This window comes from Erythrolamprus reginae, chromosome 2 (assembly GCF_031021105.1).
Source record: "Erythrolamprus reginae isolate rEryReg1 chromosome 2, rEryReg1.hap1, whole genome shotgun sequence".
Taxonomy (NCBI): domain Eukaryota; kingdom Metazoa; phylum Chordata; class Lepidosauria; order Squamata; family Dipsadidae; genus Erythrolamprus; species Erythrolamprus reginae.
Window position 1 is genome coordinate 137,776,165 of NC_091951.1, and position 243,590 is coordinate 138,019,754.

The 243,590-nt window shown below is 41.5% G+C and overlaps 1 protein-coding gene across 2 annotated transcripts; it reads left to right on the plus strand.

The window, feature by feature from the left end:
- The first annotated feature begins 21,895 nt into the window (after nucleotides 1-21,895).
- ADGRL1 (adhesion G protein-coupled receptor L1) lies at nucleotides 21,896-202,940 on the plus strand. 2 transcript variants are annotated; one of them, XM_070739581.1, is made up of 22 exons: nucleotides 21,896-22,499; nucleotides 124,359-124,504; nucleotides 136,722-136,938; nucleotides 145,695-145,804; nucleotides 168,192-168,992; nucleotides 171,289-171,600; nucleotides 172,621-172,724; nucleotides 172,868-173,053; nucleotides 173,917-173,955; nucleotides 176,477-176,660; nucleotides 178,866-178,988; nucleotides 179,973-180,178; nucleotides 180,463-180,633; nucleotides 181,426-181,635; nucleotides 183,904-184,124; nucleotides 184,490-184,556; nucleotides 184,865-184,956; nucleotides 193,400-193,568; nucleotides 195,427-195,555; nucleotides 195,732-195,828; nucleotides 196,804-196,932; nucleotides 199,341-202,940. In XM_070739581.1, exons 2-22 carry the CDS (start codon nucleotides 124,435-124,437, stop codon nucleotides 200,117-200,119), a joined length of 4,416 nt encoding a protein of 1,471 aa, XP_070595682.1. In that variant the 5' UTR covers nucleotides 21,896-22,499; nucleotides 124,359-124,434; the 3' UTR covers nucleotides 200,120-202,940. The 2 variants fall into 2 exon arrangements, with proteins under 2 accessions (XP_070595682.1, XP_070595683.1); XM_070739582.1 differs by lacking the exon at nucleotides 21,896-22,499 and adding an exon at nucleotides 91,245-91,298.
- The last annotated feature ends 40,650 nt before the right edge of the window (nucleotides 202,941-243,590 follow it).

Here is a 243,590-nt window from a genome sequence, read left to right on the forward strand (position 1 = left end):
ATGCATAACTTGTAATGGCCTAGGGGGAAGGAATATCTCAACTCCCCCATGCTTGGCGGTATAAGTGAGTCTTGAGTAGTTTACGAAAGACAGGGAGGGTGGGGGCAATTCTAATCTCCAGGGGGAGTTGGTTCCAGAGGGCCGGGGCCGCCACAGAGATGGCTCTTCCTCTGGGGCCCGCCAAATGACATTGTTTAGTCGACGGGACCCGGAGAAGGCCAACTCTGTGGGACATTATCGGTCACTGGGATTCGTGCGGTAGCATGCGGTTCCGGAGGTAATCTGGTCCAATGCCATGTAGGGCTTTAAAGGTCATGACCAACACTTTGAATTGTGACCGGAAACTGATCGGCAGCCAATGCAAGCCACGGAGTGTTGAAGAAACGTGGGCGAATCTTGGAAGCCCCACGATGGCATAGTTTTCTCTTTATATTAAACAATAATATATTTCTTTCTTATACAGTGGTACCTCGAGATACGAGTTTAATTCGTTCCGGACCTGGGCTCTTAAGTCGAGCAGCTCTTATCTCGAACGACTTTTCCCCATAGGAATTAATGTAAATAATTTTAATTGGTTCCAGCCCTCAAAAAACTCACAAAGTTAGTCTAAATTATGCAGAAAGACATGTTTTTAATGAAGAAATGTACATGTACATATAAATGAATAATGAAGTTTCTTTCACTTAACTTGTAAACTTTCTTAAACTTTTAAATTTACATATGTTCAACTTCTCTGCCACCCAATCCTGTAGGACAGAGGTCCCCAACCCTTTTTGCACCAGGGACCGGCTTTAAGCGATCAAGAGAGGAATGGGTGAATGAATGGACGGAGGGTGGGAAGGAAGGAAGGAAAGAGGGAAGGGACAGGAACAGAGGAAGGAAGCAAGGAAACTTATGAAAGGGGAGAGTAAGAGAGGAATGAGTGAAGGGAGGGAGGGAGGGAAGAAGGTGGGAAGGAGAAAGAAAAGAAGAAATAGAGGAAGGGAAGGTAAAAGAGATAAAGAAAAAGAGCAAGAAAGAAAGCAAGAAAGCAAGAAAGCAAGAAAGCAAGAAAGCAAGAAAGCAAGAAAGAAAGAAAGAAAGAAAGAAAGAAAGAAAGAAAGAAAGAAAGAAAGAAAGGGGGAAGGGACAGGAACAGAGGAAGGAAGCAAGGAAACTTATGAAAGGGGAGAGTAAGAGAGGAATGAGTGAAGGGAGGGAGGGAGGGAAGAAGGTGGGAAGGAGAAAGAAAAGAAGAAATAGATGAAGGGAAGGTAAAAGAGAGAAAGAAAAAGAGCAAGAAAGAAAACTGCAAGCACCTCCCCGAGCCCCCCAGGCCGGCTGCAACCTTTTAAAACACGCGCGCCGCTTCGCAGCTGTCTCCTGAAGCCGAACGCGGAAGTTAGCGTTTGGCTTCAGGAGACAGCTCCTTGGCGCTTGTATCTCGAATTTGGGCTTGTAAGTAGAACAAAAATATCTCTCCCCTCCCAGCTCTTATCTCGAGTTGCTCTTAAGTAGAGCAGCTCTTATGTCGGGGTTCCACTGTATATCAATTTTACAATAATACTATTTAATACAAAGATATTTCATTTTTGTTTACCTACATTTTCAGTAACACAGATCTGAGAAGTTCTGAGAAGTCTCACAAGAGTTTCCCCTGCAAACCTTAATTAATGTGGTTTCACAGCTGGGCAACCTATGCACGTTTGCAATCATTGCACAATAGCATTAAAATGGGCTTTTAAATAGAAATAGCATCTGACATACAGTTTAGTTTAGACAGGCTACGCTTGCTGGCCTAGGGCAGGGATGGCTAACATTAGTGACTTTATGACTTAGGGACTTAAGCTCCCGGAATTCTTGAGCTAGCATGGCTAGTTTAGGAATTATGAGAGTTGAATTCCAAAGATCATAAAGTTGCCATAGTTGCCCACCCTTGACCTAGGGACAACTAACCTCAAAAGTTCATTTGTGTGACCTCGTTTCTGGAAATTGTCCAGATAGTTGACATAACAAAAACTGATGATTCTGTTTTATCCTGAATCAAAGAGCAAAAGTTGTGTCTATGATCCTAAATGTAGTATGGATTTTCTGCTATATGAACTAGTACAGACTTTCTGCTTCTCCTATTCAAATGATGGTGGTATAGAGGGAATGCATAAACTAAAACCCTCCATTTTGGTTAAGAAAGTACCAACTTGACATTTTTACACTGACTTTTAAAGTAATTGTTATTGATGAAGGAGGTAGATGAAATTCAGTGAGTGCTTATACAGTCCATCAGAGGTTTTAAACAAAATACAATCACAGATGGGGAAGGAAACCTAGGGCAAAATACCAGAGCTCTTTTTTTGTGATTTACTTACAATTCACAGGACTTCTCTGGAGTATCTTTTAAAACTGAAGAACAAGGGACAGTTAACCAGCAGTCCTATTCAATTCAAACTACATAATAAATACAGTACAAGTGTGTAGAAATCTAATATTAAAATACTGAAAACCAAAAAATCCTAAGTGTTCGGAAACTCCAGATCGTGCAGAACACGGCCGCGAGAGCCATCGTGGGGCTTCCAAGATCTGCCCACTTTTCGCCAACACTCCGCAGCCTGCATTGATTGCCGATCAGTTTCCAGTCACAATTCAAAGTGTTAGTTATGACCTATAAAGCCCTACATGGCATCGGACCAGAATACCTTCGGGACCGTCTTCTGCCGCATGAATCCCAGCGACCGATAAGATCCCACAGAGTTGGCCTTCTCCGGGTCCCATCGACCAAACAATGTCGGCTGGCAGGACCCAGGGGAAGAGCCTTCTCTGTGGTGGCCCTGGCCCTCTGGAATCAACTCCCTCCAGAGATTCAAACAGCCCCCACCCTCCTCGCCTTCCGTAAAACGCTGAACACCCACCTTTGTCGCCTGGCGTGGCCACCTTCTCCCCCCTTTTTTATTATGTTTTCAGCCTTACTGTATGATGGATTAGGTTGAATATGTATGATTGTATAGTTAGGGATTTTACTATGTTATTAATGTTTTTAAAATTGATTTAACTTTTCTACTATTGGATTTGTAATGTATTGTATCACTGTTACGTTGTGAGCCGCCCTGAGTCTTCAGAGAGGGGCGGCATACAAATCTAATAAACTATAACTATAAAACCCCATTTATCCTAACACAATCATACACATTCATCCCAAGTGGGTCTAGCCACTCACAACATCGGCTGGAGTTGTCTCAGCACACACGGCCCCCCATGCCCGCTGGCACAGATGAGTCTTCAAGGCTTTGTGAAAGGCCAGGAGGGAGGGGCAGTATCTCCCCCAGGGGGAGTTTATTCCAAATGGCCAGGGCTGCCACAGAGTAGACTTTTCTCCTAGCTCCCGCCAGACGGCATTGCCTGGCTGACGGGACATGGAAAAGGCCGACACTGTGGGACCTAACTGGCCGCTGGGATACATGAGGCAGAAGATGGTCCCATAGGTAGTAATGGGCAGCCAAAACTTTTACTGCCACACTGTGTGTGTGGCTTATTTTGTGGGTGTGGCTTAATGGTCATGTGACTGGGTAGGAGTGGCTAGCTGGCCATGTGATCCGGTGGGAGTGGCTTGAATGATCATCATTGTTCAAGTGAACTGTTAATTCCTCGACTTACAACCTTACCAGTATCGCTTGCTGGGGTGACAATTTGCTTTGCGTTTCTTGCACTCTCCTTCCTGGGTCACCCCCCTCACCTCAGGCTGGGTAGCTAGGCGAACGGGTGCTGCCAGAAACATAAATGCTGCCAGCGCCGCTTCCACCCATGCCTTCTGCTTGCACCTCAGGCGGGAGGTGGCCGTGGGAGGCTGGAGGGGAGCTGGGCAGGAGAGAGGGAAGCTCATCCAAGGCCAGGAAGGAGGAAAGAGGAAAAAAGCAAGGAGCGCAGATGCAGCAACAGCAGCAGGGGAAAAAAGGAGAGCCGAGACGAGACCAGTAATCCAGGAAGTGACAGCCGCCGATCAGCTAGCGCTGCACACGCATTTTCATTTCTGCCAGTGGAACTGCGTTCCACCCCATCCTGGCTGCTGCCCACCCCTGCCCATAGGTAATCTGGTCCTAAGCTATGTAGACCAGTTGGAAGAAAGTTCGTAGAACTTTAGAAGCAGTAAGGAATAAATTTGATGAGGATTTACGCATACTTTAACTCATGAACTATTTAGTACTGTTGATCTCTCTTCCATATTTGGAACTAATCAGATATCCCAGTTGGCTTTTCTGGATATGAAAGCTTCTAGAAAATGTAAGGGCAAGACTAAGCAACAGTTAAACAAACATAAATCTTCTTTTTTCTTTGCTGGGATTCAGGGCCAAGCATCCATTTTTGATAAATTTGTGAATTAGTCCAGGCAAACAAATATTGACTGCCTTGAAATTATACAGTGACCAGCAAGGATAACCATACATTTTGAATCCTGATCTCTCCAGTCCTTGATTCACTCTAAATACTACATCACATAAAAAACAGAATATATGTGCAGATCCATGCATTTGCATGTAATTTAAAGTTAGAATTATATATCAAAGTTATTATTAGGAGAAAAAAACCCTGTCCCAATCGATGTTAAATACCTAATCTATCAATTATACATGTTACGTGCCTAATGGAAATATATATTGCCTTGTTAAAGGAAGAACATGTGTTGATACTCAGTGACGTGATGTTCCTATGTGGATCAGAATCAATCAATTTCGCAGCCAATACAGTCAGCCCACACATAACCTTTTGAGAATCAGCCTCTGAACTATTTTCACTTTCTGCTTCTACATATCTTACCCTTTTAAGCAAATCCTTCCTCTAATTATTAGCTAAGTTGCTACAAACAGAGAGCAGCTTATGGCAAATAAAGTAGCCCAACAATAACACGATCAACAGCAGTAGAGGGAATAGTGAGCATTAGTGCAGAGATCTCATAAACGTAATACTCCAGCCACATCTGGAGCATTGGTACAAAACTGCCACTCTTTAAAATCCTTCCTGCAGTGTTTGAATTCAAAAGAGGCAAATCATTGTACTCAGTGCTGTCAATTGGTTAAAGCTGCTGCTCCTGCTGCTGATTAACTGGTCGATTGAGTCTTCAATTAAAAACTCAGTAATATATAATCATGGATCAGCCCCTGGGATCCTGTCCCGAGAGAACATGTATAGTCAATCCTGGTTCAGTTCCAGATGCACTCTGAGCGACCCATCACTGGCATCCTCCATTGACATCCAGGAGAAGTCCATTTCTCTGAAAATACATCGGTCCTCCTCACCAATAAAATCACTTTGCCCCTTCACAGCCTTGTGAAGGATGGGAACTGACCAAGGAGAGATTTAACCTGGAAATAAGGAGAAACTTTCTGACAGTGAGAGCGATCAACCAGTAGAACAGCTTGCCTTCGGAAGTTGTGAGAACTCCAACACTTGAGACTTTCAAGAGGAGATTGGACTGCCATTTGTCTGAAATGATGTAGGGATTCCTGCTTGAGCAGGGGTTGCACTAGATGACCTACAAGGTCCCTTCCAACTCTACTAATCTAATCTGATCTGATCTAATCTGTGTTTTCTTTGTCAACACAGATCTTCAGAAGAAAAATAAATAAAAAGGGGTTAGTTACAAAGTCATCTACAACCCTCTTCAATGCAGGTTATGTTTTTTAAGATGTACTTTTATGATCATCTTACATTTAACAAATATGTTAAATTGTGTTTTTATTGTCTTATCTTAAATTGTGTTCTTATTGAAAGAATTTTTTTTAAAAAAAATCAAGGAATTGTTCATACTTACAAATTATGAATCGCTAGATTATTTATTTATTTATTTATTTGTTTGTTTGTTTGTTTGTTTGTTTATTGGATTTGTATGCCGCCCCTCTCCACAGACTCGGGGCGGCTAACAACAGCAATAAAACAGTATATAACAAAATCCAATACTAAAAACAGTTTAAAACCCATTATATAAAAACCAATCATACATACAGACATACCATGCATATAATTGTAAAGGCCTAGGGGGAAGTGTATCTCAGTTCCCCCATGCCTGGCGGCAGAGGTGGGTTTTAAGCAGCTTTCGAAAGGCAAGGAGGGTGGGGGCAATTCTAATCTCTGGGGGGAGTTGGTTCCAGAGGGCCGGGGCCGCCACAGAGAAGGCTCTTCCTCTGGGTCCCGCCAAGTGACATTGTTTGGTTGACGGGACCTGGAGAAGACCCACTCTGTGGGACCTAACTGGTCGCTGGGATTCGTGCAGCAGAAGGCGGTCCTCCTCTACAATCTTGACTATTCATTCCCCTACTACTCTATGTTCCTGGTATATATTTTTAAAAACACCCTCCTAAGGCCTTTCTGTTTCACCTCCAGCTTTCTTTATGAATTGACCTGGTTGTCTAACATATGCTCCACTCAACCCTGATTTTGCATTTCCATATTACGTAATCCTCCAGAGTTTCACATTTCACACATTCCAGAGTTCTAGTTGCACATTTGCTGTCCATATTTGTCCCTACTGTTAGAATGGATACTTTGCTGTAGCAGTTTCCATTTTATTTGGTTTTCTCAGCAGCTCATACATCTTTACTTAATGTTCATCTTTCTGAGATAGGTCACTGTGCCACCTCAGTAATTTCCAATGTTTTAGGTTTATAATTAATTAGGGCTGTCAAACAAGTGAAGAATTGTTAGTTCATTATAATAAACTTGACTTTTACCTGATCAGTAAATGAATTGATTAAATTTAAATAAATGTGCATACTAGCAAATCTTGAAACAGATGTTTCTGAGATATTGAAGGAAACAAGAGAAAATAAACAATAATAAACAAAATCTTGTGTTTCAGTTTGACAGAGTGGGGTTGTGCGTGTGGTGGGTTGTTGGTTTTTTTGTGGCTTTAGTTATTAAACTAAACACACCAGAAGCAAAATAACCTAATCAATGAAAAGTTGTGCCCTTAATTCACAGCTCCGAGCATTAAAACTTGGATCTACTAATTAAAAAGCTAAAAAAAAAATAAGAATAAAGAATAAGGGGGAGCCATTCAGCTGTGAGGCGGTATTGATTTTCCATGTCCCAAATCTGGTTCATGAAGGCCACTTAAAGGCATCTTCCTGAAGGCCTGCTCTGTCCCAGCACATTATTGGAAAAGACATCCACCAAATTGAAGTGGTAATTTCCTGAGGCTGTAAACAAAGCCAGGTTCTCAAACAGACCCTCCTTCAAGGCCCTCTTCAGCTTTGGAGGTGGTGCTTTCTGTTTTCTGGCAGAAGATGAAGCTGATCAATAAGAGCCCCCCTCCCCACCCTCCCTCCCTCTGTGTGAGCGTGAGAGAGAGGGGGAGGGGGAGGAAGAGAGAGAGAGAGATGATTGTATTGGAGTGTTTGGATACAGGGAACAGGTCCCCAATGGCAATGGTGTTTTGAGGAACTTGCACAGTGCTGATATGAAGCTGTGATCTGCTAACCAGAAACAATTTATCCCTCAGACTGGAAAAAGTTCTTCACAGTGTAATTAAAGCTTTGCATATTTGATTTGCTAAATGGGCTGATCCAGAAAGATTCAGAAATTGTCCAGACTTTATGCAATTCCACCCTTTTCTGCCAACAGATAAATGTGTATTAATTGTTCTTTAAAAAAAACAATTTCATCCAATTTAATTAAAGACCAAGAAAACAGTAAAGCTATTTATTTATAAATGTAAGTGGTAGACCCAATGCTTTAGACTTCCAAATTCATATGTAGGTTGCACCTTCAAGCTGAACAGGGTAGTTTTTCAACCACTTAAAAGCAAGTTGTGCTGATTTTATTTCTGAATGGCTGAATCTGAATTCGATCAGTCACTTTGTGAATACCTCTTAATACATACATTCATATCTACAGGCCTATGTTTTATATTGAATAACCTTTGCCAAATATTTGATATAAGATTTGAATGTGGTGTCGATTATATTGTGATATTTGCAATCAGCAAAACAACAATTCTGCTTAAGCATCAAATTAATTCCAGAGTGGCATATTTTTGATGGTTCTTAAGATGTTCAGTGAATGTAAAATAAATACGCATTGTGTCTGCTTAATCTATCAGCTGTAGATACTCAGAAGACTGGTGTTTACCCTTGCCTTGGACATGATGGGAATTGCAGAACTCTGCTGTATACAGAAGATCAAGTTGAGCAGCCAACGGTGGAAGGAAATAATCATTGCATCAGAACAATGCATTTATTTATTTTATTTTAAATTTATTTATTTTGTCCAATACACAATGAGGGTTTTAGTGGGTATATATCTATATACACATAGTAAAATACATGATGAAGGTTATAGAGGAGATACTCATAATAAAATATATCTAAGAAAGAATAGAAGAGAAGTTATAGTAATAGAACATATCAATGAAAGAATAGGAGAAGAGATACAGGAATAGAAGAAAGGTATAGGAGATATAGGAGAGCAATAGGACAGGGGACGGAAGGCACTCTAGTGCACTTGTGCTCGCCCCTTACTGACCTCTTAGGAACCTGGATAGGTCAACCATAGATAATCCAAGGGTAAAGTGTTGGGTGTTTGGGGATGACACTATGGAGTCCGGTAATGAGTTCCACACTTCGACAACTCGGTTACTGAAGTCATATTTTTTACAGTCAAGTTTGGAGCGGTTAATATTAAATCTGTTGTGTGCTCTTGTATTGTTTAAAAAGAATTAACAATAACCAGGAATAATGTTTATTACAGCAGATTTTAGAAGAATTTAGGAGACATAAACCTCGTGTTCTTACCAACAGCTGTATATTCCACCTCTAACGGAAAGGTAGGACCTATATTGGCCATTACCAGCAAGATACCAGGAGAGGTTACAGTCTCTTTATAGACCTTTTATTAACCTAGAGGGCAGGGGTGGGTTGCTGCCCGGATTTGGGGGGGGGGACGCAGTGGGGTAGCAAAAATGGAGCTCCACCCCAGAGCACCCAATTTGCACTGAAAAATGTTGAAATAAAATGGAGGGCGTCCTGCATAAGCCATGCCCACAGTGTGGTAGTAAAGATTTTGGTAGCTCTTCACTGCTAGAGGGCATCATGTTTGGGAAGTTATTGCTGGACTGTACTTCTCATCAACCTTCACCAGGGACCAGGCTAGCTCAGATGGGAATTTCCAACCTTTCTAGAGCTACATGATGCCGATATGTGAAGAGACTTTTATCTTATTAGCCAAGGAGAATTCTGCCATTAAGAATTTTGTATATGAAGAGTGGCAGGAAGAGGGAAGTTTTCAAGAGAAAATCTGTGAAATGATTGAGAGAGAGAATGAAGTATTTTGTGGCCAAGAACTGGTCAATGAAAAACCTGCATTGTTTTTGCATTGGAGCAGCGTCATCTCCAAGGAATATGATGCTACAGCGTGCTTTGGAATAGATGGCGAAGCCACAAGGTATAGCTGACAGGACTATTAAAAAACTTATTCTCTTTTTAGGCACATTGGCTTTGAACATCAGAACTTTTTCCAAAGTAAGAAAGCCTCCAAGCAATCTCTCCAACCTGAAACCTTCCAGATGGGTTGGATTGGAACTTCAATGAGTATAGTGAGTTCCCCACTAAGCTGCCGGTAATTGCTTGAGGCAGGAAGAGGCCACTAGTGAACCTTTTGATAGAGGATCATGATATATATATAGTCCCAGTGGGTATGGCGGCTGATGAGGCCAAAATAAGGCCGAAATAGATTATCCTAGTCTCCCTTAATTTTCAAATTCAGCAAAAAAACAACAACACATGTGACACATACAGATAGAATTGTCGGCTATCAATAAAAATTAACTGCCTTGGAAATGGCCCTGGGTTGGGCCAAGAGGAAAATAAGGAGCTGTGATGTTCCTTCAAAATACACCAGGGTGATTCGACAAAAAAATATGTAACCCTTCCCTGGTGCAGAGCTGAAGCGATTGGAAACTGTAGCCTAGAGGATAATTCTCTGCCTTACAAGGCAAAAGTTGCAGGTTCAAGTCCCAGTGGGTATGGCTAGCTGATGAGGCCAAAATAAGGCCAAAATAGATCTATCCTAGTCTCCCTTAATTTTCAAATTCAGCAAAAAAAACCCCACAACATGTGACATATATATTAGTAAAATCCAAGCTGTGATTTCTCCTTCCCATCACAGCCACATGGCTCACATTACTTGCTATTAGCTCAAATCACAAGATAAATTGAAATTGGTGGCACACATCAGAATAGTCTCTTCCTGAGTCCACAAATTTGGTTGCACTTGCAATTAATTTGACAGATAGCTTTTGTACAAACTCCTCCATTCCCTTTTCCAGATTACAATACAGAAGGCTAACGTTTTTTCTCTACTTAAACCTTATATTCATTCCTGGAAATGCTCACATAGAAAAACTGATTAACCCAGACAGATACCCATTATTTAGTCCAGATCTTTGGAGGACAAAGTGTATTATACGAGCATTTCCGATTCATTTAAAAAACAAAAACAAAATGAATTTCTAACCTTTGTGGCAGCAGGGGAAAAAAAAAGCTTGAAAAGGTGAATCCAAATAACAGAAAAAAGGAGACTGGGTTGAGGGACAAAAGTGGGATGGATTCCTGGGAGCTGAAGGAGCAGTGAAATAAATTCTGATCTCTGCTAGGTGGAAAACAAAAACTGGACTGGATATCCCTTGGCAGGAATGAACAACTGATAGTATCTGATTATTTCAGTCGAGTTGGAGAAAATAAGTCACATCGTTTAATTCTGCACGTGTTTCCTCAGAAGTAAGTCTCACTAAAGTCAATGGAATTTACTCCTAAGCAGGTATGCAAATCTTTCCAAACAGTTTTGTTTGGGGAAACTGCCTGATTTTTTTTCATACAATCTTATATTGGAAAGAACCTTTAAATACAAATTCTCAAATGTATTCATTTGGGTTACATGGTTACATGGAGTATTCCGTGCGCATAGCCTCAGAGTTCAGATTCCATAGACCAGTGTTTCCCAACCTTGGCAACTTGAAGATATCTGGACTTCAACTCCCAGAATTCCCCAGCCAGCATTCGCTGGCTGGGGAATTCTGGGAGTTGAAGTCCAAATATCTTCAAGTTGCCAAGGTTGGGAAACACTGCCATAGACAATCTCTTTGTAGAGATTTGCAGAAATTCCCAAAGCAGTTAAACCCTGATTAGGAAAACAAAGTGTTTGGCCAAAAAACCCCAAACATTAATGGCAAAGAGAGTTCATTCCTAAGGGATACTTAGAGCAGGTCAAAAAGTAATCATCGTCTTCAGAACTTTCATCAACTCTGGGGGGGAAAATCAAACATTTTGTTATCTCCTCAGACTTTAACTTACTCTGTTTTTGTAACTCTGATTCAAAGCTCTCTCCTGTGGAAATGACTTTGTTCTTTCCCTAAAAACACGATTAATGTACAGCATTAGAAATACCCTTGTACTGTACTACCAGTTAGGGGTTCGGAAATAGTCTGTCCACATATGGACATTCTTTTAATATTCTCCAAGGTTTAAGAGTAGATCAAATGAGAACTGAATTAGGGCTCTGGCTGGAGAATTATTATGACCTCCCCAAAAATGTGGCAGCACTTTTTCTGACTAACTCACTTTAGTGTAAGCAGCAGTGAAAGCTTATATGCCTTTTAATAAAATGTGTTAGTCAGAAAAAGTGCTATTGGATTCCTGATTGTCTGTCAGACAGCCCAACATGGGTCTCCTCTACAATGTCATGCTACTAATTAAAACTTGATTTCTTGGAATATTAATTTTTTTTTTCAATTCTGCCTCTTGGTCATGTGACAAAAATGCTCAATGGCCTTGGAAAAATATGTCCAGGTTTGAAAGCACAATTACGATAGCAATATTCCAGACTTGTTTCTCTCTCTCTCTCTTTTTAAAAAAATATATATTTTTATTGATTTTTTTAGAATTTTACAAAAAACAAAACATAAGACAGAAGTGTACCATCACCAAACAGAAAAATAAAAATTCCCTTCACCAGGGAAGATTCAATTTTGTGTCCTTCATTTGCTTCATCTCTGGGTTACATTGTTCATTCTTTATAAAGTGATTGAATTTTATTTCTTACATTTGCATCGCATGTTGATATTGTTAATATATAATTTTTGACCTTCTCCCACCGCCTCATTGTTGCTGCTAATTTCTCTTCATTATAATTATGTAATCTAATTTCCATAATTTCATAATGAATGTGGTCCACCATGTATCTGCACCAATTTTTTATCGTCCATTTATTGTCATCTTTCCACCCAAGCACTATAGTTGCCTGGGCGCTTTCTATCGCTGCAGTTTTGATTTCTTCATATTCTTTTACCTCACTATTTTTTTATCAATAATGCTGCTTCCTTGGTTATTTTCCAATTACCATTCGTAATTTTATTCACTTCCATTTGTATTTGTTTCCAAAAATTTTGAACTTTATTACATTCCCAAAACATATGCATAAATACTCCTTTTTCCTTACACCCGTGCCAGCAATTTCCTTTCTTCATTGTTTGAAAATGTGCTAATTGTACTGGTGTATAATACCATTTATGTAGTATTTTTCTTCTCATCTCTCTTATTCTTGGTGTTTTTAATTCTTTTAATATTTTCAATTATGCCTTCCATATCCCATTCATCAATTTCTAATTCATCCCGCCAATATCTCGTCAGGCTTGTTTCTCTAAAGAGTTTTTCTATAGGAGTGAACTCTCTGGATCTTCACAGTCTAAGGGTGAACAATTTCCCGTGTGAACATGCATGATCTCAACAACACTATATGGAGCAGATTCATATCAGTCAAGCAAATAATTCCAGGTTGGCAAAATTCTAAAGTCTACTTCAAAAATGTAGTTTCTCTAAGTCATAGTTCTTCAAATGTGATCGTGTATAAACAAAGATACAATTCAAACAGAGAATCAGAGACTTGTCCTTAGAGAATGATTTGTTCTCCTTAAAGAAGATAAAGATAAGCTTTTGATAAAAGATTTTAAAAAGAGATTGAAGTATAGCTTTCTTCATTAGACACATCTCACATATGAAACTTGTATACAATAGATTTGAGTTAATGACTTCTACTGTATTACAGAAGAGATATTCCCCAATTCTTTATCACTTATAACTTTAAAAGTTAACCACTATACTAAGAAGTAGGTAGAAGATCTCCCATATAACTCCATTTGATTGCCCGTTTATTCAAAAGACACTTTAAAATCGATTGGTCTACACTTCAGAAAATTGACTGGTTTTTATTTGATTGACTATCCAGGATGGTTAGGACAATGGCTACATTTCTCTTAACCATACTCAATGAGTAGTCCTTAATGGGTCTAAGTCCACATGGAGACAAGTAAACAGTGGAGTACCCCAAGGCTCTGTATTAGGCCCAGTACTCTTTAATGTCTTCATAAACAACGTAATGAGGGAATAGAAGGGGAACTCACCAAATTTGCAGATGACACTAAACTGGCAAGAATAGCCAACACCCTAGAACAGTGATGGCAATCCTTTTTCTGGTTGCATGCCAAAAGTGTGTGTGTGCAATAGCATCCGTGCAATGCAATGCACAATGCAATGCATGCCCTACCGTGCGCATGGGCGCATGGCTGCCACCCACATATGCGCTACCCACACATGCCCCCCTGGCCCATTTTGGGCCTGGAAAGCCTCCTGCACCAAACTTTGCCAGCACTAATGGTCTGCTGCTGCTGTTCCTCCTGCCAGCCTCGTGCTCCGGGCAGCGTCCGGCATGGTCATTTGCACCTGCAAATGTTGGTGCCTTAGACTTGTTCTTAGGGAGCATTCCCGGCCAGCACAAGTCTTACCACTTACTGCAGCCACTGGGGAAGCGGCAGTGTGAGAACTGCCTCCGCCAGGCGCAAAGAGGTGGGAGTGGCGGGAACAGCAGGCTGGGGTCCCCCCCGCACCTTTTTTCCTTTCCAGACCAGCTCCAAGCAAGCTGTGCACAAACTTCAGCAGCTCCTGCACTGCCGCCTGTACCGCTTGCTTGGACCTGGTCTGGACAAGAAAAAAACAAACAAAGACGAATTAGGCAGGGCCCGACCCACCCAGGTCCCTCTGAACAGGTCTCCCTACATAGCCTCCCTGCTGAACGATGCCAGTGATTGCCCACCCAAAAGGAACCCGCCCTCAAAGCTCTTCCAAGCACCCACTGTTTCTTCAGCAAACAAGCTGGGGGCACAAAAAGCTCTTCCCCTGTACCTACATGCTGTTACTGGCTCTTCACCTCCCTCTGCACCCAGGTAGCAGCCAGTGGCCCCAGGCAGAGGTGTCTTGTTAGTCTTGAAGGGGGGTGCAAAGCCGATAACAGCATGCAGGAAGTGGGGAAGCGCTTTTTGCACCCCAGCTCATTTGTGCAGGACAGAGCAGGCGCTCGGAAGAGATCGGAGGGCAGGGTGGGCAATCACAGGCGTACTTTAGCAGGGTGGCTACAAGCTGTGCACAAACTTCAGCAGCTCTTTCACTGCCGCCTGCACCGCTTGCTTGGAGATGCTCTGCAAAGGAAAAATAACAGCTGGATTAGGCAGGACCTGCCCATCCAAATGGGTCTCCCTAAGTAGCCTCCCCGCTGAACTAGGCCAGTGATCGCCACCCAAAAGGAGCCTGTCCTCTGGTCTATTCCAAAAGCACACTCTTTCCTGCATGAATGAGTGACTGCAGGAACAGTGGGCTGGGGCTCCTCTTCCTCCCTGCCAAAGGCTTGGGGCTGCGGCAGAGGCCCTCTGGAGCGTGGAGGCAGTGGAGACCCAGCTGGGCTGGTAGCTCTGCTCCTTTTCCTTTCTGCACCCAGGTGGCCCCAATGTAGCCACAGGTAGCGGCATTTTTATAGGTTTTGGAGGGTGGGTGCAGGGATGGTAACAGCATGCAGATGGAGGGGAAGGTGCTTTTCGTGCCCCCAGCTTGGAGGGCAGCGTGCAGGAAATAGTTAGGAAGAGATAGGAGGGTGGGCTCCTTTTGGGTGGGTGATCATTGGCATAGTTTAGCGGAGAGGCTATGTATTATTATTATTATTATTATTATTATTATTATTATTATTATTATTTATTGGATTTGTATGCCGCCCCTCTCCGGAGACTCGGGGCGGCTAACAGCAATAATAAGACAGCGTACAATAATAATCCAATAATCCAATACTATAATCCAATACTATAATCCAATACTATGTAGGGAGACCCGTTCAGAGGAACCAGGGTGGAGCACGTCCTGCCTGATTCAACAGCGTTTTTGTTTTTTCCTTTCTAGACCAGCTCCAAGCAAGCAGTGCTGGTGACGGCACAAGAGCTGCTGAAGCTTGTGCACCGCTTGCTTGGAGCTGAAAAAAGCTTCTGGCAGGGAAGGATGGAAATGATGGCCAAAGGAAGTGAGCGACAGCCCAGTGATGAGCTACCAAAATTTTTACTACCACACTGTGGGCATGGCTTATGCATTTTATTTCAACATCTTTCAGTGCAAATTGGGTGCTCTGGGGTGGAGCTCCAAATTTTGCTACCGGAACTGCGTTCCTGACCGTTCCGTAGGAGCCCATCACTGCGACAGCTACAGCCCTGGAGACCTGTGTGACCAGTGGAACAACAAGCCAGCTGGCGGCTCTCAGCAAGGAAGAGCCCAGCAGTGGTGTCATCTGTGCAGGAAGCCCACCAGCCCTACCCCGCCCTCACAGGTTGCTGGTCCACCAGTGCTCCGAACCACATGAGGCCACACACGGGAAAGGAGGGAAGGAAGCCTTGGCTTACCTTGCTTTGCTCCCCAAGGAAGCAACCACCGGGATCCCCAAACCAGACCAGCTGCCCTGTGCACATGATGCCCCCCCCCCATTCCCCTGCACATGGTGCATGACCCCCTCTGCCCCAATCGCACTCTCCCTGTGCTCCCCCCGTACCCATTTTGAGCCTAGTAGGCCTCCCTGCACTTATAACCCATAATGCAATGTGCGCATGACCCCTCCCTGCATGCATCCCGATCATCCACACATGCATGTGTGACCCCGTGCTTCCCCTGCACATATATGTGTATCTCCTGCATGTGCCACGAATATGCAGAGCAGAGACACAAAAACCATCTGGCCGGCAGGAGGTGAATGCACATATGCAGTGGATGCCTCACGTGCCTGCAGAGAGGGCTTTGCGTGCCATCTGTAGCATGCATGCCATAGATTCGCCAACATGGAACTACAGTCTAATAACTTCTGGAAAAAGTACATTCTTTATCGTATGGTATTAAATGTACTGTACCTGAAAACACCACTTGTTTAACATCTGCATGCAGATGATCACCAAATGATTTTGATAAGTCTCTTTACGCTATTTTTTCCAACAAAATAATTTCAGGTCCTTAACCTAGCATTGGCTGGATTTACAGGACGTGCAACCACAAACTAGTAGCATTGTAGTCTAAAGATATTATGTGAATTCAGCTCAGGTGGATGATTTATGGCTCAATGTACTCTGCGAATCTGGGATCAGTTTACCCATGAATTAGGACTGTGTGGAAACATATTCAATAGCAAGTCTATGTGAGAGACTAGAGATGGAGTAAATTTATTCTTTAATGAAATGTTCTCAAAATTTCTAGAGTGAAAGAAAAAAAAAATCTCAAGAAGCATAGCTGAGAAAAATCTCTTCCAGGCAAACATCTTTAGATGTAACAGATAATTTCCCCGATCTATCATTGATTGTGTCCATCCAACATGCTTATCCATAACTAACCCAATAATGGTTTATTTAAAAATTTTATTTTATTTCCACAGTATACTGATTAATTAGCAGCTTCCTCAAATACAAAAGATTATAACCACTGAATAACTAACCAACCAAAAGGCAAGAATTGCACAACACATAATTCTAAAATGTGGCCAGATAGTTTCTGTTTCAGAGTGTTCTGCAGCAAAAGCTAATGGAACTGGGTTGTTGTTGTTTTTAAAAGTAGCTTCAGTGGTAATCAGGTTTAGTATTTCTTAGTTTTACCATGAGAGTAGCAATGTATAACAGCAAATACTATCCTCACATTAGACATAAGAGGTTGTAACTATCTTGTTCACAGAGGTTTTAGAAGCAGAGGACCCCTCTTATCTTGTCAATTGGGATCAACAATGCACACCAGATGGCACTAAAGGTGCCATGATCTTAGTCTGTGTTGCGTGAATTCATATGCAGTGTCAATTTTAAATAATTCAGTATGCCAGGAATATTAGAGTTTTATTTTCTAGCTGCTGCAGTGAGAGGACAGCCTTAAATCCCATCTCATCGTATCAATAAATATAACAGAAATTTATAAACTACTTCTGCATATTAGCGTAATTCGATTCCCATTTTTTAGATCTTAGGATAGGGCTGTCATTTGGTGTTCTGTGCAAACTCAAACAATGAATTCAGTAAATAGCTTTGAAGTAAACCGTGGAGTTGGTAAGTTGTGCAAAAATAGCCTCTTTTTAAAATTTGGTGCATAATCATGGAAGATACATTTTAACACAATTCTATTACAAGACTTATACAAGAGATAACTTTCCAAATATAGTTAAACTACACCTCCCAGCAACCTTCTTAGACACATCTGAAGAGGAGATTTTGTTCATCTGCAGTTTTGATTTGAGCTGTCCATGAAATGAGGACTTAATCCCGCTCCCTCTATTTAATGAACGGAAATTATTGCTCCACCAACAAATATCTCTAGATTTATTTATTTCTTCCGATTGCTTGTGATAAACCTTCATTTGTATTGTTTGAGTTAATCTGGTATCTGTGTTTTGACATAAGAGATGGATAGTGAATCTCTAATATTATGACCATAGAGACATCTATTTTAATGCCACCCCAGTGAAGGGGTACCAAAATTTTTACTACCACACTGTGGGCGTGGTTTATGCAGGACGCCCTGCATTTTCTTTCAACATCTTTCAGTGCAAATTTGGTGCTCTGGGGTAGAGCTCCATTTTCGCTACCTCACTGCTTCCCCCCCCCCATCTGGGTGGTAGCCCACCCCTGTGTCATCCCCTCTGTCTTACAAAATCTTTCTGGCAGGTCTTTCCCACCATCTAGTGCTGTTGGATCCTTTTAGTCTGGAGATCCACACCTAAACCTCAAGCTTTCACTACTGTATCCTCCTCATCTATTCTGCCCCAAGGTCTGGAGGTTTTCTTATATTTGTTTAGGAATCGGATCTGCTTTGTTCCAGGAATGACCTGCAAAACATGCCTACACGCACTTGCGTTATCCTAAACTTCCAGATGTCACACTAGCCCACCGTGTACCAGTCAAGGGTTGGGGGATTGAGTCTTTCACAGGTCAGTATGGTCAGCATCACTGAAAACTGGATAGTTCTTACTTGCTAGCATGGACTGAATATTTGTGCTTACAGGACAAACCTACCATGTTTTTCTTAGATAACTCAGGTTTCTGGAATTGAAGTGTACGCAATGTAATAAACACACCAGTGGATTAAATTATAGTTGATTATAAAGTTGTGCAATGAAGGGTAAAAAATCCCAATGACCTAATTTACAGAACGGAGATCACACAATCTGCTTGATCCAATAGTATATGAACAACAGTGTGGACAAACTTCAATATCTCCACTCCCCTTAAAGAAAGTTCAAATATCTTTGTATAGTTGTATAACAAATGCTGGCCTGTAGCGATGTGATATGCCAATCATCTTTTTAAAAAATCTCATGGACGAGATTTTCTGGTTACATGCCTACTGATAATACACAATTAATAAAATGAAAGTTGTCATGAATCAACCTTTGTGATTACATTTAGCAAGTTTCCATCTGAAAATACAAATGCCAATTTAAGATCACTTGTAAGTCAGCATCTATAAATGGATTAGAATGCTGTAAGGAAGGCTTACTTGAATCCAGGAGTCTTGATAGTTTGGAAATCTTGGTTCACGCATTTGTTTTATTCTTTCAATTCTCGCCTTTGATTCTGGAATTAGGAACTGATTCTAAAGCTCCATAGTGCCCATAAAAGGATAGGGCACAATGAGCCCATAATTACCCGTTTCATGAGAGGTAAGTAGAAAAATATAGATAAAGGTGGCTGATGCTAGTGACAGTTTGGGGAGTTTACGTCTTGTTTTGAAAGAGTGTTTTTTTTTTACTCCTTCAGCAACCCTAATCAACCAGTTGTTACCATACAACACTGAAACATAAACACTCAGATTTGGGCCTGCAATCCACTCTGGAGTTCCTTACTGCAGTGTTTTTCAACCAGTGTGCCGTGGCACACTAGTGTGCCGCGAGACATGGTCAGGTGTGCCGCGAAGCTCAGAGAGAGAAAGAAAACAAGAGAGAAAGAAAGAAAGAAAGAAAGAGAAAGAGAGAGAAAGAGAAAGCAAGCAAGAGAGAGAGAGAAAGAAAACGAGAGAAAGAAAGACAGAGAAAGAAAGCAAGAGAGAGAGAAAGCAAGAGAGAGAGAAAGAGAATAAGAGAGAAAGAAAAAAAGCAAGAGAGAGAGAAAGAGAGGGAGGGAGGGAAGGTGGGAGAGAGAAAGACATAGAGGGAGGTAGGGAGGGAGAGAGAAATAGAGCAAAAAAGAGGATAGAAGGAAGAGAGAAAGAAAGAGGGATGGAGAGAGAGAGAAAAGAGGAAGGGAGAGAAAGAGGGAGAGAGAAATAGAGCGACAGGAAGAGAGAATTTTTTTGTCCAAACTTTTTTTAGCCCCCCCCCCTCAATGTGCCCCATGGTTTTGTAAATGTAAAAAATGTGCCGCGGCTCAAAAAAGGTTGAAAATCACTGCCTTACTGAGTATAGTACATTGAAAATGCCTAATCAGATTCTTAAGAGGTCTATAAGGGGCGTGCATAAGTGCACCATTGTACTTACCGTCTCTGTCCTATTATCCAAATTTAACTGTATTTACTTTGCTTTTGTTTATGCTCATACCAACACCTGCTATCTTGTACATGCTTATAAAAATAAATAAATAAATAAATTCTCCAGCCAGGATATAGTCAAAGCAGTCAAGATGGTGTGGTGATCTAATGAAAACTTAAGCCTGTGACACCCATAATAAAAATGAGTCAACTTTGCCCCATTGCAAACACTGTACAGTATTGATTTTTTTTAAACCATACCCTGGAATGTCAGGTGTTACCTATTCCTTGTGAAGATTTACCTGAATTGATTCCTACCTGAAAGTCCATTTCTCTCCCTGCTTCTTCCTATTTTTTCATAATTCTGGAAGGGACAGGAAAGTCCCCAACCCAAACACTTCATAATTTATGGAGATACTCCATAGATCAGTAATGGCGAACCTTTTTACCCTCGGGTGCCGAAAGCTTGTAAGCACACACTATTGCGCCTGTGTGAGTGCCCACACTCATAATTCAATGCCTGGGGAGGAAAATTGCCTCCCCTGTCCCCACTGGAGGCCCTCTGTAACCTGTTTCCCAACTTCTGGTGGGCCAAGTAGGCTTGTTTTTCACCCTCTCCAGGCTCCAGAGGCTTCCCTGGAGCCTGGTGAGGGGAAAAAATGCCCTCTCCCATTCTCCTGGAGACCCTCCGGGAGCTGAAAATGCCCTCCCAGAGCCTCTGTGCAAGCCGAAAATCAGCTGTCCAATGTGTACATGCGTGCTGGAGCTGAGCTAGAGATATGGCTCCGCGTGCCACCTGTGGCACCCGTGCCATAGGTTCTCCATCATTGCCATAGAGTATCTCCATAGACAGGTCATGGCTGTCCCAGAGGTGCCCTTTCCAAGAGGCAACTTGGACTTTCTGGTTGGGAATTAAGCAAACACTTGGGAATTAAGCAAATCTGAAAAGCAGCCATTTGGGAAGATGGAGAAAGATGTTTCCTTTAAGTCCCCTGGTATCCCTGCGCCTTTTTCTTCACTTATACCACAATACCTGATGTTTTGTAGTGCGCTCCTTCTTCCTGTTGTTAGCAATCCTCCAGGACCTGCCTATTACCCATTCTGCAGCTTCATCTGAAACATCCCCCCCTCCCCATTTTATTCAAAAACCCTTCCACTTCAGCCTTCCTTACTGCAAATCCATCCAAGGTATTCCTTCTTGCCCCCCAGACTAAATATCTCTCTTCCCCGCTCGCTCCCTTTTCAAAAGAACTCCATCCCGCGTTTTCTTTCCCCCGCGACGCCTATGGTGAAAAGCCTCCCAGGTGTATCCGTCACTTCTGGAATCCGCTCCGATTTTTCCCTCCCGCCTTCTTCCTAAGCCCCGAATAGCGCTGGCTGGCTCGCCGTTGCCTCCCGGTCCTCAGGGAGCAGAGCGAACCGTTCGCTTCTTCGTCAAAAGCACCCCCGGCTTAGTAGTTCCGGGCTCCGCGGGCCTGAGGGGGTTCGTGAGGGATTCGCCCGCTGCCGTCCATCGCCTCCGGCCTAGACGCCCCCCTCACCCCCCCCGCGCGCGCGCCTCTCTTTTTCTCCCCCCCCCTTCAGTCACCTTCCTTTTTTGCATCCACTTCCCAGCTCTCGCCTTGCCCGAGCGGGTCCGCCGGGAGGGGGCGTCCACCGCAAGAAGAGCGAGAAAAAAAGGGGGGTTGAGAGAGTGCGTTTTGCCTCGGGGAAAGCAGCGGGGGCAGCTGGAGCGCTCGCTCCACGGCGGGGAGACACGGGGGCGGCTGGTGGGAAGGAAGCGAGGCCAGAGCTTGTGCCCGGCCTGCCTTATAGAGTCCCCAAGCTCCCCCCCTCCTCCTCCTCCCCATCTCGCGGTGGGGTGCTGGTGGGGGGAGCGCGCGCGCGCTTGTCTGTGTGTGTGCACCGCGGCGGGGGGAAAGCGGAGGAGCGACGGGCAGAGCAGGCAGACGTCGCCCCTGCGCTCGCGCGGGTGAGTGTGTGTGTGTGTCAGGGGGAGGGGGTGGAAATCTGGGTCCGACCGGCTCCAAAAATGCCCCAGACTGCCTCGTTATTACGGACGGCTTCTATTGCAAGATCTCCTTTTGGCGAAGCTGGCCGAGGGGCATCGCCTTGCGGAGGCGTCCGCCAGTGACATCTCGTCGGCGGAAGGAGGGCTTTGATTTGGTCCTTCTCTTTACCCCCTCCTCTCCCTCCCTCCCTCCCCCCCGCACCTCTTCCTCCCATCTGCTCTTTTCCGAGGGGGCGGCTGCAAACAAACAACATCAACACACACACACACACATACACACAAAATAGGGACATAGTCGATTGATAAGAGACGCCCCCTTCCTTTCCCTCCTTCCTTCCTTCCTTCCTTCCTTCCTTCCTTCCTTCCTTTCTTGCCCGCCCCATTTAACTCGCCGGTCCACCGGGGGCAAAAACAATCCGAAATCCGGACGCGTCGTTCTCAGTGTGAGTGTGTGTGTGTGCGCGCACTCCCCCCTCCGTCCCCCCCAAGCTTCTCTGAAATTGACGCCCCAAGGGGGGAGCGATCGGAAGAAGAAGATCTAGATCACGCATCCGATTTTTTTGCCTCGTGTTTCCTAAGAATCTGCCGTGGGGGGGGCTCGAGCCCTGCCGTTCGTGGCGGCAGGGATGGATTAGAGATCTCTCTGAATGGAGGAACCGGAGAGGACTGGATCGCAGAAGGTAAGGAGAGAGGAGACTCGCTTTCGCGGGCGTGTGTGTCTTGCATGTTTTGGGGGGGGGGTGTCGTTGCACGCGGGGTTGGTGTGTTGCTGGAAATTGAAGGGTGCTGCTCTCTCTCCCCTCCCATTCATCAGCGGTTGTATTGGCCTCGGACACCTGGAAAAATCGGATAGATGGCGAGTCTTATTTGCAAGAGGGCGCTGGTAGTGTTTGGCAAGGATGGTGGTGGTGGTGATCGTTATGGGGGAGAAAATGGGATATTATCGCCGTCGTTACCTGAGCTTTCTTCTCGCGCTCTCTGCCCCCCCCCCCCTTTGGCTACTGCTGGACCTGGCTGTTGGATAAGCGTCTCCCATGAACTGCCTTGCTTTGCGCCGTGAGACTTGGAAAAGCGGGGGGGGGGGGGTTGCTGATTGAACTATGAGGCTGGGAGGAAGGGACCATTTCCCTTCCATTTCCTCCCACCTTCCTTCTACCTCACTCCCCTCTCCCCCCCCTTTCATTTTCTCTGGAGATTCTAGTCGGCGGGGGGGGGAGGGTTGCAAGCGAGGGTCCTTTTCGCCTAAGGGTGAGGCGGCCGCCTCAACCTCCCCGTTTGGTTTTCTATGGTGCCCAAGACAAAGCCCTCTGCCAAATAAATAAATAAAATAAAAATTTTAAAAAAATTATCCTGCTCCTCGTCGCCGGTACTGCGGTATTTCCTCCCCCTCGATTTTGTATATATATATACATATATATATATATGTTGGGTGGAGGGTGAGGAAAGGAAATTGCCGTCAAAATACCGTAATGCACAAAGAGGAGGGTAGGGCAATTTTCTGGCGGTCCCCCCCCCCCCCCGTCTTATTCTTCTCTTTCCCTCAGCTCGTTGTCTCCGGGCTCGTTTTGCTGCAGGAGGTGGGGCGGGGGGAGAAGGGGGAGAGAAAAGGGACCTGGGACCCGGTTTAACATCGGGGCAACGGTCCGTTTCTTGTAATTATCCCCCCTCCCCCGCCCCAAATTTCTCTCAGACGTGTCTATGTGCAACAGCCAGGTTTTGAAGGAAGGAAGGAGGGAGGGGTGGTGAGCATACAAGAGCGCGCGCGAATGTCTTCCCTCCCCACAAGTACAGTTTCAAGATGGGGAGAAGGATGCAGGCGGAATGGTTAATTGGGAATTGGGGGGGGGGCGACATGGGTTTGTTGTGGTGGATCTGGAGCTGTGCCACCCGCTCCCCTCCGTACCTACCCCACCCTCAGGACATTTCTCTAGGGATAAGTGGATGTGCCCCTTACTTCACCTTAGGCCCGGCCTTCCCTAAGCGGCTCCCTTATGGCCGCCGAAGGGTCCCTGGAGCATAAAATATGGCTGTGGATCTAATTCCCCAACAGTGGGGCCTGATCTTGGTCTGTCTACAGAAAGGTTTTCAGTGAATGGTGGATGTGAATGCCACACGCGTGCACATATACACACACACACACACACACACACACACATTTAGGTATGTTGTATAATATCTCCTGATCGTCTCTGGTCCATAAGAAAGAAATACAGTATTGGCAAAGAATTTTTTTGGGGGGGGCAGATGGTTGTCTGGAAGAAACTTGGATTGAAATTATTGCATCCGCTCAAGTCTATTCTTCCCCCTCTCCGTTCCCCCTCCTCAATTAGCTGACAACCAAGATTATTAGACTTGCACTGATTTTAGGATGGGATCAAATTATCTCTGCCCCCCTCCATCATTATTTCCAAAATTAGGTTGACAGAGATGGTAGATTGATTGCTGCAACACAGTTTGATTTAAAATTCTTCGCAGGGCTGAAAAGACAGAAGGAGGAGAGTAGGTTCAGTTTTACGGCGCCCTGAGTTCTTCCTTAATTTGGTGAATGTAGTGGCTGTGGAATTGTAATTATTAATGTTGGAAAATGAAATGACTGGAAAAAAGAGGCTGTGTATGTGTTTCTATGTTTAGGAAGGGTTGGCTAGAATGATTGGTAAAAGGGTGAATACAAATGTCATTAAACCGAAAGAAATGTAGATAAAAGGGGAAACAGAATCTCAGAAAAAAGAAATGGTTAAAAATCAGGCTTCCTTCGCCCCCATCTCCAAATTTATTATGCATAAACCTCTCCCCCACTCCCCCATTTTCTCTGGTATATTTCTTGAATAGACTCCCTCCCCACCCGCCAACTTGTGAGCCATAAATGTCTTTTCTCAGCTTTGGCTTGCTTGGCAAAGGCGAGGAAACTGGAAGATGTCAAACAATAGTTCTTTGGGGAATATCAGCAGCCCACAAGGGGTTATTAAAAGGGAAAGTTAGCACCAGGAAGCAGAAGCTGGCCTTGCTTTTCCTGAAATCCCCAAGTTGGGGAGATAAGAAGAACGGTACACTAATAACAAAAGATTTAAGTGCCAAAGCCCACTGCAACAACATAGCCAAGAAGGCTTCAAGAGTTGTAAACCTGATCCTACGTAGCTTCTGCTCTGGCAATCTCACACTACTTACCAGAGCTTACAAAACGTTTGCCAGACCCATCCTTGAATACAGCTCATCTGTTTGGAACCCATATCTCATCTCAGACATTAACACCCTTGAAAATGTCCAAAGATACTTCACCAGAAGAGCCCTTCACTCCTCCACTCGAAATAGAATACCCTACGAAACTAGACTTTCAATCCTAGGCCTAGAAAGCCTAGAACTAAGACGCCTTAAACAAGATCTAAGTATTGCCCACAAGATCATATGCTGCAACGTCCTGCCTGTCGGCAACTACTTCAGCTTCAACCACAACAACACAAGAGCACACAACAGATTTATACTTAATATTAACCGCTCCAAACTTGACTGTAAAAAATATGATTTCAGTAACCGAGTTGTCGAAGCATGGAACTCATTACCGGACTCTATAGTATCCCCAAACCCCCAACACTACCCTTAGATTATCTAAGATTGACCTATCCGGATTCCTAAGAGGTCAGTAAGGGGTGAGTACAAGTGCACTAGAGTGCCTTCCGTCCCCTGTCCTATTGCTCTCCTATATCTCCTATACCTTTCTTCTATTCCTATATCTCTTCTCCTATTCTTTCATTGATATGTTCTATTACTATAACTTCTCTTCTATTCTTTCTTAGATATATTTTACTATGAGTATCTCCTCTATAACCTTCATCATGTATTTTAGTATGTGTATATATATAGATATAGATATATACCCACTAAAACTCTCACTGTGTATTGGACAAAATAAATAAATAAATAAGTAAATAAACAAACAAACAAACAAACATATTCTGTTGGATATCTTCAATTCCCTCTTGAATCCACTCTAGCTCCCTTCTCCCCTCTGCCTGGCCAGTCTAACCCTATTGCTTGGAAGACTCGTGGCAGATAACATAGAGCATCTTTACCACCTTTTTGATACATCATATTGTATACAGTACCCACCCATCTGGGCTTGAGGAAGGAGTGTTGTGTTGGGAAAGTGGGGCATCAGTCCATTCCTCTTGGAGCATTTTTGCAAGTTAGGGGAAGCAGAAGGCAGAGCAAAGCCAGCATGGCTTTAAACAGCTTCAGAGAATCTCTGCAGCTGCAAAACTGAAGGCAGGACACTATAAACAATGAGAATTTAAACCTATTCCTTTTTTCTACAACAAGAATAACAATGGTTTATGGTCTCAGTGCTGAGATAGGAATAACATCTTTTTAATAGGAGAGTCTGCAGAGAGGGCCGGCATACAAATCTAACAAATAATAATAATAAATAATAATTACAAAGATTTTGGGGAACAAACCTTCCGGGATCCATTACTATTGAATCTACTGTTGAATATTGTTACCTTTGGGTCCACCATTTAGTTTAATAATTGGATGCCCAGGAAGTTCTTGCTGGAAGTTCTTTGAAAATTGGATGTGTTTCACACAATTGTGGTTGTTCAGAATTAACGTTACACTGCTCAGTGTTCATTAATTACAGCCATGTATTCTGTGCAATTTTATTGAAAAGAACATGCAATCTTCCATGTTAAGCTTGCTTATGGATCAGGTAAACCACCGCATAAATCCATAAACAAGCTTAACATGGAAGATTGGGATACTCTGGCTGTGTTTGTACCAGCTTAAAAAATGCAACAATTCTTTCCTCAATTAATTAACTCATGGTTCCATTCCAGTACCATGCGATGATGAGGGTTGAATATGTTAGTTTTTTCAACTCAGGGATTTGTTAACTGTGCATGTGTGTATTTATACACACACATATACACATACATATATATTAATATATATTCCATATGCATATGCATATACACCCCATATATCCACTATCTGCTGCCTTTCTTATTTTTGGGATGAAAATCTCCAGATTTGTTACAGCTATGAAACATTTATGACATAAGCAAGCTTAGGAGTTTTGGAAGCAATTCTTAGGAGTTTGGGGCAAATGGATCAAGACCCCTGCTTGGTTTCATTTTCCATGAATCAATAAAGATGGATTTCCTGGTGGATGGATGTAAATTGGCATTTTTCTCTTTGAACACAGGGGCGCTATGCTGCTTAACACCAGCTGGAAGTATGCAGCCTTTTGCCAAACACATTTGTGCTGTGGCTCTTGTGGTACATTCACGTTCCGTGGCAGATTCTTCACTTATATGAACCTATGACGCTTGCCTGGAGCTAGGATCCTTTTTTTTTTCTTTTTTAAGAACCCTGTTTCTGAAATTGACCAGCAGCAAAAATATAAAATAAAAATGGCTCTGAGCAAAGAGCTTTCCAATCAGATCTAAATCAACACCTCTCAGCATAGAGGCAACCTTGCCTTAGACATCTTAAGAGCTCCTAAGCAAAGGGGCGGTCTTGGATGTCTGTCTCCATGTCCATTTGTACCCAGAACCACTAATGACTGGAAAAAAATTATTTCTCATGCTTGATCATGTGGGGTCCAGATTTCAACCTAATTCAGCCATTTGCAAGCTATGTTGGTGTTAAAAAGTCTTCCATTTTCCAAAAGAAAGGAGAAGACAGTCGGGTACCTAAGGACTTGTGTTGCAAGCTAACCACTAGGTTTGACTGGGGGAACGTGTGTGTGTGTATGTGTGTGTGTGTATGTGAGTGAGTGAGTGAGAGAGAGAGAGATTAGTTTATATATGCAAGATTTCTTTAAAAATGCTGCATTTTAGAAGTCAAGAAATGGATAGATATCTCAAGCTGTGTTACCGGTTCCTTCTTTGAGGGAGGGGAATATGTACATCCCTAGAGGCTCCCTGTGTAGTGCTGAATATATTAGTGTTCTGTCATCTGGGCTCTGAACATCCATCTCTCCCTGTACGGTGACTGTGACTCTATTCTCTTATACAGTACATAATTATCCCTGTGTATTATCACATGTACACATACTTTCCCTTTTGTTGTATTATCTTCTTTGAATGGATGCCAAGCCTTGGGGATTTTAAACAATACGCTGAGGATGATTAGGGGAAGGCAGTCAGATGGACACTGTTTGAGGTGGAGCAGATTCTTAGATTCTTTTCCATTGCTTTTATCCCCTTCATCATCTCAAGCACTCTGTTAACAGACAAACCCTTGTCTCTCATGCCAGAATCCTTCAGTGGAGCCAGTGTCATTATTATAGAGAACTGCTGGAACCCCAGTTTGGTCTCGTGGTTAAGGCACCAGGCTAGAAAGTGGGAGACCGTGAGTTCTAGTCAGTGGTGGTATTTTGCCGGTTTGGGCCTGCCCCGACTCTATCTTCTCCTATTTCTGCATGTTTTTAATCCGTGCGAATGGGTGCAGGCCGTGCACATGTGCAATGGTCTCACGCAGAAGGTCGCATACAGGCGCAGATGGAGCACATTGCTCACATTTGCGAACTGGTTGGGAAGGTAAGTGAATACCACCTCTGTTAGTCTCATGAAAGCCAGCTGGGTGGCCTTGGGCCCGTCTCTCTCTCTTAACCCAACTCAACTCACAGAGTTGTTGTGGTGGTAAAAAGAGGAGGATGAGGATGTACTGGATGTGTTTGTCACCTTGAGTTATTTGTAAAAATGAATAAAGGTGATATACAAACAAACAAATAAATCTGAAAGAATCAATATTCAAATCTTAAAAATAGCCAGAATCCATTGTTTTGATTTCCAACAATACCTATAGAGATACTGTAGTGGAGGCAGTATGAGAAATGGTGGATAAACTTACAATTTAGACTATCACTATCTCTTCATAGCTGATGATGCCTATGAATTGCTTATTACTAAGCCAGGCAAACCAGGTTAGTTGTTGCTTGTAGCAGAGAGAGGGTCTGTTTGAAGGCTTATTTTGTCCAGGACCTTCTCAAACCTCATGCTTTTTTTCCCTTTTCCAGCATTTAGTCGTGTTTCTTTGTGTGCACATGCTGAAAAGCTATCACCTTTCACTATAAATGCTTAGGCAGTGTCAAATTTCCATGGAGGATTTTTACTTTTCATAGAAAGAGTATAATTCTTTCCTGATTGATATTCAAGCCCTCCTAAGGGACTACTAAATTACCTAGAAAGTTGATTAGAACCAAGGCTGTCTAAATTTCAGGCATACTCTGAGCTGGTGTGATAAATCATCCAACCATAGACTTTTGGCATCTTGACATGTCCCTTTGACCATTGTGTTATTTGTAGTAATAGTTTTAAGTACTATAAAGCATTACAGGCATAACTCAGAGATATTTCAGATCACTGCAGTAAACTGAATATCACAATAAAGCCACTCACACAAATATTTGGGTTTCCCATTGCATATAAAAGTTACGTTTACAGTATACTGTAGTCTATTAAAGTGTGCAATAGCATGATGCCTTAACAAACCAATGTGCATACCTTAATTTAAAAATATTTTATTGCCAAAAGTACTAATCATCATTTGAGCCTTTAGCAAATCATTATCTTTTTGCTGATGGAGGTCTTGTCTAAAAAAACACAATATCTGCTCAGTGTAATAAAGCAAAATGCAATAAAACAAGGTATGCCTGTACAATGAATTTCTGTTTTTTATTGAAAAATGCCTTCTGCTTGTTCTCATTTCACATTTTATAAACGTTGTACCTGTATATGAGTTACGTTGTCCATCTTTGTGGCTGATCCATGAAAACTTTATCCTGAAAGCCTACACCTCTTCTATGCTTGCTGCCTTTAATCTTCTCTAGCTCTATGCTCTGTTTCTTCAAACCTTGGTAGCATCTTCTTAAAATCTTGCAGATTGGGAAAGTGGAAACTTACCCATTGTATTGGCTTTGATAGTATCAGAACCTTCCTAAGCAAGCCCTTCTAGTATAATATTCTCCCATCCACAATGTCTACTACCACTAACCCATCAAGTGGTTGGTGCTGATAAGAGTTGCAATCCAAGGTCCTCAGCCATCCTTCTGTGGCTCATTTGTATCCTCACTGGATAATTTACCACCGATCAATGTTTTTTTAAAAAAAATTTAATGTTTGCATCTTGTCATTTTGGTACTTCTAATACAATATCTACCCTGAGTGCAAGATTATTCAGCTCAATAAAGCTTTGATATTACATTATTTTTTTTAAAAAAATAGTTTTATTGAATTTAAAACAAATCAACATGAAAATACAAATACAAAATATACATATGTACAAAGTCAATATATATAACAAAAGAGAAAAAAGTTTATATATGTATATTATAGCATTACATATCACTATTGTAATTCTATTATGTTCTTATCTTTAATTTTCTTCCTATTCTTATTATCTTTCATCACCAAGCGTGTCCTATATAATATTATTTATTGTATAGATTTGTGTGTGTGTGTCCCAACCACTTATACCAATTCTCCCAAATTTTATAAAATTCTGTGTCCTCCGTATCCTGTAGTTGCATTGTCATTTTACACATCTCCGCACATTCTAATATTTTAGTAATTTTCATAGTGTTTATAGGGATTATGTCTGTTTCCAAAAATTGCACATAGAGAATTCTGGTGGCTGTTATAATGTGTAACATGAGATATTGGAGGTGTTTGTTTACTTTTGTTCTAAATATTCCTAAGAGAAAAGTTTTTGGTTTAAGTTCTACTGTCTGTTTGGTTATTTCCTCAATCCATTTTTGTATTGTTTTCCAATATTTCTTTATTTTTGAACAAGTACACCACATGTGATAAGTACTGATTTCCTGTTTACATTTCCAGCATAGGCTTTCACCACCCGGTGTGTTCTATGTAATATTATTTATTGTATCAATTTTTTGTGTGTGTTCCAAAAATCATAGGCTGGAAATGTAAGGCTTTAATACTACTTTCAGTCCTAGGTAAGAACTTTAACTTTTGCAACATTAGTGCAAACATATCGTATCCCCTTTTTGGTCTATGTATATAAAAACACCCTTAATTAGCAAACCATATTGTTTTAAGTCATATACCTCATTTGCTAACACATTTACACTCTCTAGTTAACTCTACCTATTCCACACTCTCTGTGCATCTCTTCAGGCAAACTATAAAATTATTTCAAGTCAAAAGATTAATTTTTAACAAGAGGATGGATATAACTCCAAGAAGAAGAAGAAAAGAAACATATGAGTGTTTAATTGCATTATGTTGTGAGCCGCCCCGAGACTTCGGAGAGGGACAGCATACAAGTTCAATATATAAATAAATAATAAATAAATAAAATGTGTAGGCTATCATGCATGCCAAACTAAATGGCCAAACTAAATTGTCTAGTGTTTAGAAGAATACCTACTTCAGCACAGTTGAAATTGAAGTTGTGCAGACTCTAATTATAATTGATTGGTAAAATATTGGTGAAAACTGAATAGAAAGCAAGCATTGAAAAGCCAAGATTCAAGATCTGAACTCAAAATCTGAGCAAAATTTTATTTAAGGGAAAGAGAGTTGTAAAAGGTTCCCCAAGAACAAAATTAGAATATGTATTTATTTATGTTACTGGTACCCCAAAGAATCCTGAAGAACATGTATTTTAAAAAGTGTTCAAAAGGATAGACATGCACTGACAATTAAGAGCGGGATGCTTTTAAGTCCATGACAACAATCCAGACCTTCTAATGTATGTTAAAGAAAACCTCTTTGCTGTTAATGTATGACAATTGGAAATCAGAAACTCTTGCAAATTGCTTAGAGCTAGGAGTAAATTTACAATCAGTTTATGCCTGTCCCTGTCCCAGAAACTAAAAATAAAATAAAATTGAAGCATTCAGGTTGAAAGAAATGGGATTATGGAATAATGGAAGGTGGACTCTACTCAAAGGTACATCCAAAGGCAATTTCTTAGACTATTTGGCAAGTGTAAGTAGTAGAGGGTCCCAGAATTCATGTCCTGACTTGGGCTATTTCTAGCATACTGGATGCCATGGTTAAAATATCCTTGTCCTAAGAAATGCCAAATGCCTGGCTTCCCTTGAGAGTGGATTAGCTTTTTGTTTACCGATGGACAGAATAGAAGCATCCATTATGAGTGAAGCTAATTAACAATGATATCTCCACACTTGTGAATGTAGATCATGAGCCATATTCATTTAGGCACCTTGCTTGATATGCATAGACTCACACCACTTTCTCAATCATTATTATTCCCATTAACCCTAAGGGCTTTGTGTTTCCATTTGTCTTGGCCCCTGATTTTTAAAAGTGAAACCTCTGCTCCTGGTGCTCTGAAATTATTCCACATTTTGATTCTTTCACTTTTTCAATCTCAAGACCCCAATCTTATGATTCTCCACATTGGCACTGCACTATGAGATTGCTTTTTGTCCTACTCTTTTTATCCTATTAGCTAATGCTTCCATTTCAGGAGTAGAAAAAGTGCTCTACAGTATACAGTGTTCCCTCAATTTTCGCGGGGGATGCGTTCCGAGACCGCCCGTGAAAGTTGAATTTCCGTGAAGTAGAGATGCGGAAGTAAATACACTATTTTTGGCTATGAACAGTATCACAAGCCATCCCTTAACACTTTAAACCCCTAAATTGCAATTTCCCATTCCCTTAGCAACCTTTTAGATTATTACTCACCATGTTTCTTTATTAAAGTTTATTAAAAAAATATTTATTAAAGGTGAATGAAAGTTTGGTGATGATATATGATGTCATCAGGCAGGAAAAACCGTGGTATAGGGGGAAAACCGCAAAGTCTTTTTTAATTAATATTTTTGAAAAAACGTGGTACAGTATAGACTTTTCGCGAAGTTCGAACCCGCGAAAATCGAGGGAACACTGTATAGAGGCAACTCACTGAGGTAGGTAGGGGAGGTCCTTGTGCTGTACTGTACACTCTAGCACCTGGCAAAAGTATGTCTTGGCATTTACATTTTCCACTTCTCATCCTTTTTGTATCCTCAGCTGTGTAAAAAACTACAGTATTTCATCAGTTGATCAAGTTGACTACCAAAGCATAGTGTGGAGGGGAAGCTGAGATTTGTGCCTATGTTTTTTACAGTGGCAGTGGTAGCTAATGGAGAAGTCATAGTGGTAATTCTGTTTCTGGAAGATCTTGTTGGAACTTGAGTTTAGGGTAATAATAAGAATAAAAAGATACGTTTTCTCACTATTGAGTTAAAACACTATCTACTCATCTTTGAGTCAACATACACCATGAGAAATGCTGCCCATAAAATTTATTATACCCATTGCCAATCCCTGTGCTGCCTATTGCGTTGGTTTTCGAGTCAGTGCCAAATAATATAGCGTGGCATTCATTATGGGCAAGTGATTTGGTTTTCTGTTCTTGGTTTTGCTGCCAACACAACACCAGCTAGTGAAGAAAACCACCAACTAGCATTACAGTAGGAACCGAGTGGTGTTTCTCAACTTAAATGAATGTGAAGCAAATCTGTTATGCAAAGCTGCCAGGACATAATTAGCCTCAAATTTGGAAGCTACAGATTTTGTAACTATTGAGGTCAGTGGTCACTAACTGGTGATCCATGGGCCATTGGTGGTCTGTGAGAAATTTGGGTGGTCTAAGAAAAAATATTTGCATTTTTTATATTGCACTAAATCAAACTACAGCCCCTGTGCTGGATGTGTGCAATTACTATTTGTGTTGCTGCAGAGAGTCTCCCCCTTTGGGGTCTTTTTGTGTGGGTCAAAGGGGGACACAAATTCCAACTTCTGTCAGGCATGGGGGAATTGAAACATCTCCCCTTTGCCCATGTAGTTTTTGTGTATGATTTGATTGTGTGTTTGGTTTTTATATATTGAGGTCTCTCTCTTTTTTGGACTTTTTAACTGTAATTTAGATTGCCAAATATTACATTTGTTACTATGTACTGTTTTTACCATTGTTGTGAGCCGCCACGAGTCTGCGGAGAGGGGCGACATATAAATCCAATAAATCTAAATCTAATCTAAATCTAACTTGGGGTTTGCATCGGCTCCTGGTGCAGGACTTTGAACGAAGGCTGGAGGGAAGTGCCGCTGGTGGTGAAGAGCCAGAGGGCCTTATTCCAGTGGGACTCCATCATGTCCTGGGACTGGTGGATCATCTCATCCCACTGAGTTTCCAGGTGCTGGTATCTGGCCTTGCACTTCCACAAGTCTTCCCTCTGCTTGAAAAGCCTATGCTTGTAGACCTCAGTGAGAGCTTCTGCTGAACCTCCTTCTTGGTCAGATCCAATCTGAACTGAGCCAGCTATTTTGCCAACTCTTTATTGTGGTGGCTGCTTAGCTCCAACAGTTGTTTCCTGATGGGGTCCTAAAGAGTGGGCAGGAGAAAAGTGCAAGTAGATGCTGGTGAGGTTCCTCTTGATGTGAGTGACATTGAGTTGGCCACGCCCACCCAGTCACATGACCACCTGTCCTCTGCTACCCAGCTGGTCATTAGGCAGATCATATGCTGCTCAAAAAAATAAAGGGAACACTCAAAGAACACATCCTAGATCTGAATGAATGAAATATCCTCATTGAATACTTTGTTCTGTACAAAGTTGAATGTGCACAACAGCATGTGAAATTGATTGTCAACCAGTGTTGCTTCCTAAATGGACAGTTTGATGTCACAGAAGTTTGATTTACTTGGATTTATATTGTGTTGTTTAAGTGTTCCCTTTATTTATTTATTTATTTATTTATTTGAGCAGTGAATTAGTGGTCCACAGAATTTAAAATTATGCATTTAGTGGTCCCTGGGGTCCAAAAGGTTGTTGCTCTAGATGGTCCTGGAGTTCAGGAAATGCAAAGCCAACCAGCTGCTAGAGAACCACAATCTTACTTCATCAGAAGTGAGGCCAAGAGAGGGAAAGAAATGAGTGAAGGTGTCAAATACAGAAGTCCTGGCAAATCAGCCACAACGAATTTTCTGAACAGTGTAATGAAGAAAAATGGGGCTGCTGCATCTGAAGGTAAAAGGTATATCAGTTAAAGAAGATTAGAACAAACACTGCCTCTCTCCTTCCTCTAACTAAATGGCAGAGTTGTGGTCTTCTCTCCTTTATCTTGTCAGATACCTGGAGAGAAGTTAGTGTAAAAAAAAAAGAAGGAGTGAGATGAGGGACACCTTGATGTTGTTGCTGTAGGAGATGTTGGAACAAGGGGAAAAATACTAATTTTAGATCAATAGAGCTAGGGGCGATGAAAAGTTGTCTCAGTTAAAGGCTAGGAACGAGATAAGGGCAACACTGGGAGAAAATTGGTGTTATCAGGACATGATTGCATCTTGATTAAGTGCAAATGGGGAGAGAGCCTATTTTATGAGGACTGTTCCCCATCTGAAACTAAATTATAAAGCAGAGGAATTTGCTCAGTGACTCTTTTATAGGAACAGGCAGTTTTATTTTTCTGAAATTGCTAAATGTCCACTATAATGTAAGATTTTAATCCACTTTTAGAGGGCTGGGTATCTTTTTTTTTTAAAAAAAAGCCTCTTCTGCTGATCATATTAAGTGTAGCTGGTTGCATTTGTTTCTCTAAAATAAAACTGAGCAGTGTTCATGAGCAATTTCTTTTAATACTGAAAACAGGTACTTGCCAGACCACTTCATGCATAAGTATTGAAAGAAAGAAAAATGTAAGTTAAAAAAGTTAAAAAGAAGAAGATGGTAGGAAGAATAAACCCATGTCCTAATTTTTGCCTCCCACTCTGTCCTCTTTTACCATATCTGTATCTTATTTATTTTGTACTTATTTTATGTGGGTGGAGTGGTGGGTGGATATATAAACTGTTCCTTTGTAAAAAGTTTTGCGCTCTTGATCCAATATGAATTCTACTTAGAGTTATTCATTCCTTTAGGGGAGATTCTGGTTTATTGCAACAACCTTTCCCAGCGAAGTCATACAATTCAATATATTCTTTCCATTTTTGCTTCAAGAAGAATTTGATCTTGATGCATGTGCAAAGTTGGCACTGTGGACGTCAATTGTCTCCCTACACAATACATTTGCTCTTATGAAACTTGCTCAGTGTATTTTAATATATAAATAATTGAAAGTAGACATTTCTTGCATCCCATGTTAGGGGGCTGTGCGGGGAGAAAATGTTGCCAATTTGACTGTTCATGCTTACCTTGAAGAAGGTGGTCAAAACAGAGGGCCATGGAGAGTTCTGATCCATAGAATGCTGGGGGTCAGACACAACTCAATGGCTGTTGACCATGCATACATTGTTCTAAACATATAAATCAAGACCAAGTTAGATGTATTGGCAGTTATATGCTCAACATGACTCTTACTTCTGCAGAAACATGAACTGGCTATTTTCCATTCACATTAAACAACATACATCTCTCCCCCCCACCTTTAAAACCTTCCTTCCAATCCACATTCTCTTTTTCTTAGCACTTTCCCCACCCATAGTTCCCATTCAGTCTTCTGATAAGGTAGTAGTTAATTAATAAATGGACGGTGATGTGACTGTGTGATAAATGGTGGCAGCCAAGTTGGAGAGAAGCATTTTAGGTTAATCTGATCAAGGACCTGGAGTGTTTGGAAAAAGTTCAAACCAAGCTTTTTTCCAAAGCAACATATTCCTGCAAGAGAAAAGAGGAGCGGTCCTCCTTTGCTGAAATTCTTGCTTAGAAATTTCGATGAAGAAGAAAATGATGTAGGGCTCAAAAACCAACTCTAGACACCTTTGACAAATAGCAATTCAGTTCTTCAGAGCCTAATCCAGGAACTGGCAAGGTAGAGATCCCAAGCTGTTTCAGATTTCAACTCTCATTACCTCCAGCTAGCATGATAATTAGTAAATGGTTGTGGGAAGAGTAGTTTAAAATATCTTCCTCTTAGTTCTTTTCCAGGAAATGAAAGTGGTGGGCTTCGGGAGGGGCCCATTCCGTTCCAAGTTGCTTTTCTATGAAACATCCTTGCTTCTTCTGATACTTAGTACCATAGGGGATCTTGAATAGGACCCAGGATCCTTGACATTCAGCTCCATTACTCTACAGTCAGTGGAGTAGAGCCTCTTACATTTCTTTCATTCCCGCTTTTTACGTGTGATTCTATGAGGGTCATTCACTGAAAACTGTAAAGCCAAACTGTAAACATTGACTAAGTGTTCTCAGGAATGGTCCCTGCAGGAGCTATGGAGATTAATGAGCATTAATTATCTCCTGGCTGCCTGTCACCAGGGGATCTCAACACACCTTGCAGACGAGACTGAATAGGCTCAGAGAGACAGGGAAGGGGAACTTTATTAAAGCTTTGTTTTAATAACCTATCTCCTACTTCTAACCTCCTCTCAGAAGAGCCTTGGCTTTTGGGAAACCTCAGCCTTCTCAATGCAATATCTATCTTCTTGATGGCAGTAGCTCTACTTTACCACAACTGTTCTCACTTTTTAATTGGAATTACAGTGATACCTTGTCTTACGAACCCCTCGTCATATGAACTTTTTGAGATACGAACCCGGGGATTAAGATTTCTTTGCCTCTTCTTAAAAACCCTTTCCGTCTTACGAACACAAGCCCAGGTCCCTGGGCTCTCTTACTGCGTGTGCGCTCACTTACTGATGCAGGGATTCCCCTGCCTTGTGAATACACCCGATGCCCCCCCCCCCCGAGATTCCCTGCCTCCCGACTGCCAGCTGAAGCACCTGGGATTTTCCCCTGGCTTTCCAGCGGCTGGCAAAGATGCCCCTCTTCCTCCTCCTTCTGGCCGGCGGAAGGCGAAGCGCTGGGGGACAGGGTGTCAGGCGAGCCCTCCTGCCACCCCCCCCCCAGCCGAAAAACAGAGGCAGACCGCCGCCGCTGCCGGATTCAACCTCCCATTCCTCCACGCCGCTTCGCCCTGCCTGTCATCCTGGCTCAAGCGGGCGGCGGCAGACCGCCTTTGTGTTTTCGGCTGGGGGGCCGAGCAGGAGGACCTTCCTAACTCCCTCCTCCCAGCGCTTCGCCCAGGACGACAGGCAGGGCAAAGCTGCGTGGAGCAAAGGGAGGCTCAAACTGTCGGCAGCTTCAGCTTCCCATTGCTCCACGCCACTTCGCCCTGCCTGTCATCCTTGGGTAAAGCGCTGGGGGGAGGGAGTCAGGAAGGTCCTCCTGCTCCCCCCCAGCTGAAAACACAACGGGGGTCCGCGGCTGCCAGCGGCTTGAGCCTCCCTTTCCTCCACGCACAAATCCCAGCATCTGGTTAGGTTCCACAGAGTTGGCTGTCTCCAGGTCCTGTCAACTAGACAATATCATTTGGCGGGCCCTAGGAGAAGAGCCTTCTCTGTGAGGGCCCCGACCCTCTGGAATCAACTCCCCCCAGAGATTTGCACTGTCCCCACCCTCCTTGCCTCTTGTAAGAACTTGAAAACATATTTATGCTATCAGGCTTGGGGTCACTAGACCCCAGCCTCTGGCCAATGAATGTGTAGGATGCTCTTGTATGTTTCTGAATGTTTGATTTTTAAATGTTTAGCTTTTTAAAGTATTTTAAATTAATTATTTCTCTTAATTGGATTTAGAAGTGTTTTATATATTGTATTTTTATTGAAATGTTGTAAGCCGCCCCGATTCCGCATATAAATCAATCAAACGAACAAGCAAGCAAACAAACAAACAAACAAACAAATAAATAAATAATACCTTGTGATAAATATATTTAAGCACAGTATGCCATCCATATCTTCCAGAGGAATTGGTTTGTCCTACTGCAGCTGCATGGAAAGAAACTTGAATGATACATTTTACTGCAAGCTATCTGAAACAAAAGGTGCAAAATGCTGCACAGCAATCTGCTTTGGCAATCAATATCAATTATTAGTGTGCCAGGAAGAGAAAGGGAAATGGAATCCCATATTTTGATGCAGAAGGGCACAGCTTTGATCCAAGGCCTCTCTAGTTCAAAGATCAAGTAGCAAGTAGTGAGAAAAGGCTGGGTCTAAGAGCTTGGAAATCCATGGACTGAATTCACTCTCGCTTTACTGAGATGTATTTATTTTAAAATTCCTTAATTTCATAACAAAAAATTGTGAAGCTAACTTTAACTGAAGCATTGGTCTCAAATGTAAATGGATACAACAGTGGCTGTGGGCCCTAGATGTTTGCAGCCCAGTGCTTGAACTACATTCCGATAAATTAATGTAACTTGCCACACTTTCCAGGGCTACCATTTTCTGAGACTTCTGCTAAATAGTTTTGCTGTCAAAATTCCAAATATTCCTCCTTACCCTAAATTTTGGAGATAATTGTGGTTATAATTTAGATGTATGAATCCAACCACTGTGATTTGTAAATCATGATTTAGGTCTTAGTATCATGTTCAAATGTGGCAATCCTGCAAACTCCTAAAATGATCATGTATAGCAAGCCACAAACAATATTTCATGTAGGATCTGGCAAGAAAGACATAGACTATTTGCTTAAGATATTTTTTTGCATACTTACTTTTTTGAGATAGTCTTAGTTTTATCAGTCCTATTGGTAATTTGTTCTTTTTAAATTAACCTCTAGGCTACAGTATCCAATCCCTTCATATATATATATATATATATATATATATATATATATATATATATTTGTTTTCGTAAATTTTCACGGGTATATGTATGTAGATTGTTCTGAGTTCGGGTTTTGCCCTGTGTAATATTTTGCATGTCTATGCGACGTTTCGGTGAAATAACTTCAGCCTGATGATGGTGAATGTGATTTCACCGAAACGTCGCATAGACATGCAAAATATTACACAGGGCAAAACATCATATCTTGCTGAAAGACACATACTATTTTCTGAATGGAAACTCCCACATATAGGTTCCTACCCTTCCCTTGCTACCCTATGGATGAAGTGTGTGATTGCAAGAACAGCTGATAGAGTAGCAGCAGAATTGGAGATGGCTACTAGTCATGATCACTCAGACTTCAAAAGATTAAGAGCTTAATTGCATGGTAGGATGTGACATTATGTCTTGCTGCTGGGTGACAGAATAATAATCCTATTTTTTCCCCAAGATACTTTTTTTGCTTTAGCAAGCACTGATGGCTTCCTCTTCTTTCACAAAGGAAATGCAGGGGTTGAGCAAGCATACAAATGAAAAAGCCTTAGATGGTAGCGCAGGAGGTGGAGCTACTACGTCCCCCTGACTTCGCCTGGTGTCCAAACAGCAGGGAGAAGGTGGGGGATACAGCAATATATGCATGGCTGCAGGCATACACAGAACAAAACCTGCTTGTTACAAGCCTACCACCAGCAGCCTCCCCTTCCTCCTCAATGTAGTGCCCTGGTGTGCTGACTCCTTTCATTTGGGAGCAAGCCATCACTTGAGGAGTTTGCTATTCAGTTCTTTTCAAGTCCATAATGTGGGTACCATAAATAGGGCATGAGCATAATAGCAAGTTCGTACCTGTGTTTCCCAGCAGAGTGGTACTAAAGAATACTTATGTGCCTTCATCTCAGTCTTGACTCCTGTTAAAGTAAACTGGACAAGTCATTGCAGTTTTCGGGACAGGATTTTGGAAATGGTTTGCCCTCGCCTCCTCCTTAGGACTGAGAGAGGGTGACTGGCTCAAGGCCGCCCGGTGGCTTTGTGTCTAAGGTGAGACTAGCTCCCATGGACTCTGAATTTCTAGTCTGGCGCCAGAAATCACTACGCCGAACTATTCATCACTGACTGTCTCAGATACTGGAGATAATACTCTAGTATCGTGGTTGCAAACCTATGGCATGCGTGTCACAAGTGGCACACGGAGTCATATTAGGGGACACATGAGTTCAGGTCCAAGTAGGGAAATGGGCCATTTCTTGTCTCCGGAGGTCCTCGGTGGGAGAGCAGTCCATTTTCGCTCTCCCCAGGCTCCTAGGAAGGCCTTGAAGCCTGAAGAGAGTGAAAAATGGGCATGCCATTGGGTGCCAGGAGCGGTGGGCTTGTTCACATGCGTGGGGACATGGGAACACGACCCCTCCATGCTGCCCCCTTTTGGCATGCGAACCAAAAAAGGTTCTCCATCACTGCTCTAGTACAGCGTTTCCCAACCTTGGCAACTTGGAGATATTTGGACTTCAATCCCCAGAATCCCCCAGCCAGCGAATGCTGGCTGGGGAATTCTGGGAGTTGAAGTCCAAATATCTCCAAGTTGCCAAGGTTGGGAAACACTGCTCTAGTACATTGAACATGATTCAGAAAAGGTGTTTTTGCCCCTCCCTCTTATCCATTAAACCAGTGTTTCCCAACCTTGGCAACTTGAAGATATCTGGACTTCAACTCCCAGAATTCCCCAGCCAGCATTTGCTGGCTGGGGAATTCTGGGAGTTGAAGTCCAGATACCTTCAAGTTGCCAAGGTTGGGAAACACTGCATTAAACTAACTTGACACTTCCAGGCTTCCATCTAGTCCTGAAAAAAAGAGTTCAGTAGAATGTTTAAAGTGTTGATATATTTGTCAAGAGAAATTGGGCTATTTTGCTGAACCACACCAAGGTGCTGTGCTAATCCCAGGCCTGAAGCAATTCTTCCAAATCATTTTTGAAGTGTGCACAGCTTTAATGAGTAGGAGCCTCTTCCATGAGATTAAATAATCCCTTTTTATTGGTATCCCAAGTTGGTGATCATCACTATTATCTTGCAGTAGCAAATCCCAAAGTTGAATTATGCATAGTTTGAAAAGGTGTAACTTTCTTTTCTATTTCTCTTGGACTTTTTAGATTATCTGAGCAAGAATGAAAATATCTTCCTTTGTTCTTCTACATACAATGCCAGGCATCTTTTCACATATAGCTTTTATTTTATAAATTGATACTCTGTTTTATTGTTATATTCTTAAAACGTGGGGGGCTCGTGTTTTAGAACAGTTTTCTCTTGGCTATGATCTGATCTTGAGCTTCATTTGGTCTGTATGGCATTTTTCTCAAGGAGAAGGTGTAACATGCTGCCATGAAGTTGGATCTAGTTGATATTAGCTTGTTCTCTGGCTTCTTGAAATGGCTGAATTGAAGTTCCCTGTTGTGAATGCTTGGCTCTGCAATGTGCTCTAAATTTTTGGGCAACAGCTTCTCTGACGGCATACAGGGCAAAAGGCCTGACCTCTGGAAATGAAACTTATGTTTGGCTGTTCTCCACATTAGAATTTGACTGGATGTCAGTGAGAGCAATTCTGGGAAGAGTCTATTGCACCGTGTTTCTAACTATCTGCGATCCTGTCACTCTTAATAAGATCACTCTCTTCCTGTCAATAATATCATTCATTGCTGAGACATAAGCACAGGGAGGGAAGTGGGAGATGTCATTTCTTCCAACCCACTCACCAGTGAAATAATCTTTTAGTGAAGTAATATTCCACAGCAGGAGGAAATTCTGAGGACTAATTTGGATGAATAAAATATTTTAATAGGGTTGGAGATGACAATGACATGTAACTTCTTCTGAAAGAAAAGAAAGGGGAAAGTTTATTTTTTCCCCCTTTCAGTACCAGTTGTGATCAGTTCCTACATAGCCTAATCAGTTCTTTCCACTCCATAAATACACCTCTAATCTGGCTATCTCTCCCCTACCCATTGGTTGAGAACTCCCTTAATTTTCTGGTTACATAACTCTTCCAACTTTGTTGAAAGGGAGTGTCAAATTGATTACAAGACAAGAATTTATTTATTTTATTTATTTATTTATTCGATTTTTATGCCGCCCTTCTCCTTAGACTCAGGGCAGCTTACAACATGTTAGCAATAGCACTTTTTTAACAGAGCTAGGCTATTGCCCCCCATTTTACCCACCTCGGAAGGATGAAAGACTGAGTCAACCTTGAGCCGGTGATGAAATTTGAACCGCTGACCTTCAGATCTACAGTCAGCTTCAGTGGCCTGCAATACTGCACTCTACCTGCTGCGCCACCCTGGCTCACTATAAATTATAAATTCTATAAATTTATAGAATTCTATAAATTATAGAATGACTATAAAGCAAGGGTCTCCAAACTTGGCAACGTTAAGACTTGTGGCATAGCTGGCTGGAGAATTCTGGGAGTCCATAAGTCTTAAAGTTGCCAAGTTTGAAGACCTCAGCTATAAGGGGACAGCATATAAGGGATCAGTTTTCCTATCCCATGGATGGTCAGAGGATTATATGCCTTTGTGGTGATGTACTGATCTGACATTTTTGTCTTTGTCCCATAAATTTTGAGTGATTTTGCCTTTTGTCCATGTGTGAAGTTGCCAGTTAAAGGCAGACCTTTAGTCCTCTTGTGATGATCTACATATAATAGAAATTCATGTTGCTAGCCTGACTTAAATGGCCAATTCCTATCAACCTCTTAGAGCACCTGTAGGCTTCTGGAAGGATAATTACTATGCTTAAAAGAAGGCTGGTCCCATTCACAGGATTCAAAACAGTCTTTCTTTGAAGTTTAATTCCAATTTTGACCGCAGGAACAATTTGACTTAAATGGATAGCCTGAAGTCGGCTGGATAAATAAGTAGTATAAGATAAGATAAAGGAAGGGGAGAGGGATTACAAAGGTTAAGGAACGGAACTGAGAATGGAATCACACATGATTTTTAAAAAATATGCTCTATTGCTCTGTAAAGTTGACAAATAATGCTATATATTATGCACCAATTGACAATTGGGTCATTTATAGTTGCCAGTTCCCTATTCCTATCCAACCTCTGATGAATCACAGCATCCAGCAATCACATTCTTTTCATTTTAACACAAAGCAGCAAGCAAAAAGTGCATCTCTGGCAAAAGCCATGGTTGGAAGGCCATCCTCCATGAAAGAGATTCTCATACATACAATTGCTGTCATTCAGTTACTGATAAAAGGGCCCTCATTAGATTGAGAGCTTTTATGAGTAACAACCTATTGTTTTTACTTTTTCTCACAGAACTAACTATGAGCTGCATGTTACCTAAATATTAAATAGGGCTTTGCATGCTTTCAAAAAGGGCTCAGAAAAAAAAATATTTGAGCTCTATGGGAAGATAGAATCTTTGTTATTTATTCATCCCAACTGGCTGTTTTTCAGGCTTCCATGCAAAGCTGGGGGAAAAAAGATGCTGCTGCTTTAAAAGTCACATTAAAAGAGCAGTTTCTTTTTTCCCTTAAGGTTCATGCAAAAGCTTGAAAAAGTCAGCTTGCTTTAATGAATACCAAAGAGAAATGTAGCCATTTGAGCTGCAAAGCTCTTCTTAATCAGTTTTGAAACATGCACCGCCCTACTGAATATTTAACTCCGCTGAATATGAAATTGTCCAGAGAGTTAGGACAGCAAGGTCTACATAACTTTAATTACTAACTGTAGCCAAATGACATTTTTGGTTGAATCTATTAGATAGTGACTAAATTTGCTTGACATGCTTATCTATGCTCGTGGCTTAATCAAGTGAATTTCTTGAGTGACAGTGAACTGTAAATTAACCATAAATAATAGCATGTTTTGATAGCAAAATTAGCTAAATTATGGTATGCCGGTTTGCAGTTCAACGTTCGGTACAAGCCATTTGCAATTTGATCTCAGTCTTGACTTAAGCAAGGCAGAGGACCTTGGCTGTCAATCTAGGAAAGCCTTTGCTAAATTTGTGTCGGAGAGGGGGTGGGTGGGGAGAAAGTTTTAATTAATCATTCCAGCAGCCTGTGTGTGTGTGTGAACATATGTGCCTGTATATGTCTAAAAATCTCTCCCTGTGGTCAGAATTTCAGCTCCCGTGGCTGCCACAAAATGGGAAAGCGAGCTATACATTTCACCAACACTCCACAGTCTGCACTGGTTGCCGATCAATTTCCGGTCACAATTCAAAGTGTTGGTTATGACCTTTAAAGCCCTTCATGGTACTGGACCAGAATATCTCCGAGACCGCCTGCTGCCGCACGAATCCCAGCGACCGATTAGGTCCCACAGATGGGCCTTCTCCGGGTCCCGTCAACTAAACAATGTTGGTTGGCGGGCCCCAGAGGAAGAGCCTTCTCTGTGGCGGCCCCGGCCCTCTGGAACCAACTCCCCCCGGAGATTAGAACTGCCCCTACTCTCCTTGCCTTTCGTAAGCTCCTTAAGACCCACCTTTGTCGTCAGGCATGGGGGAACTGAGACATCTCCCCCGGGCATTTACAATTTATGAATGGTATGTCTGTATGTATGTTTGTTTAGAAAATGGGGGTTTTAAAATATTTTTAAATAGTAATTTAGATTTGTTGTAAATTGTTTTCACTTTGTTGTGAGCCGCCCCGAGTCTGCGGAGAGGGGTGGCATACAAATCTAAATAATCTAAATCTAAATCTATATTCTGCCCCTCCCAAATTCGGCTCCTATTGCTGACCTAGATAGGAGTAGTGATCAGGTATGCCAATACTACCGCACAATTCACAATTTAAATTCTTCTCAATAAAGGAACAAGAATCCAACACTTCTGGATGTTTTCCCCCTTGCAGCCCTCCCAATAATGAATACATTATTTAAAAGCAAGGAAGCAACCCTCATTATCATATCTAGAAAATTACCCCGCTCCCCTGAACCACCAATTTGCCTGCCATGCAGCTCCGCACCGACTTGCCCATTAATTACAGGGATGAAAAATCATTTGGAAGTCAGGAAAGGAAACTAATTGGATCTCTCCCCCCCCCCCCACCAGTAAGAATTAATGAGAGACAAAGAAGCTATAACAAGGTGGGATCCAGAATCATTGGGAAGGGTCCACCCTGGAATCCTCCTCTTTCCTTTTCCGTGCTCCCCATTTTCTTTGTTTGAATGATCATTTAGAACAGTGTTTCCCAACCTTGGGAACTTGAAGATATCTGGACTTCAACTCCCAGAATTCCCCAGCCAGCATTCGCTGGCTGGGGAATTCTGGGAGTTGAAGTCCAAATATCTTCAAGTTCCCAAGGTTGGAAAACACTGATTTAGAACTATAGCCACTGGTCTTCCATTTAGCCTGTAACCTATATTGCTTGTTGAATCGGAAGTCCTATAAACCCCAGCCAATATCATCAGTAGCCCCATTGATTGGAGAAGCTGGAACGTGACTCCTCCAAATCAGTTTTGGCTGGAAAAACTGCTCTGGAGTTGGCGCATCACCTGCTCTGGAGTTGGCTATGGATATGAATTATGATTCAAGTCTTGCCTTTAATGGAGAAAATGTCTAGTCCAGTGTTTGCAAACCTTTCCCCCCCTCAGGTGCCGAAAGAGCATGTGCAAGCGCTACTGTGCCTGCGCGAGTGCCCACACCCATAATTCAATGCCTGGGGAGGGCAAAGACAGCTTCCCCTGCATCCCAGAGGCCTTTTGGAGGCTGGAAACGGCCTGTTTCCCAACTTCTAGTGGGCCCAGTAGGCTCGTGTGTTGCCCTCCCCAGGCTCCAAAGGCTTCCCTAGAGCCAGGGGAGGGTAAAAACGCCTCCCCACATCCCCCAGAGGCTCCCTGGGAGCCAAAAACGCCTTCCTAGAGCCTCTGTGTGAGCCAGCTGGCTAGCACACACATGCATGTTGGAGCTGAGCTAGGGCAATGGCTCGTGTGCCAGAAGATTTGGTTCTGTGTGCCACCTGTGGTGCCCATGCCATAGATCAGTGATTTTCAACCTTTTTTGAGCCGCGGCACATTTTTTACATTTACAAAATCCTGGGGCACACCACCAACCAAAATGACACAAAATGACACTCTAAGACACTCTCCTCTCTTTTTCCATCCCTGTCTCCTCCCCCCCTTGTGTGTGTGTGTGTGTGTATACACACTCTTGAACCATTTCCAAAAGCAGGTGAGAGCTGGGTTTTTTCTCTCTCTTATTCTTTGGGTGCTTTTTATCATATGCTTTAAATCAAGAGTCACTTCTCTCTCTCTTTTGTTTCTCTCTCTTTCCTCTCATTCTCTGTCTCAATCATTTTCTCATTTCTCTTTTTTCCTCCCCTTTTTGCTCATTTCTCTCTCTCCCTCCCTTCCTCTCCTTTTCTCTCTCTTGCTTTCTCTCTTTCTTGCTTTCTCTCTCTCTCACTCTCTCTCTCTTTCTCTCTCTCAGCAAAAAGTTGCGAGAGAGCTTCCTTCTTCGCGGCACACCTGACCGTGTCTCACGGCCCACTAGTGTGCCACGGCACACTGGTTGAAAAACAGTGCCATAGATTATCCATCACTGGTCTAGTCAATTATTTAGGCAAACTGCATCTGCAGTAGGTAGGTTAACTGGGCTTATGAAGCTGGAGCAAGCTAAATATACAAATCCTTTGAACATCTGAAAGTGCTACATAAAACATGCTAAGTATTATTATAATCCTCTACACTGAATACACATTAGGGGAGCTCAGAGCACCCAGAAGGAATTCACGATTTAAGGGCTAAAATTAGCCCAGTTCAAGGGCCGGGCAGTTTTATGAAGAGATTGATTTAAGTTCACACTTGACCTGATACAAGAGATCCAGGAACATTTTTTTTCCTTTTAGAACTTAGATGGCCTGATTAGAATCAGGAGTATAGTTTATGGACAAAATGGAGTTCTTCCTCTTAACTTCTTTCTTCCCTGAATAAACCGGCTCTCCTTAGAATCAACATAAAATGAGTTCCCTCTCCCACAGCCCTGCCCTAAATCATCAGCGGGCTGTGGTATAGTTGCTTTTAATTTCATACTAATGGATGTTGGAAGGCCTCTTAATTAGAATCAGGCCATTGGACAGTAGATGTTTTCTATCCCAATGTTGCAGGTAGCCGAATTGCAGCCTGTGAGAAGAGGCCATTGCATCAGATGGATTGCTATCTTGCGCCCAGCTGAGGTTACTTTTTAGAAGAGGCAGTGTTCCAGCTGTGTCCTGACCTTGATTGCTGGAATTGCTGATGAGTGGGGAATCTGACACTGGAATCTTGGGGGATAAGACTCATTTCATAGCAGCAGAGCTATCGAATTTCCTTTGCCTTCTGCATAGAAACATAGAAGACTGACGGCACAAAAAGACCTCATGGCCCATCTAGTCTGCCCTTATACTATTTCATGTATTTTATCTTAGGATGGATAGATGTTTATCCCAGGCATGTTTAAATTCAGTTACTGTGGATTTACCAGCCACGTCTGCTGGAAGTTTGTCCCAAGCATCTACTATTCTTTCAGTAAAATAACATTTTCTCACATTGTTTCTGATCTTTCCCCCAACTAACCTCAGATTGTGCCCCCTTGTTCTTGTGTTCACGTTCCTATTAAAAACACTTCCCTCCTGAACCTTATTTAACCCTTTAACACATTTAAATGTTTCGATCATGTCTCCCCTTTCTCTTCTGTATTCCAGACTATACAGATTGAGTTCATTAAGTGTTTCCTGATAAGTTTTATGCTTAAGACCTTCCCCCGTTTTTGTAGCCCATCTTTAGACCCGTTCAGTTTTATCAATATCTTTTTGTAGGTGAGGTCTCCAGAACTGAACACAGTACTCCAAATGTGGTCTCACCAGCACTCTATACAGCAGGATCACAATCTCCCTCTTCCTGCTTGTTGTATCTCTAGCTATGCAGCCTTGCTTATTCCATTGGCTCCATGATCTTAAGAGATGGGGATTTCTACTCTAAGACCTATGAGCAAAGAGTATAAGGCTATGTAAATGAACACTACCAGTCTAGCCTGGCACATCCCCCCCCCCATGTGCCAGCCCCACTCTAAAGATGTTTGTATGCTGGCAGTGCTGATGCATACAGACTGGAATTATATGCACTTTTGTTAAGTGTATGGCTTATGGAGGATGCATAAAACAGAGCTAATTTGGTAAAGGTTTAAAGCCAGGAGACCCTGAATTCTAATCTTACATGAAACACCAAGCCAGCTGGATGACCTTGGACCACTTACTCTCGACCCTGGGAAGGAAACTATGGCAAACCACTTCGGAAAATCCTTGCAAGGAAACTGCAGAGACTAGTCCAGGCAGTCACCAAGAGTTAATTGTGGCTTGTGACTCAAGGCACAACACCCACCCGCCCTGCCCCACTAACATACATACTGTACAAAAGAAAAATCATCTTTTTCATATTAATCAATATGATAAAAATAGATTTTTTTACATACAGTTGCATATATTCCTGTGGGCATCTGAAAATGAAGGTGTATGTGTTAGACTATATATTATTGTGATTCTCTTCTGTACATGAGCCAAGTCTGAACAAGAATATCTATTTAAATGAAACACCCAAACATATGAAGGTGAGCAACTCATAAAACTGCATATTATTATGATAAAATCATTTCAAAGGCACACCTTCATAAATCTCAGATTATCTCTACTGATGTCTATTCTATATCTTTCTTGCCAAGGATTGAAAAAGAGAAAGAGGTTCCCCCTTTATCTCAGTTTGTAAATGCTTCCAGAGGGGGAGAAAAATTAAATTGTGCTATTGTTCTAGTAAACGCCCAGTAACTTGAAGGCAGACCCTGAAATCTAGCTGTTGAAGTGCCAATGTTATGTTAATTTTCTTCTGTTTGTGACTGAAATGGTTGTGGTTCTTTCCTTTGGCAATTAGTTCAAGATGGAGTAAATGCAAGTCCAAGAACAGAAGAAGACCTTCTCCTTGGGGAATCATTCTTCCATTTCATACTTTTTAACTATAATCAGAACATCTGGATTGGAGCAGCCTATAACCCCCAACAATAAATTAAAAAATAAAAATAAAGACATCCATGTTGCCTAGCTGTAGAGTTTGAGTGACAAGGCACTAGAAAGGGCTGCTCAGTCTTCCATCTCTTCAGAATTAGTCTATCATCAAATTAAGAAGATCTTAGTTGATTAAGCATAATGAGTTTTAGTTGATTAAATAATTGATTACTCAATTAATTTTGCAAATGAGTTAGGCGATTGTTCTAAAACAAATAGCAAAACTTTGATTTTAGGCAATGCATCCCTGTGCCACAGAGGAGTCAAATGTACACTTGGTCACTGCATGTTTTAAAGATGCATTAAAGAACTAGTTTTTCTTTTAGCTGATACTGCTCAGTATGTACCTACATGCCCATCATGCTGCCCAGCCGATCTATTTTTTTCAAATTACATTTTGCAGATTCCAAAACGTGTGTGTATGGGAAATAGCAAGGCAAAAAGTTAAAGACATGAGATAAAAGCAAACTGAAATACAGTTAAATACAGCTAAAATTAGTTTATATCAACTCCATTTGTTATATCTCTATATAGAGTATCTTCGTAGCCTTGAAAATATTGTTGCTTCTACTACATCCACGCACCAATTCCTATTTTGCCTTTTGTTCTTTAATGCTAATCATTAAATGCCATGGTATTTATTCAGAATAATTAAATAAGGGAATTAAATCATGGAGGAGGAGGAAGAAGAAGAGGTGGAGGAGGAGGTTACTATATACTAATCAAAGATATATATTGTTTAATAACATGCTATATTGGCTTTATATTTCCTCCACATTAGCCATCCATTCACATGGTACTCACCAATACAAAAAGAAAGAAAGCTCGGCATTCAAATCTTCATGGTGGGCTTCCTAGAATATTTAATTGGTCAATATATCTTCTTTCTTCACTATTAGATTGCCTTTATATCTCAGTGATGTGTTTATAAAATGCATTCATCAATGTTGTCATATAACGCTAGTCAGTACTTTAAATTGTGGTTAGGTATGTCTTAACTAATATTTGAAGTCATTGTTCTAGGCTCGTTTTCTGTAACCGATGAAGCGTCTAAACCCAGACTTTTTGCTAAATAAAACAACTATGGCCACTATTTTTGGTAAACAAAGTAAGAAGAAGAAACTACTGCATCTTTGCTTTCTCCCTTTTGTTTTTCACTTTCTGCAATTGTTGTAAATCTTTATGGGAGCTGCTGCAAAGGCTGCTGGGATACTGGATGGAAAAGAGGGAATGCTACAATGCAGTTAATGCAGTTTGCCATGTCATTTAGGGAGCACTCCCTGAAAGGTCAGTATTTGGTTGCCGATCAGTTTCCGGTCATGGCATCGGACCAGAATATCTCCGGGACTGCCTTCTGCCAAATGAATCCCAGCGACCGGTTAGGTCCCACAGAGTTGGCCTTCTCCGGGTCCCGTTGACTAACCAATGTCATCTGGCGGGACCCAGGGGAAGAGCCTTCAGGCATGGGGGAATTGAGACATCTTCCCCAGGCCTATATAATTTATGTATGGTATGTTTGTGCGTATGTCTTGTTTTTAAATAAGGGGTTTTTAGATATTTTTTAAATATATTAGATTTGTTATTGTACATTATTAATTATTATTATTGCTGTGAGCCACCCCGAGTCTACGGAGAGGGGCGGCATCCAAATCTAATAAATAATAATAATAATAATAATAATAATAATAATAATAATAATAATAATAATAATAATATGAGATCAGTACTGGATTTCTTAGTACTGGCCGCACTGCGCGCCACTAGTAAAAACGGCGATGTGCACACAGCTCTGGATGACTGGCAGGTGGGCAGGCACATCCCCGTGACATTTTCCTTCTGCGCAAGCACAGGAATCAAAATCTTGCGAGAGGACATATTTTGCTTCTGTGCATGTGCAGAAGCAAAAAACCACTGAAATTTCACGTACGAGATTTTGCTTCCTGTGTATGCGCAGAAGGAAAATCTTTCTGGGACGCACAGGCGCGGCGGTCACCCAGAGCTGTGCACACATCGCACCAGTAGCAGAGGTTAAGTAGGAACCCCCACCTGCATGAGATCATCATTGAACTGGATCAGTGTTTCCCAACCTTGGCAACTTGATGATATTTGGACTTCAACTCCCAGAATTCCCCAGCCAACAAATGCTGGTTGGGGAATTCTGGGAGTTGAAGTCCAGATATCTTCAAGTTGCCAAGGCTGGGAAACACTGCACTGGATTGCATGGAATCCAGTGCAATGGAATATTATTGGTCCAGAGGTGGCCAACGTGGGGCCCCACCCCAAATTTTGTTGGAGTTGCATTCCCATTGGTTGTAGCCAGCTTAGACAGTGGAAAAGGTATTAGGTATGACTATTATTATTATTATTATTATTATTATTATTATTATTATTATTATCATTATCATTATCATTATCATTATCATTATCATTATCATTTTATTTTTATTTTTATTTTTTTATTTATTTATTTATTTATTTATTTTTGATTTTCATACTTTTCACCCTTAACTCTCCCCCTCCCTTCCCTCAGTTCTTTCTTATTCATCGGCCCAGGCAAGTCAGAGTTCTAAACAATTTCTTCTTTATGTCTTCATTGGCCTTATCCCTTTCCACCCATGCAAAATAAAGTTTCCAGTTTTTCCTTATTCTTTCAGCTTTTTCATCCCTTGAACAGTTCAGTGAGATAATATGAGTTATTTCCATTTGTACTTGTTCAAATATAGAATTGTTCCATCATTTTAGTGTCCATTTACTTTTATCCTTCCATCCATATACTATAGTTGCATGGGCAGCTTTTATCATAGTCCTTAACACTTCTTGTTCTTCTGTCTTCATTCCTTGAGTTTCTTTAATACCTCCTTCTATTATGTCCCATCCTACCCGCAATTCATTTTTAACTATTCCATTTATATTTTTCAGTATTAAAGTCCAGAACTTTTGAATCTCCTCACATTCCCACAAAAAATGTGTGTACCATCCCACTGTAGGACCACAATGCCAGCATTTGGCAGGAGGGCAGGAGTTCTATACCATTTTAGATATAGTATTTTCCTTTCCATTTCCTGAAACTTCTCTGTTTTAATTTTTTGTATCCCTCTCATTATTCCTTCTATTCTTTCGTCCGTTAAATTAAAATCCTTACTCCATTTATTCTTAATTTGATTCAGTATATATTCCTTATCATCTGTCATTAATTTATATATCGCCCTTACTCCTCTTAATCCTTTCTCTCTATATTTCAAAATTATATCTATTTTATTTTCTCTCAGACCCGTTTTTATCTTGTCTTAGCTCACTCCATCTTAACCAAGGTATTAAGTATGACTACCAAAGACCTGTGGAAGAGGGTTTTTCCCCCAATTTTGTTACTTGAGGTCTATTTACATTTCAGAGACTCATGCTATGATGGTTTACACAGAAAACAGATTACTTCCCTCAACTGCGACCCTCCACCAACATGCACATTTGAATGAGGGGTGGGAACGTTTCCGACAACCATTCAGTCTTTTTATGTATCCTTTTGTTTCTGTGCCCACGGAACATATTCCAGCTTTCTTCCACAGCGAGCAGATTTTGAGTAGAAAAGAACCAGATGACAAATTATGAGAATTAAGACCACAGTGGGAGTAAGCTTAGTCCTGCTGATAGAATGCCTCCGAATTAGAGAATGAAGCACTGAAATCTGTTGCGGTATTAAACAGTGACATTTCGTGCAAGTGTTTCCAAAGAATGGCAGATTTGGTGGGTACGGTTATATCTGTGCCAGCTGCTTTCTTGTTCTCCATGGGTTGGATCCAGAGTTAGAGCAGACGAATTGAAATCCATAGGATAGTCATAACTTATTTTAATCCCATTGGTTTAGCCTGTCTGGACTAGGAGAAATTTAAGTCTATACCAAGTCACTGACTCCTATATGGGTTTGGCGAGAATCTGTAAGGGTTTTGCCCATATTGTTTTTGTCTGTCTTGTTCTGCAGTGCTAAACAATTATTACAACAATTTATTGCCCGGGTGTTTCAACAGTATCTTGGCGTTAAGACTCTTGCTATTCCCCGCCCTTCTCCTGCCATAGAGCCACAGGTCTGTAGTTCAGCGATGTGTTTTAAATGCCTTGTTATGTCTTTGTAAAGGGCAAAAATGTGCGCACAGCATAATCAGACCATTAAAACAGTAAGACACAAAAATACACAATAGCTTTTCTTCTGACTGTTTTTGAGAGGTTATCTTTTCACCTTTTTCCCCTGACCATTCTAGTCCTCACATAACTGAACACTTGGAAATAAAAAACCACTTATAGAATATTTTTAAAAGGTCTCTAGGCAGCAACAAAGTTGAGAAAAGATGTAAATTACTAATAACGGCCAAGCCACAAAAGATATCAATCACTTTAGCCAGAGACCATTCAAAGGGCACATACCCCCACAGCTAGCAAAGCCATTAAGATAGCAATCATCTGAGGATGCCTTGATGGCTTCTTGAAAGGCAAAAAGAAGATTTGCAACTACTGTCTGTCTTGTTGCATTTTACAACCACAGTTATAAAAATAATGGGCAAGTTCATGTTGGTGATAATCCATATCCTTAAAAACAAGTATTGCAGTTCCTCTGGACATATTGGGAAGTTCAGATCTCCAGTGCTGACAGGTAAAAGTTGGAATAGACATTATGTGATGCTATGCTTTGGCTCTCACTGTTTATTTTCTGTTCCATTCTTATTTTATCGTTATTTTATCTTTCATAGGGAATGCATTGGTTGGTTGGTTGGTTGGTTGGTTGGTTGGATGGATGGATGGTTGGTTGGTTGGTTGGTTGGTTTTGGCTCTCAAGGTTTATTTTCTATTCCATTCTTATTTTATCGTTATTTTATCTATCATAGGGAATGTATTTGTTGGTTGGTTGGTTGGTTGGTTGGTTGGTTGGTTGGTTGGTTGGTTGGTTGGTTGGTTGGTTGGTTGGTTGGACGGCTGGACAGATGGCTGGACAGATGGATATATATGCCACCCATCTCTGAGGATTGTTTTAAAACAATCTATCAGGGACCTACATTATATATGCACTAATTCTATCAGCTTTGAGGTTATTATTTTTCTGGGATCTTTAGCATATTCATTCTCCAGTTGGTGCATTCCAGATGTGTTGGGAAACTAACCCCCACGCTTCCTTGGGAACGTGGCTACCAGAACTGCAGTCTGCTCTAAAAGCTGATTTTCTGAATATAGATGGATACATTTGGATTCCTCAGCTTCAGAAAAACATGCATTGATACAAAACATTCATGTGGTGCCACCCTTCTAATTCTCAGCATGAAGCCTTATCAAAATAGAAAACATTGCTGAATACTTTTGAATTTCAAAGCCACCCATAACAGGTAGCAGCTGAAGACAAACTTGTTGCTGTTAAGGAAAAATTTCTGTTAATTAACTAATATATGAGTACTTCACAAATCAGGAGAAGACAGCGTCAATACATGATAGAGCTACAACAAAAATGAACATACAGAATGGAATTTAAGAGAGAACAACAATATTACAGATAGACAAGATTTTTCTTTCTGTGAAATATCGCTAAGAATGTACATACGTGTGATTTGAGAGTGTTTTTGTGATTTTTGAGTGCAGATAAGAAGCTGAGATCAATGAATTTAGGGAAGTAGGAAGCAGGATTGTAGCTATCAGCAGACCTGACTTCTGTGTCAATGCTTCATATGTCATGAGGCTATGTATTGTAGTTTCATTAAGACAAGCAGTGATTTCTCTGTTAAGTGAAATCAAGCCAAATTCAAATGGAGTTGAAACTGAGTGGTTTTAGAATAGCCATAGTTTAATGAATCATGGTTAAGTTTTGGAGGAAAGCTTAAACTTCTATTAATTTAAAATAGCAGCAGCAGTAACCAAAGCCTTCCCACGGTTGGTTGGAGAGGGAAGAGACAAATTTGCAAGCCCAAAGTTAATTGTATTTCATGGCATCTGAATAATGGTGAGCAGACTCCATTATTTTCCATTATGGTCCCTTCTGCCAGTGGTGCATGAATTGGATATTTTTTTGAAGAGTTTTCCTGCTTTCAGAGTCTACTTGAAATACCTGAGTGATTCACAGTCTGGTTATAGGACAGTCTTCTATTTGATCGATATAGAATGCCTAAAGAGCAACAGCTGGAATACTGAACAGCTTCCTTCCTAACAGCCTGGCTACACTGGAGCTCCAGAGAAATACACTGTGGTACCAACCAGTGGTGGGCTGCAACCAGTTTAACAACCGGTTCGGTAATCGCACACTTTACTCACGTGTGCCTAACACAACGTTCAAAACATAGCAATGTGAAGCTCAGTTTCTTACCTTCTAAGGCAGCCTCGGTAAGTAGAACGGCGGAGGTGGCGAAATAAACTGTGCCACACTAATCAGCTGAGCCAGAAAGAAGGAAATGTAAGACAGAATAGGGCAGGGGCTGGTGGGCAGGGCCAGCTGATCGTCGGAACTACAGGTCCGCCTGAACCAGTCCAAACTGGCAGCAGCCCATCACTGGTCCCAACCTATATTTAACACCATTCATTTTCACTTACTAAGCAGCTACACTTTGGAGGCCTCTGTTTAGGAAGAAAGGTGCAGATATTGCAAGAAGTACAATAAATGTTTTATAAAAAGTCCTTTTTAGGTCAAGTTTCACAAGAAAACAGGTACAATTAAATATATAAACCTCTTTGACTTCTGTTTACGGTAACTGCACAGATCAGTATGTGATCAAATGGCATGACCGTCGTGTTTACTGGTAATATTTTTTATGCTTTTTTGGAGTTTTAGAATATTAATTAATTTATTTATTTTAATTATTTATTTATTCAATTTTTTAATGCCGCCCTTCTCCTTAGACTCAGGGCAGCTTACAACATGTTAGCAAGAGCACTTCTTAACAGAACCAGCCTATTGCCCCCACAATCCGGGTCCTCATTTTACCCACCTCGGAAGAATGGAAGGCTGAGTCAACCTTGAGCCGATGATGAGATTTGAACCGCTGACCTACAGGTCTACAGTCAGCTTCAGTGGCCTGCAGTACTGCACTCTACCTGCTGCGCCACCTTGGCTTTTTAAAATTGGATTCAAGATATTGTATATTGTTTATTATATGTTGTGAGCCACCCTGAGTCCTCGGAGAGGGGCGGCATAGAAATCCAATAAATAAAATAAAATAAATAAAATATCCTTTATTGCACAACTGGACTGTTGTGGGGGGGGGAGTAGTTTCATCAATAGTGGCAGAAAGGATCCGGTTTGGTTCCTGACACTTGCAGCCAAAAGAATATCAGAAAGCCACACAGAGGTGGCTCCCTTTCTACAGCTCTGGAGAACAGCAGCCAGCTAGGGGAGATCAGGGACAGGCAATTTTGGGGGCTGGTGAGATATTTGAGAGTGTGCAGTGTGCTCTCACAAAAGGGCCGTTATGCTTGTTCACAACATGTTGTCCGTTCATGTTAGAGTCATTCACAGAACTGGGCATTTAGCAGAGAGCCAGTGTGGTGTGGTGGTTCAGATGCTGGACCAACATTGGGAAGACTTTGGTTCCAGTTGACGCTCAGCCACAGAGGTTCCCTGGGAGACTTTGGGCCATTCCCCTCTCTCAGCGCTACCTACATCACAAGGTTGTTGTGATGAAAAAGAACAGGAGGAAGCCCTATATATCCTATCTATATGCCATGCGAAGTATACCTCTATCCAATAAGTGGTGAGTGGTAAGCTTGTCTCTCACCCAGTTTATTTTCTGCCCTGGATCTTTGGACCTCTTCCAAGCAAAGCACTGAACTGCCCCTCTCCTTTCCAGTTTTATTCCCTAAGAAAGCGCCTACAGATTTCAGAGTCATTCTTTGTAAATAAAAGGACACTAAAGGTTACCCATTCCCTTTGTAGCACGCCAGCTTCTTTGAACAAATATTAAATGAAATAGCATTTAAAACATTTAAAAGAACAAGTTGAGCAAAGCCAGGAGCATCTGCGTGAGTTGAGTAAAGAAAGAAAATCAAGATAATGACAGTAACTGTGCAATCAAAGCCCCCCCCCCACTCTTTTTTATGCATGTCACGTGCATAATGTACATGTGGTGAGTGGTTGGCTTTGATTTATTAGAGCATTGTTTGTTCAGGGTGTGAAACATGAAATCCTTTTTTGTAGAATTTATGTTACCAGGTTTTTACACTCCACTGGTTTGTACCAGTAAAGATAAATGGTACTGGGATTAAAAACAATTGAAATCTTGGGGTGGATACATCTGTGTGTTTAGGACTGGTACATGCATACAGTATATCCCGTTCCTTTCCTTTTAACTTTATTTTAATTTATTTTATTTTATTTATTCATTTGTCCAATACACAAATACATAGGAAGAAAAATAGACATGTAGTAATATATATAAGGGTAAAGTAAACTTGGAGGAGAGGATACATGAAAGAAAGAGAATATATATGAAAAGTGAGAGAAAGGAAAGACAATTGGACAGGGGACGAAAGGCACACCAGTGCACTTATGTACGCCCTTATTGAGCATTTGATGGCCAAAATATTATGGAAAATGGAAATTAAATTGGGTCTATGGCGTTAAGCCGAGATTCAGATTTGAAAACATGTGTTCTGCTTATACCTTAGCTATAAACTCAGCTGGGTAGTTATTTGACATTTTTAGCTGTAATCAACCATATTGCTGTTAACTGAGAGTAACAGTATCTCCCCCAGATATTCGTAGTGAGAATGATATTTAAAAAGCCTTAAAAGTGCTGTACATAATTGTTTACAGATAAATAAAAGAGATTACTAATACAGTAATGCTCCTCATCCAAGGTGTTGAATGCTGCGTATTTGGCCCTTTTCCAACGTGTTAGTAAAGGTGTTACAAAAAGGGAAGATTTGCTTTAGCTACAATTGGTTTCTCATTATGTTTCTGTTTTTAGCTTCACAGCATGGTGCGTACGCCACTGAATATGCCATTTGAAAGTTGCCAAGCCAGGATTCTCAACTACAAATCCTGCAGACTTGTGGGGTAGTCCCCTCATGCTATTTGTTATGATCCAGACTCTTCTTTGTTTATAACTATCATGCCTACACAAACATCCAATTTGTTTTCTTACAAACGTACTCCTTTGACGTCAGACATCTCCAGAGCACTTGGGGGAAAACTCTAGAGCCCAAGGTGAAAGTGGATGGTTTCTGAATGGAAAATGCAATATAGCAGAAGGTAGCGCCAGACCTTTCTTCTGTCTGCTGTTTTCCCCAAGGCTCCTTATCAGGTGTTTTTCTCCCCCCTCCCAGGCAGCTCAGATTTTGAGCCATGGAGCCTTGCTGAGGGCAAAATGGCCGAGATAGAAAAGCAGAAACTGCAGGGGGAAGGTTTGGTGTTGGCCTCCTCCCTGCCTTTTCTCCTCAAAAGCATTGCCTCTTCCTCCTGTATTTCACATCGTTTGAACTGGAGAAATGAGTTCAGGAACTGCATTCGGAGACGCAAGAGGGAGACCTGATGACCTCAGGTAATCAAGGCTTCAGGAAGTTACATCATGAAGAGGCAAGAGATGCCATTTGCATGAAGATCTCTGTGGCCGGAAATTTACCACCTTAGCTTTTAGGTAAAGAAGCCTTTGGATACCTTGTGGTCTGGTTGTCCAAGCCTGGGGAGATCAATACCATGGTTTTAATCAAGGTTTCTGTAGACACTTTGTTTCTTATCTTTAGTAGACTTACTCCAGGCTATTGTTCAGAAAGGGGTGGGTTGCACTATGATGTTTAAAGTCTAGAAGATTCAAGAGGATCAGTTGGTGTTGGGCATTTCCTAGAAAGTACCACTTAGTTGTTGGGAGTGTCTTCATTTTGATTGATCTGTTGGTTTTTTAAAATCTGATTTGGGTCAGGCACCTGACTGAGCGATAGGTTGCATCTATTAAAGCAAGAGTGTCCAAACTCAAGATCTGGGGACTGGATACCGCAGGATAATAATTAATAATAATAATTTATTAGATTTGTATGCCGTCCCTCTCCGAAGACTCGAGGCGACTCACAACAATGATAAAAACAATATTATAGTGGCACAAATCTAATATTAAAAGAAATAACTGAAACCCTATCATATTAAAACCAGTCAACACATACATACCAAACATAAATTATAAAGAGCCTGGGGGAAAGATGTCTCAAATCCCCCATGCTTAGATCTGACCCACAGGGCCACTCTGGAAACAGTAAAGGATTGGCCCGTGGTGTCTGCGTGACCCTCCTCCTGAGCTCCGTTTTCAGCCGCGACAGCCTCCTGCAGCCCTCTGCCAGTGAAAATGGAGCTTCGGGAGGTCATGGACACACACACATCTCCGAGCTCTGATTTTGCTGTCAGAGAGCTTCCAGAGGCTGTTGCGGCTGGAAATGGAGCCTTGAGTGATGTTGAGCTGGCCACGCCCACCCTGGCCACGCCCACCCACCCAAGGTCAAAAACAACTATGATCTGGGCTTCCATGAAATTGAGTTTGACACCCCTGTACTAAAAGAGTCTTTCTGCATTTTAAAGCTTAGCAGTCTAGATCAATCCTATCCTCCCACACTGATGTAAGCTTTTCCCTGACCCGTTAATTTTAAACCAGAGCCTTCTTTGGGATAGAAGCCTCAGAGGCTATTCCGTCCAGCTCTTATGATTGCTGCCTCGAGTGGTCCAGGCCAGCCACAGATGCACAGTATAGCAGGCTGCTGATAGTTTGGCCTTTCATAGCTGCTGTCCTCGAATTTCCAAACATTGTATTAGCACTGAAGCAGTGCCAGCAGGAATGGTCTACAGGAAGGCCTTGAATTATAACCGTTCATTTAGTGACCGTTCAACATTACACCGTCATTGAAAAAAGTGACCTATGACCCTTTTTCACCCTTATGACCATTGCAGCATTCCCATGGTCACGTGACCAAGATTTGGGTGCTGGGCAACTGGTGCATGTTTATGATGGTTGCACTGTCTCCCAGATCATGTGAACGCCTTTTTGTAACCTTCTGACAAACAAAGTCAATCGGGGGGGGGGGGGGGTGTGTGGCAGATTCACTTAACAAGTTGGTTATTCACTTAACACCTGCAACGATTCACTTAACAGCCATGGCAAGAAAAGTTGTGAAATGGAGCAAAACTCGCTTCGGTCTCACTTAGTAACAAAAAATGTGGGCTCAATTACGGTCATAAGTCAAGGACGACCTCTCCTTGTGCAAAAGCTGGAGCAGTCCAGCAAAGACCTGCAAACCTGTTGGCTTCTTTCTATGCTCTGAAAAGTAGCAAGCTTCGGCTTTCATTTTCACAGAAGGAAAGGAGAGGATTTCGTATGACTTCATGCTTCTACCTATTGCTGCTTACTCAGACTCCACTTACTCAGCCGAGCTTTTGTGCATGTTTGCTATTGGCTTTTCATCAGAATAAAGCCACATTGATCTAGGATGGACTTGCTCTTGAGTAGACACGCATTAGATAGCAGTGTGACTAAGTTTTTTCCCCCTCCAAAATTTCAAGAGCTGTTTGGACAGTATGCAGGGAGAATGATAAGTTTCCTAGACTATGCATTAGCATGGAGGTCAGCATCATGCCGTATTTTTCTGAAAGGTGAGCCTGTGTGATACATAAAGTTATCATGTCTTTAACATTTGAAAAGAATGACTTTAGCTGTACCTAAGATGCACAATAGGGGTAGCAGCCCTTCCTTGTACAAAGGGAGCATAGGTTTCTCTTTGTACGGCCCTTGTGTGGACTTGGAAGCTGTGCTTCACAGTTTATGATGTAGAAATAAGGATGTTGGCTAATGGCCACTAAACACAAAACTATTGAGCACAAAGCAGAAACTGCCAAGCTCTGAAAGCCAGGCATTTAGACAAAGGTCAGATAGGCAAAGTTGGGGATTGGTTATTCTATTGGTTAGAAAAAGGGAGGAGCAGGTAGATAGCTCTGTTATAACTAAGACTCATTTCAAGGCAGCCCTATAGCAATTGTATTGTATTCGATGGATGGAGATAGATGGAGAGGGGAGGCATACAAATTTAATAAATAATAATAATAATAATAATAATAATAATAATAATAATAATAATAATAATATAGATAGATAGATAGATAGATAGATAGATAGATAGATAGATAGATAGATAGATAGATAGATGGAGTATCTTTATTAAATTCTATGATAGGAAATTAAACCACAAATACAGTACAGTGAAGCTGCCAAGATGCTAATTGGAATTAGAGCCTAGTAAAACCCACGTAAATAGAATTTCTTCATCACTTAAGTGCAAGATGAGATTAATTCCTGGGAGAAAAAAGTAGAAAGAGAAACCACTATAATAATGGCAGAAATGGGCCATTTATTTTAAGTGGGAAGAGTGAAAAAATAGCAGCGCCTGACCAAAAAAGGGGGGGAAAACCCCTACTTTTAGATTAGGTTTTTAATACTACTTGCTTTATATTTAGTTGGATGGTTTGTTAGATGGTTGATTAATTGCTGCTCTATTTCAGGAGTGACTGTGGTCACTCCTTTCCTAAATACAAGCCTTGGCTGTCTACTTGCCAAAGCTTTAGGCTTTTGCAGATAGATATCAGGATTTAATATTTAATATTATTATCAGTAGAAAAAAATCTATTGTTTGACTAGATACCTCACTAAAAATCACTTTTAGAGATTTTTTTTTCCATAAGCAAAAAAATGATATGAAAGCTGTCCTTGGTGACGTTTTTCCCCCCCAGCAAGTGACTCATTGATTTTTTGTATAAATTTTCATTGGTTTGTTTGTTTGTTTGTTTGTTTGTGTGTGTGGCTGGGTGGGTGGTTTGTAAGGATTTTCTGTTATGCCTTTCCAGTGATGGGCTACCAAAAATTTTACTACCACGCTGTGGGCGTGGCTTCTGCATTTTGTTTCAACATCTTTCAGTACAAATTGGGTGCTCTGGGGTGGAGCTCCAAATTTTGCTACCGGAACTGCATTCCTGACCGTTCCCTTAGGAGCCCAGCACTGTGCCTTTCCAATTCTACGATGCATCCTTTTGCTCTCATTAATGAAGGCAGATTTGTGAGGCAGCTCAGGAAGGTGCTAATTTGTATACAGTTGACTCTTTCTGAATACATATGGACGGTCCCCTTATTTCAGATCGAACCTGTCTTCTATTCAGTCTAGTAATGTCTTATCTGTTCCGATTCATAATAGCTATTTTCCCAGAATCTGCCATCTGATCCTGCCAGTATAGTATCTCGGACCTTCTCCCTACAAAATATGTGCCCTATTGTGGTCTTTACTTTGATTTTATGATCTATAATTTTATCCCACAGTGAAATAGCATTGGCGGCTACACATGTCCTCTTTTTCTTTCGCATCCTTTTCTCGTAGGTTTTCCTTCACCACCTGTCTTCCGGGCATCTGGCATCTTCCTTCCCCTTCTGTCTTCCTGGTTCCTGACATCTTCCTTGCCGCCTAGAGTCCCTAAGGAGTTGGGCGGCATACAAATTGAATTAAATAAATAAAAGGAATTAAATAAATCTGAACTGAGCTCATGCTGCAGTTTACGCTCCCAGTAAATAAAGTTTCAAAGAGAGTGTCAAAATTAACTTTTGAATCTATACTCCCTTAGGAATCAAAGCCAGAGAGGATAGTGTCTCCTCCAAGTTCTTTTTGTTTTGAAATTTTTTTATTAGTTTTCAAATATATTTTAAAACAAACAAATAAATACCAACAAAAGACAAAGGAAAACAACAACAACAACAAAAAATGTGATATCAGCAAACACTCAGTATTTCTGCATTGCTACATCAGATATGTCATTAAATGCTATAATAATATACATATTAATTAATTACAGTAATATTCCTATTTTTTCATACAATCACAAAGTCCCTATTCAAATAATTCATATTTACATATTTGTATTCTTTATTTTACTAATCTTTATATATCTTTTGTGATCTTTTTATTTATATTTCTTAACTCAATCCAGCTGTGCCATTTTGCCCATATTTCATGATACTTTTACAGTTTATCCATTTCAGAACAAGTTCTTATCTTTTCAGGAATGGTCTGATGTGCTGGGAATCTAGCAATGATCTATACCCGTGATGCAAACCTATGGCCCACAATCGTACAGGTGGCACACGAAGCCATATCTTCCGGCAGGCGAGCCATTGCCCTAGCTGACTCCACTGCGCATGTGCACACCGGGCAGCTATTTGTGGCTCATGTGGAGGCTTTAGGAGGGCATTTTCAGTCTCTGGAGGGCCTCGGGGTTGGGGGAGGGCATTTTCGCCCTCCCCGGGCTCCAGGGAAGCCTACTGGGTGAAAAATGGGCCTACTGGGACACTGGAAGTTGGGAAACGGAGGAGTGGCAGGGGTCATGCAGTCATGCATGGGGGTCAGGGGTCAGGGGTCATGCGGTGGGCAGGGCAGCACAGGGGGTTGTGCGCACATGCTCAAGGGGCTGGGGCACAGGAGTTTAAATTATGGGGGTTGGCACACACGTATGTGCAATAGCATGCACACACACACTTTTGGTACCCAAGGGGAAAAAAGGTTTGCCATCACTTACCTATACCTTTTTCTTGGAGAACGGATACCAGCCTTGCAGTAAGCAAGCAGCCACTCATCTCTTCAACAGTGCACAATTTGCCATTCTAGTTTTAAGGAGCTATAAGGTTTCCATGGATTTGTGATTCTAGTACCTTCTCGGAAATGAATGCCTTTTTTTTTTGTGCAAGAACCAATTTGAGATGTCACCCACAACAATTGTGTCATTAAACTGACAAGGAAATTAGTGTCTGCCATGTCATAGCTTCGTATCAGATCATTTGCAAGAAACACTGCTTCTGATGAAGATTCCAGCACATTCCAAAAAAAAGAAGAAGGAGAAGAAATCTTCATGACCAAAATAGACAATGGAACAGCTATTAATCTAGCATGCCTAGGAAACAAACCTGGATAAACTAACTCTCTATCTCTCTCTTTTATAACCAATCTTTAGTCTTCACCTGCAATTTCTGTACCCCTTCCTGCTGTTGCTACAAAGTCAAGTGTATAAGCAATCTAGTTAACTAAGGAAGAAATTATCTTTGGACAGAAAAAGGGGAAACATAATGTAGATGGGTAAAGATGGAGAAGTCACTTTTGCTCCTCTGCCATATGGAAAAACTAGATTTGGAGATAGGTATGTTTCTATTAAAAAGTAAGTCGGTATGATGGGAATCACATAATTATATGAATTTCTTTCTCCAAATATTAGGAATGCCATAAAGAAGTGTGTAATTAACTTATAAAATGCATTATGTGAGTTACCATTATTATCATCATCATATCAGGAAAAAGTTATGCTAGCTTTATCAATTCAAACACCCTCTGAATGTGCTGAGCTCCAAAAGTTTTAATTTTGCTGGTCATTTTGGCTGAGGAATGTAGTTCCCAGAAATCTCAGAAGGCTAAAAGAGATGGTTAAACAAGACAAATACATGGAGGATTTCTCAAGAAGGACCTGTTTAAATGGAGCATATATGGTATATTCATAGTTTTGGGTGTCACATCAACAACATTCTGGACTAGATGAACTTTAAACTAGCATGACAATCCATCTTGTTACCATGAAGAGAATGGGAGAAAGAAATTTTAAAAATTAAAGGGTGTTTAAAGGTCTCCTTCTCACGGTCCTCCCACAAAACCATATGCATATACGGTATATAATTGACATTCAGGCAAAAGCTTATTGAAGGACATCCACTGCAATAGCTTTTACTTTTTCTCTCTATCCCATTTTTTTTTCCTGCCCATCCCATTTCTGGGCTCCCCTTATTTCTTCTGAGAGAAGATTGGATTGGATCTCCCACCCAGCCACCTACTTCTAAACATCTACTTGCAGAGGTATTGCCATTTTAGCTTTCATACTTACAGTCCTAAATCCTGACTTGCTAGAACCATTTTAAGCTTAAGGTTATTAAGGTTAATTGATTTGAGACCGCCACTCTCTTTTGTCCTTTATTTACTACCTAAAATCTCATTAAAATAAACACAATGGAAAGGGAGAAGGAAAAACTCAAGGGGCAAAGTAACAAAACTCAGCGTTATAAAGCTGTGGATTAAAAGAACACAGAAAACAATTTCCTAATTTTTCTGTAGCAGAGGAAAGGTACAAAGGTTTTGCCTAGGAGATGAGCTATCCCAGTGTGAGATACTGATGCTATGGTTCTATTGCCAGCATTTGCAAAAATTCTATGACAATAGCAATCTCAAATTTGCCCGCAGAGTATAATTATTTCCTGGTTTCCTTTCTGGAGCTCCCAATATGAATTTCCCAAAATAGACACTTTATTTTCTTTTATTTAAAATCTTTCCTATTCTGTTTACACATATATACGCTGGCAGAATTAACAAAGGGTGCAACATAAAATAGTACTCAAATTCTAAGAATTAGCAAAGAGATGGAAGAGACGAAGAATCCTAGCTGTATTCAGACAAACTCTGCCTGCAGCCTGCAGTTCGATCCCAAGGGGGCTCAAGATTGACTCAGCTTTCTATCCTTCCAAAGTTGATAAAATGAGGAACCAACTTGTTGGGGGCCAGAATGCTGACATAGTAAACCACCCAGAGGATGCTGTTAAGCACTATGGGGCAGGGTGGTATATAAGTCTAAGTGCTATTGCTTTTGCTATCAAGCTCAAACTAAAAAAACCAAAACCCTGGCTCAATTATTCATAAGAGATTGGATGAGGGGAAGTGATAGGACAAGACCAGCTGTGGTTCTCAACCTTTCTAATGCCAGGACCCCTTAATACAGTTCCTCATGTCTCCGTAAGTCTAGTGCCAATTCTCCCAATAGAGCTTTAAGCTGATTGGCAGGAAGGTCAGAGGGACACCCCGTTTGTAAACGCCTGATTGGTCGGATTAAACGCCTGATTGGTCGGATTGAAGGTGCCAGAATAGAAGCTTTAGTTCCTAACACCATGAAAAATTTGTCTTTTACTGTGGTCTTAGGTGACCCCTGTGAAATAGTAATTTGACCCCGAAAGGGGTCCCGACCTCCAGGTTGAGTACTGCTGAGTTTGAGAGAGTAGATACTTCTGGAACCTGGAAACATGGATTGAAAATGTATCTGTTTTCCTTTACAAAGAGTCTTTAAGAAGGCCCCCTGATGTAGCCATTTCACACCCATGTTCTAAACAATTCAATGTCCTACGGCTAGGTACATAATGCAAGCTATTGGTTGAGATCCTTTTCAAAATGAAATTCTGACATCAGTCTAAGGAGGTCACACAGGACATGGATTACATCCCAGTCTGATAACCATAATTATAACTTGTTAATTTTATATCCTGCCTTTCTACCAGTGACTCTGGACTACAATGGTACCTCTACCTACAAATGCCTCTACTTACGAAATTTTCTAGATAAGAACCAGGTATTCAAGATTTTTTTTTGCCTCTTCTCAAGAACCATGTTCCACTTGCAAACCCGAGCCTCTGAAACTGTAACCGGAAATGGCAGGGAGAAGCCTCCGTGGGGCCACTCGGGGAATCTCCTGGGAGGAAACAGGGCCGGAAAAGTGGGGAGAAGCCTTTGTGGGGCCTCTCTAGGAATCTCCTGGGGGAAAACAGGGCCTCCCCCCTCCCTGTGGTTTCCCCAATCCCACACATTATTTGCTTTTACATTGATTCCTATGGGAAAAATTGCTTCTTCTTACAAACTTTTCTACTTAAGAACCACGCAACGGAACAAATTAAGTTCATAAGCAGAGGTTCCACTGTACTTGCAAATTTTTAAAAACAAGGTATAGCTAGAGGTATAACAAGCAGGAAGAGGGAGATTGTGATCCCGCTATATAGAGCGCTGTTGAGACCACATTTGGAATACTGTGTTCAGTTCTGGAGACCTCACCTACAAAAAGATATTGACAAAATTGAACGGGTCCAAAGACAGGCTACAAGAATGGTGGAAGGTCTTAAGCATACAACGTATCAGGAAAGACTTAATGAACTCAATCTGTATAGTCTGGAGGACAGAAGGAAAAGGGGGGACATGATCGAAACATTTAAATATGTCAAAGGGTTAAATAAGGTCCAGGAGGGAAGTGTTTTTAATAGGAAAGTGAACACAAGAACAAGGGGACACAATCTGAAGTTAGTTGGGGGGAAATCAAAAGCAACATGAGAAAATATTATTTTACTGAAAGAGGAGTAGATCCTTGGAACACACTTCCAGCAGATGTGGTTGGTAAATCCACAGTAACTGAATTTAAACATGCCTGGGATAAACATATATCCATTGTAAGATAAAATACAGGAAATGGTATAAGGGCAGACTAGATGGACCATGAGGTCTTTTTCTGCTGTCAGTCTTCTATGTTTCTATGTTTCTAAGGAAACAATTTTTAAAAAGAATAAAGATGGTAAGAATGACAGAACCAGGTGGTACAAAAAGAGTGGGAACAATCAGGCTTGCTAAAGGCCTGGGAGAAGAGCCAGGTCTTCAAGACCTTTCAAAGATCAGCAGGGGCAGCTCTGTTAAAATCTTGGGGGGAACTTCACTCCAAAGGGCAAACAATGTTCTCAGACAAGGAACATTTCTGAGATCTGTTTAAGTGAAGGACACTGGAGTGTGCCAACCCTGCCAGATTGGATTAGCCAGGCAGATATATGGGAGACAGGGAATCCATCAAGTAACCATATCCTATATTATAGGTGACAGCAAGGTCCTTGAACTGTACCCAGAAGTAAACTGATACTTGCAAAGCAGAGGTGTTACGGGAGGATACCAAGACATGCCTATCACTACCTGCCAGCTGCATTCTGAATTAGTTGAGGTTCCCTGGTGGACGTCAAGGGCAGCCCTACGTAGAATTCATTGCGGTTGTCAAACCATGAGGTAACCAAAGCATGGAAAACTGCCTATAAGGGCATAACTGCCACTCCAGGTGAAGCTGTGCAAATGCCTTCCTCGCCATAGTGGTTAACTGCTGAAGCAAGACCTGTGAAGCTAGGAAAACTCCCAAATTACTCCACTAACCTTGAATGGAGACGTACCTATGCTTCCAAGATTAAAGGTGGAATATCCTCAGATATGGTTGGCCCAATTTTTTTTTAACCATTTGATCTTGATAGTCTGAAATGGTTCCTCCCCATCCAAACATGTCAACAGCCTCACTTATCTGGCCTGGAGTGAAAAGATATATATCATTGGCATACTGTTGATACCAAACTCCAAATTGGAGGATAGCTTAACCCAGCAGTTTCATTCATTCATTCATTCATTCATTCATTCATTCATTCATTCATTTATTAGATTTGTATGCCACCCCTCTCCGTAGACTCGGGACGGCATACAAATCTAATAAATAAATAAATATGTACAGTATATGTTGAAAAGAAGGGAAAAGAGAATAGAGTCTTGTGGCAATCCCATAAAGGAGAGGCTTGAGGAATGATCAGTCTCCCTCTATAATTAACACAACCTGAAGCTGTCTCTGGAAACAGGAAGAAAACTATTGCAAAATCTCCAAACCACAAATCTGGATCAGAAGAATACCATGATCCAACACTATCAAAAGTCAACATGAGCACATGCAGTGTAAGGATGGATACACCACCGCCATTCTGGCTCTGCCACAGATCATCTACAGATGCAACTAAAAGTGTTTTAGTCTAGGAAAAATATCTTGTCAGAAACTGCAGGGGAGGAAGGTCATGAGATGTGAAGCAGATACGAAGAATTTTATCTGCCAATCAAAACTCTGCTGTCAAACTGTATTCTTATTTAGAACTGTCGTATGTTTATATGCTGAAATGTTTACTATTGATCATGCCTTTAGTACATTCCAAAATCCATACCAGGGAGGGAGGGGGGGGAGACTCATTCTATTTTTTTTAGTGCATGTTGTTGAACAAATCTGTGATTTTATATGAACACAGTATACTGTAGTTTTCCCAACAAAATCTTATCTCTTGATCATCTGCATTGGAAATTGTCTAGAGCTGTGATGGCAAACCTATGGCACAGGTGCCACAAGTGGCATGCAGAGCCGTATTGGATGGCACACAGCTCAGGTCCAGCTGATTTTTGCGCCTTCTCAGCCCACTGGGAGTCAGGAAACAGCCTGTTTTCAGCCTCCAAAGGGGGTGGATAAGGCCCAGGGGTTTTTTCTTTCCCCAAACTTCAGAGCCTTTCTAGGAACTTGGGGAGAGCAAAAAAATGGCCTTTAAAGTTCAACCAGAACTTTTCTGCCTCCGGAGAGCCTACAGGGGAGGGGGAAGGCTGTTTTCATCTCCCCAGGCTCCTAGAAAAGCTCTGAAGCCTGGGGAGAGTGAAAAACGGCCTGCCATCACGTGCTGGAAGTGGGAATGAGGGTGACGCATGCATGCACAGGAGTGCCACATGGAATTATGGTTGTGGGCATGCATGTGTGCCCCCCTTTTGGCACACAAATCAAAATAGGTTCGGCACCACTGGTCTAGAGCAAGAGCAACCAGTGTAACAGTTATGAACATTAACAAATAGGTGGAAATTGCCTTTGGACTCAACAGATTTTTCAGCTCACTTGTTTCTAATAAACTGTAATTTTAAATTCTGTGATTTAAAAACCCCAGCATGATACAAGCACTAGTGTCATCTTTTAAAAAAAGAAAGAAAGAAAAGATGTTTACGGGACTGCATAGGTCCCACAGATATTTCTTGAAAATAAATGTGACAGGTTGCTATAATCACATGTGTGCTTTGTGTAAAAATGGGCTCTTTGTATGTAAGTAAGTAAATAAACATACATACATACATACATACATACATACATACATACATACATACATACATACGTGAAAAGCAGCATCTAGCTGAATTTGGCTATTCAGATAAGCTAAGCAAGATTCGCCTTAGTTGTATTTGAAGGTAGTAAAGAATATTTTAAGGGTTGGGATTTTTCTCTCACTGGTAAATTGACATTTGTGTGAGAGCACCCACACCATGCTATCAACTATTATGTAGAGTATGCCCCCACACCTTTCCTTCAAAATTCTAAATGTGTCTCTCAGGTATGAACTCTCAGCAGGGATGACTGTGTTTAGCCTTTGATTGATATTAAAAATTCAGGCTTAGTCATCCAATGAAATAATTGTCTTATGAAATGTTCTTCATTATCACAGCCAACTAATTCAGAATATAATTTATAAGCAGCAGCAAAGAAACCAATATTTTTAGTTGGTTTTACATGACCGATAAAGGTTTTCTTATTACCACTTTGTGATCCTTCATCTTGCAAAAGTTCCAGCATGCAGTGTTGCTAACATTAAAATTGTTTATATTTTAATGGTAGCAACGTGATTAAATCCATAGATTTATGAGTTGGCAAACCTTCTTGGAACCTAGCTGTAAATTTCAGGGTTTACATTTTTTTACTCATTTTTATTTTTATTGCATATAGTCTTACCCATTGTAATGCTTTTATTCTTGAATTTTGAGAAATTTTAGGCATACTAACACAGTTTATGCCAGATTTGTGCTTAAAATTTGGTTTACATTATGTAAGAGAACTATTATTAAATCAGATATAGATTAAACCAACCTTAGCAATTATGTCCTAGGTTTTGATTTTTCAATGTTCCTCGTCTTACTGTACAGACAAAATTATTTCATGTGTAATTTATAAGTCTACCTCATTCTACGGATGTCCAAATTGTTCGTTAATTAGTACAGATGCTCTTGGTTCTAATCATTAGCATCCCTTTTCAATGTGTTTCTGGTTCTCTGCATATAGTATAACATATTGTCTTACTGTAACAATAGAGGTTGTTGAACACAATGGTGGAGGGATGTTTGCAAATGGCTTCAGACATCTTTATTGAAAAAAAATATGGATACCTTATTTTAGAGGATTAACCTAAAAATCAATATTTGATTAGGAAAGATTTCTTCTCTTCTGAAATTTACCCTTTTGTGAAATGGTGGTGCTCACTGTTTTCTTTCTCTGTCGACTCCTCGGAGAGGGGCAGCATACAAATCCAATAAATACATAAATTATCCCTTCTGCCCTCTATCCAGTTTTGTTCCCCTACCCATTGAATCTATTGGATAACATCATCCCATCCCCTGTATGGTACAGAATAAAGAAAATATCCCAAGAGGAGAATATGTTGTTAAAGGTTGAATATGGAGAACTTGATGGTCTCTGAGTTGTGTCATTTGCTTGCAGATATTTTGTTACCCAACTATATAACATCATCAGTGATAATGAGTGTGGGGTTTGCTTCTTTTTATACAATATACAGTACCTTGCCATGCCTCCAATTGATAATTCCTTGATTAGGGTACTGCTTTTTGCTTGACTGTTTAGTGTTAATAGAGGAGGAGAGATTTGCCTGGGGTTAATTGAGGAGAGATCATCATCTGGTAGCCTACTTTCCACCTTCATACTGATTCTGCAATGTACATCAAAGAGTTAAAACTGGAACAACCAAAGGCTACTTCTGGCATTCTTCACACTTTCCCTGTGGCTGGAAAGTTCTGCATCTTTTGATACTATGAATTCTTGCTTATTCAACTATTTTTCTCTTTGTCTCTCTTCCCTCCTTCTCTCTACTTGTTTTGTCTGCCTTTTGTCTTGTTTATGTCATTTAATTGTTTAATTGTTTTGATGTTTGCTGATGTTTAATAAATATCAAACTGTATGAATTTCTACTGAACTAGAGAGGGAGACTGACTGGGAGCATGTTGGGTGCAAGCGAAACTGGATATTATCCATCATAATTTGTCAAGAAAAAAGGTAGTGCCCCTAGCAGGGAGCCAGAACTGAACTCTGCATGCTCAAAGTTGTAATTGGATTATGTAGGTGCACTGTTTTAAATATATTGGGGTTTTAAATTACATTAGATTTTAAACTAGTTTTTTTTCTGTTGGCTTTCTTTTATGTTTCTGTTGTATTTTTCCCTGCTTTGTAAGCTGCCACCAGTCTATGGAGAAGGGTGGCCTAGAAATCCAAATAATAATAATAATAATAATAATAATAATAATTTATTAGATTTGTATGTTGCCCCTCTCCGCAGACTACATAGATAGATAGATAGATAGATAGATAGATAGATAGATAGATAGATAGATAGATAGAGAGAGATAGAGAGAGATAGAGAGATAGAGAGATAGATAGAGATAGATAGAGATAGATAGATAGATAGATAGATAGATAGATAGATAGATAGATAGATAGAGATAGATAGATAGAGATAGATAGATAGATAGATAGATAGAGATAGATAGATAGAGAGAGAGAGAGATAGAGATAGATAGAGATAGATAGATAGATAGATAGATAGATAGATAGAGATAGAGAGAGATAGATAGATAGATAGAGATAGATAGATAGATAGATAGATAGATAGAGATAGATAGATAGATAGATAGATAGATAGATAGATAGATAGATAGAGATAGATAGATAGAGATACATACATACATACATACATACATACATACATACATACATACATACTATTTTGAGGCATTTTGTCAAGCATATGCTGAATCAGCACCCAGAGACCACTCTTCATGGATATTTACTAGGATTTAAAATATTGTAATCCATGAGCACATTTTTTACAACTACAAAACTAGCATAAAGCTTTTGAAAATGACAGTGACATTGCAACTAGAACATCTTGTTTTTTGAAAATGGAAAAAAGTACTTATTCTCCAGCGTGAAGATGGAGACACTATTTGAAAAGGTGAACCTCTCTGAAGTTCTTGAGATGCTATGCTGAGAATAAACACAAATCAGGATAACTTGCATAAAAAGGATAGATTACTGAAATATGAAATAATTCTCAGGTTGAATTTAACCAATCTAAGTTGATTTACAGTAGTGCTTCAGAAAGGAGATCTGAGACAAAAGAAGGCATATTTATACTTAGGAATAAGCAACTGTTATGTTAAATAAACTCATAAATCTAAAATTATTGGGATGGAAGTTCAATGGAATATGTGACTGAGTATCTCTCTGTTCAGAAGACAATAAAAATAGAATGAAGTTTTCTGATAATTTAATTAAGGAATTGATATTTATCTTATTACCAGAAAAGTGCAGACACATGGAAAAGTTAATCAACCTTTCTAATAAAATTTTCTTTGAAAATAGAAAATGAGAAGGTGAAGGCATACTAGCATGATAAGGAAGATGCAACTAAAGGGAATTCTGTGAACCAGAAAAAAGGGAGAAATGTCATCCATCATTACTGTAAAAGAAAGGGACATATTAAAAGAGAATGCAGACTTTACAAAGCTAAGACTCTACAAGAGATAATGAGATCAAATGTCATAAAAGAAAAGTCAAGCCTGCCTAGGAATTGCAAAAACAATGAGATGCAAAGAAACAGCAAATAAATACTTACTTGACATTGGATATGATTCTGATTTTTTTAAAAAAAAGACTGTTTTCTTCTAGGTAGTGCTCAAGTTAATAGATCCGCAACAAAGATTTGCTTATAAATCTTGATGAACCTTGCCAAGGAAAAGTTAAATTAGGAATGTTGATAGATACTGTATGGAAAGGGTAATATTAAACTGACATGCCTAATAGATCATCATGAAAGGAGAAATATTTCAAGAAGTATATTACGTACATGAATTGTATGTATATTGCTTATGTTTTTATGTAATGGGACTGTAAAATTGTGCTTAAAAATAAAGTCGCATTGTTACAAAGACGCATGAAGTAGTGCTGATGGAAAAGTACCGCGAAGCTAATTTGCTGGAGTTATGCAATACGAGGCAAACAAAATAGCAGGATGCATGCATAATAATAATCCTGCAAAATGGCTTAGAAGATTTAGTCCCAGAGATGAGTCTGTTATGAAGAAAATAAGGGATAAGGACTTCACAATTGTACTGAATGTTTGTCCTTGCAAGAAACAAAAGGAATCAAGATGTGACTGTTGTTTAAAAGCAAATGGAGAAAGGAACGGGTTTCCCAAGGTTGAATTCAAGTCAACCCATCAGCTATTGGAACTTGTATTTTCAGTCTTATGGGATCCCACACCAATCAAAATAAAAGATGGGGGAAACTACTTTATAATGCTCACAGTCTGCAACTCCAAGTATAATTGTACCCATCTCTTAATCAATAAGTGTAAAATACTGTATTAGAAAAATTCAAATTGTCCTGTGCATATAGAAACTAGTTTAACAGAGAAAAAAGTTATTACGGTCTGATAATGGGGGAGAATGTTGTATCCTGGAATCTGAGGACAACTTGAAGAATGAAGGCACAAAACGTGAAGAACTTCACCCCTTAAGACACTCCTCCATTACGAAACACTATTGTCAAGCTTTTACATCTTTTGACCCTTGTTCATGGGGTTTTATGGTAATTGCCAACATTTTCAAATGGTCATTGCCATTAATCACTTTTTGGTCTGCTTATGTTCCAAGCTTATAACTTATCAAGTCAGCTTGTCTTTATCCTCCCACCTATTCTCCATGAATCCCACTCTCCTAGAAACAAACCTATCCTGTTTATTAAAGTTAACTGCAAATGGATGCACCAAAATACATTTTTTATGTAATCTTGTCGTGATTTCAACACAACCCTTCCTTTAGTCTTTTACCAAGGCAAAAGGTCATATAAGGGGATGGGGTTTTTTATTTGCTTCTCACAACAGTATAATAGAGCTGGAAGGGATCTTGAAGGTCTTCTAGTCCAAACTCATGTCCATCCAGGAAGTATATCATTCCAGACAAATGGCTGTTCAGTCACTTCTTAAAAATTTCCAGTGTTGGAGTACCCACAACATCTGAATATTAAGAAATAACCCTGAGCAAAATGGGAAAAGGCTGTTAAGCACAAAAAGGTGTTTTTTGATGGATGCTAATTTTACTGAAGGATTTTTGGTGGAAAAGCACAACACAGCTACTAATCTATAAAACATTTTATCAACAAAAAATGGAGGTAAAATCCCATGTGATTATGGAATGGTAACAACCCAATATGTTATACTGTACATAAAGTTTTTTAAAGGCAAAGCTTACGCGTATATCACTAAAGGGAAAAAGGGAGTAAATCCAATTGCATTTGGAATAATTATGGACTATCAAGTGGAACAAAAAGCTATAGAAAGGGGGAAAGAGACAATAGATGAGTTGCGATATTTAAATAATAGCGCATACCAGTTATTGTTTTGTAGTTTGCTGAAGTTTAATAAATAAACATGAAATTATGGTGGGAGTTTATGTTTTTGCTGGCTGTCTTGAGCAGTGTGTGTATTTTCTGCAATTTGGATATAGGGGCTGGCTGGGAGTATATTAGATGTCAATTAACTCATAGCCACAGCCTTTGTTCAACAAAATATACTACAGTGGTACCTCTACCTAAGAACGCCACTTAAGAACTTTTCTCGATAAGAACCGTGTGTTCAATATTTTTTGCCTCTTCTTAAGAACCATTTTCTATTTAAGAACTCGAACCCGGAAAAATTTCCCAGGAAATCTGAGAATGGCATGAAGGCCCTGCCAGTTTCCTGCCATTCCCCTTTTAATCTCGGGCTTTTCTGGGCTGCCAGAGGAGCCTTTCGGTGGCGCTTGAGGAGGCTTTGGCAGCCCAGAGTGAATGGAGGGAGGCGCGTGCTCCTCCTTGCTGCCTCAGAGAGAGTCCCTCTTTTTTTTTCTTTTAAGCCTTAAAGTTTTGGATTTTTTTTATTCCCCTCAACTCACCTTCTTCCTTTGGCAGCGACTGTCCTCCTCCTCTTCTTCCTCCTCCTCCTCCCACCCAAATTCCGAGCTTTTATTTCTTTCCTGATGGGTTTGCACACATTATTTGCTTTTACATTGATTCCTATTGGAAAAATTGCTTCTACTTACAAACTTTTCTACTTAAAAAACCTGGTCACAGAATGAATTAAGTTCTTAAGTAGAGGTACCACTGTGTTTTCTATTGTGTTTCCCCCTTTCTTTTTCCAGATTCTTTTGAAGGAGAAAGCAAAATATTTATCTGTTAGGGAATGGTTGGATATATCCAGATGAGGGTCAGTTAACTTGGTGAATGTGGCCATTCACCAAGTTAATTATTCATGTAATTATTTGTATTTTTCAAATTAAGTTAGATTTATTTTTTAATTTTTTCTTGGCCATAACCTTTTTTTGGTGGGAGGGGTGGTATGTATATTTGCACCTGTAAATATCTCTAACTTTTCCTGGGAACTCTGAGCTAAAAAGCTGGGAAATGGACAATTATATAGAATATTTTATTTCCAAGAATATCTCTGGGCTCCATATGGGTTTTGTAGACATTTTTAGAAAATGAAAATCATGCATGACTGCTTTTCTTCAAAATACACTCAATTGCCCAGTAAAAAAAGCAATGATAGACTGAAAAGTGCTACAGGATTCCTAATAGGGATAGAGAAATAGTGGGGAACAGGTTTTACCCATTTACTTTCCATTAAATCAGTATTTTCTGACTACATTCATCCTGTTAGCCATTTTGTGAGAGTGCCCACATTTACCGCTATGGTACGCATAAAGCTCCCTATTCCTATGCAACTAAGATGACATTTTCAGGAAAATGTTTCTGGCAATTCTGAATGAAAAAAAATAAAGTTGGCGGTGGGAGTATATGTGTTTAACTGTTCCTTTGTGTCTTTGCTTGTTCATCTTTCTGCAAATTTGCTACGATGCCGTTATTAGCTCTTGCTCAATGCAATGATCATTTATTTTTATTATGGTTAAATTTAGTATTTATTGTCCTGTTCTGGTTCTCAGTTACTATTTTTTTAATGAGAAAGGACTATGACTTTATGGTATCTTGAGGCTTCACTAACATTTTTGAGAGAGACAAGGGTAGTGGGCCATTGGGTAATAATAGAAAACAGCCTAAATGTGGATGAAATTTGGGGGGGGTGTACTTTTTGCTATTAAATTATGTAAAGACTACTTTAGGCCTTATGCTATGTTTTCAATGTTTTGTTTTTCTCTTTATCAAAATGGTGGGAAGCCACCATTTTTATTTTTATTTTTGCACTTGGGTAGAAAGTGTCCATGGGCAACAACAGAAGGATTTGTTGCCTTACACAGATTACCTCATTTTTGGAGAAGATTTTAAATATTTCTCTTTTTGGAAAGTTCGGTCTCCAAACGTATTATTCCTAAGAAAATGGGAGAAATTGGGAGTGACAGAAATGGCAAATTCCAAAACTGTAGCTGGCCATAAAAACCACTTTCCTGACTGAACAGCAAAGCAACACGGGTAGATTTCTCTTCAACATTGTTCCGGTGATGCATTTTACACTCAGAAACTGTTGAGAAAAATTCTTCTCCCGTTTTATCTAGGCTGGCCTTGAAATTGCTTAGATTGCCTCTACCAATGTGACGCTGTGTCTGTCACTAAGCATTTTTCTTCAAGGAATGGGTTTTGCAGCAGCTGCCAAGAATAAAAGGATAAGACAAACTCCAGCGTTGCCCTTGGGTAAAGGAAAGGCCTGTCTAGCTCCACAGAGAAACATCCTAAGCCCAGGATGACTAAACAGGAGCCTCGGCCAGCCCAGAAACTGCCTGCTCTCAAAGTGCCATTCTTCAGGGATTTTGGGTATCGGCAAAGGCCAGAAAAGAAAGGAACACATCATGTATACATAGGGAGTGGACCTTGTTTGATGGCCATCTCTTTAATTTCTCTAAGGAGCTTACTTTAATTATAAAAATAGATGTCCTGATAAATCAACAGCGTCTACATAGAGGGAAAAAAAGGTATTTCCTCGGGCAGAATTTTTCATGCTGACAAATCCTGTACACAGTGATAAATCAACCTGTTCCTCAAAGATCTCCTACCCCCAAACAAAAATGCATGTGCAAACCAATTAGGGTCATGTCCCTTCCTCCCCCACCCCCAGGAAAAAAAATAATAGAAGGAAAAAGATGCCTACTTGCTTACACCGTTGTGTGTGAATCACACATTTGTCTATTTTTTTTCTGATTATGTATTTTTGGAAGTCACTTCCAGATAAGCATAATTATAGCGACATAGACACTTGCCTGATTTAAAATGACAATGTAATACTCTCCCTTCCCTCCCCCCATATTTAGATTATATATGTATGGGGGTTTGGAATAATGTGTGCAATAGTCCATAGCCTTTAAAGAACTAAATCAATTTCCCATTCTTCATTCCATGGTCTGAAAAGGAAACATTTCCCCCCGACTCCTTTGTGTACAAACTCGTATCTATAGTAGAAGGATTTATAATTGGAGTACCCTAGCCCAGCTCAGGAAATACACAGTACACTGCACTGTGTAGATCTCAGAAATGATAGATAGAAACAATAGCAGTCCCTCTGCTTCCTAAGTTATTTTGGTGACATCAATGACAAGTCTGCCTTCATAGACATGGCTTAATTGACTGCAGAGGGGAGGTCTTTACATACGGTATTTGCAGAAGTTGCCACATGAGCAGGAACCATACTAATACAATTTCCCCTCCCTCACAATAGGAAATTTTGTGTGAATGCAATTCATTTATTTATTTAATTCGACTTCTATGCCACCCAATCCTGAAGGACTCAGGGGGAATGCTCACTGGTAGATGCAGTGTAACATCTGGATGCGACTTCTGAAATCATAATCTGCCTTAGAATAGGGAGGGTTGCTCATAATTTGTTGTGTGTTAAATTCTACATGGTAATGTATCATCTTAAGGTTTGTATTTGTGTTTCCTGCAAGCTTCCCCTAGATCTCAGCCCAGAGAGTCCATTTACAAGCTTACTTTGAGAACAATGGTCAAGAAAATTCTATCATACAACATAATCCCCAGAGATTAGGATTGCCCCCACCCTCCTTGCCTTTCGTAAACTTCTTAAGACCCACCTCTGCCATCAGGCATGGGGGAATTGAGACATCTTCCCCAGGCCTATGTAATTTATGTATGGTATGTTGTGTGTATGTTTTTTAAATTATGGGGGTTTTAGTTTTAAATATTAGATTTGTATTTTACATTGTGTTTTACTATTGCTGTGAGCCGCCCCGAGTCTACGGAGAGGGTCGGCATACAAATTTAATAAATAATAATAATAATAACAACAACAACAACAACAGAACCATATGCATGCTTTGTAGAAGGCTCAATATATTTTCGTATCTCTAATTTAAAAGGATTAGAATACCGGTATAAATGATGTGCAAAATGACTCACACGCAAACATTTTCAAATGAAGATATTTCAAGTATGCAGAGGTTACTTCTAAAGTCTGGGTGTCAGTCAAGCTCAAAACAATGTATCATACATATGCATAAGTGTCTTAATACTGTCATTCTCTCTTGCTCCAATATCATGTTTATTTCGCAGAAAGTTGGACTCCTAAATATTGCAACTAAAGGGAGTACAGTGATCCCCCGTTTATTGCGTCCCCAACCATTGCGAACAGGGTACTTCGCGATTTTTCAACCCGGAAGTCAAAATATCATCTACGCATGCGTGCGTTTTTTCTATGGGCACGCATGCGTAGATGGCAACCGGGAGATCAACTGCTGGGTGGCTTTCCTGGGTCTTCCCCCTCTTGCTGGCGTCAGCGAGGAGTTTCCCCACCGCCCACGCAAACTCCTCGCTGCCGCCCGCCCTTCGCCCGCCCACGCCGTTCATTCTCGCCACTTTCGAGCTGAGTCCTGAAGCGAATTCGCTCCCGGACTCAGCTCGAAAGCGCCGAGAGACAGCACCAAGGAACGGGCCTGTCCACGCTGTCTCTCGGCGCTTTCGAGCCGAGTCCGGGAGCAAGTTCGCTCCCGGACTCGGCTCGAAAGCGCCGAGAGACAGCGCCAAGGAACGGGCCTGTCCACGCTGTCTCTCGGCGCTTTCGAGCCGAGTCCGGGAGCGAGTTCGCTCCCGGACTCGGCTCGAAAGCGCCGAGAGACAGCGCCAAGGAACGGGCCTGTCCACGCTGTCTCTCGGCGCTTTCGAGCCGAGTCCGGCAGCGAGTTCGCTCCCGGACTCGGCTCGAAAGCGCCGAGAGACAGCGCCAAGGAACGGGCCTGTCCACGCTGTCTCTCGGCGCTTTCGAGCCGAGTCCGGCAGCGAGTTCGCTCCCGGACTCAGCTCGAAAGCGCCGAGAATGAACGGCGTAGACAAGCCGTTCCTTGCCGTTCGTTCTCGGCGCTTTCGAGCTGAGTCCGGGAGCGAATTCGCTCCCGGACTCAGCTCGAAAGCGCCGAGAGCCAGCGCCCCCCGGACCACCGCCTGTCTCCTGCTGCCCGGTTTAGCCAGGACACGAGCGGCGAAATGACTTGGAGGAATGTGAAGCTGAAACCGGCTGGTTTCAGCTTCACATTCCTCCAAGTCATTTCGCCGCTCGTGTCCTGGCTAAACCGGGCGACAGGCGGTGGGCTGGGATCCGCAGGCGAAAGGAGCTCGGGCATTGTTCTCCGGACCCCGCCCGCAGCCTGGAGAGGGAAAGGGCCGCCGCGGGGCTGAGCGGGCGGGGTCCGGAGAACAATGCCCGAGCTCCTTTCGCCTGCGGCTCCCAGCCCACCGCCTGTCGCCCTAAAGCGGGGTGCGAAATGACTTGGAGGAATGGGAAGCTGAAACCGGCCGGTTTCAGCTTCACATTCCTCCAAGTCATTTCGCCGCTCGTGTCCTGGCTAAACCGGGCAGCAGGAGACAGGCTTTGAGTTTTTGGCTGCGGGGGGAGAAGTAGGACTTTCCTAACTCCCTCGCCCCGCAGCCAAAACTCAAAGCCTGTCTCCTGCTGCCCGGTTTAGCCAGGACACGAGCGGCGAAGTGACTTGGAGGAATGGGAAGTCCAAATCGGCCGGTTTCAGCTTCCCATTCCTCCAAGTCATTTCGCACCCCGCTTTAGGAGTCAGCGGAGAACGGCGCAACTGTTTTAAAACGATCGGAGCTTTCCAATGAGTCCCGAAGACGTGTCTTCGGGACTCATTGGAAAGCCGCGCGGGTGTTTTAAAAGGTCCCTGCCGACATGGGGGGCTCGCTAGCACCCCCCCAAACCTGGGTTGGGGGTTCGGGGGGTGCTAGCGAGCCCCCCATGTTGGCGGCGACGTTTTAAAACAGCCCCGCCGCCCCCAATCTTCGGCTCCTCGCTAGCGCTGCGGAAGTTAAAAACATCATCTGCACATGCGCAGATGGTGTTTTTACTTCCGCAGCGCTACTTCGCGAAAACCCGCTCGTTGCGGGGGGTCCTGGAACGGAACCCTCGCAACGAGCGGGGGATCACTGTACATTACTCCTAGATGCCTTCAGTCTTCGGGTGTAATGGATCCTGGGTATTTTGGATGGTCTTAAATACATCAATGTTGAATGTGTTTCTATCTTGATTTATTTTTACAAAGTAAGAATAAAAAAAGAAAAGAGGCACAGAGTTTAAAGAACAAAAGGGAAACCAAGTTTTGATTATTAGAATTCAACTCTTTAAGTTCTGGTTCTGAGAATGAGGCCTGGGGTGGATTTGATATAATTTTCTGCATGATGGATTTCAAATGCTGCCACCGTAGATGGTGGGTGCAATGTAATATGGGTAATGCCCTACCTTGTGCAGAATTGCTGCTTACAAAACAAACCCTATTAAAAGAAGAAAATCAACAACCGAAAGGAAAATAAATAAAACAACAGGACCATGGGTGTATAAAGTGGCAAAAACAGATAAAACCAAATTCACTTAGTACTTCAAAAAACCTAGAAATTTTTATTTAAAACCTTTAATTGATGTCAAAATATTTGACTCCATCTAAGTTTTCTCCGGAGGGGCTAAAAGTATAGACCCTACCCAAGAAAAATTTCCTAAGTAGTACTGCTCCTGAAACCTCTGAAAACAGGTGTATAAAGAGTAGGTACCCAGTGGTGATGTTGAAATCCTCACTGTTTCCTGTTTCCTGTGGGACAGAGGTGGGTTGCTTCTGTTTCGGACCGGTTCTTTAGAACTGGTAGCGGGAATCTCCCTCTCTTGCTAAACCACGAGTGATCTTTGTTTGGCCATGCCTCCGACTCTATGGTGCCCTCATCTTTTGTGAGCCGCCCCAAGTTTTCAGAGAGGGGCGACATACAAATCTAATAAATTGAATTGAATTGTTTTTGGCTTTTGCGTATGTGCAGAAGCTTGGTTTTTGGCACTGCATATCCGTGCGAGTTTGCTCATGCGGCACACTTGCGCAATACGCACCCACCCACACAGCACAGGAGGAAGCGAATTGCGGTGAGGAAAGTTAGACCTCACCCCTGCTGTGGGAGAAGATCGTCTTTAAAGCAGTTCAGTCTGAAATCATTTAGAGCCAGGCTGGTAAGCAACAGCATTTCGACTTTTTTCCTAGAAATGGACCATCTGCCACTAGTGGGGGATGGCTTTTGTTTTGTTTTGACTTGTATTTCCTTCCACTACTTCCAACTCTTTAGAAAATACTTTTGAAATAATAATAACAAAAACTAGCTGTTTTATTCTGATCTATACTTTTCAAAGGCATACAACAGTTCACAGTGTGTGGATCCCTGTGCCCTAGTTATATTTCTTCGCTAAGATCAAAAGGTAAAAAATGCCAACTGCACAAAACATCACTCTGCAACTAAAAAGGTTCCAAAATACCAGCTTCCCAAGTCAGAATCAGAATTTGGGATTGAAATAGTAAAATACATAAAAATAGCAAGAGCTATTTTGAGCAAGTATAGCAAGTATCACTTGTATCTGTGAACTTATGTATCACCAGCTTTGGATAATTTTCCTTCTCTTTCCCTGCCCCCGCCCCCCCCCCCCCTCTCTCTCTCTCTCTCTCTCTCTCGAGAGAGAAATAAGTTTGGTTGTGTTTTTCCATGTAAGATCGAGAGTGTCTCTGCAATGTTTCGATGAAATCACGCTCGTCATCTTCAGGCTTGTGTTTTGGGCTTCGTACTGGTGTGAATAAAGCATGGTTGGAGATGCCATTTTTCTATTATATATGTGTATGTATGTATATAAAAACGGCAACTCCAACCACGCTTTATTCGTACCAACACAAAGCACAAAACACAAGCCTGAAGATGATGAGTGTGATTTCATCGAAATGTCGCAAAGACACTCTTGATCTTACACAGGAAAAGACCCAAACGCAACAAAACTTATATCTATACCCGTGAAAATCTACGAAAACACACACACACACACACAAACAAACAAACATATATGGAGGGGGGGAGGTATGATGGCATCAAGCAGGACTTAAGACCAATACAGAAGAAAACTGCCCCTTTGAAGTCTACTACAGATGAGATTATCCAGGACCGAATGCAGCGGATGGCATATTCAATGAAGCACTACTCCGAGTTATATTCTAGAAAAAATGTGATAACTGATGCGGCTATGAATGGCATTGAGTGTCTGCCTGTCTTGGAGGAGCTTCACAATGAACTAACCTTAGAGAAACTAAACATGGCTCTGGACTCCCTCGCCTCTGGCAAGGCACCTGGAAAAGATAATATCCCTGCTGAAGTTTTGAAATGCTAGAAAGAGTTCACCCCCATGGAACTGCATGCAATCTTCTATTTCTGTTGGAGGGAAGATGGAGTACGGCAGGACATGAAGGATGCAAATATCATCACACTGTATAAGAGCAAAGGTGACAATTACCGCGGCATCTCTCTTCTTAGTGTGGTAGGGAAGCTGCTTGCCCGTGTCGTGTTGAAGAGACCCCAGGTGCTTGCAGGGGGAGTTTTTTACAGAATCATAGTGTGGATTCTGAGCCAACAGGTCCATTACCGATATGATATTTTCTAAGTGACAGCTGCAGGAGAAATGCAGGTAACAAAGATAGCCACTCTTTGTTCATAGATCTTACGAAAGCCTTTGCCCTAGTAGGGGAGGCCTTTATAAAATCCCCCCCAAGATTGGATGTCCACCAGCTCCTCAACATCATCAGGTCCTTTCATGAGGCACAGTAGTTTTTGATGGCTTAACATCAGATTCCTTTGACATTTGAAGTGAGCGAAAGAGGGCTGTGTCCTTGCGCCAACTCTATTCAGGATCTTCTTTGCTGTGATGCTGAAGCATGCTTTTGGAATTGTGACAGATGGGAGTCTATCTCCAGACCAGATCAGACTGAAAACTCTTTAGCTTCTCTAGATTGAGAGCAAAGTCTAGAGACCAGCAGAAATGATTACGGGATTTTCTCTTTGCTGACGACACTGCCGTTACTGCTCATTCTGCCAAAGGTATTCAATGACTCATTGACTGTTTTAGCAAGGCCTGCCAAGATTTTGGATTAACAATCATGCTGAAAAAATGCAAGTCACGAGTCAGGAAATGGATTCACTTCCCCATATTACAACCTTTGCACAAGAATTGAAGGTCGTCCATGACTTTGTGTATCTTGGGTCAACCATCACCAACACTCTCTCTTTAGATACTGAGCTGAATAAACATATTGGTAAAGCAGCCACCACATTTTCCAGAGAGTATGGCTTAATAAGAAGCTGACAGTATATACAAAGATACAGGTTTATAAAGCCTGTGTCCTGAGCACCATTTTATATTGCAGCGAGTCTTGGACTCTTTACACAGGCAAGAGAGAAAGTTTAATACCTTCCATATGCACTGTCTCCGAAGTATCCTTGGCATCACCTGGCATGACAAAGTTTCAAATAGCACTGTCTTGGAATGTGCTGGAATTTCTAACATGTATACACTATTGAAACAGCAATATCTCCGCTGGCTTGGCATGTTGTGAGAATGGATGATGGGTGGATTCCGAAAGATCTCCTGTATGGTAAACTAGTGCAAGGAAAGTGCCCCAGAGGGAGGCCACAGCTGCGATATAAGGATATCTGTAAGAAGGATTTAAATGTCTTGGGAATGGACATTAACAGCTGGGAAACCTTGACCTCTGATCGTTCAGCTTGGAGACTAAAGATGCAGCATGGCCTTCTCCATTTCGAGGAGATACTTGTTCAGTAGTCCAAGGCAAAGAGGCAGTCCTGGAAACAGCAAAATCTGGAGGCTGGGCAGGAGACAGAATGGATTTAGCCTCAGTGTGGAAAGGATTGCCACTCTTGGATTGGCCTTTTCAGCCATACAGTGGTACCTCTACCTACAAATGCCTCTACTTACGAACTTTTCTAGATAAGAACTGAGTGTTCAAGATTTTTTTGCCTCTTCTCAAGAATCATTTCCCACTTACAAACCCAAGCCTCCGAAACTATAACCAGAAAAGGCAGGGAGAAACCTCTGTGGGGCCTCTCTAGGAATCTCCTGGGAGGAAACAGGGCCAGAAAAGGCGGGGAGAAGCCTCCGTGGGGCCTCTCGAGGAATCTCCTGAGAGGAAACAGGGCCTCCACACTCCCTGTGGTTTCCCCAATCGCACACATTATTTGCTTTTACATTGATTCCTATGGGAAAAATTGCTCCTTGTTGCAAACTTTTCTACTTAAGAACCTGGTCATGGAATGAATTAAGTTCGTAAGTAGAGGTACCACCGTACTAGATTCTGTTCTAGGAACTCTTTCCAGAGCACAATACCTTTGAGACTGAAGGTTGCCAATGTATGTAAAAAAAATATACAATTAGCAGCAAAAAAAATATATCTGTGAACTATGTTCTAGCTTGTTCTGGATAGAAAAAACAGAATCTGCTGTTGATGTTAGAAATACCATAGCAGCATCTGCAAAAGGTATTCCACCAAGCAAGTGCTTTCTTTCAAAGGTGGGCTTCACATAATTTAACAATTGGTTCACCCAGAATCAAAAATGTGAGTTTGCTTTGTTCATGCGCACACCTGGCGCACATGCATCAGAAAACGTGGTAATTTACTTGCATGCTACATCTGTGCATGCGTGTGGTGTCAAAAAACGCACAGTCATATAGGACAGGATTGCACCCACGCGGATGGGCTGACCCACCTGCAGGGCGCAACTACCGTTCTTTCCGAACCAACTGAATATCACCTCTGCTTTCTTTCTGCTGCCTGACCAGTCTCTGGGCTAAGATGGAAAGAGAAATGGTAATTTCAGTTCCTGTCTTGCTTTTCTTGTCAGTAGTCTGACAGCTTTCCTTCTGGTTTGGGATTGCTGGTGCAAGCCAGGGACGTTTTCTGTATAACTATAATGGCATATTGGTTCCTTCTAGAAGCAGCGCGTTGCCTTGAGAAAGAGTGCTCAGAATCACTCTAAAGATTTGTGGTTTATCAATATAAAGTATGCAATCGTGGTGATGGTTTCAATGCAGTACTGCAGGCAAAACTCTGCCCACAGCCAGTAGCTTCATCCGGACTGGCTCAAGACTGACTCAGCCTTCCATCCTTCCAAGATCGATAAAAGGAGAACCCAGATTGTTGGGGGCAATATGCTGCCATTGTACACCGCTCAGAGAGTGCTATAATATAAGTCTAAATGCTATTGCGATTCAACTCCTCCAATCTTTTTATCAGGGAACGAAAAGGAGAAAGGAAAAGGGCGTATTTATCACGTGGAAGCTGCTTATAGACAGCTTTGAAGTATGACAGAAGCTTGTAGATTTTCAAATTAGGTCTGACTACTAGAATAGATAACCTGATGTCCCCCTAGTGTTTTTGAACAAAATGCCAGGGGGTATGGGATCATCTGTGCTACACACTGAGATGGTTTCAGTTTATCTCCAGGGCTTTTCCAGGGGTAGCTGGAACAAAGAAGCAAGGAAACTATTGTTGAGCACCCATTGAAATGTATTCAAAGCCACCAAGTCAGTGGAAGCCAAAATAATAATAGTTTCAATCACTAGGTTGAGAATTTGAAAAACTCTTAGATAATAAAGTCCAAAGTTTAAATATAGAAACTTCTTTTCCTTCACTATACAAATCCATTGTTGAATGGGGCTATATTGGGTTAAGATAATAAAAGGACTGGAAAACTGCCCACTATTTGGGCACTACAGAAACATATTTGAAATAGATCTCTAAATCAATTATGCTCCAAGTCCAGTTTCCAGGGACAGCCATTCCTATAACGTTTTCCTAGCTACAAGATAGGTATTTGTATGTAAGAGTGTTTCTTAAACTGTTTTCTCTAGAGACCTCTTCTCACTTTTAAAACTTATGGAGGACCCCAAAAGAGCTTTTGTCTGTGTAGGCTAAATTTATCAATATTTACCCTATTAAAAACAAAAAAATGGTGCTTTGAAGAATATTGATTGAATTATATAAGAATAATATTAAACCCATTCGATAATTAACATAAAATATTTTTCTTGAGAAAAGTCTTGTTTTTTTTAAAAAAGAAGAAGAAGTAGAAATAATAAAAGAATGACATTCTTTTGCTATCTTCAATATCCGGTCAATCATTTTGATTTCATAGACCTGTGCCAGGGTCTTAAGAGACACATACACCCCGGGGTCCTTGGATCATATTTTAAGAAAGACTGGCAAAATCTAGGGAGACACCAGCTGTCTAATTTCCACAGTGCCATTAATTCAATTGTTGCAATCTAAATTTTAGTTTGTACAGTACTTAGAATCAAACTAGATGTGATGGTTTACCATGAGCTTGTTCTTCTTCTTAAATTAACTTACTGGTAACTCAAAGCCCAGATGGACCACGTATCGCTCACCCATTTCCTGTGCAGTCCTCAGTGGCTAGCAGCTGATTCGGTGGGCTGATGTGTAAAGTGCTGACATGTTTCCCCCCCAGAGGGGACCATGTGCTCCTGACAGTCTGCCAGGAAGAGTTGTTTGCAGACGAGGGGGGGGGGATGAGATCTTTCTTCTCTAGATGAATGTGTGTATAATAGTCTGACTGTGCGAGGATGCATATGTATTCTGAGCTCCCAACAAAGAGTCCCAAAGCAAATATAGAAATAATATATCTGATTTTAAGAAAAACAGGAGCTTTGATCATTTCCTTTTTAGAGAAAATCTATTTGGCAATCAAGAACAGAAGAATTAGTTCTTTCCCTTTCTTGTGTATCTGTTCAGATTTAGAAATTATTCTTTCTAAAAGAAAAGAAAAAACACCCCATAGATCTTTGGAACAAAGAGATGCAACTTCATGTCATGTCTAGCTTCATCTTTACAACGTGAAGTCCCAGTTTGCAAAATGACACATTAATAGAGGAAGAAAATAATAACAACGCCCACTTTGCTTACATCCTATTGGGCATTTTAATGAGCTATTTGTATTCAGTGAAAAAATCTTGGAATAGTTTCCATAATTTCCTGGAAATATTGTGCAATGTGTTTTTCTCATAAAAAATGAACAGCATGTGTAGGACTATAGTAATATTCAAAAGGGAAGGAGGAAGCAAAGGCAGCAGCTAGAAAATGATACAAATAATAATAATAATGGGGACCCTACAGCCCCAATCCAATTCTGACTTCCGTTCTCATCCAAAATCTGTACAAGAATATCTAGATTATTCCCATTCTTGTCAAGATGCACATATCTTACTGGAGCTCAGCTGAACTTTGTGGTACCATTAAAAAGTTTTCCAGCAAATGTAGATTTCTATCAGCTATATAGATGCTGATAGAATGCAAAAGGAAATAGCTATATAGATGCAAAAGGAAATAGAAGAATTAAGGACAACAATTTTATTATAGAGTTCAACAAGTGTAAAATTCAGCAGGTTCTGACAGGTTCTGGAGAACCGGTAGTGAAAATTTCGGAGAATACCACCTCTGGCTGGCCGCAGAGTGGGATGGGAACGGAGATTTTGCAAAATCCTTCCCCTGCCACACTCATCAAGCCACACCCAAAGAACCAAATTTGAATTTTATCCCTGGTTCAACACTCCGTATGCCATGCAGATGAAAGCTGAAGGGAGCTTATTTTCATTAGACAATGAAAGTAGAGGAGGTTGGAGATATCTAAATTTTTTCATAAATCTGATAGATATACAGTAGGTATGATGAGGGGAAATTGTGTAAAATCTCTTTAAAAGTGCCCAGATAGAGTGGTGGGAGATGGAATCTGAGGCTAAGGTAGTTAGCCCTCTCATCATCTTGCAGATGCTGATCCCAAACTGTAGGCTGACAGAATCGGGCTATGATTGATGGAACTGGAGTATCTGGTTATGCTGCTTTGCCACTGTGCAGTTCCATAGACAGGAGGCATGTCAGGAATAGAAATAAGTCTAGAGGGACCATAGATGGACACAGTAAGCTTACTGTTCAGATATGCATGCAGTCACGACATTGAATTGTCAAAGACGACAAATCTGTGCATTTCAGTTTTGCTCTTGGCTGGCTGACAAAATGTCATAATGGATTCTTGGGTGATGCAGAATCTCTGGAGTACTGGTTTACCCAGAAGAGCGACATCAGAGGAATTTGGAAATCATAAAAAGACAAAAGTCTGGCTGTTCGCTTCATGATATGTGAGCCTTGCGATACAAATAGTAATGATAAATATTGAAGATTACAGTACAACAGTTTAAGGGAACAGAAAATGGGATGATTAAGTGTACACTGTATGGTTTGCACTTGGTTTAACACAGTGGTTCCCAACCTTTTTTTGGCCATGCCCCACCTAAGGATCCCTAAAATCCTGAGCCCTCCCCCTCACATGACATATAATTAGAAACATAGAAGTCTCACGGCAGAAAAAGACCTCATGGTCCATCTAGTCTGCCCTTATACTATTTCCTGTATTTTATCTTAGGATGGATATATGTTTATCCCAGGCATGTTTAAATTCAGTTACTGTGGATTTATTAACCACGTCTGCTGGAAATTTGTTCCAAGGATCTACTACTCTTTCAGTAAAATAATATTTTCTCATGTTGCTTTTGATCTCTCCCCCCCCTCCGACTAACTTAATTCTTATTCAAAAAAGTGAACTACTCACAGGAGGAAGCCTAAAAGGCCACTAACTTTGTTCAAAAAAGGTTTCAATTGCCCCCCATTAAAAATCAAATTGCCCACATTGGGAACCACTGGTTTAACATAAACCTGGACTGCCCAGTTATTGATTGCCCATCTTAGAATTAGGCTTTGGGCTGCTGGTTATTGTTTCTGATATTCAGTTGAAAGAGGAGCAGGAACCTGGCTTGCGCTAACCCAGTGCTTGTGAACAGCAACTCACTGAATGTTTGAATCCTATCTCCTTACAGAAGGCTAGAAGACCGGGATCCAGATTAAGATCAACGCACTGGGTGGATAAAGGGTTACACCTTGGCTGTTGCTCTAAGCTGTGTGAGGATAATTTATCAGCCGGCAAAAGCATTGGCTTCTATTGATCTGTGCGTGGCCCTGTGCAAATAGAGTCAGAGGGAGTGAGAATTAGTCCCAGCGTGATGGTGACATTACTGTTTCTATTACAGAGCAGGCCTGCTTCGGCTTAAAGCCATGCTGCGCTAGGCGGTGAACAAATGCAGAACACCAAATAGCCTCTACCCCAGAGTCCTCCCAGCCCAGGGATAGGAAGGTTTGGGAGGAAGGTCCAAGACTGGAGAGGGCCTCATTCTGTATTGGAGAGAAATAGGCCCATTTAGTAGCCTCTTTATCTGCCTGCTTGCCTGCCTGTCTTCCCAGAATCTCTTTTACACTCCAAACTTTCAGGGATGGCTTTTGGCTATTTGGTTATTTTTAAGCACGTATCCCCTTTGTTTTTTCCCCTGCCTGTCTCATTTTTCAGGATCCCCTCTGTTTGATTTCATCCGACCTCGCCCAGCCTTCTATTTCTTCCTGACCCAGTTGCTGCCTACGATGACAGGGAGAATATGAGAGACAGGCCAGAGGGCAGGCAGGCAGGCAGCCACTCAGGTTCAGAGGCCCAGCCATCGAGAGCATCAGGAGTGAAAGGGGAGGTTGCACCCAGTTAGAATAGAAAAAAAAAGCCCTGCCTTCTGCACTCCACGGCCAGAACATCCCACTCACCTGTGGGCCAGCCTTCCTCCCAGTCTCTTGCTCTTCCTATGGCAGCAGGGGATAGACTGCTATAGACCGCAGATGCTGGTCTTCGAGGGAAAAATACGGTATTATTTTTATTTTGTTTATATATTTATTTTGTCCAATACACAATGAGGGTTTTAGTGGGTATATATCTATATACACATAGTAAAATACATGATGAAGGTTATAGAGGAGATACTCATAGTAAAATATATCTAAGAAATAATAGAAAAGAAGGTATAGTAATAGAACATATCAATGAAAGAATAGAAGAAGAGATATAGGAATAGAAGAAAGGTATAGGAGATATAGGAGAGCAATAGGACAGAGGACAGAAGGCACTCTAGTGCACTTGTACTCGCCCCTTACTGACCTCTTAGGAATCTGGATAGGTCAACCGTAGATAATCTAAGGGTAAAGTGTTGGGGGTTTGGGGATGACACTATGGAGTCCGTTAATGAGTTCTACGCTTCGACAACTCGGTTACTGAAGTCATATTTTTTACAGTCGAGTTTGGAGCGCTTAATATTAAGTTTAAATCTGTTGTGTGCTCTTGTGTTGTTGTGGTTGAAGCTGAAGTAGTTGCCGACAGGCAGGACGTTGCAGCATATGATCTTGTGGGCAATACTTAGATCTTGTTTAAGGCGTCTTAGTTCTAAACTAAGGTAGAATTGGGGAAGCAGAAAGGAGAAAAAGGGGAAGAAAAAGAGAAAATGAATAGTAATGAATGATTTTAAATCTTATTAGAGTTTATAAAACATTTTTAGTATATTAATTGGATTTTTAGATATGTATATAGTATATTCTTTTTGATATGTTGTGAGCCGCCCCAAGTCCTCAGAGAGGGGCTACATACAAATTCAATTAATAAAATAATAATAAATAAATAAAACATGATTATCATAAGGAGGCAAAATTGTATCTCAAGTTGTATTTAGTTACTTAATTATTGCGAGGTGTCATATCACTGAAAGAATGAGGAGAAATTCATATGGTTATTGGATCAAATTGGTTCCACATAAGATGCCCTTTTTCTTTAAGGGTTAGTATTTGTTCATAGGCCGGAAATTTTATTCAAGGAACAAGAGAAAACAGAAAACTCAAGATTTTTGCAGAGACAGATTTTTAAAAAATGAAGAGCCCTCTAAGGATCAAACAAGTGTCTGTACTCATCCATCAAGGCAAAGCACACGCAGTATCCAACATCTCTTGGTTTTTGGGATATCCCGAATTCCCAATTTAGGGAAACAAATTTGTAATCAAATGAGAGGAAATCTAAAGAAATTCAAAAAATAATGATAATTTAATGGGTTTTAGGGGATTAAATAGGGGTGATTAAAAGCATATTCATGAGGACCCAGATTGTGGGGGCAATATGCTGGCTCTGTTTAAAAAAGTGTTATTGCTAACATGTTTTAAGCCGTCCTGAGTCTAAGGAGAAGGGCGGCATAAAAATCAAATAAATAAATAAATAAAATAAATATTGAGAACCAAAGACAGGAGGTATACAGGAAACAGCCTGATGCATTTATGAGGCAAATGTAAATAGCAAATAAAGGTAAACAAGGATTTTCCCTTTTTGAGCACAAAGCTGAGGATAAAGAAGAGAATACACATAATTGGAAAACATAAATGGAGGAAAACAAGGAAGAAAGTGCTGTTGAACTAAAAATGTTCTTCTTTCTCCTGCTAAGGGTTAGAAAAGAACTTCGCCCATTATTACAGGTAATCTCAATTTACAACCATTTGTTTACCAACAGTTTGAAAATAAGTGGGGGGGAAAGTGATTTATGACAGGTCCTTGAATTTCCAATGATTGCAGAGTCCCCACAGTCACATGGTTGCAATTTAGGGGCATTGAACGGGTCCAAAGACGGGCTACAAGAATGGTGGAAGGTCTTAAGCATAAAACGTATCAGGAAAGACTTAATGAACTCAATCTGTATAGTCTGGAGGACAGAAGGAAAAGGGGGGACATGATCGAAACATTTAAATATGTCAAAGGGTTAAATAAGGTTCAGGAGGGAAGTGTTTTTAATAGGAAAGTGAACACAAGAACAAGGGGACACAATCTGAAGTTAGTTGGGGGAAAGATCAAAAGCAAAATGAGAAAATATTATTTTACTGAAAGAGTAGTAGATCCTTGGAACAAACTTCCAGCAGACGTGGTAGATAAATCCACAGTAACTGAATTTAAACATGCCTGGGATAAACTTATATTCATCCTAAGATAAAATACAGAAAATAGTATAAGGGCAGACTAGATGGACCATGAGGTCTTTTTCTGCCGTCAGTCTTCTATGTTTCTATGGCAGCTAGCATATATTTTTCATGGTTGCAGCATCCCTGGGTCACCGTGATTGATATTTGTGATCTTCCCTGTTAAGTGAAGTCAGATTCACTTAACAACTATGATGAATTGCTTAATGACCAAGACAAAATTGAGTAGTCATGTGATGACTCCCTTAGCAACTGCATCACTTAGCGACAGATGTTTTGCTCCCAATTGTGGCCATAAGTCAAGAACTATCTGTTCTTCATAACTTCTGTGTTTTGGGCAGTCGAAGCCCCTGTATGTTAAAGTTGCCAAAGTTGAGAAACAGTGGATTGATTATGCTGCCCTCGGGAATTTTGGAAATTGAAGTTCATCTATCTGAAAGCTGCCATGGTTAAGAAACATTTAATTTGTTTAAGTATGAAATAATGTATATTCTCAGTAGCCTTCACTAAGGACGCTCTGGTGAATGTTCTGCCCACTTCTGCCAAGGATCCTTTTTATCCTTTCTGACACTTGTAAATGAGCTGATAGGCTCAAGCAGCACTTCAGTTGCTTTTACAATTTGAATTTAAAAAATGATGGTTTGTGTTTGTTACGGAAACCAGAATAAGACCAGGTTCTTAGGTAGAAAAGTTTGTAAGAAGAAGCAATTTTTCCCAAAGCAAATAATGTGCGAGATTGGGGAAACCACAGGGAGGGTGGAGGCCCTGTTTCCCCCCAGGAGATTCCCAGACAGGCCCCACGGAGGCTTCTCCCTGCCTTTTCCAGCCCTGTTTCTTCCCAGGCGATTCCTAGAGAGGCCCCACAGAGGCTTCTCTTCACTTTTCCAGCCCTGTTTCCTCCCAGGAGATTCCTAGAGAGGCCCCACAGAGGCTTCTCCTCACTTTTCCGGCTCTGTTTCCTCCCAGGAGATTCCTAGAGAGGCCCCACGGAGGCTTCTTCCTGCCTTTTCCGGTTACAGTTTCAGAGGCTCGGGTTTGTAAATGGAAAATAGTTCTTGAGAAGAGGCAAAAAAATCTTGAACACCCGGTTCTTATCTAGAAAAGTTCATAAGTAGAGGCGCTCTTAGGTAGAGGTACCACTGTGATGGCAAACAAATGGAAATTTCTACCCCACAAATGGTAGGCCCGCTCATGAGAAAGAGTGTAACATGCAAATCTGAAAGTTGGTGATTCAATCAGGCCATGGCTTGATACTCAGAAGTAAGCCATCCTAGGGGTTTCTGGAGGGGAGTACTGTACATTTTGGGGTTTCTAGGAAGAGGAAAATTCATATATTTTGCTCCAGGTTCTATGGTTTAGAACAATGATTGCCATTTGAATGAAATCTGTTCTCTGTGATACATGCCATATTAGCCATATCGTATTTGATTTCTGTAAGGAAAAAAATGTGGTAACAAATTGTTTTAATGCTTTAACAGCCCAATAATTCTTTAGTGGTCATTTTACAAGGTTGAAGTTACCAGCCTCTTTTTGCATTAAACATTGGGTAAAGAGCCTAGTGTGCATGGAGAAAAAAAAGTCATTTTTCAAGATCAGTTCAGTGAATATTGTTTTAGAATAGGGGCCAGATGGGATCTGTCTAAAGCAGTGTTTCTCAACCCTGTGTGGACTTCAACTCCCAGAATTCCCCAGCCAGCATGGCCGGCTAGGAAATTCTGGGAACTGAAGTCCATACAGCTTAAAGTTCCTGAGGTTGAGAATCATTGGTCTAGAGTGGCTTTGCTCTTGAATGCAAAGCTGGAGATTCCTAAGACTTATTGCTTGCCCCAGGAAAGCTGCAGTGGCTGCAAGGCTGCCCAGGATGATGGATAAAGAGAGAGAGGAAACGCTCATCTGTTGTAAGAAATTCAAGTATGCCAAAAATTCCCAGCACCAAGTTGTGCTAGGATTTCTGTACAATTCATATTAAGAGATAAATTACCAAGTACTACTGGTATCTTTAGATCAAACACAACATGGTAATGTCTGTATGCTGGAATGAAATATTTCATACGTGTACATATAAATGTTCTGTATCTTCTATTTGCACAGTTTCCATAGAATAAAATAACTGAGATATTTGGGTAAAAGGATATTGCATTTTCCACTTTTATAGATGCAATTAACGGGGGGGGGGGAGTCGGGCTGCTTAGTGACAGTGCATAAGATTCAGCTATCTTCTCCTGTAAAGCAGGCTTGGAAACTAAATTGTTTGTTTATTAAAGTACTAAAATGAATTCAAATCATTACATTAAAACAATACAATCATCACTCTAACTCCGAACATTAAAACCATTAAGGGAGTTACAATCATCCATAATAACCTTTTAAAAAACTGTGTATAGTGAGGTTTAATATTAGCTTTGTACATTGCACTGAGCCATGATTGGTAATTAGGCAAGCCTAGGTTCATACCACATGCTAAGATAAAATTAAATAAGTCACATAAATCTCCCAGTCTGATGAAAGAAAACAGTAATAACCTATTGATAAAGCAATTTCCTAGGAAGCAGTCATTTAAGAATAAACTAAGGCCTTGAGGCAAAGAAGAAGACATTGACTTTGGGAATGTTTTCCTGACAAAATTGAAATTATTGAAGTGGCTTTTCCTTGTGTTTTGGGGGAGGAAGAAGTGGGGAGGGCAAACTTTCGCAAGTGATCGGTTTGCAGATAATCTTTCAGTGATTTCGTTTATCCAGGACCTCACTGAGATGACAAAATATATTTCTTATTATTCTGTACTAAATTTATATGCCTCCCATCTCACAATTTATATCAGCAGTGTATGGAAAGCTGGATCAACTTCCTTTCCTGTATCTTTTTTTTAAAAAAACAACAAGACCATAGAACTGTGGTGGCAAAGTTTATTAGAATGCAGGCAGGCTCTGCCCACAGCCAGGAGTTCGATTCTGTCTGGCTCAAGGTTGACTCAATATGTCATCCTTCTGAGGTTGGTAAAATGAGGACCCAGATTTTTGGGGGCAAGATGATGACAGTAATGACAGTACGACAGAGATGCCGTAAAGTGCTGTGGAGCGGTATATAAGTCAAAATGTTCTGCCATTTAATCTTTTTTGCTCCTTTCAACACTTAAAACTTCAAATGCGCTAGCCTGAATAAATCTGACTTGTAATTTTTCTTTACACTTGGCTTTGAAGAGGAAGATTAAACTCAATTAAAATATTACATTGTGGCTACTTGTGTGACACCCACCTCCAGCAAGATCTGCAATTTTGCACATCTTAATGAAAAAGAATGGGAACATTCAGAATAACTCACAAAATGTCACTACTCCATTCATCAAGGGGAAGCAATGTGCAATGCTTCATAATGTGGGGTTTCCTCTAATGTATTCTATACCTGGCCTGCCTGACCATGCTAAGCCATAGCGATACATCCCAAGCCAGAGTTGTCCAGTTCCATGCTAAGCTACAAACTCTTAGGTAGTTGTCTCCACACAGCACATGAGCCCTTCTGACTGATATCTTTCTTGGATGACTATGACCACTTAGCTGTGTTGTTATCTATTGTTATCTAATAAACAGTCGTGTCGAGACCTCACCTACGAAAAGATATTGACAAAATTGAACGGGTCCAAAGACAGGCTACAAGAATGGTGGAAGGTCTTAAGCATAAAACGTATCAGGAAAGACTTAATGAACTCAATCTGTATAGTCAGGAGGACAGAAGGAAAAGGGGGGACATGATCGAAACATTTAAATATGTTAAAGGGATAAATAAGGTCCAGGAGGGAAGTGTTTTTAATAAGAAAGTGAACACAAGAACAAGGGGACACAATCTGAAGTTAGTTGGGGGAAAGATCAAAAGCAACGTGAGAAAATATTATTTTACTGAAAGAGTAGTAGATCCTTGGAACAAACTTCCAGCAGACGTGAATTTAAACATGCCTGGGATAAACATACCTGTATATCCATCCTAAGATTAAATACAGAAAATAGTTTAAGGGCAGACTAGATGGATCATGAGGTCTTTTTCTGCCGTCAGACTTCTATGTTTCTATGTTCTATGTTTGTACCACCCAAATCTCCGTAGTTGCCCTTGAGTTCATGTGGCCGCTTCTTGTCCCCACGTCTCTTCAATCAGCTCCCTGTAATTGTTATTTTTCTTTTCTTCCTCCAATAATTTTGAAAAGGCCCTGGTTTCTATGGTGAGCAGAAAGGTGAACCGGATGGGCTGAAGAAATAGTTACGGTATGTATAGCACCAAGGATACCCAGCATCTTTTCTTCTATTTAATCAGCGAGTCTTACTACTACTTTTCAACTATTGACCATAGAAGGTAGAGAGATCCTCATTCCAATGCCAGTTCTCTGTTCACAAGCCTTTTGTCTGAACTTATAAAATAACAGTGGCCTTGCTTATAAAAGCACAGGATACTCTGCAGGGAAAGGAGTTTTAATGACAGAAGTTGCCAGGGCACCTCTGTATTTTAGAAGTGGAATCTAGTCCTCTTGACAGCCAATAAATCCACCGGTGCTGGTCTCTGTTAGCACTGCTGGACTCTCTTATTTGCACCTCCTTTGGGGTTATTGTAAATGCTCTTACTTAGCCAAGCTTGGCAGAATTGGAAAGGGAAAGGGAGAATTGGAAAGGAATGTACTTTTGCATTAGCACAAACCAGAGGCATGTAAGGCAGTTATTTCAGAAATCGGAGAAAATAATTAGGATATTGATATGCTGTCCGTAGGTTAGGCTTTAAAACAAGTACAAAAGTTGTCAGCTAAATAATAGTAATAAGTCATCTTTTGGATCATTAAGTTCCTATACATGTTGCCTTCTATGTGTAGATTCATTTTCTGTTCAGAATTATTGATTTAAATATATGCTGTGTCTTGGTTTTGACATGTATTAATACAGTGGTACCTCTACCTACAAACGCCTCTACTTACAAACTTTTCTAGATAAGAACTGGGTGTTCAAGATTTTTTTTGCCTCTTCTCAAGAACCATTTTCCACTTACAAACTCGAGCCTCCGAAACTGTACTGGAAAAGGCAGGGAGAAGCGTCCGTGGGGCCTCTCTAGGAATCTCCTGGGAGGAAACAGGGCCTCCACCCTCCCAATCGCATTATTTGATTTTACATTGATTCCTATTGAAAAAACTGCTTCTTCTTACAAACTTTTCTACTTAAGAACCTGGTCACAGAACAAATTAAGTTCGTAAGTAGAGGTACCATTGTAGTGTTGTAATCTTTTAAGCAGTATACTTTAAATATATAAAATTAATAGATACAAGGAGTCCTCCACCAAGCAATAGTATTTCTGATTATCAATTTGGAATATTGCTTCATTTCTGGTGTAGAATATGAATCTTTTCTTGTTAGAAAGTGGGTTTTTTCCCAAGAGTATAGCAGTGAGACTTTGCTGGACTAGTGGTTTCATGGATAGCTATTTGGAGTGTTGGATGTGATTTCTCAACTCTGACTAAACGTAGTGAACGATTTTAATGTATCACACACAAGCATTTCATATATCCAGCCTTTCATAAGGCCCCGAGTCTGCAGAGAGGGGCAGCATACAAACCAACCAACCAACTAAACAAACAAACAAATCAATCAATCAATCAATCAATCAATCAATCTTCCCTTTCCAAACAATGACTTGGGCAAGACCTGTTTAGCTTCTTCAGCGTAGATCTCCTTTTTACACAATACTTCCCAATCAGTACATGCTTTGTCAATATCATCCTCCACACCCCAAATTAAGAATAGCTCTACTGTAGACCGGATATTTTCTGTTTGACCAGATTGGGGTAAACGACCTATCAAATGGTCCAGGTGGTGAGTTAATCTGCAGAAGGCTTACGTACTCCAGTCAAATAAACTAAAGAGGCACCAGCTTGACAGTGCACGAAGTTTAATGAGAGCTGTAAAAAGATGCCCATCCTGTGTGAATCTGATTTCTGGTTCTGGGAGTTGAGAATCCAGCCGCTTTAGCCATCTGGCAAGGAAGGGGAGGTCAATGCTAAAGACAATTTCCATTCCAATAAGCTTTTTTTGCCTATGAAATAAAAGAGTTGTAAAGACACACATCTTCCTGGGATGATCCTCACATGCTGTCACCTTTTTGTCATGATTTAGATGGGTATGAATCTACTTTATTCTAGGTCAGTGATGGCAAACCTATGGCATGGGTGCCACAGGCGGCACGTGGAGCCATATCTGCTGGCACATGAGCCGTTGCCCTAGTTCAGCTTCAGGGTGCATGTGTGTGCCGTCCAGCTGATTTTTGGCTCACACAGAGGCTCTGGGAGCGCGTTTCTGGCTTCCAGGGAGCCTCCAGGGGGGTGGGAGAGGGTGTTTTCACCCTCTCCTGGCTCCAGGGAAGCCTTTGGAGCCTGGGGAGGGCAAAACACGAGCCTACTGGTCCCACCAGAAATTGGGAAACAGGTCGTATCCGGCCTCCAGCGGACGTCCAGGGGAGGGCGGGGGGAAGCTGTTTCTGCCCTCCCCAGGCATTGAATTATGGGTGTGGGCACTCGTGGGAAAAAAAGTTCCGCCATCACTGTTCTAGGTCAACTGTTTGTCCTGTAGTTGGATGCTGCCAATACCAACCAAGGAGGTTACAGCTTGAACCTATGTATAGTCTGGAGGACAGATGGAAAAGGGGGGACATGATTGAAACATTTAAATATGTTAAAGGGTTAAATAAGGTTCAGGAGGGAAGTGTTTTTAATAGGAAACAAGGGGACACCATCTGAAGTTAGTTGTGGGAAAGATCAAAAGCAACGTGAGGAAATATTATTTCACTGAAAGAGTAGTAGATCCTTGGAACAAACTTCCAGCAGACGTGGTTGGTAAATCCACAGTAACTGAATTTAAACATGCCTAGGATAAACATATATCCATCCTAAGATAAAATACAGGAAATAGTATAAGGACAGACTAGATGGACCATGAGGTCTTTTTCTGCCGTCAGTCTTCTATGTTTCTATGTAACCCATCCCTAGAACGCGTGGTTTAAGTAAGCTAAAAGAGAAGATCTGCTTAAGGAGCACCTAGAAATAAACCCCACTCATTGAAAATGAAGGGCAAAAGCTGTGTTGTCTTTGCTTCCACTCCAGTGTTCAACCACTGGATCATGCGGCACCTGCTCAGCGCACAACGACAAATGGCTTTCTGCTCCTCCTGCATAATCACCTCTTCTCTTGGGCCTACATCTGGCTGCTGTCTCACCCTGGTGTACATTGCAGAGATATGTACATCGCTGGCCTCTGGGGGGTAATGCAATAATTTGGCAGTTTTAGATGTAATTAGGCAGTTTCTTAAGAAGCCGCGTCTTTTCCCAAGAGAGCGCAAGCAAGAGAGCAGCCTTGTGGAGAGTTGATAAATCCATAATTAGGGAAGGGTTTGAAAGCGTCTTTGCTGCACACTGCCCTGCCTGGGGAAGCGTATTCCTGGTCCTGTTTCAGAAAGCTCAGAAGCATCCCAGGACAAAAGACTTGAGGCCCAGCAAGAGGAACAGCTTTCTCTCAGCTCCGGCAAAGGGCAGGCAAGGGGACAATTTTCCGCCTGCTTGTTAAATCTCTAGCTTAAGCTGGAATGGTTTGAGTCAGTTTGCCTGGCAGAGCAGGAAATTAACATGAAAGACTCTGCAGGGATAATCTCTCCCATCATTAAGAGCTGACACAATTGGTCAAGAGCCAGGCACTGCAAAGAAAGAAGGAAGGAAGGAGGTGAGGTTGGAGTAAGGGTGCTTTCTGCACCATCCCTACCCACCGGCCTGGCATTAAGGCTGCTTGGTGGGATAGGTCTTTTCCTCACGGGATCCATATTGAAACCACAACAGTTCCCTCAAGCACTTGTCATCATTGTGACCAGTCACATTTATTGTTTGGGGTGAGCGCTTACCCCACCTGGTGCCTGATAATAAAAATCTGAATATTGAATATTGGCAGTTTGGGACAGCTGTTTCCTTGGAAAAATTAATAGCAGGGACTTTGGTCAGTGGTGTATGTATGTATCTCTGCGGTGTAATGTTTCTATGACTGATCACAAGAGCTAATTGAAAAGTGTAATACAGTATTCCCTCGATTTTCGTGGGGGATGCATTCCGAGACCGCCTGCGAAAGTTGAATTTCCGCGAAGTAGAGATGCGGAAGTAAATACACCATTTTTGGCTATGGACAGTATCACAAGCCTTCCCTTAACACTTTAAACCCCTAAATTACAATTTCCCATTCCCTTAGCAACCATTTAGATTATTACTCACCATGTTTCTTTATTAATGTTTATTAAAAAAAATATTTATTAAAGGCGGACGAAAGTTTGGCGATGACTTATGACGTCATCGGGCGGGAAAAACCGTGGTATAGGGAAAAAACCACGAAGTATTTTTTAATTAATATTTTTGAAAAACCGTGGTATAGACTTTTCACGAAGTTCGAACCCGCGAAAATCGAGGGAACACTGTATTATACTTTTCAATTAGCTCTTGTGATCATCTTCAGTCATAGAAACATTACACCGCAGAGATACATAGCATTTAGCTGTGATTAAACTTCTGACAGAAATTAATACCCCATTATTGATTGTATTAGAGTAAAAAAAAATTGGGTGTGGAGCCTCGGTGGAACAAGTATTCCGTGACAAGACGTAACTTTAGAATGTTTAGCAGGGTTGGGTGAAGAAATTTGGGGTGCCTTTAATAACAAAACAGCATCTGTTGAATAGGTCAGAGGTATATATGTTTCCTTTTGTGGGGCAGAGCCTTTTTTGAAAGTAAATTGTTCTTCGCATTAACTGTAGGTAATGTAGGGTTTGGAGGAACATCTGTTTAAGATAAAGACCCCCTTACATCAGCTTGAGTTGCTTGTAGTTTCAACCATAAGGAAGCAATTTGTCATTGTTTTTTTTTTCTAGGTTCTTTTTTTTTTAATTTCTCAGACTACATTATAGTCTTGAGATTTCCTGATAGTTTCCTACCTAAGGTACTAATCGAGGCTGAGCTTTTGTAAAAACCAGTCAAGCTTACCACTACTTACCAGAGCTTACAAAACTTTCGCCAGACCCATCCTCGAATACAGCTCATCTGTTTGGAACCCATATCGCATCTCAGACATTAACACCCTTGAAAATGTCCAAAGATATTTCACCAGAAGAGCCCTTCACTCCTCCACTCGAAACAGAATACCCTATGAGACTAGACTTTCAATCCTGGGCCTAGAAAGTTTAGAACTAAGACGCCTTAAGCAAGATCTAAGTATTGCCCACAAGATCATATGCTGCAACGTCCTGCCTGTCGGCGACTACTTCAGCTTCAACCACAACAACACAACACACAACAGATTTAAACTTAATATTAACACACAACAGATTTAAACTTAATATTAACCGCTCCAAACTTGACTGTAAAAAATATGACTTCAGTAACCGAGTTGTCGAAGTGTGCAACTCATTACTGGACTCCATAGTGTCATCCCCAAACCCCCAATACTTTACCCTTAGATTATCCACGGTTGACCTATTCAGATTCCTAAGAGGTCAGTAAGGGGCGAGTACAAGTGCACTAGAGTGCCTTCTGTCCCCTGTCCTATTGCTCTCCTATATCGGCTATTCCTTTCTTCTATTCCTATATCTCTTCTATTCTTTCATTGATATGTTCTATTACTATACCTTCTTTTCTATTATTTCTTAGATATATTTTACTATGAGTATCTCCTCTATAACCTTCATCATGTATTTTACTATGTGTATATTTATATATACCCATTAAAACCCTCATTGTGTATTGGAATAAATAAATAAATAAATAAATAAATAAATAAATAAATAAATAAATAAATAAATAAATAAATAAATAAATAAATAAATAAAAAATAAAAAATAAAAAATAAAAAATAAAAAATAAAAAATAAAAATAAAAATAAAAAAAAGCTTGGTTATCCAAAATCTGGATCTCGCCGTGCTATCACACAGAAAGTGCCAATGGGAGTGACATTTGCCTGAGCTCTCAGCATCCTGCTCAGAACACAGTGTTCCCTGGCTGTGATGTATATGGTCCTATTTTACCCCATCTCCTACTACCCTATTCTGTGAGAAAATTTACAACTGCTCGCCCATGTTGTGTCCTCGGCTTCTATGGGGAATCACTGTCTCTGTGCCAGGGAACCAGGCACTGAAGCCAAGACTCGGACATCTGTATCTTCTCATTCCCTTGTGCTGTAGCTGTCAGCCTTCTCCTTCACGTTAGTGAGCCAGGGAGAGTTACAGTGCTCAGGAACAAGCTTTCCCACAGGAATTGCACTACCTTTCCGTCACACTAGGAAGAACTAGTAGGAAGAACATGGCAGGAAGAACAGCAGAAGGCTGAGGATACAAGAGAATCTGAAAACAGGAGTTTAACGCTAGTTATGTTCGTAGGCTTCATTGAAAATGTTGAGTGATTTATTATGTTTCCACTCCAACAAAGCGCCTCCTTTTTCACATTCACATTCCGAATGAATGCAAAGGAGCTTGGGGGCTTGTGGATCTCCTTTATAGGACCCACAAGTCCTGAGAACTCCTAACTTGAGATGTCTCTTTTATTGTTAAAGACTTTCCTAGATCCAGCTTCCAAAGTCTTTCTTCAATGCATACTTCATTACTTTTCCAGGTCAGGGAATGCAAATCGATCCCCTTACAAGGCAATGGAAGGAAGTGGTAGGTTTCTTTGATAGTGTCATGCACCGTTCCATTACTGAGTGGACATTCCTTTGGTCATACTCTGTAAGAGGATTCTGTAAGAGCGGTAGCACAGGAGGTGGCCAAGGGGAAGAAAGAGCCATTGTGTCTAATTCAGTTAAGACCCCCTGGTAGAGCTCAACTGTGATTGAGTAGTAGTTGGTGCAGCATCTGTCTACCAGCAGGGGGGAATAAGGCTCAGGAAGGCATTATTGTTTTTCTGTGTCAGAGATACTTAATCCCATGTTTACACCCTCCTTTGAGTGAGAAAGGACTATGGGTGAGACCTACACTGATCAAATCTTTTATATAAATGATGCTTTGGATCAGAACCCCTGTATCCAGAACCCCTATTTTCTAATGGTATGTTAAATTTCAGATGTTGGCGCACTAAGAAAAGTAATCACATGTTCTTCTAATGGTTATTGGGTCTGCAGTAACCAAGCTTTAACTCAGCATTTCTCTAAAACTAAGAGAGTACAGATAAAGCCTTCCAGAGGTCCATTGCCTTTGGAAACTTGAAAAGTCCATTAATCAAAGTTCTGCCTCACTTATAATCACTGCACTTTATGAAAGGGAGTTGTTATCTACCGATGATGATGCAAATATGTGGCATAGTGATTAAGGTGATGGAAAACCGCAGGCATGGGAAATTCCTGGATGATATGCTGGGTGTTTTTTTTTTAAATTATTATTATTGTTGTCTTCAATGCACTATACTAGTGGTGCAGGTATCTGAGCATGACTTACTTTCAAGTATTTATTCTTCAACTTCAATTATTTCAGCATGAGCTTGGTATTCTCCACGTTACCATGCAGTAACCTCTATATTCCAATGCCTACCAAAACTGATTTATTCCATTGAATTCCCTGTATGTGCGTTTTTCTTAGTGAGATATAAAATCCGTGTGTACCATTGAGGAAAGAAGAATGGTTAGCACTGTGACTAGAAAAGGTATTTGAGGGGGGAAATGATATTAGAGAAGAGAAAGGGGAGAATAGAGATGACAGTTCAGAGAGCTGTGTAGTGGAAAAAAATGGAAAAAGGAAGATTGATGGAGATACAGAAAAATCTGTTCTATAGCAGAGAGAACAGGGAGTGCAATTCATTGTTACATGAGGGGACAGAGACACCCTCCCCTCAGCCTCTATGTGCCCTCAGCTTCGTAACTGAAGGTTTCAGGGACTCTCACAGATATTAATGATGCCCGGAAGGCTTCAGAGAGACAGAAAAATCATACCTTCTGTTCTGTGAACTGTTTCCACTTCTTCATCGAACTATTCCATTGGTTTGCATGAGTAGTTATTCCAGAACAGAATGGGGGGAAGAGACACTAGATATTCATAAGTTATCTAGAATCAATGTAAAAAATGAGATTTGTGTAAAATTTCTGTTTATTCAGGATGGAAAAATCCTAGAGCAGTGATGACGAACCTGTGGCATGGTTGCCACAGGTGGCACACGGAGCCATATCTGCTGGCACATGAGCCATTGCCCTAGCTCAGCTCCAACATACCTGTGTATGCTGGCTAGCTGATTTTTGGCTTCCAGATAGCCTGGGGGGTGGAGGAGGGCATTTTTACTCTTCCCTGGCTCCAGGGAAGCCCTTGGAGCCTGGGGAGGGTGAAACACGAGCTTACTGGCCCTACCAGAAGTCGGGAAAAAGGCCATTTCCAGCCACCAGAGGGCCTCAGGGAGAGGGGAAGCTGTTTTCGTCCTCCCCAGGTGTTGAATTATGGGTGTGGGCACTCGCGCATGCGCGATAGCGCACGCCAACGCTCTTTCGGCACCCAAGGGAACAAAGGTTCGCCATCGCTGTCCTAGAGCATTGAATTTAATTCAAAATTTCTAAACTCTAGAAATGGACAACTGTATGGTATGTGAGGTTTGGTATTAGTAAAAATAAGATGGGGCAAAAAATAAAATCCCTACGTAAAAAATGAAATCTGGGCTATCTTTGATATCAGAAGATTGGGAGGAAAAGAAAAGCTTAGTTATTACATCAGTGAAAAAGATTGCCAAAAAAGGATTGAAAGATAGCTGGATTATGATGTCCACAATGTCATGTTCAAACAACAAGTTGGTCCATCAATTCCTATTGAAACCAATGGGTAAATACTCGGTTGAGCTAAAAAAAAGTGGACCCTGCACTTGAGTGGGAAATGGCAAGAAGAAAAAAATATGAGGAACTGCAAAGAAAAGAAATCAAAAAGAAAAATCAAATGCCGCCATAGGTTCAATAAATCAGAGTTGCCACTGTACTGAAATGTGGAGAAAAAAGATCCAGAGGTAACGGCACTTACCAAAGTTGCAGGTGACACTGAGCTAGGGAGATTGCTAATTCCTTAAATATGTATCAAAATGACCTTGAGAAGTTTGACTGTTGGGCCACATCCAATTGTAGGAAGTTTAAGGTTCTGTGTCCACATAATAAAATTCCAATATTAAGTTTCAGTATTGGGAAGACTTAACAGCAGTGTATGCATGAAAAGGAACCAAAGATTCTAGTCAACCAGTATTTGAACATGAGCAATCCATACAATGTAGTAACTAAAAAAACTAATGTGATTTCAAGCTGCATTTTTTTAAAAAAACCCTTCATATCTGGATCAGAGGAAGTAGTTGTTTGACTATATACTGATTGAGTTGGACTTGGAATGCATTTTGAATACAATACTAAGTTCTGGGCATTGCACATTAAAAAGGATGTGATGTTGGAGGCTGGAAGGAGAGATAAAGAATATGATAAAGAGTCAAAAAACTAAGGTCAAGAGAAACAATAAAAAAACACTGCAAAAGACAGAAATAATGCAGTATGACAGTAATCTTCAGATATTCATACAGCTTTCACATCCAAAAAGTGGAAGGCCTCTTTTCTATTTGAAACGAAGAGGAAGACAAAGACTGCTGGTTTAAAATCAAAAGAAACAAGATTCACAATGAATTTTATGAGGAATTTCCCAAAATAGAAAAAGCTGGCAAGTAATGGGAAGGAATGCCTATAACAGCAGTAGAGTCCTTTTACTGGAGGATTTAAAATGGAGGCTAAATAACCACTTGTTAGAGACATCTGAATTGATTCCTGTATTGTAGGTTATCTAGCTAGGAGGTTAACTAGATGACTTACAGTGTCGACTAAATAATATGTAATTTTACAATGAAAAAAATACTTTCCTGATGATGGCTAAAAGTCCTCAGTTAACTAGAGAAGACTGGGAATATAATGGAGAAAACAGAAAGCATTTTTTTCTCACACCTCAACATAGTAGATTTTAGAACTCACCAATAAATCTAATTGATTGAAGATTCCTGCCACATAATTAAGTTGTGTAGTTACTAACCCAAGAGGTGTTAATTGCCACTTGTTTAAGTAGATTTAAAAGAAGATTAGACATGGTTCCTGAGGGATAATAACTTAGTGAATCCTGCATGTATATAAAAGTGTATCTCTGTCTACCAAATGTGTTTATGGAGGACTTTCTTTCTTATACTATTGCTTCCTGTAGTTATTTGGCTTCTCATGATGTAAAATGGTAGACAGGATTTTAGATTAAAGATGTCAAATTAATCCAAGAAGTATTTTCAGATAGAACTGAAAGATGGAAAGGAAGAGGGGGAAAGAGAAAAAAAAAGGCAGGTAAAAATTAGTTTGTGGATGATATGACTTCTTACGGGCTTTTGTAATAATTCCAGTGGACTAATAGACTTTATTTCCTTTTTCTGACTTGTGCTGATGAGTTATTGTCTTCAGTGTTAAATTTAGCCAAGGTTTTGGATAGTGTCATTATATTCTAATTATCAAGTAGTGTGGGCATTAATTGTACTTTAAGCTATTTCTTCATTTCAAAAATGGGGAAGAAAAGGGGGAAGGTACATCATCAAAAACAAGGAGCACGTGTATTTGCACAAACTGTAAATTTTCAGATTTTTGAATGGATTATTTTACTTTGAGTTAAGATGACTAATACTAGACATAACTTACTATGCTGTCCATATACTAAAGGTTTGCTCTGTATTTTTATGATGATCTTTAAAGCAGATTTGGTATCTTTTAAAGAGGAATAGGACAAAAAGATACCCTGTCACATCTGAATGAATAGCGTTATAAAACAATTTAGTATTTAATTCTTGACTGGGGTGTCCACTGATTCTTTCTTGGCTGTGTATTTAGAAGTCAAGTATAGGTGGATAATAGTTTTGTAGCCAAGAGCTGTACTAATAGTTTTGAGGGGAAAGAATGTAATGGTATGTCATAGATATCAGAATTACATTTTCCAGATTTTCCTCTCTTCTGGGAAAAGGTAAACAGGGTTTTCCTTAATTCAGTGTTTTTCAACCAGTGTGCCGAGGCACACTAGTGTGCCGCGAAGAAGGAAGCTCAGGTTCCAATCTCGCAACTTTTTGCTGAGAGAAAGAGAGAGAGAGAGAAAGAGAGAGGAAGAAAGAAAGAGTGAGAGAGAAAGAAGGCAAGAGAGAGAGAAAGAAAGAGAGAAAATGAGAGGAAGGGGGAAAGAGCAAGAGAAATGAGTGAAAAGGGGAGGGAAAAGAGAAATGAGAAAATGATTGAGGCAGAGAATGAGAGGAAAGAGAGAGAAACAAAAGAGAGAGAGAGAAGTGACTCTTGATTTAAAGCATATGATAAAAAAGCACCCAAAGAATAAGAGAGAAAAAAACCCCAGCCCTCACTTAATTTTGGAAATGGTTCAAGAGTGTGTATACACACACACACACACACACAAGGGGGGGAGGAGACAGGGATGGAAAAAGAGAGGAGAGTGTCTTAGAGTGTCATTTTGTGTCATTTTGGTTGGTGGTGTGCCCCAGGATTTTGTAAATGTAAAAAATCTGCCGCGGCTCAAAAAAGGTTGAAAATCACTGCCGTAATTCTTCTAAATATTTAGAGCTTACTTTAAGGAGAATTTTCACCTGTATTTTCCGCTATTGTATGATAAGCATCAGCTGTATAATTAAGACATCCCAGGACCCTTTTGAAAGGATACGTACAGGTGCCTTTGCTTTAAATTTCAGCTTTCCTAATTAGAGAAAGAATATCGCATTGTTTCCTACATTGGAATCCTTTAGTTTTAATAATCTTGTGTCTTAGCCTTAATGGAAGGAAAGATTTACTAGCTTTGCCCCGGTCTCCAAGCTCCACAAGGAGAGAAATGGATGGCACAATAAATTCTTCTTTTGTACAATGAGGAAAGGAACCCACAGCATTCATTAATGTTTTCCCTTTGTTGAAGATAAACCCAATTTTAAGAATGTTCTGGCTAAAGTTTGATGTCCCTTACATTCCTGAGAGGAATGTCATCTTTGAAAGGGCAGAGAACTTAGAAGCATGGGAAAATGTTGAAGAATCTGTTAGAGCATTAACAAATAGTCTACATGTGCATCTGTTCATTTAAAAAAGAGGCACCTTGGAGATCGATGCTTGGAATCCTAGACAAAAGTCTTCCTGCAATATTTCAGCTAATGCAGGACTTAATTCTTCACAAAGCCATAGAGATAGCAAGACTCCGTGAATTGATCTGAGAAGATCTTGAAGGAAATAACCTGCTTTCCATAAATATTGCAGGAGCTATTTTCAGAATTCATTCACAATTCTACAAAAGTCCAAAAAAACATAGCTCAGCATTCTGAAAGCAACAAGGCACACTCCCTTAGGTAAGATGTTTAGGTTTCAAAAGATTCATTATATTATGAACCACTTCCCACTTAAGGGAGAACATGTTTTCCAAAAGATCATATGTGTTCTTCCGGGCTCTATAGTAAGAGTCTCCTGAAAATTCAAAGGTGCAAATTTCAGACACACACACGTTTGAAAATTCAAAACAATGTTCTTTATCATAAAATTCAAAAGAAACAAAGCACCCTTTTTTATTGCAAAGAACACTCGTCCCAAAACAACCTTGTAGGCTGTACAATTCCCTTAATCAGTCCTTAAGTACTTAGCTAGCAGCTGTGAAGAAACGTCACAGCCATAGTTCCTTCTAAGCTGAGCAGTGAGCAATCACTCACTTAAAAATCATCATCAACTCAGAGTTTTCCAAACCTGCCCAGAAGCCGAGAGGGAAAGAGTGAGAGGGAAGGAGAGAGAGAGGAAGAGAAGAAGAGAGAGAAACAGATAGAAAAAAGAGAGGAAGGAAAAGAGAAAGAAAAAGAATGGGAGTAAGGAAGAGAGAAAGAAAATCAAAATCTAGTTTGAAACTAGCTCAACTATTTAAGTGGTATTTTGATATTGATAGAGTTGCCCTATTATGAGCTCACTGTTATAGACACACAGTACAGTATTTTATTTTGAAATTCTCTGAGGCAAAACAGGGTGGGTTTTTTGTTTGTTTGTTTGTTTGTTTATTTATTTATTATTTCTGTGCCGCCCAGTCCCAAAGGGACTGCCGCTCAGACACTATACTTTTCCGCCCACCCCCCCAAAAAATTAGAGGAAACACTGGTCACAGCCCTCCTTCCAACGAAGTGAGACACACATACTTTGCTCTGCTTTGGTTTCAAAAGTGTGAAAAATCAACAAACAAAGTCCAGAAAACAGCAAAGCACGGTCCTGAAGAACTGCGATCAGATAATCTTCCACAACGGCCAAACCAACACACTGTTATTTGTATCAGCAGCTCTAATTACTGGAGCCCCACCCAAACACAGGTGGCATCTTTTATCTCCCGGAATATGTCCTCAATTGGTCTCTTCTACGCATAACTCTGCGCCTGCGTGGTCCAAGACTTCCACATCCGAATTGACCAAAGATAATGGAGATTGGCTTCCTGGGCTGTGTGCCAAGCCCCCCTCTTCCAAGTCACTCCCACCTTCTTCTTCGTCCGAGGAAACTGCACTACCTGACTCTGTCGGCAATAAAAAAGGCCTATGACATGTTGATGCTTCCCCTGCATCCACCTCCACATTCCTTGGGGCAGGAGCTGGGCCAAAGCCAACCACAACAATATCCATATCTTGGGCCTCATATATTCAGATAATGGGCACAGCTGTAGAAGAGAGACCATTTTTAATTTCACAAATGTATATGTGGCATACATTTAAGAATTTGTTGGGCAGCTACTTTGAAAATACAGTCATTACCTCAGATAGCTTCCTTGGTTGTGAAGCAGTTCCTTAACTATTAAAATTGGGGAAAATAGAAGGGGCTGAAAGGATAACCCTGTGAATATTTTGTTCTAAACCTATGTGAAACCATGGAACATACAAACACTCTGGGATATACCATTCCATTCTTTATATGGTGAAAATGATTCTAGGGGGAAAAATAGTGCCTTGCAAACAAAAAGGCAGGCTAGGTTTTGTAAAATAAATATTTAAATATTGCATAATTGAGAAAAACATGATGCCTGTGTTGTACCATACATGCATATGTCTAGCTTACATTTTAAAAGTGTATATTTCCATTAATGTTGTTCTCTCACAAGTGGCAGAAGACAATGTATATTTTCCAGGCCATATGTCCCAGGTGGCTTCTGAAAAATGCTGTTGACAATCAGAGGCCTAAATTGACTACCTCTATGGCAGTGTTTCCCAACCTTGGCAACTTGAAGGTATCTGGACTTTAACTCCCAGAATTCCCCAGCCAGCATTTGCTGGCTGGGGAATTCTGGGAGTTGAAGTCCAAATATCTTCAACTTGCCAAGGTTGGGAAACACTGCTCTATGGCATCCTTTGAGAGAGAGAGTCTGTTTTTAACTTTCCCATCATAACACATACTCCCAAAAGTTTTTCAGAAAAAAATGAGAAGGCTATGGAAATACAAAAGGATTCATTATCTTCTTAGACAGCATTTTAATTTGTGCACACAAAAGAAAAACCATTACAAAAAGTCCAACTTTTGATTTGATTAAGATCCCTGAATCCATGCTGGTTGAACAAAGGGAAATGTGTTTCTGACCAAATGGACAGGATGACATTCTACATAACATGGCACAAAGCCAAGGAAGGTAAATGTCACTGGAAAATGAAAAGCAGTTGCACCGTTTAGAAGCGGTGAAGTGCTTTGTTGCAAAAAGCCAAAGTAGGCTTGTTGCCTACAAAAGATAATGTTCTATGAAAAAAAAACCTCACTAGTCAATACTTTTTTTATATTAAAAATATTTTTATTGGATATAAATATTAAAAATACATTTAGAACATTGATTAAACTTATATTCACATAACATAACATAACTAATACTTTTATTAGACGAATTCAAAGTTGCAGACAATGCAAACATAAAGAAAGCTCATGCAATATTCTTTAGCTGTTGACAGACATAATATTGTAAAGACATCACCTCAACATAGCACATTAAGTTGCATCTATTTGTATCTATTATCTGTTAAATCTATTTTTTTTAAATTTATTTATTAGATTTGTATGCCGCCCGTCTCCGTAGACTCTATTATCCTAATTTTGAGAATTGGTTGAGGGCACATTCTTTACAAAGATAAAGATGTTTTCCTAATTTTAAAGAATTTACGCTATGGAAAAACGGGAAATGGTCCATGCTGATGCAAGGAATTATCAGCTGTGAGGGGATCCTACACTTCATCTACTTCAGAATGGATCCCATTTTGTAATCTGCTTCAGAAATCTTAACAAAGGTGAAAAATTCTAGTTATAAAATAATGTCTTTTTAATATTTGGGCATGCAAATAGTTTTGAAGGTGCCTGAACATATATTGATTAAAGGAAAAGATGTTGACCAAGTGGTTATTGAGATGTGATTATTTATAAGAATGATATATTTATAAGAATGATATTCTCTCCAATAATTGACTATGTTCCATAAAAATATTGATCATGAAAGTTACTGTGTCTGCTCCACAGGACAAGTAAAGAAAAATTTAGTGGGTAGGAAAAGTCATAGGTTTCTTAACTGGAGATTTTTCATTAGATACAATCCGTTATTCACAAAAAGTCACCTTACATGAAGTTTCCCTAAATGGGTGCAAGCCACATACTTTGAAACTAGAGTTCACAAAATCCTCCATTAAGGTTTGGCTGGGATTTTTAAAAGTGGAGCTGAATATCAGGCCATAGTGGGGATCTTCCAAAAAATATTTAACCAGAAAATATTTTTATGCAAACCAAATATGCCCCAGAAGTATTAAAATAAAATGTTTTGGTATCTTTAAAAAAAATCAAAAATAACCTTTTCAAAATAAGTGGCATTAAATAAATAATATAATTCACTATAACTTTTAACTAAAACCTATAAATAAAAAGTAATATGTAATGATTTTTGAGGAATTGTTACAAAAATAAATTGTTGCAGTTTTTTCTACTGTGTTATTTATACATCAGTAATCTACCTTTTTTACATAATCACCTTAAAAAAACCTGACGCCATCCTGCTTGCATAATACATATTTCTTTTCATGGTCATTATAGCTCAGCCCACACCTCCAAACTAACTCTGTATGGAATGCCACAAGGACAAAATCCAAAATAATTCGCTGAAATCATCAAGGAACTAAGTAAATTAAACACTTGCTAGAAAACTCAGTAAGGTAGAAACCATTTATATCTCTTGGGGGCGGGGCCTGGGGGGGAGGAGCATTCCATAGGATAACCGTGCCAGGGAGGAGACTTATGTCATCCCACAACAAGGGATGTGCCATAGAGTCTCCTGTGATGACTGGCCTAAACAAGTAGATTTTACCCTTGCATAGCAAATGGACTTATCAACTGGACATTTTTCCATTCAAATGATTGATTCCAATTTTTTAGAAAATCCCAGGATGAGGAATGCCTTTTTGTTCTATAACAGGTCAGGGTGTTCAAAGATAGTGTTTCAGAAAAACCAGAGTTGGTTGTGAGTAAGTAAACTAATTACGTCATAATGAAAAGGAACCTCGATATTATTATACCATGATACAGGGATGAATAACCCATATTTTTGCAGTACGCATGGGAGCCCAGCCCTCTTTTTTGCAGCTCCCAGCCATGCTAGATAGGTATATAGAGATAAATAGGTAGAATAGATAGAAGTTTTTATTGGCTAAGTGTGATTGCACACACAAGGAATTTGTCTTTGGTGCATATGCTTTCAGTGTACATAAAAGAAAAAGATACATTTGTCAAGAATCATGTGGTACAACACTTAATGATTGTCAAAGGGGTCAAATAAGCAATGAGGAAACAATCAATATTAATAAAAATCTGAAGGATACAGTCATACAGGCATAAGTGAGATGAAATGGGTGATAGGAATGATAGGGAAAACTACTACCGTGTTTCCCCGATAGTAAGGCAGTGTCTTACTATCTTTTTACCCCCAAAAGCCCCACTGTGTCTTACTTTGGGGGTATGTCTTACATCTCCCCGCGCGCCTTCGCCTTCCAAGCTCCCCGCGCGCATTGCTTCCAAGCTCCCCGCGCGCCTTCGCATTCTCCCCGCAGGGAGCTGCCGGAAAGGAGGGCGCAGCTCCCTGCGCGCCCCTCACCTTCGCTCGCCGCGGCGCGACCGCCTCTTCCCCTGCCGAGGCTCAGCTGCAAGCGGCCAGCGAGGCCGCTCGGCTCCGAGGCGAGCGGAAAGGAGGCGGGCGAAGGAGGGCGCAGCTCCGGCCGCTCGCCTCGGATCCGATCGGCCTCGCTGGCCGCTTGCAGCTGAGCTTCGGCAGGGGAAGAGGCGGTGGCGAGCGAAGGCGAGCGAAGGCGCACGGGGAGCTTGGAAGCAATGCGCGCGGGGAGCTTGGAAGGCGAAGGCGCGCGGGGAGAATGCGAAGGCGCGCGGGGAGCTTGGAAGCAATGTGCGCGGGGAGCTTGGAAGGCGAAGGCGCGCGGGGAGAATGCGAAGGCGCGCGGGGAGCTTGGAAGGCGAGCGAAGCTGCAAGCGGCCTCGCTGGCCGCTTGCAGCTGAGCTTCGGCAGGGGAAGAGGCGGTGGAAGAGGCCGCGGCGAGCGAAGGCGAGGGGCGCGCGGGGAGCTTGGAAGCAATGTCATCGCCCCCCCCCCGCAATACCGTTTATACCGTGTTTCCCCGAAAGTAAGACATATGTCTTACTTTCGGGGTATGGCTTATATAAGCCGACCCCCCTGAAACCCCCCATATGTCTTACAATCGGGGGGGTCTTACTATCGGGGAAACACGGTAGTAATAGTAGTGCAGACTTAGTAAATAGTCTGACAGTGTTGAGAGAATTATTTGTTTAGCAGAGTGGTGGAGTTCGTGAAAAATTGTTGCTGTGTCTAGTTGTCTTGGTGTGGAGTATTCTTTAGTGATGTTTTGAGGGTAGGAGTTGAAACAGTTTATGTCCAGGATGCAAGGGGTCAGCAAATATTTTCACTGTCCTCTTTTTGACTCATGCAGCGTACAGGTCCTTCATGGAAGGCAGGTTGGCAGCAATTGTTTTTTCTGCAGTTCTGATTATCTTCTGAAGTCTGTGTCGGTCTTGTTGGGTTACAGAACCAAACAAGTTACAGTTATGGAGGTGCAGATGACAGACTCAGTGTAGAACTGTATCAGCAGCTCCTTGGGCAGTTTGAGCTTCCTGAGCTGGCGCAGACAGAACATTCTTTGTTGTGCTTTTTTGATGACGTTTTTGATGTAAGGTGACCATTTTAGGTCTTGAGATATGATAGAACCTATAAATTTGAAGGTCACTAGTACTACTGTTGATACTGTGTTGTCTAGTATCGTGAGAGGTGATAGGATGGGAGGGTTTCTCCTAAAGTCTATCACTATTTGTACGGTTTTGAGTGTGTTTAGTTCTAGATTGTTCTGGTCGCACCATGTGACCAATCACTGTTGTATCGTCTGCAAACTTCAGTAATTTAAAAATGGATCATTTGAGATGCAGTCTGGTGCATAGAGAGAAGTGGTGAGAGTACCCAACCTGGGGGGCGGGGGGTGCTGTGTTAATTGTACAGGTATCTGATGTGATTTTTGCCTAGCTTCACCTATTGCTTCCTGTCTGTTAGGAAGCTTGTGATCCACTTACAAGTGTGTTCAGGTACTGCTAGCTGATTTAGTTTAGTTAAAAGAATGTCTGGTATGATGTTGTTGAATGTTGAACTAAAGTCTACAAAAAGGACCCTAGCGTAGGACTTTGGAAATTCAAGATGCTGTAGGATGTAGTGCAGTGCCATATTAACAGCATCATCTGTCGCTCTATTTGCTCAGTATGCAAATTGCGGGGGGTCTAACAGTGGATCCAAGGAGGACATCACTAGCCTTTCAAAGGTTTTCATAACTACAGATGTTAGAGCAACTGGTCTGTAGTCATTCAGTTCCTTGATGAAGTGCTTCTTCAGCACTGGGATGATAGTAGAGCACTTGAAGCAAGAAGGAACATAGCACAACTCTAGTGATTTGTTGAAGATTTGAGTGAAGATGAGGCCAATTGGTCAGCACAGACATTTAAGCAAGAATGAGTTATCTTGTCTGGGCTTGGTGCTTTTCCAGGCTTCTTTTTCCCAGGAAACTGGCATATCCCAAGTCACATTATTGAAGTTTCTAAAGAACCTGCTTGATGGTTACAAAGTAAAGGTACCACATCCAGGTAGTGGTGAAATCCAATTTTTTTACTACCGGTTTTGTGGACATGGCTTTGTGGGCATGGAAGGGGAAGGATATTGCAAAATCTTCATTCCCACACCAATCTGGGGCCAGCCAGAGCTGGTATTTGCCAGTTCTCCAAACTACTCAAAATTTCAGCTACCAGTTCTCCAAAACCTGCTGGATTTCACCCCTGCATCCAGGTTTATATGTACACATGAAAGGTCCTTATTGCAGCCAATTTTGTGTTCTCTTAGATTGTGTTTTCTTGGATTACTGTAGACGTCACAATGTAATGGCATAATGACCAGTATCACTCATGCATTTCTATACATGAATGTTTTCTGACTAGGACTGATTTTTCTGTAGAAAACCTCAGCTGACACTATAGCAGAATGTCTCCAAAGTCAGCCTTGCCTGCTTCACGTCATTACCTCTTTCCTATGAGCCTTGACTGCTAAAGACAATAATTTAAAACATATGACTTCCAGTTGTCAAAATATGACTGGCCCCTGAACAACAAATCTAGAAATATTTTTCCCCCTGAAGGCCTAATCAAGTGCAAGTGTCTTTAAAAGGAGTCATTTCTAATGGACATCATTTTTACTCTCACTTGCAACTTGATCCACTATGGTCCTGCAGAGACCTACTTGTTGGTGTCAGAAATAGGGTCAGTAGGTACAGGATAAACATCACCTGAGGTTTAGAGATATAGCCAAGGGCTATGAGAATAGACTCCAGCGCAATACTTAAAAGAGCTTTGAAAAGAAGACAAAACAAAACAAAAAACCCAAAAACATAACCAGAGGAGAGCAGAAAAAGCAGTTTGCCCTTGGCTGTCTGGAAATGCTAAAGCTAAAGTTGCTGGCAATCTCACAGTATATGTGTGGGAACAGAGTCACTGAGGAAAGCATCACAGATCTATGGCAGAATGGCCATGTATTCTGGGCTTCCCCGCAGTCAGTCCCTGAAGCAGTTCTGCAGTCTTGGAACTGACAGATTTTCCAAGTCTTCAGTCCTTGTAAGACGTCCTTTCGGCTGGCAGCTGACAACTGCCCAGTCTGAAAATCTGATATAAATATGAAATGGTAGCCTGTGTGGCCTGTTTCTTGAATCCCCCTATAGCTGAATCTAGTAAATGACATCTGGAAAAGGGGGAGTATGATCTATTCAGTATATATACTGTGGCTTAGGTTGTGTCTTTATTTTTCCTACGCTTGGCTGCCCCAGATTCCCCTCAAGGCAGGGACCAAAAGCCATCTGATTGAGAAGCTGGACAGAATAATCCAGCGGTGAAAGACTATGCTGTCATTATTGATCTCTTCTTTGGGTCTTCTGTGTAACTTAACCTCTTTCCTTAAGGAATTATTTGTGCTCTGATATGAGAAATATACACATAACAAATGCTGATAGTGTTGTTTTTCCAGTCATATGACTGTGTTGTGTTTTTCTGACAAGAGCTCCAGTGCCTTCAAGAGTCATCCGACAAACCAAAATGTATTAGGTGAAGCTTCTCCTATAAATTCATATCTGTGACATGAAATATTTTTCTGCTGAAGGGATTGGGGTTTTTTTTTTGCAATTCTTTGGTGAAAAGGAGCCATACCCAACTTTTGAGGGAGAGGGGAGGGTCAGAGTGGCATAATAATAATAATAATAATAATAATAATAATAATAATAATAATAATTATTATTATTATTATTATTATTATTATTATTATTATTATTATTTATTAGATTTGTATGCCGCCCCTCTCCAAAGACTCAGGGCGGCTCACAACAATGATAAAAACAATATTATAGTAGCACAAATCTAATATTAAAAGAAATAACTAAAACCCAATCATATTAAAACCAAACAACACACACATACCAAACATAAATTATAAGCAGCCTGGGGGAAAGATGTCTCAAATCCCCCATGCCTGGCAGTATAGGTGGGTCTTGAGTAGTTTACGAAAGACAAGGAGGGTGGGAGCAGTTCTAATCTCCAGGGGGGAGTTGATTCCAGAAGGCCGGGACCACCACAGAGAAAGCTCTTCCCCTGGGGCCCGCCAGATGACATTGTTTAGTCAACGGGACCCGGAGAAGGCTAACTCTGTGGGACCTTATCGGTCGCTGGGATTCGTGTGGTAGCAGGCAGTTCCAGAAGTACTCTGGTCCAATGCTTTAAAGGTCATAACCAACACTTTGAATTGTGACCGAAAATTGATTGGCAGCCAATGCAGGCCACAGAGTGTTGTAGACACGTGGGCGAATCTAGGAAGCCCCACGATAGCTCTCGCGGCCGCATTCTGCACGATCGGAAGCTTCCGAACACTTTTCAAAGGTAGCCCCATGTAGAGAGCGTTGCAGTAATTGAACCTCGAGGTGATGAGGGCATGAGCGACTGTGAGCAATGACTCCCTGTCCAAATAGGGCCGCAACTGGTGCATGGTTGTAAACTGTAATAAGTAACCAAATTTCCAAAAATAAAACCAGGACACGTTTGGAATATATTTGCATATGTATTAATGCTAATTTAGAACTTCCTAAGTATATGTGTAGGCAGTATTGGGCACCATCATCTGCAAACATCCAGACAACCACTAAATGATAAGGCTGTGGGGGGAGGGCATTTGCTGCCATCTAGTAACGACCTAGTTTTTTGCAGCTCGGATAGGGTAAATATCTATGGAGATTCTCAATTCAGTTCTGGCTGTATGGGAATGTTCTGAAGTAACTTCTTGGGTGAGAAGTTAAACATTTTCAAGGGAAAAAGCAAGAAAGACCAGTTGCCTTTTAAAAAGCATTCTTGGAATCAGCTGTGAGTTGCTCCCAGTTTGACCCGCTTCCACAAACCAATAGCGGCAGTGGTGAGACGTTCCTCCCACTCATCCGGGATGCTCCGCCCACCCACCCGGGACACTCTGCCCACCCACCCAGGATGCTCCACCCACCTGCCTCGAATGCTTTTGAGCATGCAAACCGGTAGCAATGGATTTTAGAACCCACTACTGATTGGAATATTCAGATGTGGTTGTTCTAAGCACCATGAACAGTCAAATATGGATGTTGATTTTTTCTGTGGCAGGAATTATGCTGGTATTACCACTGGCCAGGCTGATAGGATAGGATAGGATAATAACTTCATTGTCACTTTGAATGTACACTAATCAGCATACTTTAATGTTAATGTTGCATACAGATGATGTCTGATCACATCCCAAAAAGATAAGGTCACAGGGCCAGGATTTATCCTTTCCCCAAATTTTGAGCCAGTTGAATGGCAGATTTAATGGTGTTATATTTATATTAAGAGCTGGTAGAGCAGCTCTATGGCGATTCATGTCTCAGAAAGATGGAAAACCACATTGCATAATTTGGCAACTGTGCCACTGAATTTTACAAGCCAAAACATGGATTTTGTAACCTCACAAGAGTTTAATTTCCCCATTCCTTTGAAGCAATACCGTATTGAAGGGATACACAGAAGGCTGCAAAGGGGGAAAAAATCCTTACTTTGTTCAGTTCTTATTCAAATATTTACCAATGTTACTATTGGTAATATTTGAATAACACTGGAATGCTGGAGAGACTTTTCAGGGGGTTTGGGAGCTGAGGTGCTTTGGGAGGGTTTGGGTTTTTTAAAAAAGCAGGTTCTTGTTGACATGGTTTTAACCAAATTATCTTGGGAGGCGGATAAAAAAGGCACAATTCAAACTAAAGAGGCCTTTGAAAATGATGTTTTGGAGGATCCCTAGTTTTCTTGGAAACTATCTGTCTGGAACCCATACCACATCTCGGACATCAACACCCTTGAAAATGTCCAAAGATAGTTCACCAGAAGAGCCCTTCACTCCTCCACTCGAAACAGAATACCCTACGAAAGCAGACTATCAATCCTAGGTCTAGAAAGCTTAGAACTACGTCGCCTAAAACACGATCTAAGTATTGCCCATGAGATCATATGCTGCAACGTTCTACCTGTCAATGACTATTTCAGCTTCAATCGCAACAACACAAGAGCACGCAACAGATTCAAACTTAATATTAACCGCTCCAAACTTGACTGTAAAAAATATGACTTCAGCAACCGAATTGTTGAAGCGTGGAACTCATTACCCGACTCAGTAGTGTCAACCCCTAACCCCCAACATTTTTCCCTTAGACTATCCACGATTAACCTCTCCAGGTTCCTTAGAGGTCAGTAAGGGGCATGCATAAGTGCACCAGTGTGCCTTCCGTCCCCTGTCCAATTGTCTCTCCTTATCTCATTTATCTTTTCTTCCTTTCAAATATGTTCACCTATACTTTTATATCTTATCTTCTATTCTTTTCTTTACTTATATTATTACATATCTTTCTCTTCAATGTGTATTATGTATTGGACAAATTAAATAAATAAAATAAATAAATAAATATTCAGTTTTACTCAGGGACAAAACTGTCAGTAGTTGGCAAAACTGCTGGGTGTATTCCAGAACCCATACTCATTTCACATAAGGGGGCTGCCAGATCCAGAAAGTCTGGTATGTGTCATGGATAGACTAGATTGATGCGCTCTTGTGCCTTCAGCCTATTCGCAACACACAACTATTTCCATGTCTCAGATACAGGAATTTCTCAGCAGACAGAAACTCTGAAACATTGTTCTTGATTATTATTTCTATATCTAGAAGAGATGAAAGACAGAAATATGCTTTACTTTCTGATAGAATATCTCACAATGTCCAATAGAACCAAACCTGACTGAATTTAACCCAGTTATACTTCTACAGGTGAAACTCGAAAATTGTAATATCATGCAAACGTTCGTTTATTTCAGTAATGTAACTTTGCTCAGGTATTATGGAAGACCAGGATGCTTCAATAAGCAAAGTGGACCAACACCAGCAGATTACATTGCTCCCCAAATCAACACAGACTGTGGAAACGTTACACTGGACCTCAAGCATCTTGCAGTGTGTGGGTCTCCATTCTTCCTCCATACTCTGGGTCCTTGGTTTCCAAATGAGATGCAAAGGTTTCCACTGTATTGATTTGGGGAGCCATGTCATCTACTGTTGTTGGTCTACTGTGTGCTTCATTAAGTCCAGGGTCAACATAGCCGTCTACCAGGAGATTTTGGAGCACTCCATGCTTTATGAGGACTTAAATTTTCCAGCAAGACTTGGCATATGCCCACACTGCCCAAAGCACCAAAACCTGCTTCAATGACTGTGGGATTACTGTCCTTGATTGGCCAGCAAACCTGCCTGACCTGAATCCCATAGAGAATCTATGGGGCATTGCCAAGAGAAAAATGAGAGGTATGTCATGGAACAAAGCAGAAGAGCTGAAGGCCACTACTGAAGCATTCTGGTCTTCCATAACACCTCAGCAGTGCCACAGGCTAGTAGCATCCATGCCACACCGCATTGAGGCAGTAATTGCTGCAAAAGGGGCCCAAAGTACTGAGTATATATGCATTCTTACACTTTTCAGAAGTCTGATATTGTTCTATGTACAGTACAATCCTTTTTTAATTGATCGTATGTAATATTCTAATTTTCTGAGCTGGGGTATTTGGGGTTTTCATGAGCTGTGTACCCAATAATCATCACAATTATCCCAAATCACAGCTTGAACTATCTTGTCTTCCATGTTATGAGTATCTCTCATAGATTAAGTCTCACCTTCTAACTTACATTACTGAAATAAATGAACATATGCACGATATTCTAATTTTTCGAGTTTCACCTGTATATATGTGCTTGTCTCCTATCCAGAATTTGAGTTTCCTTTAACATAAAGTCTTAATATTTTGACTCAAAAGAATCTGTTAAATCAAAATAAATACAGTATTCAAAAGCTTGGATAGAACTTACAGTCACTTTGAATCTTATTTTAAGATATATACTTTGCTTATTATACTGATTATATTTATGTATTACTTGGATTTTAACAACCATCTGTAGTTTATAATATGTTCATGAATTACATGAATCCAATTAATAAAATATTGAAAATACTAAACTTGTTTATGACACTTATAAATTCTGTTTACTAACTTCTTGTTTTAACTTTCTGAATTTTTCTCAGCTGTTCCTTTTTTCTTTTACAAATTCTTAATATCATTTTTTAAAAATGCAAACCACTGCAGTAAAGTTACTTTAGCTTTCAAATATTAGAAAGGTTGCCACTGTTCCTTTGTTTCAAGAGCTCCGAAGAAATGCCTCTCTTACTGGCATCAGCCTTTGGTAAACATTTTATTTGGTGGCATTCAATGGAGGATACATTTATGTGGCTGTTGTTTTTGATGTTTCATTTCATTTCATTTTCATTTTATTGGATTTGTATGCCGCCCCTCTCCGTAGACTCGGGGCGGCTAACAACAGTAATAAAAACAACGTGCGACAATCCAATACTAAAAACTAAAAACCCTTATTTTAAAACCAATCATACATACAAACGTACCATACATAAATTGTGGAAGCCGAGGGGGAAAGAATATCTTAATTCCCCCATGCCTGACGACACAGGTGGGTTTTAAGAAGCTTGCGAAAGGCAAGAAGGGTGGGAGCTATTCTAATCTCTGGGGGAAGTTGGTTCCAGAGGGCCGGGGCCGCCACAGAAAAGGCTCTTCCCCTGGGTCCCGCCAAACGACATTGTTTAGTTGACGGGACCCGGAGAAGGCCAACTCTGTGGGACCTAATTGGTCGCTGGGATTCGTGCGGCAGAAGGCGGTCCCGGAGATAACCTGGTCCGATGCCATGAAGGGCTTTATAGGATGAATGGGAGTGTACTTTGCTGTGTTTTGCTGAAGATTCTTTGCAGGAATGTCTTAAGTTTTGAGATGTGTGAATGAGCAAGTGGGCAAAAAAAAAAACCTGCAGAGAAACATGTGCTCTTTTGGAAAAACAGAGGGGGTATAAGGAGAATCTGCTATGAATGTTTCTTGTCATTTTCTAGCAATGGCCAGAAATGAATCCTTGTGGATTCCAGCTACTTCTTGTCTGGATATATTGGTTTCATGTTTTGTTTGTTTGTTTGTTTGTTTGTTTGTTTAGTCCAATACACAATGAGGGTTTTAGTGGGTATATATCTATATACACATAGTAAAATACATGATGAAGGTTATAGAGGAGATACTCATAGTAAAATATATCTAAGAAAGAATAGAAAAGAAGATATAGTAATAGAACATATCAATGAAAGAATAGAAGAAGAGATATAGGAATAGAAGAAAGGTATAGGAGATATAGGAGAGCAATAGGACAGGGGAGGGAAGGCACTCTAGTGCACTTATGCACGCCCCTTACTGACGTCTTAGGAATTTGGATAGGTCAACCGTAGGTAATCTAAGGGTAAAGTGTTGGGGGTTTGGGGATGACACTATGTTATTGCACAATATGTTCTGATGAAAATATTCTTGAGAAAAATCTACTCTTTTGGGGTACATGTCCCTTTGGATAAAACCAGTAATTCCAGTTCAGTGTTTTGATTCTACAAATATCCTCTTCTAGAAAGCATAGACAGGGCTTCTAATTTTTCTGGGAAGAGATAGATATGTCAATCTGAAGGGCTAAAGAATGGAGAAGCTGATTAAGGAGAACAAGGCGTATCCTTTGGAGCAGGAAAAATGATGCTAGCTTGATTTCTATAGGAGGCAGATTAAGGAGAGCAGGTAATAACTCACCCCTGTGCTAATTCCTAACTCAAGTCTTCTCCTCTTTCTCCACCAGGCCTGCTGTGATTTACCCTCCTTGGGGATGAACAGAGTGGCTCCTGGTCGCTGACAACTCCAGCATTCACTGCAGGATGGCCCAGCTCATCCATGCCCTTTGGAGCCTGTGCATCACCACTGTCCTTGTCACCTCGGCCACACAAGGTAAGAGGAAGAGAAGAGAACAGCTTCCAAAACAGGGCAGGCCTTTCAATGAATTAATTCATGAGCCTGCACCACTTGACACTAGGAAAGGCTGAGGAAGAGAGATACTTTCTTTTCTAGACAAAATGAAAAAAATGTTAATTCTGTTGCAATTTCTGAAATAAAGCCTTTTATTTTCCTTTCACAATAAACAGTAAAAAAATTTAGAATGGTGTTTAGCAACTTCCCTTGACAATGTCAAAATATTTTCCAATTAAGTGCTAAAAACAGGACTGCTTTATTTAGACATGCATAATGTTTACAGTTGAAATCTCTGTATCTTGTCTCCTGTATATAGGTACCTGATCAAATTGTATTTAATATCACATCTTCCTAACTAGTAAGAAGAGGCTACTTGCCTCTAGTAATGCAGAGGAGGTCCTACTATGGCAGTGCTCTTTGGACAGTTACTGAATTCCAGTTGTAAGGCCCTGGGGTAGGAAAACATGAGCAGCAAATGGAATGAGCATGTTAACATTATAAACCTTGTAAGCAAATAACCTAAAGCTGCTTTTGGGAGACCCAGTTCTAGTAATAGATGGTTAGATATGTTCACTGTGGGGTGACATAGTTTTCTGCAAAATTAGCAGTCTATTTTGGTGCTCATGCTATATGTATGCACCTGGAAGTTTTTTGAACACTTCTAGCAACTACTGTGATTGCTATCATATTTTTTTAAATACTTTATTAATTTTCCATAAAAATCACACACAAACATACAGATACTTAACACATAGTAGGGATTACAATTACCCCTCTCATCTTAGAAGTTAATTTTTAATACAGAAAAAGAATATATTCTTGATTCATTAAGTCAACATATTGATCTAAGTGAAAAGAAGAATTTTGTTCAAACATTATAATAACATAAAATTAATTTAATAAAAAAGAAAAAATATATAAGGTCATTTTAATATATTCATACATTTCTCATAACATTTAATTTTTATTTTTATCTATCCACTTATAAACTTTATTCCAAATAGTATAAAATTCAGATTCTTCCTGGTTATTCAACCGTCTATCATATTTTTTTCTGGTAGGCATCCCTTACTTGTAACAAGTACAGGAAAAGTGACCATTGAGAAGGAAACGTTGTCTAGCAATGTGTTTCCAACCAAAAGCTTTTTTAAACAATTGAAAAAAACCATTGGGTAAGAGAATCCAGGGGGCGGGAGAAGAGGAGTGACCAAATTTGTTATCAAATCTTGGACAAGGCAGATAGGGAGAAAAATAAGTACAGTGTTCCTTCGATTTTCACGGGTTCGAACTTCGCGAATAGCTATACCACGTTTTTTTAAAAAAATATTAATTAAAAATACTTCATGGTTTTTTTTCTATACCACGGTTTTTCCCGCCCGATGACATCATATGTCATCGCCAAATTAATAATTTTTGCAAATAAATAACAAAAAAAATATTATTGTTAATAAATAATTATGTTTATAAATATCAGGATCACTAAGTGTCTTATTCAATGGTGAGTACCAGTAATAATGGTGAATAAATGGTTGTTAAGGGAATGGGAAATGGTAGTTTAGGGGTTTAAAGTGTTAAGGGAAGGCTTGTGATACTGTCCATAGCCAAAAATGGTGTATTTACTTCCACATCTCTACTTCGCGGAAATTCAACTTTTGCGGATGGTCTTGGAACGCATCCCCCGTGAAAATCGAGGGAACACTGTAACCCTTTTCTTCAGTTGATGGCGAGCTTCTGTTTTGAAGCTTGTTGAGTCTTCCTGTCATGTTTCTTCCCATCTTGGCTAATGAAAGCTCAACAAATGCTTCTAGTTCATCCTCTCATACATATTTTTCCCACATTATAGTTAGATCAGCTTTGTCAGATTTGATGCCCTCCAAATATGATGGACATTCTAGTGTGGCAGTTGTAATCTAATACAGTATATCTAAAGATCCTATATGGGATAAAGTTGAAAAAAAGAGATTGATTGTTCCAATATGCTGTTTATTAATAATATATTTCACATGTTAGCTAAGTTGTTCATAGATGTGATATACAACAATTAAGAACAGGAATCCTGTTTTTCAGAATAACAGAATTTGAAGGGACCTTGGAGGTCTTCTAGTCCAACCCCCTGCTCAAACAGGAAACCCTAGAAAATTTCAGGCAAATGGTTGTCCAATCTCTTCTTCAAAATCTCCAGTATCAGAGTGACCACAACTTCTGAAGGCAACTCGTTCCACTGATTAATTGTTCTGTCAGACATTTTAGCTTCCTTCTAAATTGGTTCTCTCCTTGATTATTTTCCATCCATTGTTTCTTGTGTTCTTCAGCTTTGGTTTTGCATCTTTTACATCCCCATACATATCCTAGAAGGGACTAGAACGCAGAAAAAAAATGCATTGAAAGTTGCCAGCTTCATTTAAAAGAAAAAGGGGGGAAATGGATGAGGATGAAATGGATGCTTCTTAAAATAAAGTATGAGTTCATTATTTGTAATATAGTACTGCTTGCATTAATTGGGGAGGAGACTGTTCTTCAGTGATTATATGACATTTGCACATTCAATTTTATATAATATTAAATATTTCCTGTTTTGGGAATCAGGCATCCCACATCCCTCAAGTACTACTTCAACTCTGAAGTTCCTGGAGGAGAAGGAATGGCAGAATATATTTGCTTTTCTTTTTCTTTTTAAAATGGATCCACACACCACCATCTGTGTCATATTTTAATCCTTTAGACTGGGTGACTTTCATTCGTGAGAACAGAGTTGATTAGAAGTCTCAGGACTCCTGCCAAGAGGAAGAACGGGCATCCTTGGTCTGAGGCTACAGGGTGACTCTATTTGTTTAGATGAACATACCCTTGAAGGTCTACCATATTTCAGAAGGTCAGAAGGAAAGAGAACAGATTTGTAAAATGCTCAGAATTCAAAGAATGTTGCCTACCATGTTTGTCATAATGTGAGACACCTTCTGCTTTGGGTTTTCAGATTTTGAATGAAAAGGAGATAGGTATTACCCATTGCAGGACTGTCAAACTCCTGGCCCATGGGCCAGATGCATCAAATGCTGACCACAGCCCCATCGGGTTTAGCAAAGGGGGAGAAAGTTATCATATGTCACGTGATGCTGCCATGACAACTTGAACTTGACACCCCTAAACTATTGGAACCACTAAAAGCCAGCAGAATTTACACCTAAGTATTTGAGCATTTGTCCACATTGATAACATCTCTTGGCTAATATACGCAACCACCGATGCTTCTTACACACCTATTTATTTATTAGATTTGTATGCCGTCCTTCTCTGAGAACTCGGGATGGCTAATAGCATATAATATAACAATACAGTACAATGGCAAATCTAATTAAATTTAAAATTGCAATCTAAAAATCCAATATTTAAAAACAATCATACCATTTCAATCATACAACATATATCTCATTTTATTGTTCGGAGGCTGAGACCTAATTGCCCCAAGCCTGGTGATATAGGTAAGTCTTAAGACTCTTACGGAAGGCAAGGAGGGTGGGCGGAGCTGATTCCAGAGGGTTGGGGTCTCCCCAGAGAAGGCTATTCCCCTAGGCCACGGCAAGCGACATTGTCTGGTTGACGGGACCTGGAGAAGGCCAACTCTGTGGAACCTAATCGGTCTCTGGGACTCATACGGCAGAGGGTGGGGTCCCACAAGTAATCTGGCCCGATGCCATGTAGGGCTTTATAGGTCATTACCAATACTTTGAATTGTGTCCGGAAACCAATCGGAAACCAATGCAGTCCGCGGCGTGTTGGAGAAATATGAGCATGCCTGGGGAGGCCCATGACCGCTCTCGTGGCTGCATTTTGTACGGTTTGAAGTTTCCGAACATTCTTCAGATGTAACACAATGTAGACAGCATTGCAGTAGTTGAACCTATATACTGGCCTATCAAATATTTTTTAAGTGCTACATGTTTTGATATTCCTTCTAGTGTTTTTCCTTTTACAAAAATCCTGCAAAATAATATTTACTTAATCCCACAATGAGCTATATGAACTATGCAAATTAACTTAGTTTTCACTTTAACTGATGTGCTATGATTTTCTCTACTTCACTTTGCATTGTGAACATAGCCAAGAAATTAAGGTGATGGAAGTGTTGTTGCCTTAGCCATATGGTTTCTGTCCTAAATCTTATTCCATATCACCCTCTTGGGTTTTCACTCAGCCGGATTTGATTGGTAGTGTCAGTTGGTATGCCTAAATTTAGAATTAAAGGTAATCTCAGTTTCCCATTTGTACCTGTGTGCTTTTAAGTTGACAATTTGGATTCTTTAAAATTTTTTGGAGAAAACTGCTTTAAAATAGGTTTGGTCATTATAATACTGAGTACAGTGTTCCCTCAATTTTCGCAGGGGATGCGTTCCGAGACCGCCCGCGAAAGTTGAATTTCCGCAAAGTAGAGATGCGGAAGTAAATACACTATTTTTGGCTATGAACAGTATCAGAAGCCTTCCCTTAACACTTTAAACCCCTAAATTACAATTTCCCATTCCCTTAGCAACCATTTAGATTATTACTCACCATGTTTATTTATTAAAGTTTATTTAAAAAATATTTATTAAAGGCGGATGAAAGTTTGGCGATGACATATGATGTCATCAGGCGGGGAAAACCGTGGTATAGGGGGGGGGAACCGTGAAGTATTTTTTAATTAATATTTTTTAAAAACCGTGGTATAGATTTTTCGCGAAGTTCGAACCCGCGGAAATCGAGGGAACACTGTATAAGCAATTTGTTAAAGCCCCTCTGATGTCTACTCTAGCTGTTTGTTTTAGTATCATAGTCAAATGCTTTGACTGTGAATTGATTGCTACCTACCCTGAGCCTTTCAAATATTGAACATTTTATGAAACAATAAACGGAACTGAGGAAAAACTCATCAGAATCATTATATGTAAGTCTTGTCTTTTTTGTGAAAAGATTTAAATGCCAAAGGCAGATTATTGTACGAGTTTTCAAATTCTATGAATTTACTTAGGCTTCTATGTGAAAGATTTTAAATGAGAGAGAAACCTGGAGGAGCCTTCTCCTGTGCATCAGAAAGAGAACCTTAACTTAGTTTAAAACAGAAAATATTTTTGGAAACAAGCCTTAAGCAGTTTTAAACCATGGGCTCAAAGGCCTGTAAGCCGCCCTGAGTCCTTTAGGATTGGGCGGCATAGAAGTCAAATAAATCAGGATCCTTGCTTAGGATATACTGTAAAACTACAATCAGATTACAATCAGATTAAAATGAAACTTTTTCTGTATTCCTCTTGCTATCAGAAACAAATTTCTTTGGCATTGACTTAGTAAGAAATATAAACAGGTAATGTAACATGTAACTCAGTGTGGTGTCTGAACAAGTTTACTTTAATTAGTTCAATGAACCATAGGTAAAAACCTTAATTTTAGAAGAAACCTTGACCATCTCTTTCAGAATGGGTAGGGCCACAACTTCTGTTGGAGTGACAAAAATGGGTGACTTAAGAATCTACAAGTCTTAAGCCTGCTAGACAATAAAACAAAGCTAAAGACAATTAAAACAAAGGGGCAAGGAGCAGAAAGTCAAATTAAAATGACTAAAATAAAAGAACCAAGAAGAAAATTTGACCAAAGTTATGCTGAAAAAGCCAGGTTCAAGCATACCATTGGGGAAAGCATGCACCTACCTGTGGAGAACTTTGAAGGTAATAAGCATCCCTTTGAAATGGACATGTAGGCAGCGTGTAACTATACTGTACACAAGTATGTTACCACAAACAAATATCCTGTGCAATGTTGCAAGAAAGCAGATGGTACTAATGAGATTTCTGTCTCATCCAGTTTGTTGTGAGAGATGGGCATTTTATTTTTCTAAACAAAGTTCTAGTGGAAGAGATTTCACCATAAATCTTCCAGGCTTCCAAATCAAGAGCTTTCTGTTCTCTTCTTTTCACTTGAAGATGGCTGTTTTTGGTACTTCATTTTTTACATCTCTTTGACAACAGCCGGGCACTTGGGAGATGCTGAAAGCCAATAGCCTCTGTGTGTATGTGCATGAACAAGGTGTCTGTGTGTCTCTAAACAAAACCAGATGTGCCATAATTCTTGGCTCATAATCTGCATGACTGAGCTTCAGACCAGAATAGAAAAGGCTAATGGCCATCTGTGTTCCACATAAAGCAATAGTGGACAGAAACATAATTGGCACCTAGGAGGACAGCAGAGCTCACATAAACAAAAAAATCCAGATTATTCCCCCATTTTTTTTACTAAATAAATAATCTGGGACATATAATCGTGAATGTCCAGGATTTCTGTTAACTGTCATCTGAAAGTCAGCAAGTCATAAACACAGTAAGGCTATGGATGATTTTTTTGAGCATGAAGCTCTTTGCATTCTGTGATGAATAAAGAGTCAAGTCATGTCAATTAAATCTTCCTGACCATTTTCCTGTCCAGTTCTATCTTTCTTCCAATTCTCATTCTTGGTATATCTTTTCTTATGTGTCCACAGTGGGAGTTAAGCATACATAGGTATTCTGGAGTGGAAATGCACTCTCCTGTAGCTAAACCAGATAGATAGATGTCATCATCTATCTGAATTAGGGCAGTGTTTTTCAACCAGTGTGCCGCGGCACACTAGTGTGCCGTGAGACATGGTCAGGTGTACTGCGAAGCTCAGAGAGAGAGAGAAAACAAGAGAGAAAGACAGAAAGAGAGAGAGAGAGAAAAAGAAAGCAAGAGAGAGAGAAAACAAGAGAGAGAGAAAGAAAGAGAGAAAAAGAGAGAGAGAGAGAGAAAGCGAGAAAGCGAGAGAAAAAGAAAACAAGAGAGAGAAAGCAAGAGAGAGAGAGAGAAAGAAAGAAAGCAAGAGAGAGAGAAAGATAACAAGAAAGAGAAAGAAAGCAAGAGAGAGCAAGAGAGAAAGAAAGAAAGAAAGAAAGACAGAGAGAGAACGAGAGGGAGGGAAGGTGGGAGAGAGAAAGACATAGAGGGAGGGAGGGAGAAAGAGAGCAAAAAAGAGGAAGGAAGGAAGAGAGAGAGAAAGAGGGATGGAGAGAGAGAAAAAAAGAAGAAGGGAGAGAAAGAGGGAGGGAGAGAGAAATAGAGCGAAAGGGAGGAAGAGAAGGAAAAGAATTTTGTCCAAACTTTTTTTAGCCGCCCCCTCCTTCCCACTCAATGTGCCCCAGGGTTTTGTAAATGTAAAAAATGTGCCATGGCTCAAAAAAGGTTGAAAATCACTGAATTAGGGGGATCATCTTGTGGTGAAGGGGAAAGAAGGCAAGGCTAGAAATGGTGAGAAGGAATAAGAGTAAAGAGGGAAATTACAAGCATTGGAAAGTTACTAAAAATATACACGTCTTTGCACCACACCCTTAGGATTGCCAGGTTCAGATTTGGAAATGAAAGTTAATTCTTTAGGACGCCAAACCTTGGAAGAGTCAGCCTATGTGAAGAAGAACTAAGTCCTAATCTGCCACTTTAGAGACGTTTCAGATTTGTTCATCATTGTCATTTTAGCTATCCTTCATTCTTGCTGCGGAGAAGTGAAACGAGGGTCCAGTCAGGCCGAAAGGAAAGGAAAGGAAATTAGACCATAGAAGGGCTGGCATTGTCACTGCAGACCATTGTCACCCACTGCTGGAGCCTTTAAAGCTTCTGACACAGATATTTGGGGTTTTGAGCTAGTGAAAGTACCCACCTCTGTGATCATCTTTCTATTCAAAATCACAGCCATGTAGAAAAAAGCTGTAGTAAAGGCAGCTAATGGAATGAGGAGGTGGAAACAAAGGTTTCTCCACAATGTGATGCCCATGAAATGTTTAGAAAGTTTCTAATCACACCTACCAGGACTGATGGAAGGGGGAATGAATGTGAATTTATTTTATGTACTGTAAGTATACCACCCCTTTAAGCTAGCCTGTTATTCTCCGTTGCAGTAGAGGGCATTGCTCTGTTTGGCTGTGTTGAAGCTACAAGCCAGCCTCTGTTGGGTAGACTGTGGGTGGAAGGGATCTGGTTCTTCACTTCAGGCTGCCAAATATTTGGGGACAATTCTGATACCTACAATTAGGCATCTCTGCCTTGAAACCAAATCAGCCTTAGCAATTGCAAACACATTAAGATGCAGTTGGGAGGCTGTGGTCTTTATTGAAGGGAGCTTCTCCCTAGGCTACCAGTGTGAAAATCCACGTTTTGACGTCTCCTTTTCTCCTGGAGCCCAGCTCTTTCCTCCCTTCTTCATTTATTGTTCTCCACTGGTATTGCAATTCTCAGTTGCCCTGTGTGTGTGTGTGTTCCCCCCCCCCCAGCTCCGACCTTCTCTTGTCTGCTGGGCTCTCCCCACATCTCAAACACCAGTGCCAGACTGTACTAGTTAGTTACTCAGCTAATGGTTTAATTACAGACTGCCTCCACGGGGCTCTTCCATTAACCCAGCAAGGGGGAAGGAAAAATTACACAAAGAGCATCTATGACATGCTTGCTTTCTAGCCCCCTCTCTTATCTTCCCTTTGAAGTCCTGAGTGCCAGTAATGTGTGCTTCCCACTAGAAGCTTCGACAATTGCCCTTGCTGTCGAATGCTGGAACCGCTTGGCTGATTAGAACAGCCAGCAAGGAAGAAAGAAACAAATAAGAAGCCCAAAAGGAATGCAGATGTTCTGCCAGATGGGGCCATAACATGCCCCCAAACACCAGTAAGCTCTCCCTGCCATTTTTACTTGGCGATGTGCTAACACCTTCCTAGCCTCTTCTTGGGAGATAAGGAGAGAGAAAATGGACAAATTAACCAATGCAGGGCAGATAGTGTCATCCCCAAACCCCCAACACTTTACCCTTAGATTATCTACGGTTGACCTATCCAGATTCCTAAGAGGTCAATAAGGGGCGTGCATAAATGCACTAGAGTGCCTTCCGTCCCCTGTCCTATTGCTCTCCTATATCTCCTATACCTTTCTTCTATTCCTATATCTCTTCTATTCTTTCATTGAATAGTTCTATTACTATATCTTCTTTTCTATTCTTTCATAGATATATTTTACTATGAGTATCTCCTCTATAACCTTCATCATGTATTTTACTCTGTGTGTGTGTGTGTGTGTGTATATATATATATATATGTCACATGTTGTTTTGCTGAATTTGAAAATTAAGGGAGACTAGGATAGATCTATTTTGGCCTTATTTTGGCCTCATCAGCTAGCCATACCCACTGGGACTTGAACCTGCAACCTTTGCCTTGTAAGGCAGAGAATTATCCTCTAGGCTACAGTATCCAATCCCTTCAGCTCTGCACCAGGGAAGGGTTACATATTTTTGTGTATATATACCCACTAAAACTCTCATTGTGTATTGGACAAAATAAATAAATAAATAAATAATAAATAAATAAATAAATAAATAAATAAATAAATGCTGATGTTCTGCCAGATGGGGCCATAACATGCCCCTAAACACCAGTAAGTTCTTCCTGCCATTTTTACCTAGGGATGTGCTAACACCTTCCTAGCCTCTCCTTGGGAGATAAGGAGAGAGAAAATGGACAAATTAACCAATGTGGGGCAGATTGTGGTGTCTAAAGCCACTGGAAAGAAGGTAGGCAAAAGCAAATAGATGTCAAGGTTCCAGGTAGCATCCAAACTAAATCAGACTCCGAGTCAAAGTACTCTTCAAAGTTCCAATGTATTGCCGGAGCCATCCTGGCACCTACACTGGTAAACCTGAATCTGAGTTCCCCACCCAGTTGAAAGTTCCCATCCCTTGTCCCCCACCCACAAACTTGTCACGTTGCCCACTCAGATTGGCCAAAGTGGCAAGTCCTCCTTCTGCTTCCACCCAGGTGGGGGGGGGCATAGGATGGCCTTGAACCACTCGAAAGAATGCTTTGTGTCTGCATCTGCTCCCTCATGAAAATCACCCTTCCCAAGTTCCCATAAACATCAGACCTTCTATAGTTAGTCTGGCAAGCCATTAATTTATCACCAACTTCTGCACCTGCTTAACAATAGAGCTCTGAAGAACTGGGACATTTATTCATCAATTTGCATGCAAAAGTGTTCTAGATCATACAAGTGTTTCATTGCTATCCTACCATTTTCTCAAGCTCTTGTCCTTGTTAGTCATCCCCTGAAGGAATTATGAAAAAAGCTAATATAATCCTTGGTTGTATAAACAGAGGCATAGAATCAAAATCAGGTGAAGTATTAGCACCGCATTATAAAATCTTTGGTAAGACTAGCCTTAGAATCCTACATCCAGTTTTGGTCACCATGTTACAAAAAAGATGTTGAGACTTTTAGAAAAAATGCAGAGAAGAGCAACTAAGATTATTAAGGCCCTGGAGAGAAAAACGTACGAAGAACGATTGCAGGAATTGGTTATGGCCAATCTATAAACAAGAAGGACTGGCAGGGGCTGCCACAAAGAGGAGGGGGTACCAAGAGGCAAGGCAAGACAAGAAGCAGTGGGTTGAAACTACTCAAGGAAAGAAGCAACCTGAAATTAAGGAGAAACTTCCTAACAGTGAGGACAATTAACCAGTGGAATAGCTCACCCTCAGAGGTTCTATGTGCATAATCACTAGAGGTTTTAAAGAAAAGATTGGACAGCCACCTGTCTGAAATGCTATAGGGTGTCCTACTTGGGAAGCGGGTTGGATTGGAAGATCTCCAAGGTCCCTTCAAGTTCTATTCTGATTGGTTGGTTGGTTGGTTGGTTGGTTGGTTGGTTGGTTGGTTGGTTGGTTGGTTGGTTGGTTGGTTGGTTGGTTGGTTGGTTGGTTGGTTGAATGAATGAATGAATGAATGAATGAATGAATGAATGAATGAATGAATGAATGAATGAATGAATGAATGCATACTATAGTGCTGCTGCAACTTACCTTTCAGAAATTCTGACCACAAAATGAGAGCAGCACCTGCCAGGTAAGAAGCAACACTGACTCATCCTCTCTAGTTTATCATTTTGAGGACAAGAGCTATAGTGTACAGAGGTGACCTGTTGACCATCTGCACTAGGCAACGAGTCATCTCCTGTTTGAGACAGCTTTATTTGTAACTGGAACATTACATAACATTAGTATGCAGTTACAGCAAATTTACAATGGAGAAATCTTTGGGATAAAGGTAGTCATTGATAGATAGATATTCCAAAGCACAGGAAGGATGAATCTGGGCTAGGGGCAGAAATGGTAAAAAGGTTGGATCTTGTGTGTCAGAGTGAACTTTTGCCTATAGCATTCCTAGGAATATCTGGGCGCTAATACCCTCTTCCCCACATCTTTTTATTTCAAATAGAAAGATTTCTAAAAGAAATAAACCACAATTGCCTGATGACTAGGAACTAGTTCCGAAGACCTAACTGCTGAGATAGATGCTTGGTGTCATTGTCTCTCTGGCTTATAGGGATGATGACAGACAGAATTCAGCAAATGTAGACTTCCAGTTCAGTGTTCATTGTTATATTTTTCCCATCTCCCTTTAACAAAAATAAACAGATACATCTAGTACGAATCTTTCTGGAAACTTTCCTAATGGCATGTTTGGCCTTCAAATGGTTTTCCCCCTTTTGTTTACTTCCCACCTCCACCTCTTCAGTCTCACAAAACCTTGCAGGATTCAAAAGGATTGTAAAGAATTTTCTCAGACCCTTTCCTCAGCTGCTGTCTCTAAAGTGGGTGGTGTGGGAAGCCAAGAGCTTTATGAAAAACATGTCTGGGTTTTTAAAGACATACCTGCCTGAATCTGTAGCGTTTCAGGTGGAATAGGCAGCTCAGCCCAACAAATAGGAGCCATTGGTGTGGTTTTTTTTCCTTTTTACTTCTTGGGTGGTACCAGGACACACATAGCTTCACATTTAAGACCTACCCAGATGTGCCACGGTGGAGGCATAAAGGATTCCAGATTCCTACTTATTCTCATCACGGAGTGAAACTGAAAACAAAAGATGTGGAGAGAGATATTGCAGGTCACAAGCAAAATACAAAACAAGTTGTGAGAGAAAAATAAAATTCTGGTTTATCTGTCTCCTATTCTGTGTAGCGTGGAAAATAACCTTAGGTTTTTCAGGATTTGGTCTCATTGAATACTTAAACAGGGAAGAAAATTACAGCCGGCAATCAGGAGATGGAATTGAATTTCAGGACTGAGTTGCATACTAACATGTTTCCTTACTCTCTCTCTCTCTCTTTTTTTTTTTAAATTCCAGCAGGCCTAAGCCGTGCTGGTTTACCTTTTGGCCTGGTTCGGCGGGAATTGGCATGCGAGGGCTATCCTATTGAGCTGAGGTGCCCAGGCAGTGATGTCATCATGGTGGAGAATGCTAACTATGGTCGCACAGATGACAAGATCTGTGATGCTGACCCCTTCCAGATGGAGAATGTCCAGTGCTACCTGCCGGACGCCTTCAAAATCATGTCCCAAAGGTAAATGGCCTTATAGGTCTCCAGAAAATTTTATGGAGCAATCATTCTTCCATAATCTTTCTCTGTGTCATGCTAGTATGTCTAAAAAAATGATATTGTAGAGATGGAGAAGTTGCAAAAAAGCAAAATATGAGCAGTTTTGCAATTCAATGTCTTAAAAATAACAGCGAGGAGTGTAATTATACTGATGTACAATGATAAAATTTTGGCACTTAGAGTATTGTTAACTCTCACACACAATGCTGAAATTCAGGGTGATTCTCTGAAGCAAAATGCAACAAATCTGTTCTTTATTGTAAGGATGAACAAGGGGTATCCTATATTCCTTCTGATCACTGAAAGTAAAGGTGGAATTTAATACAGTGATACCTCATCTTACAAACGCCTCGTCATACAAACTTTTCGAGATACAAACCCAGGGTTTAAGATTTTTTTTGCCTCTTCTTAAAAACGATTTTCACCTTACAAACCCACCGCCGCCGCTGGGATGCTCCGCCTCCGGACTTCCGTTGCCAGTGAAGTGCCAGTTTTTGCACTGCTGGGATTTCCCTGAGGCTCTCCTCCATGGGCAACCCTACCTCTGGACTTCCTTGTTTTTGTGGTGCTGCAGGGGAATCCCAGCAGGGGAATCCCAGCAGTGCAAAAACGGGTGCTTCACTAGCAACGGAAGTCTGGAGGTGGGGTTTCCCAGCGAGGGGAGCCTCAGTGAAATCGCAGCATCGCAAAAACACAGAGATCCAGAAGTGTGGTTTCGAGGACTTCGGTGTTTTTGCGATGCTGCGATTTCACTGAGGCTCCCTTCGCTGGGAAACCCCACCTCCGGACTTCCATTGCCAGCGAAGCGCTCGTTTTTGCACTGCTGGGATTCCCCTGCTGGGATTCCCCTGCAGCATCACAAAAACACGGAAGTACGGAGGTGGGGTTTCCCATGGAGGGTAGCCTCAGGGGAATCACAGCAGCACAAAAATGGGCGCTTTGGCTGGCAAAAGGGGTGAGTTTTGGGCTTGCGCACATTAATCACTTTTCCATTGATTCCTATGGGAAACATTGTTTCGTCTTACAAACTTTTCACCTTAAGAACCTTGTCCCGGAACCAATTAAGTTTATAAGACAAGGTATCACTGTACTAACATCATCATCATCATCATCATCTAGTATAGCTATGGTCATATGCCAGTTGTATTTGGTTCAGTGTACCAAGCTTTTTCTGCAACTAGATTTTACATAATGAACCCTGCATGACACTAAAAGGAAATCCACTTACAGCTTACTGAAGACGTTTGAAAATCTGTTTCATTATAGATACCAGAGCCCACTTTGTCCAGGAGAGGCTAACAAAAGACAGAACGTGCATATGTTTTGGAGTAAATGAGCAGAAAAGGGTGGCTGAGTGGGTCACCTCAAACAGAATAAATTACAAACGAAACTTTGGAATTCACAGCACCGAAAATGACAACTGCTCAACAATTCAAATCTCAGCCAGTCTACCTTCATTGTTTTGACCCTAAAAATAATTCAAGTTTATACAAGCCATCAACTATTCTATTTATTATTCTTCATTAAAAATTTCCCTGAAGTCTCCACAGGTTCCATTATGTATGCAGGTCAGGTTTTCACAGACTTTCCAGGAAATCTTTCCATCTAAGTAGTTTGACAAGGTAACTACCTTAATGAGAAATAGTGTAGATAGAATCCATCTCGATTTCAGCAATGCTTTTGACAAGGTTCCCCAGAACATTCTCATTGACAAGTAGGATTTGGATGGCAATAGATAAGGGGAGCTCTAGAACTGGCTGGCTACCTGCGCTCAGTATTAATGGCTCCAGATCAGGGGTGTCAAACTTACATCATCATGCCTGCATCACGTGACATATTGGGATTTTCTCCTTTCACTAAACTGGTTGCGGGTGTGGCTAGTACGTGACGCATTCGGCCCATGGGCCGGGAGTTTGACAGCCCTGCTCTAGATCAAGTTAGAGAGCAATAGCCAGGCAGGAAGGATTTGTGTCAAGGCAGTACTATTAATATTTTTATTAATGACCTGTGCAATAGAATTGGTAGGCTACTTCTCAAATTCATTTAAGAAAAAAACATTGGGAGGTCTGGCCAACCCTCCGAAAACAATTCTAATATGCATAGGTTGGAGGACTGGTCTGAGAAAAACAGGATATCCTCGCAGGGAAATAAGTAAGGTATTACATTTAGGGAGGGAAAATTCATTAGACATTAGAAAATGGCTTGGAACCATTATGCCACGTAAGATGATGACTTGGGTGTGATCAGTGAGCCATAATCAGTGAGCCACAATAAGCCATGAGCCAACAGAGTGACATGGCAAGTAAAAAGATTAATGCAATTCTGGACTGCTTTAGAAATAGCATTGTTTCAAAGATGCATGAAGATCTTATTCCCCTTTGTTCTCCACTAGTTAGATCATACATGTGGTACTGTGTGTAGTCCTGGGTTTTCATTTCACTTCCAAAATATGGACTGGTTGGAAGAACAGTGGTTCTCAACATTTTCTTTGTCACAGATTCTCTTTAAATACCTTTTGTGGCCATGGATCATGGCCCTGGACCATGGAAAGGTGCCATGGGGGGAAGAGGGTTAGCAACTGTTTTTCCATTGCCATAGAGATTTGGTTGCATCTAGTTGCTATTGTTGATGCATTGTGTAGCAGGAATGACATGTGGTCAAAACATAAGGCTTCCAATTGTCTTCAGGCAACTGGGAGATGAAGTGTCCATTTAGTGAGCTGCATCTGTCATTCCTTTTCCCTAAATGGAAACCAAGTGAAATTTAGATCTGTTTGTAAAATATACAGCATGGCCATCAGTGTAAACTTGAGCAAGTGATACTCAATTTTGACAACACAACTTTTATTTTATTTTTTCCCATGGCTTTATTTAAATTCTTTGTTCTTTTAAAATGTGCTTAAGTGAAATATATGCTAAATATATATGAATTTGTTTGAAAGCCAGTTTGCAGTAGTGGTTAAAGACATCCAGCTAGAATCTAGGAGACTGTGAATTCTAGTCTTGCCTTAGGCATGAAAAGCAGGTGGATGAGTTTGGTCAATCATTCTGTTTCAGCCACAGGAAGAAATCATGGACCAGCCACTTCTGAAAACATTACCAAGAAAAGTGCAGAGATTTGTCCAAACAGTTGCCAGGAGTCAAGACTGACTCAAAGGTGCACAGGAACAGACACAAAATTACATAGCAGACCATAATTGGGCAATATTTTTACCCAGGAAATTCCTTACCAATTCTTGCTCATATCTTTTGCAATTTTGAGGGGTGGGGGGAATAAATTAGCAATTATTGACTGGTGAGAAGTGGGCAATGATCTCACATTGGGAGTTTCAGAGCTTGAAGAGATTTTGGGTCCAGTTAGCCTTGGATTCTGCCCAAATTCTGAATTCACCTAGTTAACTGACTGGGGGCTAGGTTTGTTTCTTTAGAAACAGAGATATTCAGAACGCTTATCCCCCCCCCCTTTCCTGTGATGGAAACATCTTTATTCAATGTACTGCAGTTTTTCATTTCTTTTATAACATCAGTATCCTCTGTACAGTATTTATTTTAGAACCAATCTTTTTCTCTTGCCTTCCAAGATAGAAAGCTTTTTTCCAGAATAGTCACTCAAAAGCAAAAAAACAAAACCCCAAAAACAAATATGATAAAAGATTGGCCAATTTAATATTGGAAATCTCCAAAAGTGGATTATTTGCATCCAGGAGTTTTAAAGGGGTTTCTTTTCATGATGCCTTTTTGTGATCTTTGAAAAATCATAGAGGATACATGTAGAGCCAGAGGATTGGAAGAGGACAAATGTTGTTCCTCGCTCTCGTAATTCATGCCTTCATCACCTGCAGTGAACTCTACATGGGTCAGCATTTAAGACCATCTAGAAGCTATAATTGGTTCAAACTGCAGCCACTTGCTTGTTAGTGGCACACATCATCAGGAATATTTTACAAGGCCCTGCATTAATTTCTAAAAGGCTTCTGGGTGCAGTTCAGGTTGTTGGTTCAGACTTATAAATTCCTATATGATTTGACACTTTAGATACCTCCAAGACTGCATTCTCCGGCCTGAATTGAACTGACCAACTCATTCGTTTAGGAAAAACTGTTGGTAGTGCCCCATTTCCATAACGGGGACTGAAGCATGGAAGACCTATTTTTGGGAAGACCATCCCAATTAAGATCTGGCTGTCCCCCTTGGTGTCCCCCTCTTGGAAAATGCTGAAAACTAAACTCTCCCTAAGAACTTTTGTTGACTAAGTAGCTGTCGTTTTATTTATTTTACTTTATTATTTTTACTTGTTTTGGATTTTGATTGGTTGGAATATATTGTTATTTATTTATGGATCACTTATTTATATTATATGGACATTTTTGTTGCATTGTTATTATTATTTGTTATTATTATTAAGCACCAAGAATCCTCAAATATAGCAGGTTACAAGTTGAATGAATGAGAGGGGAAAAAAGAGGATCCAAATAATTAAGGACCAGTCGGGTGGGGCAGGCAAAAGTGTAGAACAATTTTTAAAGCAGATTTTTAATATGGGCAAGATTATATTTCCATGAGCTGATTGAACAATCATACTCCATGAGCGTAGTCATGTGTTCAAGCTAGGAGAATGTATGGAGCAGCATATTGTGAAACTCTGTCTTAGGCACTATTCTCTTCGACTTATTTGTGAGTGACTTGGAGGAGAAATTAGTAAATACAAATTTGATATTTGGACGACCCAAAAACAGAGAAACAACAAACACTTACTTTAAAAGATGGTGTCAAACCAGAAGGCTCTTGACAAGTTGGAGGAGAAGCCAGCAAGAAACATTTCAACAGGGACAAATGTAAAGTGTTTCATCAGAATAAGAAAAATGAAAGGCACGAGTATAGGAATGAAAGAAGCCATTCTGAGCAACAAGTACAGTGTTACCTCATGATGCGAACCCCTCATCTTACAAACAACCCGAGATATGAACCCGGGGTTCAGAAAATTTTTGCCTCTTCTTACGAACTTTTTTCTTCTTACGAACCCGCCGCCGCCGAGAAGCCTCGCCGCCCGAACCCGAACGCCAAACCCAAACTTCTGGGTTCGGTGTTCAGGAGGCCGCCGAGAAGCCCCCCGGCTGTTTTAAATGGTGACAGCCGGGCGGCGGGGCTTCCCAGGGGTCTCCCGAACCCGAACTTTTGCCGAACTTCCAGGTTCAGCATTCGGGAGGCCGCTGAGAAGCCCTGCCGCCCGGCTGTCACCTTTTAAAACAGCCGGGGGGCTTCTCGGCGGCCTCCTGAACGCCGAACCCAGAAGTTTGGGTTTGGCGTTCGGGTTCAGGAGGACTCTGGGAAGCACCCCCGGCTGTTTCAAAAGGTAACAGCCGGGCGGCAGCGTTTTTTTGTGTGTGTTTTTTTCGTTGCACGGATTAATAGATTTTACATTGTTTCCTATGGGAAACAATGTTTCGTCTTACAAACTTTTCATCTTACGAACCTCCCCCTGGAACCAATTAGCTTTGTAAGACGAGGTATTACTGTACATGCAAAAGCAATCTGAGTTTCTTAGTGAATCCCAGGATCAACATGAATCAAGCAAAGTCATAATTCATCTCTGTTCTACATACGTTCAGACTACATCTAGACTATCGTGTCCAGTTCTGGGTGCTGCAGATTAGGAAGGGCATTGACATTTATTTCAGTAATGTAACTTAAAAGATGAAACATAATATATGAGAGAGACTCATTACATGCAAAGCAGGATAGTTCAAGCCGTGATTTGTCATAATTGTGATGATTATGGGGTACAGCCAGGGGTGGGCTACTGCCCGGACAGGAGGAGGAACACAATGGGGTAGCGAAAATGGAGCTCCACCCCAGAGAACCCAATTTGCACTGAAAGATGTTGAAAGAAAATGCAGGGCATCCTGCATAAGCCATGCCCACAGTGTGGTAGTAAAAACTTTGGTAACCCTTCACTGGGTACAACTCATGAAAACCCCAAATCCACCATCCCAGAAAATTAGAATATTACATGCGATCAATAAAACAAGGATTGTACATAGAACAATATTGGATTTCTAAAAAGTATAAGCATGCATATGTACTAAGTACTTGATTTGGACCCCTTTTGCCGCAATTACTACCTCAATGTGGCGTGGCATAGAAGCTATCAGCCTGTGGCATTGCTGAGATGTTATGGAAGACCAGAATGCTTCAATAGCAGCCTTCAGCTCTTCTGCATTGTTTGGTCAAATGTCTCTCATTTTTCTCTTGGCAATGCCCCGTAGATTGTCTATGGGGTTCAGGTCAGACGAGTTTGCTGGCCAATCAAGCACAGTAATCCCACGGTCATTGAACCAGATTTTGGTGCTTTTGACATCATGGACAGGTGCCAGGTCCTCCTGGAAAATTGAAGTCAGCATCCCCATAAAGCTCACCTGTGGAAGGAAGCATGAACTGCTTCAAAATCTCCTGGTAGATGGCTGTGTTGACCCCGGACTTAATGAAGCACAGTGGACCAACAGCAGCAGATGGCATAGCTCCTCAAATCAACACAGACTGTGGAAACCTTTGCATTTCATTTGGAAACCAAGGACCCAGATACGAAGGAAGAATGTAAAGGCACACACTGCAAGATGCCTGGAAGTCCAGTGTGACATTTCCACAGTAACTTTTTCGAGTTCCACCTGTAGAAAACTGCAGGGAAACATAATAGCTGTCTTCAAGTACCTGAAGGGCTGTCATGTAGAAGGCTGGGCAGAATTGTTTAGAGAATTTCAGAAGATAGGAGAAAAACTATTGGCCTATGGTGCCACCAGGGGAACCAGGTCAAGGGCGTGGCAGGCCTGGGTTGCTGCCAGTTCTAGCGACCCAAGCCTCCAAGTTACTATCAGTTCTATAGAACCGGTCCGAACCAAAGGAACCCACCTCTGATCTTGACCTATCTCCTAAGCTTGCAGTCAGCTTTCCTAAGCTTTCTCTGAACTGTACTCCTCAAATCTCACATTTCAGCCCTTTGAATGAAGCATTCAGAGATGAGGGACATAATATGTGAATTTTTCAGACAGAACAGTGTTTCCCAACCTTGGCAACTTGAAGATATCTGGACTTCAACTCCCAGAATTCCCCAGCCAGCATTCGCTGGCTGGGGAATTCTGGGAGTTGAAGTCCAGATATCTTCAAGTTGCCAAGGTTGGGAAACACTGAGATAGAATACTATAACCACATGACTAGATACTGACTGATGGGCCTGTGTAGACCTTAGAAGCACCGCTGCCCTAACCTTGTCCAACTTATTTTACAGGTAAACTGAGCTTCTATGAAAGCAGGTGGCGCCTGTTTGGTCCCAGTAGGCCTAAGCTGATACCGGCTCCAGTTGCTTTGGCAGCCGACAGCCCCTGGGAGCCCCCCTCCAACCTCTCTTGCCTGTTGCATCAGCCTTTTGAGGAGAGCAGGTGGCAGGAGCTAACGAAGTGGGAAATAAGGAGAGCGTGATTCTTATAGTTCTCCTTCTGGACCTCCATTCTGCTAAGATCCGAATTATTTAGCAATAAGTCTGTGAAGAGATTGCTTCCTTGTCAGATTGTATCTGGAAGGATACGTTGGGGATTTTTAAAAAAAAAATCATATACAGATTTTAAAATTTGGCTGGTTACATTTGGGGGTCATATAATAATGTTCATTATTACCCGATCCCCAGATGTACTAGATCAAACTTGCTCATCTACACTATAACCCTTCCCCACTTTTTCCCATGTTGTGCTTGTCTTTAAGATGCAGTAAGTTCGATGTTTTTTTATAGTACATTTCTTATAGTACATTTCTTATATTGGGCCGGATGGGCCTATTATCCAACAGCAGGGGAGGAACTAAACTGAATTGTATTTTGCCCCTGTAAGACAATATCCATGTCTAAACAGTAGTTCTATACAGGAGTTATGCATCTGCTTCAGGAGTTGTACAAATACATGTTTGATCTTGGCTGGAAAGAAATATAGCTCTAGCATCTATGGGCGTGCATAGATTTATGGACAAAAATTAAATGCTAAACTTCAATATTTGAATTTTATTTGCATTTGTTTGATATATTCTGTGTTGATATTGGCCTCTCCAACTACAGGCCACTACAGTAGCCAGCCTATAATTTTCCCTTCTTTCAGAGAAGAATATTTTTTTATTTCTGGCAAGTTTTCAGTGGACCATTTCTGTTGTGGGATGAGTTGAAGACTCCCTATATCTACATTCAGATAGGCATATTACAATACAATAGAATTCTTTATTGGCCAAGTGTGATTGGACTGAGATATCTCCCCCTGGCCTATACAATTTATGTACGGTATGCTTGTGTGTATGTCTGTTTAATAATGGGGTTTTTAATATTTTAAATTGTAAATTATTAGATTTGTTATAAACTGTTTTTATTGTGTTGTGAGCCGCTCCGAGTCTACGGAAGGGGGCGGCATGCAAATCTAATAAATAAATAAATAAATAAATAAATAATAATAATAATAATAATAATAATAATAATAATTTGTCTTTGGTGCATATTTTGTTTTATTTGAGATTAGCACCTGCATCTGATGCTTTGAATAATGGGTGCAGTGGTGGCTTTTTTGTGTCTTGAAAGTTCTGGAAAAGCAAGTGCAATTAAAAGTGTCAGTCAGTTCCATCTAGCGGCTTCCCTTAGAACTGCATCTATGTCCCTGCCTTAATAATATTTCCTCATTTTCCTTTCTCTTTCAGGTGCAATAATCGGACACAGTGTGTAGTGGTGGCTGGCTCAGATGCTTTTCCGGACCCTTGTCCTGGCACCTACAAGTACTTGGAGGTCCAATACGACTGTGTCCCCTACAGTGAGTTCATTTCACATTGTATTATGATGCATCATCTCGTTTCTGTTCTTGCTCCAAATGAGATCCCCGCCCCCCTGACCCAGGGAGGAGAGATTCCACAGGCTGGCACACCCATCTACCGGCACAGAGCAGGGGATCTACGTAGGAAAACATTACTTAGCGCTGAAACAAGAAACAAGCCTTGACTGTAGCGCCTCTTATGCCAGGGGATTTCAATGGCTAAAATAATAATAGAGCTCATACAATCCCCAACTTCTAAGAATGTTCTGGAAAACTGGGCAAGAGGAATCCTAATTGTTCCATTGTCAATTCACCTTGTGTTGGATGATCACTGTTTTCATTTGTTTGCCTTTTCTTGCCTTACAGTAGCTTGTATCCTTGAGTGCCAAGTACATGACGGGGCCCAAAGGTCTAGTTTTAAATTTGAGGGATAATATTTTCAAGCAATATTTTCAATATTTTTTAAAAAAATCAGATTTTGGATGAAGGTTGAATACCAGTTCCTTTTTATATTATTAGCCGATTCCTCCATCACTTTTGAGCATTTAGAGCTAAATATTGCCCAGCATTGGTTTTTTCCAGGATGATATTTCAGTCCGCCTCCCCTGAAACCAAATTTAAGAAAAATTAAAATTCATCACAGAACAGGCCTTCAGGGAAAAATGTACCCTTCATATAAGGCCACGCACGACTGCATAGGGAAGGTGCAGGGATTTAAAATACATGCTCCTAACATTCACTGTATGTTCCTGATTGTTGTAGATTTGTTTTTGTACATATGTGTGGATCTATAGCATTTGGCTAACCCTTCTGTGAGCGTCCATCTAAAAGATATACCCATACTTTATCTCAGGGGTAGGCAAAGTTGGCTCTTCTATGACATGTGGACTTCAACTCCCAGAATTCCTCAGCTAGAATGATAGGCTGAGGAATTCTGGGAGTTGAAGTCCGCAAGTCATAGAAGAGCCAACTTTGCCTACTCCTGCTCTATCTTATCTATATCTATATAGACATATGGATATACATACATACATACATACATATTCATGCTTCATATGATCTGCATATACTGTATATATATTTAGACGTATATATATATATATATATATTTTTATATATATATATATATATATATATATATATATATATATATATATATATGCGCAATGCATCCATGCATATAAGGACTGTATGCCCAATATGGATGGTACAGTGAAGTATATGGCTATTTCCATGTTGGTGTGCATGCACATGACTCTCTGTACGTACACACATGCATGTCTCAGTGTTTCAGGGTGTGCTTGGAGGTGGTTTTGTGTGCTTCGTACCAGAGCTCAATCATCTGGGTGGTGGGAGGTGGGAACCTGTTTTGAATGTAGCCATGGCAGCAGGACAAAGGGTACTGCCTCTTCCCAGAGGAGAGGCAAGTGACTCTGCCACATGGCTGTCCTCAGGCACTGAGGTTGGAGTTTTTGCACACATACATCACCCACATGCTTTGAATGCTGCCAAGCTCAATTGGGTGTATGGCCATTTGGGTATATATGTGCCTGTGTGAGAGCCCACATGGTGTGAGTGTTCTATCAACGGCCTTATAAGTATGTCTATGCATATTTATTGAATGTGGCCCTGTATGCGCTTGCACCATCATCCAGACCAAGATGCTTAAGATGAAACTTGACTGCTGTTCTCTTTTTTGGAAAAAGAAGAAATCGAGGCGGGCATCCCTTAGAAAAGTTAAGATAATTCAATTCTCAAAAAGGATGTGTGATTTTTTTTAAAAAAACAACCCACTCACAAGTATGCTAATAAATTGAGCTTTACGAGAGTTTGATTTTCTGGCTTGTGAAATAATTGTGAAAACTGGAAATAGGACAGTTTTCTGTTACAAGCTGCCCCCTGTCTCCTGGAACCCATCTCCTCCCCCCCCCATTCCTATTGAATAGTCACGGGGGTAGGAGTGCCACCCCCTGAACGAGTTTCTCAACGCTAGGCCTTGCTGAGGAATCAGAATTAGAACTGGATCCTGTAATGTTGTGGTGGTCGATCAAGGGAGAAACTTTTCATTTCAGAGTAGATTCACAGAGCCTGACTTAAAACTATTTTCTCTTTGTATCGTGGATCTTGGTCAAGCCTAGTAAGTCTCCCCTGGCAAGCCTGATAAGAGCTACAGAACTGCCAGCTTGGGATGTCCTTCCTCCTTGGGTCAGCAACTGATACACCCTCTCCTTTCCTGTTATTTGGGGGTGGGTGGAGAGGTTGACTCTTCCTTGCTTCATACCTTACCCACTCTCCACTGGGGCCTGGGTCCATGTGGGAGGGATAAACCATTCAGGGTGTATCCCCCTCCCTCCATGCTAATACCCCTTTGGTTTCTCCTCACAGATGACATGGAGTGATGCAGGGCAGACGTGGCCTCTTAACTTCTTAACATTCATTCCTGCCCCTTTTCCTTCCAGCTACCTGATGGTGCCGAAATAAATCAATCAACGCTCATCTCAGGGTGTAACCAGTCCTGACCCCCTCAGAGTTAACAGCACTGAGAAATACATCAAACCAGCAAAGAGCACTAAATTATTGGTTTACAAAAAAAGGGGAGAGAAGATGCAGATGGTATTGTGGTAGGAAAGCAGGATGGATGGATGTGCCAAGGAGCATAGCTGTGGAAACAACTGTCTTCTCAGCACTGGTGACCTCAGGGCCTGGAAATGACCCACTGCAATCATTTGCATACATCGCAGTTTATATATTATTCATATAAGTAATACTTACATATACACACACTTACAAACTCCTTCGTTTAGTTCTACGCATTTTTTTTCTCTGTTCAATCAAATCCAATTTTGGAGAAACCCATTGACAAATCTCTGCAGTTTTCTTGGCAAAGAACTTCATAAGTTGTTTGCCATAGCCGCCTTCTCTCAGGGGTTGAGAGAAAATTATTGCACCAAGGTTACTCAGCTGGCTTTGTACCTAAATTGGGGCTAGAACTCACAGATTCCTCAGGCCTTAACCACCATACCAAGCTGGCCCTCAGTTTTACACAGTCATATGCATATTACATACATGCATGCATGTTTTGGTAATTTAAAATGTTTGTAGGCATACATTATGCACAAGTATGCATACAAACATCCTTATATTTTTTCAATCACATGCAAAAAGACATATCTATCTATATCTATATAAACACATATAGTATAATGTACATACAGAAGTATGTACTTTATGGATGCAGACAAGGATGGCCATGTGTTCATGTTTATTTATGAATTCCATACCAAGTTATATTTATCACAAAAATGCATGGCTAATTTACTTATATATTTTTCCCATGAAAATTTTACATAGCATTATTTAGGCATTCATCCACCAAGTTTTAGAAATTGTGGATAAAGCAAGTTAGCCTGAACTCTTCCTTTTCCCTCCTTTTTTCCCCTCACATTCTGGTCTTGGCATGGAAAGATGTTGACTTAGGCTAAGCCAAGGGTTTCTATTAAAAAAATAATAATTTAATGAATGAGCCCATCTCAAGCTAGAATATACACACAGAGATCTAGAATGGACATCACTACCTTCCAAGCCACAGTTTATGAAGCCAAGGATATAGTATGGCTAAGTGAAGCCATTATTCCTTCCTTTAAAAATGCCTTGTGGTCACATTGGGCTTTCTGTAGAAACACAGTCCAATTCCTGCTCTTGTTACACCTGGTCCTGTCTCTGAGTTTCTGCTATTCTCTTGCTGGTTGCTCTGTCCTGTTTATCTAAACAGGGGGAAGCTTGATCCGATGCTGTTTCTGTTGGGCTCAGGACTGGGGCAGGTGATGGGAGGGAAAAGCAAGAAGTTGGAGTTGTGGCGGGGAGAGATGGGTCACAGAGCGAGAGCAGAGATGAGAGGGGCCTCTGTTGTCAGATCCTTTTGCTTCTTTCTTTGCAGATCCTTCCACTCTAATCATACACCAATCTTCCTTCCTCAGGGGCCAGTCTGTCATGTGGAAAAATAAAAACCATTTAATGTGTGCTATTTTTTGGTTTTGGGGTTTTTTTTAAGTGGATTTTTATTATGGTGTCACTATTTTTTTTTTCAAACACAACCTCCCTCTTCCCTACCTTCTTTCAGCTTCTTCTCTGCTATCCTTTCTCTTCTTTCACTCCACCTTTTTCTGCCGCTTGCTTCCTTTGCTTTTTCATGGACAAGGGGTGCTTGGTTCCTCTCTGCTTGAGGAATCTTTCAAATGATGAGATGTGGATGTTTAAGCACCTTGCGATACCACCACTCGCCCAGGAAAGGTAGCTATTTGTATAGTATCTGGATTCTCTCCTATAAATGATTGAAACGGTTGAGGAGTTGCCAAACAAGACTTGTTAAAACCAGGCAAAGAACAGGAAATTGCAGGGAATTGTGCCAGAAAGAGTTTTCAAGGATCCATGTTTTTGGAGCCTGATCTTAGTAGTCCCTATTGATAATTTAAACATTTATGTCCGCATTGGGCAGGTTTAGATTAGATGAAAAGCGTCAACACTTTTGCAGAAGACTATCCAGATGTCTAACGTGAATGTACGATGTAGTTTTCAACAGGTTCTTTTTTCATAACTTGTGAGAGCTTACTTCCTCTTAATTTGGCTATTTTAGGGGTGGGTTCTATCTTACCTCAGCTTCTGCACATGCTCAGAAGAAAAGAAACCTGGGAAAAAAATCCCAATTTAAAAAAAAAATCCATTAAAGCAAGCAGCTTCCACGGACCCGCATCAACTGAAACCATTTCGTGATGTCATCATGATGTCACCAGCAGATTGCTAGTGGTTGAGACAAACCGGTCCAAACCAGGAGGAAGCCACATCTGGCTATTTGTATAAATAATCTACTTTATTAATTGAGCTTAGGCCAGGAGATACATCCAAGCCATTGTTCAATCATAAATTCCTTGAATGGTTGGTATCAACCCCTGTCTTGTTGTTGTGGGGACAGGTGGAAGACAGACCTTCTAAAGTACTGTCGGCTCTTGGAGAAAATATGTGTTTTTGTGGCCACCTGAAAAAAAAAACCCCACGACTTTATTGTGGAGTGGAGAAGCCATCATTTTCCCTAAAGGAGGGCAGCCTACATCGAAGAGCCAGACCCAAGGTGAAGCAGGAGTGCCCTTCACTAGGGAAATGTACTGCTCACAAGCTCTGTGAAGTCACGGCATTTCACAGTATTGCAAAAGAAAATAGCAATTTTCCTGCAATTTCACCTACACTTTATTTGAGCAAGAAATAAATTGGTTCATCTCTCCAATGCTGCCAGCATGATAGGATTGGAGAGATCCCGAGCTGCTTTCAGAGCAGTACAGAATTCTTATGAGGTGCAGTAGGAATCAAGATACGTGAGGAGGAGGAATTGGGAGGCATAATTCCAGAGAGAAATGAAAACAAAATTTGAGCCTGAATTCAGACAAACTTATTGCTTAATTTCACACAGCATGTTCCTTCTTTCTTAACGCTGTGTCACATGGGTCTCCAATTTTGGTTGTAGTTAAGAAAAGGAAGAGATACTGCTTATCTGAGATGTACCTGGCTATATTTTTCAATCTATTTTTTGAACAGAATTTGGAAATTTAAAAACACATACACATACAAATCATCAAAACTTGTTTGCTGAAGGCAGAAATAGGATAGGTATACACATCAGGAAATGAAATTCCTTTTAGACTGCCTTTAGCTGTCTGCTAAAACAAATAAAATCATATTATCTGTTTTGTTTGAAGTCAGTTCCATAGCCCAGAAGTGGCTACATTCAGGCTTGTGAGTTCTATTTAATTTTTCTTATCTAGAATCACAGGAGTAAAACCAAGGCTTTATACATACATGGAATTAAAAATGAAGACATCTCTAGGCACAAGCCTGGGGATCTGAATTCAATATCTGAATGAACTAAATGCTGAGTTATTTCACATGAAAGCCCATCCTTGCCAGCTCCAAGGTTTTTATTATTATTACTATTTCAGTAATAGATTTGGCAGAAGAAAATCTTACAGTTGTAACTATTTTTAAACAATTGAAATACAGTATACGTATTGCAAATTTACTGGAAATCAGTCTTAAGGTCTACCAGTAAATACAAATTTAGTTTCTGTTTTTCCTTGCCCTAAATAATGTAATCATTATGTCTACACCCAAAAATGTTTGTAAAATGTTTAATAAGGATGCAGCATCTGTCTTGAAAGATCCTTCCCTGTTATTTGGAGAAATACATTCTGAAAGTTGAATGGGGAGGGTTGCTTTAGAGCAGAGGTGTTCAAACTGGACAACTTTAAGACTTGTGGACTTCTTAAAGTTGCCAAGTTTGAGAAATTGCCAAGTTTGCTTTAGAGTCATGAAATCTGACTCAATATATGTCTGAAGGATAGAAAATAAAAATACATAGTCTTTCTAACTGTGATGTGAGCGAATGGTTTAAATCAGGGGTGTCAAACTCGCATTGTCACATGACATATTGTGACTTTTCCCCCTTTGCTAAAACAGGGATGGGTGTGGCCAGTGTGGGATGTATCTGACTCAAGGGCCATGAGTTTGACACCCCTGGTTCAGATTGAACTCAAAATGTTAAAAAAGTTAATTATCAGTGTTACTACTATTATTAGAAAAAAATATTTTGTCTCAGTTTGTTAGCAGAGGTCAGGAAATAACACTTATACTGTTCCATTAGATTTAAAGGAGCATGTTCAATTTTTGGCATCACTTTCAAAAAAGAACGAGGAAAAAAAAGAGGTAATAAGGAATTGAAAGGAAGTATGCTCGAATTGCCTATTAGTGTTCGAAAACAGGTGAAGATGAAATGGACTTTTAAGTGGCTTCAGCTACTTCGATAATTCCATAGATGTCAAATGATAGTTGCAGTGGCCAATGAGAGTAGGATTAAAAGCAGTAGATTTATGGTGTGGTACAATAGAAGTACTGGAATGTTCTTGTAGTAACAAGAGCAGCTAACAAAGGAACTAATTGCTGAAATAAACAATAGCGTAGGTACAAAGTGACTAGATATATGAGGAAAGTTTTAGGACTTGCTGCAGAGTCCATGTTTCTTTAAAGAGCTCTGGCTTGATTTATTTCAATAGAACAAGTCTTCATCATTCTATTTTTTTTCTTCATTGATTCTCTGCTCACATCTATGTGTTGGCAACATTGGAGGCCCTTGCTGTCTCTGTAGCTGCAACCTAGTTGTCCTTATTTATGAGCACTTGCAGATACAGTCTCCTTTTATCCTGATCTTCACTTAGACAATTTCTTCTAGGCTTCAGATGTTCCAATTCCACTTCTAACTTAGGGAGCTGGTGGTGCATAATTCTTGGAAAACCCTGGGAAGTGGTTCTCATAGGTCAGCCTTGGGACCCAATTAGCCTGAAATGTCCTTTGCCAATGGAGGTGACATAGAGTGTAGAGTTTTGCGACTGATTATGCAATAAGAGCCGGGGTGGCGCAGCAAGTAGAGTGCTGTACTGCAGGCCACTGAAGCTGACTGTAGATCTGTAGGTCAGCGGTTCAAATCTCATCACCGGCTCAAGGTTGACTCAGCCTTCCATCCTTCTGAGGTGGGTAAAATGAGGACCCGGATTGTGGGGGCAATATGCTGCCTCTGTTAAAAAGTGCTATTGCTAACATGTTGTAAGCCACCCTGAGTCTAAGGAGAAGGGCAGCATAAAAATCGAATAAATAATTAATAAAATAAAATAAATTGTCATCTTACCTGAGACTCCATTACACTTTGCTCTTGAGAGGAGAGGAACCTTATATTAGCATCCTACATTCTTTCATAAGAACGTAGGAACTTCTTCTACATGAACTCTTTTTAATACCACAATGTTGTGCATAGTTTTGCACCTATAAAATGTGTGAATAATTTATATCATTTTTAAAAGGCAGTAAAGTGTGGCATTAATTTGGTTAATTTATTTATTCATTTATTATTTGGATTTCTAGACTCCGCAGACTGATTCATGGTTAACCTATGGATCAGAAATACCTTCCTTCCCCTCCACACACAGACTTTTGATTGGTTTGAAATCCAGAACTGGAATCTCCTTCTTAAAGTTGATTCTGTCAACAAAATTAGATGTCTAGGCATATTTTCACTTACAAAAATCTGCAGTGTTAGCCAAGTGCCAGTCAATTTCTGCTTGACTTCCTAAAAGGGTTCTTCTTTTAATTTTGGAGACCCTCTGTTCGATAGGCTTAGAACGAACCATCTAATTTTAAACTCATCTGAGTGACAATTTCTTGGTGCTTCAAGATCCTGCTGGCTTCAGCTGTCCTACCATCATTCCTTATATTCTTGTTTACATGCATATATTCACACTATTTAGATTCATTCCTTCATCTATACAAGAAATTTGATTTTTTTAAGGCTTATAAATAACAACAACAACAACAATAATAATAATAATAGATAATAATAGATAATAAGTATCTAATAAGCATTCTGATAAATTATGCAATGAAATTCTAATCTTTTGAATTGCAACACTTGTTGGCAATCCACTTATATTATGTGGAGGCCTGGTGTGCAATGGTTAGAATGCACAACTGCAGGCTAATTCTGCCCATTTGCAGGAGTTTGATCCTGACTGGCTCAAGGTTGACTCAACCTTCCATCCTTTCGAGGTCAGTAAAATGAGGATACAGATTGTTGGAAGGAATATGCTGACTCTGTAAACTGCTTAGAAAATGCTGCAAAGTACTATGAAGCAGTATATAAGTCTAAATGCTTTTGCTATTATTCTTTCCTCTATCCAAATTCTGTGTAAGTGATCAGTAAATTAGATGTCTTGTACTGCATATGCTGAGTCTGACCATTCGTATTGGTGTATTTTTTAACAATTCAGAGAGTTGCTAACACCCAGTAGATGCAATGGTTTACAACTCTCATCTTCTGTAATATACAGTGGTACCTCTACTTAAGAACTTAATTCGTTCCGTGACCAGGTTCTTAAGTAGAAACGTTCTTAAGTAGAAGCAATTTTTCCCATAGGAATCAATGTAAAAGCAAAAAAATACGTGCAAACCCATTAGGAAAGAAATAAAAGCTCGGAATTTGGGTGGGAGGAGGAGGAGGAAGAGGAGGAGGAGAGTCGCTGCTGAAGGAAGAAGGTGAGGGAAGGGGAATAAAAAATTCCAAAACTTTAAGGCTTTTAAAAAAAAGAGGGACTGAGGCAGCAATGAGGAACATGCGCCTCCCATACTCCCTCCGCGAGGCTGCCTCCCATCCACTGGCTGCTGCTGCTGCTACCTGCTGCCTCTTCCTTCCCATGCTGAAGGGCTCTCCTCTCGCTCGCTCGCTTTGTAGCTGGCGCCTTTCCTTTGCTGTGGTGACTCCTCGGCTGCTCAGAGCAAAGGGAGTGTTTCTTTTCTCTGGGAGCTGGCAGGTTTATTCCTTGTCTAAGTGCCCAGAGAAAGGAAAATGCTTTTTTCGTTCTGGACTGCCAAAGCCTTAAGCACCACCAAAAGGCTCCTCTGGCAGCCCAGATGTCCGGGATTAAAGGGGGAATGGCAAGAAACTGGTCAGGCCTTCGTGCTGCACTCAAATTTCCTGGGAATTTTTTCCCGGCATGGGTTCTTAAGTAGAAAATGGCTCTTAAGTAGAGGCAAAAAAATCTTGAACAGCTGGTTTTTATCTAGAAAAGTAGAGGCGTTCTTAAGTAGAGGAACCACTGTACTATCAATGGTCATATGAGTTAGGGTTATTGGTTATTATAGAGAATATCAGACTGATAAAGTCTGATCCAGAGTCTCACTAATTGAAAAATAAAAATATCCCATCTATTAATTGGAATGTTAATGTTAACATTTTAATATATGCTAAAGGCACCGAAAAGTTAAGATTAATCCTTCCAAATTAATCCCTCCAAAAGATAATTTGCAGAATTATAGAGACAGAACTTGAAGATACTAAGAAATTATAATTTATCTTATTCAATAACTTTTGCCAAGCCATCTGGGACCATACAATGTTCCATGAAGTTTTGGATTGTGAAATGTGAAATTAAAGTCTCTTTTAATTTCTGATGATTTCATGGGCATATATATGTCCATGTAGTTTCCTTGGCAACCCATTTCTTCTAGGAATTTTTTTAACCTCTCTCTCTTAGTCTGTACCTTGAGCATGACCTAGTAGACTCCCTGTACTTCCTTAGCAAAATTTCCATTGTGTTCGTGTGTATGTGTTTGTGTATTTGCACGCACACACACATACCCACAGGAACTCAATGGACATTTTGTGTGTTCCTGTGTTTATATCATTTGCTTATGCCAACTTTGTTAATTTTGTGAAAGTGCTCTTTGTGCATCTTTTGCAGTTGAAGACAAAGTTTACCTCCAGTAATATTACTACTTCTATATTTCTTTTTACTCAAATCTTATTCTTTATTGATAGTAGACTATATAAAGCAGAAAGATCTAATTTAGCACTGTTCCATATTGTGGGCAGACAGGTACTGTATTTCCATAAAGGTCACAGTCAAAACATTAAAAGAAAGAGCAAAGAAACCTTAGAGATAAACCTATTCTGAATGTGGAAGTTCCAATTAGATATTGTGACTAGTAGATAACTGGGACAAATTTTCTATGAGTTTGCGTTGTCCAGTCTTGCCTTTACCACACAATAGAGCTACCCTTTATTTACACTCTGAACTGTAGCTTAAATTAGACTGCCACTGGGCTCAGATCACAAGTTGTGATTGCTATTGTATGCCATAATATATAGAGAGTTCAGAAAGGTTTTGGCTTCATTCAAAGGACAGCTCTCCTTATAACACTATAGCCTTGTTTTTGTTTCCTGCTTCTTATAAAAATTCCATCAGAGAGTAAAGACGTGCTACTTCTGACATTTCCTTCTTATATATCTGCTTAATTTTGTCCTGTGTAACATGGACGTTACAATATTGGTAGAATATTTTACAAATTATTCAGAAGTCACCACTCCAATGTATGTTGTTTTAGATCTGGTTTTAGGAGGATAAATGTATCTAAGGAAACAGACCTTAACGTATATATTTTGTTAGGTTAAATTTCCTAAACGGTTAGGAAAACCATTTACTGACTATGATACTAACAATATAATATAAATGCAACATTATAATTATGACAATAAAACATGCCAGGAAATTTATGTTATAAACTGATTAACTCCAGAAAATTGGTCCATGTTTTTTGAAAATCTGAATTGTTAACGTTTTAATATATGCTAAAGGCACCGTTTTGTGCCTTTATGTGCTGTTTTTTATCAATTGAATTGTTTTATGTGTGTGTGTGTTTGTTATTTTCTTCAGTAAGAAAATACATACATATATGTGTGTGTATGTATATATTTCATTCAGTTGTAGCTGATTCTTAGAGACTACCTGGACAAGTTCCTGCAGCTTTGTTGGGAAGGGTTTTTAGAAGTATTTTGCCATTGCCTCTTTTCTAGGGCTAAGAGAAAGTGAATAGCCCAAGGTCACCTAGCTGGCTTTTGTGATAGAACTGTCAGATTCCAACTCATATGTGACTACCTTCTAAATTATTCACCTGCCATCTACCATATCTCTTCTGTTTGAGGCCAGTCCTAGGAATCTTCCATTTGTCCATTAAAGTTTGGGTATTACTTATAGTTAGTCTCTAAGTCCCTTATCAGAAACACCTGCCATGAGTATTGGAATGTCTAGTAGCTAGCATTGTTTAATTTTGAACGTGAGCCTGTGATTTGAGATTTTAATCTAGATATAAAGTTGAGAAATTGTAGCTGAATGGCAGAATGCCTTCATAAAGCCCCAGCCTAGATTGAAGTATGGATCTTCCTAAAATGTTTCCAGAGCTACTTCCAAGTTAGCAAAACATTACTTGGACTCTGCAAAATGCTGCACTTCAACATCTACAAAGCTGCAGAAAATCTATTTATTTATAGCTGTACTGATAAGTTTAGATGCTGCCCACTCCAAGAGCTCTCAGCAACTTACAAAAGTACACATTTAACAGATAATTCTAAATGGTTTAAAAATCCTAAAACAGAGGTAAAATTCAGAAGTTTAAAATGACTTTTAAAAATTACAAGTGAAAGCCAGTTTAATGCAGACATTAAGGAATCAGGCAAAAACTGGGTGACTGAAATCTTGCCCCTCCTTACTGTTGTATCCAGAGGACAGTTGGAAAATGTGGCCCGCCCCTTATCCTTGGCGGGAAAATACAAAGCCTGGATTGGCTGGCTCAGCCTGGCAGCAAGGGATATAAATAGCTGCCAGGCACGGCCATGTTGTTGTTGTTACACCGTTATCATGAGTTGCTGTTGGTTCCAGTAGTTGTTACGCGTTGCTGTACCTTTCAATAAAGCCTGTTAACAGTTACCAGGCCTATTGGTTTTCCTTGGTAGATTCTACACTTACGCATAAAGCCAGCTGGGTGAACATGGAGCAGACCAGGGTGGATTGCCATTACCGCCACTACCAGTGTGTTGTGCGAACAGCTTCAGTTCTCTTGCATGAGCACATCCCAGTGTGTTTTTGATGCATGAGAGAGAGATTTTGGTGATTTGTTTTGCTTCAGCGCATGCACAGAAGCCAAAAATCGCCAAAATCTCACACATGCGTGCATCCCCTCACAAGATTTTGCTTCTGCGCATGCGCACGAAGCTAAAAATGCTGGGACACGTGTGTGTGCGTGCACGCAAAAGAACTGAAGCTGCATACGCAGCACACTGTGCGCTACTGGTGCACCATCCTCTACTGTACCGGTAGCAACCCATTACTGTAGCAGGCCCAGTTGTGGGCTCTAAAACCATTTGTGCACGCACTTGTGACGCTTCTGAGCATGCGCAGAACCATCCTGGGCTGGTGGGCGGAGTCTCCCGCTACCGTGCTACCAGTTCTCAGAACTGGGCCCAACCGGGAGCGACCCATCACTGAGCAGGCCCCTCTCTTATCCCTAGGAAAGAGGTAATTGCAAACCCACTTCTGAAATCTTGCCAAGAAAACTGCAGTCACCAGGAGTCAACCTTAACTTGAAAACACCAAAAGATACAGGCAGGAGGATTTTATGCTCCTTCCTCAGGACTAATAGGAATGGTCACTGCAGTATATTCCATAGTTTGACCTTCCCTTGGGCAAAACGAATTTGCTGTGGAGGTATTTGTGGTGAGACCCATACAAAAATGCCCCATAGAGTCTGCCCCTCGTTTCAAGGACTGACTGGCTGTTTATTTGATCCTACACCATGAAGAAGAGGGATGTAGGAACAATACTAACATGTAGAAATGTATATTGGTTTGTAGTTTATGGAAGGAATAGTTTTGGTTGGATTTAGATTAGGCGAACTAGTAGTCCATGTCTGTGGTCAGGTTGGAGATGGGTTCCATAGACATCAAGTAAAGATTTGGGGGATTTTTTTTTCTTTTCAAAGTCTTACTCTTTCTCTTTTTCATATTTCTGCTTACTCTTTCTCTCCCCTCCCAAAATTCTGCTCTTTTCTCTCTCAAATGCTTTCCACCCAGCAGACCCCTTTTGTTATTTTGCTCTTTTTGTTGTCCTCCCTGGTTGGTTTTGATTTCTGATTTTTCTTTTGAAGGGCAATGTCGCTGGCACCAAGTTTAAGGGCGAGTGGGGAGGACCCTGCACACCTCAAACTGTTCAGATGCTATCAGGAGTGGGGGGGGGGAGACCCAGGGGAGACCTCCCCCAGCAAACCCCACACGCTCTCTGCCTTGATGTGACTCCAAAGCGGGAGGGGCTGGTGTTTGTTGGGCTGGTGGGAAGATTGGGGACGGTGGGAGATGGACAGTTGAAGGGGGGGGGAAATGGTTACTTTAGGGTGGGGGGCAAAAACAAAAGGAATTTAATCTCTTTTCTCTTTTTTTTTTCCTTCTTGCACCTTTTTTTTCAATATATTTTTTTCTTCTCTCCCTTCGATGCATAAAGTAGAAGTGGAACAGAAAGGTAAACAACAACATTACCACTGACCCTACCCCTAACCCAGCACCTTGTTTTTTTTTTCTCTGTGGCCATATTTAATGTGACCTTCCTTTCCCTCTTCTCCCTGCCCCTTCTTCTCCTAACCTTCCACCTGCCCTCCCCTTGGCTTCCCTTCCTCTTCTTTCTTTGGTCTCACTAATTCCAATTGGCATCCTCTCTAGAAACAAATCTGCCAATCACTAAACAGCCACTCAGCAAATAAAGGAGGTAAAGCCATCATCTAACAACAGCCCTGCCAAACGTTCCATGTTTCCGTGCTCACATGTGGAGGGGAAGCACCATGAATGCTTGGGCGATGCCTGTCCTTCTCTGGTTTTGCTTCCTTCAGGGGAAATACACTTTTCCAAACCGTTCTTGCCTGCGTCTTTTATCATTCAACTGATTTTCTCTGCTCCTTTCTTCATGTTTCCATGGCAACCAACTGGGTACCTTGGCCTACCTCAACCACTTTTTCTCTTTCTTTCTTTCTTTCTTTTTTCTTTCTTTTCTTCCTTTCTTTCTTTCTTCCAATTTTTTTTTTAAATTAGGAAAGAACAATACGGTTTTTTTTTAATTTAACACCCCTCCTCGCTTTGATTTCAAATTGGGCATTTCCAAATCTTCCAGGGCTTCCTGTGTATTTTTTTTCAGCCTTTACATGCATGTGTTGATCATTGTTACCATTACTGAAGCCATTTGGTTTTAGACACCAAAAGATATGCATAGCTTTTGATCCTATATTCAGCAAATGTAGATGGCCTGCAATCAATGGGGCCTTTTTTCTTCTTCTCCTAAGCTATGTGTTCAGCCTCAAAGTGCCCTCTTGAAATGATAGTTGTTGTTGTTTTTTAAATCCACTATTGGGTGTATGGGGATATTGTTTTGAGCTTCTTACACATTGAAGCCTTTCCCCAATTTCCAGAAATGTGGATTGACAGTTCCCTGACCATCCTGACCGCAGATGATAAGAGCTGTAGTTTGGTCAGGATGCGACCGTGTTTGGAAAGACTACAATTAGTAATATACTTCCTAAAGAATAGATGCTCACGCTAGGCATCAACCTAAGCAAGGATAAACTCAACTTTCGCCATGCTCTGACAAGCAAAGTGAATCATGTGTAGCTAAAGCTGAGCATTAATGACTTCATTTGTAATCCATCCTTCAGTGGAAATTTCACTCAAAGCTTGTACAGTTCTTTGATGAGAATTCCCAAACTGTATCTCAAATTGAGTTTACTTTCCTTGCGAATATACTCAGAGTTGGCTTGAAAAGCCTTTTTTCTCTTTTTGAAGAGCCTTACCTATCAAGATGACATGGAAATGAGATAAGCCCAAAGTAAGAATATGCACGCAGTCAATTATTCTGATATACTCACCACTTCAATGTGGGCATTTTTAATTTTTGTACATATTTCTTTTTCTTTCTTTCTTTCTTTCTTTCTTTCTTTCTTTCTTTCCTTCCTTCCTTCCTTCTTTCCTTCCTTTCTTTTTTCTTAATTCTTGATCAAATCCTGGGTGACTTTGTGTTTTTTAAAAAATTCTTTTCCATTTCTGCTTTTTTTTTAATTTAAAGAAAGCTGCAGTCATGATCATTGGCTCTGTCTGTTATTGGGGGAAGATGGGGATGGTGCATGAAGGAAGGGGGTCACTAAATGTGTCATATTGGCTAAAAAAAAATTTAACCTAATGTAAAAATCTGAAATCACAATTGCAATGAGCCTCTTTGAACAAGAGACAAGCTGTCAAGTTAGATCTAGGAATTCAACCAATTAACTGAAAGATAGTACAACTAAAAAGCCAGGCTTGATTCTACCCAAACCATGTCTTTCTTTTCTCCCTCTCTCCCCTCTCTTTCTCTCTGTTTAGTTTGTTCTAAAAGCACGTCCCGTTCCCCCACCACCACTACATTGGTTTGGAATTTCCCCCCCAAGATTGGGGATGGAGGCATATACTTATACTTTTCTTTTCCACAGGTTTCCATGGTTTTTGGATGTGGTTTTTCACTGATGGTTTCCTTCTCTGTTTCTGACATCTTCTCCCCCAACCCCAGAACACAGTTGCCCCCATCCCGAATTAGAAGGCTGAGTCGGCACTACCCCATCCATGAGGGATCGGAACCAGTTAACGCTTTGTGCTGCCCCTCCCTCACCAGCGCTTCATTCTTTAATGGTGTGTTTCTCCTCCCTGTGCCAGGAGTCATCCATCCCACCCCAAGAACCCAGATGGGAAGCTGGGCTGAGCTGAACCTGTGAAGGTCCAGGAAGCTGCTTCGGGGCAAGGTTGCCAAGCCAAGTTTTCAGAGCAGGGAGGCAAGATTAGAGCCCTGAAATTTTTTGCATCTGGCCCACCTCTTCCCTATTCCATCTCAGGTTCCTTAGCTTCAAAATGGGGGGGGTCAAGAAACTGAAAATGGCATAGATGTTAAGTAAAACAAACCACCATTCAGGTCAAATTATATTGCAGCCGACATCTCCAACCTGATGGGTGAAAATTTAAAAATGGAGACAGCACATTCACTCGCAGGTAGTCCTCAACTTACAACCACAGTTGAACCCAAAATTTCTCTTTCTAAGCAAAATAGCTGTCAAGTGAGTTGCACATCTTTTTTTGCTACGGTTGTTAAGTGAATCTGGCTTCCCCATTGACTATGCTTGTCAGAAAGTCGCAAGGGGTAATCACATGATTCTGAGACATCACAACTGCCAATTGCCAAGCGTCCGAATTTTGACCATGGGCATGCTGCAACGGACATATGTATGAAAAATGGTCATAAGTCATTTATTCTGTGCCGTTGTAACTTTGGTCACTAAATGAATGATTGCAAGTTGAGGACCACTTGTTGATACCTACATAACCACATTTGAGTGTGGGTTTGTCTGAATGCTTTGCATATATTGTAAAAATGCAACATGTGCAAACAATATCTTACACAAATGCACAAGGAACACAGACCACAAGCTTCATTATATTGCAAGTATACTTTTAAATATTGTCCAGCTGTTCTTATAAGCATCTGTGTGTGTGTGTGTGTGTTTCTGTCAGATCACCTTGGTATATTGAAGGAGTGTTACAGCTTCCTTTTGAGCCGAGAGGTAAAAAGGAAGCTGTGACGGTCCTTCAATATACCAGGGTGATCCGACAGAAAAAAAACATATAACCCTTCCCTGGTACAAAGCTGAAGGGATCATATCCTGTAGCCTAGAGGTTAATTCTCTGCCTTACAATGCAGAAGCTGCAGGATCAAATCCCAGTAAGGGTATGGCTAGCTGATGAGGCCAGAACAAGGCCGAAATATTACTATCCTAGTCTCCCTTAATTTAAAAAAAATTCAGCAAAAACATGTCTCACACACACACACACACACACACACACACATGTATATGGATGTGCATCCATCTCTGATTGCTCTATAGAAAAGCATAAAACTGTAAATCATGACATTCATAGTAGTTCCTGGTCTTGAGGCTCCTCTTTTTCTTCAAGTTTGTAGTGTCCTAACTTGGGCTTAGCTGCATGTTTTGAAGAAGCAGGATCAAAGAATGGCTCCAGGCAATCTGCCCATTTCCAACCCTATAATTGACAGCCTTATTTGAAAGAAAGGAAAAACACAATGTGCAATGCATGACAGAATAGTGACACAATATTTAAATAGTTACATGTAGCCAACCATTCCCAGGGCTTTCTTAGTTCAGAACAATGGCAAATGAAGTTCAGCACATCTGGATGCTGTTGAATTAGATAAGGCTGGTTAGGAATTGCTAGGCTAAAGCCAACTTTCCTTTGAATGTATTACTTAGAAGGGGACTCTATAGCCAAGGATACTCATATTAATAAGTACCAAGAGCTGAAATAGTCAATAGACATGGCATTTGGAGCTCACAGTTTCAGACACTGGCTTTTCACCTATGACTTCCAATTATGACCTATTTCCCTGATACATGATCATCATTTTGCAGGGAAAGTTAGTTGGATTTGGGCATGATATAACGTGGGTCCCTAGCCACATGATTGCTTTTATCTTCTGGGGATGTAGGTGGGGGAGGAGATTCTCCAGCTTGGGAAATCCAAGATAGCCCCTCCCAATAATAAGCAGAGAAACAAAGGGGAAAGTCCATAGTAAATATTGGAGGAAATTATCATTATCAGCAAGTGATAAGTTTAACAAATCATATATATACCTTGCGATGGAATCCTCTCTATGGCTAACATTCAATGTAGGAGCAATGTAGGCATTTATTTCTTACACTATGCTCCAAGGTTTTGGTGGGGTTCTTTTTCCTGATACGAATGTCAAAAATACCCAATAACATTTCTGGGAGTAAAAGTGATTTTTGTTTGAAACATATAAAAAGTGTTTTATGGAATGCAGGTGTGATCAATATGAACGTAAAAATTATGTTCAGCCAAACTGATGCAACATCGACATGGTCCTGAGAACTAAGTCTTGAAATCCATGTCAGTAAGTGCAAAACTTCTGAAATTGTCATAATTTACACTTTATGAGTCTTGAGTAAGTTTGCTCTTAACTTTAGAGGGACTCACTATGACAGAGTTTGAAAATCATGGATTAGACAGAGATAGATGGCTAATACGAGGAACATCATGCAGTGCTATAAAATCCAACTGCTTTCCATTAAGTGGTTCTTGTCTGGTGATTCACAACAGAAAACACTACAGGGATCTTTTAACAGAACTTGTCATTAACATCTAGGCTAGTTGGCTTCTATCCTCTTTGACTCATTGCCATACAGTGGTAAACCCATTTGTCACTCTGCATTTCCACTACACTATAGATCAAATAATAGCTCTGTCGTTGTACGCAAGAAGACTAAGTAGATGATCTTCAAACACCTGGTAGACGATAATTGAGACAAAACAAGTTCTCTTTCTTCCTAATTAAAAGTGAATAGGCAAATTGCAGGTGGTCTTCCTTGGCCTGCTATATCAATGCAATCTTTGCACAAGTCGCTTAGAGTCCTTAAAAAGTTAAAATGTATACGCTGTGGATTTTTAGCTGGCACATTATAGCTGTAATATGAAATGTAACTTCTAAATAACCATTATCTCTCTCGGCCTGGTTCCTTGAGAACTATTTCCAGTTCTCAAGGAAAGAATGATGCTTACTAGTTAGGTTTATAGCAGGCAGCATCCTTATTTTTGACAGGGGATAGACAACATGTGGGCCGTATGTGGCTACTCCAACCTCATTTTTCCTTCCCTTAGAGCCCCCAAGGTCATAACAATTTCATCAGCATTTTTTTTTACAGTAGGGGAAGGGGCAAAATAGATACGTTGACCCTCCGGAGGGGAAAAATAACACATTTATTGGGCATTGAAGACATCATCAACTCCAATAAAGCCTGTTTCTTTCATTCTTCAAAATCAGGCTGAACATTTCTGGTGTCATCACAGTGTTATTGGTCATAGTCCTTGCTGCCTTCATAGACAAAATAATAATAAAAGTGTTGTCCCTATCTCAGAAAAGCCCTGGCTCAGCCTTCTTCTAAACTCATTATTACTCACTGTGAATACCTCTTTTCCGTTCCATGTACTAGTTCTGCAAATGAGCTCAGGAGGCAGAATTTGCCAGCAGCTAGAATGGCAGAATATTTATTAATCAGAATTATTTATTATTACTAAGTAGGATGCGGCACAACATCACCATGGAGACCCAAACACTGTGAATAAGAGTGAACTCGCCAGGTTGCTGACTCAGCCCTGCCTGCTCCCTCTGGAGTTATCCAAAGATTGTGACCATTGAAAGCAACCGTCCATCACACTCTTAATTAAGCTCATATAAATCCCGTTAATTTTGAGGAAATTTAAACCTTTTACACTATGGCCTAATGTATGTTCAGAACCCCAAGCTAATCTCCTTTATGCAAAAATAGATACAAAACTCATTCCTGTCCATTCACACTGAAACTGCCTGAGTCTGGAAAATCAGGGGAAGGGTATTTGTAAATATTTATGAGAGTTGGCATTGACAAAAATTCTGTTTTCCTCCATGACTGATGCCAGTCTCCTTCCTGGATTATTTGCCAATCATTTCTAAGGCTGTTGGTGTATGTCATCTACTTCCAACTGTGTGGTGGTATTGGTTTGATGTGGAATCTAAGTTATGCCCAACTCCAATAAGACTTGAAGACTTGCTGGAGTGTTGTGGCTTTTCATAGCAACTGTGCAGATATAATAATGGGAGAGCAGAGAATTCACTACTGTACCCACAAAAACTATTGGCAGACATTTTAGGGCTGCGATAACAAAGCCCAAATTCCATTGAGACTGCAGAGCGAGGGGGGGAAAAACCCGTCCACAGTGGAAAACTATAGGCTAGCACCCAGCAGTAGCTGGGTTGCTGACAATCCAGTTTCCCCTAGCTGTGTACTAATATCATAGTACATACAAATCTAATAAATAAATAAATATGTCAATATTTGTACACCAGAGCAATATAGTCCTGGTTCTTCTTAATTTAAAAAGACATCTTACAGCCTTTAAGCCCTACAATTTGCATTTGGTTTGACTGCTCCAGTGTCTTCTGTGTAACTGCTTAGTACCACTGTGCTGTAACGGACAGGTGAATTCTCTGCTACAATCTTGCTCTCCTCACTCCATTCCACCCCTCCTTCCACCACTAAATGCTTTTCTTTCCTCCCAGCCTTGCTCCAGCTAACCAGAGGCAGATACTTGCAGAATGCTGGCCTGTTTTTTTTTTGTCTTCCTTTCCAAACTTTTTCCTCCTGGCTTTTCCCAAGACTGCGGGCAGCCAATTGGGGTGTGGGTGAAAGGGAGGGGCTTCCTTTCCCCCCCCTGCCCAGCCTCCTTTCCCCTCCCCTCCCCACTGTCACTTCACTCCTCCACCTCCTGCCATGTGCACTAGCCTCATGTCCTTTGCTGCTTCGAATCAAACCTGGCTGATAAGTTACTTGAATGGCACCCGGGAGATGGGAAGCAGAAGCTTTGGGTAATTGCATCCTTCTGCTATGGTTCTGTAAGCTCTTATTTCCAGAAGGGAGACAGTCCCTGTGCTAATCTGCAGCTCTCTGTCCCCAGGGCTTAAAAGTAGGTCTCTTTCAGAGGAAGAGGAAACACCCTGTCTTTTACATTCAGTGGGCTTCTAAGCGGCCAAGCTTTGGATTATTTTCTGCTTCTTTTTTCTTTTTCCCATTGCCCATTCAATAATGTTTAATAATGGTAGAATATTTCAGGCTGGCAGGCCCGCGTTCTTTTTCCACTAGAAGGCAATTCCTCAGAACTCTTTGGAAGACAGTGATAAGATGTAGAAGAACGTTGCTCCGGGGGCGTGAGATAAAAGAGTCTGAAGCCATGGAAGTTGGAAACCTGGGCTCCTAATTTCTGCTTCTAAATGCATGATTACTTTCTGTTTTAGGAACTGCACTGAGCTAACTTGCAGCTCTGATATTCTGGCTAATTACTGCAACCCCAAGGAAAAGAAAGACCACTAATAATTGCCTTTGTAGATGCAGAAATGGGTCCAGTTTCTTTCTGCCTCATTACTATTGATGGTTATGCCAACGTAAAACTGGGCTTTAGGTGCGGCATGATGATGGGCGTAGATTAATCTTGCTCAAAGGAGTTGGTGAAGCAAATTCCTTTTATGAATGCTGTAATCCTTTGATCAGTGTACTTCAAGATTTGATGGAACCAATATGTTATAAGTTTCCAATAAAGTAAAAAAGAAAATGTTGTCCTTCCTCTAGAAGATAAAGATCTGTCAGTTCTATAAACCCAACAACACTACTCAATCCATTCCTTAGAACAGACAGTGCCACAATTCCATACTTAATTCCAAAGTTGTGATGTGGAAGCTTTAACTTCCATACCATTAGATGTATCCCCTAGGTATCTCCGGTGGAGAAGATTTGTGAGGTCTAGCTCATTGTAATTGCTTTTCCAGAGCTTTTAACTCTTCTGACCTCCATAGAATGAGTAAAGCATATGGTCAGGGAATAGGGGTTGTAGCTGTAAGTTCACCAATACTCCTGTTCGTATTTCTGAGTTATCCAAATGATATTACTTAGAATTTGGCAAGGAAACAATTAGACATTCCCTGCTAAATTTCAAAGTAGAGCAAAGCAAGGGAGGATGGTTTGGAATCCTTATATTCCCATTTTAATTTGACCTGGACAAAGTGTTGATTTCCTCTGATGCTCCCCACCCATCCCTCCCATTATTTAACATCACCAAGCCATCTCAGCTCAATAACAGATAAAAGTGTCATGATTGCAGCTGCTCTGAATACTCAGCGCGGATTTCACTTCTCCTGCCAACAACCTTTTACAAATTTATCCTCTCTCTCTCTCTCTCTTTCTTTCTCTCTTTCTTTTTTCTTTGTTCTGTCACATTCTTTCTGAATTTTCACCCTTCCCCTTTTACCCAAACATCCTTTCCTCCCTTGCATCCCCTCCCTAGTATTCGTTTGCCCAGGGACGCTGCACAAGATCCTGGAACCTACCTCGGCCCATGAATCAGAGCACCAGTCTGGAGCTTGGTGCAAGGATCCTCTTCAAGCTGGAGACCGAATATATGTCATGCCTTGGATCCCATACAGGACAGACACCCTGACAGAGTATGCTTCATGGGAAGACTATGTAAGTGCCCGACATACCACCACATACCGCTTACCCAACAGAGTCGATGGCACCGGCTTTGTGGTGTACGATGGAGCAGTCTTCTACAATAAAGAGCGGACACGCAACATTATCAAGTATGACCTGCGGACACGGATTAAAAGTGGAGAAACTGTTATCAATACAGCCAACTATCATGACACCTCACCCTACCGCTGGGGTGGCAAGACTGACATTGATTTGGCTGTTGATGAAAACGGGCTATGGGTCATTTATGCCACTGAAAGCAACAATGGACGGTTAGTGGTAAGCCAGCTCAATCCTTATACTCTACGCTTTGAAGGCACGTGGGAAACTGGCTATGACAAACGCTCTGCATCCAATGCTTTCATGGTGTGTGGAGTCCTCTATGTGGTGCGGACAGTATATGTGGATGACGACAGTGAGGCCGCAGGGAACCGTGTTGACTATGCCTTCAATACTAACATGAACCGCGAAGAACCGATCTCTCTGACCTTTCCTAATCCTTATCAGTTCATCTCTTCCATTGACTATAACCCCCGTGATAATCAGCTTTATGTATGGAATAATTATTTTGTTCTGCGTTACTCTCTTGAGTTTGGTCCACCTGATCCTAGCACTGGTGAGCTATCATCCTAAGATAAAAGTTTGGGTGGGGAAGAAAAAAGAGCCGTCAATGTTTGGAAATTGTGGGTGCTTGATTTTTGATCCAATTTTTACAGTGTTGATAAAAAAATATTTGGGGACAAAAATAATGAGTTAACTTGCAGTGATGTGACTTCCTTAATTATACAATTTGGCACATAAACCATATGAAATTATCTTTTAAAAAATAGATTCTTTAATATGTATCTTATACCAATTTTCTTTAAATCAGTGCCCTCCAGCTGGGTCTATTTATTTATTAATTAGATTTCTGTGCCACCCTATTCCTTGGATTCAGGGCAGCTATTGGGTTGGAGCAATAAAATTACTACGTGCATTTTGGCTGAAAATTCTGGGAGAGAGCATCAGGTTACAGAAGACATTTTATACTAAATCTCATATATCACCAGTCCCCAGTTGCATATGAATTAGGATTGCTATTTTTTGACTTGAACTAAATATCCTTTGACAGCTATCTCTTGACTTGAGCTAAATTAGATAAAACAAACATATTTTCCATATTCTACAAGCGCTTGCAGGTTTTCCAGGTAACTCAGCTTCTACTATTTGATGTAAAGAACAATAATCACATTTCAAGAAATTTTTGAGCATGTATAGACAATTTCACCTTAAAAAGAAAGGCTTAATTTTTTTGCACTGACATCTAAAATATCTTTAATTTTGCTACTTGCTGCAAGCAGTTCTTCTGACTCCAGTCAAATAGTAAGTATTGGAAAGTTTATTCACCTCAATTCAAACTCACTGTGACCCCAACAGAGTCAGCATATGCCTGAAGTTCTGACAGTTAACATCACATGGAGTTTAAATTGAGAGATGGATTGTCTGATGTTCAGTATTTGGCAGAAGCCTAGAGGCTACAAAAAATAATTCCTTAAAGCTGGGCAGAAGGAGAAAAATTCAGTCTGCTTTTGAATAAAAGAGGTTCAAGATTAGTCATGCTCTAGTATAGGGCCAGATTAAGATCTGTTTATCCCAATATATCTCTAATTTGTTTTTCATACATTCTCCATTCATCCCAGTGGCCCAGCTTATCTCTGAATGGCATTTGAAACTGAGCATTTCCACAGTTAATATCCCCATGCTGTGGCTGGATGAATGGGATTTAGCCTGAGTGAGAATAATGGATCAGTTGTATCTGTAGGAGTCACACACATATTTTTAAAAGGGATGGGACAGAATGAAGCTTACCTTTACATAAATTATCACAAAGTGCTATTGTTTGCTATGTTTTAAAATTAAAAATGATTTCAGTGCAAAAACATGGCTTGTATTTCATATTCCTAAGAAAGATCTGACAGAAGATGTCATAAACAGTATGTGGGCTCAAGGGCAGTGGTGGGATTCAGATAATTTTAACAACTGGTTCTCTGCCCTAACGCTTTCTTTCAGCAACCAGTTCACCAAACCGCTCAAAAAAGTTAACAACTGATTCTCCCAAAGTGGTGCAAACATGCTGAATCCCACTACTGACTATGAAGATACGTATCTTAGATGAAGATACATAGATACCATCTTAGATATAATGAAATTTAAAAAGTAATATAACTTGGAAATTTGATGATTTTTTGCAGTTTATATAATGTACAGAGAGAAGAGCAAGATACACTGATATATGAAGGAATATACTGTATACCGAGCCAGCAGTAAAACAAGGGTCAACAAATTTGGGCTGGAATCAATAGAGAGGACGAAAGAATACATATAATTCTTTTGGTATCATTAGCTCCTTTTCAGAGTATTCTGCATTTGAACATTTAGTAATCACCATCTCCCCTTTTTTAAAAAAAATATATTTTTGCAACCATGGCAACTAGAATTTGTGATACTAAGGAAAATCTGGGACTCTTTATACTGCATCTTTTGTTAAAAATGTGATCGTGATTAAATGATGATTCCATGCAATGTGATTTTCTGGCTAGAATAAATAATACTGTGATGAGAACTCAGCGAGGGAATGTATGTTTTAAATGTACAAAGTTTTAAGTACAGCTCCTGATATTTTCAGGGTGAAGGATCTAAAATACCAGTACAGGGCAAGAAAAAGACTCCACTGGAGATTTTAGGGGTCCCCAGCAAATCAAGAGGTCAATGCAATTGGGTCCAACGCAAAGCAACATCAACGAAAGTGGACTTGTAATAGCATAGGCATTTTTAAAAATTAAAATTATACAACCGAAGACCTGAATGGGAAGGGAGGGATATCTTGTTTATGGGGAAGGATTGCTTGCCTTCAACTATCTTTCTGCCCACAGGCCCAGTCACCTCAACACCACTCAGCCCGACAACCACTATTCGTCCCACCACTGTCACCAGCACAATATCGCCTGCTGTTACAACCACTCGACAGCCGCCCCTTACGACCCACCCTATAGGTGCCATAAATCAGAAGGGTACAGAACTGCACACAGTCACTGCCATAATGCCCAGTACCCGGCGTCCACCAGCAAACAACCAGCACATCTTTCCAGAGCTCTTCTGTGAAGCAAAGGAGGTGAGGCGTGTCCAGTGGCCAGCCACACAACAAGGCATGCTGGTGGAAAGGCCTTGCCCAAAAGGCACAAGAGGTAAAAACAAGCAGCTTCACCAGGGGGAAACCTTAGGGAAAACGTTCTGGTCTTTATTGAAGAGGCGGATGCCTTTGGATGCTCACAAGATCCAGGTGAAAGGAATTGGGGTCCAGCCCAGTGTTCCCTCTAATTTTTTGTGGGGGTTGGCGGAAAAGTATAGTGTCTGAGCGGCAGTCCCTTCTGGACTGGGCGGCACAGAAATAATAAATAAACAAACAAACAAAAACCCACCCTGTTTTGCCTCAGAGAATTTCAAAATAAAATACTGTACTGTGTGTCTATAACAGTGAGCTCATAATAGGGCAACTCTATCAATATCAAAATGCCACTTGAATAGTTGAGCTAGTTTCAAACTAGATTTTGATTTTCTTTCTCTCTTCCTTACTCCCATTCTTTTTCTTTCTCTTTTCCTTCCTCTCTTTTTTCTATCTGTTTCTCTCTCTTCCTCTCTCTCTCCTTCCCTCTCACTCTTTCCCTCTTGGCTTCTGGGCAGGTTTGGAAAACTCTGAGTTGATGATGATTTTTAAGTGAGCGATTGTTCACTGCTCAGCTTAGAGGGAACTATGGTCCAGCCAGTGTGTTTTCCTTCCATTAGCCAACATTACAAGTTGTACTGCTATCCTTGAGATGGGAAAACCCTGTATTGGAATGAAATCTGCTGGCCTTATTCCTGTTTCTCAACATGCCTTTCTATGGCAACTAATGATTTTGGTCTCAGTCTGTCTTTGGACCTTTGAGCTACACCAAGTGTAGCACTCAATTGTTAGCTTGGGATGGGATGAAAACAGCAGTATGAAGATATGGCTGGATAAAGATGCTGCTGGAGCATATTTGTAGTGTAATTAAGGGCAAGGGAATAATCTACCTGGGAAGCCAGCTCTGGACAAACCTAATAATGCTTCTTTAGAGACCTTTAACAATGGGCTGCTTTTGTAGTGGGAATAGATAGGAATGGGAGGCAGAAGCCATTACTGATATTGATTAACAAGCCTTTTTTTTTTGCTATCCCACCCACAGGTATTGCTTCTTTCCAATGCCTTGCTACTCTTGGTATTTGGAACCCACGAGGGCCTGATCTCAGCAACTGCACGAGTCCCTGGGTCAACCAGGTGGCCCAAAAGGTATCATTTTTTTCCCAGAAGTTCTTCCCACACCTCTAGTTATTCATCAGACCGTTCATCTTCACAATGAGTATCAGGCTTCTTCACGCCTGCATAACTCTTTTGCTGAATTGAGGTAGTCTATGTTTCTTTCCTCTTGGCAGATCAAGAGTGGAGAGAACGCAGCCAATATTGCTACCGAGCTTGCCCGACATACGCGTGGTGCCATCTATGCTGGAGATGTTAGTTCTTCTGTCAAATTAATGGAGCAGCTCTTAGATATCTTGGATGCTCAACTGCAGGCACTGCGTCCAATCGAGAGGGAGTCAGCTGGCAAAAACTACAACAAGGTGCATAGTGATATACTGTATTAACTGGGAGACTATTCTCATCAAGTTGTGTGTCCTGACCTTATACAGTATTTCATTTTCCTGGGTTGTTAAAACAGAATGTCATAATTTGGTATAAACCTTTTAGGGACCTAAAGATCCAGGGGTTGGAAAAATATATATACTGTATCTGCATGTTTTGTTTTGGGTTTTTTGCCTTACAATAAATAACAATCAATTTAGTTTTCCATGCTTCCTGATTATTACTCTTGATGTGAGAATACTTACGAAGAAATATCTTCAGATGGCTAATTTTGTGGTATAGTCTACCAAATGCTGTTGCTATATAGAGACTGGTCATGTGTCTTGGTTTTCTTATAGGATTCTATATTAGCTCATTGATGATAACAATGCAGAATGTTTATGATAGATCATGTGAATGCATTCAAAGAATACATAATGTGTTACTGAGTTAATATAATCTAATGCAATGTAAGTGTCTAGGAATGCAACCTGACAATTCTGGCGATAATTTTGAATTCGGACCTAAAAGCATAAATCAAAAACTTAAGAATGTGATCAAATGTACAGTGTGAGGAAATAAAAAAGGTAAACAGTGGATGCAATTGTCAAATTCAACCTGTCCCTTTGAATAACAAAGCAACTAGTAAATTAAAATTCACATTGTCATTTGGGACATTTCTTTTTTATTCCACCTATCTGGTGACTTCCTGTCCAGAATAAACAATGTTAAGAAAACCCATAGATAAAATGTATTGGGATAGATAGAAGAGAGTGAGATCTTTGGGGGATTCTAATTATTTTTTCCTTGTTTTGATATACGGACCATCTTTGACGCTGGGCTTGTATGCTGTACTCTACAGATGCATAAGAGAGAAAGGACCTGCAAAGACTATATTAAGGTGAGGACATCAATGTTCTAAATTCAGGTAGGAATAACTGTAGGCAAGAAGTAACACGTCACACATCTGTGTATCTCAGGGAGATACTGACATTTCTCTGAGACTTGCGTGTTTCTATTTCAAAATAATTGTTTCATTTAGAAGCACCCTTAATTTAGAACAGAACTAAAAAATTGCTTGTTTATGTTTATTAAAATATTTTTATCCCACATCTTATATAGTCATATTATATTGCATAACTTTCTAGTAGTATATATGAAATTGTTAGCAACTGTGGAAATTATGAGGAAACAGACAAGATAATCTTTTGGGAAAGGACATGTTTTGTTACCAAAAGTTTTTTTCTTTGGTCTTTATCCAATGTTATCTGAATTACGAGTGGAACACAGGAAAAGTCCTTTCTATTACAATGGTCCTCATTTAAATTGTTCTGGACATACAACTGATATGGATATCCATAAAACATCCCACATGATAGCCATTTATAAAAACCTTAACCCTGGAAACAATACATAGAAAACTTCTATCAAGCCTATATCATTTTAATTTTATGTAGGGAGTTGTTTGTAGTTGTCCAGAACACAAATAACCATGCAAGTAATCTCTCAACTACTATTACTAGTAATACTACTTTAACAAACTATATTTCATTCTATGCCAGTGTGGTTGATTTAATCTATATATATAAAAGCCAAATGTCACTCATGCATCATCACAAAATCTCCAGAACTATAAAGCCTACAAACTTGAAACTCAGCACATATGTTCCTTTTGGCTTCCAGGTGCTCGCTAAGAAAGGATTTTTCAAAATGACCATCAGATCATTAGTTATTTCTTATATTATTATTAACATGCTCTGATGCTAAGAAATTAGATGTTCTACTCCCCCTCCCTAACAGAAAAGAACTCTATTCCAATTGCCAGTGGGTATGGCCAGCACCTGACACACCTACCCTGTGGGCTGGGAGTTTAGACATTCTACTCCATACTAAAGAGTTCCGTTTCATAGCGAAGCATAGGTATACTATGCTACTAATGTAATATAAAGTTATGTGGGTGTTTTTTAAATTAATAAATAAAAGATGCAGATCATTTATTTGGAACTGTGGTCACAAATACAAGCTTTTGAACCAAATGATACAAAAGAGGCTCTAAGTCAACCTTTTTAGCTTGGCACCCATCCCATTGTGTTGAATTTCAGTCTCTAGACTAAATAAAATAAACAGAAAAAAATCCCACCAGAAAAGATGTTAAGTATGGCGGCTGAACTTCCAAGAAATCCGATGAGGGGGTGAAATCATTTAAAAATAAAGGAGAAACAGCTAAATATGAATATTTAAGCATGAAAGCTATGCTACTTCTCACCCTGCAAGCAAAGTAGTTGTATCTTGTAGAATGGACTTGCCCACTTTATAATACTCAAAGTAATGATGAGCAATGCCTGTAGTTCCTGAGATGAAGGATTGCGTTTTCTAGTTGTGGAATGTTTGGAAAATACTGTACCTCGAATTCCAAATTAGCATTACAGAAATTGAAAAGCACCTTCCACCCATACAATAATAAGTTAGGTCCCACAGAGTGGGTCTTCTCCAGGTCCCGCCAACTAAATAATGCCGCTTGGTGGGACCCAGAGGAAGAGCCTTCTCTGTGGCGGCTCCGGCCCTCTGGAACCAACTCCCCCCAGAAATTAGAATTGCCCCCACCCTCCTTGCCTTTCGTAAGCTACTTAAAACCCACCTCTGCCGCCAGGCATGGGGGAATTGAGATCCTCTTTCCCTCTAGGCCTTTACAATTCTATACATGGTATGTCTGTATGTATGTTTGGTTTTTATATTAATGGCTTTTTAATCATTTTTAGTATTGGATTATTATTGTACACTGTCATATTATTGCTGTTAGCCGCCCCGAGTCTCTGGAGAGGGGCGGCATACAAATCCAATAAATAATAATAATAATAATAATAATAATAATAATAATAATAATAATAAATGGGGTAGGAAGAGAATAAATGGTATGTTTGTATGTGTGTTTGGTTTTCTATATTAAGGAGTTTTAATTTGCTTTTAGTATTGGATTATTATTGTACAGTATATTGTCTATGATTGCTGTTAGCCGCCCCGAGTTTTTGGAGAGGGGCGGCATATAAATCCAATAAAACTTGAAACTTGAATTACAGTACTTCCATAAATGGTAACATCTTTGAAGTTACCATTCTACTCATTCTACTCTACTGGTAACATCTTTGATGTTACCCATTCTACTCAGAAGATGCACCTAACTAACAATAGCAAAATGACAATCTCAGACTCTCTGGGTTTTGAGGGTTAAAAAATGCATAACACCCAGGGTCTCTTGGATAAACATTGATAATACATATGTCCCTTGTCTGTCAAATGGATCTGTAGCCATCTTTGCTCAATGGCAAAGAAGAGAAAAGAAAAGTGCGAGAGCAGAAGAACTGTTGGGAAGGAACGGAGTGTGAGAAGTGGATCCATTTCCCCAAAACTCAATGTCGTTCTAGGCTGTGGTGGAGACGGTGGACAACCTCCTGCGTCCAGAGGCACTGGAGTCGTGGAAGGACATGAATGCCACGGAGCAGGTGCACACCGCCACCATGCTGCTTGATATCCTAGAAGAGGGAGCTTTCCTCCTGGCTGACAACGTCAAAGAACCAGCCCGTTTTGTCACCGCTAAGAATAACGTGGGTAAGCATCAGCCTGTCTGCTTTATCTTGAAGAAGTCAAGAGGGAGGGAGGAAGGGAGCTTCACAGAGTGTGTGGGTGCAGCAGACTTGTGCCTCTCTGCAGCAATTCTAAGCCAGCCAGCCAGCCATTCTTTCTTCCAAATGCGTAGTACTGAACATTATTGAACACAGTGCCTGCGCTCTGTAAACCTAGGGAGGTGGGCGCCTTTATCAAATGCAGGCTGTCAAAAAAAGAGGAAGGTGCCATGGACCTTTTAAAGGCTCTTGATTTATACCTCCTGGCAGTGTCCTTATTTTTCTGTGACACCCATAGAAAAGCAACCTGTATTTCCATCTCATGGAAGCAGGTTTCTTACAGGGAAGCAGCATTCATTTCATTTGTTCTTCATTACATACAAGGGAAGGATATCTGTAGCATTCTCCAGGAGCCTGCTAACAAATAAGTCTGTGGGGCAAAAACAAGAGAAAGGTTTTTGCTGATCAGGCACAAGACTGGGTCTGCTTGGCACATCCCCTGGTAGGATGACACCATGTTGCCCTTATATCACTTAATCAAGTGAGCTTTAAGGTATCTTTTCATCATCAGAGAGCCGGGGTGGCGCTGCAGGTAGAGTGCTGTACTGCAGGCCACTGAAGCTGACTGTAGATCTGTAGGTCAGCGGTTCAAATCTCATCACCGGCTCAAGGTTGACTCAGCCTTCCACCCTTTCGAGGAGGGTAAAATGAGGGCCCAGATTGTGGGGGCAATATGCTGGCTCTGTTAAACAGTGCTATTGCTAACATGTTGTAAGCTGCTCTGAGTCTAAGGAGAAGGGCAGCATTAAAAAATCAAATTAATTAGGTAGGTAGGTAGGTAGGTAGATAGATAGATAGATAGATAGATAGATAGATAGATAGATAGATAGATAGATAGATAGATAGATTGATAAGACTCATTCCAATCATCAGTTATAGAATCATATCAAACATAGTTACACATTAGATGGCACATTGAAATGTTTTGTTTTTACTAGGCAGAAGGTACAAATGCAGCGGATGGGGTTAAAAGCAAGTGGAAAAGAACAGGGTATTAAACCAGAGAAGAGAAAGAAGAGAAGAGTAGAGTTAGGAGAGGTAGAATTTGGACATTTCCCATCCAGTTCTACCCAGTTGGAAATGGAGATACATTTCCTGTATCTCAGGCAGTGGTTATCTCTTCTTGAGGTCAAATCCATTCCTAAGGTTTTGCCAACCTTTTAGCAACATAATTCAAGCCATTTCATTACATGGAAATGTCATATAATGTGATGTTAGCTAGATCCAAAAGATCAGAAAATCCAGTCAGTTTTGCAAATCATTTTCCTTGTGTGGAAAAAAATCTCACAATAGCATTCTGCATAACTATAAATTAATATCTTGCCCAGGCAATCTGAAGAAATATACCTTTTGTGTCTGGTGCCAGACTGAACCCATGGCTCTTGAATAATAAATATAGAAACCTAGTCTCCTGCCAGGTTTCTCTGGTGTGTCACTGCTTCTTGGATTAAGTGACCTCAGAGCAATAGAGCAAGCAATAAAACTGTAAAACGGCTCCATCTCTTTAGATACAAAATGAAAACAACAATCCACAGTGGACTGGAAAACAGATCAGAATAAGTGGAAATGGTACAGTTTCCTATACCAAATTCTTGCATTTATCACAGAGTTTAACTGTAGCGATATGATTAGCAGAACGTATTATAAAGAAATATAGTATTAAGAGAAGCGAAGTAGGGATGATAATTTAACAACTATCAAGCACTTGAAGGTCATAGTATAAACGTAGTAGGACAAAAGAGTAGTTGAAATCAAGTCATCCCATTTCTACTCTGGTAGTTTAAACATGAAGAAATATGAAGGTTGCATTCGGTATCTATATAGAAACATGAATTTTCAGATGAAAGAAGGACAATTGCTACAGCTTTGTATGTCTGTGGAGATTCTCAGTCATCCAGGTCATAGTTGTCCCAAAAGTCTTTTTCCAGAGACAACTGGACTTTCTTGTTTCTCTTTGAAGGCATTTCGCTTTTCATCTTGGATTGAAGCGTCTTGGAGGAGATGCAAAATGTCTTCAGAAAAAAACAAGAAAGCCCGGTTGCCTCTTGAAAAAGCACCTTTGATACAGCTTCTTATATCGTTTGACCTGTGTTTTTGTGTCAACGTATTCCATTCTTCTCTCCCATTCTAGTGTTGGAGGTCTCTGTGTTAAATACAGAAGGGCAAGTGCCAGATATTGTGTTCCCACATGAATATACAACCAGAAACTCAATCCAGCTATCAGCCAACACGATCAAGCAAAACAGCCGTAATGGTGAGCGAGAGAAGGAATTCCAGATTTGGGGAGGACCTTGATAAACATCTTCCCGGAATACTTTGGAGGCCATTGTCATGCAATTATGTCTTTCCCTCCCTTTCTAGCAATACTAGATAAATGGTCAAAGCAATGGAAACTGCAGTTTAATGTTTCCAAATGTAAAATAATGCACTTGGGGAAAAGGAATCCTCAATCTGAGTATTGCATTGGCAGTTCTGTGCTAGCAAAAACTTCAGAAGAGAAGGATTTAGGGGTAGTGATTTCTGACAGTCTCAAAATGGGTGAGCAGTGTGGTCGGGCGGTAGGAAAAGCAAGTAGGATGCTTGGCTGCATAGCTAGTGGTATAACAAGCAGGAAGAGGGAGATTGTGATCCCCTTATATAGAGCGCTGGTGAGACCACATTTGGAATACTGTGTTCAGTTCTGGAAACCTCACCTACAAAAAGACATTGATAAAATTGAATGGGTCCAAAGATGGGCTACAAGAATGGTGGAAGGTCTTAAGCATAAAACGTATCAGGAAAGACTTAATGAACTCAATCTGTATAGTCTGGAGGACAGAAGGAAAAGGGGGGACATGATTGAAACATTTAAATATGTTAAAGGGATAAATAAGGTTCAGGAGGGAAGTGTTTTTAATAGGAAAGTGAACACAAGAACAAGGGGACACAATCTGAAGTTAGTTGGGGGAATGATCAAAGGCAACATGAGAAAATATTATTTTACTGAATGAGTAGTAGATCCTTGGAACAAACTTCCAGCAGACGTGGTTGGTAAATCCGCAGTAACTGAATTTAAACATGCCTGGGATAAACATATATCCATTGTAAGATAAAATACAGGAAATAGTATAAGGGCAGACTAGATGGACCATGAGGTCTTTTTCTGCCGTCAGTCTTCTATGTTTCTATGTTTCTAATTGATCTAGCAATAATCACACCCCAAGCAGTAGGCCTGATCTCCTTTCCCTTTGTTCCTTAGGGGTGGTCAAAGTTGTTTTCATCCTCTACAATAATTTGGGATTTTTCCTCTCCACTGAGAATGCCACAATCAAGCTTGGAAGTGAAGTCGGTCCACTTAGCCCCTCACTTGTTGTCAATTCCCAAGTTATCGCTGCCTCCATCAACAAAGAATCTAGTCGTGTCTTCCTTATGGACCCTGTCATCTTTACTCTCTCCCACCTGGAGGTGAGATAAGCGTGATTCCTGGGAACTCTCTGTTTCCTTTTCTTTACATAAGTCAATAAGTCCCATACCTTGGACCTTGTGCCTTATAATCAGCTCTATAGTAAACTGGCAAAGTTACACTTTGTGAAGGATTCAGCATTAATGTTTCGAGCATGTATAAATTCACTTTTAACCAAGTCATACATTTTTAATATGAAATATGAGGTATAATGAACAATCTGTATTCAGGCAACCCTATCTTTATTCTGCTGAGGACATCCAGACACATTCTTCTTTCCACATAGGACAAGAATCACTTCAATGCCAATTGCTCTTTCTGGAACTATTCGGAGCGTTCCATGATGGGATACTGGTCCACACAGGGCTGCCGACTGATGGAGACCAACAAGACCCACACCACCTGTGCTTGCAGTCACCTCACCAATTTCGCCGTCCTCATGGCACATCGTGAAATTGTAAGAATTATCACTTACCTGAAGCAGGGTGGGAGAAAATATGGCAGGTTGTTAGGGGGGGAGGGAAATGGTATCCTATCATCAGGGCCATCCTTTTAACTCTTAATGCATGTTGAATGTTTATCTTATTGCAGTGATGGTGAATCAATCGCACGGGCACCACAGGTGGCACGCAGAGCCATATCTGCTGGCACATGAACCGTTGCTCTAGCTCAGCTCCAATGAGCATGTCTGTGCCGGCCAGTTAATTTTTGGCTCGCACAGAGGCTCTGGGAGGGCGTTTTTGGCTTCCAGAGAGCCTCCGGACAGATGGGGAAGGATGTTTCTACCCTCCCCTGGCTCCAGGGAAGCCTTTGGAGCCTGAGGAGGGCGAAACACGAGCCTATTGGGCCCACCAGAAGTTGGGAAACAGGCCATTTCTTATCTCCAGTGGGGGGGAGCTGTTTTCGCACTCCCCAGGCATTGAATTATGGGTGTGGGCACTCACGTATGCACGATAGCGTACGTGCACACTCTTTCGGCACCCGAGGGAAAAAAGGTTCGCCATCACTGTCTTATTGTATGGGCCATATATAAAATCTGGGCAGCTGTTTCTCATCAAAATGTTAAGAAGACGGGCAGTCTATGAGGTCAATAAACGTCAAGTGACTTCACAGTATTTGGGAAATGTCCAAAGCACACCAAGGCTGTCCAATAGTAAAGACCATTGTGCTAATTACTAAGTTCAGTATAAAATATAGCATGCGGCTAAGGGGATACACACACACCAGGTTTTTCCTTCTTTCTTTTCAGTACCAGGGACGCATCAATGAACTTTTGCTGTCTGTCATCACATGGGTGGGCATTGTGATTTCTCTGGTCTGCTTGGCCATTTGCATATCCACCTTTTGTTTCCTCCGTGGGTTGCAAACTGACCGCAACACCATCCACAAGAACCTCTGCATCAATCTCTTCATGACTGAGCTCCTTTTCCTGATTGGAATTGACAAGACGCAGTATGAGGTATGTGATGGTTTTCCCTTCCTATTAGAGACAAAAGCCACCCCAGACTGCTCCTCTGCACAGTGGGATCTGCGAGGCACATTAGGGGGCCATTGCGGTAGAATGTGCTAGGAGGAGGGTCTCACTAGGTTCCGTTTGGCTTGCCAAATTCAGGGTGACATTGATAAGCCTTTTGGATTCAGAAAATAGTGTCTATGTATGTACGCCTGCCTAGGTCTCTCAGACCACTGATCTACTGAAGACCTCACTGATCTCTGGGTATTACACAAAGGAAATATTAAGACTGCAAAAAAAGATTTCCAGATAACATGTTTTCAAATATCTATAACAACTTCTCACTTTATTATGAGATAGATTGCAGAGAGATGTTACAATATATTTATAACCACGGTGAATAATATATCAGAAACCACTTTATGTCTTTTTTTTCCCTTCTAATTTTCTTCAAAGTTTTTTTCTTTTCTCGGTCTTTTTTGCTATTTGCTTTTGCTTTTTTCCGCCTATATACTAGTTTGTATTAGATTTTATCACGTTGTTTAAAAGTTTCTATGAAAATTATATAAAAATAAGACGTGAAATGATCCCGATTCGCTTCTGCCTGTCGGTTGCCCAAGAGCCAGTTGCGAAGGGAGCCTGAGGCTCCACCCACCCACCCACCCACCCACCCACCCACCCACCCACCTGGACACCGATATTTGGATTGTTTTACCCTCTGCACATGTGCAAAGCATTCTCTGCATGCACAGAGGGTAAGAGAACCCAAATGGCAGCGTCAGGATGGGTGGGCAGAGCCTCGCACTCTCTTTGTGATTGGCTCTCCGTTGACCGACAGGCACGAGCTAGAGTAACCTCTCATCCCTGCGTGAGAGGCTACTCTAGCTCAGAAGCAAAATTTTGTTCTCCCTGTGAAGCATCTTCCCTTTAAAGATATAAATATCTCATTATGGAGGAAGGTTACCTGCTGGTCCTTCTCAGTACACCAGCCTAGTCTTAAGATGATGGCATCGATTATGATTGCATGGGGGTGATGATGATAGCCATAGCAGGAATAGCACTGCATCACTCACTTATGAGGGTTACCTGTGGGAGGGTGGGTAAGGTCTGCCTGTCTGTCTAGGCAAAGTTGGCTCTTCTATGACATGTGCACTTCAACTCCCAGAATTCCTGAGCTAGCATGATTGATTCAGGAATTCTGGGAGTTGAAGTCCACAACTCATAGAAGAGCCAACTTTGCCTACCTCTGGTCTAGGCTATGTATCCAAAAGATAAGATTTTTTTTTATAAGGGTTTTTTAAATTGTTTTTAATATTGGATTTGTGTCTCATGTATTACTTGTTGTGAGCTGCTCCAAGTCTCGGAGAGGGGGGGCATACAAGTCTAAATAATAATAATAATAATAATAATAATAATAATAATAATAATAATAATAATAATAATAAAAACAAAAACAAAAACAAAAAGATAAGATTGAGCAGTTTACTCTCATTAGTTGGCAAAGAGCAGGAACAGGGAGGAAGAGATTAATAGTTATTTCATTCAGGAGCATCTGTAATAGTAAAATCTCAGCTTATCAAAACTCGGAGAAGAATCTCTGTGTTATGAGTGACAGGAGAAATATTTAAGACTGGGGAAGCAAGCACTTAATACAATTCAGCACTGCTATGCAACCAACCAAGCGCTGCAGATGATCCCGTGGCCCCCAAAAAAGTCCCAGGATATACGATGATGAGAATATTGTTTCAAGGGGACAATGTACAGAACAAATGGAAACCATGTGTGGCCTTTCATATATGGTTACCCAGAGTCTCCATCACTGCTCACCATTATCCAGGCTGGCTACACTGATGGAAGCTGTGGTTTGGAATTTGGACTGCCTTTAAAGAGCAGGAACTAGGACACAGAAAAAATTGTATAGATGAAGACAGCCTTCTCTTTTTTAATACTAGCATAGAAACATAGAAGACTGACAGCAGAAAAAGACCTCATGGTCCATCTAGTCTGCCCTTATACTATTTCCTGTATTTTATCTTAGGATAGATATATGTTTATCCCAGGCATGTTTAAATTCAGTTACTGTGAATTTACCAACCACGTCTGCAGGAAGTTTGTTCCAAGCATCTACTACTCTTTCAGTAGCAACATATAAATTGCATGCTATCGTATAGTAAAGATATGTAGGGATTTTAAATAAATCATTATATTCCCACACACAGAGACAAGATACACAGAAATCCATGCTAACCGGTATTCTTTTCCCCTTAATCCCAGATTGCCTGCCCCATCTTTGCCGGGCTGCTGCACTATTTTTTCCTGGCAGCATTCTCCTGGATGTGCCTGGAAGCCATTCACCTTTACCTCATGCTGGTTGAAGTCTTTGAAAGCGAGTATTCCCGTAGGAAATACTACTACCTGGGTGGCTATTGCTTTCCTGCCCTGGTCGTGGGAATTGCTGCCGCCATTGACTACCGCAGCTATGGCACTGAAAAGGCGTAAGTAGACGGGTTGCAGCTGGTGGAAGATGAACAAGAATGATGTTCTGTTTTTAATCAAAGATCCAATGTGAAAATTTAAGGAAGAGGGTAAATTCATTTCCCTTTGAGAGTCAGTAGAAATACTAGATTTTATTGAAAGAAGAAGTGAGAATGTAGAGGTAGGACAAGGGATACCAAAAGGAAAGCTATGGTAGAAGACCAACGTAGTTAGATGAACAAGGAATTAATGTAGGTTTCAAAGCACGTTTTGGTGACATTGTCATTTGCGTGCCAGTCAGACTACTGTATGCACTAGTGAAGGTATGGGATATCCACTGTTCTTTGGGTCTCTGTTTAAACATGTCTCGCTCTACTTTTGACAGTTGCTGGCTTCGAGTTGATAACTACTTCATCTGGAGTTTCATTGGACCCGTTTCTTTTGTTATTGGGGTGAGTCATTAAAGGATTGTTTGGAGTAATTGAGATGGGATTTTTCCCCTTAGTGTTATAATGCAAGACTTCAAACCAAACCTGGGGAAAGTAACTAAAGTCTTTATTCCAACACTTCCCAATCCCTTAGATATCCCCAAAGCTCAGAAGTTGTGCTGTAATGCACATCTCACAACACCGCAGTGCAGTGGGAATTCATTGCCAACCTCAGAATGGGGCAGAGAGAAGTTGCTAATTGGGGGAACTGTAAGACAAAGAATTCTATCACACCCATCCATCCATTCATCCATCTGTACATTATCTTCCAGATCAACCTTGTATTCCTCATGATCACTCTGCACAAGATGATCCGCAACACATCTGTCCTCAAGCCTGATTCCAGCCGACTGGACAATATCAAGTAAGTTTCTCTTTGGATTCCTTTTTGATAATTTCCTGATGTAGGTTGAAATGCCTCTTTATCTTACTAGCTTAATTCTGATGTTGTCTGAACACAACAGTGTCTTTTGGAACTTTCAAACCAGTACACCGGAACAAAACATGCCCAGCCCAGACAAAATCGGCATCTCTGTGTTTAAATGTAGGACCTTTCTCTAAACAACAGGACCGAAAGCCCTCATCAGTGAGGTCCAGCAATATCTGATTACCAACTCACAGCTGGGGGTGAAAACCTTAGTTCCAGAGAAAGGGGTCTGAAGGTTTGAAACGGTCCTTTCGGCATGCTAAGCTTTGGGGGCAGCTCAGAAACAGGGTGAATGCCTTGAAGCATTTGTCTGGCCAACCAAGGCCTTTTGACCACTGATGTTCTTGCAAAACAGCACACTGCAAAGACTCCTTGAAGCCATTCCCTCATTTTCAAACAGCACAACCTCACATACCTCTGTAAAAAGAATTAATGAATGAATTAAATAAATTCTATTTCTATGCCGCCCAACTCCCTAGGGAGTCTTGGTGACTCACAGCAAAATAAATATTGATAAATATAAAAAAACAGTACAATTTAAAGTAATTGCAGCCATCGATACATTCATGGACCAACCTCGCTAGTAGAATTCCCATTCGCTCAGATGAATAGAGTTATTTTGCTCAATAGCCAACGAGGTGAAAAGCATATTCATTAAAAAAAAATTGGGAAGAATTTTTTTTTCAGCAAACAGTTTACAAATGACAGACTGTCAAAACACATGTGTTACTCACAGGTTCACACCTTCTTATACTCGTTTTAATAATAGAATAATCCAGCAATGGTGATTGACGGGCTGAACATATACCTTGCTTGTTGCTAAGTTAAGGCAAATAGTTTCACTTTGACATCTATCCAACTGAGAAATGCAGAGTTCATTCACCTTCCTTAACCTAGCTCAAGTGGCTCAGAACCACGCTTGAGGGTAAATGGAGCAAGAGTGAACGGATACGTCCCGGAGAGGCTCATAAGAACAAAGTATGGCAAATTGAGGATCTATGGCTAAACGCAATCCCTGTGTTCTGTCAGGCTCTCTGGTAGACTTCTCCCAAAAATTCACTGGTACAAATTTTAGACACACACACGTTTGAAAATTCAAAACAATGTTCTTTATAATGAAAAGTCACTTAACCTAAGCCCTCTTTTGGTATAGCAAAGAGCACTCGTCTCCAAAGAAACTGGTAATTTGTACAAGTCCCTTATCAGTTCTGTGATACTTAGCTTGCAGCTGTGAGGCAATTCACAGTCCTTCTTCTTTTACAAAGTGAAACACACTTTGCTCTGGTTTAATTTCAAAGCGGGGAAAAATCAGCACACAAAAAGTTAAAGTCAGTAAAGCAGTCACGAAACACAACGATCAGATAATCCTCCACAATGGCCAAACCCACAGGCTCTTTATAGCAGCCTCACTAATTACCACAGCCCCACCCAACCACAGGTGGCCTCATTTTCTTTGATAATAATCTCTCAGTTGTTGTTGCCTATGCATCACTCTCTGCATGCGTGGCTGTATCATTAACTCTTGTTCTGAATCCAAGGAGGAGTTAGATAATTTTATCTCCTTCTGAGCTGTCTGCCACACTCTTCTCCTCCCTGTCACTCATGTCTTCTTGGTCAGAAGAGCCTTCATCATCAGATTCCACTGGGGGCAAAACAGGCCTGCAGCATGTGGATGTCTCCCGCACATCCACAGTCCTAGGGGCAGGAGCTGGGCCAGAGCTAACCACAACACCCTGAATGCCCTTTTTTAGCAGCTCCCAGAATGCCCTCTCGCCATCATGATGAATATCAGTGTATTAGCTCCATTCATTTTCATGCATGAAAACTGAACAGAGGACATCCAGTAAACCTGGTTTATGTAGTATGGCCCTGATGTGCACATGATTTAAAAATCCTGTAAATCTGGAATTCAGTAATGGGGAACGTTAGCTCTACAGGTATGATTAACTAAACTGAAACTCCTAGTAAGTTAGCTAGTAAAGAATGCCAGGATCTGCAGTTAGCAATAGGTGGAGGTTTTCTGCCTTGGATTATAAATCAGAATTGATATTGTAGTTTCTGCTTCTTACTACTATTATCACCCAGGGTACAACTATTATTTTCAGAGAACAGTTCAGTTTTTTCATGATTATTTTTTTCTCCCTTTTTTCCAATTAGTTTAATGACATACTATGTATTCACTATTGGTATGATTTTGTAGCCCACTTCTTTTATTCTTGCTTTGTCTATTTTGGATTCCAGTTTTGCTCAGTCTGTCAATATGTTGTTTAGGGTTTTTAAATATTTCATAGAAATTGACAACGCCTGATATTTGTCTTTATTCAAAAAAAAGCAAAAGAATTAATTTTAATAGTTATTTATTTATTCAAATATATTTCTCATGTAATCATCGCAAAACAATATACAAATAACAAAACAAAAATATAATAATATATCAATAAATAATATACAAACATCCATGGAATGTGGATAAAGGACATAAAAATAAAAAGAAGAAAAATGCATAGATTTATTAGATTAGATTTATTAGATTTGTATGCCACCCTCTCCGGAGACTCAGAGCGGAGCACTTGGAGAGAGAATACATGAATGCCTTTAGAAGAAAGAATGATATTTGTACCTTATGTTTGCTCAGAAATAATTCTTGTAACAGTCTCATAGGTATTTATTGGCTGATTCCAAAGGGACATATGGTGGGGGTGGTATTGACTCATTTCTCCCAACAGTCTTTCATATCTCTAGTACAGTGTTTTTAACCAGTGTGCCGTGGCACACTAGTGTGCCGCGAGACATGGTCAGGTGTGCCGCGAAGCTCAGAGAGAAAGAAAGCAAGAGAGAGAGAAAGAAAGAGAGAAAGAAAGCAAGAGAGAGAGAAAGAAAGAGAGAGTGAGAAAGAAAGAAAGAAAGAGAGAGAAAGAGCAAGAGAGAGAAAGAGAGAGAGAGAGAGAAAGAGAACAAGAGAGAGAGAAAGAAAGCAAAAGAGAGAGAAAACAAGAGAAAAAAGAAAGAGAGAGAGAGAGAGCAAGAGAGAGAAAGAAAGCAAGAGAGAGAGAGAGAAAGAGGGAGGGAAGGAGAGAGAGAGAAAGACATAGAGGGAGGTAGGGAGGGAGAGAGAAAAAGAGCAAAAAAGAGAGAAAGGAAGGAAGAGAAAGAAAGAGGGATGGAGAGAGAGAGAAAGAAAGAAAGAGGAAGGAAGGGAGAGAAAGAGGAAGGGAGAAAGAAATAGAGTGAAGGGGAGGAAGAGAGAGAGAGAATTTTTTTGTCCAAATTTTTTTTAGCCACCCACCCCCCCCCGCTCAATGTGCCCCAGGGTTTCGTAAATGTAAAAAAATGTGCCACGGCTCAAAAAAGGTTGAAAATCACTGCTCTAGTATCCACAAGCTGAGAATATTAAACGACAGAATAAAGTAGTTCCCAAAGGGACAACATCATACCTGCTCCAACAATGGAGTCCAAATCAAAATGCATCTGTTGTGGCTTCCTTTGCAAACAACATATCAACTGTTTAAAAGTGAGGCATAAAGTCTTCCAGCTTCTCATCCACACCCCCAGCAATCCTGATAGAGAAGATAGAAAAACAGATGCAGTCTTTTTACCCATGGAATAATATTCTTAATCAACTTGAATCTTTGGTGTCCTGACTGATCTCAAGATTTACTCCAGATGTTCTCAAAAAGCTGTCATGCCTTTTGTTTCATACGTTTCAGCTCCCCATCAAATCAGATGGGGGACAGTCTTGTCCTCACTGCTTTTGTGTTCCAACTGATCAACCAGTACAGGAAAATCCCCAAGTGGGTTCAATTTAGGAAATCAATTTCATTAGACACTAGGGCAATTTTGACTAGCCTGTGCAGAAGTTTATACTGATGGCCAGCCTAAGGTAACCAGATAATGATCTGTCTATGACAGTGAAAATGCATAGTGCTTCTCTACCCTCCAGTCACTTATTACTATCTGAGCAGAATAGTGAGATATGGGGCCAAACACTAATTGATACTCTCCATGGTTGCATGGCAGACAAGATGAAATATTGAGCTACCCTAAATGAAGCTAGAGCAACCCAATGCCACATCCACAATGGTTGAGCCAGCCCGGGAAAAAAAGACTACCACGCTGCAAGGAAAGTGGTATAACAACAAAAACCCTTGTTCCAACCGCCCAATTATAAGAACGTGCATTCAACATTAGTTGCCAGCAGTTTGAATCGAATCTCACAGCAGATCGAATCTCACCGGGCTCAAGGTTGACTCAGCCTTCCAACCTTCCAAAGTTGGCAAAATGACTCAGATTGTTGGGGGCAATAAGCTTACTCTCTGTACCCTTGCTTAGAGAGGGCTATAAAGCACTGTGAAGTGATATATAAGTATTTATTTATCTATTTATTTATCAGATTTGTATGCCGCCCCTCTCCGTAGACTCAGGGCGGCTAACAACAATAATAAGACAATATAAACAAATCTAATATTTAAGTTAATTTAAGAACCCTAATTTAAGAAACCAATCATACATACAGACATACCATGCATAAATTTTATAAGCCTAGGGGGAAGGGAAAGTCTCAATTCCCCCATGCCTGATGACAGAGGTGGGTTTTAAGGAGCTTATAAAAGGCAAGGAGGTTGGGGGCAACTTTGATCTCTGGGGGGAGTTGGTTCCAAAGGGTCGGGACTACCACAGAGAAGGCTCTTCCCCTGGGGCCCACCAAATGACATTGTTTAGTTGACGGGATCCGGAGAAGGCCAACTCTGTGAGACCTAACTGGTCGCTGGGATTCGTGCAGCAGAAGGCGGTCCCAGAGATATTCTGGTCTGATGCCATGAAGGGCTTTATAGGTCATAACCAACACTTTGAATTGTGACCGGAAACTGATTGGCAACCAATGCAGACTGCAGAGTGTTGGTGTAACATGGGCATATTTAGGGAAGCCCATGATTACTCTCGCAGCTGTATTCTGCACGATCTGAAGTTTCCGAACACTTTTCAAAGGTAGCTCCAGGTAGAGAGCATTACAGTAGTCGATCCTCGAGGTGATGAGGGCATGAGTGACTGTGAGCAGTGACTCCCAGTCCAAATAGGGCCGCAACTGGTACACCAGGCGAACCTGGGCAAACGCCCCCCTCGCCACAGCTGAAAGATGTTTCTCTAATGTGAGCTGTGGATCGAGGAGGACGCCCAAGTTGCGGACCCTCTCTGAGGGGGTTAGTGATTCCCCACCACCAGGGTAATGGATGGACAGATGGGGTTGTCCTTGGGAGGCAAAACCCACAGCCACTCCATCTTATCTGGGTTGAGTTTGAGTCTCTTGACACCCATCCAGACCCCAACAGCCTCCAGGCACCGGCACATCACTTCCACTGCTTCACTGACTGGACCAGGGGTGGAAATGTAGAGCTGGGTATCATCTGCATACTGATATATTGCTATTAGTAGGCTGCTGGTGCAAATATCAAGTCAGTGAGAGAAAATGCATGTACAGTCATACCTCGTCTTACGAACCTAATTGGTTCCAGGGGGAGGTTCGTAAGACGAAAGGTTCGTAAGACGAAACATTGTTTCCCATAGGAAACAATGTAAAGTCAATTAATCCATGCAACCCAAAAAAAAACCCCGCAAAAAAACGCTGCCGCCCGGCTGTCACCTTTTAAAACAGCCGCGCGGCTTTCCAGCAGCCTCCGAACGCCAAACCCGGAAGTTCGGGTTTGGCGTTCGTAACACGAAAAAAGTTCGTAAGAAGAGGCAATTTTTTTCGGAACCGTTCGGAGGCTGCTGGGAAGCCGCACGGCTGTTTTAAAAGGTGACAGCCGGGCTGGGGGGCTTCCCAGCAGCCTCCGAACGCCGAACGCGGAAGTTCGGGTTTGGCGTTCGGCTTCGGGAGGTTGCTGGGAAGCCCCCCAGCCCAGCTGTCACCTTTTAAAACAGCCGTGCGGCTTTCCAGCAGCCTCCCGAAGCCGAACGCCAAACCGGAACTTCCGTGTTCGGCGTTCGGAGGCTGCTGGGAAGCCCCCCAGCCCGGCTGTCACCTTTTAAAACAGCCGCGCGTCTTCCCAGCAGCCTCCGGAACGCCGAACCCAGAAGTTCGGGTTTGGCGTTCGCAAGACGAAAAAAGTTCGTAAGAAGAGGCAATTTTTTTCTGAACTCCGGGTTCGTATCTTGAGTTGTTCGTAAGACGAGGGGTTCGTATTTTGAGGTACCACTGTATATTCTATCTTTCATATGTCATACAACTGGGGGAGCACTTTTGTTGTGCTTTTAAAAAGATTCTAAGAGTAAGTTCATAACAGGTGACAAAGGGATAGACCTTCTGTTGCAAGGCTTCTCCCCCCCCCTCCCTGCCCCCACTATGGGGCAATATTCTGGTCCTGTTATCAGCATCACTATACAAAGAAAAGAGTAAAAAAATGATTTGGACATCCTTTGCTGCAAAACACAAACATGGGAAACAAACCTTTCAGGGGAAATAATTAGGAATACAACTGTATAGTTCTATGCATCAGAGATATTTTAGTCAAGAAATCCTTTTTGGAAAGAATGCACTCAAAAGTCCAGATATAAATAAAAACTTACTGGGAATGGGAAGAATAAGGGAAAACAGCAATCGTATGATAAATAAAAATGAGATCACACTCTTTCTTTCTTTCTTTCTTTCTTTCTTTCTTTCTTTCTTTCTTTCTTTCTTTCTTTCTTTCTTTCTTTGTAGGCTACATGGATAGTTCCGTATAGAGTGGATGCTATATGATGGGAAATATTCAAATTCCTATCCTTGTTAAAAAAACAAACCTTGACTGAGAACAAACTATTATGGAATCTGAGAGCAGGAAAAGCCATTGTTTTAATGAAATTTGAATGTTCTTTAATCTAAAGAAAGTATCTTCCATTACTGAGTGTCTGGAACTTTCTTCTTACTAATTCCAATAGTATCAGTTCCGGTAGAATGAAGTTTAAGAAAGAGCTTAAATGTACAAATGTGTACTCAGAAACAAAGCTGAATATCTAATTATCCAGACTTCCTGGTGTGAGGCCAAACTTACAAAGCAATAGGCTGGGGCATAATTGTATTACAGAAAATGGGTGTCTGTTAAACTGGGAATACTTTTGATATTTTAAAACACCAGGAGATTAAAATAAATATCGCTATGTGTGAGAGAGAGGAGAAAAAAAGGTGACTACCAAACTAAATTTAGGGAACTGTGAATGGGGAGTGTGATATAATATTCCCCTCCCGCCATTTCATTTGTAATACATGAATAAAACCAGAGGGTAATAGCAGAGGACAGAAGTCAAAGAAGCAGCTTTTATAGTCATCAGCATGATTGGATAAGGATGAGTAAGAAAACAGAGCCTACTAAGCAGTTTCTTGACTAGTAACATCTGACACACACAACCTCAATCAGAGAACTGGAAGAGATTTTTTTTATTATTTTCTCATCTCATATCTTCTCACCCAGTTCTTTCTGGTTCACCCTCTGGCATCGGCAAACATCACAGAGGAAGCCTTCCCTTCATTATATATACAGAAAAACAAGTCCCAATGTTCAGTCACACATACTTTCTCTTTCCTCACTCCTAAGCTTACCCTTGGGAGAAAACCTATGAAAAACAGCTAATAAATTCTTCCTTAGAGAGCAAGGAAGAAGACAGTCCTTCCAGGATTGTTAAAGCTTGGGAATGTGAATTGGCCCCGGAGAAGTAGTAATGTGTTCCTGCAATTTTTACCTTACCTTGGATTTTATAATCACGGTCTCGGGCTGTTGTTCAAGATATAAGTCATTTAAATCTCACTTAAGGTCCTTTCGGTTCTTCTCCTTGTGGCTTGTTGTGTAAATGAGCATTTTGGTGTACTTTTTGTCATAAAATGTGAAGCACAAGCACATTCTGGTCTATTTAGTCAGTAGCTCCATCTCATCAAGCATTGAGTCCTTCCCTTAAAAACCCCATTCACCTTCTCAGGGCACATTGCCCTGTGTACAGTTGAAGAACCTGAAGGTAGGAGGAAGATGTGAGTAGTGAAGCCCCAATGTTATCAAGGCTCATATTTTTTAAAAAAATAATATATTTATTTTATCAACAAAAGCAAAATACAAAACACACACGCATACACATCCAGCATTAACAACAGCAAAAAAACCAACAAAAGATTAATGTACAAAAAAGAAAAGGAAAAAAAATCCAAGTATCAAATAAATTTAACATCAAACTTATAGAATCCAGCCTGCCCAGATCTGGAGGTGAGGAAGATGAATTCTCCTCCCCTTTACATAATGGGTCTACAAATAATTATCAGCTTTCCCTTCCCTATTTATTTAATATTAAATAAGCAGATATTCCAGATGAGGGGTATCCTCAATGCCCACCTTGAATTTACTAGTCTCTCTTTCTACAGGTCCTGGGCACTTGGAGCCATTACTCTACTTTTTCTCCTGGGCCTCACCTGGGCCTTCGGCCTGCTCTTTATCAACAAGGAGTCTATTGTCATGGCCTATCTCTTCACTACCTTCAATGCTTTCCAGGGCATGTTCTTCTTTGTTTTTCATTGTGCACTGCAGAAAAAGGTGGGTAGTTCTTGAAGAACATGACACAAGTTAGAATGGGAGGTTAAAGAAAACCCAGTGGAGCTGATGCTGCATTGACTGTAGGATAATTTGAATCTGCAATGACTAGTTTTGAATTGAACTGTCTGATAAAATAATTTTATTCAATCATAGACAACAGGGATGGGTTCTACTTACCTTCCTTATCGGTTCGCATCGGATCGGGAGTGTGCGTTTTGTGCATTATGTCACTCAAACAACCCTCTATACATGCTCAGAAACCTCTGCACATGTGCAGAGGATTCTTTGCCTACTTTCAAGGAGCGGCAGCCGGAGAATCAGTTCAGGAGTGTGGCCAGCCAACCAGCCATCGGTTCAGCAAGCAGGGGCAAATTTCTACCACCGGTATGGGCATAAACTAGGAGCAATCCACCACTGGTAGACAACCTATGACAATTGGTTCATCGTTTCAGAGATATTTCCTTACCAGAGCCCTCAATGTCTTTAACAATGGAAGAGCTTCTAACATAGTTCCCTCTAAGCTGAGCAGGTGAGCAATCGCTCACTTAAAAATCATCATCAACTCAGAGTTTTCCAAACCTGCCCAGAAGCCGAGAGGGAAATTTTATTATTATTTCTGTGTTGCCCAGTCCCGAAGGGACTGCCGCTCAGACACTATACTTTTCCGCCCACCCCAAAAAAAATTTAGAGAGAACTCTGGCTTCTAATGTACTTGAACAATTTTTTCAAAGTCAGAAACATACATGTCTTGAAAGTAGCCCATGTTGAAGTGAATAGCACATTCAAACATTAGACGTTGATCGCAGAAAATGTTTTATAACATTTTTTATTATGTCATAAAATGCTTTATAAAATTTGTGGAATTCCAGTTCCACAGTAGTCATGTTTCCTGGGTTTTGGGGTGCATTCTCTTAAGTTAGTCCATTTGAGGTACCCTGGTTGAAAATGTTTTGCATAATTAAGAGTTACAAACACAAGAGTTTTACTATAATGTAGATACTAGTCTTAATAACTAGCTGATTAAGACATTTGATTGGCACTTTTGTATATGAATACAAATTGTGGTTTTAAACCTGGATGAATTAAATCGTGTACAACTCATCATGATTTGTGAGAAAAAAACCTATTTGACTTTTTCAGAGGGTGTTTGTTACCTGTTGTGGGTGGTGTTTTTTTAATGACTACTCTTTATTTTAAAAAGTATCCCCGACAATTTGAGACAGCTTTTTAGTTTATACACTTTTCCTTATTTAAGCAATTAAGTCAATGTTGCATCTCTAGTTTTGCATGATGGCAAAGATTGTTTCTGAAAAGCTAAGAATAGTCACTAAAACAACAGAACGGCATGAAGAGTCCTGGTGTTACTGGGAATTATTTTGATCCATACCAGTCAAAGGATATTGTGTAAGTATTCTGCCTTTCGCTTGTTAATGCTTGTACGTATGTGGCAAGTTATTTAAAAAAAAGGTCAAAAGCAGCAGCAAAGGAAGTTCCAGGTTCCCAGTTGGACCCCTCTTAAGGCATAACACAATGAATGACTTGCCTGAAAGCCGGGTGGAACAATACATTTTCTCATAGAAACATAGAAACATAGAAGACTGACAGCAGAAAAAGATCTCATGGTCCATCTAGTCTGCCCTTATACTATTTCCTGTATTTTATCTTACAATGGATATATGTTTATCCCAGGCATGTTTAAATTCAGTTACTGTGGATTTACCAACCACGTCTGCTGGAAGTTTGTTCCAAGGATCTACTACTCTTTCAGTGAAATAATATTTTCTCACATTGCTTTTGATCTTTCCCCCAACTAACTCTCCTCTTCCTTTTCCCCCCTTGTTCCCCTGTTTTGCATTAGGTGCACCGGGAGTTCAGCAAATGCCTGCGACATGCATCCTGTTGCCTCCGGAGCCAACCAGGCGCCACACTAGGCTCCCTCAAGACCTCAGCTATCCGCAGCAACAACCGTTACTACTCTGGAACACAGGTAAAGTCTGCCAGGAATTAGCGCAAATCAGTCATTGAGCAGGCGGTTGAGTTAAATCCAGAGGATTTAACCAAACTGAAGGTTTTTTTGAGAAGACCAGGGTATGAATGTAAGACGAATGTGGAAAACAGACAGGTAAAAGTGCGGTTAAATCCAGAACGGGGCTGTCTTTTCAGAGCCGAATCCGGAGAATGTGGAATGATACTGTGAGGAAACAGACTGAGTCCAGTTTCATGGCAGGTGATCTCAACAGCACTCCGACACTTAACCGAGGTGAGTGCTCCATCATTTCCAATGCACCTGTCCTAAATCAGAATGAGAATCTGCACCCGTCCAAGTGAAAAGGGAAATTGATAATGTTGAGTAAGAAGATCTCCTGCCCTAAGCGGGCAGTTTAACTCCTAACCTAATACTCTGTGTCAATTTCTTCTTAAGTAGTTTTCTCTTTCTTAGCCCTTTCCGGGTGTCTTCACGAGAGAATGATAGAGCTCCAGTCTAGCTTACATTGCAGTGTTCATTTCTTCAAAGACCTTGTTTATGTTCTACAACTCTTTGCCACCCACCATGAACTTTTTCTCGTCCAGATACGGACCTTTGTATCCTGCAGAATCCTAACACTTTTTTTTTAGAATAGAATAGAATTCTTTATTGGCCAAGTGTGATTGAACACACAAGGAATGTGTCTTTGGTGCTTGTCAGTGTACATAAAAGAAAAAGATACATTTGTCAAGAATCAGGAGGCACAACACTTAATGATTGTCATAGGGGTCAAATAAGCAATGAGGAAACAATCAATACTAATGAAAATCTTAAGAATACAAGCGACAGGTTACAGTCATAAATGGGAGGAAATGGGTGATAGGAACGATGAAAAAACTAGTATTAATAGTAGTGCAGACTTAGTAAATAGTTTGACAGTGTTCAGGGAATTATTTGTTTAGCAGAGTGATGGCGTTTGGAGGGAAAACTGTTCTTGTGTCTAAGTTGTCTTGGTGTGCAGTGCTGTGTAGCGACGTTTTGAAGGTAGGAATTGAAACAGTTTGTGTCCAGGATGCTAGGGGTCAGTAAATATTTTCCTCGCCCTCTTTTTGACTCGTGCAGTATCCAGGTCCTCAATGGAAGGCAGGTTGGCAGCAATTGTTTTTTCTGCAGTTCTGATTCTCCTCTGAAGTCTGTGTCGGTCTTGTTGGGTTGCAGAACTGAACCAAACAAACCAGACAAACACGTGTGCATACACTCTCTTTGCAGGGACAATGGGGAACCACTTGTTGACCAACCCCGTGCTGCAGACACGGGGCGGGAGCAGTCCCTACAACACACTCATTGCTGAGTCTGTGGGCTTCAACCCTGCCTCACCCCCTGTCTTCAACTCTCCAGGTAAGATGGCCACCCTCTTGAAGGAGAACCCTTCTTCTTCATTTCTGAGTTTGTGGTTGGGGAAAAGGTCCTGCCCCCGTGCACCTAGTAAATAGAAGGGGCGTTAGGCAAAGCTGGACTACAGGACATGCATTGTACACACTGTGGGAGAGCAACCCTTTCAGCTCTTTAGAGGTTGGATTTGAGACTTTTATCCATGCAAACCACTTGCACTTCCTCCAAACTCTGACCGGTGGGATATGATATGAAGATTAGGGATCATATCTAATATTCGACAAAAGGCTGTGGCCACCTGGGTAACTCCCTTCTCTTTTCTTTTCTTTTCTCCTTTTTCTCTCCTAATCGATGCTGCCTCCAGGGAGCTTCCGAGAGTCCAGTACGTCCCTCCTTTCCAGTTCCATTTCGCAGTAATGTTTCCTTCATTGCTAGTTTGACTGGCAGGCTGGGGTGGGTGCGCAACAGGCATGGGCAAGCGTGTGCCATTCTATCTGTTGGCTGCAGGGAGTGCTGGCTCTGGGAGGGACTCTTCGGGCTTTACTTTCCCATGTCTTTTATCTGTGGGGGGAGGCCACACGGTTTTTGCAGTACCAGCTGTGGGCACCAGGTGGAGCCGGTAGCACCCTCAGAGCTCCAAAACACCCAACCTAGCCACTCTCCCAGTCCTGCTGGGTTAAAGCAGTGGGCCCAGCGATCTGGCTGGGGAGCCCTCCCTAAAGTATCTCCTTCATTGCTGGAAGATAGTTGACTCTGTTGCCTTTCAGCATCTTTCTTCTGCGGGCAAAGAGGTGGCATCCATACTGCATAATGCATGTGGCTGTGCTTGGCTAAATTAGGCATTTCCCATATGGCTGCTTTCTTCTGCATCACCCTATAAGTTATGCGCAATTACACTTTTTCTACACGCGGACACACTTAGACGCCTAAAAAACCCATTTGACACATGTAAGTGGGCATTGCTCACAGATGCAGCTGTTCTAACACAAGCATTTTTAAATCCCATATATTGAATCATGAGAGATTTGCACACAGTCAAAATTTGCACACAACCAAAAGAGAAGTGAATTGCAGATGCTGATTGAATAAAAAAGAAAATCGAAATTACCCAACTTCTATTTAGAAACACATCTTCTTAAGGACCACGGCCCTGTACGTTTGGTCTTTATTTTGGAATGCTGGGGTCTAATTATAATTTTCACAAGTGACTCTGTGCTTGTTTACAAATCTTGGGAAACAGGGAGGCTGAGACAAGGGAGAAAGTTAAGATGCTATTTCGTACATGCAGCCATTATTTTGAACACTTCAGGAAATACTTGAGCCTTGCTTATTTAGGGAGTGACTCCTTTACTTACCTTAACAATTGTCTTTACCTATCTTAACAATTTAATGTTTTCTCAAAAGCGTAGGGATTACCCCACATTGGGAATAGTACGACATGTTTTTTTCCCTCCAGTGGTGCAGTTATATAATTTGATTGTCTAGATTTGGGGGTTTTCTGAGAATATTTCATTAGATGAATACATCTAAATGTGGTTAACCAACCCTGTTTCTTTTGTGGAGCTGGTGTCTGTTGTATTTGTGCCTGGAAGCCCTGCTCTGAAGGCTCTTCAGCCAAGAGCAAACCAGTAAAAACCAATTTGGCATTCCCCGTATGGCTGTTTTCTTTTCCATCACCTTCTTCTGTTTAACAGGTGTGGGCTTGGTTAAGAAGGTTCCTTGTCTCTTCCACAAGATGGTAGAAATAGTTAGAGCAGTGGTTCCCAACCTTTTTTTGGCCATGCCCCACCCACACATCTCTAAAATCCTGATGCCCCACGCCCATGACATATAATTCTTACTATTCAAAAAGTGAACTCTACACCTGCAGAGGAAGCCTAAAAGGCCAATAACTTGTTTTAAACAAGGCTCCAATTGCTCCCATTAAAAATCAACCCCCCCCCCCCCCCGTGGGGCGTAGGCCCCATGTTGGGAACCCCTGAGTTAGAGCATCTTGTTGAAACAAAAAGGACCCTCTGAAATAAGCCTCCTAAAATGCGCTGACCACTTCAATTCAGCATAAATTGTCTTGCTAGCAGCAGTTTTAGATTCACTTCTCTTGGACCTTTTGTAGAGGTGGAGCCCATCTGATGCCACCTTCTTTCTCTGAATACAAGCCAGTTATCTTGGGACTCATTCCATATGATTCCCATCCGGGGCAATTCTCCTTTGTCCCGGCACAAACATATCCCTAGCGCTCGTGTTGCCTGAACATGCATAAGTTCACGCTGCTCAGCTGTCTTTCATGCGTTTCCGGTGAACCGCTTGCCTTTTAATGTACATCCTGGAGTTATTATTGTTTCCCCAAGAAGGTGCGCAGGGCCTCCCTACCTACCTTCTGCCACTAACGCCCCTATCTGTCCTGCCCCTTACAGAGCACCCCCTGAACAACAGCCGAGACGCTTGTGGCATGGACACCCTCCCGCTCAATGGCAACTTCAATAACAGCTACTCCCTCCGCAGTGGTGACTTCTCCGCCGAGGGTACCAAGATGGCTGATTGTCGACGAAACCTGAGTGACGCTGCGGCCTTTGAAAAAATGATCATCTCTGAGCTGGTGCATAACAACTTGAGGGGAGGAGGCAGTGTTTCAGTCAAGGGAGGCGGGGGCTCCACTGAGACCTCCATCCCCCCTGGGCCTCCTCCCCCTCCCAATGTAGTAGCAGGGGGAGGGGGAACTAACAATGAGGATGACGCCATTGTGCCTGATGCCCCTTCCTTGACACATGAGGAGAACATGGAAATTGAACTTATGTATAAGGCCTTAGAGGAGCCACTCTTGCTTCAGAGGGCACAGTCCATCCTCTACCAGAGCGACCTGGAGGAGTCAGAAAGCTGCACAGCTGACCTGACAGAGGGGGGTGACGGCCAAGCTCCTTCACCCAACAGGGACTCATTATACACCAGTATGACCAATCTGAGGGACTCCCCGTATCCGGACAGCAGCCCTGAGGCAGTTGGGGAAGTGCTTCCTCATGCCCAAGCCATCAATGAGATCTACTATACCAACCGGCCAGCCTTGGTGCCGCGCAACCAGCTCCAGGCCTACTACCAAGTCCGGAGACCCAGCAATGATGGGTATTTGGTCCCAGCAACCTTAGAGAACCCTGCAGTGGAGGGAGATGGCCAAATGCAGCTGGTGACCAGCCTTTGAGGGGCTGAAAAGGGACTTAAGGGACCATACCTCCTAACCCCAACATGGCATCCTTGCTGTGACCTGAACATTTTCATTTTTTGCTGGAGAAATGGTGGGGAAGAAAAGAATGGAGCAGGCTGGGGGATGAGTGGAAGAGAGAAGGTGGAAGGAAGAGTGGAGGCAGAGGTCTTCTCCAAAGGGATGGGTAGCCATTTTATCCAGCTATCTTTCCATCCACTTAGTTTCCCAGACAGAAAGTGAGGCATTGGCGATTAGAAGATCTCAGTTCCTTTTCCAGGCAAATGCAATGCAGGAAAGAGAGCAGTATCTAGGCAAGAAGATCAGACTTATGACAATACCTCCTAGAAAATGGAGGAGGAACCATAGATTGAGAAAGCTTGAAAGTCAAACATTAATTTGTATTGCTTCAATAATCAAAGCCATGAGGGTGCCATGTGCAGAGAATGGGGCACATGGAGAAATACCCTGCACCCACTCTCCCCCCCTCCCTCCCCCCTGACTTCATTGGCTTGTTTTCAACAACCGGAAAACACGAATAAAAAGGCATACGGCCTTCTTAGGGTTTAGATGCAGCCAATGGCCACCACCCTCTCCCATGTCATAGGAAAAGGTACGCATTGGGCGGGGAGGAAGGAAGGAGTGGTTCAGTTGATGCTAAGACCACAGCTAGCCTTCCAGTATTTATAGGAAAGTCCACAGGTTATCAGTGGGATTTCTATCGGCTCTGAGTGACAAGACTGCAGAGAAAAAAATAGATCTTCCTTTTTTTTCCCCTCTGTCTTTTTAAAGCTACATAGATATATTTAAGCTGCAGCATTGCTTCTGGGGGAAGGAGGAAGAAATAGCACTAAACCGGCTTATTTTCATTTTTTCCTTTACTTTTTGTTGCCACATTCAATGGTCATCCCCCCTTTTAATTTCTTTTCTGTGGCCACCAAGCTTGAAATCATGTGAAATGCAGATCAGGAGGGATGGGATTAAGCTGGGTCAATCCCTCCCCCAATCTGCTGTGTTCCTTCTCCAACATTTAGTAGTGATGCAAGAAGAATGATCTTCCTTCTGTTCCATTCCTGCCTGTGAAGATGCAAAAGCAAAAATCAGGAGCACTTGCAATGCACCCACGGCTGCCATCTGAACATATTTGGGACCACGCGGGGAGAATGAGGAGTGTTGAACTCTCCCCCCCCCCAAAAAAAAAAAACAAAACAAAACTGGATGGATTGTGTCTTTCAAACAAATGAGAAAAGCAAAACAAAAACACTAACCCAGACTGCACTTTTTCCCCAAAGGAAGAAATAGCAAATCTCCCTCTTCAAGCACAACTCCGACTTTTCTCAGCGGCTCTTGTCCCAGGAGAGGTAGAGGAGGAACCGGTCTCACCTAGAGGCACCATATCTCTGGCGGGCGGTGGGCAGGGTGAACGGGGTCTAAGGGAAGGGGGAAGGGATATCAGTTGAAATGCTGTAAATAGGAGATCCTCAAAACAACAACCAAGAATCGATTTACTCACTTGAAAAAGGAAGACTACAAACCAAGGAACTTTTCTGTCTGGGTTTGAAATATATCTATATCTATATCCGAATATATATAGATATATAGCACTCCGCTCTGCTCTGGCCCCGTGTGTATATGGAGAAAGAAAATCCCTGCTTTGATGAAGACAATGGGGGTGCGGATCCCACCAAGAGCAGATTTTTACAATCAAGGGGGGGGAAAAAACATTTTGGCACAATTTTTATGTAATATATAACATATACTGCGTCATTTCTGTGACCTTGAAGCATTTTCCCTTTCCTTCCAGATGAGGTACTTTTTTCATACATCCTGATGAAGTTGGTTATTTTCTCATTAACTGACACTTTGCAACTGTGGTGGGGTGGGGTGGGAAAATCAAAGTTTTTATCGCAAGACCCAAAGATGCTGTAGTTCTGCAATGCTGTAAGGGCCAGGAAAATCCTTTGCGTTTAGAAATTTTAGTAGCAGGAGATGAGCAGAAGAGTGTTTCATTTCCCTATTTTTTTTTTTAAATAAGCCACATTGTACGTATTTGTTTGAAACACCCAGGCTAGCGTTTGCCAGGTGACAGTCTATCAAAAAAAAGGGGGAAGTGATGGGTAGTTTCTCTGGCCAGAGCCTCAAAGCATTCAGCATTTTGGTTTCATTTTGTTTGGCTTTGGATTCCCCCGAGCGCTGGTAGATCAGTGATGGTTCAAAGCAAAGAATAGAGAATCAGCTATTTTTGAGCAGGCTTTCTCTCTCGGCATCAGAGCGAGAGGAGGATGAACCATCTTGTCCCTCTGTCTCTTACCTCACTGCCAATGCCAACAATGAACCCCAGTAAATTACTAGTAGGATCTGTAGATTGGATTTCACCAGGAGGCAAATCTAATCTGGATGCATTTGCATTTACAGTTCTTCAGTTTCCCCCCGGAGTGTAGGTTGACTAGATATTTCTAGCGAACACTGGGAAACTCCCAAACTCTCCTTGGATAATTTTTTGGGTGGGGGTGGGGGGAGAGAAACCACACTACGTGTCTTTTTTCCACCAGTAACCCAAATACTGTGGAAGGTTATCTGCCAGCAGCAAACAAAACACGAAGGTGATCTGCATTCCCTAGCTTTACATCTAAGATAAATGGATAGTTCTCTGGAGTGCCGAGCTTGAGCTGGCGTCTTTTCAGATCAAGAGGAATTATGCATAGTAGAGCCAGGTGGAATATTCCGCATAAAACCTTTTTTCCCTCTGTCGCTCCAGCTCGCAGTAATAGCCGCACTCCTGTATGAAATTGGCACTTATTAAAAGTGTTCAGGCATCGTCTGCTTTACCTCCAGATCATGAGTTCTTCACAGGGCACGAGGGAATGGGTGGATGGCAGGGCATTTTTGTGCTATTGTATTTACTCATTGGCATGGCGGTGCGAGTAATGGAGAGGACTGGCTAGGGGTTTCTAACAAACCCTTCAGAGTCCAAACTCCTCCTGCCACAGTTTTGGTTTTTGCCTCCAAATGTGATTAAGTGAAAATAAGGTCCCACTTTCATTTCCCCGTTCCATCCACAACCTGATCAGTCCCCTTCCAATACCAAATGGCCTTATTCACCCTACATCCCTTTGCTGCGTTGATCCAAGGAAGGCTCTGGGTTCAGGAACCTCCTTGGCTTTTATACCAAGAGGTACCTCCGTGCGGAAACCTCCTCGCATTAAAAAGCAAAATGAAAACAAAGAAACCAAAGACTGCCCTTGTTCTCCCTGCGAAGAGTTGAAGCTATGAGGATTGAGTTTCTGGCAGCCCAACCATAAAGCTTTGCACTTTCCTGCATGTTAGGTGTTCGAGGTCCATTCAGCTGGTGAAAGAGGAAGAAATCTAGCGGGCAGATGAGTTAGTATCAGTGTTATTGCATGCACTCTCCTGGTATCAAGAGAGAAAACGCGGGGAGAGGGGCTGCATTGATAGGAGCTTTGATAAGGGGATTTTAGGGTCCAACTCAAAACACTGTCAGCTTTATACAGACAGGCAGCCTTTTCCTGTTCTCACATTTGGAATTTAACACTGCCCTGTTCTTTGAATGCTAGTTGCCTCCATGCAAAACTCTACTGTTCTGAACTTGAGCAAGCTATATAGGCACAGAGACAGCATAAGAAACATAGAAGACTGATGGCAGAAAAAGACCTCATGGTCCATCTAGTCTGCCCTTATACTATTTTCTGTATTTTATCTTAGGATGGATCTATGTTTATCCCAGGCATGTTCAAATTCAGTTACTGAATTTGTTCCAAGGATCTACTACTATTTCAGTAAAATAATATTTTCTCATAAGCTGAAGACAGGAGCCCCAAAGAGTTCTTTATATTAATGGGGACGAGTAGAGACACAACTAGTTGTAAGCAGACAGGGAATAAAAGGGAATAAGGGCCCTATGTCACCCAATAGAGCAGTGCTTCTCAAGTTCGGAAGCGTTCTGATGGGTGGACTTCAACTCCCAGAATTCCCACTCAGCATAATGTACTGTCTGGGGAATTCTGGGAGTTGAAGTCCACACATCTGAGTTGAGAAATACTGGTCTAAAGCTGCACTAGTTTCGTGTAGGAATATTTGAGGAGAGAGGATTAACAGCATCCCAATGTCCCGGCTGTAACAAAGCAGTGCAAATGTTAAGTTTTAGTTTAATTGCTCAGTGGCAGGATTTTTTTAATGGTTTTGTTTTGCAGGCCCAAGGAGTGTAGCAACAAGCTGTGGGAATCCAGATATGTGATTTGCAGAAACTAGTTTTAGAGCAGACTGAACTTATTATAATTTAAATAGAGGATACATCCACGCTCAATATTTCAGAAGATAACATGTTTGGGCTGCAATTATATTTAAACATTACGGTTTTTTTCTTTATAATGACATGTAATAATCTTCCTCAGAAAGTTTCCCACTTCTCTGTTCTTACAGTTCTTGGGAGCGGGAGGAGCATAAAAGCATCCTAAATAACATTATGCTCTAAATAGGATTTTACCATAAGTTGTAGAACGGCACTGTGTTGCTTGCTGCTCCCTAACACGGAAGTTGCGGGAGGGGTGGGATGGGGTTTACTGCCACAGCAAAGCTGACGCCATTGCACTTTCCACCTTGAACCCAAGACCTTGTGTATGTGTATCGTGCGGATCTATTAGCAGGTTGTAGAGAATTGGTGGGGGAATATAATTTCCCTCTGCAGTAATGATATTATTTCTTTCAAAATGGCAACAGCATTTATTGGGAAAGAGGTTTTTTTGCATCTTAAGATTTTTTTTCCTGGGGACATCATCGTTCAGATTCCCTCGCCTCATTCCAGCAACTTACACTAAAGTAGGACACTATAAACCGAGTCCTGTTGTGCTGCTTCCAAAAAAACTCAGTGTCATTCTGTCTGACGTCCTGGATTGAGTTGGTCAGGGAGAGTGTCTTTAGCTTAGGTCTTGTGCAAATTAATATAGTACAGATACCGAATTGTCATGCCATTTTGTACAGGATCCCTATTTATATTTTGTCTTTTATTTTATGACACCGAAATCTCATTCTGGAGGTCACAGGAAGGAATGGAAAGTATCAAATGTTTGAAGAAGAAAACCAGGAGATAGATATTGCTCATCGTGAGTGCTAAGGAGACAGTAATTGCTACTTCCATGCTGATAGCCAGAGAGGGCATAGGCTTCCTGATGAGAGCCTGCTCAGCTTCCCATTCCACAATTGTTTTTAATGTCTCTGGTTGTTCTGCGCATGGCGTTCATTTCTGCTTGCAATCCATTAATTGAAGGGCCTGGACTGCAGCTCTCTTTCTCTACACTTTTGTCTAAGACTTATGCAAATCCGTGAGCCCCACTCACTTTAGCAAAAGTATCCTATCCAGCTTTTCCAGAGCCATTTCTTATCGCTGCCTTGGTGCAATGCAATCAGATGTGCAAGTTAATCCAAATTGTCCCCCCACCCCTGGCCTTCAGGCCAGCATAGCATGGAGGACATGGCCCATCGTATGGACTATGTTCTCCGTTCTTCTGAAGATGGTGTGGGGAAGTCGGCCCTCGCCAGCTGCACTGTTGTCTGCTCCTCCAGGCCATCTCTGTTTTCTCTAAACCTGGCTGTCTGCGAGTCCACACGAGAGGCACATATGCATCAGCTAGGTCAGGACAGCACTACCTCTAGGGCAACTTTAGAACTCAGACTCTGCTGCTCTAAATATCACTCTGAGCTTCATCACTGGAAGCAGTGGCACACACACACGCGCGCGCACTCTGTTCCCTTGTTGTGTGTGAGAGTGAAATGCACTTCTTTCTCTGCTAGGAACTCTCAGGCTGCTTCCAAAGTCTTAATGTGTGATGCTGAAGGGTTATTATTTTGCAAAGTCCACGCGAGGACGGCGATAAAGCCTGAACCAGCGACCAGCAGCTCTCAAAAGTGGAGAACTGCTCCTCCTTCTCAAAGGACACGAACAAGGCTGGTGTTCCAGTAGGATCTCTGTTTTAAGGGGAGTCCATTTTCCTATTATTTGACGTGGAAGAGTCTTCTGTTGGCTCCTTATCTCAGCAGCTCCTTGAAACTGGTCTTGTTTCTAAGGTCCTATGCACCAGCCTGTGCCTCTCTGTGTGTGCTGGGGTGCCCTTAAAGCAAGACCACCAGGGGTTCCAGTGGGAGCTCTTGTGTCAGTAGGTTAGTCTACCCCAGGGGTAGGCCAAATTGGCTCTTCTGTGACTGGTGGACTTCAACTCCCAGAATTCCTGAGCCAATCCTGCTAGCTCAGGAATTCTGGGAGTTGACGTCCACGTGTCATAGAAGAGCCAACTTGGCCTACCCCAACAGTGGTGCTGGCTGAGGAGGATGAGACTTAACACTGTCAGGGAGAGACTGAGATGGGGGGCGGTTGCATTCAATGTTTCTATGTCAAGCAAGCACAGCAGTGCAAGAGAAGCGTTTGCACTAGGGGGGGCGATGTGGGACGGCAGAAGAGACGATGGCGGCCCAATCTGGAGAGCTTCACTCTGGTTTCCGGTTCAAGCCACACTGTCTCTTTGAAGCTGTCCCACCCCAACCCTTTCCCTGCCTCCATTGCTTTCCCAGTTCAGTTTCCCTCCAGGATGACCGGTGAAGCCGTGCCTTTTGAATGGCAGCGTGAAGGAAGGCCTGGGCCAAGAGGTCAGGGCTCGTGGGGAACAGGTTGACTCGTGCTCTCCCACCTTGGTCCCTCACTTCCCCCTTCTTCTTCCCCATGGTGCTGATCCATTTCTATTTCCACTCCACTGGCTTTGGTCTAGTACGTCTCTCCTTTCCTTTCCATTTCTCTGTCTTTCGGTTCCTTTCCCTTCCCTTCAACATGCCAAACCAATTTTGGGTCGAGTGCATTAAACAGAAAAAAAAATATATAATGAAAAATTTAAAAATATTTAAAAAAATGGAAACTTGTTGAGTTACAAAAAAATTAAAATAATAAAGGAAATACAATTTCTTGGAACTAGGTGGCTGTGAATTTTTTTTTTTAAAGTGTTAATTTGTTCAAAGCCTCTTTTAAGCCTCTTAACTAACAATTGAATCTAACATCGTTCTTCTGGGGGCTCTATGACATGTCAAATCCTTGGGTCGGTACTGAAATAGCGGAGCCTCAATCAGGGTTATTCATTCTAAGGATGAAACCAGTTATTGAATGTCACACTGTTCTAACGTGCATGGATTTTTAAAAAGAGGTCTGAGAAGTGTCTTGTTTTCCCAGCAACTGTTCTATTTTTTTTTTAACTGCCGCAATTGGCTAAACATATTTTTGCCTTGTTTTGTCTGGATAAGAACGGAAAAGTTGACAAGAGCCTGTTCCCATTTCACAGCTTTAAATAGTTGCTGCTTTGATGGAAACAAGAAGTAGGATGTAGGGGAAGGGACACAACTCAGTGGTACCCATTTGTTGGATCAGGAAAGGCCTCAGTATCTGGGTTGTAGTGCTGTTGATCTGGGGAAAACACCAAACTACTGTAGAAGGGCAACAATTCAGTTCCTGATAAGGGAAATCCCTGCGGTCTTAAAGGAGCCAAACTGTCAAAATTGTTCTAGATTGTGAAATTTATAGCTTTTTGGGGGGCTGGAGAGAAAGAAAGGCATCTGGATTGCAAATCCTATGGAGGGGGCCTCTTTCCACCTATTTTTCTCCAGGACAACTTGGCATCAGTGATGGGCTGCCAAAATTTTCACTGCCACATTATGGGCGTGGCTTATTTTGTGGGTGTGGCTTGATGGTCATGTGACTGAGTAGCAGTGGCTTGCCAGCCATGTGACCAGATGGGAGTGGCTTGACAATTATGTGACCAGGGGTGGCTTAAAGGTTATGTGACTGGTGGGGAGTGGCTTCCCGACCAAGATAAGTTTTGAAATAGGTGCTTGGACTCTTTTTCAGTTGATTAAGTCACATTATTTGAATAGTTACAAAAAAGATAAATGATAGACAGCGTTATTTGTTGAGGAGCACAGTGACATTTTAAGGTTTTGTACTGAATCCACAAGGTTCAGTATGATCATAGATTAGGCAAGTAGCTCAATTTTCTTTAATTGCTATAAAAGTTCAGTTCTAGATAATGATTAAAATGATTAAAGTGTTTATGGATAAAAATATACAATTTAATTATTTCCTATTTTAAAAGTAATTAAGGATCATATTAAGGTACTAGAGAAGGAAGGACAATAAAAAAACTATTAAGTATTCAATAAGTAGTGCATAAAGTTACTACCACAGTGAAGGGCTACCAAAATTTTTACTACCCCACTGTGGGCGTGGCTTATGCATGCAATGCATTTTCTTTCAATATCTTTCAGTGCAAATTGGCTGCTCTGGGGTGGAGCTCCATTTTTGTTACCCCACTGCATTCCCCCCCCCGTCCAGGCAGCAGTCAACCCCTGTACTACCCCCACTGCATTCCCAACCCCCCTGGGGGCAGCAGCCCATTACTGCTCGGCATGGCCTGGACTTATTGGCTGTTAAGCTACCCTTGCCACCTACCCAGTGAAACCCACCATGATTCTTCATTGTCCTAATTGAAAACGAGAAGGCTGGGGGTGAGGAGATCCTGTGGCTACTCATTGTTAACTCCCAAACTCCTCAGGCATTCTTTCAAAGGGAAGGGAAGGGATGCTGGGTGTTGTAGTTCAGGAATATCTGAAAGGCCTCAGCTTAAACTTCCTCTGTGCAAAGAGCTGCTGTGCTGTATTCTACCTACCCCACGATTACCTCAGGAGCCGTTTTTCTTTCCTAGCAAAGCACGTAGAGCAGCCTCCGCTCTGGGGTTGCCTTTGCATGGATTTTAACCTCCTGCTCAGTTTGTCTCTGAACAGATTACTTAGACAAAAAAAAACAAAAAACCTGGTGTATACTGATTCCCATTCCATTCAGTCTCTTACCTCACGGAGGGCTCTTTTCAGGGGAACACGCTAAGGATGAGGTACTGCTAAATGCACTTGTGATACGAAAAGAAAAGGGAAGGAACTGCGATCAACCACTACAAAATGCTATGTTTTCTTTCGTATGTTTTTATGGAATTTTTATTAACAAGACAGCTATACAGAATTAAAAACTACGGAAATGCAAAGAAAGGAGGAGGGGGAAAAGAGAGAGGAAAAAAGGAACAGTGGGAAACAGTAAAAGTTTAAAAAAAAAAGGATTTGAAAAAAACAAAAAAGGCACCAGACTAGAAACGAGCCAATTGTGTGTTCTAGTCTTACTTTAGCAGGAAAGCCAGCAGGGTAATTTTGGACCATTGCCCTTCTCTCACCCCAACTTACCTCACAGGACTCTTGTGGGAAAAATAGGAGGAGGAGAGTATTAATTATGTTCCCTGCCTTATTTATAAAAACAAAGGTGGGGGGAATAAAAAAAAGTCTAAAATGAGTGCCTTCTGGTCTCCTTTACAGCAGTTATAAACACGCCCCGAATAATAATAATATTATTATTATTATTATTATTATTATTATTATTATTATTATTATTATTATCATCATCATCATTAGCATTAGCATTTTGCCCTTACCAGTCTTGGTTCCCTTATTCTTATAAACAATAATTTTTTAATTAGTAAATCCCAAGATCATCAATTCGTTTTTATTTATTTTCAACAAAAAGTCCATAAATGGTTTCCATCTTTTATCAAAGTAGTGATTCCTACCCCAATCAGAGAAGTCAATTTAGCCATAATATTTGTATTCACTATAGAGTGGCTCAATTCTAATGGATGCTAACCTGTATCTCAGTAAACCTGTGCTTTTCAATTATTTTCTGTTACGCCCCCCCCCCCCCCCCGGAAGAAATAAACATTTTGTGCCCTGGCTCCAACTCTCTGCTGGGACAATTGTTTGCAATATTTAGCACATTTTCGCTGAAAAAACTCAAGTGACTTATCAGCATGATTGGGGTGTAATGTGTTTAAGTGACACCTTAATTTATTTGGCTTCATGCTGTCCGCTGCCAACATTTTTACACCCAGTAAACATACCGGTCTTTCCTCATCTCCCACCGCAATCACAGTGAAACGAAGAACTACATACGCTTCATCATATTTCCTCATGTTTGCTTTTGGGAGACTTACATTTGTCTCATTATCTCCGTCTCTCTCTCTCTCTCCTCCTTTCTTTTTATCCCTGTTAAATATTTTTCCATGGTGTCTCTTAAAGGTTTGTTATATGCACTTCGTATCTCCTAGTCTGTGCTGGGTGCTATTGATCACTGCCAAAAAACCCTAATCCCTGTGGCAAAAAAAGCACATTCCCTGGGGTCGTGCGCCCCTCCTGGCATCGCTCCATGCCCCACTATTTGAGAAACACTGCACTAAACCAAGGTTTACTGAATTAATGTAATTGGCTAGATTCATACATTGAACAATAAACTAAATACCCTGGCTGGATTTAACATAATACTGAGATACAAACTAATCAATCATACTTCAGTGCTTTGGACCATAGTTTAATTTAATGTTGTTTATGCCAATATCTAGCAACTTTTAAGTATTTTTTAAAATCCTCTCTGTATTATTTTTATAAATAATTTGAGACAGGGAGCCTATGTAATGCTCTTTCCTCCTATTTTTCCCACAAGAGCAATTCTCTCTTGGGTTGGTCCAAGATCACCTAGCTGGATTTTATGCCTAAGGTAGGGCTAGAACTCACAAACTCCCAGTTTCTAGGCCATCACCTTAACCATCAAACCAAACAGGCAATTTACCATTGATGAATGATCCTGTCTTAGATAATTAAGTCCCACTCCCATGCCCTTGAGTCAATTCTCCAAAGACAGAATAATGTCCTGTTCTAATTTGGAGGAGAGCTACATATCCATAATGGAGGATGTAACCTAGACTAAGATTCAGGTCAAGAACCAACTCCAAATTTTAATAATCTTAAATCTATGTTGTACATATGCCAGCATGGTACACTGATTGCTTCATACGGCATGGAGCTCTGTTCAGCATAACTTGTACCATCATCTCCTTTTCATGCTGCAGACTCATGGGGTAGTTTGTCTATGGTACAGAGTGCCGCTCTGAGCCACATGCTCAAACTCTCCATTGATTTACACCACGTTCAAGACATAGTGTAGAATTTGTGGTTGTAATAATAATGATGACAATGGCAGTAAACCTAGCAGTGGTGATGGTGGTAGTAGTGATGGTGATAATGCTTTTGCCACAATATGTTCATAAGAACATAAGAAGAGCCATGCTCAATTGGGCCAAAGCCCATCAAGTCTGGCATTGTGTGTCACACAGTGGCCCACCAATTGTACATGGGTGTCAACAAACTCAAGCTCAACCCAGACAAGACGGAGTGGCTGTCGGTCTTGCCTCCCAACGACAATTTCATCTGTCCGTCCATTACCCTGGGGGAGGAACTACTGACCCCCTCAGAGAGGGTTCACAACTTGGGCATCCTCCTCAATCCACAGCCGACCTTGGAACATCATCTTTCGGCTGTGGCGAGGAGGGCATTTGCCTAGGTTCGCCTGGTGCACCAGTTGTGGCCTTATTTGGACAGTGAGTCATTGCTCACAGTCACTCATGCCCTCATCACCTCGAGGTTCGATTACTGCAACGCTCTCTACATGGGACGACCTTTGAAAAGTGTTCGGAAACTTCAGATCATGCAGAATGCGGCTGCGAGAGCCATCGTGGGGCTCCCTAGATTCGCCCACGTTTCTGCAACACCTTATGTTCTGAACCGCCTTATACCGCACAAATTCCAGTGGCGAATAAGGTCCCACAGAGTTGGCCTTCTCCGGGTCCCGTCGACCAAACAATGTCATTTGGCGGGGCCCAGGTGAAGAGCCTTCTCTGTGGTGGCCCCAGCCCTCTGGAATCAACTCCCCCCAGAGATTAGAACGGCCCCCACCCTCCTTGTCTTTCACAAATTACTCAAGACCCACCTTTATCTCCAGGCATGGGGGAGTTAAGATATTCCTTCCCCCTAGGCCATTACAAGTTATGCATGGTATGTTTGTGTGTATGTTTGGTTTTTATAATAAGGGTTTTTAGTTGTTTTATTAATTGGATTGTACATACTGTTTTTATCATTGTTGTTAGCCGCCCCGAGTCTGCGGAGAGGGGCGGCATACAAATCCAATTAATAATAATAATAATAATAATAATAATAATAATAATAATAATAATCTTGAGCAGAAGGAGAGGACAAATCCCTCCCTTTCCCTTGATCCCCCAAGGGAGTCCTGCCTGCCTCAACCAACATAGAAGCGGCACTTGGACATCCGTTTCAATAACCACCATATTCCCTGGTTCTTGCCTTATAAAAAGGATCTTTCTATTGCGAGGAACAAGCTTCACATTACCTTGCAGGTGATGATCAAGAGGGAACTTATTCTGTGATGATGCAGCTGATGTAAATGCAGCTGTAAGAGGGGATGGGACACAACCAACTCTCAGCATTTCATTAAAAAGTTGCACTGCAGTTCCTTCTTAAAACATTTTAAAAGCTGCAAGGCAGCCTTTTTATGCCATTCAGACTCACTGAACTACAACTCTTAAAGTCTTCAGCCAGCACAGCTATTTGCTGAGGTGATGTCCACTGTGGTCCAATCACTCTGGAAAGTACTAAGGTGAAAAGGGGCTACATTAGAACATACACTTTCTTTCTTCCTTCCTTCCCCTTTTCATCCCTGCAAGCTACTTTCCTGATTTCCCCCACACAAGAGTAAATACCACCTTGAAGTGCATGGGGAGAAATGGAGATTGCATAGTGGGTAGAAAATTGTCTAGCATTTTGACCCTGAGTCAAACATGAATTACATTACACCTCCTCACCTGCATTCCTAATGAGCAAATAGTGCACAAAATCCCATCATAGAAGTTTCAGTCTCATCTGAAATTCACTGCAGCAAAGAGAGTATTCATGTTGGCTAAACTGCCAATATCCTAAATCTTTATGTAGTTGGGATTTGGCCAGGATATCATTCCCCATTGGCTTGTGATTAAAAAGAATGCAGCTACTACATTCTGGTTGTAGTGAATGCTAATGAAGCTACACATGCTTACTGAAAGTTGGAAAGATGAGGGTTTTTTAAAAAAATTAGCTACAATTCTATTTTGTCACTTTTCACGTAAATATCCACTGAGCAATGTAAAAAACAAGTTTTTAAAAAACCAGGGACGTGAATATGCAGTGAGATAAAACAAGACGCAGTTACATGAAATAGGAAATGAAGCTACCTACAACTGAATTACATCTAGGAACAATGTTGAGTTTTGTGAATTGACCTTAGGTCAAAGAATATTTGCCACCCTGGATGATGATGGGGATGGTAATGATGATGATATCTAATCAGTCATGTCTGATTTTTGGCAAGTCCATGGACCAGGTCTCTATTTCCTCCAATCTTGTACTACTTCTTGCCAGCTTTGAAGGTGTCTGGCCATTGTGTTCTTTGATGGCCTGGCTTCTTTTTACTCCTAACTCTTCCAAGCATAATTGCTTTCTCCAGTGAATTCCACCCTCATGACGTGGCAAAATAAGTAAAACACATTTTTGTGATTTTCACCTACCGAATTTCAGATGTTTGTTAACATTTTCTTTCCATTCCTGATAAAGGAGGCGGGTCTGCTGCCTTTTATAGGAGAATCAAATTAACCATAAAGATATTTGGCTAAAAAGTCGTACCCAGAATCAAATAAAATGAAACATGTCTACAACATGGGCTGTCAACAACATGGTGGGAGTAAGTCACATGCTCTGGAAAGTGTATATGCAACACACCTTTAAAGTTGTATTCTCTCTATTCCCGTTATTTGGCATAACCAATGGCTCCTTGTAAGGAAACATCAAGGGACTTGGATTCAGTCCTTGAATTGTTTCTCTCTAATAAAATACTTTTTAAAAAACATATCCACCCACGCAACCATGCCAAATTCGTATTAGCCAGGACATTCTATCAGAAAGATCAGTTACCTTTTCACTGAGCTATAAAACGTTAGGAGAAACTAAGAACACGAACACAAGTTTATGGGCAGCATTTTTCTCAATAACTTTTTGTGTTGAAATGCTGAACTTCTTTCTTAAATTAGCACCATCATTCTTCCTGGGTTTAAAAATAAAGAGGGAGCATGTGTTACAAGTTGCTGGCCACAAACATGCAAGCATCCTCATGGCAGATGGTTCCCAGATGGAGGAGATGGGCTTGGAACTATTTTTAATAAAGACCAACACTTGGCTGTTTGGCTATGTGAGAACTCGGCTCCGTGAAGAACCAGAGCCCTTGAACAACTGGGAAGACCTTCTGAAAGCTGGAGAGCAAGGTGACAAGTTTAACGTGGCTCCCCTCCCAGATCTGAAGGTGTTCTTTGATGATTTCCTCAAGCCTCAAAATGGACTGCAGTTCCTTCTTTAAAGGCTTGAAAGGACCAGGGCAGCTTTTCTGTGCTGTCCAGAACTACATTGCATTGAACTACAAATTGAACTGCAAATGGACACTTGTTGCCCTCAAAACTGGGCTCTTGCTTGGTATCGAAGCCAATACCAGATGTGATACAGAATTATATTTTTACTTTGGTACCAAGATATAAGGTCCCTGGTTCAAAAGCTAACCAAGGGCCCAGTTTAGAATCTTACAGCTGTTTTTATAGTCAAGGGATGGTCGCATTCAACCTTTCACCCTTCCCCTAATAATGCATGCATAACAGACAATAATAATAATATTTACTTATTTATTTGACTTCTATGCCGCCCAATCCCTTGGGACTCAGGGCAGCTTACAACAATATAAAAACACCATGTAATACAATCGTAGAAGAAGTCAATATTAATACTAAACAAATTAAAATAATAAAAACAGTAAAATTCCATTATAAACCCACAACAATCCAATCAACCAAAACATACATATCAACCTATACCTATCCTATCAACACAGTTTGGCTATAACAGATGATAGTATTCATGGCCCCCAGTCCTGCCAACAAAATATTGATTGGTTATTTGGATTTCAGCCCCCTAAACCAGTGTTTTTCAACCAGTGTGCCGCGACACATGGTCAGGTGTGCCACGAAGAAGGAAGCTCAGGTTCTGGTCTTGCAACTTTTTGCTGAGGACGTGAAGAGCAAAATGTTGCGAGACCGGAAGCTGAGCTTCCTTCTTTGCGCCTTCCAAGTTTTCCGGCAGCTGCAGCAGAATGAGAGGAAAGAGAGAGAGAAGTGACTCTTGATTTAAAGCACATGATAAAAAGCACCCAAAAAATAAGAGAGAAAACCCCCCAGCCTTCACCTGTTTTTGGAAAGAATAAGAGAGGAAAAAAACCCAGCCCTCACCTGTTTTGGGAAATGGTTCAAGAGTGTGTATAGACACACACACACTTGTGTGGGGCGGGGAGAGAGGGATGGAAAAAGAAAGGAGGGTGTCTTAGAGTGTCATTTTGTGTCATTTTGGTTGGGGGTGTGCCCCAGGATTTTGTAAATGTAAAAAATGCCGCGGCTCAAAAAAGGTTGAAAATCACTGCCCTAAACCATTATGTTTGTAATGCTAAATAGCTAAATGTTGCACCCCAGGTCACAGGTATCAGAGTGTGCCAGCTATGTGGTTTTGGGGATTTTTCTAATAAGAGAGCTATTCTTGTGTCTAATATCCTGGCTATTGGTTTTCTATTGCAGAGCAGCTCAGGGCAGCACCTCCAACTCCTACGACCCCCTCCTTCCACAGAGAAAAATAAAAGCAGATTTAAGTCTTTGTCTGAGGCAGCATCCCCACCCGCAACTCCCCCACCCCCTCCTTCTGTAGTGACAGAAGACAGGAAGGAGCAAAGCTCTTAATTGTTTGTCGTAAGGGGAAGAAATGAAGACAAGGGGAAATGTTTTATCAGAATTCATATCCCCCATTCACATGTCTATTCTATCCACACCAGCGAAGGGCTGCAAATTTTTACTACCATACTGTGGGCGTGACTTATTTTGTGGGTGTGGCTTGCTGACCATGTGACCAGGTGGAGGTGGCTTGACGATCATGAGACAGGGTGACTTAAAGGTTTTTGTGACTGGCTTAAAGGTGGCCAACTTGATGTCACTCACGTCAAAGGTTACGGTGCCTGGCCTCTCATCCTCTCAAAGAGATACAATTTCCCTATCTATTTACTAGAATAGAATAGAATAGAATTTTATTGGCCAAGTGTGATTGGACACACAAGGAATTTGTCCTGGTGCATATGCTCTCAGTGTACATAAAAGAAAAAGATACATTTGTCAAGAAACGTGGTACAACACTTAATGATTGTCACTATTACTGAACATCAAAAATATACTATTTAATTCTATGTATATATGCCATATGTGTACATATCTATTGCACACAGGCACACAAAAATATACATTATCTACTATATAAACTGTATGTGTATGTACACACACACACACGCATGGACAGCTCTTCTAAAATTATAGACATTCAACCTCGTTTATTGTGATAGGAAAAACATACCCAGAGCCCAGAAGGGAAAAAAAGAAAAAAAAACCTGACCGTACCCGTAGGAACCCATCACTGATCCACACCTGGAGAGTCACACCTGTGACTCTTCCTCTGATCCCCCAGGCCTCAGCTGTACATACATTCCATCATATGATCCTTCACACTACTATAGTCTCCAGCTAGCACTACTATTTTCTGAAGTGATGGCAGCCAATCTGGAAGAGTCCAGGCCAAGTAAGTCGCTCCAGTTTGAAATAGGGAGATTTTTCAACTTCCGTTGCCCCTTCAAGGCTTCAACATAGGCTATTCCAGATTTAAAATCCATAAAGATAAGGAGGATACCACAAGCTAGAAAAAATTATGCATTTATGGGTATTATGTTCCCTCTCTCCCAATCGCAAATATATTTGTTACTTTGGGGGTCACTGCACATGTAAAAATATTGACCACCCTTGCTCAGTGTATAACCATTTCTCCAGAATTAACTCAGGTAACTCAGTTTACTTGGAAGCTTGATGGGGCTGGATTTCCAGCATAATTTAAGGTAACTAATCTTTTAGTGGAGCTAAAGTTTCTATTCTGGCGCCTTGGAACATATTTTTACAATCCGACCAATCAGGTGTTTACAGTGGGGGTGTCCCTCTGTCCTTCCTGCCAATCAGCTTAAAGCTCTGTTGGGAAAATTGGCACTAGACTTCAAGATAGTCTTCAAGATAGTCCTTTTAAAATATATCTTCAAGATAGTACTTTTAAAAAGTTGTAAGTTCCTCTTCTTCAGAAACATCTATATTCCAAAAATTTACCATTCACCAGTCTTCACTAACAAACTAGCTACCAGCAATTATCTGTCTCAGAGCCTAAAATACTCCTGATGTTCTCAATCCAAAATTAGCAGCAGTCTAAACATCCACCAAAATTTTCCAGAGTAATAATTCCTCCAGCCAACAGATAGCACTCCTCACTAACTCCTCAAGTCCATTCTTCCTGTTAGTTAATATATTAAAATGTTTTAAAACAATTCACAATAGTTCAGAAATTTCTTAGTTTCATTGTTTAAAGTTGATTCAGCATAACAATATTTCCAAGAGTTCTCAAATGGTGGAATTTAATCACTGCTTTCTTTAGCAATTCTTTTTTTCTATAGCCTTCTGTGCTAGATAGCTGCTTCCTTTTGGGAGGGGCTGTCCTTTTGTTCCCGCTTTAATTTTTTAAAGTCCCAGATCTTTATTTTAAATTTTTAAATTAAAAATCTTTAAGTTTTAATTTAAATTTTTAAATTAAAAAATCTTTTAATTTTAATTTTTTAAAGTCCCAGATCTTTAATTTTTTTTAATCCCAGATCTTTTCATTGCCAGAGTAATTCACCAGCTCAACTTATATTCTCCAACTTGTGTCTCTAGCACTTTTCTTAAGCTTCATTCCACCTGACTTCCTATCCAAAATTCCAATCGATTAGTCTGTTTGTGGCCACTGCAGTTTGGATGTTTTGTAGCAAGCGGTTTTGTGTTGCCGTCGGTCAGGAGCTCTTTATTGACTCCTGGGGGGGTTGCCATCCACTCCCTGATCGCCATTTGTGTCTCCCTTCTTCACCACCTCTCCAGGCCAGGTGGTTCTGACCTGCTTCTGGTTGAACCAGGTCCCCAGGCGACATGGATATCGGGATTCCCCAGTGGTGCATGGGTAACTCTGTGTTGCCACGGCGCTTGGCCATGCCCCTCTCGCCCCAGGAATTCTGAAGTGTAACGTGACAGCACTCAGGAACCCCAAGAGCCCAAGCAATAGAATGAAAATTTTGGAGACAGTTTGTTGGGGACAAAGCCAGTGACCCTGTGGAAGAATCCTATTATGGGTGGGATTACAGGGTGTACTAATATACGGTTTGTTTAACCAATGACACTGCAGAAACCACAATTGGAATAACTATATTTTACAAACCTTAGTCATTGGGTTCAAATATGGTAAATCCGAAATGGGCACCGACTTCATTGTGGCTTAGCCTGCTGTGTGAAACTAGCAACAACCAGTTCACACTTCAACGATTCTAGAGATCTAAGTAATATTTTTGTAGTTTCAGTCTAACATTAAAATGCTAACTATATATTATATTATTAACATTATTGTTAAATTAACAATTGGTATTATTAATGCTAATGATGCCTTAGCAAAGATCTATAGAGAGAGTGGAGATTTTGAAAAGGCAGAGTTGGATAACAGATTTTTTCCCCATGTGTTTTTCTTTGGAACTGGGTGGAAATGCCATTAGAAATGACAGTTCATTTTATGGTAAAGCCACAAAGCATTACAAAATTATAAAAGTCTGAATTCAGTAATGCAAACATTGTATCTTGACTTGTGGGAACTAAAAGAGTGAGCCAGCGAACCATCAAGATTATTAAGGGGAGGAAATATTTTCAAGATAGGAGGTTAACCCATTTGTGTCATAGCGGGAGTGACAAATTGAAATTTGTCCCAAATTGCAATAGGCTATCATAGAGGATTAGCACAAGTAAGTGTGTGTATATGTGTTGCCATCTTATCTCCTTCCTTGTGTGGACTAAAGCTTCAAACATTTCTAGCTACTATTTTGAGTTATCAGAAATAATAATTGAAACTAAGGCTTATAGGCTTTAAGAATAAGTTAACATTGTGAGAGAACTAAATGTGTGTTTGATATTCATCAGACCATACATTATGGTTGAGCAAGTGGTACCACCCAGATTAGCCTGTACATAAAGCCAAAAGGGCAAGAAGGAAAGGAGAAATAGACTTATAAGAATAATTAATTTGTACTTGCAGGATACATATTGTTACCTACATGTTTGCTTTGTGTAGACTTAAAATAAGGAATCCACTTAATTACAGAAAAAAAAAATTTCATATATGCATATACTCTAATGGCCTTCTTTAAGACATTTTGACTACAAAAATGTTCTTCAACATGAAAAGATCTGTGTTGTTCTTCCTAGGGTTATGAATATGTAACCATGTCAAATCTGAAAGATTTTAAGATTTTATTATAAGAACTGAATTCACTCAGATATTAGAGAGGAATGTTTTTTAAGCAGCCCTCATAGGCAGTAATGGTTCTAAATCCCAGCGCTACTGGGTCGCACACAGGTGACATTTTTAACGGTCAAACCAGGAGCATCCCCCGCAGGTCGTAGGGCTATAGTCATCAAAAGGTTTTATAGTGTGATACAGTATCAATGAACCTTTAGTCTTCCTCACCCTACAGTCTCAGTCAAACATCTCCTGCTCCCCAAAATCAGTCTGAGTGTTAATCTCTCCCAGTAATCTCTAGGCCAGTGTTTTTCAACCAATGTGCCGTGGCACACTAGTGTGCCGCGAGACATGGTCAGGTGTGCCGCGAAAAAGGAAGCTCAGGTTCCAGTCTCGCAACTTTTTGCTGAGAGAGAGAGTGAGAGAGAGAGAGAGAAAGTGAGAGAAAGAAAGCAAGAGAGAGAAAGAAAGAAAGCAAGAGAGAGAGAGAGAGAGAAAGAGAGAGAGAGAAAGCAAGAGAGAGAGAGAGAGAGATAAATGAGCAAAAAGGAGAGGAAAAAAAGAGAAATGAGAAAATGATTGAGACAGAGAATGAGAGGCAAGAGAGAGAAACAAAAGAAAGAGAGAAGTGACTCTTGATTTAAAGCATATGATAGAAAGCACCCAAAGAATAAGAGACAAAAAAAACCCCAGCCCTCACCTGTTTTTGGAAATGGTTCAAGGGTGGGGAGGAGACAGGGATGGAAAAAGAGAGGAAAGTGTCTTAGGGTGTCATTTTGGTTGGTGGTGTGCCCCAGGATTTTAAAATGTAAAAAATGTGCCACAGCTCAAAAAAGGTTGAAAATCACTGCTCTAGGCCACTCAGTGTTCTTCAGGAGGAGATGTCTACACAGTCTCAGTTTGTGCGGAATATTTGGCTGTGCTTGCTCTCAGTTGGTTTGCAAGGGACCCTTTTCTTTAGGCATTCAGTTGTGTAATGTACTGTACAGTCAGCTTGTGCAAATAAAAATTAGGCAGTTGAGGGGTGCTGTGCAGATTGTCTTGTGTCAACAAACTTGGTTGACTTGTATGAGAAAATTATAAGGTTCACTAGACTGAAAACCTAATTCCAGGTACTTCAACTTCAAACCTGCATTCATACATTATATGAAGATCATGTGTTCGGTTTGATTTTGGCTTAATCTGCTTCGATAGATCCTTAGTAATCATCAGAGATGGTGCTGGAGATTTCAGAAGCAAAGGAGAGGAAATTGAAAGTAAGAATATAATCCCGTATAATTTCAACCTTCTCATTATCTTTTTATCAGAAATCAATGTACAGTATTTTGGAATTCCTTTACATAAAACTATCATCAACTCTAACTGTACTAAAAAGATTTACAATCACTTGCTGATGTGATAGTCTGCAAAAATCCTTAGGGATGTAGTGGTTCACCTTTTAAAAAATCCCAGTAAATTGTTGTGAACCTAGCAATTGTGGTTTATTTAAATATGTTATTGTATACTAGGATGATCAAATGTTGAGCAATAAGGGGCTGAATGAAACTTGTCTGAAACTCCTTTGAAATGTTTTTGAAACATTTTAGGAGAGTAAAGGACATATAGGCAAACACTGATCTAACGTAAATGTTCCTTATGATACAGTAATGGGCAGCCAAAATTTTTCCTGCCACACTGTAGGTGTGGCTTATTTTGTGGGTGTGGCTTAATGGTCATATGACTGGGTAGGAGTGGCTTGCTGGCCATCTCACCAGGTGGGAGTGGCTTGAACGATCATCATCATTCAAGTGAACTGTTAAGTCCTCGACTTACAACCTTACCAATGTTACTCGCTGGGGAGACAATTTGCTTCGCGTTTCCCGTGCTCTCCTTCCTGGGTCAGACTGGGTAGCTAGGCGAATGGGTGCTGCCAGAAGCATAAATGTTGCCAGCGCCGCTTCCACCCACGCCTTCTGCTTGCACTTCAGGAAGGAGGTGGCCGCGTGAGGCTGGAGAGGAGCCGAGCAGGAGAAAAGCTCATCCGAGGCCAGGAAGGAGGAAAGAGGAAAAAAGCAAGGAGTGCAGATGCAGCAGCAGAAGGGGAAAAAAGGGGTAATCCAGGAAGTGACAGCTGCCGATCAGCTGGAGCTGCGCACACATCTTCATTTCCGCCAGTGGAACTGAGTTCCACTCAGTCCTGCCTGCTGCCCACCCCTGCAAGTTATACAGTGGTACTCATGATACGAACCCCTCTCCATACGAACAACCCAAGATATGAACCTGGGGTTCCGAAATTTTTTGCCTCTTCTTACGAACGTTTTCCGTATTACGAACCCGCCGCCGCCGAGAAGCCCCACCGCTCAGCTGTCGCTTTTTGAAACAGCCGGGGGGCTTCTTGGCGTCCTCCTGAACCCAAACGCCAAACACGAACTTCCGGGTTCAGCGTTCGGGAGGCCGTCGAGAAGCCCCCCGGCTGTTTCAAAAGGTGACAGCCGGGCGGCGGGGCTTCTCGGCGGCCACCCGAACCCAAACGTTTGCCGAACTTCCGGGTTTGGCATTTGGGAGGCCGCCGAGAAGCCCCACCACCCGTCTGTCACCTTTTGAAACAGCCGGGGGGCTTCTCAGCGTCCTCCTGAACCCGAACGCCAAACCCGAACTTCTGCGTTTGGCGTTCAGGAAGCCGCTGAGAAGCCCCTTAGCTGTTTCAAAAGGTGACAGCTGGGCAGCGGGGCTTCTCGGCGGCCACCCGAACCCAAACGTTTGCCGAACTTCCGGGTTTGGCATTTGGGAGGCCGCCGACAAGCCCCACCACCCAGCTGTCACCTTTTGAAACAGCCGGGGGGCTTCTCAGCGTCCTCCTGAACCCGAACGCCAAACCTGAACTTCTGCGTTTGGCGTTCGGGAAGCCGCTGAGAAGCCCCTTAGCTGTTTCAAAAGGTGACAGCTGGGCAGCGGGGCTTCTTGGCGGCCACCCGAACCTGAACTTTTGCCGAACTTCCGGGTTCAGCATTGGGAGAACACTGAGAAGCGCCCGGCTGTTTCAAAAGGTGACAGCCAGGCGGCGGCATTTTTTTGCGGGTTTTTTTTCGTTGCACGGATTAATTCTTTTTACATTGTTTCCTATGGGAAACAATGTTTCATCTTACGAACTTTTTGCCTTACAAACCTCCCCCGGGAACCAATTAGGTTCGTAAGACAAGGTATTACTGTATAGTGCTTTTTTATCTAGTTTTGGAAAGAGATTGGTAGGCAGACTCTTCACTTTTCCACATTTAAATAGCAATGGCTGTTGCAGTTGCTGGCAGAAAAAAAGGTAAAAAAAGATTTGGGGATACAAGCATCGTTAGGATCCCAGACTACCCACCGGTGATTTGGTTAGAATGAACCTAGTCAACATACCTCTAAGGGGAAGCCCAATGTTATACAACCACAAAGACTGACCCAATAAACACTCTGAAATAGCTTTCCACCAAGACTTTGTATCAGCAAAGTCAATGGACAGATAGGGCTGGGGACAGAAAAACCAGGCAGGTTTGGGCAAGGTAAAAGATGAACTACACAAACACATCTGCAGACCCACTAACAACCATTAAACAATATCACCGTTGGTGGCTTGGGTGAGAAGGACCTGCTCCCATCACAGAAGGTGAGAGAAGCAGGATCTGACTTTGGGCAGGAAAAAATAGGAGGCCGGTGTGCATAAATTGCCCTTCCTGCTTTTGTGCTGTGCTCGAAGCTCTCAGAGTGGAAAGAAGCCCTGCTGTATTTAAACAGGAAATCGTTTGGATTTAGTTCTGACTACTATAGCTATGAGTAGCCGAGGCTCTGCTTCTAATTACAATGAAACTCCTGGATCCAAGTACCAAAGAGCATCAGCTTTTCATACATGAGCACACTGATTAACTAGATAGCCTAAAATAAAGTGCTCCAAAACAGCTTTTCAGGATAGACACCCGAATGCTGTTTTTCCCCACCAAAAAAATAATAATGGTTTCACAATCAGGCTAACCAGCCTGGGTCTTCTCTTGGCCATGCTTGTGATTCTGTGCATCTTCCTTCCTAAGAACCGGGCTTTTAAAGGCTTCTATTTTCTGCCTTCCTCCTTTCTGGGCATGGCTGTTCTAAATGAGGGACAGTGTGGTGCCACACAAAAGAAGAAGTGCACTTTTTAGAGATGTTTGTACAGTTTTGGGAACAAGCTTTACGTACTTAAGATGTGCACATTGTATCAGCTTTGGAACAGCTAATTTATGTTTGTGTGATTTGTTTGGCCAGGCTCCTTAAAATTTATGTTTGGTATGTATGTGTTGTTTGGTTTTTTAATTATGATAGGGTTTTTAGTTATTTTTAATATTATATTTGTGCCATTATAATATTGTTTTTATCATTGTTGTGAGCCGCCCCGAGTCTTCAGAGAGGGGCGGCATACAAATCTAATAAATTGAATTGAATTGAATATGGCCATGACATTGGGCATGCTGGCACTTCAGCTAAGCCGTAGTGAAGGGATGCACTAAATACCTGGATCTGCTTTGGTGGACTTTATATTCAGTTACAAAGTCTACCATGTTTCCCTGAAAATAAAACCCTGTCTTATGTTTTGGGGTTTTTTGAACTGTGATATAAGCCCTAGGTCTTATTGCCATGCACTTAAATGCCCAAAATGTCAATCAGGGGATATCTTATTTTGGGGGAAACAGGGTAATATCCAATATATCACATTTGTGGCAGGCCTCTTGATCTATATGTGCTAAATCTTATACATCCCAGCTCGCTTGGCCCTAAGAAATTTTAACTGAGTGCCACTTACCTTTACAAATGGATCGATAAAGGAAAAGGTTCCCATCTGGTCAAGGTGTGCCAATCCCACAGAGTCCTTGCTTGACCGATATTCTTCATATTCTAAATAATTGGACAATGATGTTACCTACATGTTTGTCTCTATCTCTATCTCTAAAAACAACTGTATGTATGTATGTTTGTTCCAGCATAACTCTGGAATGCCTCAAGCAATTTCAACCAAACTTGGTACTTACTATCTGGTGAAATATCTGGTGGGAATAAGACACCCCTAGCACACCCACGGGTGGCCTATTGGAACAATGGTCATGTTCTGTACACTGAGCCTAGCCCAACGTTTTTCTGAGGTGTACCCAGGATGCATGCGATCAAAGTCAGTTTGGAGGCACCGGCCCATTAGCAGTTCTGTGGGGCTGCGGTTGGAGGTCAGACATGGGGTAGAATGCTGAGCTAAGAAGAAGAGTGACACCCTGTCTTGCCAATTGGGGACTTCCAAAAACCCAGCGCCTCCTTGGCAGACCAAACGGACCGTTCTACCCAGTCATTGCTGTCGGGATACCAAGGAGTGGTCAAGGCCTGGCAGATACCATGAGAGGCCAGAAACTACTGATATAACTGGGTAGAGGAAAACTGTGGCCCATGGTTGGAAACCACAACATCTGGGAACCCATGAGTTGTGAATATTTTCATTAAGGTGCGTACAAGGGCCTCAGCAGTGGTGTTGGTCATGAGCTCAAGTTCCACCCACCCTGAGTACACATCCACCACCCTTAAAACTGATGACCATAGTAGGCACCAGCAAAATCCAACTGGAATCCTGGATCAGGGCCAATACAGAGGACTTTGAGTAAGTGTGCCATGATCTAAGAGGATCGCCCACCCCCACCTCACTGCAGAGGCCTAATCTCACAGGGAACAGTTTCCACCAATCTGCAGATTAGTCCGTACTTTCCCAGAATTGTCCTTCACCCCAACTCAGGCCTAGGCTTCCCTCACACAGTAGGCCGACAAAGCAAAGGGAGCCTGATTAGGCCAGTACAGAAACCTTTGATTGAGTGCGCTGATCATTCACCTCCGTCTCACAGCTTCAGCCCATGTTCCCAGGATTGTCCTTCACTCTAACTCATTGCATGAAGGACAGGATCACCCCACCTAGGCGAAAGAGGTATGAAGCCAGAGAGGAGACTCAGCCTATTTCAGCAGGGGTGGAGGAAGCACAGCATGGACCAGCTCAGGGATTTATGTTCCAGTCCCAGTCCCAGGACGAGAAAATGATAAAACAGGTGGTGGCAGAGGCAAGGGGGTAACACTTATAAATCCCCCAGCTGTCCACAGGTTCCGTAGCTGGGATTTGAACAAGGTCCTTATACTTTTAAAACCCTGTAAATAAAATTGCTTTGATTTGACACTATAGATATACAGTGTTCCCTCACTTTTCGTGGGGGATGCGTTCCGAGACCGCCTGCGAAAGTCGAATTTCCGCAAAGTAGAGATGCGGAAGTAAATACACTATTTTTGGCTATGAACAGTATCACAAGCCTTTCCTTAACACTTTAAACTCCTAAATTGTGATTTCCCATTCCTTAGAAACCACTTAGATTATTACTCACCATATTTATTTATTAAAGTTTATTAAAAATATTTATTAAAGGCAGACAAATGTTTGGCAGTGACAAATGATGTCATCAGGTGGGAAAAACCATGGAATAGGGGAAAAACTGCGAAGTATTTTTTAATTAATATTTTTGAAAAACCGTGGTATAGACTTTTCGTGAAGTTCGATCCCGCGAAAATCGAGGGAACACTGTAATTCATTCCTTTTCCTGTCTAATACAAGATTGGGATAAATAAATACCCTTGCAAAACTGGGTAATCAGCTAGTTAATAATAAAATGCAAATAAACCAATTCTTCATTATCTATTTGTAACAGTATTTTTACTCTCTTAGTGGCGTCTGGGCTTACCAACTTGCTGAGAAAGCAAAGGCATTGAAAGACAACATTTAGGTGTTTCATTCTATCACCTTTTCCCAAGCCCCTTAACCACTTCATGGAAAGAGATGGCCCAGATTGGTATTTTGAGAGACATGTATGTGTTTAAATCTTCATATCACTAAAACAGGCTGAGATCATCTTCATAGTCCCAGCTATCAAAGCTCTTGTATATTTATCCCTGGGTCTCATTATCTAATGGAGAGGAAGTGAGAAGGAAAAGGTCATGGCACAGATTGTGCCTCTGAGTCAAACATGGTGTGAATAGGTTAATATTCGTCTGAACAGAATGCACAATCAACAATTGAGACACAACAGCAGGCACCCCTGTCTCCAGTATGCCAGACAATGGACTTAATGCTGACACTGCAAATAGGAAACTATAGACTAATCTGCAGGTTGGCGGCTGTTTCTCCCACTCCCTCTGCAATGGAGGACAAGTCATCCAATCTGTATATCAGGAGTGTGAATGAGTAAGGTCTCAGTTATATTGATAGGTTTTCTTTCTTTACAATTCAGGGGCACTGAGGAAAAAAATAAAACTGATTTTAAGGGTGTGATCTGAAATGGCAGCAAACTACAAACAAGTACAGTGATACCTGTATTTACGAACTTAATTCCTTCCGTGACCAGGTTCTTAAGTTGAAAAGTTTGTAAGAAGAAGCAATTTTTCCCATAGCAAATACTGTGTGTGGTTGGGGAAGCCACAGGGTGGGTGGAGGCCCTGTTTCCTCCCAGGATATTCCTAGAGAGGCCCCAGGGAGGCTTCTCCCCGCCTTTTCTGGCCCTGTTTCCTCCCAGGAGATTCCTAGAGAGGCCCCACAGAGGCTTCTCCTCACCTTTTCTGGCCCTGTTTCCTCCCAGGAGATTCCGAGAGAGGCCCCACAGAGGCTTCTCCCTGCCTCTTCCGGCCCTGTTTCCTCCCAGGAGATTCCTAGAGAGGCCCCACAGAGGCTTCTCCTCACCTTTTCCGGCTCCGTTTCTTTTCAGGAAATTCCTAGAGAGGCCCCACAGAGACTTCTCCCTACCTTTTCCGGTTACAGTTTTGGAGGCTTGGGTTTATAAGTGGAAAATGGTTTTTGAGTAGAGGCAAAAAAATCTTGAACACCCGGTTCTTATCTAGAAAAGTTCTTAAGTAGGGGCATTCTTAGGTAGAGGTACCAATATATTCTTAAGATACCCTGTCGTAAACATTACATAAGTTATTACAGAGAGACCAGCTCTTAAATAGCAACCCAGATATATACAGAGCAGAGGAATGAGGCTCATGCCCAGATTCTAGGTGTAACTGAATCTTCTTGGCTGCATTATGGCAGAGCCATATTTGCTCTGTAATAACCAATTGAGAGCTGATCACTCACAGCATCCATTCTGATGCCATTTCTTTTTCTGGCACATCACTTCCTCTCCCTTTCTTTATCTTTCTGATATTTTGTTTTATCTCTTTCCAGCAGTTTGAACTGATTGCTGGTAAAGAGCTTTTGAAATTAAGCCAGGGGTCCTCCTCTTTGGCCCTACAATCACATTTCTCATCTAGAGAAAGACAAACATAAAATACCACTTATGAATGCAAACGCCCCCTCATTGGATGCTCCCCATCAGGGCCACCATCAGGAATTTTGGGGCCCCATACAGCCTAAGTGTCTGCCCCCCCCCCCCGCCATTTTAAAACTATTTTAAGTCGCCAAGCCACTCCATCCCCCGGGGATCATTTCCCGCTTCACGCCAAGCGAGGCGTTCCCATAGGTCAGTGTTTCCCAACCTTGGCAACTTGAAGATATCTGGACTTCAACTCCCAGAATTCCCCAACCAGGAAACGCGAGGAGCTGGAAAGGATGAGGGGAGAGAAAAAGCAGGGTACCAGCAGTCAGGCAGGTGTCTTGAGGGGGCACTCCCATCTGGAAGGAAGGGAAGAAAGGCGAGGGCGAGCTATGAAGGAAGGAGGGAGGGAGGAAGGAAGGAATGGTAAAAGGGGCAATCAAGAGAGGAATGGGTGAATGAATGGACAGAGGGTGGGAAGGAAGGAAAGAGGGAAGGGACAGGAACAGAGGAAGGGTGCAAAGAAAGCAAGGAAAGGTGTGAAAGGGGAGAGTAAGAGAGGAAGGAGTGAAAGAAGGGAGTGAGGGAGGAAAGAAGGGAGGAAGGAAAAGGAAAGCAAGAAATGGAGGGAGGAAAGGAAGGAAGGCAAGAAAGAAAGAAAGAAAGAAAGAAAGAAAGAAAGAAAGAAAGGGGGAAGGGACAGGAACAGAGGAAGGAAGCAAGGAAACTTATGAAAGGGGAGAGTAAGAGAGGAAGGACTGAAGGGAGGGAGGGAAGAAGGTAGGAAGGAGAAAGAAAAGAAGAAATAGAGGAAGGGAAGGTAAAAGAGAGAAAGAAACAGAGCAAGAAAGAAAGCAGAAAGAGAGAAAGAAAGAAAATGAAAGAGAAATAAAAATAGAGAGGGGGAATGAAAGAAATGGAAGGAGGGAAGGAAGGAGAGAAAGCAAGAGAAAGAAAGAAAGAAAGAGAAAGAAAAAAGAATGAAAGAGCAAGAGAGCAAGAGAGAAAATGAAAGAAAGAGAGAAAGAAAGAAAGAAAGGCAACTTCAAAGAAAGTCTCACTGAGCATCTCTCTCTCTCTTTCTATCCCTCTTTCTTTCTCTCTCTTCCTTTCTATCTCTCCTCTTCCTTTATCTCCTCTCTCTCCCTCCCTCTCTCTTTCTCTCTCTTTCTCTCCCCCCTCTCTCCCCCCTTTCCCTCTCTCTTTCTCTCTCTCCCTCTCTTGCTATCTCTCCCCCCTCTCCCTCTCTCTTTCTCTCTCTCCCTCTCTTTCTCTCTCTTTCTCTCCCCCCTCTCTCCCCCTTTCCCTCTCTCTCTCTTTCTCTCTCTCCCTCTCTTGCTATCTCTCCCCTCTCCCTCTCTCTCTCTCTCTCTCTTGCTATCTCTTTCTCCCCCCTCTCTCCCTCTCTCTTTCTCCCTCTCCCTCTCTTTCTCTCTCTCCCCCCCTCTCTCTTTCTCTCTCTCCCTCTCTTGCTATCTCTTTCTCTCCCCCTCTCTCCCTCTCTCTTTCTCCCTCTCCCTCTCTTTCTCTCTCTCCCCCCTCTCTCCCTCTCTCTTTCTCCCTCTCCCTCTCTTTCTCTCTCTCCCCCCTCTTCCTCTCTCTTTCTCTCTCTCCCTCTCTTGCTATCTCTTTCTCTCCCCCTCTCTCCATCTCTCTTTCTCTCTCTCTCTCCCTCTCTTGCTATCTCTTTCTCTCTCTTTCTCCCCCCTCTCTCCCTCTCTCTTTCTCCCTCTCCCTCTCTTTCTCTCTCTCCCCCCTCTCTCCCTCTCTCTTTCTCCCTCTCCCTCTCTTTCTCTCTCTCCCCCCTCTTCCTCTCTCTTTCTCTCTCTCCCTCTCTTGCTATCTCTTTCTCTTCCCCCTCTCTCCCTCTCTCTTTCTCTCTCTCCCTCTCTTGCTATCTCTTTCTCTCTCTTTCTCCCCCTCTCTCCCTCTCTCTTTCTCCCTCTCCCTCTCTCTCCCCTATCTCCCTCTCTCTTTCTCTCTCTCCCTCTCTTTCTCTCCCCCTCTCTCCCTCTCTCTTTCTCTCCCTCCCTCTCTTGCTATCTCTCCCTCTCTCTTTCTCCCTCTCCCTCTCTCTCTCTCTCCCCCCTCTCTCCCTCTCTCTTTCTCTCTCTCCCTCTCTTGCTATCTCTTTCTCTCCCCCCTCTCTCCCTCTCTCTTTCTCTCGGTGGCGGCAAGGTGGTCAGCTGTGAGGCGGAGCTCCGGAACGGAGCACTGACGGCGGCGGCTAGACGTGTTGCTAGACGCCGTAAATGCCATAAATGCTGTCCAGCCGCCGCGGTCAGTGCCTCTGTTCCAGAGCTCAGCCTCCGCCTCACAGCTGACCACTCTGCCGCTGCCCCACCACGGCTACTACCCGCTGCCAGCTGAGCTTCCTTCTTAGCGCCTTCCAAGTTTTCCGGCAACTGCAGCGCCCCGCCCGGCTGAGGGGGGAGAGGGGCCTACTACCCGCTGCGGCTGTCGCTGCTGCCGCCATCACCCTCCAGCTGCGTGCCGCCCTTCCGCTGCCGCTACCCTCCCACCAGCCCCAAAGCTCACCTGCTGCAGCCACCAGGGAAGATCCAGCCGGGCGGGGCGCTGCAGTTGCCGGAAAACTTGGAAGGCGCTAAGAAGGAAGCTCAGCTTCCTCTTCTCACAACTTTTGGAACAATTAGGGGCCCCGGCCTTCTGGCGCCAAATTAGCAGCTCCTTGCACATGCGCAAAAGGGCCCGGCCTTTTTCTTTGCTGAGGTGACAGTCTGCGCATGTGCAAGGAGCTGCTGACTGCGGGCCCCTCTAATCACCGGGCCCGGTACGGGACTCCCAGTAGTACCGGTCTATCGGCGGCCCTGCCCCCCATGGCTGAAAATATGAACCATCAGCCTAGATAAGTCTTCTCAGGAGGGCTCTTCTCTTTCTTGTGGCTTTCTCGTCCCATTCATAAGGAACTGTTGTCCTTTATTTTTAAAAACAAGGAAGTCATACATAGCCTGTGACCTTCCCATGTGTTATCCGCATTACATGCCAGATGGACTTTTATAAACTATTAAAGCATAGATTTAAAGCAAGAAAGAATGTGAAGTTTATCCATCTCTAAAGTACTCCTGGGATCATTCTAAATTCTATTCTCCCCCTCCTATTCCTATTGTCCCTTCTCCCAGCTTTATCACACTGCAATTTCAGCATCATCACCAGGGGAAGAGCCTTCTCTGTGGTGGCCCTGGCCCTCTGGAACCAACTCCCCCCAGAGATTAGAACTGCCCCCATCCTCCTTGCCTTTCGTAAGCAACTTAAAATCCACCTCTGCCGCCAGGCATGGGGGAATTGAGATCCTCTTTCCCCCTAGGCCTTTACAATTCTATGCATGGTATGTATGTATGTTTGGTTTTTATATTAATGGATTTTTAATCATTTCTAATATCAGATTACTATTGTACACTGTTTTATTGTCGCTGTTAGCCGCCCCGAGTCTCCAGAGAGGGGCAGCATACAAATCCAATCAATCAATCAATCAATCAATCAATCAATCAATCAATCAATAAATAAATAAATAAATAAATAAATAAATAAATAAATAAATAAATAAATAAATAAATAAATAAATCATAACCATTGTATGAAGCAAATTAAATGATGATGTAATCTGGGTAAAGGTGTGAATTGGCCATTTGTACAGCTATCTCCAAAGGTCAGTCTATACATTGGGGCACATTGTGGGAACATTCTCTCTTTGTATTGCATTGGACTTCATCTTTCATGTAATGCAGATAACACATGGGAAGGTCACAGGCTATGTATGACTTCCTTTTTTTCCCCCCTAAGTTCTTCTGAAAATCAGCACGTGGCCTGAGAAAGTATTCTCCAAAGGCCAACCTCAGTATTGCATAGAAACATGGCTGGCCTAGATTGACCGAGCAGCTGGACAACTATAAATATCAGTTGTACGAAGCCAGTGAAAGGAAGCAGTCCAGAGAGCATAGTACACTCAATGGGTGAAACATGCTAATTGCACTGAATGGCCCCTAATCTCTCTGTCTCTGTCTGTCTCTGTCCTTCTCTCTCTGTCTCTCTCTCTGTCTCTGTGTCTGTCTCCCTTCCCCCCCCTCTCTCTCTGTCTTTCTCTCTCTGTCTCTGTCTTCCTCCCTCCCTCTCTCTCTCTCTCTGTCTTTCTCTCTCTGTCTCTGTCTTCCTCCCTCTCTCTCTCTCTCTGTCTTTCTCTGTCTCTGTCTTCCTCCCTCCCTCTCTCTCTCTCTGTCTGTCTTTCTCTCTCTCTGTCTGTGTCTCTGTCTTCCTCCCTCCCTCTCTCTCTCTCTGTCTTTCTCTCTATGTCTTCCTCCCTCCCTCCCTCTCTCTCTCTCTCTCTGTCTTTCTCTCTCTGTCTCTGTCTTCCTCCCTCTCTCTCTCTCTCTGTCTTTCTCTGTCTCTGTCTCTGTCTTCCTCCCTCCCTCTCTCTCTCTCTCTGTCTTTCTCTCTCTCTGTCTGTGTCTCTGTCTTCCTCCCTCCCTCCCTCCCTCTCTCTCTCTCTGTCTTTCTCTCTGTGTCTCTGTCTTCCTCCCTCCCTCTCTCTCTCTCTGTCTTTCTCTCTCTGTCTCTGTCTTCCTCCCTCCCTCTCTCTCTCTCTCTCTCTCTTTCTCTCTGTGTGTCTGTGTCTGTGTCTCCCTCCCTGTCTGTCTCTCTCTCTCTCTGTCTTTCTCTCTGTGTGTCTGTGTCTGTCTCCCTCTCTCCCTCCCTCCCTCTCTCTCTCTCTCTCTCATTCCCTCCCTTTCTCTCATTCAAGAGGTTACAATTACAGCCACATTTAAATGGGAGTTAAAACTACAGACCCTATTCCCTGGGTCATCCTTTTTTCTTTAATTCCCAGTAACAGAGAAATAAAATAACAAGCAAAAAAGCCATGGAAGCAGGACTGATTTCTGACTTCCTACTGGCTTCCCTTCTCCCTTCTCTTCCCAATGACTTTTGCTGGGTGGGGAATAGAACAAAGTACTGTGAGACTGGTTGGGAAACTATCCCAGAATGTTGAAAATAAAGATCACGTGACTGTACCAATATCCCAACAACAGCCGTAAACTCCCTTAATTTTATTTCCTTGGGAGTCATGGAGCCCAGATTTTGGACACAATCTGTAAATTAGCCCATTCAAAGTACCTTATGTTGTGTAGGGGAGTACGCACCCCAAATTTACATCACGGATTGTGTTGTATCCTGTAATGGCTACCTTGTAACTCTGTAAATAGTTTGTTCCTCTTTCAGCGCTGTCTGAGCCCAAGCAGGAAGTCGCTCCTGATTGGCTCAGACGCGGCCGGCTCTAGCTTTGGCGGGAACCGCAAATATATAAAAGGAGCGGTTTCTCCAGGCAGAGCCAGTCGGTACTCGCTGAATTGTCACTTTACCTTGCTGAGCTGTCACTTGTTCTCTGAGCTGAATAAAAGTACCGATTGCTCAAACCCTGTCTCTGGGTCTACTTCACTGGCGACGAACGGACGGAAGAAACTTCGCGTGCAACATGGACAAAATCCAGATCGGCCAGGCTCCGGAACTCTTCGATCCCGAGAAATCGACATGGGACGAGTACATGGCCACCTTCGAGATCTTCCTCGAGGCGGCGGGAATGCAGGACGCCGAAGCCGATCGCAGACGGGCTATTTTCCTTAACTACTGCGGCGCAGAAATCCGTAGACTTGCCCAAACTCTCACCGAACCGGAACAAGCAAGAGCCACAGCGTGGGACGTCCTACAACAAAAACTGGCGAGCCATTTCAAGCCGACCAAACCAGCCATGGTTTTTCGGCATCAATTCCACATGATGGCTCAGAGGGAAACCGAGTCGATCAGCCAGTTTACAACGCGGCTTCGAACGGTACTTGCTCAATGCAAGTTTAAAGACCCGGAAGCTCGCCTCACCGACGCCTTGGTTTTCGGCATGAAAAGCAGCACGGTGAGAAATAAACTCCTCATCGAAGAAGAGCCGAGCCTACAAACCGTGATTAAACTGGCGCAAACCGCAGAAGCAGCCGACGCAGCGGCGAGAGAATTGAAAGAGCACGGAAGGCGAGAACTCATTGCAAAAATCGACTCCGCGTCTCCCAGCGCCGTGGAAACAGACAACAGCCAACAAATTCCCAGCGGAGACAACTGCCTCCTGGTGCAAGACCAGCCGAGACACCTGAGAGCTACTCACCCAGCCCCCTGCGCGGGCTGCCGGGGAAATCACCAGCGCCATCGATGCCCCTTCCGAGACGCTACATGCCGCCGTTGCAACCGGAGAGGCCACATCGCCATCGCATGCAGAGCAACAGCGCCAGAGGACACATTTGCCACACCGCAATACCAGCGACCTCAAAACCAGACCCCCCAAGCGCGAGAAAGGAGACCATTCCGCAACGCGGGTCAAAGGAACTACTCAACCGCTAACCGCGACTACTATAGAGGTAACTCTCAATTTTCCGTGAATAACACGGCAACCAAAAAGGGGGCTAAAATTGTTATATCACTGTTACTCAATAACCAACCTTGCTCAATGGAGCTGGATACGGGCTCTAGATATACCATCATGCCCTGGGAAAAATTTAAACTGTATATGCCTAATGTATCTAAGGCTGACCTAAATCAAACCTCTTTGGTGATTAGAGACTTTCAGGGGGGAGTAATCTCGGTCTTGGGAACAGCAAATGTACCTATCGCATTCAAGAATGTTAAATGTACCCTTCCCATGCTTATTGTAACAGGGGCCAAGCACTCTCTTCTGGGTTTAGCATGGATGGAACCACTGGGGATCGAGATTTCGGGTGTGTGTAATGTAAACTGTTATGATATGCCTAACTTTGTGAAAGAGTTCCCTGAAGTGTTCAGCCCCACACTGGGATTGTATAAGGGGCCCCCTATATCTTTCTCTATTGACCCCAAGGTCCCACCGATCAGACTAAAACCTCGCAGGGTCCCCCTGCCGCTCCTCCCCAAACTAGACATACAGCTGGACAAACTCATTAGCCAAGGTATTTTGGTCCCTGTGGAGCAGGGGCCATGGGAAACTCCCATAGTTACCCCTCTGAAGCCAGATGGCTCTTTAAGAGTTTGCGCTGATTACAAATCGACCCTAAACAAGGCACTCCAACACCACCCCTACCCCATCCCGGTTGTGCAACAACTGCTACACTCCCTGGGGGAGGGGAAAAGGTTCGCAAAGATCGACCTGGCGCAAGCTTACCAGCAACTTCCGGTCGATGAACAAACAGCAAACGCTCAAACAATTGTAACGCACAGGGGGGCTTTCAAATGCACGAGGTTACAGTTTGGGGTAAGCATAGCCCCAGGAATATTCCAGAGCATTATGGAACGCCTATTGTCAGGGGTAAATGGGGCCATTCCATACTTTGATGACATCTTAATTGCAGGGGAAAACCAGGAACAAGTAAACAAAAGAATAAGGGAAGTACTTAAGAGGTTACAGGACAAAGGTTTAAGAATCAAGCCTGATAAATGTGTCTGGGGAACCAACAGTATAGAATTCCTAGGATATAAAATAGATAAGGAAGGTATCCACCCCACAACAGAGAAGCTGAGAGCAATTAGAGAAGCCCCAGAGCCACGAGATAAGAATGAGTTGCAGGCATTTTTGGGCCTCCTTAATTTTTATTCCGTTTTTTTAAAGCAGAAGGCAACAGTAGCAGAGCCTCTCCATCGTTTACTCCAGAAGGAAGCCCGCTGGACATGGGGGAAAACTGAACGTGAAGCTTTTTCTCAAATAAAAAATTTATTAACTTCTAAAAGTGTAGTAGTCCAATATAGTGCTTCACTACCCATTAGGCTCACGTGCGACGCTTCGCCGTACGGCATAGGAGGAGTCCTAGCTCACGTTCTACCTAATAAGACAGAGGCCCCAATAGCATTTTTTTCAAGAACCATGACCAGCACAGAAAGGAATTATAGCCAGTTAGACAAGGAGGCTCTAGCATTAGTGGCAGGGGTAAAAAAGTTTCACAATTACATATTTGGAAGAAGCTTTGAGCTAGTCACTGACCACAAACCCCTACTAGGCCTGCTAGCCCCCAACAAGCCCACTCCACCTTTTATGTCTCCAAGACTAATCAGATGGGCTCTTTTCCTCTCAGGGTATCAGTATGAGCTCACCCACAAGGGGGGGAAGGAAATCAATCATGCAGACGGTCTCAGCAGATGCCCCATAACAGACTTAGTGGAAGACCCTGTTCCTTCCACAGATGTGTTAATGATAGAACTCGAGGAAAACCCACTAACCACAGCAAAAGAGGTAGCTGCACACACGCAGCAAGATCAAATCCTTAAACAAGTGGTGAACTGTGTTCTAAAGGGATGGCAAAATGATGTTGTGAAACCTGAATTGTGTGATTTTAAAAACAAGAGACTTGAGTTATCGTATGTAAAAGGTTGTTTGCTGTGGGGGGATAGAGTGATCATCCCCAAAAGCCTAAGGGGAAAGGTACTCAAAATGTTACATGTGGGTCATCCTGGGATTGTCAGGATGAAGAGCCTGGCAAGGGGGCATTTATGGTGGCCAGGGCTGGATGCTGATATTGAAAGTTGGGTTTCAAAGTGTGATCCGTGCCAAGAGTCACGGCCCAGTCCCCCCAAAACAACTCCGGCTGAGTGGGAACAGCCTGCTGGTCCTTGGTCTAGAATCCACATTGATTTTGCTGGCCCAGTGGGGTCTCAGTATTTTTTAATAGTGGTTGATGCCTTCTCCAAATGGTTGGAAATAATAGCAATGAACAACATAACCACAAGTGCCACTATCAAGGTATTGAGCAGACTGTTTGCATCCCATGGGTGCCCAGATCTCTTAGTGTCTGACAATGGGCCACAGCTAACAGCCAGGCAATTCGAATTGTTCCTAGATGGCCTAGGGGTCAGGCATGCCCTCATCTCGCCTTATTCGCCCTGGGCTAACGGATTGGCAGAATGTTACGTACGGGTGGCAAAGGAGGCATTGCGCAGGTCAGGCCCTGGGGATGTGCAACAGAACTTGGACCAATTCTTACTCACCCAACACATTACCCCTAACTCGCACACACATGTAAGCCCTGCAGAGTTATTGATGGGAAGGAAGTTGAGGTCACCACTAGACAGGTTAAACCCAAGGTTCTGTGTTAATAATAACCAAATGTGTACAAAACCTGAAAGAGAAATGTATTTGGGACAAAATGTATATGTAAAAAGTTTTGATGGAAATGTAAACTGGATGAAGGGAATTATTGTTAAGCAAAATGCACCTAAGACCTATGTTGTTAAACTAGAGGATGGTCGTTTGTGGAAACGACACATAGACCACATTCGGAAGCGAACAGAAAATCAATTGCCACAAACCGCTGACATGGACTCTCCCCCTTCAACAGACTTTAGTACATTGCCCGAAATAAGAGACACGCAAAGAGACTTATCGGGCCAGGGGGAACCATCCAGCGACGCCGAACCATCCTCGTCCTCCGAAGCCTTCGTTGGGCCCGCCAGGCCAAGTCCGCCACACCGGGAGAACAGCGGCGAGCCATCCTCCACAGTCGGTGGCGAAGGAGAAATTGAACTGCGCAGGTCAGCGCGAGCTCCTCAGAGGCCCCACCGATTGGACGACTTTGTCACATGGCTTTCTTGATGGATGCGTCCAACTATGAGGGGAGGGGTGTTGTATCCTGTAATGGCTACCTTGTAACTCTGTAAATAGTTTGTTCCTCTTTCAGCGCTGTCTGAGCCCAAGCAGGAAGTCGCTCCTGATTGGCTCAGACGCGGCCGGCTCTAGCTTTGGCGGGAACCGCAAATATATAAAAGGAGCGGTTTCTCCAGGCAGAGCCAGTCGGTACTCGCTGAATTGTCACTTTACCTTGCTGAGCTGTCACTTGTTCTCTGAGCTGAATAAAAGTACCGATTGCTCAAACCCTGTCTCTGGGTCTACTTCAGATTGGCCAAAGCACGACCCGCAAATTCAAAGAACTGTCAGAGCTGCACCTCCAAGCAAGCTGCTTTTAAAAGCTGCTTCCCTTAGAGCATGGCTCATTCTGCTGTTACGCTACAGCTAGCTTTAAAATAAAGCATCTCCAAGTCCTTATTTACCCGATCTAACACCTTGGTTCAAACGTGGTTTATGTGGTTGCCCTAGTTGCAGCCTTGTTTACTGCAGTAACCTTATTAAACTCTGGTAATGCGTAAGAAATGATATAATCATGGGTAAAATATCTAGTATATTGTCCGCAAGAGAAACAGAGAATCTGGTGCTTTCCAAATTTAACTTGACTAGCTGTTAATTGTTTCCTCCATTCTGTGGGGATTGCAAATAGCGATCAACATGTTGTGTTATATAGGCAGACATGTGTTTGTGGCAGGGAATGGTTTGCACACAGCTACAGTGGTTTTCTAGAGAAAAACAAAGGAAATGATCATGCTGAATTACAGTTCCATTATTCTTGTCCCTACCTGAAAGCGGTGCAAACATTGCATTGCTTTGTCCAACTCTTCAGCGAGAAAACAGCAATATAGGAGTAGGCAAGGCTGATCAAGGATTTGGCAAGGCTGATCAAGAACATCACCTCGAGATTCGACTACTGTAACACTCTCTACATGGGGCTACCTTTGAAAAGTGTTCGGAAACTTCAGATCGTACAGAATGCAGCTGCAAGAGCAATCATGGGCTTCCCCAGATATGTCACACCAACACTCCACAGTCTGCATTGGTTGCTGATCAATTTACGGTCACAATTCAAAGTGTTGGTTATGACCTATAAAGCCCTTCATGGCATCGAACCAGAATATCTATGGGACCGCCTTCTGCCACACGAATCCCAGCGACCGATTAGGTCCCACAGAGTTGGCCTTCTCTGGGTCCCGTCGACTAAACAATGTCGTTTGGCAGGTCCCAGGGGAAGAGCCTTCTCTGTGGCAGCCCCGACTCTCTGGAACCAGCTCCCCCCAGAGATTAGAACTGCCCCCACCCTCCTTGCCTTCCGTAAACTCCTTAAAACCCACCTTTGCCACCAGGCATGGGGGAATTGAGATATCTCCCCCGGGCCTATACAATTTATGTATGGCATGTTTGTATGTATGTCTGATTAATAATGGGGTTTTTTAAAATGTTTTTAAATTATTAGATTTGTTATGAATTGTTCTATTGCTGTTGTGAGCCGCCCCGAGTCTACAGAGAGGGGCGGCATACAAATCTAATAAATAAATAAAATAAATAAATAAATTTGAACAATGGGCTGAAACTAACAGAATGGTATTTAACAGAGAGAAATGCAAGATCTAAATCTGGGCAAAAATAATGAAAATAGCACATATAGAATGGGAGGAATATGTCTGAACAGCAGCACAGGTGAGAGGGACCTGGGTGTATTGGTGGATCACAGATTAAACATGAGTCAACAGTGTGAAGCAGCTGCAAAAAAGGTAACCACAATCCTGCCATGCATCAAGAGGTCTAGAAACAATGGAATGAGTAGATTTAGATTAGATATCAGAAAAAAAACCTTCTAATGGTAAGGGTGATAAATCGGTGGAACTGTTTGCCACGGGGGTGGGGATGGGTGAACTTGCCTTCACTGGAGGTCTTCAAACAGAGACTGGACAGTCATCTTTCTGGGATGGTGTAATGAATCCTGCATTGAGCAGGGGGTTGGACCTGATGACCCTGGAGGTCCCTTCCAACTCTATGATTCTATGATTTGAGGAAGGGAACATGGGCCCATATCAGCTAGAAATTTCCAAAACGTCACACTCTAATCATTCCAACTACTGGTCACCTGACTGTGCCTCTAGTGTAATGGCATGTAATCAGTTTCATATTATTTGAAGCTGCTGTAGGATGCTTTTGCTTAAAATGAAAAACATCACCATAACCTTCTAGTATGCCTGAAGATAACATAAACCTGTCTCACACATGGGATGGAAGCGAAATAAATACAACTTCATGGTAGCCCCAAGAATAAAATTATTAGCAAGGGTTCTTTATGTTCCAACCAGGGTCTCTCAGGTATAGCATTAAATTAGGCCACCTTAAATTAAGTCAAGCATCCTCCTTAGACCATACATCTCACTGGATATATCCAACTGTTCAAAACTCTTGTGCAGTAATCAGCCAATTTATTTCATTATAAATGCAGGTTAATCAGAGGACTAAATGTTGGAATTTAGATGAATTCCTACTCTCCTAGGAATTACTGTGAGTATAAGTAATGTTTCAGAAGCTTATATACAATCCTACAAAATCTGGAATTGAAGAGAGATTGCACATAAATGTAAATTATAGTCCTCCTAGCAATCAATAGGATCCTTAGAAAATTGCAAAATATCCTAATCAACTCTCCATGTGTCTCTCATTTGCTGTTTCATACTGTTGGTTGAGTTTGTGAAGATATATTCCTGAGAGTATGGGTATATATCGATTGGTGGGGGGGGGGGACAGGAATCCAGAAGAGTTTGTCTAATTATTTATTTAACTCAGATCATCATTCCAAACTTTATGATGTGAAAACTGAAGGTGCCTATATGCTCATTCAACAAAGCTGACAACAGTTTTGGGGTGGGGAGTCAGTTGCTTCTCCCAATTCAGATTGATTCTATCACTAGATATTAGTCTGATGCTTGTTATATTTATTAAGCAGGACAGGACTATGTGAATATTTCCAAAGAGACACATGTTTGGAAATCCAGATGTTGTAATACTCAGGATTTGGTGGGACATAAATCAGAGGGCACAATTTTACTTCTGCAACTGCTTTCAGGCAGCCTTCTCAAACCTGGTGCACTTCAGATATTATGAATTTAAATTCCTTTTGAACATGACTATTAGTGGAGGAGCTGTAAACCATCATATCTGGAAATATTGGGAAAGATTATCTTATGTAATTCTTGGCCATTAATGAGACTAATTTGGCTGAGAAATTATAAAAAATTGATAGTTTCAGAACAGTAATTATTTAATTTTAAGTTGAACAAAAGTTTCATCATTATTAGCAGAAGATCTGGTTTACAGAATAAAAGCTTTCTTTAGAGTTCTGTAAGTCTATGATCTAGATCTTAAAATTCCCTTTACAATTCTTATTAAGATTGTGCTGCAAAAATAATTCATATACTGTATTTTGAAATAACATGGGACCATTGGCCGCCTTAAGGCCAGCGGCGTTTGCGGTGGTGACAGGAGCATGGAAGAAGCTGGTGGCAGTGGACTGGGAGGGGGACATTAGGCATGCACGCATGGCACGTAGTCCCCTCCTCAGCATGCCCCGGGCTCATCACGGAGCATGACACACTTCCAGGAGGTGAGCGGTGACTCCCAGTATAAAAGGGGACGGAGCGCCACTTGCCTCCCCTTTCTTGGCTAGGTCGCCGGCCTGTCTTGCAGGCACCCACCCACCCTCCCTTTGCCACAGTGTGACTGGTGGTCGCCTACGGGGGATGAGTAAGAATTTTTGACAGCCATATCACTCTTAGATTCCGACCATTTTTTCGCCTACTCCACACTGTTAGCCGGGGAGAGGTCAGTTAGGGGGTGTCCAGCATCTTATTCTAAAGGGTTAGGTCAATTCAATCAGATTTAGAACATTTGTTTGCGCTCATATCGCTTTGGTCACGGGGAGGCGGTAAGGGGCGGAAAATTGGAAGGGACAGCAACTGTGTGATCTCCTTTGGGCACCTTTTGGAAGGTGATGGGCCAGCCCGGATATAATTACAAGGCTAGGCCAGCCCGGATATGGAGGTGAGATGCCCTTGGGGCTCACCCACCGTATGTCCAGAGATGACAACCTGGGTGGGTGAGCCTCCCCACACGCATGGGTGTGGCAAGGAGTAAGGGAGGGTCAAGTTCAAGGCCAAGGAGACCCTTCCTTGCTCAGCAGGGGGATTCCGCCCTATAGTTGCTCAGGAATGTTTTGAATGGTAGTTCCGCCCTCTTCATTTTACCTCTGTAGGTCCTGAGTTAATCAATAAACGTGAGCCATAAATCCCAGTTCTGTGTCCGTGTGTTTACTCCACGTCCACCGCAAAAGAAGGATGACATTTCCTCCCTTGTTATTTTAATCAGCAAATTCCCTTGGCCTAATACTGTCTTCAGTTCATTTGCTTCAGCATTCCAATGATAGTACCTAGCAGCCTTTTTCAAATGTTCAAGTAGGTGTTAAAGGAGCAGCACTCTGGTGTAGAGCTGAAGATACTCGCCTTCTCCTCAGAAGGTTGAGAGTTCAATCCTAGGCAGCGACAGATGCTTATCAGGACACAAAGAGAAAATACCTGCTGCAAAGTCTCCACAGGCATGGGGAAGGGCTTCCCACCAGTAAATGCTCAACTCCAGTCGATCTGACCCCACCACGAAACAAAGGATTACCAGGTTGTAAAAAAAAAAAAGTAGACATTAAAGATTGATGAACCAAAATAATGCAACACGATGTGGATGTGGTGAATATGCTTTTCTTCTCTTTCCAGGTGTGGAGATTAACTATAAGTCTAATGCTAAATAATTTAGAAAAGCAACTGCCACACTCATAATTGGTAAATTTATAAAGAAAGTTATACAGGAAGTAAACAGAGATATTTCTCACAGTAATGTGCTTATTACAGGTGCTAGGCCTGGAGAGTCACTATTTAATTTTTCTTAAGTGAGAGATGGGAACAAATCCAGGATGTAAATATATCTGAATTTCTTGGAAATGACAATATCAAAACCCAGCTTATGTAGAAGAAAAGATTCTGGGGAGAAAAAACATTGTATTTAAGAGTTAACTTTCCACTTGAAGGAAAGGAAGAGCCATTAATTAGAAAACAATGTGAAAAAATAGTTTATAAGACAAAAATCCCTGTAGAATGTGTGGGCAAAGTTAAAAATACCAGAATTACCACATATACAATCTGCAAAAACAATAAGCACATAATCACATTACAAAAATAGTGAACTAAAATAAGCTATCTAAAGTATATTTTTAAATACACTCATATTTCAAATGAGGGAGAACGACTTTTTTTAACTAGCTAGGAAAAGCCCAAGGCTATAAAAAAATTAAAAGTGCAGGGAGACCAAGTTTGGTTTTTAGTAGATAATTCGGTTAAATTTATTTATTCTGCCTTCTGTAAATATTACTGAGTCAAAGTAGCTTCTTGTATTTATAGTAATTGAATGATTATGAAAGCATTTTGTGGACTGTTTTGTTTTAACGAACAGTTGCTGAAGCTTTAATAAATACATTTACTTACCTACCTACCTTTTTTTAATTGATTTGTATTTCATATTTTTTAATCACCTACCTCCTTCACCAATTTCCAGTTAAACTGTATACATTTTCATATTTAAATGAGAGGTTAGCAATGCTTTGAATTGAGGTTCTTGAAATTTGTATGTATTTTGTTTGCATAACAGTTTTGTTGTATTTTGTAGATATGGCAACTTCACTCCAGTGGTGAAATGCTTTTTTAACTCGTGCCTGTCAGTTGTCAGAGAGCCCGTCAAGAAGGTAGTGTGAGGCTCTGCCCGCCCACCCGGACACTGCAGTTTGGGTTCTTTTACCCTCTGCACATGCACAGAACACTTTGCGCATGTGCAGAGGGTAAAAGAACTCAAATGGCGGCATCCAGGCAGGTCAGTGGAGCCTCACGCTGCCTTCATGACTGGTTCTCCAATGAGTGACAGGCACAAGCTAACCGGGAGCATTTCACCCTTGATTCATTCCCCACTACTAAAGGCCAAGTCAACAAATATTGAAGATGGAGAAAGAGGGCTAATTTAAGTTTAA

Coding starts and splice junctions, on each gene's coding strand:
- ADGRL1 (XM_070739581.1), top strand. CDS start 124,435: ATGGCCCAGCTCATCCATGCCCTTTGGAGCCTGTGCATCACCACTGTC. Junction 136,939..145,694: donor TTCAAAATCATGTCCCAAAG/GTAAATGGCCTT, acceptor TTTCTCTTTCAG/GTGCAATAATCGGACACAGT. Junction 171,601..172,620: donor TTGCCCAAAAGGCACAAGAG/GTAAAAACAAGC, acceptor TCCCACCCACAG/GTATTGCTTCTTTCCAATGC.